The sequence below is a fragment of the Pelobates fuscus genome, chromosome 8, assembly GCF_036172605.1.
Source record: "Pelobates fuscus isolate aPelFus1 chromosome 8, aPelFus1.pri, whole genome shotgun sequence".
NCBI classification, from domain to species: Eukaryota; Metazoa; Chordata; class Amphibia; order Anura; family Pelobatidae; genus Pelobates; species Pelobates fuscus.
Window position 1 is genome coordinate 167316674 of NC_086324.1, and position 278957 is coordinate 167595630.

The 278957-nt window shown below is 40.9% G+C and overlaps 13 protein-coding genes across 18 annotated transcripts; 2 read left to right on the plus strand and 11 right to left on the minus strand.

Annotated features, from left to right (window-relative positions):
- Positions 1–10971: 10971 nt before the first annotated feature.
- On the minus strand, positions 10972–18508 carry LOC134571987 (nmrA-like family domain-containing protein 1). The gene is made up of 5 exons (XM_063430729.1): positions 18382–18508; positions 13554–13792; positions 12294–12540; positions 11636–11826; positions 10972–11396 (listed from the first exon to the last, which is right to left on the minus strand). The coding sequence occupies exons 1-5, from the start codon at positions 18413–18415 to the stop codon at positions 11217–11219; spliced, it is 891 nt and encodes a 296-aa protein (XP_063286799.1). The 5' UTR covers positions 18416–18508; the 3' UTR covers positions 10972–11216.
- On the plus strand, positions 16960–193761 carry LOC134571986 (cyclin-dependent kinase-like 4). 3 transcript variants are annotated; one of them, XM_063430728.1, is made up of 10 exons: positions 16960–17187; positions 185120–185389; positions 187799–187920; positions 189608–189680; positions 189946–190036; positions 190284–190484; positions 192256–192344; positions 192724–192780; positions 192959–193084; positions 193238–193761. In XM_063430728.1, exons 2-10 carry the CDS (start codon positions 185222–185224, stop codon positions 193337–193339), a joined length of 1029 nt encoding a protein of 342 aa, XP_063286798.1. In that variant the 5' UTR covers positions 16960–17187; positions 185120–185221; the 3' UTR covers positions 193340–193761. The 3 variants fall into 3 exon arrangements, with proteins under 3 accessions (XP_063286798.1, XP_063286795.1, XP_063286797.1); XM_063430725.1 differs by lacking the exon at positions 16960–17187 and adding an exon at positions 167179–167423; XM_063430727.1 differs by lacking the exon at positions 16960–17187 and adding an exon at positions 167179–167316.
- On the minus strand, positions 21987–27481 carry LOC134570986 (nmrA-like family domain-containing protein 1). The gene is made up of 5 exons (XM_063429017.1): positions 27381–27481; positions 23911–24146; positions 23235–23481; positions 22658–22848; positions 21987–22317 (listed from the first exon to the last, which is right to left on the minus strand). The coding sequence occupies exons 1-5, from the start codon at positions 27412–27414 to the stop codon at positions 22138–22140; spliced, it is 888 nt and encodes a 295-aa protein (XP_063285087.1). The 5' UTR covers positions 27415–27481; the 3' UTR covers positions 21987–22137.
- Positions 35661–42152, minus strand: LOC134570988 (nmrA-like family domain-containing protein 1). The gene is made up of 5 exons (XM_063429018.1): positions 42068–42152; positions 39699–39937; positions 38164–38413; positions 37235–37425; positions 35661–35867 (listed from the first exon to the last, which is right to left on the minus strand). Exons 1-5 carry the CDS (start codon positions 42099–42101, stop codon positions 35688–35690), a joined length of 894 nt encoding a protein of 297 aa, XP_063285088.1. The 5' UTR covers positions 42102–42152; the 3' UTR covers positions 35661–35687.
- On the minus strand, positions 50569–54675 carry LOC134570989 (nmrA-like family domain-containing protein 1). Its single transcript, XM_063429019.1, has 5 exons — positions 54575–54675; positions 52494–52729; positions 51818–52064; positions 51241–51431; positions 50569–50900 (listed from the first exon to the last, which is right to left on the minus strand). The coding sequence occupies exons 1-5, from the start codon at positions 54606–54608 to the stop codon at positions 50721–50723; spliced, it is 888 nt and encodes a 295-aa protein (XP_063285089.1). The 5' UTR covers positions 54609–54675; the 3' UTR covers positions 50569–50720.
- Positions 62854–69374, minus strand: LOC134570990 (nmrA-like family domain-containing protein 1). The gene is made up of 5 exons (XM_063429020.1): positions 69248–69374; positions 66892–67130; positions 65357–65606; positions 64428–64618; positions 62854–63060 (listed from the first exon to the last, which is right to left on the minus strand). The coding sequence occupies exons 1-5, from the start codon at positions 69279–69281 to the stop codon at positions 62881–62883; spliced, it is 894 nt and encodes a 297-aa protein (XP_063285090.1). The 5' UTR covers positions 69282–69374; the 3' UTR covers positions 62854–62880.
- LOC134570991 (nmrA-like family domain-containing protein 1) lies at positions 77934–83299 on the minus strand. The gene is made up of 5 exons (XM_063429022.1): positions 83199–83299; positions 79729–79964; positions 79053–79299; positions 78476–78666; positions 77934–78135 (listed from the first exon to the last, which is right to left on the minus strand). Exons 1-5 carry the CDS (start codon positions 83230–83232, stop codon positions 77956–77958), a joined length of 888 nt encoding a protein of 295 aa, XP_063285092.1. The 5' UTR covers positions 83233–83299; the 3' UTR covers positions 77934–77955.
- On the minus strand, positions 91479–102159 carry LOC134570992 (nmrA-like family domain-containing protein 1). The gene is made up of 5 exons (XM_063429023.1): positions 102036–102159; positions 97069–97307; positions 93996–94245; positions 93063–93253; positions 91479–91685 (listed from the first exon to the last, which is right to left on the minus strand). Exons 1-5 carry the CDS (start codon positions 102067–102069, stop codon positions 91506–91508), a joined length of 894 nt encoding a protein of 297 aa, XP_063285093.1. The 5' UTR covers positions 102070–102159; the 3' UTR covers positions 91479–91505.
- On the minus strand, positions 116192–120716 carry LOC134570993 (nmrA-like family domain-containing protein 1). The gene is made up of 5 exons (XM_063429024.1): positions 120617–120716; positions 118144–118379; positions 117470–117716; positions 116893–117083; positions 116192–116552 (listed from the first exon to the last, which is right to left on the minus strand). Exons 1-5 carry the CDS (start codon positions 120648–120650, stop codon positions 116373–116375), a joined length of 888 nt encoding a protein of 295 aa, XP_063285094.1. The 5' UTR covers positions 120651–120716; the 3' UTR covers positions 116192–116372.
- Positions 121756–137030, minus strand: LOC134570994 (nmrA-like family domain-containing protein 1). The gene is made up of 6 exons (XM_063429025.1): positions 136925–137030; positions 128281–128367; positions 125962–126200; positions 124418–124667; positions 123491–123681; positions 121756–122128 (listed from the first exon to the last, which is right to left on the minus strand). The coding sequence occupies exons 2-6, from the start codon at positions 128312–128314 to the stop codon at positions 121949–121951; spliced, it is 894 nt and encodes a 297-aa protein (XP_063285095.1). The 5' UTR covers positions 128315–128367; positions 136925–137030; the 3' UTR covers positions 121756–121948.
- Positions 146319–159280, plus strand: HMOX2 (heme oxygenase 2). Of its 4 annotated transcripts, none has more exons than XM_063430723.1 (6): positions 146319–146413; positions 153078–153193; positions 153985–154102; positions 155756–156247; positions 157114–157234; positions 159045–159280. In XM_063430723.1, exons 2-6 carry the CDS (start codon positions 153096–153098, stop codon positions 159167–159169), a joined length of 954 nt encoding a protein of 317 aa, XP_063286793.1. In that variant the 5' UTR covers positions 146319–146413; positions 153078–153095; the 3' UTR covers positions 159170–159280. The 4 variants fall into 4 exon arrangements, with proteins under 4 accessions (XP_063286793.1, XP_063286791.1, XP_063286792.1 ...); XM_063430721.1 differs by lacking the exon at positions 146319–146413 and adding an exon at positions 152629–152735; XM_063430722.1 differs by lacking the exon at positions 146319–146413 and adding an exon at positions 152629–152735 and having other exon boundaries at positions 159048–159280.
- A 4780-nt stretch (positions 193762–198541) lies between the features above and the next one.
- On the minus strand, positions 198542–204594 carry TUFM (Tu translation elongation factor, mitochondrial). Its single transcript, XM_063429026.1, has 11 exons — positions 204533–204594; positions 202708–202745; positions 201915–202074; positions 201479–201645; positions 201199–201303; positions 200759–200923; positions 200520–200652; positions 199681–199785; positions 199404–199555; positions 199018–199137; positions 198542–198887 (listed from the first exon to the last, which is right to left on the minus strand). The coding sequence occupies exons 1-11, from the start codon at positions 204570–204572 to the stop codon at positions 198714–198716; spliced, it is 1359 nt and encodes a 452-aa protein (XP_063285096.1). The 5' UTR covers positions 204573–204594; the 3' UTR covers positions 198542–198713.
- Positions 204595–217577: 12983 nt separating this feature from the next.
- ATXN2L (ataxin 2 like) lies at positions 217578–237594 on the minus strand. The gene is made up of 23 exons (XM_063430730.1): positions 236973–237594; positions 232514–232547; positions 231305–231361; positions 230561–230632; positions 229863–230013; positions 229304–229428; positions 229103–229194; positions 228589–228789; positions 227164–227339; positions 226734–226835; positions 226396–226575; positions 223039–223131; positions 222081–222145; positions 221596–221846; positions 221424–221493; positions 221044–221184; positions 220894–220957; positions 220541–220719; positions 220264–220390; positions 220045–220157; positions 219176–219385; positions 218786–218987; positions 217578–218205 (listed from the first exon to the last, which is right to left on the minus strand). The coding sequence occupies exons 1-23, from the start codon at positions 237104–237106 to the stop codon at positions 218156–218158; spliced, it is 2889 nt and encodes a 962-aa protein (XP_063286800.1). The 5' UTR covers positions 237107–237594; the 3' UTR covers positions 217578–218155.
- Positions 237595–278957: the final 41363 nt, after the last annotated feature.

The window sequence follows — 278957 nt, forward strand, 5'->3', positions numbered from 1 at the left end:
TAGATACATCTCACTAGTGTCACTTTAAGAATTCAAGAAGGATGTTCTTTGGCAGAGTGCCTCTATCTCAGAGCCAGGGAACGCTAGTTACATAATCACATTTAAAAAAAAAAAAAAAATCTATATTTTTCTCAATTCACTGACACGAGGAAACACATGGTCGTACAATCATCGGCATTGGTGATAAACAATAGTGTGTAGTCCGACACTTGAACAAAACACACCTTAAAGAGACAGTCAGAGAACTGAGGGTTTTTTTATGTTTTAAAAAAGATTGAGTCAATATCATTAAGGACAAAATTACTTAAGACAGCGAATTGTCATGGAGCTCGGGGATTCTGCGTCCAGGGAGCCCTAAGAGGACGGGTGAGAAAATATAGGCCAACCCCCGGAGCGAATAGGGAGGGGGCAGCATGACTGCTGCCCTGAGGGGTTGGCATAGCAACCAAAAGGATACAGTTGGTTTTACAGTTGAAAGCATGGAATTCTGGGAAAAATTACCAGACTACTGGTGAACAATGCTGAGGGAGCCTGGCGGTGTCTTTCCTCTGGTAGTCTCTGTAAAAATGACTTTATTAAATTGAGTTTCACTCCCTGAGGAAACCTGGCAGTGCTGTTTCTCCAAAAAAAAAAAAAAGAAAAAAAAAAAAGACAAAAATTACTTTTACCTTCTAGGCGGAGTACAGGATGGCCCACACCCCAGCTGGGTCTAGAGAGGCCCTGCTTACCCTATTGCAGGCCTTCCAGAGGACCCATTGGGCTGAATCCTTCAACTCGCTGCTCCACAGTGCCCAGGGCGAGCAGGCTGCTTAGGAGGGGCCGGTGAAGGAAGTGCAGACTAGGAGTGGACATCGGGCCCACCGTTCCAGACTGCATTCCAGACTGTCCCCTAGTCCAGTGCGGAGGTCCAGGGTCGGAGTACCACAAAAGAGTCCGGGGCCGAGTAAGGCTGGCTCCAGGCGTCAGGATGCGGACGGGTGCATCCTGTAAGTGGGTTCATCTCATACGAGGTGTGTGTGTGTGTGTGTGTGTGTGTACACAGACACAGCCTGTGAACTGTGGATGATGACCAAATAATGCCATTGAGAAATCTTAGAAAAGCGATGGTCCAGTGGTTTAGAAATGTCTCCAGAACCCTGAAATGGTATTATTTTCCCTGAGTGCACACTTTACTATTCTGTCTTTTATATTATGTTTGGTTTTGTTTTTTCTCTTTTTCACAGCGTAGTGTGAGATTAATGGGAGTTACAGTCCTTGGTGGCAGCTATTTAAGCTGTTACCATTAATTAAGCTTTGGAGGGCACAGACTGAGATATCCTTACCAATTCAGCCTGATATTCAGACCCGATATCATGCAATGTGTGTATCATGCTCTGTGTGAGCTAAAGATTTCATGTTTGCATCATCAGTATCCGATAACTCTCTTATATCGCTATGGAAATACGGAGGTAAAAATGTGGACATCATAGTGGAACCCTAAGGATGTCTGTGGTATGCACAATCTAACCACTAGATGGCAGCAATGTTCTTAGGTAGACTTACGGTATTTGGCTAGTTATTTGTGCTAACGGCTCATGTGACATGCTCACTGGATCAGGCCCAGCAGAGTAGTATATGTTAAGCGACCCAACGCTGAATGGTCACTTGGTGCGTGTGCATAATTGACCTGGGGAAGAGATGGTAGCATGATGCACTATGGGAAGGAGGCAGAGTTACGCTCTGGATAATGTTCTGCTGGGAAACCTACATGATATTAGGCAGGTGGTTTTAAAGTTGTGGCTGATCAGTGTATAATGAGCCGTGCAAAAAATAAATACCTTATACATTTTTTTTTCTATTTAAATTATCTATATTTCTACGTTTTGCCATTTTCCAAAACTTGCACAAGAAATAGTCTCTACAAAGTATTATATATCATGCGATAAAAACTAATGGAAAGGTGTAATTAGAAACAAAAAAATTATTAAATGGGCTGCAACATATAACTACAAGTGACCTAAATAGAGTGTAAGCTCAAAATCTGAACAAGTATATGTGCGCTCCTAAAAAGTAAAATAAAAAATAAACATAACACTTATAATACAAACGTATATTTAATAAGTAAAAAAGACCTTTATAATCAAGACATCTAAAAAACATATGCAATTATGACGAACTGGATCTGTTGCTAAAAGGTAAATAACCAATCAAAGTGGATACACAAATCCTGATAAAATGAAATAAAAAACCAGGATAAACACCTAACAGATACTCTGTCAAAAAATAAATAAAACAAAGTATCTGGAGGTGTGACCAATGCTAACAAATTAATAAACAGGACATAGGTATCACACAAATATAAAAATAGTAGTACCTTGCCTCGGTGGGGGCCCCCACCGAGGTATAGATGGGAAGGAATAACAGTGGCCACTAATTATAAAATAATCGCTGGAACGACCGTTGCACCGCGGTCGGGATCTTCAAAAAAGACCGCGGTGTAGATGGAAAGCACTCCTCCAATGGGGCCAAGATATATTCTCTCTCACGCTGGGTATGTTGTGCTGCACTGCGGTCGGTATCTTCAAAAAAGACCGCAGTGTAAAGCAAATCAACTCCCGAGGAAACCGGCACACAGCTATAACTTCCCACAGCAACAGAGCAGAACGTCCCGAAATCAGCTGCAACTCATCGACGCGTTTCGTCCCTCCCACGGGACTTTTTCAAGACAAGGGAGTTGCCGAAGATCAGAGTTTAAATAGCCATAGCATAGCTCAGTAAAACTGGGCAGGAGGTAAGTTCTGGACTGGATCCACAATCAGCTTTGATAGTTAGCAATAGAGATAAGTACTAATAGGGCACTTATCATATATCACAATCCTATGTATATAGGAACTATTGCTATACAAATAAGTGTTACACAAAAGAACAAATGAACAAAAATGAAAATAAACATATATATATAAAAATATATATGTAAACAACAAATACAAATTGATAAATAAATAAATAGGTAATAATATTGACAAATACATTAAAGTTAAGCCACCTAAAAAATTTAATTATTAATCTTTACAATGAAAAGGGGGGGGGGGGGGAAACAAATTATATATCAAATAAAAAGTTAAACACACGACTAGACAGACTGACAAACGGACGGTAGTTTGTCCAGAAGGACCCAAAAACGGATCTCAAAAAATATATAAGCATAGAGGTGCATAAAAATGTGTATGCTGTCACATGGTCCGCACTAGATAACCAAGATAAGTGCATGTACACAAATACAAACGTGTATACTAGTTAGACCCACAATACAATCTCGAATATGAATGCCATATTCACAATGATAAAGATTGTGTTGCTACATAAAATAGACCAATATACAGGGCTTAGAACAAATCCAACTCCTCATTTAGGCCATTGGGTTTCATTGTATTTAGCTTAAAAATCCACATAGATTCAGACTTGATTAATTCCCTTTTCCTTAGTGCTCCATCCTGATAGGGGGGGATATGTGTCAGACCCAATAGCTTAATGCCCGATGGATTTTTCTCATGGTACATAGCAAAATGTCGGGCTACTGAGGACTTGGTATTGTTGCGAATTATAGCTGTCCTATGTTCGCGGAACCTGCATTTCAGGGGCCTGGTGGTTTGGCCCACATACTGCCGATTACACGGGCAAATCAAAAGGTAAACTACAAATGGAGTGTTACAGGTAATTGCAGATTGCACAAACAATACCTCTGAGCTGTTATAGGGGCTACAGCTAGAAACAAGATGACAAATAAAGCCACAGGTAAGGCACTTAGTACGACCACAGCGCTTATTGATAGGGCGCTCTTTTGTGGCTCTCTCTTTCTGTTCATTAGGGTGTCGTAATTTAGAAGGTGCTAAAATATTCTTTAGACTGGGAGCCTTCCTAAATGTGACCCTAGGGGTTTCTGAAATGCAAAAGGAAAGCCAGGGGTCTTTGGTCAAAATGGGCCAATATTTATGGAAAATCCCCATAATGCCATCAAAGGCCACATTAAATGCGGTTGAAAAAATGGGTATTGTGCCTCTACCCACCTCTCTTGTGCTGATATTATACATTGCTTTTCTCATCTTAGGGACACAGGTATTATCCAATAGGTCTAAAATCTTGTAGTGCTCAACCGTATTAGAATCGTATTCAGAACACACTAACAAGGAGGGACTTGCCAGACTCGAGGGGTCCATGAGGTGATTGTCAGATGGAACATTAACATTGAAATAGAAATTATGCCCCTTCAAATACGCCAGTAGTCACTTATTTGGCGGATAGGATTTATCGATGAAATGTTGGCATAACACAAGGGACTCCTTCTCATAATCAGACAAGAACGAACAATTTCGTCTAATCCTAGTAAATTGTCCTAAAGGAATGTTTTGTATCCATGTAGGGTGATGGCCACTTCTCGCATGTAAATAGCCATTCACATCAACACTCTTTTGGAATGTCTTAGTGACGATTCTTCCTTTTCTCCCAGTCAACGTGAGGTCTAGGAAGTTAATCGAAGACCTGTGTTTCTCATAAGTGAAGGAAAGGCCCCACTGGTTATCATTAATATAGGTCATGAAGTTCTCTACTTCATTCCAACCACCTCTCCAAATAATAATAATGTCATCAATAAATCTCCGGTAGAGGGCGAGTCGCTCCATCCAATAGGGGTTAGAAAAAATCATACTGTGTTCCCAGTGACCCATAAATAAATTAGCATAGGATGGAGCAAAACTCGCCCCCATCGCGGTTCCCCTTGTCTGCACAAAAAACTTTCCGTTAAACTCAAAATAGTTGTGTTTCAACATAAATTCCGTAAATTTGATAATAAACTCTGACTGCTTGAGTGGAAGAAGGGGATCTGATTGTAAAAAAAGAGAGATGGCTTTGAGGCCTAAAGTGTGGTCGATGTTGGAGTAAAGGGCTGCCACATCGATTGTTAACCAACAATAATGATCTGACCACTCTATCTCCTTACTAATAGACAACAAGTGTCCCGTATCCTTTAAATAAGAGGGCAAGTGTGGGACATATCTCTGTAGGTGAAAGTCAACCCACTTAGAAATAGGTGAGATCAGTGAGTTTAAACCCGATATGATCGGGCGGCCGGGTGGATTGGTGAGAGATTTGTGCATTTTTGGAAGGTAGTAAAAAATGGGAATCTCTCCCTGCGTTGTAAGAAAAAAACTTCTCTCTTTTTTATCAATAGCCCCAGTCAAAAAGGCCAGTTCTATAAGGTCTCTCAGTTCGGCCCTAAAGCGTGAGGTAGGATCATCCCTTAGGACCTCGTAGTAATCACCATTATCCAATATCCGCTCAGCTTCTTTAAGGTAATCAACTCTGTCCAACAGGACAATCCCCCCTCCCTTATCAGCTCCTTTGATAATAAGGTTACAATTTGCTTTCAGGCTGGTAATGGCCGCTAATTCTGATTTCTCCAAATTGTTACAAACCCGGTCTCTTTTCCCCTTTAAAGTGTCGCAGAGAGCTCTCAAATCCTTCAGGACTAATTCGTAGAACATTTGAATGTACGGGCCTTTATCAACCTGGGGATAAAACATGGAGGGAGGTTTCAATCCAGATGGGATATTGGCCTCTATTATATTCAATGTATCCCCAATTTGTTGTGAGTGATTATCTTGTTCGTCCAATAGGAAAATTAAATTGTGAAAAATTATTTTGTCCTGTGGGGTATTGAAGATCTTGGGGCACTCTTCAGGACCCTTAGAGTCCCTAATATTGAATGATCTAGAAACCGTCAGTTTCTTAACAAAGTAATTCAGATCTTTAAACAGATCAATAATGTTCGGTAATCTATCCGGGGCAAACTTAAGGCCTTTACTCAGAAGAGAGATCTCCCCCATATTTAAAGTGTAATTGGACAAGTTAAACAAGCCTTTCATCAAAGACATCTTATTTTGGCTGGACTGTTGTCCACTTCCCCTCGTTCCTCTATGGGTACCCCCCTCCTCTTTTTGTTGTTCATTTTTTGGAAGAGGGGAAAAGTTCTCTCTTCTCTTATTTGGGAGGGGTCTGTCTCTAAAAAATCTTCAATAGGACTGAGGCTATTATGCTTACTAGGGGCAAAGTGTTTAGGTTTGGCACCTAGATCCCAAAGCATACCAGCCCCCCTCCCCTTATTCAATTCCTTCTCTCTCGTGGCATACTGTGATTTGTTCCCCAATGGGATATGATTGGAATTAAACAATTCACCTTTGCCACGTGAAGGTACATGCGGGGGGTAGTTAAATCTTCTTTGACCAGATGGGACCCTATATGGAGTAGAGGGGGTCAGATTTCCCTTTCGGGGCAATTTGACTGTATCTGCATAGGATCTGAATTTGTGTCCCTGGGAACCTTCGGTAGACAATTGGGACCGTTGCAAATTAGCATGTTTTGGGTGGGGTTCATAGGGACCTTTCTTATGTGAAGTAGATCTAAAATTGTGTTTCCTTTGCCAACTCCTAACTTGTTGGTGCTGATAATCAAGTTTATCCCTATGAAATTTCTTGCTCTTATGTGTTATGAGATCTTTTTCAAAACTAATCAGTTTTAAGTTGGTATCTTCATCCAACTTAGCGATAACAGTAGATTGGTGCTGTGTGGAGCTGATCCTTTCCTGGAGGTCCTTAATTTTCTTTTCAGTAGCTAAGAGTCTCGACTCTCTATATCTGATGAGAATATCAATCAGTACAAAAGAGCAAGTATCAAGGGCAACTAACCATTCCTGTTCTAAAGAACTGTATATTGGTCTATTTTATGTAGCAACACAATCTTTATCATTGTGAATATGGCATTCATATTCGAGATTGTATTGTGGGTCTAACTAGTATACACGTTTGTATTTGTGTACATGCACTTATCTTGGTTATCTAGTGCGGACCATGTGACAGCATACACATTTTTATGCACCTCTATGCTTATATATTTTTTGAGATCCGTTTTTGGGTCCTTCTGGACAAACTACCGTCCGTTTGTCAGTCTGTCTAGTCGTGTGTTTAACTTTTTATTTGATATATAATTTGTTTCCCCCCCCCCCCCCTTTTCATTGTAAAGATTAATAATTAAATTTTTTAGGTGGCTTAACTTTAATGTATTTGTCAATATTATTACCTATTTATTTATTTATCAATTTGTATTTGTTGTTTACATATATATTTTTATATATATATGTTTATTTTCATTTTTGTTCATTTGTTCTTTTGTGTAACACTTATTTGTATAGCAATAGTTCCTATATACATAGGATTGTGATATATGATAAGTGCCCTATTAGTACTTATCTCTATTGCTAACTATCAAAGCTGATTGTGGATCCAGTCCAGAACTTACCTCCTGCCCAGTTTTACTGAGCTATGCTATGGCTATTTAAACTCTGATCTTCGGCAACTCCCTTGTCTTGAAAAAGTCCCGTGGGAGGGACGAAACGCGTCGATGAGTTGCAGCTGATTTCGGGACGTTCTGCTCTGTTGCTGTGGGAAGTTATAGCTGTGTGCCGGTTTCCTCGGGAGTTGATTTGCTTTACACTGCGGTCTTTTTTGAAGATACCGACCGCAGTGCAGCACAACATACCCAGCGTGAGAGAGAATATATCTTGGCCCCATTGGAGGAGTGCTTTCCATCTACACCGCGGTCTTTTTTGAAGATCCCGACCGCGGTGCAACGGTCGTTCCAGCGATTATTTTATAATTAGTGGCCACTGTTATTCCTTCCCATCTATACCTCGGTGGGGGCCCCCACCGAGGCAAGGTACTACTATTTTTATATTTGTGTGATACCTATGTCCTGTTTATTAATTTGTTAGCATTGGTCACACCTCCAGATACTTTGTTTTATTTATTTTTTGACAGAGTATCTGTTAGGTGTTTATCCTGGTTTTTTATTTCATTTTATCAGGATTTGTGTATCCACTTTGATTGGTTATTTACCTTTTAGCAACAGATCCAGTTCGTCATAATTGCATATGTTTTTTAGATGTCTTGATTATAAAGGTCTTTTTTACTTATTAAATATACGTTTGTATTATAAGTGTTATGTTTATTTTTTATTTTACTTTTTAGGAGCGCACATATACTTATTATATATCATGATCATATTGTAATTTCAGTGAAATCCCAATGCAATATATAAGCAGTTCCTATAGTCCGATTTATAGATTTATTATAAAGTAGTTTATTCACTGAAGTGTTAATTTGCTTGGAATTCAAAATTAATTTCAAGTTTTAGGTCAAACTAGCTGAACGTAAAACATGACAGACGTATAGAAATTTTATAGTTGGCCTTTTTTGGCTAAAATGTGAAATGAATCTTGAATTCCTGATAATTCGCACTTTAAATAAAAACTGTTACGTGTTATCCCTCTAACGGGTGGGTTTCAATAGCTTATCATGCAAAAAAACTAAGGAAATCACAATACAATTCTTTGTAAATTCTGAGACGGTACCTAGCAAGGAAGTAGTCTTACTGCCTGTCATCTGAACAAGCAGGGGTCAAGTCCTGGGGAATAAAGTGTGGGAACTCTCCCAAGATTCCCTCTCCCCCCCCCCCCCCCCCAAAAAAAATAATAAAATACACTCGTGTATTCGTGTATATACACACACGCGTGCACACACAGAGACACACATATACATATACGCCTGCACACACACACTCAGACATACGCACATACACATACATTCACAGAGACACACACATACATTCATTCACAGACACATACACTCAGACACATACTCTCACACACACACTCACAGAACACATACATACACTCAGACACACACACTTACAGACACACACATACTCAGACACATACAGACACATGCACATACACTCACAGACACTCACACTCAGACACACACACATATTCACAGACACACACACATTCACATTCACAGACACACACACACACATTCACAGACACACACACACACATTCACAGACATGTTCACAGACACACACACATTCACAGACACACACTTACATTCAGTCACAGACACACACTTACATTCAGTCACAGACACACACTTACATTCAGTCACAGACACACACTTACATTCAGTCACAGACACACATACATTCAGACACACACACACACATTCACAGTCACACACACACACATACATTCGAAGACACACAGATACTCAGACACTCACACACACACACAGAAATAGTTTTTTTAACTAAAAGAATGTCCACCCAGCCTCCCTACCTGGAGAGCTGGCATGGACGTGTTCCTGGGGTCCAGTGGTGCGGGCGGCTCTCTCTCTGTCACACGCGGCGAGGGAGCTGTGTCCTCTCTGCTCCCTCACACCGCGCAGGCTGTCTGCTGATGCTGGGAGCCGGAATATGACGTCATATTCCGGCTCCCAGCATCAGCAAACAGCGCGCGGCGAGAGGGAGCAGAGAGGACACAGCTCCCTCGCCGCGTGTGACAGAGAGAGAGCCGCCCGCCAGGTGGGGGGGGTCCAGCAGGTGGCCATTAGGCTCCCTCTTGGGCCCCCCCATGACAGGGGGAACACGGGGGTATTTGGGAGCGGCATGAGTCCTGGAGCAACAGCGGGAACGGCGTTCCTGCTCAAAAGAAAGTGCAGGAACGCCGTTCCCACGCGTTCCTGCAGGACTCGAGCCCTGTGAACAAGTATTGAGTAATATTGATTAATAGCCGGACACGATTGTCAGAGCAGTCTGTTTATTACAAAACCATACAAAAGACAAGTGAATTTTTCGATCCGTTTCTTAAAAATATAAAAAAGCCATTTGTTCACGCAGAAAACTATTTTGATATCTATTAACCGATTACTGTAACAGGAAATGCCAAATCAGCCTTATCCACATGAAAGATTATTCCAAAAAACAGTATTTATAAGTTCAATAAAAGAATAACGCTAAAACGTATTTGTATTCTGGTACCGAGGGCACGTTTCCTGGCAGCCCTGTCCTCCTTGTTGGAGGGGGGGCCATGTCAAAGAGAACAAACTGAGGGGAGGACTTGGCTAGCACGGAGGAGGGAGCTGTAGCGCCATTGGTCCTCTGTAGCCTGGCTTGCTGTATGTGCTGAGAACAGACGTCCAATATGCACAGAATTGACATTAGCCAGCCCACAACGCTTGTTCCTGGCCTGCTAAAGCACCCCAGTGATGCTACCTGAGGTGGAGTTACACCTTCGGCAGCAAAGGAGTGTACCTCAGTCACTATGAAATGCTGTACACAAAGCCTCCAAGCACCATAACCACTTTGAATCACTGAAATGGTCATTGTGCTTGGAGTAACTCTTTAATTATTCAAGAATTTGGTTACCTAAGCCATGTGTTAAAGTAATTAATCTATTTGGAATATTTTTACTACAGTTCTCCTCCTCCATCTTACTCTGGAGTTAACACAATGTATTAAAGTTATACTATTGTGTCTATTTAAGCTGAACTGTATAAAGTCAAGTCGCAAGGCTTTATAATTGCCGGGAGTCTGAATTACAATCTATGTGTTCAAACTGACGCCGTTATTAAAATGGCCCCGTCATCAGATATTGTATGTATGTTTCTACAAAAAAAATATATATAATCAACAGAACATACAGGCCGTCATTATTCTTTCTAGCACTTCTTTTTCTTATGAACGCATTGAATTTTCCTTAACTTGCAGTGACTATGCAGTGTCTTGTGTCGGTTCAACCAAGTGATTAATCTACTCTGAAAGTCAGCGAAATACAAGATTCTGCTTAGGAGATGTCTGATTCTGATTGGTTGCTGACCTCACTCACTCGCTGGAGCCTTATTTTTCCCTATTAGTTACTGTCACTGAGAAATTGAGAAACATGATGTGATTCGAAGATGGTCACCTACATATTGAAACACTGAAAGATCTTGAAGGGTTAATGAAGAGGTAGACCTGATATAGCTTGTTTAGATGAAGATATTCATTTGTTGAGATAATTGTTTTAAAATCATTTATAGGAATTAAAATGACTGTAATGACTGTCACTTTAAACACCTCCTTCAAGGTTTTAACATAACTGTTACCCATTAGTTTGTAGTCCACAATGGTCAGGGCAGAACAGGGTTAATTCTAAGTCCAAGTTCTTTATTTTTGATAATTCACACAAATCTACTACTAGTTTAGGTGGCAATCTCCCCATAATCGTTCCTTGGTAAATAGAAAAGCTGTCTCTACCAAAGGACGTCCTAAGAGCTTGTTTGTAAAATACTTTGACCGGTTTCGAGCGTTGGTTACAAATCTTTGTACGCCTCTTTCTTCTCTTCAAACCATTGCTTGAATGTCTTGGTTTGGGGGTTGAGTTTGTGTGTGAGCTTCTCATCCCGATCAGGCTTCAACAGGTAAAATCGGAACATGTTTGCCATCTCTCCCGCTCCTGGGAATCCCAATTTCTCATACTGATCAGGAGAAATCTGTAGGTGAGACAAACCGAGGTCTGGGTCAAGATGATCTCCACTACTTGCAGATAGCTGGGATGGTAAAGGCTACTTAATAGAAACTGCATTAAACATTACATAAACAAACAAAAAAAACATTTGTTATTAGAACCTTTGAATATCAGGAGGCAGGTACCTTCACTGTGTGGGGTTATTACATCTTATGATTATATTAACCGGTATCTGGATAGCATTCAGGAACTCAAATTGCTCACCTTAGCGTCTTTAATGGTCTTGCCTGTGACCTTGGACATGATGGCAGCATACTGCTCCACGGTTAGCTTCTCCGCACTAAGTCCGATATCCTTTCCGATGTATTCTGATGGGCACTTCAGGATGCTGACCACAACAGGACCCAGATCAGCCACAGATATGCCATCCATTGGGACATCACACATTGGGATGTCTGGAATTGTGCACATTATTAATCATTTAGAAGACACCACTAATAACCAGCCACTGAACCCTTCTTACTCAACATCATTTATAAACATATTTGTCTGACTCCTAGCTACCAACGTATTTAACAGTTTAAAAGAAGAATACTTGCAAGAATTACATTGACAGAGAACATATGGATGACACCAGTATACACTGTGCTAAAACCTCCCTCCTCTTCCCCTCCCTCCCCCCAATCAGGTGAATCCCAATATCGGTTACAACATAATGAGTACACTCTGTAATTACCCCTACTTCATGATGCATTTTATTGAAAAGCTGCTTAGTATGCCACCTTTGATTTCTCAGATATTACATATACTTTGTTTGTCCTTCGTAAATGTCATTAACACCACTGAATTATGCACAGCTACCCCGTAATTGAGCATTTTAATCCGTTTGTGGAAAATAGATTGGTTGGAATGATTGACTTACTCAGCTCATAGGTCTTCCCATCTGCTGATTTTATGGGTTTGGATGTCAGGAAGTTCTCATAGTAAAATGCAAGTCTAACACTGGTCATCGGGACTCCAATGGCCCTGAAGTATTCCTCTATCTCTCCTTTGCCATCAAAATGCAAGACTTCCAGCTTGTCTCCTGTCAATTTCTTCACATTTTCCAAGCCACTATAGACCACGTGTTTGAGGTCCAGTTTTTTGGACAAATCCGCGATCAATTTGCCCTACAAAGATAAGACCTCTTTAAGAAGAAAAACAATGTTTCTGACTCCATCAAACTCTATTCTCAGTCACTAAGTACTGATAGTTTATTTGACCTTACAGACCTATTAGGGAACAGGGTTACATCAGTAGCTCATTTAATCTTATTTGCATATATATCCATGTACAGATGACTTTAAATTCTAACTGTTTCCAGATTTAGAATTTTTTAATAAATTCTTAATTTTTATAATAATTTTAGTGGTTTTACATATAATTTAAAAAGCCAGAGAGGTACACTTTTAGGACCGACAGTGAGACATTTAACAACAATATACACCAAAAGTGAAGATTAAATTCTTAATTCAAGAGCGCAAATTTCACATTTTGATAAAAGTGACAAAAAACATATAGGATAGCCACTTCTAGAAATTAGCATTACTACTTATTATTGTCATTTGCATAGCACCGACAACATATTCAACAATGCCTTACTATTATAGAAAGTATTTAGAGGTGAAGAAGTCCCTGTTCCAAATGAGCTTACAATCTATGAGGATTTGACGTAGGCAGATATCAGCAGGCAAGGGGGGCCACTGGCATGCAGGAGTTATGGACTGCAGCCTTACACCTTCTTCTACAGATTAAACCAGGCAGTGGACATGATGTGTGCAAGTCTTTGCTAGTATGACTTTCTTTTTACATGACCAGCTGGCCTGGAATCTCATTGTCCTCCAGACCTAGACTGGTTCACTCTGATATATTTCAGCTTTCATTGGCAGCAATAGAGTCATGGGCAACAGAGTCTGCAGTTGTTAGTAATGCACAGATCTCTGAGAATGTTCCATCATGGTGATAATGATGGAGGTTGCAGAGATATCTGTCAAATCCAAATAGTGCATGCGCTGCACGAGAAGGTAAACTAAACATTTCTTTCTTATCGCCCCCAAGGCCTAGAGTTGCCAGCCCTCTCCTGGCAGATATATATTATTCGGAATCTTGCCCAGGGACACTTACTGGTGGAGATAAGTCTTACCTGTGCAATCTCCTTTTCTTTGCTGAAATGCTCCCAGAAATTGGTGACAATAAAAGCTCCGTAGGCTTTGCTGAGAGCAGCCTCTAAACTCTTTTTGTCATCCATATCTGCAGCCACCACCTCTGCCCCGGCCTCTTTCAACTTCAGGGCTGCCGGCTTACTGGTGTCCCGGGTCACAGCTCTGACAATGAAGGTACCATCCTTCAAGAGAGCTTTCGCTACCGAGCCGCCTTGGGCACCTGTGAGAAAAAGTTTATTCGGAGGGTGTGAGATCAAGGAAGAGTAAGAAAATCAGAGAAATCCAATCAAGGAGATGGGGTAGCCTCACTGATGTAAAAACATACTGAACTGCTTGCTGTAACCTAAATAACATTGATGGCTATGCAATACCATGTACTCTCAGAATATAAAAAGAGTATATTTGGGCTTGGCCCAGTCTGCTCTGATTGGTCGCACCACGTTCTAGTAATAAAAATGAATCCTATAATCTGTAGGAAAGTTCTTGAGAGGGAGTGACCATAAACCTGTTTTACTCAAAGAATTGTGTTTACTCTGGGAGCTGAATACTACAGAACAAAACCCTACGCTTAAAGGACCTTGGATCAGAGCCATCTTGAATGTGTAGGACACCCACATGATACCCTACAACAGTATTTATCTTATATAATGATGTTTATCAGACTGGACAGGAGGGGGAGCTGTTTCAGGTGTACATAGTTACAGATTGAAGAACAGCTTGTTCATCATACTGCATTCATCTAAGAATAACTGACTCAATGAGTCTAAATGACAGTTTGATTTACTATTTGTAATCTATGTTTCTTTTTGCTGCCAGCAAAGCTTAATGCCCCCACAATCTCCCCCCCCCCCAAAAAAAAATATAGACGCATCAAATTGTTCTCAAAGCCACTTAAAACATAGTGTACAAATGACACTTGTAGTCCAAAGCTACACTAATACTACACATAAGAGTTGTGTCTCTAACAGAACTCACAATGTAAAGTTTCAGATAAGGTTAGAACAGATCTACCTGAACCATGGCTAGCTGTGTGGGTCCGAGTACTCTACAAGCTATTGTTTACCCACAGGCTGCAGGGCATTCAGTCAGTGCCAAGTCACAACATGCAGTACATGCACTCAGGCTCACATGTTCTCTTTGGCAGCTACTGTGTGTAAAGCCACAATCCGTGTGCGTGAGAAACGTCACAATCAGTGTGTGTGAAACTTCACAATCAGTGTGTTTGAGAAATGTCCCAATCAGTGTGTGCGCACGCAATGTCACAATCTATGTGCAACTTCACAATCAGTGTGCGCAATGTCACAATTCATGTGTAACTGCACAATCAGTGTGTGCGCGCACTCTCACAATCCATGTGTAACTTCACAATCAGTGTGTGTAATGTCACTATCAGTGTGTGTGTGTGTGTGTGTGTGTGTGAAACTTTACGATCAGTGTGTACATATTTACAAGAATTGTGTATAACTACACAATTATCATGTGTACATTTACAATTAACATGTATAACTTCACAATATGTGTTTGGTTAACTTCACATTCAGTGTGTGACATCACAATCAGCGTATGTAACTTTGCAAGCAATATAAACTACACAATGTAAAGTGTGTGTAAGTTTGTGATCAGTGTGTGTACATTCAGAATTATTTACTAAAGTGAGTATTGTCAGGAATGTGGAGTGATTTTCAAATTTAAGATCACAATTATTTAAAGGGTTACTGCAAGCACCATCAACACTTAAGTGATTTAACATCTGGAGCCTTTGTGTGTATTGTTTTGTGTAGCGTTGTTTTGTGTAGTGTTTTGCTTCCAGTGCAACTAGTCTGGGTCACAATTTGCATTGATTTTCAGGCAAGTCTCCCTTTAGTAAATACGTCTGCAGGTGTGTATAATTATACAATTAATGTGTGCAACTTCACAACCAAAGTATGTATAACGTATTATTCAATGTGTGTAACTGTGTAGATTTAAAATGTCTTTACAATTACACAATCAGTGTGTGTACATTTGCATTCAGTTTGTATGGCTACACAATCAGTGTGCGTGTAACTTATCAATCAATATGTGGCTACACATTGTGTGTGTGTCTTTACTGTATCTATGTGTGTGTGTGTGTCTGCACCGTATCTGTGTGTATGCGTCTGCACCGTATCTGTGTGTGTGGCTGCACCGTATCTGTGTATGTGGCTGCACCGTATCTGTATGTGTGTGTGGGGGGGCTCGGCCACGCTACAATAGAGGTAGGGGAGGGGGGAGGAAGAAAATTAAGGAGGGAGGGGGAGAAAAAAGAGAGTGACAAGGGAGGGAGGGAGAGAAAAAAGAGAGTGACGAGGGAGGGAGGGGGAGAAAAACGAGTGACAAGGGAGGGAGGGAGAGAGGGGGAGAAAGAGAGTGACAAGGGAGGGAGGGGGAGAAAGAGAGTGACAAGGGAGGGAGGGAGAGGGAGAAAGAGAGTGACAAGGGAGGGAGGGAGGGGGAGAAAGAGAGTGACAAGGGAGGGAGGGGGAGAAAGAGAGTGGGGAGGGAGGGAGAGGGAGAGAGAGTGGGGAGGGAGAGGGAGAAAGAGTGACAAGGGAGGGAGGAGAGAAAGAGAGTGACAAGGGAGGGAGGGGGAGAAAGAGAGTGACAAGGGAGGGAGGGGGAGAAAGAGAGTGACAAGGGGGGGCAGAGGGGGAGAAAGAGAGTGACAATGGAGGGAAGGAGGGGGAGAAAGAAAGTGACAAGGGAGGGAGGGAGGGGGAGAAAGAAAGTGACAAGGGAGGGAGGGGGAGAAAGAGTGACAAGGGAGGGAGGGGGAGAAAGAGTGACAAGGGAGGGAGGGGGAGAAAGAGTGACAAGGGAGGGAGGGGGAGAAAGAGTGACAAGGGAGGGAGGGGGAGAAAGAGTGACAAGGGAGGGAGGGGGAGAAAGAGTGACAAGGGAGGGAGGGAGGGGGAGAAAGAGTGACAAGGGAGGGAGGGAGGGGGAGAAAGAGTGACAAGGGAGGGAGGGAGGGAGGGGGAGAAAGAGAGTGACAAGGGAGGGAGGGGGAGAAAGAGAGTGACAAGGGAGGGAGGGAGATTGACATCCATCACACACACACACACAATCACACAATCATGCAACCCTTACACACACAGAAACACACAATGCATTCCTTACACACACTCAACGCACCCCGTACACACACACACACACACACAATCACACAATCATGCAACCCTTACACACACAGAAACACACAGTGCATTCCTTGCACACACTCAATGCACCCCGTACACACACTCAATGCACCCCTTACAGACGCACACACCGCATCCCGTACATACACAGAAACACACCTTGCAGCCCTTACACATACAAACACAGATTCACACAATGCATTCCTTTCACACATATCAGGACATCCCCTACACACTCCACCCCCTGTGAACAAACTCATTGGTGGAACATGAAGGTGGACCCTGGGACCCAGACCTTGAGCTGTGTAAAGGGCCCCCAAAAAATGGAGCTGCTTCCCGTTCTCCCAGAACATTGATTTTTGTGACCACAGTTACAAACAGCCTCCAGAGATCCTGTTCTACACCAGACCAGTGGAGCCAGACTGCAGCTAGAGCCCATCATCATCCTCATCTGGTTGTAAGTAGGCAATCTAGGATATTATTCGTGGCACTAATCTCTAATTTACCTCACATTAAAGAAACACTATAGTCCCCAGAAGCACTGCAGCTTAATGTAGTGGTTCTGGTGTCTATAGCCTGTCCCTGCAGGCCTTTTAATGTAAACACCGCGGCACTCCAGCACTGGCGTTAGTTAACATGGCAGAAAAATAATTGGAAAGGGTTAGGGGGGCTACTAATAAGAATAGGGGAGAGGGGTAGGTAGAAAAATAATTGGAAGGGTTTAGGGGGGCTACTAATATGGATGGGAGGAGGGGGGAGGTAGAAAAATTATTGGAGGGGTTAGGGGGTACTAATATGAATGGAAGGGGTAGGGTGGGTTCTAATATGCATGGAAGGGGTTAGGGGGTACTAATATGCATGGAAGGGGTAGGGGGTTAATATGCGTGGAAGGGGTAGGTGGGGTTCTTTTGTGCATGGAAGGGGTATGGGTGGTTCTAATATTCATGGGAGGGGTAGGGGTGGTTCTAATCAGGAGGATCCCGGCGCTGAATCCGGGTAAGTAAAACCCCTTCCCTGTAGTGACCCTTTAATGTTATTATTTAATCATTTATATAGCGACTGCAAATTCCGTAGCGCTGTACAATGGGATAAACAACTCCTAGTTTACGGAATAAGAATATACCCGGCGAGTAAAAATGCTATCCCCCCCAGATTTTTTTGGGTTCCTACGCCCATGGCTGCACCGTATCTGTGTGTGTGTGTTTGTGTGTGTGTGGCTGCACCGTATCTGTGTGTGTCTGTGGCTGCACCATAGCTGTGTGTGTGTGTGGCTGCACCATATCTGTGTGTGTGTGTGTCTGGACCGTATCTGTGTATGTGTGTGTGTATGCAGCTGCACAGTTTGTCTGTGTCCTAACATGACCTGCTTGTCCCTGAAGCTCAAACATTGTTTGTTTGTAGAAAGATTCACGTGTTTTGTGAAAACTCATCCCATCTCTGGCCAAAACCCCCATCACAAACCGTCCTCTGACAATGGGCGTATTCTTCTTAATATAATGCACAGCTAGCTGGCAGGCAATACTACTTGCTGGCAAAGCTTCAAGAGAGTTGCAGCCCTGCAGCAGCTGGGGGTAGTTAGTGTTATAAACCATTCCCCACCTCTCCATTCTATCCCCACATTTCTATAAGTCGCTCTGTGCATCCTTCTTACCTGTGGCTCCAAACACAGTGATGATCTTCTTCATGTTAATGCTAGGTGCAGTGAGAGTGTCTTGGAATTTCGGGCTCGGTCGATGTGTAGGAATGAGGCTCACGGTGCAGACTGACTGGTTTTATAAGACTGCTTAGTGCTCCCTCCGCCCCGCACCCTGTAAGGTCTACATCCCTCTGACTCAGCAAAGCAAATTATATTCATTATGAAAGGGCTGGGTGTCAGCTCTGCTAAAATAAACACCGTTGAATGCACTCTTTGCATTTGCAATAAAAACTGAGATAGAAAAAATATATGTAAAGAACATTAAACTATCTATATGAAGCCTAAAGTAGTGGCCGCTCCCTAAGCGTCCGACGTGCAGGAAGGACCAGTGTGACATTCACAGGGTCCCATCTGTTAGCCTTTGCAGTAGCCACTTGTGGACCATTTATTTGTAAAGTATCCTGTGGGAGGCCAAGGGTCTCCAGAAGAGCAGCCATTCTATGCATATTATGGATGGGGTAGGATGAATCATCATTTAGAACTATGAGGGTGCGCGATAAGTGCCATCTGTAGCAGATATTGTTATTCCGAAGGAGTGTGGTGAAAGATTTCCAGGATCTCCTCCATAGAAGAGTGCCCAAATAGAGGTCGGCATAAAAGTTAAGCGCCATATTTTCAAAAGTATATGGAGAAGTCCCCCTAAGAGCTGCCAGCACCGCAGCTTCGCCACTGCTACGCTGAAAATGCACCACCAGATCTCTAGGTACCGTGTCCGGAGCCCACCTAGGCTCAGGGGTCCAGAGCCCACAAAGCCGGTAAGTCTGTGCTTTCTCTGCTCAAAGATAGATCCTCTGAGGAGTCGGAGCATTCATCTAGCTCCACGGCCATTTTTGGCTCTAACTCGCAATACGCCTCTCTGAGAAGATCATCGATATGCATCCCCGGTCTGGGTTTGTCTGGCTTTTGCTTTTTAGATTTGTTGCCCATGTCAGCCTGGACTGTGTCAGAACACAAATATGGGCTTTAATAGTGTTTCATAATTACTTAAAACAGCAAATTGTCATGGAGCTCTGAGATACCACGTGTGGCCTAAACTCCATAGGCGAAGCGTCTAACATCTTACAGCGGCTGGATGCCCTATTCGAAGCCTTCTGGGAAAAGCTGAGAGCCAGGATTTCGCAGCCAGTTCCTGAGATTAAACCGCATTCACACCGGTTGTGACGCACACAACACCGACCACGCCACTTGAGGTGACAGAGGCCCCTTCGGAACAACTCACAAAAAGTTAAGGGCAGATTAGTATCGGCACTGCATACTCTTCCAGCACGCAAGGGGAGACAGAGGAGATAAGCTAGCTGGAGCAGGCAGCACCTACTCATAGGGGAACCACAACTGATGCCCCCCACGCGAGACCTACATGAGGCAACCATGGCTGGAATAGCCTCATCCCCATCACAGGAATAGGCTGACCGTAAGACTTGAACTCATGCTGCTCGTGCACACACAGCCTATAGATACCCTGTACAGATCACTTAATGTTAAGTTGCTCTGTGTCTTATCCCATCTTGCCCAGAAGATAGCTGTCCTAATGCTACACTTAATGGATAGTCCCTTCATTTTCTTGGAGCTGCCTTGGGTGGTACACCATAGTCATGTGTTTTGTCACATAGATCCAGCATACTTATCCCATCACTGTTTATCCATACATATTAAACCTGACTACTTTATTGTTGCCTATTCATGCAGGTTTAGCCTGTTTACCATACACACAAAAAAACTTTGTTGTTACTCTAGTATGCCATGACAATGATTGTTTCTCTTGTGCTTGCTACTGCTGTTGTGACGCTGCAAGATTTATGTTATCTGTATTCTTGTGCACATCAAAAATAAAGAATTATAAAAAAGAAATAGTGTGACCATGAGAATTTTACCTTTGTCATGTTTGCTACACTATGGGTTTGTTTTTTTTTGTTTGTTTTTTAAATTATGCTGTGTCATACCTTTTTTATTATGCTGTGTCATACATGACAAAGGTTGTTCTCATACCTGTATTTCTGGCTCAGGTAAATAGAATGGATACCCCCGCCTCTTTTCCCCTCCCCAGTTTAATTTAGTTTTTTATTTTATTTTGGTTTTACTAATTACCAATATACTTTGTTCATTTAACATAATTTCATGTTGATGAAAGATTTAAAAAGACACAAACCAACTATTTATAGTACATTATGAGGTTCACAACAATTTTCACACAATTTTTTTATATTACCGTTTTGCCGTGATATGTACCTTATGTCTTGATCATAATCCTGCTGAAAATGTGTTATTTTTGTGTACTGTGATTTATTTTTGTGAATATCAACATATATTGTGTTGTTTGTTAATTTAATATATTCTATTTACTTAAAAAATCTTTTTCAATAAAAATATTTGAAATGAACTATTAACCGGATGTGGCAATAGAGTCAGTGTGAGTGCATATTTGTGTGCATATGTGTGTGTCTCCAGTCAGTGTGTGTGTCTGCTTTCTGTGTGGGTGTGCAGTCCGTGGGTGTGCAGTCAGTAGGTGTGCAGTCAGTGGGTATGTAGTCAGTAGGTGTGCAGTCAGTGGGTGTGCAGTCAGTGGGTGTGTAGTCAGTGGGTGTGCAGTCAGTGGGTGTGTAGTCAGTGGGTGTGCAGTCAGTGGTTGTGTAGTCAGTGGGTGTGCAGTCAGTGGGTGTGTAGTCAGTGGGTGTGCAGTCAGTAGGTGTGCAGTCCGTGGGTGTGCAGTCAGTAGGTGTGCAGTCAGTAGGTGTGCAGTCAGTGGGTGTGTAGTCAGTGGGTGTGTAGTCAGTGGGTGTGTAGTCAGTGGGTGTGCAGTCAGTGGGTGTGTAGTCAGTGGGTGTGCAGTCAGTGGGTGTGTAGTCAGTGGGTTTGCAGTCAGTGGGTGTGTAGTCAGTGGGTGTGCAGTCAGTAGGTGTGCAGTCCGTGGGTGTGCAGTCAGTAGGTGTGCAGTCAGTAGGTGTGCAGTCAGTGGGTGTGCAGTCAGTGGGTGTGTAGTCAGTGGGTGTGCAGTCAGTGGGTGTGTAGTCAGTGGGTGTGTAGTCAGTGGGTGTGCAGTCAGTGGGTGTGCAGTCAGTAGGTGTGCAGTCAGTGGGTGTGTAGTCAGTAGGTGTGCAGTCAGTGGGTGTGCAGTCAGTGGGTGTGCAGGCAGTGGGTGTGCAGTCAGTGGGTGTGTAGTCAGTGGGTGTGTAGTCAGTGGGTGTTCTCACATAACCCGCCTCTATGAGGACCTTTTCATAAAGAGGAAAGTGATTTTGTTTTTGAAAAGCTTCATAACCTGGCTGAGTGTGTTGGTCAAAATCCAAATATCTTGTAATACAATAGACCAGCCAAACGTGAACCTTTGTTGTGTGATCACTCACAAGTTCTCTGTGGATGGCATCTAACACTTTATCTTTACATTTAATTCTTTTTTTTTCTTTTTCAATCCAAAAATCTACATATTCTTCCTTCAAATATTTACATGTACAGTGTTTCCTTTACAAGCATTGTGTTTTACAAAGTATCTAACAAATGCTCAGCCCACAATGATGACAGACTTATCTCTTTATTACAGAACTTTTCATAAGACAAGTGTGGCTTATTCAAATACATTTTAAGGCCCAAATATCCGAAACAGGATATAGAGGTGAGTTTGAGATTTTTTTTTTCTATTCAGAGAGATTTCCAGTAATGTAAAAATAGTAGATGATTAAGTAATTAAAAGAAAAACAACAATAACAACAACATTCTTTACAAATCCTCATAAGCTGCTTTGTTTTCTCCCAACCATTGCTGGAATGTCTTAACTCTAGGGTTCAGTTCATGTGTGATCGACACATCCCGTTCGGGCTTCATTATATAAAACCGGAACATGTTGGCCATCTGTTTAGCTGCTGTGATGTCTAACTTCTCATACTCATCAGGAGAAAGCTGTAGGAGATGCAAGCAATATTTTTACCTGAATATTCCCTGATACCTGTTAAAACTTTAATAAGTAGCTTTATCATAGTAAGAACCTTAACCTGTGCCAAAAATTGGAATAACGGCTATTGTGCTGTAAGTGATTACTACCCACAGGAGCCGGTCTACTGTTAGAGCGTTGTTGGAACTGTTACAGAATTGGTAATTGACTTCTGTCTCATGCATGAGCTGAAAGGAACATTTGGTCGTATGACAAAAATTTGGAATAGGTATACAATGATAAATTGTACTTTTCACAATAACAGCTTTGAGTCCTTTGTATTCTAGTTTTCAATATATTAGTGCTCACCTTAGCATCTTTAATGGTCTTGCCCGTCACCTTGGACATTATGGCTGCATACTGCTCCACCATTAGCTTCTCCGCACTGAGCCCGATGTCTTTCCCAATATACTTTGATGGGCACTTCAGGATGCTGACCACCACTTGACCAAGATCTGCGACAGACATCCCATCCAGTGGAACACCACACATTGGGAGGCCTGTAAGCATATACTTGGTGAATCGCATCTTTAGATGAAAATACAAACTTATCTCGGTCTTTATGCAATATTCTTGAAGTAGCCCTGGCCTTAGAAAAATTATTTGCAATATCACAGAGCTTGATAGAGCTTGATAAAAGCTATGTTGGTCATTTTTACATTTCTTCAGTAGTTTATTTGCTTTTGATAAAAGTTGATCTAACCTAGAGTAACTAAGGATATTGACATCCTGCATTATCAGCAATGAGTAGAAACCTAGAATTGACTGTGCCGTGTATCTATGTGATAAAATGCTTAACTGCAGAAATCTCAGGTTCGTATTGGCTGCTGGGATCACATGTCCCAATCGGTTTAAAAATTGTGATGCAGTTCAAGAGATATCTTACACAGATGATAGGTCAACCCATCCATCGACTTTTTGGGCTTGGATGTCAGAAGGTTCTCGTAGTAATAGGGAAGTCTAACACTGGTCATTGGGACTTCAATGGCTCTGAAGTATTCCTCCGTCTCCCCTTTGCTGTCAAAATGGAGAACTTCCAGCTTTCCACCCGTCAGTTTCTTCACATTCTCTAACCCACTGAAGACAACATGTTTAAGGCCCAGATGTTTTGACAAATCTGCAATCATTTTGCCCTAAAAAATAAAATGAGAATTATTTTTACAATTTCTCTGTTGATTGAGGTCAGTTCTCAATGTAACAACTGCAGCGAAAATTCCAGGCCCACCATAACCTAAACAAGGAAATTCTCATTCAAAACCTATTTGGACGATACTTTTTATAATTAGGACTGAAGTGGCTGTAGGTTCTATGTCGTTGTTGAAAACAAGAGAAATATAAATGCATCCTTGCGGGTAAATTACTTTGATAATTCTTATTAAAGATTTAAGATAAGTGTATATGCTGAGCTAAAATTATAATACAAAAACATTGAATGAAGAATGAGACTTTTTTTGTGTGTAGTGTATAATGGTGGGTGTTGGCGGGATTGGGTATGTTTATTGAGTAAACACATCAAATGAATACTTTATAATTGTACTAAAATAATATTGTCAAGTCTTTACCTGTTTGAACTCCTTATCCTTCTTGGAATTATCCCAAACCGTGACTACGAAAGCTCCATAAGCTCCACTAAGGGCAGCCTCCAGACTCTCTTTATTGTCCATATCAGCAGACACCACCTCTGCCCCGGCCTGTCTTAGCTTTACGGCTGCCGGCTTACTGGTGTCCCGGGTCACAGCTCTGACATTGAAGGTACCATCCTCCAAGAGAGCTTTCACTACCGAACCCCCTTGGGCACCTTAAAAAAAAAAAAAAAGTACAAATGTGAGAGTTTGAGATGAAGGACGATTTACAACCCTAGCAACAAAAATTTGAAGAAATCAACAAACAAATCTGTTTATTTACTAATCTGTGGTAAGCAATTACTTAACAATTGTACCATTTAAAAGAAAAAAAATGTATTGCTCCCCCTGTTATTGGAAGCAGGCCAAGCCTATTTTTTTATTCGTATGTGATAATGATAATAAGGGTATATATAGAGAAGAGGCTGTTAGCTATGCACTATTGTTTTACAGATAGGTTAGCATGACCTGACTCCATTAAGTGTGGAATCCGTAGACGATATCTGAATTTGTTTAATTATACATTTTTCTTCTTTTATGGTTTTTGTTTAATGGTAAAATATAGAAAAATATAGAAAGTATTTTCACAAGATTTTGCATATTGTAATCTCATTATTTTATTACCAGCTTTAAAAATAAAGAATTAGAAGAAGAAGAAAAAAAAAAAACAATTGCACCATACATCTTTTCAGCTGACAATTTTACTTGAATAATCTTAATACACTCGTGTCTCCTTCTTCCCTATGTAGTAGAAAAATTGGCAAATAATAGAGCATCGTTATTACAATAACTATATATAAAGTACGAACATGTTCTGTGGCGCTGTACAATGAGCCAACCCTGAGCCTTATATCTTATAGTATTTAGAAAATTGGGCGGACTAGAGGGGCCGAATGGTTCTTATCTGCCGTCACATTCTATGTTTTTATCCCTTTATTGGGGCTTCATCAGAGTTGCAACATTTCAACACTCCACATATCTTCTTCAAGACGCAAGTTCTGTATTTGCATGTTTTGGATTGTTTATGATTATGTTTATTTCCCAGTTAAAGCAGAATAGATATACTTGTTTTGTCTGAAAATGTTTTTTTTAATGTATCCTTACTACATGGACACCTGCTACTATCCATTGCTGCAGAGACTGGAGAAAACCCAAGTAACGATGGTCCATGGGTTAGGCTTGTATAAGTGTGCTAATGACATTTAATACAGCTATATTGATATGATAGGGCAAATGCCATTAAGGCTCCCAGCCAAGAGTTCAAAAATCGGCATTTACTAAGAAGACATGTTGAAAACGGAGATACGAAGAGAAGGGCATGCAAGGGTCATCTAGAAGATGATTGAATAGGGTGCACATATTGGATGCCAAAAACAAATCTAGATATCCTATCGGCACTGTATAACGTGCTCCAACAAGAGGAGACAGAGACCACACTACAATTCCAAGAGGCGTGGCATAAAGAATTGGGATACACCCTACCGAAACCTACCTGGGAAAGGGCATTCATTATCCACAAGGGTAATACAAGGTGCACCGCACATCTAGAGATGGTTAGAAAACTTCAGTACAGGTGGTATATGGTACCCGAAAGGCTATCAATGATATACCCAAACACACCAAACGTCTGCTGGAGGTGCGGGGCACAGGGAGGTACAATGACACATATATGGTGGTCTTGCTCCAGGTTGAAACCATTTTGGGGAGTGGTAGGAGGCATGGCGGAACAATTGCTAGGCAGGAGGTGGCCGCTAATTTTTGAACAATGTGTGCTATTTATGCTATCAGGGACCTTAGACAAGGTGGAGGGTAAATTAATCTTTCAACTGCTGATAGCAGCGGTGACGCTTATTGCCAGGGCATGGAAGTCCGCAGCGACACCATCGAGAGAGGCCCTCATTACTCAAACTACAATTAATTGGGAATATGAATTAATGGCTGCTAAATATTTGGCACTACAAAGGCACACCGAAATAGCGGGAGAGAGGTGGAAGGAATATAAGAAACTGGATACCAAAGATCGCAATCTGTCAACCCCACAGGCAACCTAGACAAGCAAAAAATAGGGATCATATAGGGATATAGCCGAAACAGGTATGGGGGAATGGCAGGTACTGAACCCAGCTACACTATTAGCACCCAGCCACAGGCCAGGACAGACAGGCAAGAGAAACCCAGGCGAAACCGAGAACTAGAAGGGGGGAGGACGTCAGGGGACAGGTTCCCAGAGTTAAAGCGGACACAAAGCATAGCTGAGATTGCCAAGCTGAGGATGAAAACTTGTATTACTATGTGTAAATTCCTTATGATGTAACAAATGTTCCTGAACAAATAATTTTCTTTCTGTACCCTGGCGAGCAGGCACCGCAAACTAAATATGACAAACAAGAAAATAAAAATACATGTCAATTTGAAAAAAAAAAAAAAAAATCTAGATAAAAATGTAGATATAGCACAGTTTGCTGGATTAGGTGTGCCAGTAAAAGTAAACCAACCTGGGTGGGGCAAGAAGAAAAGAAAGTTCAATATCTTCATTGCCAAAAACGTACTCAGGTAAAGCAGCTTTGCAAAGGAGAAACCTTAAAGTTATAGCACATCTCAGCAAAAAGCAAATCCCGATAAAACAAAGATGGGATAATAATACGAACAAAACAAAAGATAATCTAATGAAGGTTCTGCAGAGTTAGGGAGTTTTTAGAAAGCGGACAGAAAAAGGAATTTCTTGTAAATTTATATCGTTTTGGTGAAACATGAAATTAGTTTTGGTGATGTCATTTATATTCTAAATAATCTAACAAAGCGTTCACTCAGGTGTGTTAGAGTTACTCCACGCATAGCGACCACTAAAGCCGGCTGTGGTGGTTATGGTGTCAGGGGTACTGTGGCTCAATTTCTGGGTAATGGTGCAGGCCGTTTTGCAACAGTTTTCCCTTTTACCTGGGTCTTTGCAGTGCCACTGGTCTCCTCTGCTACTGAGGGATTGACAGTCTTCTGCTGCCGTGTGCCACCGGCCATTCATCGGCCAAGAGCAGCAGACGATTGCTACTAGTAAAACCTCAACTGTGTGATAAATACACCCACCCCAGTCAAACCGTGGAGAACTTTGTCACTTCGATTGCTCTTAGTCAATGAAGGAGATTCTGTGTATCAGAATATGCACAGAACGGACATTCGCCAACTCTAGTTGCAGGACGGGGCGGCTAATTACACCCCAATGATGCTGCACCTCCAGCAGTAATTGGGTTAAACTACGTGTAGCATTTCACTATGAAACATGGCACACAGGCACCATAACCACTTCAAATCACTGAAATCAGATTTCAGGGCTTGGAGTGAGCCTTTAACTCCAGTCCCCAGCATTCACTCAGTTGTGTTAAATCTGCCCCCACCTCTCCTGGAATACCACTTACCTGTGGCTCCAAACACCGTGATGATCTTCTTCATAACGACGGATGCAGGGAGAGTGGCTGTCAGTAAAGAGTTAGGCAGATGTAATCTGAATAAAACGTACGGCAGGGATTATACGGTTTTATCAAACTGAACAAGGCATCACTCCTCCTTCTCGTGTGGGAGCCAACACTCTGACTCAGCACAAAAAACCCACAAAGGAAACAAGGGTTTGTCAAAAACTGGAGAAATGTATCAACCAACTGTGGTATAATCTGACTGATTTGTTCTATAGTTATTTATAATACAACCAGTTCCCTCAATAGGAAGGTCGTTAGGGGGCTCCTTGAGTGGGAGGTGTTAGTTTATGGGTACATGTTAAGTGGAAGGTGATAACTGGGGGCACACGTTAAGAATAAAGTGATAAATATAGGTACATGTTGATAGATTAGGTAAAAACCAGTAATAAGTAACTTTAATACCAACAACAGCCTTTCGCACTGAGCAAGTCTCATTCAATTTATTGAGAGCATTGGGAGATCCACTCACACATGCAACACTATAACAACTACACGCACATGACTCCGACTGTGCGTAAGCTAGAGTCAGTCTAGATTCTGAACAGCGAAGCATAGCCAGGTCCATACACAGGGAATCTTTAATTTAAAAAGGGAGTCATTATAAGCAAAATAAAAATGCTTTGCAGAAACTATTTCTACACTGCACCTTGATGGCTGAACTCCTTATCCTAAGTCTATTCTGTGCCAACTGACTCCAACTCAACCTTCAGTGTGCAAACCCCAGTAATCTGACACTGAACACACCAACTAGACAACCTATTACAACCAACTAGTCTATCAAATTTAAACCAAAATAGTTTGTGAAGGCAGGTTGGGTGTGGTTAATGTCACTTTTTTTTTTATATAAACGGCTTGCCTCCAAGTTGTGATCTTATAGCCAGGACTCAATTTCCACTTGCCCACTAGCCATTAGAGTCACAAATTCAACCCTGGCAAGAAGTTCAACTCTTGCTTGTGTGTCATGGACACTCAGACTTAAGTGGTGAGTAACATTTAGGCCAGTCTAATACCTTGAAAGTCACCTATAGCGTCTGTCAACCTTTTTAGCACTAGGCTGAATTTTCTTTGACATTTATGTTATAAATCAACTGGCATACCGACCTAGTATAGTTCAGGCACAGCCATGGCACATTATGCAAATGATTAGAACCAGTTGTTCATTTGTTTTCTTTCCTGCATGCACTGTGCTTCTGTGTCCATTCAAAGGCTACAGATTGCACCCCAATGAAAGCCAGTTAACTTCCAAGTGTAATCAATTTACTACAAAGTAGGTGACCAATGCATTTCACAAACTTATGATGGGCTTATTCAATGCATAATGCATGTTTTTAAATTAATTTACAGTATAAACTATAGCATTATCATATTTCTTTGATCCAGTCCACAGGCATTTTGAAGTTGACATTTCTTTGGGGTATGGAGAGAACTAGATACAATGGTACAAAAAACTAAAATATATCACATGTATACATGTTCATTCATTATTTTCTTGATCTTTTTTTTAATATTTATTTTATTTGTAGATTTTTGTTTTCCTTTGTACATATGTCCATTATTCAATAATTATACAAATTTCAATATTGCAGCATTAAAATACATTCTTTTAAGTATCCATAACATTGAGTGTATTTCACAATCCAAAAACAGAGAAGAGAGAAAAAAAAAAAAAGGAGGAACATATCGGGTTACAGTTATAGGGATCAATACATAGTCAGTTCTCAATTTAACAATTCTCCATTATATAGAACATATATTTCTCGAATTTAAAGATATTTGTAGATTTACATCTTATATTAAACCTTTATCTATTTTGCATTTGATCCCTTCCCTATTTGCCATAATAGTCATCTATAATTTATATAAATTCCAAAAAAAACAAACACAAAAAAAAACAAAAACAACAAAACATGTATGAGACTCGGCGTGGGCTGGGTCTTAATCCAATATTACGTTATTATATAGGAAATCTGGAAGTCCAGGGTTGCCACAGCTCTCTCGAAGCTCTAGTAGAAGATTCCATCTTATGTTGGAACCTTATTTGGTCCATTATTTCTTGCCAAGATGGTGGGTTAGTTGATTTCCATGCTCTAGCGATATTAATTTTTATTGCGAAAAATATATGTGTCATAATATATTTTTGTTGTTTATCAAATGATTTGTAATCCATGTTGAACAAAAACATTTCGGGACTGATTACAACAACTTCCTTAAAAATACTTTTCATTAAACCTAACATTTGGGTCTTGATATTATTCAGCCCCGTACAAGCCCACCATATATGGAGCATGGTACCCTCTTCTCTTCCACATCTCCAACATTCTTTTGAGTATATTGGGGATATTTTATGAAGTCTAACCGGGACCATATACCACCTATAGATGATCTTTAAATGTGTTTCGAACAAAGATATATTTTGTATACTTTGTTTTACTAACATTGTGGCATTTATCCAATCTATCAATGGGAGGGACTTTCCCATGTCCCTCTCCCATTTACCGAATGGAGGCACATCAATAACATTGTCTAGTGTATCAAACAATTTATTAAATCTAGAGATTCCCCCCTTTTTTTGACTACAAGTAATATAAGGTTCAAGATAGTGATCTTTAATCAATATTTTAGTTAGAAGAAAATTCTTAATCCTCAAATATTGAAATATTTCCCTAGGTAAGAGTTTATATTTAGATTGTAGTTGTGTAAATGTCGCTAATTTAGATCCCTCATATAAATTTCCTATTCTTTTTATTCCATGGTGTGACCAGGTTTTAATATTCATATCTGACATAGCATAGTGAAGAATTTCTATGGGTGTATTAGATAATAATTTTCCTTTAAGGTTCAGCTTAATATTCAGATATTTTGCAAAGTCCACCATATCTCTTATAATTTTATTAGAAAATTGCTCCGTTTTCAAAACCCCCAGATTCAAAAGTCCTAGCCACCCTAAAATATATAACTTTTGTCCTGGTCCTAGTTCCTGTTTGATTTTAATCCAGGATTTAGATATGTTTTGATCCAAATTTAACCATGTCATAAACTGAGAGGCCCTATTTGCTTCATACATCTTGGTCACATCAGGAAAGGCTATACCCACTTTCCGGTAGCTTCTACATAGGATCTCCGCCGCTATTCTAGGTGGTTTATCCCGCCATATATAACTAGAGAACAGACTTTGAAAACGCTTTAAAATACCCCGTTCAATACTGTAGGGAATCATCCTAAGGAAATATAGGAGTTTTGGCATCAGGTACGATTTAGTAATATTAACTCTTCCTATCCAAGATGGTTCTAATCTCCTCAATTTATGTATCTGAGATTGTAGATCTTTATACAAATTGTCAAAATTTATCAAAATTGTCTTTGTGGTATCAAATGTTATCTTTATACCTAAATAATCAATTTTATCTTTTATACATTTTATATGGAAATGGGAGGACAAGACTTCCAACTGTGTCTTGGACAATAAAAATGGAGGAATTTGAGATTTATTAATGTTAACCTTGTAGTTAGAAAATTTACTGTATATAGAAATATCTTCTAATAACGGTGGAATTGATGATAGGGGGTCAGCAAGAGTAAGTAGAACATCATCAGTGAACAAAGATATCTTTATACAATCCTCTTGAAAATCTATTCCCTTTATCTTTTCGTTCTGTCTTATCATCGTAGCCAGCGGTTCAATTGTAAGAATATAAAGGAGTGGAGCTAGCAGACAACCCTGCCTAGTCCCATTCCCAATATCGAAGGGGTCAGAATCAAAATATGGGCTGCTAATTCTTGCCGACGAGTTTTTATATAAAGATAGAGTTTTATTTCTAAATGATCCTTCCAATCCGAAATGGCCCATGACAGAGTCCAGGAATCTCCAATTGACTCTGTCAAAGGCCTTCTCAGCGTCTAGGGCAATAATAACAGATTCCCTGTGTTGTCCGCTCACTCTATTTATTACATTAAAAATCCTCCTTGTATTATCTGAGGTACTTCTTCCTTCCACAAATCCTGATTGGTCCCAGTTAATCAAATCTCCCAATACTTCTTTTAAACGGTTAGCCAAGATTGCCGAAAATATTTTAATATAAATATTTATTAGTGATATTGGTCTATAGTTAGCAATTATTGTGTTATCTTTATCTGGCTTAGGAATCGGAATAATTGTTGCTAACATCATCTCTTTTAGAAATGGAACATCACTAGATATTAACGAATACATCTCCAAGAGAATTGGAGTAATTATTTTCATGTATGTTTTATAAAAGATAGCAGAGAATCCATCCGGACCTGGTGCCTTATTTGATTTTAATTTCTCTATCGCTTCTTCAATTTCCAATTCTCTAAAAGGGGCATTTATATATTCTAGTTTCTCTTGGCTTAGCCTAGGAAGTCTAAGATTCTTAAGAAATTTGTCAATTTCATCATTACTAGCCTTAACCTCTTCTAAGTTATATAACGAACTATAAAATTCGGCAAAAGCCTCTGCTATATCTTTAGGTAAATTTACAGCCTTTCCTCCCTTTGTCGTCAGTTTTTTTATAGATTTATCTTTAAGTTGATTCTTAATTTTATTAGAGAGATCCCTATTGATTTTATTATTATTATGGTACCATCTTTGTCTAAGGAAGGATAGATTTTTACTGATCTCCTCGTATATTTTTTCCTTAATATTTGACTTTATATTATTAATTTCCTCTATTATTTCCCTAGATATTGATATTTTATTTAACCTTTCCATTTTCGCTAGTTTAATTCTCAGGACTTGTAGTGACTCACCTTTCTTCCGTTTATATTCGGAACCAAACTTTATTAATAGTCCTCTTATGAAACTTTTCAGGGTACACCATACAATTGGTGTTGCAACTTCTCCGTTGTAATTAATTTTTAAAAAATTCTCTATTTCTATTTCTATTTGGTCCCTGATGTAATCAAGTTTTAAAAGGCTTTCATTAAACCTCCATTTAGTCCTTGGGGTATTACCTTCTTTTGTCCTTATTCTCAAGAAAACTGGAGCATGATCCGAAATTTCTATAGAACCAATTGTAGATTTTATGATGTTATTTAAAAGACCTTCTTTCACAAAGAACATATCTATACGAGAATAAGTTTGGTGTACATGTGAAAAGAATGTATAATCTCTTCCCTGGGGATTCATAGTTCGCCAGCAATCAAATAAGGAATTTTTAGCTAAAAAGTCAGATAAACCAAATGTTCCTACATGACAAAGGTTACCATTCTCGTAGTATTTATAACTTCTATCCTTAGCCAGATCAAAGACGCTATTGAAATCTCCTCCTATTATCATACTGCCACAAGCGATTTCGTCTACAATATCCATAATTTGGTCTAACAAATCTGAAGGGTTATAGTTCGGAGCATATATATTTACAAAAGTATATGTGAGGCCATTAATTTGTATAATTAAAACCTGGTATCTACCATTTTTATCAGTTATTGAATGAATGGTTTCAAGACTAAATCGATTTGAAATAATAATAGCCGTTCCCCTTTTTTTCTTCTTACCTTCTAAATTCGATGCGTAAACTGTTGGAAATTTTTTATATTTCCATAATCTATCAGGAGGTTCAATCCAGTGAGTCTCCTGAATAAAAGCTACGTCAATTGAATTTTCAATTAGAAATTTATATATTGCTCCCCTTTTTTGAGGTGAGTTCATGCCCTGGACATTCCAAGTAATAATTTTAAGTGACATCTCTATTCCAGAAATCCCTATCCCAACCCAGACCGAGTCTCACACAATTAAACACGAAAACAAAAAAGGAGAAAAAAAAAGAAATAAAAATAATAGCCAAAAATACAAAGAAGTAAAAAGTAAAATTTAAAATGAATTGAATTGTGAACAGAAATACGTTGAGGGGAGTAAACCCCCCCTTTTAATAATCCAAGAGAAGATCATTCCCATATCACCCTTGGACTAGCCTGCCCTGTTATGCAGGAAAATAAGGTTCCAATGGGGAGCGAGAGGGACGTCCTAGTAAATATAAGTTTTAATCCTTAGTCAGCAATTACTCACTTCCAGAACTACTATAGCGATGTCCATTAACATCCATTATATATAGAGATAGATGATAAGGGTATTTTATCCCTATGATTCTTTGTATATATATGTCTATATAAGCTGTACATATTCAAAATAATGTTGTTAATTCAAGTTATTCAACTTATATTCATCGTTAGATTTCCCAAATTATAGGATGTAGACAAGTATACATGTAGATGTGGGTATAGATATATAATTCTATTATTTATAATAGATAATCTGTACCCTATAGGGTATTAACCAGTCAAGATAAAGTACAATTATATATTTACAGATGGAGAGGAAAAAAAAAACAAAAACAAAAAAACATTCATTTACAGCACATTATTATGTCAATATAATCATTAAATAGGTTGTTCCGACTCCTATTCCAATATTACACCAGGGCACAGATGGGAGAGAGGAAGATATATACATATATAAACAAATACATTTTACCTTACTTCCTAGATTTATAGTTAGTTATAAGTGAATTGTTCCATTTTTGATATCTTCCTTCCTATTGATATCACTGAGTTAATTGAGACAATTTTACACCTTATACATTTATATGTTAACAAATTTTAATATATCAGCCTAATATTTGCAAAAAATATAATTTGTGAATAGAAAAAAAACATTGTTTACCCCTCTCCTATTATTATCAGTGGAATAATTTAGAACGATTTGTTCCTTGTATATTTATGTGTTACTACTTGTTAATATGCCGGCCTAATATTTATAAAACAAAATTATTATTAACCTCCATCTCGTGATACAGATAAATTAAATAAACTATTTCAACCATTATGACTCCTTATAATTGCTGTGTTATAGAGTGTTGATATAACAGTGTTTACATAGGCTTATTACCATGTGTTTAATATAGAATGTGATTATCTATTAAATATTACTCCCTTTTAATATAAATGTATCCCTTCCCCATCTTTTCTCTCTCTCCCTACAAAAAAAAGGTATTTCTTTTTCTTTTCCCCTCTTTCCTCCTCTCTCTCTCTCTCCCCTCCCCCTCTCTTCTAATATTTTTGATCTATGTCAGCTTCCATGTTGAAATGAACTGTTGTGCATCTTCTATATTTTTTAGAAAAAATTGTTGATCTTGATAGTAGACTTGGAGAGCCGTTGGAAAATTCCATTTGTACTTAATTCCATGAGATCTTAAAGTGGCAGTCTGAGTAGCAAATTTTTGTCTTGTTTGACGAGTCGTCATAGATAAATCCGAAAATAATTTTATATCTTTAAAATCAGGATCGTCCAATCCTTTATTTTGCATAGCTTGCATGATCCGGTTCTTCACCTGGTTATTGGAAAAACATACTATTATATCTCTGGGCACATTGGATATCAAATGCTTTGGTTTAGTTAATCTATGAAATCTCTCAAATGGTAGATCTCCTAGAGGACTTTCAGGAGTAAGTCTTTGAAAGAGTGTTTTTAGATATTGGTCCAATTGGTCAAATTTGATGTTTTCAGGAATCCCTCTCACTTTGATATTATTCCTCCGTGAGCGATCCTCTAAGTCACCTATTTTTGTTTCTAAGGTTTGTATTTTCCCCTCCAGGTAATTACATTTCTTCATCAGTTCCTCGTTATTAATTTGTATTTCCTTAAGACTATCGGCTTGTGCTTGCAGATTAATAGATAGATTTAAGATTTCCTCTTTTAATATTTTGGAGTTATCTTCTGCATCCTGTTTCAATTTGACATATAGATTCTCCAGGGCATCATTCAATATTTGCAGTGTTACCTCCTGAGAGGGTATCTGGGTTTGTTCTTGACCTAGAGCAGTAGATTCTCTTCGTTCTCCGTGGGATAGTCTACTCGTAGTGCTCCTTTCTTGAGGTTTAGGTGAATACAAATTATTAATACCCTTTGTCTTGTCCGCAGCTGTATTGCTATTTTTCTCCTTTTCTTTTTCTTTTTTAGAAGGCATTGTCTTTTATATCGATCTACTTCTATATCTATTTGTTAGATGTATTTTCTTGATCTTACACTTATTTTATCCATTTTTGTGCAGGAGACAAGCATAGCCGATTCCAGATTTGCAAAGTAATAAACAACTCACAGAAGCTAGAGAATATATTAGATTTATTACAAAATAAAGAATTTGTGTCTGTGTTTGAAGTGTTCGACACAGTAAACCGTCTTTGACTAGTTAAGACTAGTTAGAAATGTGGCTTGGAGTAAACAGCAGTCATTGGTTACAAGTCTTTGAATGCAGCCTTGTTCTCCTCTGCCCATTGCTGAAACCTTTTGGCTTTAGGGTTCAGTTTCAATGTGAGAGACACGTCACGGTCGGGTATCATCTGGTTAAAACGGAACATGTTTGCCAACTCAGCTGCTCCAGGGAATCCCATCTTTTCATATGCATCAGGAGAAACCTGTAGGAGAGACATGCAAGGTATGAATTAAGATCTTCCCAGCTACAGCTTTACTCTCTAATTGAAATGAATGTCTAGTTAAAGAAACACTATAGCGTCAGGAACACAAACATGTATCCTTAACCCTATAGTTTTTTTTTTGGTTTTTTTTTTTAATTCTTTATTTTTACATGACAGGAACAGTGGCATAATGTGAACATTTCGGCTTTTGCAGAAGCCCATATACATAATTTTATTAATAACATTCTAAAAATGAGGCTTTGTGTATTCGGTTGAATTCTCTGCGGCCAGAGTTCACCTTACGTCAGGATTTTTATATATTATATTATATTATATTATAGAGTCACATTTCCTACATCCTCTATTGTATGTGCCGCTTTTGCGCATTTTCGCACCGCAAATGTGTTTTCGCGCCCTCGGGTGCAAATCTGTCGGGTTGTTGTGTCCCCCGCCCGTCTACTCTCGCTGTTTTCTTGCTCCAACTGTACCCCACTGCACTCCCCGGGCCTGCCTAAATCTGATGTATGTGTTGCGTGCGTATCGGCACTCTATCCTACACGTGCCCTATGTAAAAGGTTCCAGTAAGTGTAGAAGAAGATAGACAATTAGAGAGAGAAGAATCCTTGGGCGGTCTAGGGCTCGAGCGCAGGAGGCAGAGGTGCAGCAGGGGAGGGGGGAGAGAGCGAACCCTATAGTTTTAAAGACACAATCTATGCATAATGCACAGTTTGCAAGAGCACCAGTTCATGATAGTCCCATTAGTCGAGAGCGAGATTTCCCCTTAATGCATACGGCATGCGCAAGCCCCATACACAGCAAAATTATACCTGGAACAAAGTGCTCCAGCTGCCTGATGGACACTCCTAGTGGGTCGTCTTTTTTCTACAAGCTGCAGCAGTTAGCCAGTCTCAAAAAGGAGAGTGGCCTGAGGATACTTTAAGCATGCATTTTCCAATAATGTGAAGTAGTTATGGTACTAACATTAGATGTATTTTTTTCTACTTCCATCTTTTCTTCTGCCCCAAAAAAGGCTATATAAAAACCCATAGAGTCAAACAGTGGGGGCTGGGGGAATACTGTCCTACAGTTAATTTTATTTTAATAGCCCCCTCCCCCTCCCACACTCATGAGGTACAAGTGTTGTCATGGGGGTTGCAATATGTCCCCCCCCCAATAAATTGTATGAGGTGTCCCACCATGGGGGACCTGTGTCAGGTGCCCATTTACTGGATTAGCAATTAGGTCACAATAGCTGCCAAGTAGCTAGTCTTTAGGACAGCAAGCAGCTGCTGACTGTTCGCTATTTAGTAGACATGTACCTACTCAAAGCATGGCAGGTAGTGGCAGGAGGGAGGAATTTTACTCACTTTGGCATCTTTGATGGTCTTGCCTGTGGCCTTGGACAATATGGCTGCATACTGCTCCACTGTTAGCTTGTCTGTGCTCAGCCCAATGTCCTTCCCTGCATATTCTGATGGAGACTTCAGGATACTGGCCACCACGTGGCCAAGATCTGCTACAGACATTCCATCAAATAGGACATCACCCATCGGGATACCTGCAATTATTAATGAAGTGAAGAATCAGAAGTCTGAAAATGTGAGTGCAATGGTTTGTATTGACACATTTCTGTGCTGAGTCGGGGAGGCCTGTGTTTTGACAGCAGAAAAAAAGGGAGCCACTGGCTTTTTTTGTTTTTAATTAAGGCTCGAATACTAAAACATGAAAATATATAGCAAAGAGTATGCTATACAATAAAAATAAAAAATAAAAAAAATATTACCAGCCCTTAGAATGTATAAAAATAAAGAATACAGTATAGCAAACAATTTAAAAAAATAAATAACAATTAGATGACAAGGGCAGGACAAAGTTAAAGATTACAGAATAAAGAAGGTCTGGGATTCAGATGCCGAGTCAAAACCAGACTACACACAAAATCTAGAATGCATTCTTGGGTAACAAACCAGGATAGGGCAAAAAGGAGGAGTTGTTGTGTAACTTTGTTACCCCAGAACCTTCACAGTTGGGCTGCATCACTTACGATGCCAAACTTTATGCAATGAGTCTTTCTGGATAGACCCACGTTGCATACATCCTGGAAGAATATCAAATTCAGATCAGTTCAAGATTAATCATATAGTCGGCTGTTGAAACCATGTCCAACTCTTTTCTCAGTCAAAAATCCCCATTACTCATTCCAAATTTACTCTTGATAGAAAACACCCTAAACTTTGGTGCAGACCTTAGGTAAAGTATTTAACGGAAATTAAGAAGATGGTTACAGCAGACGTACTTAGAGTGTAGGTCTTCCCATCATCTGATTTCTTGGGCCTGAAGAAGGTTAGTAGGTTCTCATAATAGCTGGGAAGCCTGACGCTGGTCATTGGGACTCCAATAGATCGGAAGTACACCTCCACTTCTCCCTTTCCATCAAAGTGAAGGACCTCCAGCTTCCCACCAGTTTGCTTCTTGACATCTTCCAAACCACTGAAAACGACATGCTTTAATCCCAGGCTTTTTGAAATATCTGCAATCAGTTTTCCCTAAAAGACAAAAACATACATCAAAATATAATAAAATCAGCAGAAAAAGAGGTACAAAGGAACTCCGCAAATTAAAGGGACCCAGTATATGTTGCTAATGGCTAGAGGCCACCACCTACCTTCTATAACAGAGTATGAAATAAAATATATAACAAGGGACAACATGTTTCCCCCAATTTATGGAATTTTAGTTCCACACAAACAAGGTGATGTTTTAACTTCCAAGGAGCCTTTATCAAAAAATTTATAGGAACCGACATAAGTCAAGGAAAAATCTGTAGTAGCTTTTCGGTTTATATTACTGCAATGAGGCTGCAGCCATGTTTAGTCCTCTTTGATGCAAAGCATGTTTAACTGCTAAGAACATGTACCATTTCAGGATCTGAAACCAAAGGTAACAGAACATGCGCATAGCATTAGGATTTGTGAATGTGTCCTAGTTATTGGTTAACTGCAAGGTTTTTCGGCACATATGCTGTGATTCCAACTAAAGGGGACTTTGAAAAAAAGTGAGACCGAAAAATTCACTGAGTCATTAGATTATAAATATTAAACTTGGGAAATATCCTTTCAAATTGGATGATTTTATCTATATTCCTTTAAAATTGGTGTTAGTAATGTTATCATGTGAGCTCGAAGAAAAATCGGTAAAATCCCCAAAAAATAAAATTAAAAAAAGACAAATGCAATGTAATAAATGTATACGGGTTTAGTACAGTAGCTTTCAGCCTTCGTACCAACCCTGAAAACTGTAGGACAATTTTATTCTTAGATCTCTGCCTTTAATCTCTAGATGTTACTCAGCCAACTATTGCTACATCACTGAGTATCCACAGTAATTAAATCATATGATCATATCGCCCTCAAGTGGATATGAAGCGAGACATTCTGCTTTATTTAATTTATTTTTTAATAAAACACAAAATCGGTGAAAAGATATGTTAGGTTTGCACTTAACTACATTTTCATTTACATAAATGGTTATCAGCAGGAAGTGGAAATCACCCATGTTCTGGGATAATCCGATCCATGGACCCACTTCCAGCCACACCACTGAAAATTTGTCAATTGAAAAGTTGGGAGAGATGAAATTGTAACCTTGTTTTACCAAATGGTTTCTCAGGAATAAGGGCTCAGTTTATGGATATCTATAAATTGGGACAAAAACTGAACGTGACCTCCTGAGTTTCTAATTGTGGTGTCTACACAGTGCTTACCTCCCGAGAGCCCTCTATTTGTGTGTTACAATTAAATCATGGAGAGAAGGTCCAGAGACCAGTCTTACCTGTGCAATCTCTTTGTCTTTACTGAAATGCTCCCAGAAGTTGGTGACTACGAAAGCTCCATAGGCCCCGGAAAGAGCAGCTTCTAAACTCTTTTTGTCATCTAGATCAGCAGCCACCACCTCTGCTCCGGCCTCTTTCAGCTTCAACGCTGCCGGCTTACTGGGGTCTCGGGTCACAGCTCGGACAACGAAGGTACCATCCTCCAAGAGAGCTTTTGCTACTGAACCTCCTTGAGCACCTGTGAGAAAGAGTGTGAGTTACCGAGATGGATCTGTTAAATAGCACCAGCAGTGAATTCCAATGAATTCCACTTGTATCAAGACATTTGGTCTTGATACAAGTACAACAAAGCAACTTAACCAAGGGAAATTGTTGCCCAAGAAAATGCCAAGAAAGAATACTAAAATAAGAAAATATAAGGGAAGGATAGGAATATGAAAATAAGTTTAGAAGAGTTGGGAAAGAGAAAAGAGTTGGGAAGTAAGTGTACAGTTATTACACACAAGTGCAAACACATAAAAAAAAACAAAGAAAATACTATATAAAAAAAACAAAAAACAGCCAACACAACCATTGAGGATATCTTGATCTAGCTAAATGGATGCAGAGGAACTTGCAAACTAGAATCAATCATCTGCCTCGCCCAGACTCTGGGCCACTTTGTGAGCAGAATATATTATGGAACAAGGTCCTGCTGACAGAGGGATTCAGAAACACAGTGTGCGCTAGGAAACAGGAGGCCTTCAACAAGAGGTTTAATGGGGCTTCCATCAGAGTATACATGGAGTGCTCCTGCAATATACAGGGGACCGTTCTCAGGTGTTGTAAGGGGGTTCTGACTCTGAGCATCAGTAGCAAAATAGGGGGTGGTCTTCGCTGCTACATTCAGGCTAGGTGGGCTGTTCAGAAGAAATAGATAGCCACCGCCTGAAGTTTCCATCAGCAGAGGTTGTAAATAGGGTAATGGAAACGTCTATCTGCACTGGGTTTAACTTACTAACACGTTGTGAGTTGGAAGCTGTACAAGCTACACAAAAATAAAGTACACCTGGCAAGCTAGCTGAAGCTATAAAGTTTGGAGTTTTGCTGGCAGTGATCTGCAGATCAGTAAATAAAGGTTTTAAAAAATGTTTTAATGGATTTATATAATAGGTCAAACATTTATTTCTTTATCAGCATCTAACTGGCACCAACATAAACTCCAGCAATTTACAATTATAGAAAGGGGAAGGAAACCCGGTTTAACCCCTTAAGGACACATGACATGTGTGACATGTCATGGTTCCCTTTTATGCCAGAAGTTTGGTCCTTAAGGGGTTAAACAAGCTTACAATCAGAGTATTTGAGGTAGGTAGATCTAGGTTTACCTTTAGGTGTTGCCCAAGGACACTTACTGGTGATATGGTCTAACGGGGATTCATAGCTGGGTCTCTGGTTAGAGCAATGGTAACATCACTACCTTAGAACTGACGGTATGCAGGCAGCTACCCATACACGCAAAGTATGCATCTTACATTGCTATACACACCATTAGTAATTAATATCGTACCTGTCCAATGGTAAATTGTAATAGAATACACCTCATATGCATGCAGCAACACACACGCCAAGCAGTCTCACATTGCTATACACATCATTAGTAACCAACACCTTTACTGTCAGTAATTTACAACAGAGCAGGATATTTGCACACATGAAAAGAGTTTGTAGAGAGCGACAGATCCCATCTAGGGAATGTAGATGGGAACATAAAAAGCATAATTAAAGTGTATAGGAGAAAGAAAAAGAAAAAGAATAAAGTTTAGTTAAAGAGAGAAGGTCTGAAGGTAAGGTACTTTGTGGTTCCAAGCAATATTAAGTATAGTAAGGGGTGAGTTGCATATAAAAAGGAGGGGTACGTTGAGATGGGAAATTGAGAAAGGAGAAGAAGAGAGAAAGAGAGAAGAGTCGAGGTCGGGAAGAACTGAAAAATATTATGGGTATTTCTTGATCAACTTTTTAAAAGTGGAGCAGTTACCGTGGAAACCAAATGAATGTTCCTAGTGAATGTGCCAGTATTAGAACTTTGCCCAGAATGGCTCGTTATAAGGAAGCAATAAGCCATGCTGATAATTCCAGGAGACGTTTATTGCACAGATTAAAAAAGTAACCAAGGCGGACTGGTTGCAGTATAAGGGGATAGGAGTTTTTAAAACAGGCAGCAACGCTGCCTGAGCGAGTATGAGACAGTATTTATTTTAACCAGTTACTAGTCCCAGTGTAAAGAATATTCAGAGTTAAAAGATAAAACTAAAAATTTTAAAACAAATTGACAAATGATCCCCTCCTTGGGATTATATCTGTTAGTAATTCCCTCCAAACAACTTACCTGTGGCTCCAAACACAGCGATGATCTTTGTCATGATGATACAGGATAGTGAAGCTTGCAGGGATAGGATGAGTCGAGGATTACGCTCTAGGAATGAAGCACAAGGAAGGGATTAGCTATCTTTATACAGTATACAGGCTCCCTCCTCCTCCTGTCTGGGCACTATCAGAGTGACTCAGCAAAGTCAACACAATAAACGCCTGAGGGAACAAAAAACAGAAACAAAATACACAGAGATGCAACCAATGTCCTATGTTATCTAACCCTACACTAACCTGCTGCCAACTAGCCAACCTCATACATTCACTAACCCTACACTGACCTGCTGCCAACTAGCCAACCTCATACATTCACTAACCCTACACTGACCTGCTGCCAACTAGCCAACCTCATACATTCACCAACCCTACACCAACCTGCCACCGTATAACCAACCTCACACATTCACTAACCCTACAACCAACAGTCTCATACATTCACTAACCCTACACCGACCTGCCACCATATAACCAACATTCTCATACATTCATTAACTCTACACTGCCCTGCTGCCGTATAACCAACCTCATACATTTACTAAACCTACACTGACCTGCTGCCATACAACCAAACTCATACATTCTCTAACCCTACACTGACCTGCCACCATATAACCAACGTTCTCATACATTCACTAACCCTACACCGCATGCCACCATATAACCATTAGTCCTGCAGTCATGCATTCATTCAGTTCAGCCATACATCTACTACTGCTGCTCCAAACTGCAGCCATGCACCCAGTGATGCTGTGCAGTCAGACCTATGCAAAACCTACACCAAATTGCAGTCATGCATCCACTAGCCCTTTGTTAACCTACGCATCCTCTAGTCCTGTGCAGCCATTAAACTTATACCAACTGGTAGCTGTGGATCCAATGATCGGCACATCCTGTGACCCAGTGTCCCTTTAACGACAACTCTGTACTCTTCCTTTAAGCCAATGCTCTATCCAAGATGAAGAATTTCCATCTAGACCAATTTCTTCTAGTTTGAACACTAACTTATTGTGTGGAACCTGAAGCCGTGCACCCACTGATCCCAAGCCAACATCTACGTGCATCTCATAACGGCATTGCATTCAGTCACTATACATCCAATCAGACTGTCAGCTGATATAATCAGACTAAAGACATTCAGTGCTTCACTGCGGCTACCAGCATGACAATGCACTTAGTGTCCACTCAAACAATTAGGGTTTTGTGTAAAAAAAAATTATTATAAATAAATGTATCCATCTCAAAATAAAGGTTTGTTTTTGATCCAATCAAACCCACAACTCAGAATAGACTAGTGTGCCATAGGTGGTTCTTTATGAAGAGTAGAAATCACCATGGCAACCAATCTATTGCCGCTGCAGATTGCTCCACAAAGTGGAGGAAGTCAGGTGCAGAGTGAGACTTTCTCCAACAGCGTTCAGCAGTTCTTGAACATTTTTTCAGATATCGGGTCAGCTTGGTGTGCCAGGGTTGTAATTGGGAGCGCTTGCTGCGTTTAAATGTAGGAGGTGCCATGAGGTCTAGTTGAGAGGAGAGAGTGGAGGTGTAAAGTGAGGTTGCAGAGTTAGGGCAAGTGAGATTTGAGATGGGTAAAAGGAGAGTTTGGAGTTTGGTGGAGAAATGCTGGAGATCAAGGCTGTGGAGGTTTCTGCGAGATTGGAGAGTTGAGGGTGTTGTAATTTAGGTATTGTCAGGGTACCTGAAGTCTCTACCTCTGGGAGAGGTAGAGACTTAGACGTCTATCCATCCGGACGGTCTGTTTCCCCTGTTCCTCGCGGTCCACCCGGTCACATAAACGCCGGCCGCGAGGGAGTCACTTCCTTTTGTAGCATGACGTCCGGAAGTCGACGTCATGACGCCAACCCGGAACGACCTGTCACTCAATTGTTTGGAGACTAATCAGGACTCGTCGGAGGCGTGTCTACCCTTCTGAGCCAGGGTATTTAACAGTGCTTCTCTCATTTGCTCATTGCCCTGTCGTGGTTCTAGCCTGCCTAGTCACACAGTGCTCTGGTATTTTCAGTTATCCCTTTGGTTCCGACCCGGCTTGTTTGACTTACTCTGTTTACCTCTGTTATCCTTGACCCGGCTTGTTCCTCGCTTACCTGTCCTCTCGTTCCCTCGACCTCGGCTTGTCTCTGACCATTCTCTATATTCTCCATACGTTAGTCCGGCCATTCTAAGGTCCGGTATACGTATCCTGTACCTGTTTGTACTCTGCGTGTTGGATCCCTGTCCCGATCCTGACATTACGACAGGGCCAATGGATCCTGCAAGTACAAACAGTCAGCTTGGCCCCTCTGATCCTAGGTTCGAAGCCATGGAACACAGAATGGATCAAATGGCCCTAGCGCTACAGGCGTTATTATCTCGTGCCAATAATCCACCAGAGGAGACACGTACTACTTCTATCTCCCCTGTAAGTTCTGGCCTAGAGGTAGCCACTGTAGGTGCCTCCTCCCGCATTACCCCACCAGTACGTTATGGTGGTTCACCTGAGAAGTGTCGTGGTTTTTTAAACCAGATTAGTATCCACTTTGAATTGCAACCTCGTTCCTATCCTACAGATAGGGCAAAGGTTGGATTTATTATCACCTTATTCATTGAGAAAGCTCTGAGATGGGCCAACCCACTATGGGAGAACGATAACCCGTTAGTATATAATTATAATGCCTTTGTAGCTGCCTTTAGAAGAACTTTTGACCCCCCTGGTAGAAAGGTCAATGCAGCCAGATTACTGTTGCGCCTGAGACAGGAGAACCGAACACTTGTGGATTATGCACTAGAGTTCAGGTCTCTGGCGTCAGAAGTTAAGTGGAATGAGCAGGCTTATATAGATGTATTTTTGAACGGGCTATCAGACGTAATCCTTGATGAGGTTGCTACTAGAGAACTCCCTGAAAATTTGGAGGATTTAATTTCGTTCATTTTTCGTATTGATGAGCGTTTAAGAGAGAGACAAAACACTCGAGAGAGGAACCTTAGACCTTCCTTTAAATTAGCTCCCGCATTTCAAAGTCCTGATTCCACTACCTCACTGTTTCCTGAACCTATGCAGATAGGCAATACTCGCCTCTCAGAAGAAGAGAGACAGTACAGGAGAAGAGAGGGATTATGCATGTATTGTGGAGTCAGAGGTCACTTACGCCTGAATTGTCCTAATCGCTCGGGAAACGCTCGCACCTAAGTTTCTCTAGAGGACAGGCCTTGGGTGTTTCTATTTTGTCCTCTACTCATAATTATAAAGATCACAGGCTTCTGCTACCAGTTTCTTTAACTTGGGAGAAGGGAGTACTAAAGACTATGGCTTTGATAGATTCCGGAGCTGCTGAGAATTTTATCGACCAAGCCTTTGCTACTAAACACACTATCCCATCCCAGTTAAGGGATACACCCTTGGCCGTTGAGGCCATAGATGGTAGACCTTTACTTGAGCCTGTTATCTTCCGTGAGACCATACCCGTTAACTTAACTGTTGGTATCTTACACGAGGAAAAGTTATCACTTATGCTCATTTCGTCCCCTTCTGTCCCCATAGTCCTGGGGTACCCTTGGTTAAAAGGACATAACCCTATTATCGATTGGGAGTTAGGGGAGATACTCTCATGGGGTCAGGGCTGCCAGGAGAGGTGTTTACGCAGGGTTTCTCCATTGGCTGTAATAAACACACCAGGTACTTCCACTCAGTCTACAGAGAGACAGATACCGTCTCTCTACCAGGACTTAAAAGCAGTATTCGACAAGAAGAATGCTGATACCTTACTTCCACACAGGTCATTTGATTGTAAAATTAAGCTTCTACCTGGTACTATGCCTCCGAGGGGCAATGTATATCCTCTATCCACTCAAGAGAACTCAGTTCTAGAGGAATATATTCGTGAGAATCTAGAAAAAGGATTCATTAGGAGATCCTCTTCTCCCGCCGGGGCTGGTTTTTTTTTCGTTAAAAAGAAGGATGGTACTCTGAGACCTTGTATTGATTACCGAGGTTTGAATAAGATAACCATCAGAAATGCCTATCCGATTCCTTTGATTACCGAGCTGTTTGATCGTTTAAAGGGCTCTAAAATTTTCACCAAGTTAGATCTCAGAGGGGCGTATAACTTGGTGAGAATCCAGCATGGACACGAGTGGATGACAGCGTTCAATACCCGTTATGGTCACTATGAATACACGGTTATGCCATTTGGTCTTTGTAATGCTCCGGCAGTATTTCAGGATTTGATTAATGAAGTTCTTAGGGAGTTTCAACATGATTGTGTTATTGTATACCTGGATGACATACTTATACACTCTAGGGAGATTGAGACCCACCACAGACAAGTCAGAAAGGTATTGCACAAACTTCTGCAACATGGCTTATACTGTAAATTGGAGAAATGCAGTTTTGACCAGTCTCAGATAGACTTTCTTGGTTACGTGATTTCTGGGGAAGGCTTTAAGATGGATCCTGACAAACTCCAATCTATTTTAGATTGGCCATTGCCTAAGGGACTCAAGGCGATTCAGAGGTTTATTGGTTTCTCTAATTATTATAGGCGCTTTATTAAGGGATACTCTTCTATTATTGCGCCTATTACCAATATGACCAAACAAGGGGCTGATACTAAGACCTGGTCTACTGAGGCCCTTGTTGCTTTCAAGACTCTCAAGGAACTTTTTGCTTCTGCCCCAATTTTAGTCCATCCTGATACGACTCTGCCGTTCCTACTCGAGGTCGATGCCTCTGAGACGGGAGTAGGTGCTGTTCTGTCACAAAGGTTAGGGGTGGACAAACCGTTACACCCTTGTGGTTTTTTCTCTAAGAAACTATCTGGCCCTGAAAGCAGATATGACATCGGTGACAGGGAACTGTTAGCGGTCATTATGGCTCTAAAGGAGTGGAGACATTTATTAGAAGGGACCTTACATCCTGTTACGATTCTAACGGACCACAAGAACTTGTCCTATATTGGGGAGGCTAAGCGCCTATCCGCCAGGCAAGCTCGTTGGTCCTTATTCCTGACTCACTTCAATTATGTGCTTACTTATAGACCTGGTTCTAAGAACTCTAAAGCCGATGCTTTATCTCGCCAATATGAACCGTCCACTATAGCTGAGCCAGTTCTTTCCTCGATAGTTCCTAAATGTAATATCATCGCTAACACGAATCTCAGGATTCATTCTCCGTTGCTTGCTGAGATCATGAAGTTACAACATCTAGCTCCTAAACAGACTCCTGGGGATAGACACTTCGTTCCTCCTGCTCTCCAACTGGAAGTGTTACGGTGTTTCCACAACAGCAAGGTAGCTGGGCATCCTGGCATTCGCAAGACGTATGCTTTAATCTCCAAAGATTTCTGGTGGCCTGCTTTACGTAAGGATGTTAAGGATTTCATCGGTACGTGTGAGGTCTGTACTAAGACCAAGCAACCTCATACGCTCCCATGTGGATTTCTGCATCCCTTAGAGGTTCCAGAGAAGCCATGGTCCTGTTTAGCTATGGACTTCATTGTCGATTTACCTATCTCTAAAAAACAGACTGTTATCCTCACCGTGGTTGACAGATTCACCAAGATGGCTCACTTCGTTCCTCTGCCGAAACTCCCGTCTTCCCCCGAATTGGCAGAGATATTCGCAAGGGAGATTTTTCGTTTACATGGGATACCCTCCCAAATTGTGTCTGACAGAGGTTCCCAATTTGTTTCCCGTTTTTGGAGGTCCTTCTGCTCTCAACTGGGTATCAAATTGAATTTCTCTTCTGCCTATCATCCTCAGTCTAACGGAGCTGCTGAACGCACCAACCAAAAGATTGAACAATATTTACGTTGTTTTGTTTCTGAACACCAGGACGATTGGGTTGGTTTGATTCCTTGGGCGGAGTTTGCACACAACAATCTCGTTTGTGATTCTACTCATTCAAGCCCCTTCTTCATGAATTATGGCTTTCATCCATCTATTCTTCCCTCGGCTTCTCCTTCCCAAGGGTTACCGTCGGTTGATGTTCATGTTGCCAATTTGAGGAAGTTGTGGGATCAGACTCGACAAATTCTTCTGCACAATTCTATGCTGGTTAAGAAACACGCTGATAAACGTAGAAGGGCGGCTCCGGTGTTTGTTCCAGGTGATAGAGTATGGTTGAGTACAAGAAACATTCGTTTAAAAGTGCCTTCCATGAAGTTCGCTCCTCGTTATATTGGACCTTACAGGGTGCTGACTCGAATTAACCCAGTTGCGTATCGTCTAGCTCTTCCATCTGCCTTACGCATCCCTAATTCATTTCATGTTTCATTGCTGAAACCACTAGTCTGTAACAGATTTTCCTCCACGGTCTCCTCCCCTCGCCCTGTTCAGGTGGAGGGTCAGGAGGAGTATGAGGTTAACGCTATCATCGATTCTCGAATCTCCCGGGGGAGAGTACAATATCTGGTCGATTGGAAGGGATATGGTCCTGAGGAGAGGAGTTGGGTGCCTCAAGAGGATGTTCATGCTCCTCGTCTCCGCAGGGCGTTTCACTTCCGCTTCCCATCTCGTCCCGGTTCATTCCGCCCGGTGGGCGTATCTGAGAGGGGGGGTACTGTCAGGGTACCTGAAGTCTCTACCTCTGGGAGAGGTAGAGACTTAGACGTCTATCCATCCGGACGGTCTGTTTCCCCTGTTCCTCGCGGTCCACCCGGTCACATAAACGCCGGCCGCGAGGGAGTCACTTCCTTTTGTAGCATGACGTCCGGAAGTCGACGTCATGACGCCGAACCCGGAACGACCTGTCACTCAATTGTTTGGAGACTAATCAGGACTCGTCGGAGGCGTGTCTACCCTTCTGAGCCAGGGTATTTAACAGTGCTTCTCTCATTTGCTCATTGCCCTGTCGTGGTTCTAGCCTGCCTAGTCACACAGTGCTCTGGTATTTTCAGTTATCCCTTTGGTTTCGACCCGGCTTGTTTGACTTACTCTGTTTACCTCTGTTATCCTTGACCCGGCTTGTTCCTCGCTTACCTGTCCTCTCGTTCCCTCGACCTCGGCTTGTCTCTGACCATTCTCTATATTCTCCGTACGTTAGTCCGGCCATTCTAAGGTCCGGTATACGTATCCTGTACCTGTTTGTACTCTGCGTGTTGGATCCCTGTCCCGATCCTGACAGGTATGTGGTATGCCAATGTCAAACATCGGCAGATGGTGGTCAGATAGAGGAAATTGAGCATGAGCATTGGAGAGATTAGAGGTAGTACATTGGTGAAGATGAGGTCAAGAGGTTTTCCTGCTGTATGAGTTGCTGAGGTAGACCACTCTGTGAGGCTGAAGGAGGAGGTTACAGAGAGCAGACGGGAGGCATCAGGGCAGTTGAGGTTGTTGATTGGGATGTTAGAGTCCCCAAGTATGAGGGAAGGAGTGCTAGAGGAGAGAAAGTGGGGTAGTCAGGGAGAAAAGTGTTCAATGAATAGCCTCAGATGACTAAGGAGGGGGAATAGATGATGACAATAGGGAAATAGGAATTCCTTATCACAGGCATTTCATATAACTTTTTTTAAAGCGGCAAGGAATTAATGTATCATGTATATAGCTAAATCATAAGGCCTCCAGTACCTTAAAGATGACTGAAAAAAACAAAACAAAACAAAAAAAAACACAATAAAACTCAGAAACTCTTAAACTCTTCCAATATTTCCAGAAGCAGTTCTTTGTGGAGTGCAGGTGTCCCCCATTGCAATCTCTTGGAGGTAAATCTATTATTTGAAATATACAATATTGCTGGCTTCCTATCCCAGCGGCCACATCGAGCATGTTAAAGCTTAGACATGCGAACGTAACACGTCTCGAGATGAAAATATAATTTTGCCTCTTTATAAATCGCTGGTAAGACCACACCTTGAATATGCTGTGCAATTTTGGGCACCTGTTCTAAAGAAAGATATCATGGCACTAGAAAAAGTGCAGAGACTAGCTGCAAAATTGATAAAAGGAATGGAGCATTTTAGTTATGAAGAAAGGTTAAAAATTTAAATCTCTTCAGTTTGGAAAAACTGTGTGGGTGTGCAGTCCGTGGGTGTGCAGTCAGTGGGTGTGCAGGCAGTGGGTGTGCAGTCAGTGGGTGTGTAGTCAGTGGGTGTTCTCACATAACCCACCTCTATGAGGACCTTTTCATAAAGAGGAAAGTGATTTTGTTTTTGAAAAGCTTCATAACCTGGCTGAGTGTGTTGGTCAAAATCCAAATATCTTGTAATACAATAGACCAGCCAAACGTGAACTTTTGTTGTGTGATCACTCACAAGTTCTCTGTGGATGGCATCTAACACTTTATCTTTACATTTAATTCTTTTTTTTCTTTTCCAATCCAAAAATCTACATATTCTTCCTTCAAATATTTACATGTACAGTGTTTTCTTTACAAGCATTGTGTTTTACAAAGTATCTAACAAATGCTCAGCCCACAATGATGACAGACTTATCTCTTTATTACAGAACTTTTCATAAGACAAGTGTGGCTTATTCAAATACATTTTAAGGCCCAAATATCCGAAACAGGATATAGAGGTGAGTTTGAGATTTTTTTTTTCTATTCAGGGAGATTTCCAGTAATGTAAAAATAGTAGATGATTAAGTAATTAAAAGAAAAACAACAACAACAACAACATTCTTTACAAGTCCTCATAAGCTGCTTTGTTTTCTCCCAACCATTGCTGGAATGTCTTAACTCTAGGGTTCAGTTCATGTGTGATCGACACATCCCGTTCGGGCTTCATTATATAAAACCGGAACATGTTGGCCATCTGTTTAGCTGCTGTGATGTCTAACTTCTCATACTCATCAGGAGAAAGCTGTAGGAGATGCAAGCAATATTTTTACCTGAATATTCCCTGATACCTGTTAAAACTTTAATAAGTAGCTTTATCATAGTAAGAACCTTAACCTGTGCCAAAAATTGGAATAACGGCTATTGTGCTGTAAGTGATTACTATCCACAGGAGCCGGTCTACTGTTAGAGCGTTGGTGGAACTGTTACAGAATTGGTAATTGACTTCTGTCTCATGCATGAGCTGAAAGGAACATTTGGTCGTATGACAAAAATTTGGAATAGGTATACAATGATAAATTGTACTTTTCACAATAACAGCTTTGAGTCCTTTGTATTCTAGTTTTCAATATATTAGTGCTCACCTTAGCATCTTTAATGGTCTTGCCCGTCACCTTGGACATTATGGCTGCATACTGCTCCACCATTAGCTTCTCCGCACTGAGCCCGATGTCTTTCCCAATATACTTTGATGGGCACTTCAGGATGCTGACCACCACTTGACCAAGATCTGCGACAGACATCCCATCCAGTGGAACACCACACATTGGGAGGCCTGTAAGCATATACTTGGTGAATCGCATCTTTAGATGAAAATACAAACTTATCTCGGTCTTTATGCAATATTCTTGAAGTAGCCCTGGCCTTAGAAAAATTATTTGCAATATCACAGAGCTTGATAGAGCTTGATAAAAGCTATGTTGGTCATTTTTACATTTCTTCAGTAGTTTATTTGCTTTTGATAAAAGTTGATCTAACCTAGAGTAACTAAGGATATTGACATCCTGCATTATCAGCAATGAGTAGAAACCTAGAATTGACTGTGCCGTGTATCTATGTGATAAAATGCTTAACTGCAGAAATCTCAGGTTCGTATTGGCTGCTGGGATCACATGTCCCAATCGGTTTAAAAATTGTGATGCAGTTCAAGAGATATCTTACACAGATGATAGGTCAACCCATCCATCGACTTTTTGGGCTTGGATGTCAGAAGGTTCTCGTAGTAATAGGGAAGTCTAACACTGGTCATTGGGACTTCAATGGCTCTGAAGTATTCCTCCGTCTCCCCTTTGCTGTCAAAATGGAGAACTTCCAGCTTTCCACCCGTCAGTTTCTTCACATTCTCTAACCCACTGAAGACAACATGTTTAAGGCCCAGATGTTTTGACAAATCTGCAATCATTTTGCCCTAAAAAATAAAATGAGAATTATTTTTACAATTTCTCTGTTGATTGAGGTCAGTTCTCAATGTAACAACTGCAGCGAAAATTCCAGGCCCACCATAACCTAAACAAGGAAATTCTCATTCAAAACCTATTTGGACGATACTTTTTATAATTAGGACTGAAGTGGCTGTAGGTTCTATGTCGTTGTTGAAAACAAGAGAAATATAAATGCATCCTTGCGGGTAAATTACTTTGATAATTCTTATTAAAGATTTAAGATAAGTGTATATGCTGAGCTAAAATTATAATACAAAAACATTGAATGAAGAATGAGACTTTTTTTGTGTGTAGTGTATAATGGTGGGTGTTGGCGGGATTGGGTATGTTTATTGAGTAAACACATCAAATGAATACTTTATAATTGTACTAAAATAATATTGTCAAGTCTTTACCTGTTTGAACTCCTTATCCTTCTTGGAATTATCCCAAACCGTGACTACGAAAGCTCCATAAGCTCCACTAAGGGCAGCCTCCAGACTCTCTTTATTGTCCATATCAGCAGACACCACCTCTGCCCCGGCCTGTCTTAGCTTTACGGCTGCCGGCTTACTGGTGTCCCGGGTCACAGCTCTGACATTGAAGGTACCATCCTCCAAGAGAGCTTTCACTACCGAACCCCCTTGGGCACCTTAAAAAAAAAAAAAAAGTACAAATGTGAGAGTTTGAGATGAAGGACGATTTACAACCCTAGCAACAAAAATTTGAAGAAATCAACAAACAAATGTGTTTATGAACTAATCTGTGGAAAGCAATTTTGGGGAGTGGTAGGAGGCATGGCGGAACAATTGCTAGGCAGGAGGTGGCCGCTAATTTTTGAACAATGTGTGCTATTTATGCTATCAGGGACCTTAGACAAGGTGGAGGGTAAATTAATCTTTCAACTGCTGATAGCAGCGGTGACGCTTATTGCCAGGGCATGGAAGTCCGCAGCGACACCATCGAGAGAGGCCCTCATTACTCAAACTACAATTAATTGGGAATATGAATTAATGGCTGCTAAATATTTGGCACTACAAAGGCACACCGAAATAGCGGGAGAGAGGTGGAAGGAATATAAGAAACTGGATACCAAAGATCGCAATCTGTCAACCCCACAGGCAACCTAGACAAGCAAAAAATAGGGATCATATAGGGATATAGCCGAAACAGGTATGGGGGAATGGCAGGTACTGAACCCAGCTACACTATTAGCACCCAGCCACAGGCCAGGACAGACAGGCAAGAGAAACCCAGGCGAAACCGAGAACTAGAAGGGGGGAGGACGTCAGGGGACAGGTTCCCAGAGTTAAAGCGGACACAAAGCATAGCTGAGATTGCCAAGCTGAGGATGAAAACTTGTATTACTATGTGTAAATTCCTTATGATGTAACAAATGTTCCTGAACAAATAATTTTCTTTCTGTACCCTGGCGAGCAGGCACCGCAAACTAAATATGACAAACAAGAAAATAAAAATACATGTCAATTTGAAAAAAAAAAAAAAAAATCTAGATAAAAATGTAGATATAGCACAGTTTGCTGGATTAGGTGTGCCAGTAAAAGTAAACCAACCTGGGTGGGGCAAGAAGAAAAGAAAGTTCAATATCTTCATTGCCAAAAACGTACTCAGGTAAAGCAGCTTTGCAAAGGAGAAACCTTAAAGTTATAGCACATCTCAGCAAAAAGCAAATCCCGATAAAACAAAGATGGGATAAAAATACGAACAAAACAAAAGATAATCTAATGAAGGTTCTGCAGAGTTAGGGACTTCATGAGTTTTTAGAAAGCGGACAGAAAAAGGAATTTCTTGTAAATTTATATCGTTTTGGTGAAACATGAAATTAGTTTTGGTGATGTCATTTATATTCTAAATAATCTAACAAAGCGTTCACTCAGGTGTGTTAGAGTTACTCCACGCATAGCGACCACTAAAGCCGGCTGTGGTGGTTATGGTGTCAGGGGTACTGTGGCTCAATTTCTGGGTAATGGTGCAGGCCGTTTTGCAACAGTTTTCCCTTTTACCTGGGTCTTTGCAGTGCCACTGGTCTCCTCTGCTACTGAGGGATTGACAGTCTTCTGCTGCCGTGTGCCACCGGCCATTCATCGGCCAAGAGCAGCAGACGATTGCTACTAGTAAAACCTCAACTGTGTGATAAATACACCCACCCCAGTCAAACCGTGGAGAACTTTGTCACTTCGATTGCTCTTAGTCAATGAAGGAGATTCTGTGTATCAGAATATGCACAGAACGGACATTCGCCAACTCTAGTTGCAGGACGGGGCGGCTAATTACACCCCAATGATGCTGCACCTCCAGCAGTAATTGGGTTAAACTACGTGTAGCATTTCACTATGAAACATGGCACACAGGCACCATAACCACTTCAAATCACTGAAATCAGATTTCAGGGCTTGGAGTGAGCCTTTAACTCCAGTCCCCAGCATTCACTCAGTTGTGTTAAATCTGCCCCCACCTCTCCTGGAATACCACTTACCTGTGGCTCCAAACACCGTGATGATCTTCTTCATAACGACGGATGCAGGGAGAGTGGCTGTCAGTAAAGAGTTAGGCAGATGTAATCTGAATAAAACGTACGGCAGGGATTATACGGTTTTATCAAACTGAACAAGGCATCACTCCTCCTTCTCGTGTGGGAGCCAACACTCTGACTCAGCACAAAAAACCCACAAAGGAAACAAGGGTTTGTCAAAAACTGGAGAAATGTATCAACCAACTGTGGTATAATCTGACTGATTTGTTCTATAGTTATTTATAATACAACCAGTTCCCTCAATAGGAAGGTCGTTAGGGGGCTCCTTGAGTGGGAGGTGTTAGTTTATGGGTACATGTTAAGTGGAAGGTGATAACTGGGGGCACACGTTAAGAATAAAGTGATAAATATAGGTACATGTTGATAGATTAGGTAAAAACCAGTAATAAGTAACTTTAATGCCAACAACAGCCTTTCGCACTGAGCAAGTCTCATTCAATTTATTGAGAGCATTGGGAGATCCACTCACACATGCAACACTATAACAACTACACGCACATGACTCCGACTGTGCGTAAGCTAGAGTCAGTCTAGATTCTGAACAGCGAAGCATAGCCAGGTCCATACACAGGGAATCTTTAATTTAAAAAGGGAGTCATTATAAGCAAAATAAAAATGCTTTGCAGAAACTATTTCTACACTGCACCTTGATGGCTGAACTCCTTATCCTAAGTCTATTCTGTGCCAACTGACTCCAACTCAACCTTCAGTGTGCAAACCCCAGTAATCTGACACTGAACACACCAACTAGACAACCTATTACAACCAACTAGTCTATCAAATTTAAACCAAAATAGTTTGTGAAGGCAGGTTGGGTGTGGTTAATGTCACTTTTTTTTTTATATAAACGGCTTGCCTCCAAGTTGTGATCTTATAGCCAGGACTCAATTTCCACTTGCCCACTAGCCATTAGAGTCACAAATTCAACCCTGGCAAGAAGTTCAACTCTTGCTTGTGTGTCATGGACACTCAGACTTAAGTGGTGAGTAACATTTAGGCCAGTCTAATACCTTGAAAGTCACCTATAGCGTCTGTCAACCTTTTTAGCACTAGGCTGAATTTTCTTTGACATTTATGTTATAAATCAACTGGCATACCGACCTAGTATAGTTCAGGCACAGCCATGGCACATTATGCAAATGATTAGAACCAGTTGTTCATTTGTTTTCTTTCCTGCATGCACTGTGCTTCTGTGTCCATTCAAAGGCTACAGATTGCACCCCAATGAAAGCCAGTTAACTTCCAAGTGTAATCAATTTACTACAAAGTAGGTGACCAATGCATTTCACAAACTTATGATGGGCTTATTCAATGCATAATGCATGTTTTTAAATTAATTTACAGTATAAACTATAGCATTATCATATTTCTTTGATCCAGTCCACAGGCATTTTGAAGTTGACATTTCTTTGGGGTATGGAGAGAACTAGATACAATGGTACAAAAAACTAAAATATATCACATGTATACATGTTCATTCATTATTTTCTTGATCTTTTTTTTAATATTTATTTTATTTGTAGATTTTTGTTTTCCTTTGTACATATGTCCATTATTCAATAATTATACAAATTTCAATATTGCAGCATTAAAATACATTCTTTTAAGTATCCATAACATTGAGTGTATTTCACAATCCAAAAACAGAGAAGAGAGAAAAAAAAAAAAAGGAGGAACATATCGGGTTACAGTTATAGGGATCAATACATAGTCAGTTCTCAATTTAACAATTCTCCATTATATAGAACATATATTTCTCGAATTTAAAGATATTTGTAGATTTACATCTTATATTAAACCTTTATCTATTTTGCATTTGATCCCTTCCCTATTTGCCATAATAGTCATCTATAATTTATATAAATTCCAAAAAAAACAAACACAAAAAAAAACAAAAACAACAAAACATGTATGAGACTCGGCGTGGGCTGGGTCTTAATCCAATATTACGTTATTATATAGGAAATCTGGAAGTCCAGGGTTGCCACAGCTCTCTCGAAGCTCTAGTAGAAGATTCCATCTTATGTTGGAACCTTATTTGGTCCATTATTTCTTGCCAAGATGGTGGGTTAGTTGATTTCCATGCTCTAGCGATATTAATTTTTATTGCGAAAAATATATGTGTCATAATATATTTTTGTTGTTTATCAAATGATTTGTAATCCATGTTGAACAAAAACATTTCGGGACTGATTACAACAACTTCCTTAAAAATACTTTTCATTAAACCTAACATTTGGGTCTTGATATTATTCAGCCCCGTACAAGCCCACCATATATGGAGCATGGTACCCTCTTCTCTTCCACATCTCCAACATTCTTTTGAGTATATTGGGGATATTTTATGAAGTCTAACCGGGACCATATACCACCTATAGATGATCTTTAAATGTGTTTCGAACAAAGATATATTTTGTATACTTTGTTTTACTAACATTGTGGCATTTATCCAATCTATCAATGGGAGGGACTTTCCCATGTCCCTCTCCCATTTACCGAATGGAGGCACATCAATAACATTGTCTAGTGTATCAAACAATTTATTAAATCTAGAGATTCCCCCCTTTTTTTGACTACAAGTAATATAAGGTTCAAGATAGTGATCTTTAATCAATATTTTAGTTAGAAGAAAATTCTTAATCCTCAAATATTGAAATATTTCCCTAGGTAAGAGTTTATATTTAGATTGTAGTTGTGTAAATGTCGCTAATTTAGATCCCTCATATAAATTTCCTATTCTTTTTATTCCATGGTGTGACCAGGTTTTAATATTCATATCTGACATAGCATAGTGAAGAATTTCTATGGGTGTATTAGATAATAATTTTCCTTTAAGGTTCAGCTTAATATTCAGATATTTTGCAAAGTCCACCATATCTCTTATAATTTTATTAGAAAATTGCTCCGTTTTCAAAACCCCCAGATTCAAAAGTCCTAGCCACCCTAAAATATATAACTTTTGTCCTGGTCCTAGTTCCTGTTTGATTTTAATCCAGGATTTAGATATGTTTTGATCCAAATTTAACCATGTCATAAACTGAGAGGCCCTATTTGCTTCATACATCTTGGTCACATCAGGAAAGGCTATACCCACTTTCCGGTAGCTTCTACATAGGATCTCCGCCGCTATTCTAGGTGGTTTATCCCGCCATATATAACTAGAGAACAGACTTTGAAAACGCTTTAAAATACCCCGTTCAATACTGTAGGGAATCATCCTAAGGAAATATAGGAGTTTTGGCATCAGGTACGATTTAGTAATATTAACTCTTCCTATCCAAGATGGTTCTAATCTCCTCAATTTATGTATCTGAGATTGTAGATCTTTATACAAATTGTCAAAATTTATCAAAATTGTCTTTGTGGTATCAAATGTTATCTTTATACCTAAATAATCAATTTTATCTTTTATACATTTTATATGGAAATGGGAGGACAAGACTTCCAACTGTGTCTTGGACAATAAAAATGGAGGAATTTGAGATTTATTAATGTTAACCTTGTAGTTAGAAAATTTACTGTATATAGAAATATCTTCTAATAACGGTGGAATTGATGATAGGGGGTCAGCAAGAGTAAGTAGAACATCATCAGTGAACAAAGATATCTTTATACAATCCTCTTGAAAATCTATTCCCTTTATCTTTTCGTTCTGTCTTATCATCGTAGCCAGCGGTTCAATTGTAAGAATATAAAGGAGTGGAGCTAGCAGACAACCCTGCCTAGTCCCATTCCCAATATCGAAGGGGTCAGAATCAAAATATGGGCTGCTAATTCTTGCCGACGAGTTTTTATATAAAGATAGAGTTTTATTTCTAAATGATCCTTCCAATCCGAAATGGCCCATGACAGAGTCCAGGAATCTCCAATTGACTCTGTCAAAGGCCTTCTCAGCGTCTAGGGCAATAATAACAGATTCCCTGTGTTGTCCGCTCACTCTATTTATTACATTAAAAATCCTCCTTGTATTATCTGAGGTACTTCTTCCTTCCACAAATCCTGATTGGTCCCAGTTAATCAAATCTCCCAATACTTCTTTTAAACGGTTAGCCAAGATTGCCGAAAATATTTTAATATAAATATTTATTAGTGATATTGGTCTATAGTTAGCAATTATTGTGTTATCTTTATCTGGCTTAGGAATCGGAATAATTGTTGCTAACATCATCTCTTTTGGAAATGGAACATCACTAGATATTAACGAATACATCTCCAAGAGAATTGGAGTAATTATTTTCATGTATGTTTTATAAAAGATAGCAGAGAATCCATCCGGACCTGGTGCCTTATTTGATTTTAATTTCTCTATCGCTTCTTCAATTTCCAATTCTCTAAAAGGGGCATTTATATATTCTAGTTTCTCTTGGCTTAGCCTAGGAAGTCTAAGATTCTTAAGAAATTTGTCAATTTCATCATTACTAGCCTTAACCTCTTCTGAGTTATATAACGAACTATAAAATTCGGCAAAAGCCTCTGCTATATCTTTAGGTAAATTTACAGCCTTTCCTCCCTTTGTTGTCAGTTTTTTTTATAGATTTATCTTTATGTTGATTCTTAATTTTATTAGAGAGATCCCTATTGATTTTATTATTATTATGGTACCATCTTTGTCTAAGGAAGGATAGATTTTTACTGATCTCCTCGTATATTTTTTCCTTAATATTTAACTTTATATTATTAATTTCCTCTATTATTTCCCTAGATATTGATATTTTATTTAACCTTTCCATTTTCGCTAGTTTAATTCTCAGGACTTGTAGTGACTCACCTTTCTTCCGTTTATATTCGGAACCAAACTTTATTAATAGTCCTCTTATGAAACTTTTCAGGGTACACCATACAATTGGTGTTGCAACTTCTCCGTTGTAATTAATTTTTTAAAAATTCTCTATTTCTATTTCTATTTGGTCCTTGATGTAATCAAGTTTTAAAAGGCTTTCATTAAACCTCCATTTAGTCCTTGGGGTATTACCTTCTTTTGTCCTTATTCTCAAGAAAACTGGAGCATGATCCGAAATTTCTATAGAACCAATTGTAGATTTTATGATGTTATTTAAAAGACCTTCTTTCACAAAGAACATATCTATACGAGAATAAGTTTGGTGTACATGTGAAAAGAATGTATAATCTCTTCCCTGGGGATTCATAGTTCGCCAGCAATCAAATAAGGAATTTTTAGCTAAAAAGTCAGATAAACCAAATGTTCCTACATGACAAAGGTTACCATTCTCGTAGTATTTATAACTTCTATCCTTAGCCAGATCAAAGACGCTATTGAAATCTCCTCCTATTATCATACTGCCACAAGCGATTTCGTCTACAATATCCATAATTTGGTCTAACAAATCTGAAGGGTTATAGTTCGGAGCATATATATTTACAAAAGTATATGTGAGGCCATTAATTTGTATAATTAAAACCTGGTATCTACCATTTTTATCAGTTATTGAATGAATGGTTTCAAGACTAAATCGATTTGAAATAATAATAGCCGTTCCCCTATTTTTCTTCTTACCTTCTAAATTCGATGCGTAAACTGTTGGAAATTTTTTATATTTCCATAATCTATCAGGAGGTTCAATCCAGTGAGTCTCCTGAATAAAAGCTACGTCAATTGAATTTTCAATTAGAAATTTATATATTGCTCCCCTTTTTTGAGGTGAGTTCATGCCCTGGACATTCCAAGTAATAATTTTAAGTGACATCTCTATTCCAGAAATCCCTATCCCAACCCAGACCGAGTCTCACACAATTAAACACGAAAACAAAAAAGGAGAAAAAAAAAGAAAGAAAAATAATAGCCAAAAATACAAAGAAGTAAAAAGTAAAATTTAAAATGAATTGAATTGTGAACAGAAATACGTTGAGGGGAGTAAACCCCCCCCTTTTAATAATCCAAGAGAAGATCATTCCCATATCACCTTTGGACTAGCCTGCCCTGTTATGCAGGAAAATAAGGTTCCAATGGGGAGCGAGAGGGACGTCCTAGTAAATATAAGTTTTAATCCTTAGTCAGCAATTACTCACTTCCAGAACTACTATAGCGATGTCCATTAACATCCATTATATATAGAGATAGATGATAAGGGTATTTTATCCCTATGATTCTTTGTATATATATGTCTATATAAGCTGTACATATTCAAAATAATGTTGTTAATTCAAGTTATTCAACTTATATTCATCGTTAGATTTCCCAAATTATAGGATGTAGACAAGTATACATGTAGATGTGGGTATAGATATATAATTCTATTATTTATAATAGATAATCTGTACCCTATAGGGTATTAACCAGTCAAGATAAAGTACAATTATATATTTACAGATGGAGAGGGAAAAAAAAACAAAAAAAAAAAAACATTCATTTTCAGCACATTATTATGTCAATATAATCATTAAATAGGTTGTTCTGACTCCTATTCCAATATTACACCAGGGCACAGATGGGAGAGAGGAAGATATATACATATATAAACAAATACATTTTACCTTACTTCTTAGATTTATAGTTAGTGATAAGTTAATTGTTCCATTTTTGATATCTTCCTTCCTATTGATATCCCTGAGTTAATTGAGACAATTTTACACCTTATACATTTATATGTTAACAAATTTTAATATATCAGCCTAATATTTGCAAAAAATATAATTTGTGAATAGAAAAAAACATTGTTTACCCCTCTCCTATTATTATCAGTGGAATAATTTAGAACGATTTGTTCCTTGTATATTTATGTGTTACTACTTGTTAATATGCCGGCCTAATATTTATAAAACAAAATTATTATTAACCTCCATCTCGTGATACTGATAAATTAAATAAACTATTTCAACCATGATGACTCCTTATAATTACAGTGTGATAGAGTGTTGATATAACAGTGTTTACATAGGCTTATTACCATGTGTTTAATATAGAATGTGATTATCTATTAAATATTACTCCCTTTTAATATAAATGTATCCCTTCCCCATCTTTTCTCTCTCTCCCTACAAAAAAAAGGTATTTCTTTTTCTTTTCCCCTCTTTCCTCCTCTCTCTCTCTCCCCTCCCCCTCTCTTCTAATATTATTGATCTATGTCAGCTTCCATGTTGAAATTAACTGTTGTGCATCTTCTATATTTTTTAGAAAAAATTGTTGATCTTGATAGTAGACTTGGAGAGCCGTTGGAAAATTCCATTTGTACTTAATTCCATGAGATCTTAAAGTGGCAGTCTGAGTAGCAAATTTTTGTCTTGTTTGACGAGTCGTCATAGATAAATCCGAAAATAATTTTATATCTTTAAAATCAGGATCGTCCAATCCTTTATTTTGCATAGCTTGCATGATCCGGTTCTTCACCTGGTTATTGGAAAAACATACTATTATATCTCTGGGCACATTGGATGTCAAATGCTTTGGTTTAGTTAATCTATGAAATCTCTCAAATGGTAGATCTCCTAGAGGACTTTCAGGAGTAAGTCTTTGAAAGAGTGTTTTTAGATATTGGTCCAATTGGTCAAATTTGATGTTTTCAGGAATCCCTCTCACTTTGATATTATTCCTCCGTGAGCGATCCTCTAAGTCACCTATTTTTGTTTCTAAGGTTTGTATTTTCCCCTCCAGGTAATTACATTTCTTCATCAGTTCCTCGTTATTAATTTGTATTTCCTTAAGACTATCTGCTTGTGCTTGCAGATTAATAGATAGATTTAAGATTTCCTCTTTTAATATTTTGGAGTTATCTTCTGCATCCTGTTTCAATTTGACATATAGATTCTCCAGGGCATCATTCAATATTTGCAGTGTTACCTCCTGAGAGGGTATCTGGGTTTGTTCTTGACCTAGAGCAGTAGATTCTCTTCGTTCTCCGTGGGATAGTCTACTCGTAGTGCTCCTTTCTTGAGGTTTAGGTGAATACAAATTATTAATACCCTTTGTCTTGTCCGCAGCTGTATTGCTATTTTTCTCCTTTTCTTTTTCTTTTTTAGAAGGCATTGTCTTTTATATCGATCTACTTCTATATCTATTTGTTAGATGTATTTTCTTGATCTTACACTTATTTTATCCATTTTTGTGCAGGAGACAAGCATAGCCGATTCCAGATTTGCAAAGTAATAAACAACTCACAGAAGCTAGAGAATATATTAGATTTATTACAAAATAAAGAATTTGTGTCTGTGTTTGAAGTGTTCGACACAGTAAACCGTCTTTGACTAGTTAAGACTAGTTAGAAATGTGGCTTGGAGTAAACAGCAGTCATTGGTTACAAGTCTTTGAATGCAGCCTTGTTCTCCTCTGCCCATTGCTGAAACCTTTTGGCTTTAGGGTTCAGTTTCAATGTGAGAGACACGTCACGGTCGGGTATCATCTGGTTAAAACGGAACATGTTTGCCAACTCAGCTGCTCCAGGGAATCCCATCTTTTCATATGCATCAGGAGAAACCTGTAGGAGAGACATGCAAGGTATGAATTAAGATCTTCCCAGCTACAGCTTTACTCTCTAATTGAAATGAATGTCTAGTTAAAGAAACACTATAGCGTCAGGAACACAAACATGTATCCTTAACCCTATAGTTTTTTTTTTGGTTTTTTTTTTTAATTCTTTATTTTTACATGACAGGAACAGTGGCATAATGTGAACATTTCGGCTTTTGCAGAAGCCCATATACATAATTTTATTAATAACATTCTAAAAATGAGGCTTTGTGTATTCGGTTGAATTCTCTGCGGCCAGAGTTCACCTTACGTCAGGATTTTTATATATTATATTATATTATATTATAGAGTCACATTTCCTACATCCTCTATTGTATGTGCCGCTTTTGCGCATTTTCGCACCGCAAATGTGTTTTCGCGCCCTCGGGTGCAAATCTGTCGGGTTGTTGTGTCCCCCGCCCGTCTACTCTCGCTGTTTTCTTGCTCCAACTGTACCCCACTGCACTCCCCGGGCCTGCCTAAATCTGATGTATGTGTTGCGTGCGTATCGGCACTCTATCCTACACGTGCCCTATGTAAAAGGTTCCAGTAAGTGTAGAAGAAGATAGACAATTAGAGAGAGAAGAATCCTTGGGCGGTCTAGGGCTCGAGCGCAGGAGGCAGAGGTGCAGCAGGGGAGGGGGGAGAGAGCGAACCCTATAGTTTTAAAGACACAATCTATGCATAATGCACAGTTTGCAAGAGCACCAGTTCATGATAGTCCCATTAGTCGAGAGCGAGATTTCCCCTTAATGCATACGGCATGCGCAAGCCCCATACACAGCAAAATTATACCTGGAACAAAGTGCTCCAGCTGCCTGATGGACACTCCTAGTGGGTCGTCTTTTTTCTACAAGCTGCAGCAGTTAGCCAGTCTCAAAAAGGAGAGTGGCCTGAGGATACTTTAAGCATGCATTTTCCAATAATGTGAAGTAGTTATGGTACTAACATTAGATGTATTTTTTTCTACTTCCATCTTTTCTTCTGCCCCAAAAAAGGCTATATAAAAACCCATAGAGTCAAACAGTGGGGGCTGGGGGAATACTGTCCTACAGTTAATTTTATTTTAATAGCCCCCTCCCCCTCCCACACTCATGAGGTACAAGTGTTGTCATGGGGGTTGCAATATGTCCCCCCCCCAATAAATTGTATGAGGTGTCCCACCATGGGGGACCTGTGTCAGGTGCCCATTTACTGGATTAGCAATTAGGTCACAATAGCTGCCAAGTAGCTAGTCTTTAGGACAGCAAGCAGCTGCTGACTGTTCGCTATTTAGTAGACATGTACCTACTCAAAGCATGGCAGGTAGTGGCAGGAGGGAGGAATTTTACTCACTTTGGCATCTTTGATGGTCTTGCCTGTGGCCTTGGACAATATGGCTGCATACTGCTCCACTGTTAGCTTGTCTGTGCTCAGCCCAATGTCCTTCCCTGCATATTCTGATGGAGACTTCAGGATACTGGCCACCACGTGGCCAAGATCTGCTACAGACATTCCATCAAATAGGACATCACCCATCGGGATACCTGCAATTATTAATGAAGTGAAGAATCAGAAGTCTGAAAATGTGAGTGCAATGGTTTGTATTGACACATTTCTGTGCTGAGTCGGGGAGGCCTGTGTTTTGACAGCAGAAAAAAAGGGAGCCACTGGCTTTTTTTGTTTTTAATTAAGGCTCGAATACTAAAACATGAAAATATATAGCAAAGAGTATGCTATACAATAAAAATAAAAAATAAAAAAAATATTACCAGCCCTTAGAATGTATAAAAATAAAGAATACAGTATAGCAAACAATTTAAAAAAATAAATAACAATTAGATGACAAGGGCAGGACAAAGTTAAAGATTACAGAATAAAGAAGGTCTGGGATTCAGATGCCGAGTCAAAACCAGACTACACACAAAATCTAGAATGCATTCTTGGGTAACAAACCAGGATAGGGCAAAAAGGAGGAGTTGTTGTGTAACTTTGTTACCCCAGAACCTTCACAGTTGGGCTGCATCACTTACGATGCCAAACTTTATGCAATGAGTCTTTCTGGATAGACCCACGTTGCATACATCCTGGAAGAATATCAAATTCAGATCAGTTCAAGATTAATCATATAGTCGGCTGTTGAAACCATGTCCAACTCTTTTCTCAGTCAAAAATCCCCATTACTCATTCCAAATTTACTCTTGATAGAAAACACCCTAAACTTTGGTGCAGACCTTAGGTAAAGTATTTAACGGAAATTAAGAAGATGGTTACAGCAGACGTACTTAGAGTGTAGGTCTTCCCATCATCTGATTTCTTGGGCCTGAAGAAGGTTAGTAGGTTCTCATAATAGCTGGGAAGCCTGACGCTGGTCATTGGGACTCCAATAGATCGGAAGTACACCTCCACTTCTCCCTTTCCATCAAAGTGAAGGACCTCCAGCTTCCCACCAGTTTGCTTCTTGACATCTTCCAAACCACTGAAAACGACATGCTTTAATCCCAGGCTTTTTGAAATATCTGCAATCAGTTTTCCCTAAAAGACAAAAACATACATCAAAATATAATAAAATCAGCAGAAAAAGAGGTACAAAGGAACTCCGCAAATTAAAGGGACCCAGTATATGTTGCTAATGGCTAGAGGCCACCACCTACCTTCTATAACAGAGTATGAAATAAAATATATAACAAGGGACAACATGTTTCCCCCAATTTATGGAATTTTAGTTCCACACAAACAAGGTGATGTTTTAACTTCCAAGGAGCCTTTATCAAAAAATTTATAGGAACCGACATAAGTCAAGGAAAAATCTGTAGTAGCTTTTCGGTTTATATTACTGCAATGAGGCTGCAGCCATGTTTAGTCCTCTTTGATGCAAAGCATGTTTAACTGCTAAGAACATGTACCATTTCAGGATCTGAAACCAAAGGTAACAGAACATGCGCATAGCATTAGGATTTGTGAATGTGTCCTAGTTATTGGTTAACTGCAAGGTTTTTCGGCACATATGCTGTGATTCCAACTAAAGGGGACTTTGAAAAAAAGTGAGACCGAAAAATTCACTGAGTCATTAGATTATAAATATTAAACTTGGGAAATATCCTTTCAAATTGGATGATTTTATCTATATTCCTTTAAAATTGGTGTTAGTAATGTTATCATGTGAGCTCGAAGAAAAATCGGTAAAATCCCCAAAAAATAAAATTAAAAAAAGACAAATGCAATGTAATAAATGTATACGGGTTTAGTACAGTAGCTTTCAGCCTTCGTACCAACCCTGAAAACTGTAGGACAATTTTATTCTTAGATCTCTGCCTTTAATCTCTAGATGTTACTCAGCCAACTATTGCTACATCACTGAGTATCCACAGTAATTAAATCATATGATCATATCGCCCTCAAGTGGATATGAAGCGAGACATTCTGCTTTATTTAATTTATTTTTTAATAAAACACAAAATCGGTGAAAAGATATGTTAGGTTTGCACTTAACTACATTTTCATTTACATAAATGGTTATCAGCAGGAAGTGGAAATCACCCATGTTCTGGGATAATCCGATCCATGGACCCACTTCCAGCCACACCACTGAAAATTTGTCAATTGAAAAGTTGGGAGAGATGAAATTGTAACCTTGTTTTACCAAATGGTTTCTCAGGAATAAGGGCTCAGTTTATGGATATCTATAAATTGGGACAAAAACTGAACGTGACCTCCTGAGTTTCTAATTGTGGTGTCTACACAGTGCTTACCTCCCGAGAGCCCTCTATTTGTGTGTTACAATTAAATCATGGAGAGAAGGTCCAGAGACCAGTCTTACCTGTGCAATCTCTTTGTCTTTACTGAAATGCTCCCAGAAGTTGGTGACTACGAAAGCTCCATAGGCCCCGGAAAGAGCAGCTTCTAAACTCTTTTTGTCATCTAGATCAGCAGCCACCACCTCTGCTCCGGCCTCTTTCAGCTTCAACGCTGCCGGCTTACTGGGGTCTCGGGTCACAGCTCGGACAACGAAGGTACCATCCTCCAAGAGAGCTTTTGCTACTGAACCTCCTTGAGCACCTGTGAGAAAGAGTGTGAGTTACCGAGATGGATCTGTTAAATAGCACCAGCAGTGAATTCCAATGAATTCCACTTGTATCAAGACATGTGGTCTTGATACAAGTACAACAAAGCAACTTAACCAAGGGAAATTGTTGCCCAAGAAAATGCCAAGAAAGAATACTAAAATAAGAAAATATAAGGGAAGGATAGGAATATGAAAATAAGTTTAGAAGAGTTGGGAAAGAGAAAAGAGTTGGGAAGTAAGTGTACAGTTATTACACACAAGTGCAAACACATAAAAAAAAACAAAGAAAATACTATATAAAAAAAACAAAAAACAGCCAACACAACCATTGAGGATATCTTGATCTAGCTAAATGGATGCAGAGGAACTTGCAAACTAGAATCAATCATCTGCCTCGCCCAGACTCTGGGCCACTTTGTGAGCAGAATATATTATGGAACAAGGTCCTGCTGACAGAGGGATTCAGAAACACAGTGTGCGCTAGGAAACAGGAGGCCTTCAACAAGAGGTTTAATGGGGCTTCCATCAGAGTATACATGGAGTGCTCCTGCAATATACAGGGGACCGTTCTCAGGTGTTGTAAGGGGGTTCTGACTCTGAGCATCAGTAGCAAAATAGGGGGTGGTCTTCGCTGCTACATTCAGGCTAGGTGGGCTGTTCAGAAGAAATAGATAGCCACCGCCTGAAGTTTCCATCAGCAGAGGTCGTAAATAGGGTAATGGAAACGTCTATCTGCACTGGGTTTAACTTACTGACACGTTGTGAGTTGGCAGCTGTACAAGCTACACAAAAATAAAGTACACTTGGCAAGCTAGCTGAAGCTATAAAGTTTGGAGCTTTGCTGGCAGTGATCTGCAGATCAGTAAATAAAGGTTTTAATGGATTTATATAATAGGTCAAACATTTATTTCTTTATCAGCATCTAACTGACACCAACATAAACTCCAGCAATTTACAATTATAGAAAGGGGAAGGAAACCCGGTTTAACCCCTTAAGGACACATGACATGTGTGACATGTCATGATTCCCTTTTATGCCAGAAGTTTGGTCCTTAAGGGGTTAAACAAGCTTACAATCAGAGTACGGTATTTGAGGTAGGTAGATCTAGGTTTACCTTTAGGTGTTGCCCAAGGACACTTACTGGTGATATGGTCTAACGGGGACTCATAGCTGGGTCTCTGGTTAGAGCAATGGTAACATCACTACCTTAGAACTGACGGTATGCATGCAGCTACCCATACACGCAAAGTATGCATCTTACATTGCTATACACACCATTAGTAATTAATATCGTACCTGTCCAATGGTAAATTGTAATAGAATACACCTCATATGCATGCAGCAACACACGCGCCAAGCAGTCTCACATTGCTATACACATCATTAGTAACCAACACCTTTACTGTCAGTAATTTACAACAGAGCAGGATATTTGCACACATGAAAAGAGTTTGTAGAGAGCGACAGATCCCATCTAGGGAATGTAGATGGGAACATAAAAAGCATAATTAAAGTGTATAGGAGAAAGAAAAAGAATAAAGTTTAGTTAAAGAGAGAAGGTCTGAAGGTAAGGCACTTTGTGGTTCCAAGCAATATTAAGTATAGTAAGGGGTGAGTTGCATATAAAAAGGAGGGGTACGTTGAGATGGGAAATTGAGAAAGGAGAAGAAGAGAGAAAGAGAGAAGAGTCGAGGTCGGGAAGAACTGAAAAATATTATGGGTATTTCTTGATCAACTTTTTAAAAGTGGAGCAGTTACCGTGGAAACCAAATGAATGTTCCTAGTGAATGTGCCAGTATTAGAACTTTGCCCAGAATGGCTCGTTATAAGGAAGCAATAAGCCATGCTGATAATTCCAGGAGACGTTTATTGCACAGATTAAAAAAGTAACCAAGGCGGACTGGTTGCAGTATAAGGGGATAAGAGTTTTTAAAACAGGCAGCAACGCTGCCTGAGCGAGTATGAGACAGTATTTATTTTAACCAGTTACTAGTCCCAGTGTAAAGAATATTCAGAGTTAAAAGATAAAACTAAAAATTTTAAAACAAATTGACAAATGATCCCCTCCTTGGGATTATATCTGTTAGTAATTCCCTCCAAACAACTTACCTGTGGCTCCAAACACAGCGATGATCTTTGTCATGATGATACAGGATAGTGAAGCTTGCAGGGATAGGATGAGTCGAGGATTACGCTCTAGGAATGAAGCACAAGGAAGGGATTAGCTAGCTTTATACAGTATACAGGCTCCCTCCTCCTCCTGTCTGGGCACTATCAGAGTGACTCAGCAAAGTCAACACAATAAACGCCTGAGGGAACAAAAAACAGAAACAAAATACACAGAGATGCAACCAATGTCCTATGTTATCTAACCCTACACTAACCTGCTGCCAACTAGCCAACCTCATACATTCACTAACCCTACACTGACCTGCTGCCAACTAGCCAACCTCATACATTCACCAACCCTACACCAACCTGCCGCCGTATAACCAACCTCACACATTCACTAACCCTACAACCAACAGTCTCATACATTCACTAACCCTACACCGACCTGCCACCAAATAACCAACATTCTCATACATTCATTAACTCTACACTGCCCTGCTGCCGTATAACCAACCTCATACATTTACTAAACCTACACTGACCTGCTGCCATACAACCAAACTCATACATTCTCTAACCCTACACTGACCTGTCACCATATAACCAACTTTCTCATACATTCACTAACCCTACACCGCATGCCACCATATAACCATTAGTCCTGCAGTCATGCATTCATTCAGTTCAGCCATACATCTACTACTGCTGCTCCAAACTGCAGCCATGCACCCAGTGATGCTGTGCAGTCAGACCTATGCAAAACCTACACCAAATTGCAGTCATGCATCCACTAGCCCTTTGTTAACCTACGCATCCTCTAGTCCTGTGCAGCCATTAAACTTATACCAACTGGTAGCTGTGGATCCAATGATCGGCACATCCTGTGACCCAGTGTCCCTTTAACGACAACTCTGTACTCTTCCTTTAAGCCAATGCTCTATCCAAGATGAAGAATTTTCATCTAGACCAGTTTCTTCTAGTTTGAACACTAACCGATTGTGTGGAACCTGAAGCCGTGCACCCACTGATCCCAAGCCAACATCTACGTGCATCTCATAACGGCATTGCATTCAGTCACTATACATCCAATCAGACTGTCAGCTGATATAATCAGACTAAAGACATTCAGTGCTTCACTGCGGCTACCAGCATGACAATGCACTTTGTGTCCACTCAAACAATTAGGGTTTTGTGTAAAAAAAAAATATTATAAATAAATGTATCCATCTCAAAATAAAGGTTTGTTTTTGATCCAATCAAACCCACAAATCAGAATAGACTAGTGTGCCATAGGTGGTTCTTTATGAAGAGTAGAAATCACCATGGCAACCAATCTATTGCCGCTGCAGATTGCTCCACAAAGTGGAGGAAGTCAGGTGCAGAGTGAGACTTTCTCCAACAGCGTTCAGCAGTTCTTGAACATTTTTTCAGATATCGGGTCAGCTTGGTGTGCCAGGGTTGTAGTTGAGAGCGCTTGCTGCGTTTAAATGTAGGAGGTGCCATGAGGTCTAGTTGAGAGGAGAGAGCGGAGTTGTAAAGTGAGGTTGCAGAGTTAGGGCAAGTGAGATTTGAGATGGGTAAAAGGAGAGTTTGGAGTTTGGTGGAGAAATGCTGGAGATCAAGGCTGTGGAGGTTTCTGCGAGATTGGAGAGTTGAGGGTGTTGTAATTTAGGTATTGTCAGGGTACCTGAAGTCTCTACCTCTGGGAGAGGTAGAGACTTAGACGTCTATCCATCCGGACGGTCTGTTTCCCCTGTTCATCGCGGTCCACCCGGTCACATAAACGCCGGCCGCGAGGGAGTCACTTCCTTTTGTAGCATGACGTCCGGAAGTCGACGTCATGACGCCAACCCGGAACGACCTGTCACTCAATTGTTTGGAGACTAATCAGGACTCGTCGGAGGCGTGTCTACCCTTCTGAGCCAGGGTATTTAACAGTGCTTCTCTCATTTGCTCATTGCCCTGTCGTGGTTCTAGCCTGCCTAGTCACACAGTGCTCTGGTATTTTCAGTTATCCCTTTGGTTCCGACCCGGCTTGTTTGACTTACTCTGTTTACCTCTGTTATCCTTGACCCGGCTTGTTCCTCGCTTACCTGTCCTCTCGTTCCCTCGACCTCGGCTTGTCTCTGACCATTCTCTATATTCTCCGTACGTTAGTCCGGCCATTCTAAGGTCCGGTATACATATCCTGTACCTGTTTGTACTCTGCGTATTGGATCCCTGTCCCGATCCTGACATTACGACAGGGCCAATGGATCCTGCAAGTGCAAACAGTCAGCTTGGCCCCTCTGATCCTAGGTTCGAAGCCATGGAACACAGAATGGATCAAATGGCCCTAGCGCTACAGGCGTTATTATCTCGTGCCAATAATCCACCAGAGGAGACACGTACTACTTCTATCTCCCCTGTAAGTTCTGGCCTAGAGGTAGCCACTGTAGGTGCCTCCTCCCGCATTACCCCACCAGTACGTTATGGTGGTTCACCTGAGAAGTGTCGTGGTTTTTTAAACCAGATTAGTATCCACTTTGAATTGCAACCTCGTTCCTATCCTACAGATAGGGCAAAGGTTGGATTTATTATCACCTTACTCATTGAGAAAGCTCTGAGATGGGCCAACCCACTATGGGAGAACGATAACCCGTTAGTATATAATTATAATGCCTTTGTAGCTGCCTTTAGAAGAACTTTTGACCCCCCTGGTAGAAAGGTCAATGCAGCCAGATTACTGTTGCGCCTGAGACAGGAGAACCGAACACTTGTGGATTATGCACTAGAGTTCAGGTCTCTGGCGTCAGAAGTTAAGTGGAATGAGCAGGCTTATATAGATGTATTTTTGAACGGGCTATCAGACGTAATCCTTGATGAGGTTGCTACTAGAGAACTCCCTGAAAATTTGGAGGATTTAATTTCGTTCATTTTTCGTATTGATGAGCGTTTAAGAGAGAGACAAAACACTCGAGAGAGGAACCTTAGACCTTCCTTTAAATTAGCTCCCGCATTTCAAAGTCCTGATTCCACTACCTCACTGTTTCCTGAACCTATGCAGATAGGCAATACTCGCCTCTCAGAAGAAGAGAGACAGTACAGGAGAAGAGAGGGATTATGCATGTATTGTGGAGTCAGAGGTCACTTACGCCTGAATTGTCCTAATCGCTCGGGAAACGCTCGCACCTAAGTTTCTCTAGAGGACAGGCCTTGGGTGTTTCTATTTTGTCCTCTACTCATAATTATAAAGATCACAGGCTTCTGCTACCAGTTTCTTTAACTTGGGAGAAGGGAGTACTAAAGACTATGGCTTTGATAGATTCCGGAGCTGCTGAGAATTTTATCGACCAAGCCTTTGCTACTAAACACACTATCCCATCCCAGTTAAGGGATACACCCTTGGCCGTTGAGGCCATAGATGGTAGACCTTTACTTGAGCCTGTTATCTTCCGTGAGACCATACCCGTTAACTTAACTGTTGGTATCTTACACGAGGAAAAGTTATCACTTATGCTCATTTCGTCCCCTTCTGTCCCCATAGTCCTGGGGTACCCTTGGTTAAAAGGACATAACCCTATTATCGATTGGGAGTTAGGGGAGATACTCTCATGGGGTCAGGGCTGCCAGGAGAGGTGTTTACGCAGGGTTTCTCCATTGGCTGTAATAAATACACCAGGTACTTCCACTCAGTCTACAGAGAGACAGATACCGTCTCTCTACCAGGACTTAAAAGCAGTATTCGACAAGAAGAATGCTGATACCTTACCTCCACACAGGTCATTTGATTGTAAAATTAAGCTTCTACCTGGTACTATGCCTCCGAGGGGCAATGTATATCCTCTATCCACTCAAGAGAACTCAGTTCTAGAGGAATATATTCGTGAGAATCTAGAAAAAGGATTCATTAGGAGATCCTCTTCTCCCGCCGGGGCTGGTTTTTTTTTCGTTAAAAAGAAGGATGGTACTCTGAGACCTTGTATTGATTACCGAGGTTTGAATAAGATAACCATCAGAAATGCCTATCCGATTCCTTTGATTACCGAGCTGTTTGATCGTTTAAAGGGCTCTAAAATTTTCACCAAGTTAGATCTCAGAGGGGCGTATAACTTGGTGAGAATCCAGCATGGACACGAGTGGATGACAGCGTTCAATACCCGTTATGGTCACTATGAATACACGGTTATGCCATTTGGTCTTTGTAATGCTCCGGCAGTATTTCAGGATTTGATTAATGAAGTTCTTACGGAGTTTCAACATGATTGTGTTATTGTATACCTGGATGACATACTTATACACTCTAGGGAGATTGAGACCCACCACAGACAAGTCAGAAAGGTATTGCACAAACTTCTGCAACATGGCTTATACTGTAAATTGGAGAAATGCAGTTTTGACCAGTCTCAGATAGACTTTCTTGGTTACGTGATTTCTGGGGAAGGCTTTAAGATGGATCCTGACAAACTCCAATCTATTTTAGATTGGCCATTGCCTAAGGGACTCAAGGCGATTCAGAGGTTTATTGGTTTCTCTAATTATTATAGGCGCTTTATTAAGGGATACTCTTCTATTATTGCGCCTATTACCAATATGACCAAACAAGGGGCTGATACTAAGACCTGGTCTACTGAGGCCCTTGTTGCTTTCAAGACTCTCAAGGAACTTTTTGCTTCTGCCCCAATTTTAGTCCATCCTGATACGACTCTGCCGTTCCTACTCGAGGTCGATGCCTCTGAGACGGGAGTAGGTGCTGTTCTGTCACAAAGGTTAGGGGTGGACAAACCGTTACACCCTTGTGGTTTTTTCTCTAAGAAACTATCTGGCCCTGAAAGCAGATATGACATCGGTGACAGGGAACTGTTAGCGGTCATTATGGCTCTAAAGGAGTGGAGACATTTATTAGAAGGGACCTTACATCCTGTTACGATTCTAACGGACCACAAGAACTTGTCCTATATTGGGGAGGCTAAGCGCCTATCCGCCAGGCAAGCTCGTTGGTCCTTATTCCTGACTCACTTCAATTATGTGCTTACTTATAGACCTGGTTCTAAGAACTCTAAAGCCGATGCTTTATCTCGCCAATATGAACCGTCCACTATAGCTGAGCCAGTTCTTTCCTCGATAGTTCCTAAATGTAATATCATCTCTAACACGAATCTCAGGATTCATTCTCCGTTGCTTGCTGAGATCATGAAGTTACAACATCTAGCTCCTAAACAGACTCCTGGGGATAGACACTTCGTTCCTCCTGCTCTCCAACTGGAAGTGTTACGGTGTTTCCACAACAGCAAGGTAGCTGGGCATCCTGGCATTCACAAGACGTATGCTTTAATCTCCAAAGATTTCTGGTGGCCTGCTTTACGTAAGGATGTTAAGGATTTCATCGGTACGTGTGAGGTCTGTACTAAGACCAAGCAACCTCATACGCTCCCATGTGGATTTCTGCATCCCTTAGAGGTTCCAGAGAAGCCATGGTCCTGTTTAGCTATGGACTTCATTGTCGATTTACCTATCTCTAAAAAACAGACTGTTATCCTCAACGTGGTTGACAGATTCACCAAGATGGCTCACTTCGTTCCTCTGCCGAAACTCCCGTCTTCCCCCGAATTGGCAGAGATATTCGCAAGGGAGATTTTTCGTTTACATGGGATACCCTCCCAAATTGTGTCTGACAGAGGTTCCCAATTTGTTTCCCGTTTTTGGAGGTCCTTCTGCTCTCAACTGGGTATCAAATTGAATTTCTCTTCTGCCTATCATCCTCAGTCTAACGGAGCTGCTGAACGCACCAACCAAAAGATTGAACAATATTTACGTTGTTTTGTTTCTGAACACCAGGACGATTGGGTTGGTTTGATTCCTTGGGCGGAGTTTGCACACAACAATCTCGTTTGTGATTCTACTCATTCAAGCCCCTTCTTCATGAATTATGGCTTTCATCCATCTATTCTTCCCTCGGCTTCTCCTTCCCAAGGGTTACCGTCGGTTGATGTTCATGTTGCCAATTTGAGGAAGTTGTGGGATCAGACTCGACAAGTTCTTCTGCACAATTCTATGCTGGTTAAGAAACACGCTGATAAACGTAGAAGGGCGGCTCCGGTGTTTGTTCCAGGTTATAGAGTATGGTTGAGTACAAGAAACATTCGTTTAAAAGTGCCTTCCATGAAGTTCGCTCCTCGTTATATTGGACCTTACAGGGTGCTGACTCGAATTAACCCAGTTGCGTATCGTCTAGCTCTTCCATCTGCCTTACGCATCCCTAATTCATTTCATGTTTCATTGCTGAAACCACTAGTCTGTAACAGATTTTCCTCCACGGTCTCCTCCCCTCGCCCTGTTCAGGTGGAGGGTCAGGAGGAGTATGAGGTTAACGCTATCATCGATTCTCGAATCTCCCGGGGGAAAGTACAATATCTGGTCGATTGGAAGGGATATGGTCCTGAGGAAAGGAGTTGGGTGCCTCAAGAGGATGTTCATGCTCCTCGTCTCCGCAGGGCGTTTCACTTCCGCTTCCCATCTCGTCCCGGTTCATTCCGCCCGGTGGGCGTATCTGAGAGGGGGGGTACTGTCAGGGTACCTGAAGTCTCTACCTCTGGGAGAGGTAGAGACTTAGACGTCTATCCATCCGGATGGTCTGTTTCCCCTGTTCCTCGCGGTCCACCCGGTCACATAAACGCCGGCCGCGAGGGAGTCACTTCCTTTTGTAGCATGATGTCCGGAAGTCGACGTCATGATGCCAACCCGGAACGACCTGTCACTCAATTGTTTGGAGACTAATCAGGACTCGTCGGAGGCGTGTCTACCCTTCTGAGCCAGGGTATTTAACAGTGCTTCTCTCATTTGCTCATTGCCCTGTCGTGGTTCTAGCCTGCCTAGTCACACAGTGCTCTGGTATTTTCAGTTATCCCTTTGGTTCCGACCCGGCTTGTTTGACTTACTCTGTTTACCTCTGTTATCCTTGACCCGGCTTGTTCCTCACTTACCTGTCCTCTCGTTCCCTCGACCTCGGCTTGTCTCTGACCATTCTCTATATTCTCCGTACGTTAGTCCGGCCATTCTAAGGTCCGGTATACGTATCCTGTACCTGTTTGTACTCTGCGTGTTGGATCCCTGTCCCGATCCTGACAGGTATGTGGTATGCCAATGTCAAACATCGGCAGATGGTGGTCAGATAGAGGAAATTGAGCATGAGCATTGGAGAGATTAGAGGTAGTACATTGGTGAAGATGAGGTCAAGAGGTTTTCCTGCTGTATGAGTTGCTGAGGTAGACCACTCTGTGAGGCTGAAGGAGGAGGTTACAGAGAGCAGACGGGAGGCATCAGGGCAGTTGAGGTTGTTGATTGGGATGTTAGAGTCCCCAAGTATGAGGGAAGGAGTGCTAGAGGAGAGAAAGTGGGGTAGTCAGGGAGAAAAGTGTTCAATGAATAGCCTCAGATGACTGAGGAGGGGGAATAGATGATGACAATAGGGAAATAGGAATTCCTTATCACAGGCATTTCATATAACTTTTTTTAAAGCGGCAAGGAATTAATGTATCATGTATATAGCTAAATCATAAGGCCTCCAGTACCTTAAAGATGACTGAAAAAAACAAAAACAAAAAAAAAACCACAATAAAACTCAGAAACTCTTAAACTCTTCCAATATTTCCAGAAGCAGTTCTTTGTGGAGTGCAGGTGTCCCCCATTCCAATCTCTTGGAGGTAAATCTATTATTTTAAATATACAATATTGCTGGCTTCCTATGCCAGCGGCCACATCGAGCATGTTAAAGCTTAGACATGCGAACGTAACACGTCTCGAGATGAAAATATAATTTTGCCTCTTTATAAATCGCTGGTAAGACCACACCTTGAATATGCTGTGCAATTTTGGGCACCTGTTCTAAAGAAGGATAATATGGCACTAGAAAAAGTGCTGAGACGAGCTACAAAATTGATAAAAGGAATGGAGCATTTTCTTTATGAAGAAAGGTTAAAAATGTTAATCTCTTCAGTTTGGAAAAACTGTGTGGGTGTGCAGTCAGTGGGTGTGCAGGCAGTGGGTGTGCAGTCAGTGGGTGTGTAGTCAGTGGGTGTGCAGTCAGTGGGTGTGCAGTCAGTAGGTGTGCAGTCAGTAGGTGTGCAGTCAGTGGGTGTGCAGTCAGTGGGTGTGCAGTCAGTGGGTGTGCAGTCAGTGGGTGTGTAGTCAGTGGGTGTCACATAACCTGCCTCTATGAGGACCTTTTCATAAAGAGGAAAGTGATTTTGTTTTTGAAAAGCTTCATAACCTGGCTGAGTGTGTTGGTCAAAATCCAAATATCTTGTAATACAATAGACCAGCCAAACGTGAACTTTTGTTGTGTGATCACTCACGAGTTCTCTGTGGATGGCATCTAACACTTTATCTTTACATTTAATTCTTTTTTTTCTTTTCCAATCCAAAAATCTACATATTCTTCCTTCAAATATTTACATGTACAGTGTTTTCTTTACAAGCATTGTGTTTTACAAAGTATCTAACAAATGCTCAGCCCACAATGATGACAGACTTATCTCTTTATTACAGAACTTTTCATAAGACAAGTGCGGCTTATTCAAATACATTTTAAGGCCCAAATATCCGAAACAGGATATAGAGGTGAGTTTGAGATTTTTTTTTTCTATTCAGGGAGATTTCCAGTAATGTAAAAATAGTAGATGATTAAGTAATTAAAAGAAAAACAACAACAACAACAACAACATTCTTTACAAGTCCTCATAAGCTGCTTTGTTTTCTCCCAACCATTGCTGGAATGTCTTAACTCTAGGGTTCAGTTCATGTGTGATCGACACATCCCGTTCGGGCTTCATTATATAAAACCGGAACATGTTGGCCATCTGTTTAGCTGCTGTGATGTCTAACTTCTCATACTCATCAGGAGAAAGCTGTAGGAGATGCAAGCAATATTTTTACCTGAATATTCCCTGATACCTGTTAAAACTTTAATAAGTAGCTTTATCATAGTAAGAACCTTAATCTGTGCCAAAAATTGGAATAACGGCTATTGTGCTGTAAGTGATTACTACCCACAGGAGCCGGTCTACTGTTAGAGCGTTGTTGGAACTGTTACAGAATTGGTAATTGACTTCTGTCTCATGCATGAGCTGAAAGGAACATTTGGTCGTATGACAAAAATTTGGAATAGGTATACAATGATAAATTGTACTTTTCACAATAACAGCTTTGAGTCCTTTGTATTCTAGTTTTCAATATATTAGTGCTCACCTTAGCATCTTTAATGGTCTTGCCCGTCACCTTGGACATTATGGCTGCATACTGCTCCACCATTAGCTTCTCCGCACTGAGCCCGATGTCTTTCCCAATATACTTTGATGGGCACTTCAGGATGCTGACCACCACTTGACCAAGATCTGCGACAGACATCCCATCCAGTGGAACACCACACATTGGGAGGCCTGTAAGCATATACTTGGTGAATCGCATCTTTAGATGAAAATACAAACTTATCTCGGTCTTTATGCAATATTCTTGAAGTAGCCCTGGCCTTAGAAAAATTATTTGCAATATCACAGAGCTTGATAGAGCTTGATAAAAGCTATGTTGGTCATTTTTACATTTCTTCAGTAGTTTATTTGCTTTTGATAAAAGTTGATCTAACCTAGAGTAACTAAGGATATTGACATCCTGCATTATCAGCAATGAGTAGAAACCTAGAATTGACTGTGCCGTGTATCTATGTGATAAAATGCTTAACTGCAGAAATCTCAGGTTCGTATTGGCTGCTGGGATCACATGTCCCAATCGGTTTAAAAATTGTGATGCAGTTCAAGAGATATCTTACACAGATGATAGGTCAACCCATCCATCGACTTTTTGGGCTTGGATGTCAGAAGGTTCTCGTAGTAATAGGGAAGTCTAACACTGGTCATTGGGACTTCAATGGCTCTGAAGTATTCCTCCGTCTCCCCTTTGCTGTCAAAATGGAGAACTTCCAGCTTTCCACCCGTCAGTTTCTTCACATTCTCTAACCCACTGAAGACAACATGTTTAAGGCCCAGATGTTTTGACAAATCTGCAATCATTTTGCCCTAAAAAATAAAATGAGAATTATTTTTACAATTTCTCTGTTGATTGAGGTCAGTTCTCAATGTAACAACTGCAGCGAAAATTCCAGGCCCACCATAACCTAAACAAGGAAATTCTCATTCAAAACCTATTTGGACGATACTTTTTATAATTAGGACTGAAGTGGCTGTAGGTTCTATGTCGTTGTTGAAAACAAGAGAAATATAAATGCATCCTTGCGGGTAAATTACTTTGATAATTCTTATTAAAGATTTAAGATAAGTGTATATGCTGAGCTAAAATTATAATACAAAAACATTGAATGAAGAATGAGACTTTTTTTGTGTGTAGTGTATAATGGTGGGTGTTGGCGGGATTGGGTATGTTTATTGAGTAAACACATCAAATGAATACTTTATAATTGTACTAAAATAATATTGTCAAGTCTTTACCTGTTTGAACTCCTTATCCTTCTTGGAATTATCCCAAACCGTGACTACGAAAGCTCCATAAGCTCCACTAAGGGCAGCCTCCAGACTCTCTTTATTGTCCATATCAGCAGACACCACCTCTGCCCCGGCCTGTCTTAGCTTTACGGCTGCCGGCTTACTGGTGTCCCGGGTCACAGCTCTGACATTGAAGGTACCATCCTCCAAGAGAGCTTTCACTACCGAACCCCCTTGGGCACCTTAAAAAAAAAAAAAAAGTACAAATGTGAGAGTTTGAGATGAAGGACGATTTACAACCCTAGCAACAAAAATTTGAAGAAATCAACAAACAAATCTGTTTATTTACTAATCTGTGGTAAGCAATTACTTAACAATTGTACCATTTAAAAGAAAAAAAATGTATTGCTCCCCCTGTTATTGGAAGCAGGCCAAGCCTATTTTTTTATTCGTATGTGATAATGATAATAAGGGTATATATAGAGAAGAGGCTGTTAGCTATGCACTATTGTTTTACAGATAGGTTAGCATGACCTGACTCCATTAAGTGTGGAATCCGTAGACGATATCTGAATTTGTTTAATTATACATTTTTCTTCTTTTATGGTTTTTGTTTAATGGTAAAATATAGAAAAATATAGAAAGTATTTTCACAAGATTTTGCATATTGTAATCTCATTATTTTATTACCAGCTTTAAAAATAAAGAATTAGAAGAAGAAGAAAAAAAAAAAACAATTGCACCATACATCTTTTCAGCTGACAATTTTACTTGAATAATCTTAATACACTCGTGTCTCCTTCTTCCCTATGTAGTAGAAAAATTGGCAAATAATAGAGCATCGTTATTACAATAACTATATATAAAGTACGAATATGTTCTGTGGCGCTGTACAATGAGCCAACCCTGAGCCTTATATCTTATAGTATTTAGAAAATTGGGCGGACTAGAGGGGCCGAATGGTTCTTATCTGCCGTCACATTCTATGTTTTTATCCCTTTATTGGGGCTTCATCAGAGTTGCAACATTTCAACACTCCACATATCTTCTTCAAGACGCAAGTTCTGTATTTGCATGTTTTGGATTGTTTATGATTATGTTTATTTCCCAGTTAAAGCAGAATAGATATACTTGTTTTGTCTGAAAATGTTTTTTTTAATGTATCCTTACTACATGGACACCTGCTACTATCCATTGCTGCAGAGACTGGAGAAAACCCAAGTAACGATGGTCCATGGGTTAGGCTTGTATAAGTGTGCTAATGACATTTAATACAGCTATATTGATATGATAGGGCAAATGCCATTAAGGCTCCCAGCCAAGAGTTCAAAAATCGGCATTTACTAAGAAGACATGTTGAAAACGGAGATACGAAGAGAAGGGCATGCAAGGGTCATCTAGAAGATGATTGAATAGGGTGCACATATTGGATGCCAAAAACAAATCTAGATATCCTATCGGCACTGTATAACGTGCTCCAACAAGAGGAGACAGAGACCACACTACAATTCCAAGAGGCGTGGCATAAAGAATTGGGATACACCCTACCGAAACCTACCTGGGAAAGGGCATTCATTATCCACAAGGGTAATACAAGGTGCACCGCACATCTAGAGATGGTTAGAAAACTTCAGTACAGGTGGTATATGGTACCCGAAAGGCTATCAATGATATACCCAAACACACCAAACGTCTGCTGGAGGTGCGGGGCACAGGGAGGTACAATGACACATATATGGTGGTCTTGCTCCAGGTTGAAACCATTTTGGGGAGTGGTAGGAGGCATGGCGGAACAATTGCTAGGCAGGAGGTGGCCGCTAATTTTTGAACAATGTGTGCTATTTATGCTATCAGGGACCTTAGACAAGGTGGAGGGTAAATTAATCTTTCAACTGCTGATAGCAGCGGTGACGCTTATTGCCAGGGCATGGAAGTCCGCAGCGACACCATCGAGAGAGGCCCTCATTACTCAAACTACAATTAATTGGGAATATGAATTAATGGCTGCTAAATATTTGGCACTACAAAGGCACACCGAAATAGCGGGAGAGAGGTGGAAGGAATATAAGAAACTGGATACCAAAGATCGCAATCTGTCAACCCCACAGGCAACCTAGACAAGCAAAAAATAGGGATCATATAGGGATATAGCCGAAACAGGTATGGGGGAATGGCAGGTACTGAACCCAGCTACACTATTAGCACCCAGCCACAGGCCAGGACAGACAGGCAAGAGAAACCCAGGCGAAACCGAGAACTAGAAGGGGGGAGGACGTCAGGGGACAGGTTCCCAGAGTTAAAGCGGACACAAAGCATAGCTGAGATTGCCAAGCTGAGGATGAAAACTTGTATTACTATGTGTAAATTCCTTATGATGTAACAAATGTTCCTGAACAAATAATTTTCTTTCTGTACCCTGGCGAGCAGGCACCGCAAACTAAATATGACAAACAAGAAAATAAAAATACATGTCAATTTGAAAAAAAAAATAAAAAATCTAGATAAAAATGTAGATATAGCACAGTTTGCTGGATTAGGTGTGCCAGTAAAAGTAAACCAACCTGGGTGGGGCAAGAAGAAAAGAAAGTTCAATATCTTCATTGCCAAAAACGTACTCAGGTAAAGCAGCTTTGCAAAGGAGAAACCTTAAAGTTATAGCACATCTCAGCAAAAAGCAAATCCCGATAAAACAAAGATGGGATAATAATACGAACAAAACAAAAGATAATCTAATGAAGGTTCTGCAGAGTTAGGGAGTTTTTAGAAAGCGGACAGAAAAAGGAATTTCTTGTAAATTTATATCGTTTTGGTGAAACATGAAATTAGTTTTGGTGATGTCATTTATATTCTAAATAATCTAACAAAGCGTTCACTCAGGTGTGTTAGAGTTACTCCACGCATAGCGACCACTAAAGCCGGCTGTGGTGGTTATGGTGTCAGGGGTACTGTGGCTCAATTTCTGGGTAATGGTGCAGGCCGTTTTGCAACAGTTTTCCCTTTTACCTGGGTCTTTGCAGTGCCACTGGTCTCCTCTGCTACTGAGGGATTGACAGTCTTCTGCTGCCGTGTGCCACCGGCCATTCATCGGCCAAGAGCAGCAGACGATTGCTACTAGTAAAACCTCAACTGTGTGATAAATACACCCACCCCAGTCAAACCGTGGAGAACTTTGTCACTTCGATTGCTCTTAGTCAATGAAGGAGATTCTGTGTATCAGAATATGCACAGAACGGACATTCGCCAACTCTAGTTGCAGGACGGGGCGGCTAATTACACCCCAATGATGCTGCACCTCCAGCAGTAATTGGGTTAAACTACGTGTAGCATTTCACTATGAAACATGGCACACAGGCACCATAACCACTTCAAATCACTGAAATCAGATTTCAGGGCTTGGAGTGAGCCTTTAACTCCAGTCCCCAGCATTCACTCAGTTGTGTTAAATCTGCCCCCACCTCTCCTGGAATACCACTTACCTGTGGCTCCAAACACCGTGATGATCTTCTTCATAACGACGGATGCAGGGAGAGTGGCTGTCAGTAAAGAGTTAGGCAGATGTAATCTGAATAAAACGTACGGCAGGGATTATACGGTTTTATCAAACTGAACAAGGCATCACTCCTCCTTCTCGTGTGGGAGCCAACACTCTGACTCAGCACAAAAAACCCACAAAGGAAACAAGGGTTTGTCAAAAACTGGAGAAATGTATCAACCAACTGTGGTATAATCTGACTGATTTGTTCTATAGTTATTTATAATACAACCAGTTCCCTCAATAGGAAGGTCGTTAGGGGGCTCCTTGAGTGGGAGGTGTTAGTTTATGGGTACATGTTAAGTGGAAGGTGATAACTGGGGGCACACGTTAAGAATAAAGTGATAAATATAGGTACATGTTGATAGATTAGGTAAAAACCAGTAATAAGTAACTTTAATGCCAACAACAGCCTTTCGCACTGAGCAAGTCTCATTCAATTTATTGAGAGCATTGGGAGATCCACTCACACATGCAACACTATAACAACTACACGCACATGACTCCGACTGTGCGTAAGCTAGAGTCAGTCTAGATTCTGAACAGCGAAGCATAGCCAGGTCCATACACAGGGAATCTTTAATTTAAAAAGGGAGTCATTATAAGCAAAATAAAAATGCTTTGCAGAAACTATTTCTACACTGCACCTTGATGGCTGAACTCCTTATCCTAAGTCTATTCTGTGCCAACTGACTCCAACTCAACCTTCAGTGTGCAAACCCCAGTAATCTGACACTGAACACACCAACTAGACAACCTATTACAACCAACTAGTCTATCAAATTTAAACCAAAATAGTTTGTGAAGGCAGGTTGGGTGTGGTTAATGTCACTTTTTTTTTTATATAAACGGCTTGCCTCCAAGTTGTGATCTTATAGCCAGGACTCAATTTCCACTTGCCCACTAGCCATTAGAGTCACAAATTCAACCCTGGCAAGAAGTTCAACTCTTGCTTGTGTGTCATGGACACTCAGACTTAAGTGGTGAGTAACATTTAGGCCAGTCTAATACCTTGAAAGTCACCTATAGCGTCTGTCAACCTTTTTAGCACTAGGCTGAATTTTCTTTGACATTTATGTTATAAATCAACTGGCATACCGACCTAGTATAGTTCAGGCACAGCCATGGCACATTATGCAAATGATTAGAACCAGTTGTTCATTTGTTTTCTTTCCTGCATGCACTGTGCTTCTGTGTCCATTCAAAGGCTACAGATTGCACCCCAATGAAAGCCAGTTAACTTCCAAGTGTAATCAATTTACTACAAAGTAGGTGACCAATGCATTTCACAAACTTATGATGGGCTTATTCAATGCATAATGCATGTTTTTAAATTAATTTACAGTATAAACTATAGCATTATCATATTTCTTTGATCCAGTCCACAGGCATTTTGAAGTTGACATTTCTTTGGGGTATGGAGAGAACTAGATACAATGGTACAAAAAACTAAAATATATCACATGTATACATGTTCATTCATTATTTTCTTGATCTTTTTTTTAATATTTATTTTATTTGTAGATTTTTGTTTTCCTTTGTACATATGTCCATTATTCAATAATTATACAAATTTCAATATTGCAGCATTAAAATACATTCTTTTAAGTATCCATAACATTGAGTGTATTTCACAATCCAAAAACAGAGAAGAGAGAAAAAAAAAAAAAGGAGGAACATATCGGGTTACAGTTATAGGGATCAATACATAGTCAGTTCTCAATTTAACAATTCTCCATTATATAGAACATATATTTCTCGAATTTAAAGATATTTGTAGATTTACATCTTATATTAAACCTTTATCTATTTTGCATTTGATCCCTTCCCTATTTGCCATAATAGTCATCTATAATTTATATAAATTCCAAAAAAAACAAACACAAAAAAAAACAAAAACAACAAAACATGTATGAGACTCGGCGTGGGCTGGGTCTTAATCCAATATTACGTTATTATATAGGAAATCTGGAAGTCCAGGGTTGCCACAGCTCTCTCGAAGCTCTAGTAGAAGATTCCATCTTATGTTGGAACCTTATTTGGTCCATTATTTCTTGCCAAGATGGTGGGTTAGTTGATTTCCATGCTCTAGCGATATTAATTTTTATTGCGAAAAATATATGTGTCATAATATATTTTTGTTGTTTATCAAATGATTTGTAATCCATGTTGAACAAAAACATTTCGGGACTGATTACAACAACTTCCTTAAAAATACTTTTCATTAAACCTAACATTTGGGTCTTGATATTATTCAGCCCCGTACAAGCCCACCATATATGGAGCATGGTACCCTCTTCTCTTCCACATCTCCAACATTCTTTTGAGTATATTGGGGATATTTTATGAAGTCTAACCGGGACCATATACCACCTATAGATGATCTTTAAATGTGTTTCGAACAAAGATATATTTTGTATACTTTGTTTTACTAACATTGTGGCATTTATCCAATCTATCAATGGGAGGGACTTTCCCATGTCCCTCTCCCATTTACCGAATGGAGGCACATCAATAACATTGTCTAGTGTATCAAACAATTTATTAAATCTAGAGATTCCCCCCTTTTTTTGACTACAAGTAATATAAGGTTCAAGATAGTGATCTTTAATCAATATTTTAGTTAGAAGAAAATTCTTAATCCTCAAATATTGAAATATTTCCCTAGGTAAGAGTTTATATTTAGATTGTAGTTGTGTAAATGTCGCTAATTTAGATCCCTCATATAAATTTCCTATTCTTTTTATTCCATGGTGTGACCAGGTTTTAATATTCATATCTGACATAGCATAGTGAAGAATTTCTATGGGTGTATTAGATAATAATTTTCCTTTAAGGTTCAGCTTAATATTCAGATATTTTGCAAAGTCCACCATATCTCTTATAATTTTATTAGAAAATTGCTCCGTTTTCAAAACCCCCAGATTCAAAAGTCCTAGCCACCCTAAAATATATAACTTTTGTCCTGGTCCTAGTTCCTGTTTGATTTTAATCCAGGATTTAGATATGTTTTGATCCAAATTTAACCATGTCATAAACTGAGAGGCCCTATTTGCTTCATACATCTTGGTCACATCAGGAAAGGCTATACCCACTTTCCGGTAGCTTCTACATAGGATCTCCGCCGCTATTCTAGGTGGTTTATCCCGCCATATATAACTAGAGAACAGACTTTGAAAACGCTTTAAAATACCCCGTTCAATACTGTAGGGAATCATCCTAAGGAAATATAGGAGTTTTGGCATCAGGTACGATTTAGTAATATTAACTCTTCCTATCCAAGATGGTTCTAATCTCCTCAATTTATGTATCTGAGATTGTAGATCTTTATACAAATTGTCAAAATTTATCAAAATTGTCTTTGTGGTATCAAATGTTATCTTTATACCTAAATAATCAATTTTATCTTTTATACATTTTATATGGAAATGGGAGGACAAGACTTCCAACTGTGTCTTGGACAATAAAAATGGAGGAATTTGAGATTTATTAATGTTAACCTTGTAGTTAGAAAATTTACTGTATATAGAAATATCTTCTAATAACGGTGGAATTGATGATAGGGGGTCAGCAAGAGTAAGTAGAACATCATCAGTGAACAAAGATATCTTTATACAATCCTCTTGAAAATCTATTCCCTTTATCTTTTCGTTCTGTCTTATCATCGTAGCCAGCGGTTCAATTGTAAGAATATAAAGGAGTGGAGCTAGCAGACAACCCTGCCTAGTCCCATTCCCAATATCGAAGGGGTCAGAATCAAAATATGGGCTGCTAATTCTTGCCGACGAGTTTTTATATAAAGATAGAGTTTTATTTCTAAATGATCCTTCCAATCCGAAATGGCCCATGACAGAGTCCAGGAATCTCCAATTGACTCTGTCAAAGGCCTTCTCAGCGTCTAGGGCAATAATAACAGATTCCCTGTGTTGTCCGCTCACTCTATTTATTACATTAAAAATCCTCCTTGTATTATCTGAGGTACTTCTTCCTTCCACAAATCCTGATTGGTCCCAGTTAATCAAATCTCCCAATACTTCTTTTAAACGGTTAGCCAAGATTGCCGAAAATATTTTAATATAAATATTTATTAGTGATATTGGTCTATAGTTAGCAATTATTGTGTTATCTTTATCTGGCTTAGGAATCGGAATAATTGTTGCTAACATCATCTCTTTTAGAAATGGAACATCACTAGATATTAACGAATACATCTCCAAGAGAATTGGAGTAATTATTTTCATGTATGTTTTATAAAAGATAGCAGAGAATCCATCCGGACCTGGTGCCTTATTTGATTTTAATTTCTCTATCGCTTCTTCAATTTCCAATTCTCTAAAAGGTGCATTTATATATTCTAGTTTCTCTTGGCTTAGCCTAGGAAGTCTAAGATTCTTAAGAAATTTGTCAATTTCATCATTACTAGCCTTAACCTCTTCTAAGTTATATAACGAACTATAAAATTCGGCAAAAGCCTCTGCTATATCTTTAGGTAAATTTACAGCCTTTCCTCCCTTTGTCGTCAGTTTTTTTATAGATTTATCTTTAAGTTGATTCTTAATTTTATTAGAGAGATCCCTATTGATTTTATTATTATTATGGTACCATCTTTGTCTAAGGAAGGATAGATTTTTACTGATCTCCTCGTATATTTTTTCCTTAATATTTGACTTTATATTATTAATTTCCTCTATTATTTCCCTAGATATTGATATTTTATTTAACCTTTCCATTTTCGCTAGTTTAATTCTCAGGACTTGTAGTGACTCACCTTTCTTCCGTTTATATTCGGAACCAAACTTTATTAATAGTCCTCTTATGAAACTTTTCAGGGTACACCATACAATTGGTGTTGCAACTTCTCCGTTGTAATTAATTTTTAAAAAATTCTCTATTTCTATTTCTATTTGGTCCCTGATGTAATCAAGTTTTAAAAGGCTTTCATTAAACCTCCATTTAGTCCTTGGGGTATTACCTTCTTTTGTCCTTATTCTCAAGAAAACTGGAGCATGATCCGAAATTTCTATAGAACCAATTGTAGATTTTATGATGTTATTTAAAAGACCTTCTTTCACAAAGAACATATCTATACGAGAATAAGTTTGGTGTACATGTGAAAAGAATGTATAATCTCTTCCCTGGGGATTCATAGTTCGCCAGCAATCAAATAAGGAATTTTTAGCTAAAAAGTCAGATAAACCAAATGTTCCTACATGACAAAGGTTACCATTCTCGTAGTATTTATAACTTCTATCCTTAGCCAGATCAAAGACGCTATTGAAATCTCCTCCTATTATCATACTGCCACAAGCGATTTCGTCTACAATATCCATAATTTGGTCTAACAAATCTGAAGGGTTATAGTTCGGAGCATATATATTTACAAAAGTATATGTGAGGCCATTAATTTGTATAATTAAAACCTGGTATCTACCATTTTTATCAGTTATTGAATGAATGGTTTCAAGACTAAATCGATTTGAAATAATAATAGCCGTTCCCCTTTTTTTCTTCTTACCTTCTAAATTCGATGCGTAAACTGTTGGAAATTTTTTATATTTCCATAATCTATCAGGAGGTTCAATCCAGTGAGTCTCCTGAATAAAAGCTACGTCAATTGAATTTTCAATTAGAAATTTATATATTGCTCCCCTTTTTTGAGGTGAGTTCATGCCCTGGACATTCCAAGTAATAATTTTAAGTGACATCTCTATTCCAGAAATCCCTATCCCAACCCAGACCGAGTCTCACACAATTAAACACGAAAACAAAAAAGGAGAAAAAAAAAGAAAGAAAAATAATAGCCAAAAATACAAAGAAGTAAAAAGTAAAATTTAAAATGAATTGAATTGTGAACAGAAATACGTTGAGGGGAGTAAACCCCCCCTTTTAATAATCCAAGAGAAGATCATTCCCATATCACCCTTGGACTAGCCTGCCCTGTTATGCAGGAAAATAAGGTTCCAATGGGGAGCGAGAGGGACGTCCTAGTAAATATAAGTTTTAATCCTTAGTCAGCAATTACTCACTTCCAGAACTACTATAGCGATGTCCATTAACATCCATTATATATAGAGATAGATGATAAGGGTATTTTATCCCTATGATTCTTTGTATATATATGTCTATATAAGCTGTACATATTCAAAATAATGTTGTTAATTCAAGTTATTCAACTTATATTCATCGTTAGATTTCCCAAATTATAGGATGTAGACAAGTATACATGTAGATGTGGGTATAGATATATAATTCTATTATTTATAATAGATAATCTGTACCCTATAGGGTATTAACCAGTCAAGATAAAGTACAATTATATATTTACAGATGGAGAGGAAAAAAAAAACAAAAACAAAAAAACATTCATTTACAGCACATTATTATGTCAATATAATCATTAAATAGGTTGTTCCGACTCCTATTCCAATATTACACCAGGGCACAGATGGGAGAGAGGAAGATATATACATATATAAACAAATACATTTTACCTTACTTCCTAGATTTATAGTTAGTTATAAGTGAATTGTTCCATTTTTGATATCTTCCTTCCTATTGATATCACTGAGTTAATTGAGACAATTTTACACCTTATACATTTATATGTTAACAAATTTTAATATATCAGCCTAATATTTGCAAAAAATATAATTTGTGAATAGAAAAAAAACATTGTTTACCCCTCTCCTATTATTATCAGTGGAATAATTTAGAACGATTTGTTCCTTGTATATTTATGTGTTACTACTTGTTAATATGCCGGCCTAATATTTATAAAACAAAATTATTATTAACCTCCATCTCGTGATACAGATAAATTAAATAAACTATTTCAACCATTATGACTCCTTATAATTGCTGTGTTATAGAGTGTTGATATAACAGTGTTTACATAGGCTTATTACCATGTGTTTAATATAGAATGTGATTATCTATTAAATATTACTCCCTTTTAATATAAATGTATCCCTTCCCCATCTTTTCTCTCTCTCCCTACAAAAAAAAGGTATTTCTTTTTCTTTTCCCCTCTTTCCTCCTCTCTCTCTCTCTCCCCTCCCCCTCTCTTCTAATATTTTTGATCTATGTCAGCTTCCATGTTGAAATGAACTGTTGTGCATCTTCTATATTTTTTAGAAAAAATTGTTGATCTTGATAGTAGACTTGGAGAGCCGTTGGAAAATTCCATTTGTACTTAATTCCATGAGATCTTAAAGTGGCAGTCTGAGTAGCAAATTTTTGTCTTGTTTGACGAGTCGTCATAGATAAATCCGAAAATAATTTTATATCTTTAAAATCAGGATCGTCCAATCCTTTATTTTGCATAGCTTGCATGATCCGGTTCTTCACCTGGTTATTGGAAAAACATACTATTATATCTCTGGGCACATTGGATATCAAATGCTTTGGTTTAGTTAATCTATGAAATCTCTCAAATGGTAGATCTCCTAGAGGACTTTCAGGAGTAAGTCTTTGAAAGAGTGTTTTTAGATATTGGTCCAATTGGTCAAATTTGATGTTTTCAGGAATCCCTCTCACTTTGATATTATTCCTCCGTGAGCGATCCTCTAAGTCACCTATTTTTGTTTCTAAGGTTTGTATTTTCCCCTCCAGGTAATTACATTTCTTCATCAGTTCCTCGTTATTAATTTGTATTTCCTTAAGACTATCGGCTTGTGCTTGCAGATTAATAGATAGATTTAAGATTTCCTCTTTTAATATTTTGGAGTTATCTTCTGCATCCTGTTTCAATTTGACATATAGATTCTCCAGGGCATCATTCAATATTTGCAGTGTTACCTCCTGAGAGGGTATCTGGGTTTGTTCTTGACCTAGAGCAGTAGATTCTCTTCGTTCTCCGTGGGATAGTCTACTCGTAGTGCTCCTTTCTTGAGGTTTAGGTGAATACAAATTATTAATACCCTTTGTCTTGTCCGCAGCTGTATTGCTATTTTTCTCCTTTTCTTTTTCTTTTTTAGAAGGCATTGTCTTTTATATCGATCTACTTCTATATCTATTTGTTAGATGTATTTTCTTGATCTTACACTTATTTTATCCATTTTTGTGCAGGAGACAAGCATAGCCGATTCCAGATTTGCAAAGTAATAAACAACTCACAGAAGCTAGAGAATATATTAGATTTATTACAAAATAAAGAATTTGTGTCTGTGTTTGAAGTGTTCGACACAGTAAACCGTCTTTGACTAGTTAAGACTAGTTAGAAATGTGGCTTGGAGTAAACAGCAGTCATTGGTTACAAGTCTTTGAATGCAGCCTTGTTCTCCTCTGCCCATTGCTGAAACCTTTTGGCTTTAGGGTTCAGTTTCAATGTGAGAGACACGTCACGGTCGGGTATCATCTGGTTAAAACGGAACATGTTTGCCAACTCAGCTGCTCCAGGGAATCCCATCTTTTCATATGCATCAGGAGAAACCTGTAGGAGAGACATGCAAGGTATGAATTAAGATCTTCCCAGCTACACCTTTACTCTCTAATTGAAATGAATGTCTAGTTAAAGAAACACTATAGCGTCAGGAACACAAACATGTATCCTTAACCCTATAGTTTTTTTTTTGGTTATTTTTTTTAATTCTTTATTTTTACATGACAGGAACAGTGGCATAATGTGAACATTTCGGCTTTTGCAGAAGCCCATATACATAATTTTATTAATAACATTCTAAAAATGAGGCTTTGTGTATTCGGTTGAATTCTCTGCGGCCAGAGTTCACCTTACGTCAGGATTTTTATATATTATATTATATTATATTATATTATAGAGTCACATTTCCTACATCCTCTATTGTATGTGCCGCTTTTGCGCATTTTCGCACCGCAAATGTGTTTTCGCGCCCTCGGGTGCAAATCTGTCGGGTTGTTGTGTCCCCCGCCCGTCTACTCTCGCTGTTTTCTTGCTCCAACTGTACCCCACTGCACTCCCCTGGCCTGCCTAAATCTGATGTATGTGTTGCGTGCGTATCGGCACTCTATCCTACACGTGCCCTATGTAAAAGGTTCCAGTAAGTGTAGAAGAAGATAGACAATTAGAGAGAGAAGAATCCTTGGGCAGTCTAGGGCTCGAGCGCAGGAGGCAGAGGTGCAGCAGGGGAGGGGGGAGAGAGCGAACCCTATAGTTTTAAAGACACAATCTATGCATAATGCACAGTTTGCAAGAGCACCAGTTCATGATAGTCCCATTAGTCGAGAGCGAGATTTCCCCTTAATGCATACGGCATGCGCAAGCCCCATACACAGCAAAATTATACCTGGAACGAAGTGCTCCAGCTGCCTGATGGACACTCCTAGTGGTTCGTATTTTTTCTACAAGCTGCAGCAGTTAGCCAGTCTCAAAAAGGAGAGTCGGCTGAGGATACTTTAAGCATGCATTTTCCAATAATGTGAAGTAGTTATGGTACTAACATTAGATGTATTTTTTTCTACTTCCATCTTTTCTTCTGCCCCAAAAAAGGCTATATAAAAACCCATCAAGTCAAACAGTGGGGGCTGGGGGAATACTGTCCCACAGTCAATTTTATTTTAATAGCCCCCCCCCCCCACACACTCATGAGGTACAAGTGTTGTCATGGGGGTTGCAATATGTCCCCCCTAATAAATTGTATGAGGTGTCCCACCATGGGGTCATGGGGGACCTGTGTCAGGTCCTCATTTACTGGATTAGCAATTAGGTCACAATAGCTGCCAAGTAGCTAGTCTTTAGGACAGCAAGCAGCTGCTGACTGTTTGCTATTTAGTAGACATGTACCTACTCAAAGCATGGCAGGTAGTGGCAGGAGGGAGGAATTTTACTCACTTTGGCATCTTTGATGGTCTTGCCTGTGGCCTTGGACAATATGGCTGCATACTGCTCCACCGTTAGCTTGTCTGTGCTCAGCCCAATGTCCTTCCCTGCATATTCTGATGGAGACTTCAGGATACTGACCACCACGTGGCCAAGATCTGCTACAGACATTCCATCAAATAGGACATCACCCATCGGGATACCTGCAATTATTAATGTAGTGAAGAATCAGAAGTCTGAAAATGTGAGTGCAATGGTTTGTATTGACACATTTCTGTGCTGAGTCGGGGAGGCCTGTGTTTTGACAGCAGAAAAAAAAAATGGAGCCACTGCCTTTTTTTGTTTTTAATTAAGGCTCGAATACTAAAACATGAAAATATATAGCAAAGAGTATGCTATACAATAAAAAAAAATTAAAAAAAATATTACCAGCCCTTAGAATAATGTATAAAAATAAAGAATACAGTATAGCAAACAATTAAAAAAAAAAAATAACAATTAGATGACAAGGGCAGGACAAAGTTAAAGATTACAGAATAAAGAAGGTCTGGGATTCAGATGCCGAGTCAAAACCAGACTACACACAAAATCTAGAATGCATTCTTGGGTAACAAACCAGGATAGGGCAAAAAGGAGGAGTTGTTGTGTAACTTTGTTACCCCAGAACCTTCACAGTTGGGCTGCATCACTTACGATGCCAAACTTTATGCAATGAGTCTTTCTGGATAGACCCACGTTGCATACATCCTGGAAGAATATCAAATTCAGATCAGTTCAAGATTAATCATATAGTCGGCTGTTGAAACCATGTCCAACTCTTTTCTCAGTCAAAAATCCCCATTACTCATTCCAAATTTACTCTTGATAGAAAACACCCTAAACTTTGGTGCAGACCTTAGGTAAAGTATTTAACAGAAATTAAGAAGATGGTTACAGCAGACGTACTTAGAGTGTAGGTCTTCCCATCATCTGATTTCTTGGGCCTGAAGAAGGTTAGTAGGTTCTCATAATAGCTGGGAAGCCTGACGCTGGTCATTGGGACTCCAATAGATCTGAAGTACACCTCCACTTCTCCCTTTCCATCAAAGTGAAGGACCTCCAGCTTCCCACCAGTTTGCTTCTTGACATCTTCCAAACCACTGAAAACGACATGCTTTAATCCCAGGCTTTTTGAAATATCTGCAATCAGTTTTCCCTAAAAGACAAAAACATACATCAAAATATAATGAAATCAGCAGAAAAAGAGGTACAAAGGAACTCCGCAAATTAAAGGGACCCAGTATATGTTGCTAATGGCTAGAGGCCACCACCTACCTTCTATAACAGAGTACGAAATAAAATATATAACAAGGGACAACATGTTTCCAAGTTATGGAATTTTAGTTCCACACAAACAAGGTGATGTTTTAACTTCCAAGGAGCCTTTATCAAAAAATGTATAGCGAGATTAATCAGGAACCGCCATGAGTCAAGGACAAATCTGTAGTAGCTTTTCGGTTTATATTACTGCAATGAGGCTGCAGCCATGTTTAGTCCTCTTTGATCCAAAGCATGTTTAACTGCTAAGAACATGTACCATTTCAGGATCTGAAACCAAAGGTAACAGAACATGCGCATGGCATTAGGATTTGTGAATGTGTCCTAGTTATTGGTTAACTGCAAGGTTTTTTGTCACATATGCTGTGATTCCAACTAAAAGGGACTTTGAAAAAAAGAGAGACCGAAAAATACACTGAGTGATTCGATTATAAATATTAAACTTGGGAAATATCCTTTCAAATTGGATGATTTTATCTATATTCCTTTTAAATTGGTGTTAGAAATGTTATCATGGGGGGGCGGGGCCGGGCCGCCGAGCAGAGCGGTCGCAGGGACCATCAGCTCCTGCAATTGAAGACCCTTTAAGCCCGGAAAAAAGATTCTGTCCACTCATACCTGCGACCATCGACAAGTAAGGGCTACCCGGAACGGGGAGAGGCTTGCTCCCAGAGTTTTAGTCCCCCGGAGGGGAGATCTCAGCAACACCATGCGGGACCTTCCCTGGCGGTGAGTGGAGTGGACGGCCGCCGCTCCACTATCCCGCCCAAAGGAGCCCGAAAACCACCTCTGGGCGGACCCGGTCCCCCCCCCCCCCTGGGCTGGGGGGGTGATCCCGGTCCTTACGCCGCAGCCAAAGCTGGAACCTGCCAGACCGCTGAGAAGGCCTGAGGCCAAGATGGCGGCGGCCACGAGTAAAAGCACCAACTCACAGAGCCAGAAGCAGGCCACCGCACCCCGCCGGCTAGACAAACGAGGAAACCAAAGGCGAGCACACATCCTAATAAACGGGTACTAACGGAGGCAGAGGGATGAAGAGGAGGGGAGATGCACAGCACAAAGCAGCACCCCAAGCACCGTTACCGGCGCCATACACCGAGCTACCCCCCCTCTGTAAGCAGGAGAGCCAGAGCCCAAGGTACAGCCACGTGTCCCCCTCCTACCCAGCAGATACTCAGCAGCGGCACCCCAAGCAGACACACAGCATGACAGTGGGGCCCTCATGGACGGAACAGAACGAGAGGCACGAGATTCACCTGGCGTGTCGCTGACTCTTACCAACGGAGCTGCGATTACTACAATCACTCAGAACTCTGACCCTACTCATAAGTATCAAGCGTGATTGACTAATTGCACACCTACCAGCTTAACCATAAAGCACTCGGACTGCTGGAGATGGGACTTGCTGTCCAATCTAATGTGCATCGAGCAGGATACCCTCTCCCAGTTGTCTGGGTGCATTCAATATCTACTCCATGCACAGCTCCCACAACGAGAATGGAATGAATGCTACCGTCCTGATGTTCCATAACCTCATGTTGCCTGAATTCATATGGTTAATAGTATAATTTAATCTGCTCCTACCATGCTATCCGGTTAGAGGCTGCTGAGATAATGTTGTAGACTTACTATTACTGTTTATATATGTTACCTCATAGATATAATAACCAGCAATGTGCTAGTGCTAATGTTTCTGCAGCAACCTATTACAGCTAAGCTGGAACCAGTTAATCTGCCCCTGCCGGGTTACCCTGTAGGAGGCTGCTGTGATAATTATTGTTATTCTGATTGTTAATCCATGCTACCTTATAGACAATCTAACCAGCGGTGCGCTAGTGCAGATATTTTTGCAGCGATCCTTAAAACTAAGCGAGAAATTACTCACCAACTCAGTCTATATTTAGCAGGGTAACTTTACAAAGTCATCTCATCCACCATAAAAATGTGCCTGTCTAGCGAATGTCACAACCTATGTTATGTACTGTACGTATTCATACCTTGATACCGCTGTTGTGGCGAGCCAAGGCTGTTTGTTAAACTTGTGCACGACAAAAATAAAGAATTTAAAAAAAAAAAAAAAAAAAAAAGAAATGTTATCATGTGAGCTTGAAGTAAATCGGTAACATCCCAAAAAAATAAAATTCAAAAAAGACAAATGCAATGTAATTTTAGACAATTTTATTCTTAGATCTCTGTCTTTAATCTCTAGATGTTACTCGGCCAACTATTTCTACATCACTGAGTATCCACAGTAATTAAATCATATGATCATATCGCCCTCAAGTGGATATGAAGTGAGGCATTCTGCTTTATTTAATTTATTTTTTAATAAAACACAAAATCAGTGAAAAGATATGTTAGGTTTGCACTTAACTACATTTTCATTTACATAAATGGTTATCAGCAGGAAGTGGAAATCACCCATGTTCTGGGATAATCCGATCCATGGACCCACTTCCAGCCACACCACTGAAAATTTGTCAATTGAAAAGTTGGGAGAGATGAAATTGTAACCTTGTTTTACCAAATGGTTTCTCATGAATAAGGGCTCAGTTTATGGATATCTATAAATTGGGACAAAAACTGAACGTGACCTCCTGAGTTTCTAATTGTGGTGTCTACACAGTGCTTACCTCACGAGATCCCTCTATTTGTGTGTTCCAATTAAATCATGGAGAGAAGGTCCAGAGACCAGTCTTACCTGTGCAATCTCTTTGTCTTTACTGAAATGCTCCCAGAAGTTGGTGACTATGAAAGCTCCATAGGCCCCGGAAAGAGCAGCTTCTAAACTCTTTTTGTCATCTAGATCAGCAGCCACCACCTCTGCTCCGGCCTCTTTCAGCTTCAACGCTGCCGGCTTACTGGGGTCCCGGGTCACAGCTCGGACAACGAAGGTACCATCCTCCAAGAGAGCTTTTGCTACTGAACCTCCTTGAGCACCTGTGAGAAAGAGTGTGAGTTACCGAGATGGATCTGTTAAATAGCACCAGCAGTGAATTCCACTGTCACAGACACACACACAAGACAGGAAATGTGGTCTTGATACAAGTATAACAAAGCAACTTAACCAAGGGAAATTGTTGCCCAAGAAAATGCCAAGAAAGAATACTAAAATAAGAAAATATAAGGGAAGGATAGGGATATGAAAATAAGTTTAGAAGAGTTGGGAAAGAGAAAAGAGTTGGGAAGTAAGGGTACAGTTATTACACACAAGTGCAGACACATAAAAAAACAAAGAAATACTATAAAAAAAAAAAAACAGCCAACACAACCATTGAGGATATCTTGATCTAGCTAAATGGATGCAGAGGAACTTGCAAACTAGAATCAATCATCTGCCTCGCCCAGACTCTGGGCCACTTTGTGAGCAGAATATATTATGGAACAAGGTCCTGCAGACAGAGGGATTCAGAAACACAGTGTGTGCTAGGAAACAGGAGGCCTTCAACAAGAGGTTTAATGGGGCTTCCATCAGAGTATACATGGAGTCCTCCTGCAATATACAGGGGACCGTTCTCAGGTGTTGTAAGGGGGTTCTGACTCTGAGCATCAGTAGCAAAATAGGGGGTGGTCTTCGCGGCTACATTCAGGCTAGGTGGGCTGTTCAGAAGAAATAGATAGCCACTGCCTGAAGTTTCCATCAGCAGAGGTTGTAAATAGGGTACTGGAAACGTCTATCTGCACTGGGTTTAACTTACTGACACGTTGTGAGTTGGCAGCTGTACAAGCTACACAAAAATAAAGTACACTTGGCAAGCTAGCTGAAGCTATAAAGTTTGGAGCTTTGCTGGCAATGATCTGCAGATCAGTAAATAAAGGTTTTAAAAAATGTTTTAATGGATTTATATAATAGGTTAAACATTTATTTCTTTATCAGCATCTAACTGGCACCAACATAAACTCCAGCAATTTACAATTATAGAAAGGGGAAGGAAACCCGGTTTAAACAAGCTTACAATCAGAGTATTTGAGGTAGGTAGATATAGGTTTACCTTTAGGTGTTGCCCAAGGACACTTACTGGTGATATGGTCTAACGGGGACTCATAGCTGGGTCTCTGGTTAGAGCAATGGTAACATCACTACCTTAGAACTGACGGTATGCAGGCAGCTACCCATACACGCAAAGTATGCATCTTACATTGCTATACACACCATTAGTAATTAATATTGTACCTGTCCAATGGTAAATTGTAATAGAATACACCTCATATGCATGCAGCAACACACATGCCAAGCAGTCTCACATTGCTATACACATCATTAGTAACCAACACCTTTACGGTCAGTAATTTACAACAGAGCAGGATATTTGCACACATGAAAAGAGTTTGTAGAGAGCGACAGATCCCATTTAGGGAATGTAGATATGTAGAATGTAGAACATAAAAAGCATAATTAAAGTGTATAGGAGAAAGAAAAAGAAAAAGAATAACATTTAGTTAAAGGGACACTATAGTCACCTGAACAACTTTAGCTTAATGAAGCAGTTTTGGTGTATAGAACATGCCCCTGCAGCCTCACTGCTCAATCCTCTGCCATTTAGGAGTTAAATCCCTTTGTTTATGAACCCTAGTCACACCTCCCTGCATGTGACTTGCACAGCCTTCCATAAACACTTCCTGTAAAGAGAGCCCTATTTAGGCTTTCTTTATTGCAAGTTCTGTTTAATTAAGATTTTCTTATCCCCTGCTATGTTAATAGCTTGCTAGACCCTGCAAGAGCCTCCTGTATGTGATTAAAGTTCAATTTAGAGATTGAGATACAATTATTTAAGGTAAATTACATCTGTTTGAAAGTGAAACCAGGTTTTTTTTTCATGCAGGCTCTGTCAATCATAGCCAGGGGAGGTGTGGCTAGGGCTGCATAAACAGAAACAAAGTGATTTAACCCCTTAACACCGCAGCCAAATGTACAAGTTGTGAACGAAACAAAACGTAAACAAAACCTGGCATTTGCGCTATATGTCTGTCCAACCGTAATTCACCTCTTTCATATTAAATGCACCCCCCCTTATTATATATCATTTTATTCAGGGGAAACAGGGCTTTCATTTAATATCAAATATTTAGCTATGAAACATAATTTAATATGAAAAAAATGGGACAAAATAAGATTTTTTTTTTATTTTTTTCGTTCTACATGACATTTTAACTGTCAATGTCATAATACTGTTTGCTTTTACTGCAATAAAATACACATATTTGTATTCAGCAAAGTCTCACGTGTAAAACAGTACCCCCTATGTACAGGTTTTATGGTGTTTTGGGAAGTTACAGGGTCAAATATAGCGTGTTACATTTGAAATTGAAATTCGCCAGATTGGTTACGTTGCCTTTGAGACTGTATAGTAGCCCAGGAAATAAATTTACACCCATAATGGCATACCATTTGCAATAGTAGACGACCCAAGGTATTGCAAATAAGCGATGTCCAGTCTTTTTTAGTAGCCATTTGGTCACAAACACTGGCCAAAGTTAGCGTTCGTATTTGTTTGTGTGTGAAAAATGCAAAAAACGCCAATTTTGGCCAGTGTTTGTGACTAAGTGGCTACTAAAAAAGACTGGACATACCCCATTTGCAATACCTTTGGTTGTCTACTATTGCAAATGGTATGCCATCATAGGGGTAATTTTCATTCTTGGGCTACCATAGGGTTATAAAGGCAACGTAAGCAATCTGGCGAATTTTAATGTGAAAAAAATTAAACACAAGCCTTATATTTGACGCTGTAATTTTTGAAAACACCATAAAACCTGTACATGAGGGGTACTGTTGTACTCAGGAGACTTCGCTGAACACAAATATTTGTGTTTCAAAACAGTAAAAAGTATTGCAGCAATAATATCGTCCCTGTAAGTGCTGTTTGTGCGTGAAAAATGCAAAAAAAGTAACTTTTTCTGGCGATATCATGGTTGTAATACATTTTACTGTTTTGAAACACTAATATTTGTGTTCAGCGAAGTCTCCCGAGTAAAACAGTACCCCCCATGTACAGGTTTTATGGTGTCTTGGAAAGTTATAGGGTTAAATATAGTGCTAGCAAATTAAATTCCCTATACTTTCGGCATGGGTGGTCAGGCAGGTCCTGCTAATTGTAATTAATTAGGATACCCAATTATGTAAAATTATTACATAAATATATGTGTAGAATTAATATATGTATATATATACATATGTGTATATATACGTATATATATATATATTTTTTTTTTAATATTTTTATTTATATATAGGTATATATATAGTGATATATACGTATATATTTATGTATATAGATATATATATTATTTCGTTCTACGTGTATTTTGATATAAATATATATATATTAATATCACAATACAGTTAGAACGAAATAAAACACATCTATATATTTTTTAATATTTTATTTTTAATTATTTATTTTATTTTATTTTTTTACGTATTTACATATTTATTTTTTTTATATTATTTATAAATATATATATAACAATAATTATATATATATTTAATCAATATCAGTCTACGTGTAATTTGATATTAATATATATATATAATTATATATATATTAATATTAAAATACACCTAGACGGTGTATGTGTGTGTATGTATATGTGTATATATATACTTAGATCATATATATATAATATATATATATATATGATCTAAGTATAAATTTTTTTTTTTACACTTTTAACATAATTTTTATTTTATTTTCAGCCAGCAGGGGGACCAACTGTCATTACAGTTAGTCCCCCTGCTGGCATTGCTGGAGCCAGCTATACCGGCCATGTGATTGTGAGGTCCTCGCAAGGACCTCACTCTCACATGACCGGGAGGCACCGGAGGAGGAAGATGTGCCGCGGGGGGGCTCCCTGGGAGTCCCCCCAACCGCGATCGCCGGCGTGGGACCGCCGGCGACCGGGTAAGTTACTAAAAACCGGAGGGCGTACTATTACGTCCGGCGGCGTTTAGAGCCGCTTTTAAAAGGACGTAATAGTACGCCCTCCGGACTTAAGGGGTTAACTCCTAAATGACAGTGAATTGAGCAGTGAAATTGCAGGGGAATGATATATACACTAAAACTGCTTTATATAGCTAAAGTATGTTAGGTGACTATAGTGTTCCTTTAAAGAGAGAAGGTCTGAAGGTAAGGACTTTGTGGTTCCAAGCAATATTAAGTATAGTAAGGGGTGAGTTGCATATATAAAGGAGGGGTACGTTGAGATGGGAAATTGAGAAAGGAGAAGAAGAGCGAAAGAGAGAAGAGTCGAGGTCGGGAAGAACTGAAAAATATTATGGGTATTTCTTGATCAACTTTTTAACAGTGGAGCAGTTACCGTGGAAACCAAATGAATGTTCCTAGTGAATGTGCCAGTATTAGAACTTTGCCCAGAATGGCTCGTTATAAGGAAGCAATAAGCCATGCTGATAATTCCAGGAGACGTTTATTGCACAGATTAAAAAAGTAACCAAGGCGGACTGGTTGCAGTATAAGGGGATAGGAGTTTTTAAAACAGGCAGCAACGCTGCCTGAGCGAGTATGAGACAGTATTTATTTTAACCAGTTACTAGTCCCAGTGTAAAGAATATTCAGAGTTAAAAGATAAAACTAAAAATGTAAAAACAAATTGACAAATGATCCCCTCCTTGGGATTATATCTGTTAGTAATTCCCTCCAAACAACTTACCTGTGGCTCCAAACACAGCGATGATCTTGGTCATGATGATACAGGATAGTGAAGCTTGCAGGGATAGGATGAGTCGAGGATTACGCTCTAGGAATGAAGCACAAGGAAGGGATTAGCTAGCTTTATACAGTATACAGGCTCCCTCCTCCTCCTGTCTGGGCACTATCAGAGTGACTCAGCAAAGTCAACACAATGAACGCCTGAGGGAACAAAAAACAGAAACAAAATACAGAGATGCAACCAATGTCCTATGTTATCTAACCCTACACTGACCTGCTGCCAACTAGCCAACCTCATACATTCACTAACCCTACACTGACCTGCTGCCATATAACCAACCTCATACATTCACTAACCCTACACTGACCTGCTGCCAACTAGCCAACCTCATATATTCACTAACCCTACACCGACCTGCCGCCGTATAACCAACCTCACACATTCACTAACCCTACACTGACCTGCTGCCATATAACCAACCTCACACATTCACTAACCCTACACTGACCTGCTGCCAACTAGCCAACGTTTTCATATATTCACCAACCCTACACCGACCTGCCGCCGTATAACCAACCTCATACATTCACTAACCCTAAACCGACCTGCCGCCGTATAACCAACCTCACACATTCACTAACCCTACACTGACCTGCTGCCATATAACCAACCTCACACATTCACTAACCCTACACTGACCTGCCGCCATATAACCAACCTCATACATTCACTAACCCTACACTGACCTGCCACCATATAACCAACGTTCTCATACATTCATTAACTCTAAACTGACCTGCTGCCGTATAACCAACCTCATACATTTACTAAACCTACACTGACCTGCTGCCATACAACCAAACTCATACATTCTCTAACCCTACACTGACCTGCCACCATATAACCAACGTTCTCATACATTCACTAACCTTACACCGCATGCCACCATATAACCATTAGTCCTGCAGTCATGCATTAATTCAGTTCAGCCATACATCTACTACTTCTGCTCCAAACTGCAGCCATGCACCCAGTGATGCTGTGCAGTCAGACCTATGCAAAACCTACACCAAATTGCAGCATGCATCCACTAGCCCTATGTTAACCTACGCATTCTCTAGTCCTGTGCAGACATTAAACTTATACCAACTGGTAGCTGTGGATCCAATGATCGGCACATCCTGTGACCCAGTGTCCCTTTAGCGACAACTCTGTACTCTTCCTTTAAGCCAATGCTCTACCCAAGATGAAGAATTTTCAACTAGACCAGTTTCTTCTAGTTTGAACACTAACCAATTGTGTGGAACCTGAAGCCGTGCACCCACTGATCCCAAGCCAACATCAACGTGCATCTCATAACGGCATTGCATTCAGTCACTATACATCCAATCAGACTGTCAGCTGATATAATCAGACTAAAGACATTCAGTGCTTCACTGCCGCTACCAACATGACAATGCACTTTGTGTCCACTCAAACAATTAGGGTTTTGTGTAAAAAAAAAAAAAAATTATAAATAAATGTATCCATCTCAAAATAAAGGTTTGTTTTTGATCCAATCAAACCCACAACTCAGAATAGACTAGTGTGCCATAGGTGGTTCTTTATGAAGAGTAGCAATCACCATGGCAACCAATGTATTGCCGCTGCAGATTGCTCCACAAAGTGGAGGAAGTCCGTTGCAGAGTGAGACTTTCTCCAACAGCGTTCAGCAGTTCTTTGTATGTATACGATTTTATTATTTGTACTGTTTGGGCGCGGTTTACCACTATTTTTCTTGTTTGTTTCACTATTCTGAGTAGGCATTGGGAATTCCTGCTCGGTTCACTGCTGCCCCCTAAAAGTTTATTTAGTGAGCGCCTATTTCTCTTGTTTTTTACTGTTTACTTCAACTTTTCCCATATAGGCAGCCCTAATATAACTATGACACTATTCGAATACAGAGAACAATACACTATTGACATTAATGATGTATTTAAAGATATAGATCTGAATATTGATATAAATTGTGATGAACCCCTAGTTATTTTCGATAACCCACGTGAGCTTTTGAAAGAACTTGAAATCACATTAATTAAAGAAATGAAATTACGATGGGAAATAGCAACATTAAAAAAGTATATCGAAGACAAAATAACACCTAGGGGACTAAGACTTTTTAAGATGCCAACTTCTGATACCGACAATAGACCCTTTATGGAAGAGTGGTATGGCCATCTAGAATTCTGTACGTTTGGCCTTATGAAGTCTCTCATAAAGGTAAAAAATGAAAAACTGCAGAATCTAGATAAAAAGATCAATGATTTAAAAGAACAACTAATTCCCTTTGGAGACACAGAGGAATATTATGATTCCACACTTAAAATAAAAAGAAATATTGAAAAAACAGAAATAGAAACTAAAAAAATAAAAATCAGTAAATTTAGTAGAGACAAATATGACTACGCCCACGATCAGGTGCGCAGTTACAACAAAAAGAAGCGAAATTCACAAACGGGATGGAACTATGATGGCCATAGAACCCCCAATAAATTTAATCAAAATAGATATGGGACTCAAAAAAGAAATTTTTACCCCAAGCCTAAACGTTTATATAGCCACGATTTCACTCATAGAGCTAATTTCCAACAGAAAAGGTATAGAATGCACACACCAGAAAGGAATTTTCCACCATACAAATCCTCACCCTATAGAAATCACTCACCAAAAGTAACGAGAAGACATTACTCACCAAAAAGAGCACACATCTCACCAAACAAACAAAAATTAGAGATGAATAAAAATCCACACACCAATAGACAAAGGCAACCTGCCAATCACGATTTCAGAAAAATAGATACACACAATTCTCACAAAGAAATACAACTAAGAGATCACTCAAATGCACTAATACGTAAAACAAATATGGATACTATTCACCATAAAGAAAATCTTGATAGAAGAGAAAGGATCCACACACAGATTGAAACCACAGAATCCCCTATAGTTGTAAGACCAAAGACATACAGATTAACCCAGGACCACAGGTCCCCTAAAGAAATTCGAAACAAAGATAGTAAACTCACGTGGAGAAGAGAGGAAAGGAAGACCCATAAAAGATATGAAGACACCAGAAACAGTCCCCCTGATGATGCACTCCAACATAACAGATACCATGCCCTCTCTTTCTCTGAACAATTCGATGAAACATCTTTTTTAGAGATTCCATCAAACCGAGAGAGACAGTCCGACCATATCAGCCCAATCAGAGGCCGCAAAAGAAGTTTAGAGGAAGAAGATCAGGTAGACGAAAACAAAAAAGGAAGAACAGAGAGATTCTAAAAGTAGCGATTAAAAAAGAATTAAAGGAAAATCTAAATGAGGATGACAATAAAGGGATTTTTAATCTATCAGGCAAACCTCTAACGAATATACAGCTAAAAGTTTTAAATAAAGGTCTTAAATATGCCCCTACAAAAACTTTTAATCCTTTTTTAGCATATATCGATATAAATAAGTTTGTAAGAAATGCCACAATAAAAAGGTTTTATATAAGCAAAAATAATGCGACTAATAATCAAGCTACAGATACGACTAACACGAGAGAAGATAAATATGTCAAAAGCTCCCTGAAAAATAAAAGTAAATTTTACCCGTCATATTTTAAGTCAAGTGCAATAGATATATTTGAAAAAAAGGTGTCTAAAGGTATAAGGAATCTAAGCGATAAACACACAGGAGACAAAAATAACTTATCAAAGAAGGAAAGAGAAAGCCTTAGAGATCTACAAAATGACGATGCTATTGTCATAAAACCAGCGGATAAGGGGGGGGGACTTGTAATTTTATCGACAGAAATGTATGAAGAGGAGGCTTTTAGACAATTAAACGATACAAAAACATATGCTAAACTCACAAGAGACCCTACCTCAGATATTAAAAATATGTTAGAAACGTTTTTAAATAAAGGTAAGGAGGAAGACATACTAAGCATTGATGAATATAACTACCTAAATAAAAAATTTCCAAAAATACCGGTCATATATTTTTTACCGAAGATTCACAAAGACCTAAATAAACCCCCAGGGAGACCCATTGTCTCCGGTATAGACTCTATTCTATCAAATATGTCGGAGTATATAGACATTATGTTACAGCCCTATGTTAAACTGTCCCGATTCTATCTCAAAGATACTATGGATTTACTTAATAAATTAGAGACGATAAAGTGGGAAGATGACTATACACTTATAACCTGTGATGTGCAGTCTCTATATACTATTATCGAACATGAAAGAGGCTGTAGAGCTGTAAAAACCATTTTAGAAAGACACAATAAGATGAAAGAGGAACAGATAAATTTTATAATTGAAGGTATCTTTTTAATTTTAAATAACAATTATTTTTGGTTTAAAGACTCGTTTTATTTACAAAAGAATGGCACAGCAATGGGGACCAGGTTCGCGCCCAGCTATGCCAATCTCTTCATGACGGAGTGGGAAGAGAGAATGGTATGGAGCGGGCATGGCTGGGTGGAGAACCTGGTCGCCTATTTTCGCTACATTGATGATCTCCTTTTTATTTGGAAGGGCCCTATTCCCACGGCCAAACTATTTTTAGACTTTTTAAACATAAATGATGATGGTATAGTTTTAAAAGCGGATTTTAGTAAGACTAATGTAACTTTTCTAGATTTGGACATTTTTATCCATGATACTAAAATTAATACTAAAACTCATTTTAAACCGGTTCATGTTAATAATTTTATTGGAAGGGACAGTTGCCATTATAGGAGTTGGCTTGATAGTATTCCCAAGAGCCAATTCCTTAGATTAAAAAGAAATTGTTCAGATGCTGAAACTTATAAAACACAGGCGAATATGATGAGTAAGAAATTTATTGAAAAAGGCTATAATGAAGAACAAATTGAGAAGACACTGAAAAATATTACGAGTTTAGATAGAAAAGATCTCCTAACCCAAAACAATGGTCTAAAAAATATTAAAAATAATGGGACGGATTTTATATTACCCATTGTTCTTGACTATAACAATAAGAATAAACAAATAAAAAAAATAATTCAGAATAATTGGCACATCTTGAAGGAAGACCCTATATTAGGAAAGATTATCCCAGACCGTCCAAGAATTATATTTAGAGGAGCCCCAAACCTGAGGATGCACCTCACACAGAATTACACAAAACAAAAAAAGTCTGAAGCAATAAATAATTTTATGAAACACAAAAATGGATTTTTTAGATGTAACTGTTGTGTAGCATGCAGAAAGACCAGTAAAACTAACCGATGTATTTATAATTTTAAATCACATAACACAAATAAAAGTTATAACATCAAGGACACAATTACATGCATGAGTAAAAACGTCATATACCTGCTAGAGTGCCCTTGCGGACTACAATATGTAGGTAGAACCATAAGACCATTAAAAATCAGAATTGGTGAGCATTGCCGCAATATAGAAAAAGGACTAAAAACTCACCTGGTATCCTCACACTTTGAGCTACACGGCAATGATCCACGTCACCTAAAATTTATGGGTATCTCAAAATTGTCTAAAGACTGGAGAGGTGGTGATATAATCAATAAGTTAGGAAAGAAAGAAATGGAGTGGGTCTATTTTTTAGACACACTCCACCCAAAAGGTTTAAATGCAGAGTTTGACCTTTTTAACTTTTTATAGTACATATCTTGGAGTATTATTTTTATTCTCTCTGCATTTCAATTTTTATTCAATTTTTATTCTATTTTTTATATTTTATTTTTTATTATATATATATATATATATATATTTTTTTTTTACACCACCTCTCAAGTACCACTTTAAGATTTTTATGCATGGTTCACTTTATGCATGTTCATTTTTTATATTTTTACATGTATATGTGTTTTATATATACCTACACTTTTTAATCATATTTCTACTTTATGTAAAACACTATTGCCCCCTATGTAGGAATATGCCCTTGCTGTCTCCTTTACTAGAATTACCTTTTTCTGTTTATGCATATTTTCCTATGTTTTATATTTATTATTATGTTTGTTTATCTCTCTAATACCAACCTAAGTGTTTTTTGAGACATTATTTGGCTTTTTATTTACTTATTATTCTTTCCCCTTTTGTGTATCCCATATTTAATATCGGCATTTTGCCGAACTACATATCCCATGATACTGTGCATTGCGATACGTCACTTCCGGGTGACGAAACTACACTTTTATGAAAGAGGACACTATGAACTACATGCCCCATAAGGCACCAGGAGCCACACTAACATCACTTCCTGTGTTACATATAACACAAACGGTGGGAGACTACATGTCCCAGCATGCCACGGAACGATATGATGACGTCACTTCCGGGCGACGTGCGCGACCCGGAAGTAGGAAGCCAAATCACATCAGGACTTAATTTTATCAATCAGGAACCCCTATATAAGCGGATTTTATCCAAACTTGGATTTTATACTTCTGAAGAAGCCCTAGACCGGGCGAAACGCGTTAAGTTATTGATTTTATATATATTTGTTATATTTTATACTTTAAATAAAGCTATAGTTTTTACTATTTTATCTGCTGTTCCTGATTTTCCTGCATCCTGATTTATATCCGTTGGTGGGGATTATACCACCGTATGCTGTACATACCAGAGCAAGATATTTGCTCCAAAATTTGTAAGTAGGATATTTTTCCTTTTTTATCAACACTGTTTGCAATACATGCTATACTATTGGATCCTATCTCTATATTTTTTTCCATATACTACTGTGGAGGATTGGACCGCGCACTGCACCATCACTTGACATCCCGAGACGGGGATTGTACCGTCTAGGCGCTATACGGCAGAGCTCTGAGTAGCTCTGCAAAGTGTGAGTTAGTCTTTTATAAAGTTTTAACCATTTTTACTTGCCTGATATACTGCACCATTACTATTTTGTATTTTTATTTGAAGGTTCCATACATTCCTTATTATAGGACTATTTGTATGTATACGATTTTATTATTTGTACTGTTTGGGCGCGGTTTACCACTATTTTTCTTGTTTGTTCAGCAGTTCTTGAACATTTTTCAGATATTGGGTCAGCTTGGTGTGCAAGGGTTGTAATTGGGTGCGCTTGCTGCGTTTAAATGTAGGAGGTGCCATGAGGTCTAGTTGAGAGGAGAGAGTGGAGTTGTAAAGTGAGGTTGCAGAGTTAGGGCAAGTGAGATTTGAGATGGGTAAAAGGAGAGTTTGGAGTTTGGTGGAGAAATGCTGGAGATCAAGGCTGTGGAGGTTTCTGCGAGATTGGAGAGTTGAGGGTGTTGAAATCTAGGTATGTGGTATGCCAATGTCAAACATCAGCAGATGGTGGTCAGATAGAGGAAATTGAGCATGAGCATTGGAGAGATTAGAGGTAGTACATTGGTGAAGATGAGGTCAAGAGGTTTTCCTGCTGTATGAGTTGCTGAGGTAGACCACTGTGTGAGGCTGAAGGAGGAGGTTACAGAGAGCAGACGGGAGGCATCAGGGCAGTTGAGGTTGTTGATTGGGATGTTAAAGTCCCCAAGTATGAGGCAAGGAGTGCTAGAGGAGAGAAAGTGGGGTAGTCAGGGAGAAAAGTGTTCAATGAATAGCCTTGGATGACTGAGGAGGGGGAATAGATGATGGCAATAGGGAAATAGGAATTCCTTATCACAGGCATTTCATATAACTTTTTTTAAAGCGGCAAGGAATTAATGTATCATGTATATAGCTAAATCATAAGGCCTCCAGTACCTTAAAGATGACTGAAAAAACCAAAAACAAAAAAACACACACAATAAAACCCAGAAACTCTTCCAATATTTCCAGGAGCAGTTCTTTGTGGAGTGCAGGTGTCCCCCATTGCAATCTCTTGGAGGTAAATCTATTATTTTAAATATACAATATTGCTGGCTTCCTATCTGTCAGGATCGGGACAGGGATCCAACACGCAAAGTACAAACAGGTACAGGGTACGTATACCGGTCCTTAGAATGGCCGGGCTAACGTACAGAGAGTATAGAGAATGGTCAGAGACAAGCCGAGGTCGAGGGAACGAGAAGACAGGTAAGCGAGGAACAAGCCGGGTCAAGGACAACGGAGGTAAACAGAGTAAGGAAACAAGCCGGGTCGAAACCAAAAGGATAACTTGAGAAACACCAGAGCACTGTGTGACTAGACAGGCTAGAACCACGACAGGGCAATGAGCAACAGGGCGAAGTATGTTTAAATACCCTGGCTAGAGAGGATAGACACGCCTCCGACGAAACCTGATTAGTCTGTCTCGGACTGAGTGACAGGTCGTTCCGGATTGGCGTGATGACGTCGGCCTCCGGGCACCATGCTACAAAAGGAAGAGACTCCCTCGCGGCCGGCGTTTGTGTGACCGGGTCGACCGCGAGGAACAGAGGAAACATGGCGTCCGGACGGATGAACGTCTAAGTCTCTACCTCTCTCGGAGGTAGAGACTTCAGGTACCCTGACAGTACCCCCCCCCTCAGATACGCCCACCGGGCGGAAAGAACCGGGACGAGATGGAAAGCGAGAGTGATACGCCCTGCGGAGACGAGGAGCATGAACATCCTCCTGAGGTACCCAACTCCTCTCCTCAGGACCGTATCCCTTCCAATCGACCAGATACTGTACTTTCCCCCGGGAGATACGAGAATCAATAATAGAGTTAACCTCATACTCCTCCTGACCCTCCACTTGAACAGGACAAGGAGGGGCTATTGTGGAGGAGAACCTGTTACAAATAAGAGGTTTCAGCAACGACACATGAAACGAGTTAGGGATGCGTAAGGTATCAGGAAGAGCCAGACGATACGCAACTGGATTGATACGAGACAACACCCTGTAAGGTCCAATATAACGGGGAGCGAACTTCATGGAGGGCACCTTTAAACGGATGTTCCTCGTGCTCAACCATACCCTATCACCCGGAACAAAGAGCGGAGCCGCCCTTCTACGTTTATCAGCATGTTTCTTAACCAGCATAGAATTGTGCGTAAGGATTTGCCGAGTTTGATCCCACAACTTCCTCAAATTAGCAACATGAACATCAACCGACGGCACCCCCTGGGAAGGAGAAGCCGAAGGAAGAATAGACGGGTGAAAGCCATAATTCATGAAGAAGGGGCTTGAATGAGTAGAATCGCAAACGAGATTGTTGTGCGCAAACTCTGCCCAAGGAATCAAACCGACCCAATCATCCTGGTGTTCAGAAACAAAACATCGCAAATATTGTTCAATTTTCTGGTTGGTACGTTCAGCAGCTCCATTAGACTGAGGGTGATAGGCAGAAGAAAAGTTCAATTTGATACCAAGTTGCGAACAGAAGGACCTCCAAAAACGGGAAACAAATTGGGAACCTCTGTCAGACACAATTTGAGAGGGTATCCCATGTAGGCGAAAAATCTCCCTAGCGAATATCTCGGCCAATTCGGGAGAAGATGGAAGTTTAGGCAGGGGAATGAAGTGTGCCATCTTAGTGAATCTGTCAACCACGGTGAGGATAACAGTCTGTTTTTTAGAGATAGGTAGATCGACAATAAAGTCCATGGCCAAGCAGGACCACGGCTTCTCTGGAACTTCTAAGGGGTGCAGGAATCCACAAGGAAGCGTATGAGGTTGTTTGGTCTTAGTACAAACCTCACATGCAGCGATGAAATCTTTAGTATCCCTACGTAAAGCAGGCCACCAGAAATCCTTAGAGATCAACGCAAAAGTCTTGCGAATACCAGGATGTCCCGCCATCTTGCTGTTATGGAAACACTGCAACAGTTCCAGTTGAAGAGCAGGAGGAACGAAATGTCGACCCACAGGAGTCTGTCTAGGTGCTAAATGTTGTAGCTTAACGATCTCGGCCAGTAACGGAGAATGAATCCTGAGATTCGTATTAGCAACAATATTGCATTTCGGAACTATAGAGGAAAGAACCGGCTCAGGTACAGTAGAAGGTTCATACTGGCGAGATAAGGCATCGGCTTTAGAATTTTTTGAACCAGGTCTATAAGTCAGCACATAGTTGAAGTGAGTCAGGAATAAGGACCAACGAGCCTGCCTAGAGGACAGGCGCTTAGCCTCCCCAATGTAGGACAAGTTCTTGTGGTCCGTCAGGATAGTAATAGGGTGTAAGGTTCCCTCTAATAAATGTCTCCATTCCTTTAAGGCTTTAATGACTGCTAAGAGTTCTCTGTCGCCGATGTCATATCTGCTCTCAGGACCCGAAAGTTTCCTAGAAAAAAAACCACATGGGTGCAATGGTTTATCTACCCCCAATCTTTGTGACAGAACCGCCCCAACTCCTGTCTCAGAGGCATCGACCTCGAGCAGGAACGGTAAGGTCGTATCCGGATGGACTAGTATTGGAGCAGAAGCAAAAAGTTCTTTGAGACTCTTGAAAGCAGCTAGAGCATCAGTAGACCATGTCTTAGTATCCGCCCCTTGTTTGGTCATATTGGTGATGGGCGCAATAATAGACGAGTAGCCCTTAATGAAGCGTCTATAATAATTAGAGAAGCCAATAAATCTCTGAATAGCTTTGAGTCCCTGAGGCAATGGCCAATCTAAAATAGACTGGAGTTTGTCAGGATCCATCTTAAAGCCCTCCCCAGAAATCACGTATCCAAGAAAGTCTATCTGGGTCTGGTCAAAACTGCATTTCTCAAGTTTACAGTACAAACCATGTTGTAAAAGTTTGTGTAATACCTGTCTGACTTGTCGATGGTGGGTCTCAATCTCTTTAGAGTGTATGAGTATGTCATCCAGGTAGACAATAACACAATCATGTTGAAATTCCCTAAGAACTTCGTTAATCAAATCTTGGAAAACTGCAGGTGCGTTACAGAGACCAAAAGGCATGACCGTATACTCATAATGACCATAGCGGGTATTAAACGCTGTCTTCCACTCATGGCCTTGCTGAATTCTCACCAAGTTGTACGCCCCTCTGAGGTCCAACTTGGTGAAAATCTTAGAGCCCTTTAACCGATCAAAGAGTTCTGTAATCAAGGGGATAGGATAGGCATTCCTGATGGTTATTTTATTCAACCCTCGATAATCGATACAAGGTCTGAGTGACCCATCCTTCTTCTTAACAAAAAAGAACCCAGCCCCGGCAGGAGATGAGGATCTCCTGATAAATCCCTTGTCTAAATTCTCCTGAATATACTCCTCTAAAACAGCATTCTCTTTAGTGGATAGAGGGTATACATTGCCCCTAGGAGGCATGGTACCAGGTAATAGGTTAATTTTACAATCAAAGGACCTGTGTGGAGGTAGAGTATCAGCGTTCTTTTTATCGAATACTGCCTTTAAGTCCCTGTACAAAGGAGGTATCTGTCTCTCTTTAGGCTGGGTAGTAGTGTCAGGTGTGTAAATTACAGCCAAAGGGGATACCTTCTGTAAACACCTCTCCTGACAACCCTGACCCCACGAGAGTATCTCCCCTAACTCCCAATCGATAGTAGGGTTATGTCTCTTTAACCATGGATACCCCAGGACTATGGGAACGGAAGGGGACGAAATAAGCATAAGAGATATACTCTCCTCGTGTAAGATACCAACAGACAGGCTCATGGATATAGTCTCACGAGTAATAACAGGCTCGAGTAGTGGTCTACCATCAATGGCCTCAACGGCCAAGGGGATCTCTCTTAACTGGGAAGGAATAGTGTGCTTAGTGGCAAAGGCTTGATCGATAAAATTCTCAGCAGCGCCGGAATCTATCAATGCCACGGTCTTAAGTACTTCCTTCTTCCATGTTAAAGAAACTGGTAGTAAAAGCCTGTGATTTTTGTAATTATGCGTAGAGGACAAAATAGAAACACCCAAGGCCTGTCCTCTAGAGAAACTTAGGTGCGGGCGTTTCCCGAGCGAGCAGGACAATTCAGGCGTAAATGACCTCTGACTCCACAATACATACACAATCCCTCCCTTCTCCTGTACAGTCTCTCCTCTTCTGAGAGATGAGTATTGCCTATCTGCATAGGTTCAGGAATCAGTGAGGTATTGGACTCAGGACTTAGAAATGCGGGTGCTAATTTAAAGGCAGGTCTTAGGTTCCTCTCTCGAGTGTTCTGTCTTTCTCTTATACGTTCATCAATACGAGAAATGAACGAAATTAAGTCCTCTAAATTCTCTGGTAGCTCCCTAGTAGCAATTTCGTCAAGGATAACATCTGATAACCCGTTCAAGAATACATCCATATAAGCCTGTTCATTCCACTTAACTTCTGACGCCAGAGACCTGAACTCTAGTGCATAATCCACTAATGTTCGGTTCTCCTGTCTCAGGCGCAACAGTAATCTGGCTGCATTGACCTTTCTACCAGGGGGGTCAAAAGTTCTTCTAAAAGCAGCTACAAAGGCAGTATAATTGTATACCAACGGGTTATCGTTCTCCCATAATGGGTTAGCCCATCTCAGAGCTTTCTCAATGAGTAAGGTGATAATAAACCCAACCTTTGCCCTATCGGTAGGATAGGAGCGAGGTTGCAATTCAAAGTGAATGCTGATCTGGTTTAAAAAACCACGACACTTCTCAGGTGACCCACCATAACGTACAGGTGGAGTAACACGGGAAGAGGCACCTACAGTAGCTACCTCTAGGCCTGAACCTACAGAGGAAATAGGAGTAGGACGCGTCTCCTCTGGAGGATTATTAGCACGAGACAACAATGCCTGTAGTGCTAAGGCCATTTGGTCCATTCTGTGTTCCATGGCGTCAAACCTGGAATCAGAGGAACCAACCTGACTGTTTGTACCTGCAGGATCCATTGGCCCTGTCGTAATGTCAGGATCGGGACAGGGATCCAACACGCAAAGTACAAACAGGTACAGGGTACGTATACCGGTCCTTAGAATGGCCGGGCTAACGTACAGAGAGTATAGAGAATGGTCAGAGACAAGCCGAGGTCGAGGGAACGAGAAGACAGGTAAGCGAGGAACAAGCCGGGTCAAGGACAACGGAGGTAAACAGAGTAAGGAAACAAGCCGGGTCGAAACCAAAAGGATAACTTGAGAAACACCAGAGCACTGTGTGACTAGACAGGCTAGAACCACGACAGGGCAATGAGCAACAGGGCGAAGTATGTTTAAATACCCTGGCTAGAGAGGATAGACACGCCTCCGACGAAACCTGATTAGTCTGTCTCGGACTGAGTGACAGGTCGTTCCGGATTGGCGTGATGACGTCGGCCTCCGGGCACCATGCTACAAAAGGAAGAGACTCCCTCGCGGCCGGCGTTTGTGTGACCGGGTCGACCGCGAGGAACAGAGGAAACATGGCGTCCGGACGGATGAACGTCTAAGTCTCTACCTCTCTCGGAGGTAGAGACTTCAGGTACCCTGACACTATCCCAGCGGCCACATCGAGCATGTTAAAGCTTAGACATGCGAACGTAACACGTCTCGAGATGAAAATATAATTTGCCTCTTTATAAATCGCTGGTAAGACCACACCTTGAATATGCTGTGCAATTTTGGGCACCTGTTCTAAAGAAAGATATCATGGCACTAGAAAAAGTGCTGAGACGAGCTACAAAATTGATAAAAGGAATGGAGCATTTTAGTTATGAAGAAAGGTTAAAAAATTTAAATCTCTTCAGTTTGGAAAAACCGTGTGGGTGTGCAGTCCGTGGGTGTGCAGTCAGTAGGTGTGCAGTCAGTAGGTGTGCAGTCAGTGGGTGTGCAGTCAGTAGGTGTGCAGTCAGTGGGTGTGCAGTCAGTGGGTGTGCAGTCAGTAGGTGTGCAGTCAGTGTGTGTGTAGTCAGTAGGTGTGCAGTCAGTGGGTGTGTAGTCAGTGGGTGTTCTCACATAACCCGCCTCTATGAGGACCTTTTCATAAAGAGGAAAGTGATTTTGTTTTTGAAAAGCTTCATAACCTGGCTGAGTGTGTTGGTCAAAATCCAAATATCCTGTAATACAATAGACCAGCCAAACGTGAACCTTTGTTGTGTGATCACTCACGAGTTCTCTGTGGATGGCATCTAACACTTTATCTTTACATTTAATTCTTTTTTTTCTTTTCCAATCCAAAAATCTACATATTCTTCCTTCAAATATTTACATGTACAGTGTTTTCTTTACAAGCATTGTGTTTTACAAAGTATCTAACAAATGCTCAGCCCACAATGATGACAGACTTATCTCTTTATTACAGAACTTTTCATAAGACAAGTGCGGCTTATTCAAATACATTTTAAGGCCCAAATATCCGAAACAGGATATAGAGGTGTTTGAGATTTTTTTTCTATTCAGAGAGATTTCCAGTAATTTAAAAATAGTAGATGATTAAGTAATTAAAAGAAAAACAACAACAACAACAACAACATTCTTTACAAGTCCTCATAAGCTGCTTTGTTTTCTCCCAACCATTGCTGGAATGTCTTGACTCTAGGGTTCAGTTCATGTGTGATCGACACATCCCGTTCGGGCTTCATTATATAAAACCGGAACATGTTGGCCATCTGTTTAGCTCTTGGGATGTCCAACTTCTCATACTCATCAGGAGAAAGCTGTAGGAGATACAAGCAATATTTTTACCTGAATATTCCCTGATACCTGTTAAAACTTTAATAAGTAGCTCTATCATAGTAAGAACCTTAATCTGTGCCAAAAAATGGAATAACGGCTATTGTGCTGTAAGTGATTACTATCCACAGGAGCCGGTCTACTGTTAGAGCGTTGGTGGAACTGTTACAGAATTGGTAATTGACTTCTGTCTCATGCATGAGCTGAAAGGAACATTTGGTCGTATGACAAAAATTTGGAATAGGTATACAATGATAAATTGTACTTTTCACATTAACAGCTTTGAGTCCTTTGTATTCTAGTTTTCAATATATTAGTGCTCACCTTAGCATCTTTAATGGTCTTGCCCGTGACCTTGGACATTATGGCTGCATACTGCTCCACCATTAGCTTCTCCGCACTGAGCCCGATGTCTTTCCCAATATACTTTGATGGGCACTTCAGGATGCTGACCACCACTTGACCAAGATCTGCGACAGACATCCCATCCAGTGGAACATCACACATTGGGAGGCCTGTAAGCATATACTTGGTGAATCGCATCTTTAGATGAAAATACAAACTTATCTCGGTCTTTATGCAATTTTCTTGAAGTAGCCCTGGCCTTAGAAAAATTATTTGCAATATCACAGAGCTTGATAGAGCTTGATAAAAGCTATGTTGGTCATTTTTAAATTTCTTTAGTAGTTTATTTGCTTTTGATAAAAGTTGAACTAACCTAGAGTAACTAAGGATATTGACATCCTGCATTATCAGCAATGAGTAGAAACCTAGAATTGACTGTGCCGTGTAACTATGTGATAAAATGCTTAACTGCAGAAATCCCAGGTTCGTATTGGCTGCTGGGATCACATGTCCCAATGGGTTTAAAAATTGTGATGCAGTTCAAGAGATATCTTACACAGATGATAGGTCAACCCATCCATCGACTTTTTGGGCTTGGATGTCAGAAGGTTCTCGTAGTAATAGGGAAGTCTAACACTGGTCATTGGGACTTCAATGGCTCTGAAGTATTCCTCCGTCTCCCCTTTGCTGTCAAAATGGAGAACTTCCAGCTTTCCACCCGTCAGTTTCTTCACGTTCTCTAACCCACTGAAGACAACATGTTTAAGGCCCAGATGTTTTGACAAATCTGCAATCATTTTGCCCTAAAAAATAAAATGAGAATTATTTTTACAATTTCTCTGTTGATTGAGGTCAGTTCTCAATGTAACAACTGTAGCAAAAAATCCAGATCCACCATAACCTAAACAAGGAAATTCTCACTCAAAACCTATTTGGACGATACTTTTTATAATTAGGACTGAAGTGGCTGTAGGTTCTATGTCGTTGTTGAAAACTAGAGAAATATAAATGCATCCTTGTGGGTAAATTACTTTGATAATTCTTATTAAAGATCTAAGATAAGTGTATATGCTGAGCTAAAATTATAATACAAAAACATTGAATGAAGAATGAGACTTTTTTTGTGTAGTGTATAATAGTGGGTGTCGGCGGGACTGGGTATGTTTATTGAGTAAACATATCAAATTAATACTTTATAATTGTACTAAAATAATATTGTCAAGTCTTTACCTGTTTGAACTCCTTATCCTTCTTGGAATTATCCCAAACCGTGACTACGAAAGCTCCATAAGCTCCACTAAGGGCAGCCTCCAGACTCTCTTTATTGTCCATATCAGCAGACACCACCTCTGCCCCGGCCTGTCTTAGCTTTACGGCTGCCGGCTTACTGGTGTCCCGGGTCACAGCTCTGACATTGAAGGTACCATCCTCCAAGAGAGCTTTCACTACCGAACCCCCTTGGGCACCTTAAAAAAAAAAAAAAGTACAAATGTGAGAGTTTGAGATGAAGGACGATTTACAACCCTAGCAACAAAAATTTTAAGAAATCAACAAACAAATGTGTTTATTAACTAATCTGTGGTAAGCAATTACTTAACAATTGTACCATTTAAAAGAAAAAAATGTATTGCTCCCCCTGTTATTGGAAGCAGGCCAAGCCTATTTTTTTTATTCGTATTTGATAATGATAATAAGGGTATATATAGAGAAGAGGCTGTTAGCTATGCACTATTGTTTTACAGATAGGTTAGCATGACCTGACTCCATTAAGTCTGGAATCCGTAGACGATATCTGAATTTGTTTAATTATACATTTTTCTTCTTTTATGGTTTTTGTTTTATTTTATTTGTTAATGGTAAAATATAGAAAAATATAGAACGTATTTTCACAAGATTTTGCATATTGTAATCTCATTTTTTTTTATTACCAGCTTTAAAAATAAAGAATTAGAAGAAGAAAAAAAAAAAACAATTGCACCATACATCTTTTCAGCTGACAATTTTACTTGGGAGATTTTTTACGTAGTAGGATTTAATAGAGAACGATAAAAAAATTCCCAATGAATAATCTTAATACACTCAAGTGTCTCCTTCTTCCCTATGTAGTAGAAAAATTGGCAAATAATAGAGCATCGTTATTACAATAACTAAATATAAAGTACGAACATGTTCTGTGGCGCTGTACAATGAGCCAACCCTGAGCCTTATATCTCATAGTATTTAGATAATTGGGCGGACTAGAGGGGCCGAATGGTTTTTATCTGCCGTCACATTCTATGTTTCTATCCCTTTATTGGGGCTTCATCAGAGTTGCAACATTTCAACACTCCACACATCTTCTTCAAGACGCAAATTCTGTATTTGCATGTTTTGGATTGTTTATGATTACGTTTATTTCCCAGTTAAAGCAGAATAGATATACTTGCTTTGTCTGAAAATGTTGTTGTTTTTTTTATGTATCCTTACTACATGGACACCTGCTACTATCCATTGCTGGAGAGACCGGAGAAGACCCAAGTAACGATGGTCCATGGGTTAGGCTTGTATAAGTGTGCTAATGACATTTAATACAGCTATATTGATATGATAGGGCAAATGCCATCAAGGCTCCCAGCCAAGAGTTCAAAAATCGACATTTACTAAGAAGACATGTTGAAAATGGAGATACGAAGAGAAGGGCATGCAAGGGTCATCTAGAAGATGATTGAATAGGGCGCATATATTGGATGCCAAAAACAAATCTATATAAAAATGTAGATATAGCAGTTTGCTGGATTAGGTGTGCCAGTAAAAGTAAACCAACCTGGGTGGGGCAAGAAGAAAAGAAATATCTTCATTGCCAAAAACGTGCTCAGGTAAAGCAGCTTTGCAAAGGAGAAACCTTAAAGTTATAGCACATCTCAGCAAAAAGCAAATCTGGGCAAAAAATAAATAAAGCAAAAGACAATCTAATGAAGGTTCTGCAGAGTTAGGGACTTCATGAGTTTTTAGAAAGCAGACAGAAAAAGGAATTTCTTGTAAATTTATATCGTTTTGGTGAAACATGAAATTAGTTCTGGTGATGTCATTTATATTCTAAATAATCTTACAAAGCATTCACTCAGGTGTGTTAGAGTTACTCCAAGCCGGCTGTAGTGGTTATGGTGTCAAGGGTACTGTGGCTCAATTTCTGGGTAATGGTGCAGGCCGTTTTGCAACAGTTTTCCCTTTTACCTGGGTCTTTGCCGTGCCACTGGTCTCCTCTGCTACTGAGGAATTGACAGTCTTCTGCTGCCGTGTTGAAGCCAGATGCCGTATGCCACCGGCCATTCATCGGCCAAGAGCAGCAGCCGATTGCTACTAGTAAAACCTCAACTGTGTGATAAATACACCCACCCCAGTCAAACCGTGGAGAACTTTGTCACTTCGATTGCGCTTAGTCAATGAAGGAGATTCTGTGTATCAGAATATGCACAGAACGGACATTTGCCAACTCTAATTGCGGGACGGGGCGGCTAATTACACCCCAATGATGCTGCACCTCCAGCAGTAATTGGTTAAACTACGTGTAGCATTTCACTATGAAACATGGCACACAGGCACCATAACCACTTCAAATCACTGAAATCAGATTTCAGGGATTGGAGTGAGCCTTTAACTCCGGTCCCCAGCATTCACTCAGTTGTGTTAAATCTGCCCCCACCACTCCTGGAATACCACTTACCTGTGGCTCCAAACACCGTGATGATCTTCTTCATAACGACGGATGCAGGGAGAGTGGCTGTCAGTAAAGAGTTAGGCAGATGTAATCTGAATAAAACGTACGGCAGGGATTATACGGTTTTATCAAACTGAACAAGGCATCACTCCTCCTTCTCGTGTGGGAGCCAACACTCTGACTCAGCACAAAAAAAACCACAAAGGAAACAAGGGTTTGTCAAAAACTGGAGAAATGTATCAACCAACTGTGGTATAATCTGACTGATTTGGTTCTATAGTTATTTATAATACAACCAGTTCCCTCAATAAGAAGGTCGTTAGGGGGCTCCTTGAGTGGGAGATGTTAGTTTATGGGTACATGTTAAGTGGAAGGTGATAACTGGGGGCACACGTTAAGAATAAAGTGATAAATATAGGTACATGTTGATAGATCTTATAGCCAGGACTCAATTTCCACTTGCCCACTAGCCATTAGAGTCACAAATTCAACCCTGGCAAGAAGTTTACCTCTTGCTTGTGTATCATGGACACTCAGACTTAAGTGGTGAGTAACATTTAGGCCAGTCTAATACCTTGAAAGTCACCTATAGCGTCTGTCAACCTTTTTAGCACTAGGCTGAATTTTCTTTGACATTTATGTTATAAATCAACTGGCATACCGACCTTGTATAGTTCAGGCACAGCCATGGCACATTATGCAAATGATTAGAACCAGTTGTTCATTTGTTTTCTTTCCTGCATGCACTGTGCTTCTGTGTCCATTCAAAGGCTACAAATTGCACCCCAATTAAAGCCAGTTAACTTCCAAGTGTAATCAATTTACTACAAAGTAGGTGACCACTGCATTTCACAAACTTGTGATGGGATTTTCAATGCATAATGCATGTTTTTAAATTAATTTACAGTATAAACTATAGCATTATCATATTTCTTTGATCCAGTCCACAGGCATTTTGAAGTTGACATTTCTTTGGGGTATGGAGAGAACTAGATACAATGGTACAAAAAACTAAAATATATCACATGTATACATGTTCATTCATTCATTATTTTCTTGATCTTACACTTATTTTATCCATTTTTGTGCAGGAGACAAGCATAGCCGATTCCAGATTTGCAAAGTAATAAACAACTCACAGAAGCTAGAGAATATATTAGATTTATTACAAAATAAAGAATTTGTGTCTGTGTTTGAAGTGTTCGACACAGTAAACCGTCTTTGACTAGTTAAGCTTTTAATTCAGTCCATTTATAGAAGATTACAATTGATGGTCCATGGACGGATCATGGGTGTAGGGTTTATGAAATGTGGCTTGGAGTAAACAGCAGGCATTGGTTACAAGTCTTTGAATGCAGCCTTGTTCTCCTCTGCCCATTGCTGAAACCTTTTGGCTTTAGGGTTCAGTTTCAATGTGAGAGACACGTCACGGTCGGGTATCATCTGGTAAAAACGGAACATGTTTGCCAACTCAGCTGCTCCAGGGAATCCCAACTTTTCATATGCATCAGGAGAAACCTGTAGGAGAGACATGCAAGGTATGTATTAAGATCTTCCCAGCTACACCTTTACTCTCTAATTGAAATGAATGTCTAGTTAAAGGAACAAACATGTATCCTTAACCCTATAGTTTTTTTTTGTTTTGTTTTTAATTCTTTACTTTTACATGACAGGAACAGTGGCATAATGTGAACATTTCGGCTTTTGCAGAAGCCCATATACATCATTTTATTAATAACATTCTAACAATGAGGCTTTGTGTATTCGGTTGAATTCTCTGCGGCCAGAGGTCACCTTCCTTCAGGATTTTTATATATTATATTATATTTTATTATATTATATTATAGAGTCACATTTCCTACATCCTCTATTGTATGTGCCGCTTTTGCGCATTTTCGCACCGCAAATGTGTTTTCGCGCCCTCGGGTGCAAATCTGTCGGGTTGTTGTGTCCCCCGCCCGTCTACTCTCGCTGTTTTCTTGCTCCAACTGTACCCCACTGCACTCCCCGGGCCTGCCTAAATCTGATGTATGTGTTGCGTGCGTATCGGCACTATCCTACACGTGCCCTATGTAAAAGGTTCAAGTAAGTGTAGAAGAAGATAGACAAATAGAGAGAGAAGAATCCTTGGGCGGTCTAGGGCTCGAGCGCAGGAGGCTGAGGTGCAGCAGGGGAGGGGGGAGAGAGCGAACCCTATAGTTTTAAAGACACAATCTATGCATAATGCACAGTTTGCAAGAGCACCAGTTCATGATAGTCCCATTAGTCAAGAGCGAGATTTCCCCTTAATGCATACGGCATGCGCAAGCCCCATACACAGCAAAATTAAAAAGTTATACCTGGAACGAAGTGCTCCAGCTGCCTGATGGACACTCCTAGTGGGTCGTCTTTTTTCTACAAGCTGCAGCAGTTAGCCAGTCTCAAAAAGGAGAGTGGGCTGAGGATACTTTAAGCATGCATTTTCCAATAATGTGAAGTAGTTATGGTACCAACATTAGATGTATTTTTTTTCTACTTCCATCTTTTCTTCTGCCCCAAAAAAGGCTATATAAAAACCCATAAAGTCAAACAGTGGGGGCTGGGGGAATACTGTCCTACAGTCAATTTTATTTTAATAGCCCCCTCCCCCACACACACTCATGAGGTACAAGTGTTGTCATGGGGGTTGCAATATGTCCCCCCCCCAATAAATTGTATGAGGTGTCCCACCATGGGGGACCTGTGTCAGGTGCCCATTTACTGGATTAGCAATTAGGTCACAATAGCTGCCAAGTAGCTAGTCTTTAGGACAGCAAGCAGCTGCTGACTGTTTGCTATTTAGTAGACATGTACCTACTCAAAGCATGGCAGGTAGTGGCAGGAGGGAGGAATTTTACTCACTTTGGCATCTTTGATGGTCTTGCCTGTGGCCTTGGACAATATGGCTGCATACTGCTCCACCGTTAGCTTGTCTGTGCTCAGCCCAATGTCCTTCCCTGCATATTCTGATGGAGACTTCAGGATACTGACCACCACGTGGCCAAGATCTGCTACAGACATTCCATCAAATAGGACATCACCCATCGGGATACCTGCAATTATTAATGTAGTGAAGAATCAGAAGTCTGAAAATGTGAGTGCAATGGTTTGTATTGACACATTTCTGTGCTGAGTCGGGGAGGCCTGTGTTTTGACAGCAGAAAAAAAGGCAGCCACTGGCTTTTTTTGTTTTTAATTAAGGCTCGAATACTAAAACATGAAAATATATAGCAAAGAGTATGCTATACAATAAAAATAAAAAATAAAAATATTACCAGCCCTTAGAATGTATAAAAATAAAGAATACAGTATAGCAAACAATTTAAAAAAAATAAATAACGATTAGATGACAAGGGCAGGACAAAGTTAAAGATTACAGAATAAAGAAGGTCTGGGATTCAGATGCCGAGTCAAAACCAGACTACACACAAAATCTAGAATGCATTCTTGGGTAACAAACCAGGATAGGGCAAAAAGGAGGAGTTGTTGTGTAACTTTGTTACCCCAGAACCTTCACAGTTGGGCTGCATCACTTACGATGCCAAACTGTATGCACTGAGTCTTTTTGGATAGACCCACGTTGCATACATCCTGGAAGAATATCAAATTCAGATCAGTTCAAGATTAATCATATAGTCGGCTGTTGAAACCATGTCCAACTCTTTCCTCAGTCAAAAATCCCCATTACTCATTCCAAATTTACTCTTGATAGAAAACACCCTAAACTTTGGTGCAGACATTGGGTAAAGTATTTAACAGAAATTAAGAAGATGGTTACAGCAGACGTACTTAGAGTGTAGGTCTTCCCATCATCTGATTTCTTGGGCCTGAAGAAGGTTAGTATGTTCTCATAATAGCTGGGAAGCCTGATGCTGGTCATTGGGACTCCAATAGATCTGAAGTACACCTCCACTTCTCCCTTTCCATCAAAGTGAAGGACCTCCAGCTTCCCACCAGTTTGCTTCTTGACATCTTCCAAACCACTGAAAACGACATGCTTTAATCCCAGGCTTTTTGAAATATCTGCAATCAGTTTTCCCTAAAATACAAAAACATACATCAAAATATAATAAAATCAGCAGAAAAAGAGGTACAAAGGAACTCCGCAAATTAAAGGGAAACAGTATATGTTGCTAATGGCTAGAGGCCACCACCTACCTTCTATAACAGAGTACGAAATAAAATATATAACAAGGAACATGTTTCCCCCAATTTATGGAATTTTAGTTCCACACAAACAAGGTGATGTTTAACTTCCAAGGAGCCTTTATCAAAAAATTTATAGTGAGATTAATGAGGAACCGACATAAGTCAAGGAAAAATCTGTAGTAGCTTTTCGGTTTATATTACTGCAATGAGGCTGCAGCCATGTTTAGTCCTCTTTGATCCAAAGCATGTTTAACTGCCAAGAACATGTACCATTTCAGGATCTGAAACCAAAGGTAACAGAACATGCGCATAGCATTAGGATTTGTGAATGTGTCCTAGTTATTGGTTAACTGCAAGGTTTTTCGGCACATATGCTGTGATTCCAACTAAAAGGGACTTTGAAAAAAAGTGAGACCGAAAAATTCACTGAGTCATTAGATTATAAATATTAAACTGGGGAAATATCCTTTCAAATTGGATGATTTTATCTATATTCCTTTAAAATTGGTGTTAGTAATGTTATCATGTGAGCTCGAAGAAAAATCGGTAAAATCCCCAAAAAATTAAATTAAAAAAAGACAAATGCAATGTAATAAATGTATACGGGTTTAGTACAGTAGCTTTCAGCCTTCGTACCAACCCTGAAAACTGTAGGACAATTTTATTCTTAGATCTCTGCCTTTAATCTCTAGATGTTACTCAGCCAACTATTGCTACATCACTGAGTATCCACAGTAATTAAATCATATGATCATATCGCCCTCAAGTGGATATGAAGCGAGACATTCTGCTTTATTTAATTTATTTTTTAATAAAACACAAAATCGGTGAAAAGATATGTTAGGTTTGCACTTAACTACATTTTCATTTACATAAATGGTTATCAGCAGGAAGTGGAAATCACCCATGTTCTGGGATAATCTGATCCATGGACCCACTTCCAGCCACACCACTGAAAATTTGTCAATTGAAAAGTTGGGAGAGATGAAATTGTAACCTTGTTTTACCAAATGGTTTCTCAGGAATAAGGGCTCAGTTTATGGATATCTATAAATTGGGACAAAAACTGAACGTGACCTCCTGAGTTTCTAATTGTGGTGTCTACACAGTGCTTACCTCCCGAGAGCCCTCTATTTGTGTGTTACAATTAAATCATGGAGAGAAGGTCCAGAGACCAGTCTTACCTGTGCAATCTCTTTGTCTTTACTGAAATGCTCCCAGAAGTTGGTGACTACGAAAGCTCCATAGGCCCCGGAAAGAGCAGCTTCTAAACTCTTTTTGTCATCTAGATCAGCAGCCACCACCTCTGCTCCGGCCTCTTTCAGCTTCAACGCTGCCGGCTTACTGGGGTCCCGGGTCACAGCTCGGACAACGAAGGTACCATCCTCCAAGAGAGCTTTTGCTACTGAACCTCCTTGAGCACCTGTGAGAAAGAGTGTGAGTTACCGAGATGGATCTGTTAAATAGCACCAGCAGTGAATTCCACTGTCACAGACACACACACAAGACAGGAAATGTGGTCTTGATACAAGTATAACAAAGCAACTTAACCAAGGGAAATTGTTGCCCAAGAAAATGCCAAGAAAGAATACTAAAATAAGAAAATATAAGGGAAGGATAGGGATATGAAGATAAGTTTAGAAGAGTTGGGAAAGAGAAAAGAGTTGGGAAGTAAGGGTACAGTTATTACACACAAGTGCAGACACTAAAAAAAACTAACATACATAAGAAAATACTATTAAAAAAAAACAAAAAAAAAACAGCCAACACAACCATTGAGGATATCTTGATCTAGCTAAATGGATGCAGAGGAACTTACAAACTAGAATCAATCATCTGCCTCGCCCAGACTCTGGGCCACTTTGTGAGCAGAATATATTACGGAACAAGGTCCTGCAGACAGAGGGATTCAGAAACACAGTGTGTGCTAGGAAACAGGAGGCCTTCAACAAGAGGTTTAATGGGGCTTCCATCAGAGTATACATGGAGTCCTCCTGCAATATACAGGGGACCGTTCTCAGGTGTTGTAAGGGGGTTCTGACTCTGAGCATCAGTAGCAAAATAGGGGGTGGTCTTCGCTGCTACATTCAGGCTAGGTGGGCTGTTCAGAAGAAATAGATAGCCACTGCCTGAAGTTTCCATCAGCAGAGGTCGTAAATAGGGTAATGGAAACGTCTATCTGCTCTGGGTTTAACTTACTGACACGTTGTGAGTTGGCAGCTGTACAAGCTACACAAAAATAAAGTACACCTGGCAAGCTAGCTGAAGCTATAAAGTTTGGAGCTTTGCTGGTTTTAAAAAATGTTTTAATGGATTTATATAATAGGTTAAACATTTATTTCTTTATCAGCATCTAACTAGCACCAACATAAACTCCAGCAATTTACAATTATAGAAAGGGGAAGGAAACCCGGTTTAAACAAGCTTACAATCAGAGTATTTGAGGTAGGTAGATATAGGTTTACCTTTAGGTGTTGCCCAAGGACACTTACTGGTGATATGGTCTAACGGGGACTCATAGCTGGGTCTCTGGTTAGAGCAATGGTAACATCAGTACCTTAGAACTGACGGTATACATGCAGCTACCCATACACGCAAAGTATGCATCTTACATTGCTATACACACCATTAGTAATTAATATCGTACCTGTCCAATGGTAAATTGTAATAGAATACACCTCATATGCATGCAGCAACACACACGCCAAGCAGTCTCACATTGCTATACACATCATTAGTAACCAACACCTTTACGGTCAGTAATTTACAACAGAGCAGGATATTTGCACACATGAAAAGAGTTTGTAGAGAGCGACAGATCGTTAAAAGTAGTACGATAATAAAAGTGCAAGAATAGTGTAGGGAATGTAGATGGGAACATAAAAAGCATAATTAAAGTGTATAGGAGAAAGAAAAAGAAAAAGAATAACGTTTAGTTAAAGAGAGAAGGTCTGAAGGTAAGGTAATTTGTAGTTCCAAGCAATATTAAGTATAGTAAGGGGTGAGTTGCATATAAAAAGGAGGGGTACGTTGAGATGGGAAATTGAGAAAGGAGAAGAAGAGCGAAAGAGAGAAGAGTCGAGGTCGGGAAGAATTGAAAAATATTATGGGTATTTCTTGATCAACTTTTTAAAAGTGGAGCAGTTACCGTGGAAACCAAATGAATGTTCCTAGTGAATGTGCCAGTATTAGAACTTTGCCCAGAATGGCTCGTTATAAGGAAGCAATAAGCCATGCTGATAATTCCAGGAGACGATTATTGCACAGATTAAAAAAGTAACCAAGGCGGACTGGTTGCAGTATAAGGGGATAGGAGTTTTTAAAACAAGCAGCAACGCTGCCTGAGCGAGTATGAGACAGTATTCATTTTAATCAGTTACTAGTCCCAGTGTAAAGAATATTCAGAGTTAAAAGATAAAACTAAAAATGTAAAAACAAATTGACAAATGATCCCCTCCTTGGGATTATATCTGTTAGTAATTCCCTCCAAACAATTTGCCTACCTGTGGCTCCAAACACAGCGATGATCTTGGTCATGATGATACAGGATAGTGAAGCTTGCAGGGATAGGATGAGTCGAGGATTACGCTCTAGGAATGAAGCACAAGGAAGGGATTAGCTAGCTTTATACAGTATACAGGCTCCCTCCTCCTCCTGTCTGGGCACTATCAGAGTGACTCAGCAAAGTCAACACAATGAACGCCTGAGGGAACAAAAAACAGAAACAAAATACACAGAGATGCAACCAATGTCCTATGTTATCTAACCCTACACTGACCTGCTGCCAACTAGCCAACCTCATACATTCACTAACCCTACACTGACCTGCTGCCAACTAGCCAACCTCATCCATTCACTAACCCTACACCGACCTGCCGCCCAATTACCAACCTCACACATTCACTAACCCTACACCGACCTGCCGCCATATAACCAACCTCATACATTCACTAACCCTACACTGACCTGCTGCCATATAACCAACCTCATACATTCACTAACCCTACACTGACCTGCTGCAAACTAGCCAACCTCATATTCACCAACCATACACCGACCTGCCGCCCAATTACCAATGTTTTCATATATTCACCAACCCTACACCGACCTGCCGCCGTATAACCAACCTCACACATTCACTAACCCTACACTGACCTGCTGCCATATAACCAACCTCACACATTCACTAACCCTACACCGACCTTTATTTTAATGAAAGTATTTAGAAAATTGGGCAGACTAGATGGGCCAAATGGTTCTTATCTGCCGTCACATTCTATGTTTCTATGACCTGCTGCCGTATAACCAACCTCATACATTCACTAACCCTACACTGACCTGCTGCCATATAACCAACCTCACACATTCACTAACCCTACACTGACCTGCCGCCATATAACCAACCTCATACATTCTCTAACCCTACACCGCATGCCACCATATAACCATTAGTCCTGCAGTCATGCATTCATTCAGTGTAGCCATACATCTACTACTTCTGCTCCAAACTGCAGCCATGCACCCAGTGATGCTGTGCAGTCAGACCTATGCAAAACCTACACCAAATTGCAGTCATGCATCCACTAGCCCTTTGTTAACCTACGCATCCTCTAGTCCTGTGCAGCCATTAAACTTATACCAACTGGTAGCTGTGGATCCAATGATCGGCACATCCTGTGACCCAGTGTCCCTTTAACGACAACTCTGTACTCTTCCTTTAAACCAATGCTCTACCCAAGATGAAGAATTTTCATCTAGACCAGTTTCTTCTAGTTTGAACACTAACCAATTGTGTGGAACCTGAAGCCGTGCACCCACTGATCCTAAGCCAACATCAACTTGCATCTCATAACGGCATTGCATTCAGTCACTATACATCCAATCAGACTGTCAGCTGATATAATCAGACTAAAGACATTCAGTGCTTCACTGCGGCTACCAGCATGAGAATGCACTTTGTGTCCACTCAAACAATTAGGGTTCTGTGTAAAAAAAAAAGAAAAAAAAAGATATAAATAAATGTATCTCAAAATAAAGGTTTGTTTTTGATCCAATCAAACCCACAACTCAGAATAGACTAGTGTGCAATAGGTGGTGCTTTATGAAGAGTAGCAATCACCATGGCAACCAATGTATTGCCGCTGCAGATTGCTCCACAAAGTGAAGGAAGTCAGGTGCAGAGTGAGACTTTCTCCAACAGCGTTCAGCAGTTCTTGAAAATTTTTTAGATATCGGGTCAGCTTGGTGTGCCAGGGTTGTAGTTGAGAGCGCTTGCTGCGTTTAAATGTAGGAGGTGCCATGAGGTCTAGTTGAGATGAGAGAGTGGAGTTGTAAAGTGAGGTTGCAGAGTTAGGGCAAGTGAGATTTGAGATGGGTAAAAGGAGAGTTTGGAGTTTGGTGGAGAAATGCTGGAGATCAAGGCTGTGGAGGTTTCTGCGAGATTGGAGAGTTGAGGGTGTTGAAATTTAGGTATGGGGTATGCCAATGTCAAACATCAGCAGATGGTGGTCAGATAGAGGAAATTGAGCATGAGCATTGGAGAGATTAGAGGTAGTACATTGGTGAAGATGAGGTCAAGAGGTTTTCCTGCTGTATGAGTTGCTGAGGTAGACCACTGTGTGAGGCTGAAGGAGGAGGTTACAGAGAGCAGACGGGAGGCATCAGGGCAGTTGAGGTTGTTGATTGGGATGTTAAAGTCCCCAAGTATGAGGGAAGGAGTGCTAGAGGAAAGAAAGTGGGGTAGTCAGGGAGAAAAGTGTTCAATGAATAGCCTCGGATGACTGAGGAGGGGGAATAGATGATGGCAATAGGAAAATAGGAATTCCTTATCACAGGCATTTCATATAACTTTTTTTTAAAGCGGCAAGGAATTAATGTATCATTTATATAGCTAAATCATAAGGCCTCCAGTACCTTAAAGATGACTGAAAAAAAAAAAAACAAAAAAAAAAAAACACACAATAAAACCCAGAAACTCTTCCTATATTTCCAGAAGCAGTTATTTGTGGAGTGCAGGTGTCCCCCATTGCAATCTTTTGGAGGTAAATCTATTATTTTAAATATACAATATTGCTGGCTTCCTATCCCAGCGGCCACATCGAGCATGTTAAAGCTTAGACATGCGAACATAACACGTCTCGAGATGAAAATATAATTTTGCCTCTTTATAAATCGCTGGTAAGACCACACCTTGAATATGCTGTGCAATTTTGGGCACCTGTTCTAAAGAAGGATAATATGGCACTAGAAAAAGTGCTGAGACGAGCTACAAAATTGATAAAAGGAATGGAGCATTTTCTTTATGAAGAAAGGTTAAAAAATGGAAATCTCTTCAGTTTATATTCACATTATACAAATATATTCGGGGCCAGTACAAACCTTTATCTGGAAATCTATTCATAAATAGGGCTATACATAGGACATAAGGTCACACATTTAGGCTTGAAGAAAGGAGATTTCATCTAAGGCAAAGAAAAGGTTTTTTTTTTACAGTAAGCGCAATAAGGATATGGAATTCATTGCCAGAAGAGGTGGTTTTATCAGAGTCTATACAGATGTTTAAACTGCAATTGGATAAATACTTGCAAAAACATAACATACAGGGATATAATTTCTAATTAGTGGGGTAATAGCTGCTTGATCCAAGAAGACATCTGACTGCTATTTTGGGGTCAAGAAGGAATTTTTTCCTAGTTTGTTGCAAAATTGGAAGCGCTTCAGACTGGGTTTTTTGCCTTCTTTTGGATCAACAGCAAAAACATGTGAGGAAGGCCGAACTTGATGGACGCACGTCTCTTTTCAGCCTATGTAACACAAACGTCCTGATATTTTTATGCTGCATCATTACAACTAAACAGAAAAAGAGACTAAAACTGTAAAACAAACAAGCTCTTATCGGCAAAACAAGATTTTCCCCTTTCCCTAGCAACAAATTCAGCTCTCTGGAGTCTAAAGAGGTGCAGCAAATACCTCCAGCACAAGCCACAGAGCAGGAACAAAACAACGTTTTCACAAAACTTAGCAGGTCAGACGGCATTTCTATAGCATTCTGCCATAAAAAAAGGTTTTATTTTTTTTATTAAACAAAAAGGTTCTCCTGTACAATCTTGGCCCACAGTCCTAGATGTAATTGCTATAGAAACCAATGGAATGTTCCTGTGGATGACTATTAGCAATACAGACCACGTGTGTTCTCTATACAGAAGCCATAAGAAATCTTGACTGCTGACCCATAAATCGTATTACCACCGTTGCCCCCACATAATATACCAGACGCCTTCTATAGTGGATATTAGGCTTTCTTTATTGCAAGTTCTGTTTAATTAAGATTTTCTTATCCCCCTGCTATGTTAATAGCTTGCTAGACCCTGCAAGAGCCTCCTGTATGTGATTACAGTTCAATTTAGAGATTGAGATACAATTATTTAAGGTGAATTACATCGGTTTGAAAGTGAAATCAGTTTTTTTCATGCAGGCTCTGTCAATTCTAGCCAGGGGAGGTGTGGCTAGGGCTGCATAAACAGAAACAAAGTGATTTAACTCCTACATGACAGTGAATTGAGCAGTGAAATTGCAGGGGAATGATCTATACACTAAAACTGCTTTATATAGCTAAAGTAATTTAGGTGACTATAGTGTTCCTTTAATTAAACAGAACTTGCAATAAAGAAAGCCTAAATAGGGCTCTCTTTACAGGAAGTGTTTATGGCTGTGTAAGTCACATGCAGGGAGGTGTGACTAGGGTTCATAAACAAAGGGATTTAACTCCTAAATGGCAGAGGATTGAGCAGTGAGGCTGCAGGGGCATGTTCTATACACCAAAACTGCTTCATTAAGCTAAAGTTGTTCAGGCGACTATAGTGTCCCTTTAAAGTAATATTCAGCAGTGAAATGTTAGCTAACCCCTGTAATATGCATGCTGACTGAGCTTGGTAGCCGACTATGCTGCACATTGTTTTTGCTGCCTCTTTTTAAAATAATGTAAACAAGCGAGATAAACATGTCTAGGTAGAAGAATACACAGAATTGCTGAGCACTTAGCTTAATCTGGATATGTGGGTGTATGGTAGAGCAAGAGAAAGCTTCTCTAAACATGCGTTTTTAAACGCGTTATAGAATCGCTGTGATGCTATGGTGCATTATCCACAAACAGAGATAAGGAGAGGAGAAAACATGCATCCCTGCATCATTAGTCAGATTACATCTGTAGTAAGGCAAGGTAACATAACCAATTTTTAACATCATCCATAACAGTCGGCTGTAGCCCCAAAAAGTTCTCCACCCTTTCCCACTCTCCCCTCCAAGAGCCTTAACAGTCGGCACTTATCAGCTCCCGTGCAGGCTGTCATCTCCCCAAAGCAACTCTTAGTCTTGTCCTTTCCCTTTTTTTTATTTTGCAATTTGGTTTTCAACTCACTACGGTTCACAAGTTAATCACATGGAAACCAATCTCCATATAAACAAGAGGAAGCAATTTACTGGCAGCATTAACAATTGACATGTTTCCCTAACAGCACAATGTGTGCTTTTACTAAATCCCATATTCATTCAGGAAAAACCAGAACGAAAGAACCGGTTCTTTATACAGCAACTTAAGAGTAAGTACGGAAACTTTTCAGTTTCCTACAACACTCTTGAAATCTGCATATTTATAAAATAATCCAGAGGGGGCATAAGTGCTTTAGGGGTTACCTGTATGCCCCCTCTGGATTATTTTATAAATATGCAGATTTCAAGAGTAACATCTGGTCTCTCACTTTGTACTGACGTCTTGAAAAGATGCACTAGTCCGGATTGCTACAAAAAAAACTCCCGATTGGACACAAATCATGAAAAATAACGACTTCACAAATGGAGAATCGGAGAACAAGTGAGGAGTCTCTCCTGGTACTGGAAGAAAATGGAGTTTAACCCCTTAAGGACCAAACTTCTGGAATAAAAGGGAATCATGACATGTCACACATGTCATGTGTCCTTAAGGGGTTAAAGGAATCCCCCCAAAAACCTAAAGCACTTTATTTTTTAAAAACGTGTCCTCATTTTACAAAAAAGTATAGATTTTAATGGAAATTGGCAAATTTTTAAATGTATTTTTAATTTGAAAGTTTCAGTAATCATAAAATTACTAAAATGTAAACACTAACATTAGACAAATAAAGAGACGATACATTTAATAAGAGACCTCCATATTTTAACCTCTCACAAAGCAATACAGGGTGTGCCAAGACTAAAGGAAGAGAGAATGGAGAAAAAATAAAAAATAAATACATTTAAAAAAAAAAAAAAAAAATGATTTTGGGGCATAAGATCCAGGCCCTAATTTAAGGGAGATTCCCTTCTCCCTTCCCAAGTGGTTAATTTGCAGGATGACTGTTGGTACACCGTAACTCACCGTATAGTAAAAAAATTACAAATATTTTAAAAAAATCTCTAGTCACCCCGTGTGCAAGATTGTCACACCCAAAAGACGCAGGGCAGACAAACCACATTCTGTGTTTTATTAAACAGTGATAACGTTCAGGGATTGTAGTAGATATAGAGCTAGGTCTTATGCTTCAATAACAAAAAAAACAATGTAAATATAAAATCAGATTAGCCTTTCCTTCTACAGTAAGAATATACCAATTTTTGCCTGACCCACCATGATTTTGTAGTGACACGTCCCATCATTATGCCAAAGGGCAGCACGTGAAAAATACGGTTTAACAGAATGTGGCACCCATATGCTACAAGAGGGATTCGTCAAGGACTAATGCCAAAGAGGCTGCCATTAACAGATTCGCAACATAGAAATACTAAATGCTACAGGACAGCAATTTTAGGAAAATACGGTGGGTCGGATATTAAACATCTCACAGCACTGATCAAGGATTAGAAGAGAAATGGTGTGGGGCGGGGCCTGACCGCTGAGCAGACTGGTCGCACTAAACCGGAGCTCCGTGAGAAAAACCTGCAAACAAGCGACTATTAATCAATAACTCACACTGAACTTCCTAATCTGGCACAGCAGAGCAGCGCTGGCACCCGGGGACTTATCTGGCCGAACCACCGGACTCTGAGAGGCACTCTGAAGCAGACGCTGATTAGCGGCCTAGCAGTGCGTGCTGGTGTGGGAGAGGCGGCCGACCTCCCCGCCGACAGACCAGCGGGAAAATATTGCAACGCTCACGATCCCGATCACCCCCCCCCCCTCGCCGGTGAGGGATATCCCGGCACAAGCAATCAATCGACAAACAAACTAGCAGACCCCGCATGGGGATGAATAAGCTTTCAACCAAACAAGACCTACTGGGCCCAGCCAAGATGGCGGCATGGACGCAGCCCAGGACCAAGCACACACTAATTAAACTGCCCAAGCACGCACTGGAGTACATAAACCGACTAAGTACCTACTTGTGGGCAAGACTCAAGACCCAGAGACAGCTATACAGGATAGCTATGAGAGAGGTGACGGCATGGATCCGCCCGGCCACTCGGCGCAGCCTGCAGGGGAACCCACACCGCGACTCCAGAGCGGCCCTCAGATTGCAACGGAGCCGAAACTCAAAAGGGCGGGCACAAGCACCGGGTCCCCCACACAAAGCAACAAACGATCTCATGCCACTAAACAGGACCCAACCTGCCCATCACTCAGCGGCCCCAGCAACAAACGACCAGCACCTAGCGGCGGAACAGCCATACACTCCCGCAGAAAGCAGATAGCAGCAAGAACTCACTGGAGGAAGACGAGTCCGTGCTTACAAGCCACCCTATCGAACGGTACACTCCTGGTGGCAATGATCACGAGCACTAGGAATACCCAGAGGCCCGGGGCCGGTTAAGGGACTCTGCTGCTTGTAATTGTTGTAATACGTTTCTGTTTTGAAAGACTAATATTTGTGTTCGGCAAAGTCTCCTGAGTCTTACAGTACCCCCAATATACAGGTTTTATTGTGTTTTTGAAAGTAACAGGGTCAAATATTTTTACATTTAAAATTGGCAGGTTGGTTATGTTGCCTTTAAGAGCGTATGGTAGCCCAGGAATGAGAATTACCCCCATGATGGCATACCATTTGCAAAAGAAGACAACCTATGGTATTGCAAATGGGGTATGTTCAGTCTTTTTTAGTAGCCACTTAGTCACAAACACTGGTCAAAATTAGTGTTCATTTTCATTTTTGCAATTTTCACACAAACAAATATAAATGCTAACTTTGGCCAGTGTTTGTGACTACGTGGCTACTAATAAAGGTACATATGAGGTGTGATTCAGAGATTTATGACAGATAACTGTTACAATGTCACCATTGATACATTTTAAAATATATATATTTTGAAACAGCAATTTCCTACTGCAAAAAAGCCCGTAAACACCGTTTTTAAACTCAGGACAAAATTTTGAAGCTATTTAGCAGTTTTTTTCATTAGCTTTCGTAGGTAAGTAAAAGATTTTTCAAGTAAAAGTAAAAAAACATTTTTCTTAAATTTTTCACCAAATCTTTTCTTTTTTAAAGTAAATTATATGACAGCCAGGATACAAATAATGGTATGTAAAGAAAGCCCCTTTTATCCTGAAAAAAAAAAAAAAGGAAAATTACAGCCAAACAAACACCACAAACGTGTTAAAATAGCCCCGGTCCTTAACATACAACACGGCCAAAACAATCTGGTCCTGAAGGGGTTAGACAGCGGAATATGACCAGGAGTTTATTTTTGAGATGCCCAACATTGCATGGGACAAGTTTGATGCACACACTAGCTCTCAATTACCTGCATGGTTTTTGGTTGGCTAAGCCAAGCCGGTGAACAGATGGCTGCCCCTATAAAGTCATCCACTGAAAATGTAAACACACCCCAAAAGGGAAACAGCTTGGCTGGAGTTAGTATTCTAGGAAAATTTATAGAGATTTGAGACTGTTAAAAGGAAAACCGCTTTCATTTATTTTTATTTCAATTTTTAAAAAATTTTAAATAAAAAAAAAGTTACACATATTACATCTTGTACACCTCTGCATATATTAGTAGTTAATACTCCCAAATACGCCTTTTTCCCCCTAAATCTATTTATTTTTTTTTTATCTCTAAATTGTGCGATCAACTTTCACGAATTTGTATTGGATACATCCTGCTCTTACTGGACGGTTGTTGAATTATTAACCATTTCATTACCTTGGTTTTCTCTGGCTCGTTACACGTATGACGGCAGTTTAGTCCGTTAGTTTATATCCAGTCTGTGAGTCGAGTGCAGTGTCACAAAATATTATGGGATGGTGACAGAGCATCAGAGACAACGGTGTAGGTCACAGCTCCCTCTTTTGTGTCAAATAGGAACTGCAGCAACAATTTATACCAAGCACTTCAAGAAAGTATTTTAAAGGGATATTGTACCATTACAGCTATAGCACAATTAACCCCTTAAAGACCAAACTTCTGGAATAAAAGGGAATCATGACATGTCACATGTTCTTAAGGGGTTAAAGAGAAAGCAAACTGACCAACAATTAAAGATGTGTATTGATAGATTTAGAACAAATAAACATCCCATAATGTACATCTATTTCACGATGCAACTCGTAAAAAACGCTTCATCTTTCTGAAGGACGCAGGGAGCACGTTAATGCAAAGCATTAAGGGAGGAATTTGCATTTGGTCCTGTTTTTGCAGGAGTTCACATCGTCAGCCATAGCAAAAAAACATTTTTTCAATTAATAGCACTGGACACTAATGCAGAATTGCCAATATTAAAAATAAATGAATAATCCAGGGACCACACACAGAAATAAACAAACACATGCAGGGGTATATTACTAGAGTGAGGATTCAAAGTGAATTTCAAAATAGGTGCAATGGAAAAATAGTCCAAGTCATGTTTGCTTTCATTCCAGTTACTTTTACTTCGAATTCTCACTGTAGTTCCACCCCTGTAAGGTGGGACGGGTCACAGGCATCTCCTGGCTGTTTGGAACTATTGAGGTTTAGTTATCCACAGGGTAGGGATAAAAATAATTTAAATGTGAGTGCCTTTCTGTACATTATGGTAATTACAAACCCTGCAACACCAAAATTCACCATGACCTTACCATTACAGGTTTATTTACACCCATCTTACCCAGTCACAGTGTCAGCAGGTGGACCCATACCCCAGGCCCAACAGGAGGCTTTATACACACAGTGTGATCCGCCCTACAGGAAGAGGGAAACTGGGTTTCCTCATAATGCTGATTATTGGGGTTTATTCTCTAAACACTGCATTGCTGACAAAATTAAACTAAATTGCAAAATGTAGGGTAAAATTCACAGAGCTGGAATAATTCTTGAGCACATCTGTAGTCACAGCTCATTTATAGTCACAATGTGTCTATAGTTACAGCTCATCTGTAGTCACAGCTCATTTATAGTCACAATGTGTCTATAGTCACAGCTCATTTATAGTCACAATGTGTCTATAGTTACAGCTCATCTATAGTCACAGCTCGTCTATAGTCACAGCTCATCTATAGTCACAGTGGTTCTAAAGTCACAGCTCATCTATAGTCACAGCTCATCTATAGTCACAGTGGTTCTATAGTCACAGCTCATCTATAGTCACAGCTCGTCTTTAGTCACAGCTCGTCTATAGTCACAGCTCGTCTATAGTCACAGCTCATCTATAGTCACAGTGGTTCTATAGTCACAGCTCATCTGTAGTCAGAGAGGGTCTATAGTCACAGCTCGTCTATAGTCACAGACTGTCTGTAGTCACAGAAGGTCTATAGTCACAGCTCGTCTGTAGTCACAGCTCATCTGTAGTCACAGCCCGTCTTTAGTCACAGCTCGTCTGTAGTAACAGAGGGTCTATAGCTAGTCACATCGGGTCTACAGTCACAGCAGGTCTACAGTCACAGCTTATCTATAGTGACAGCCCGTCTATAGTCACAAAGGGTTTATAGTCACAGCCCGACTTTAGTCACAGCGGGTCTATAGTCACAGCTCATCTTTAATCACAGCGGGTCTATAGTCACAGCGGGTCTATAGTCACAGCTCGTCTTTAGTCACAGCTCGTCTGAAGTCACAGCGGGTCTATAGTCACAGCTCGTCTATAGTCACAGCGGGTCTATAGTCACAGCTCGTCTTTAGTCAAAGAGGGTCTTGTCAGGATCGGGACAGGGATCCAACACGCAGAGTACAAACAGTAGCCAGATACGTATACCGGACCTTAGAATGGCCGGACTAACGTAAGTAGTACAGTATAGAATGGTCAAAGACAAGCCGAGGTCGAGGGTAACAGAAGACAGGTAAGCGAGAGACAAGCCGAATCAAGGGTAACAGAGATAAGCAGAGTAAGGTAAACAAGCCGGGTCAAAACCAAAAGGGATAATAGAATACACAAGCACTGAGTGACTAGAACAAGCTAGAACCACGACAGGGCAATGAGCTAATGAAAGAAGCTCTGTTAAATACCCTGTTCAGAGCAGTAACCACGCCTCCGAGGCGTCCTGATTGGTCCTGCAGCAATTGACTGACAGGTCGTTCCGGGGGAGTGTCCTGATGACTACTTCCTGCCTAGATGCTGTAAAAGGCAGTCACTCCCTCGCGGCCGGCCTAGCATGACCGGATAGACCGCGGGGAAGGGAGCCATCAGACCGTCTGGATGGAGGAACAGCTAAGTCTCTACCTCTTTCGGAGGTAGAGACCACAGGTACCCTGACAGTACCCCCCTTCTCAGATACGCCCACCGGGCGGAATGAACCGGGACGAGATGGGAAGCGAGAGTGATACGCCCTGCGGAGACGGGGAGCATGAACATCCTCCTGAGGTACCCAACTCCTTTCCTCAGGACCATATCCCTTCCAATCAACCAGATATTGTACTCTCCCCCGGGAGATTCGAGAATCAATAATAGAGTTAACCTCATACTCCTCCTGACCCTCCACCTGAACGGAGCGAGGAGGGGCTATTGTGGAGGAAAATCTGTTACATATGAGTGGTTTCAGCAATGAAACGTGAAACGAGTTCGGAATGCGTAAGGTATTAGGAAGAGCTAAACGATACGCAACTGGATTGATACGGGTCAGCACCCTGTAGGGTCCAATATAACGAGGAGCGAACTTCATGGAGGGCACTTTTAAACGGATGTTCCTCGTGCTCAGCCATACCCTATCACCTGGAACAAAGACCGGAGCCGCCCTTCTACGTTTATCAGCGTGTTTCTTGACCAACATAGAGTTGTGCACAAGGATTTGTCGAGTTTGATCCCACAGCTTCCTCAAATTGGCAACATGAACATCAACCGACGGCACCCCCTGGGAAGGAGAATCCGAAGGAAGAATAGACGGATGAAAACCATAATTCATGAAGAAGGGGCTTGAATGAGTAGAATCGCAAACGAGATTGTTGTGTGCAAACTCCGCCCAAGGAATCAAACCGACCCAATCATCCTGGTGTTCAGAAACAAAGCATCGTAAATATTGTTCAATTTTCTGGTTGGTACGTTCAGCAGCTCCGTTAGACTGAGGATGATAGGCAGAAGGAAAGTTTAATTTAATACCAAGTTGAGAGCAGAAGGACCTCCAAAAGCGGGAAACAAATTGGGAGCCTCTGTCCGATACAATTTGAGAGGGTATCCCATGTAGGCGAAAAATCTCCTTAGCGAATATCTCTGCCAATTCGGGAGAAGACGGGAGTTTAGGCAGGGGACTGAAGTGTGCCATCTTAGTAAACCTGTCAACCACGGTGAGGATAACAGTCTGTCTTTTAGAGATAGGTAGATCGACAATAAAGTCCATGGCCAAACAGGACCATGGTTTCTCTGGAACCTCCAAGGGGTGCAGGAATCCACATGGAAGCGCATGGGGTTGTTTGGTTTTAGTACAAACTTCACATGCAGCGATGAACTCCTCAATATCCCTCCGTAAAGCAGGCCACCAGAAGTCCTTAGAGATCAACGCGTAAGTTTTGCGAATACCAGGATGTCCCGCCATCTTGCTATTATGTAAACACTGTAAAAGTTCCAGTTGAAGAGCAGGAGGAACGAAATGACGGCCCGCAGGAGTCTGTTTAGGTGCTAGATGTTGCAACTTAATGATCTCGGCCAGTAATGGAGAATGAATCCTGAGATTCGTATTAGCAATGATATTGCATTTCGGAACTATAGAAGAAAGAACTGGTTCAGGTACAATAGAAGGTTCATATTGGCGAGATAATGCATCGGCTTTAGAGTTTTTAGAACCAGGTCTGTAAGTCAGTACATAATTGAAGTGAGTCAGGAATAAGGACCAACGAGCTTGTCTAGAGGATAAGCGCTTAACCTCCCCAATATAGGACAAGTTTTTGTGGTCCGTCAAAATCGTAATAGGGTGTAGGGTCCCCTCCAACAAATGTCTCCACTCCTTTAAGGCTTTAATGACTGCTAACAGTTCCCTCTCCCCGATGTCATATCTGCTCTCAGGCCCAGAAAATTTCTTAGAGAAGAAACCACAAGGGTGTAACGGTTTATCCACCCCTAACCTTTGAGACAGAACAGCCCCAACTGCTGTCTCAGAGGCATCGACCTCGAGCAAGAAAGGCAGAGTCGTATCAGGATGGACTAGAATGGGAGCAGAGGCAAAAAGTTCCTTGAGAGTCTTGAAAGCACCAAGAGCTTCCTTAGACCAGAACTTAGTATCAGCCCCTTGTTTGGTCATATTGGTAATAGGCGCAATGATAGAGGAGTATCCTTTAATGAAGCGCCTATAGTAGTTGGAAAAACCAATAAACCTTTGGATAGCCTTGAGTCCTTTGGGCAAGGGCCAGTCTAAAATAGATTGGAGTTTTACAGGATCCATTTTAAAACCTTCCCCAGAAATCACGTATCCAAGAAAGTCTACCTGAGACTGATCAAAACTGCACTTCTCCAATTTGCAATATAGACCATGTTGCAGCAGCTTGTGTAATACCTTTCTGACCTGTCTATGGTGAGTCTCAATCTCCTTAGAGTGTATTAGTATGTCGTCCAGGTAAACAATAACACAATCGTGCTGAAACTCCCTAAGTACCTCATTAATCAAATCTTGAAATACTGCAGGAGCATTGCATAGTCCAAATGGCATAACAGTGTATTCGTAATGGCCATACCGGGTATTGAATGCCGTCATCCATTCGTGACCTTGCTGGATTCTCACCAAATTGTAAGCCCCTCTGAGATCTAACTTGGTGAAGATTTTGGAGCCCTTAAGACGATCAAATAACTCGGTAATCAGTGGGATAGGATAGGCATTTCTGACAGTTATTTTATTCAAGCCTCGGTAATCGATACAAGGTCTCAGCGTGCCATCCTTCTTCTTAATGAAAAAGAACCCAGCCCCGGCCGGAGAAGAAGACCTCCTGATGAATCCCTTTTCTAAATTCTCCCGAATATACTCCTCCTAAACTGAGTTTTCCTGAACAGACAAAGGATATACATGGCCCCTCGGAGGCATAGTGCCGGGTAGAAGCTTAATCTTACAGTCAAATGACCTGTGTGGAGGCAAAGAATCGGCATTCTTCTTGTCAAACACTGCCCTTAAGTCTAGGTAAAGGTCTGGTATTTGTCTTTCTGTGGACTGAGTAGGATTCTCCGGTATGTTAATATTAGCTAATGGAGAAACCTTGCACAAACACCGATCCTGGCAGCCCTGGCCCCACGAGAGTATCTCTCCTAACTCCCAATCGATAATAGGGTTATGTTTTTTCAACCATGGGTACCCCAGAACTATGGGAACGGAAGGAGACGAAATGAGCATAAGAGATAAATTCTCCACGTGTAGGATACCAACATTTAACTCAATGGGTATGGTCTCACGAAAGATAACAGGGTCTAGTAGTGGTCTACCATCTATGGCCTCAACGGCCAAAGGTGTCTCCGTTAGCTGGGATGGGAAATTGTTCTTACTAGCAAAGGCTTGGTCGATAAAATTCTCAGCAGCACCGGAATCTATCAATGCCATAGCCCTTACTACTTCCTTCCCCCAAGTTAAGGAAACTGGTAGCAGAAGCCTGTGATCTTTATAATTAGGAGTAGAGGACAAAATAGAAACACCCAAGGCCTGTCCTCTAGAGAGACTTAGGTGCGAGCGTTTCCCGGGCGGTTAGAACAGTTCGAGAGTAAATGACCCTTGGCTCCACAATACATACACAAACCCTCTCTTCTCCTGTGCTGTCTTTCCTCCTCAGAGAGGCGGGTATACCCTATGTGCATAGGTTCAGTAAGCAAAGATATCGTGGGGTCAGGACTTGGAAAAGCGGGAGCTAACCTAAAAGAAGGTCTCTGGTTCCTCTCTCGAGTGTTCTGTCTCTCTCTTAGACGTTCATCTATACGAGAGATGAACGAAATTAAATCCTCTAAATTCTCAGGGAGTTCTCTGGTAGCAACCTCATCAAGGATTACATCAGATAGGCCATTCAAAAATACATCCATATACGCCTGCTCATTCCACTTGATTTCTGCCGCCAGAGACCTGAACTCTAGTGCATAATCCACCAGTGTTCGGTTCTCCTGTCTCAGGCGCAACAGTAATCTGGCTGCATTAACCTTTCTACCTGGAGGGTAAAATGTTCTTCTAAAAGCAGCTACAAATGCGTTATAGTTATAAACTAATGGGTTATCGTTCTCCCATAGTGGGTTGGCCCATCTCAGAGCTTTCTCTATGAGTAGGGTGATAATAAATCCTACTTTTGCCCTATCTGTAGGATAAGAGCGAGGTTGCAATTGAAAGTGGATACTAATTTGGTTTAAAAAACCACGACACTTCTCAGGAGCCCCACCATAGCGTACTGGGGGGGTAATGCGAGAAGAAGCACCCACTGTGGCTACCTCTAGACCTGAACCGACAGGAGAAACAGGGGTATTACGTATCTCCTCTGGTGGGTTATTGGCACAAGCTATTAGAGCCTGTAGCGCAAGCGCCATCTGATCCATTCTGTGATCCATGGCTTCAAACCTAGGATCAGGAGCAGCCAGCTGACTGTTTGTACTTGCAGGATCCATTGGCCCTGTCGTAATGTCAGGATCGGGACAGGGATCCAACACGCAGAGTACAAACAGTAGCCAGATACGTATACCGGACCTTAGAATGGCCGGACTAACGTAAGTAGTACAGTATAGAATGGTCAAAGACAAGCCGAGGTCGAGGGTAACAGAAGACAGGTAAGCGAGAGACAAGCCGAATCAAGGGTAACAGAGATAAGCAGAGTAAGGTAAACAAGCCGGGTCAAAACCAAAAGGGATAATAGAATACACAAGCACTGAGTGACTAGAACAAGCTAGAACCACGACAGGGCAATGAGCTAATGAAAGAAGCTCTGTTAAATACCCTGTTCAGAGCAGTAACCACGCCTCCGAGGCGTCCTGATTGGTCCTGCAGCAATTGACTGACAGGTCGTTCCGGGGGAGTGTCCTGATGACTACTTCCTGCCTAGATGCTGTAAAAGGCAGTCACTCCCTCGCGGCCGGCCTAGCATGACCGGATAGACCGCGGGGAAGGGAGCCATCAGACCGTCTGGATGGAGGAACAGCTAAGTCTCTACCTCTTTCGGAGGTAGAGACCACAGGTACCCTGACAGGTCTATACTATAGTCACGGCATCTTTAATCACAGCGGGTCTATAGTCACAGCTCATCTATAGTCACAGCTTGTCTTTAGTCACAGCTCGTCTATAGTCACAGCTCGTCTATAGTCACAGCTCGTCTTTAGTCACAGCGGGTCTATAGTCACAGCTCGTCTTTAGTCACAGCTCGTCTGAAGTCACAGCGGGTCTATAGTCACAGCTCGTCTATAGTCACAGCGGGTCTATAGTCACAGCTCGTCTATAGTCACAGCGGGTCTATAGTCACAGCTCGTCTTTAGTCACAGAGGGTCTATACTATAGTCACAGCTCGTCTTTAGTCACAGCTCGTCTGTAGTCACAGCTCGTCTTTAGTCACAGAGGGTCTATAGTCACAGCTCGTCTGTAGTCACAGCGGGTCTATAGTCACAGCTCGTCTTTAGTCACAGAGGGTCTATACTATAGTCACAGCTCGTCTTTAGTCACAGCTCGTCTGTAGTCACAGCTCGTCTTTAGTCACAGCTCGTCTGTAGTCACAGAGGGTCTATAGTCACAGCTTGTCTGTAGTCACAGCGGGTCTATAGTCACAGCTCGTCTATAGTCACAGCTCGTCTTTAGTCACAGAGGGTCTATACTATAGTCACAGCTCGTCTTTAGTCACAGCTCGTCTGTAGTCACAGCTCGTCTTTAGTCACAGCTCGTCTTTAGTCACAGCTCGTCTGTAGTCACAGCTCGTCTTTAGTCACAGGTCATCTTTAATCACAGCGGGTCTATAGTCACAGCTCATCTATAGTCACAGCTTGTCTTTAGTCACAGCTCGTCTATAGTCACAGCTCGTCTATAGTCACAGCTCGTCTTTAGTCACAGCGGGTCTATAGTCACAGCTCGTCTTTAGTCACAGCTCGTCTGAAGTCACAGCGGGTCTATAGTCACAGCTCGTCTATAGTCACAGCGGGTCTATAGTCACAGCTCGTCTATAGTCACAGCGGGTCTATAGTCACAGCTCATCTTTAGTCACAGAGGGTCTATACTATAGTCACAGCTCGTCTTTAGTCACAGCTCGTCTGTAGTCACAGCTCGTCTTTAGTCACAGCTCGTCTGTAGTCACAGAGGGTCTATAGTCACAGCTTGTCTGTAGTCACAGCGGGTCTATAGTCACAGCTCGTCTTTAGTCACAGAGGGTCTATACTATAGTCACAGCTCGTCTTTAGTCACAGCTCGTCTGTAGTCACAGCTCGTCTTTAGTCACAGCTCGTCTGTAGTCACAGAGGGTCTATAGTCACAGCTCGTCTGTAGTCACAGCGGGTCTATAGTCACAGCGGGTCTATAGTCACAGCTCGTCTATAGTCACAGCTCGTCTTTAGTCACAGAGGGTCTATACTATAGTCACAGCTCGTCTTTAGTCACAGCTCGTCTGTAGTCACAGCTCGTCTTTAGTCACAGCTCGTCTTTAGTCACAGCTCGTCTGTAGTCACAGAGGGTCTATAGTCACAGCTCGTCTGTAGTCACAGAGGGTCTATAGTCACAGCTCGTCTATAGTCACAGCTCGTCTTTAGTCACAGAGGGTCTATAGTCACAGCTCGTCTATAGTCACAGCCCGTCTTTAGTCACAGCTTGTTTTGGGAAGGGTCCTCTTCACCTACTGTTCCCGTGTGTCATACATGTATTGTTTGTCTGGTTTCCTATTGTACAGCACTGCGGAATATGTTGGTGCTATATAAGTAAGTGTAATTGTATTGGCTGGCTGGGCAGCTCAGTGGGATGGGGCAATGCTATCCACTATTGTAAAGTGTAAAGAATCCTTTCTGTGATAACACCAGGCCACTCACATCTCAACTGAAACAAGCTTTATTACAGTGTTTTCATCACAACTTGTAAATAAAGATTTTCAATAAAAAAAAAATTAAAAAAAAAGCCCACAGACACAACCTCACATCCTCCTCGCGGGCAGCATGCTTTTGTTTCCAGGTTCCAGAGCAGATGGTTCACCGTTGCCATGACACCGGGCACTTCCTGTTGATGGCTAAGCGAGGATTGATCATAGGATTGCTGCGTCACTTCCGGCTTCTCAGCTAAAGCTGCAGATTAAGAAGTAGAGGGAGGCAGCTGGTACTACCAGGTCTCTATATAGATTATTATTATTATTATTACTGGGTCTGTATATAGATATATAATATAACTGGGTCTGTATATAGATCTATAATATAACTGGGTCTGTATATAGATCTATAATATAACTGGGTCTGTATATAGATCTATAATATAACTGGGTCTGTATATAGATCTATAATATAACTGGGTCTGTATATAGATATATAATATAACTGGGTCTGTATATAGATATATAATATAACTGGGTCTGTATATAGAGATATGCTATAACTGGGTCTGTATATAGATATATAATATAACTGGGTCTGTATATAGAGATATACTATAACTGGGTCTGTATATAGATATATAATATAACTGGGTCTGTATATAGATATATAATATAACTGGGTCTGTATATAGAATATAACTGGGTCTGTATATAGATATATAATATAACTGGGTCTGTATATAGATATATAATATAACTGGGTCTGTATATAGATATATAATATAACTGGGTCTGTATATAGATATATAATATAACTGGGTCTGTATATAGATATATAATATAACTGGGTCTGTATATAGATATATAATATAACTGGGTCTGTATATAGATATATAATATAACTGGGTCTGTATATAGATCTATAATATAACTGGGTCTGTATATAGATATATAATATAACTGGGTCTGTATATAGATATATAATATAACTGGGTCTGTATATAGATATATAATATAACTGGGTCTGTATATAGATATATAATATAACTGGGTCTCTATATAGATATAAAATATAACTGGGTCTCTATATAGATATATAATATAACTGGGTCTCTATATAGATATAAAATATAACTGGGTCTGTATATATATTATTATTACCAGGTCTGTATATAGATATATAATATAACTGGGTCTGTATATAGATATATAATATAACTGGGTCTGTATATAGAGATATGCTATAACTGGGTCTGTATATAGATATATAATATAACTGGGTCTGTATATAGAGATATACTATAACTGGGTCTGTATATAGATATATAATATAACTGGGTCTGTATATAGATATATAATATAACTGGGTCTGTATATAGAATATAACTGGGTCTGTATATAGATATATAATATAACTGGGTCTGTATATATATTATTATTACCAGGTCTGTATATAGAGATATAATATAACTGGGTCTGTATATATATTATTATTACCAGGTCTGTATATAGATATATAATATAACTGGGTCTGTATATAGATATATAATATAACTGGGTCTGTATATAGATATATAATATAACTGGGTCTGTATATAGATATATAATATAACTGGGTCTGTATATAGAGATATAATATAACTGGGTCTGTATATAGAATATAACTGGGTCTGTATATAGATATATAATATAACTGGGTCTGTATATAGCTATATAATATAACTGGGTCTGTATATAGATATAATATAACTGGCTCTCTATATAGATTATTATTATTACTGGGTCTGTATATATATTATTATTACCAGGTCTCTATATAGATATATAACTGGGTCTGTATATAGATATATAATATAACTGGGTCTGTATATAGATATATAATATAACTGGGTCTGTATATAGATATATAATATAACTGGGTCTGTATATAGATATATAATATAACTGGGTCTGTATATAGATATATAATATAACTGGGTCTGTATATAGATATATAATATAACTGGGTCTGTATATAGATATATAATATAACTGGGTCTGTATATAGATATATAATATAACTGGGTCTGTATATAGCTATATAATATAACTGGGTCTGTATATAGCTATATAATATAACTGGCTCTCTATATAGATTATTATTATTACTGGGTCTGTATATATATTATTATTACCAGGTCTCTATATAGATATATAACTGGGTCTGTATATAGATATATAATATAACTGGGTCTGTATATAGATATATAATATAACTGGGTCTGTATATAGATATATAATATAACTGGGTCTGTATATAGCTACCGTATATAATATAACTGGGTCTGTATATATATATATATATATAATATAACTGGCTCTCTATATAGATTATTATTACCAGGTCTGTATATAGATATATAATATAACTGGGTCTGTATATATATTATTATTACCAGGTCTCTATATAGATATATAATATAACTGGGTCTGTATATAGATATATAATATAACTGGGTCTGTATATAGATATATAATATAACTGGGTCTGGATATAGATATATAATATAACTGGGTCTGGATATAGATATATAATATAACTGGGTCTGGATATAGATATATAATATAACTGGGTCTGGATATAGATATATAATATAACTGGGTCTGGATATAGATATATAATATAACTGGTCTGTATATAGATATATAATATAACTGGGTCTGTATATAGATATATAATATAACTGGGTCTGTATATATATTATTATTACCAGGTCTGTATATAGATATATAATATAACTGGGTCTGTATATAGATATATAATATAACTGGGTCTGTATATAGATATATAATATAACTGGGTCTGTATATATATTATTATTACCAGGTCTGTATATAGATATATAATATAACTGGGTCTGTATATAGATATATAATATAACTGGGTCTGTATATAGATATATAATATAACTGGGTCTGTATATATATTATTATTACCGGGTCTGTATATAGATATATAATATAACTGGGTCTGTATATATATTATTATTACCAGGTCTGTATATAGATATATAATATAACTGGGTCTGTATATATATTATTATTACCAGGTCTGTATATAGATATATAATATAACTGGGTTTGTATATAGATATATAATATAAATAAGAAAAAACATCGACCTAAGAGCCTTGAGTAAAACCCATAGGTCAGTGTTAGAAAAAAGCCCCAGTAACTCTTCCTAACGGGGAATAACCCACAAGTAAAGTAATAGAAAAGTATGGAACCATAGGTCCCTAGTGGAAGAGTCAGTCAGAAATCCCTAACTTTAATAATCCTAATGGTATAGGCGATAAAATAGACAGGAACAAGGAGACCAGGGTAGAAAGGGTGAGTGTGACTGGATACACACAGACCCTGATGATTCCTTAACAGAGAGATATGTTGAAGCCTAAAAATTAAATAAACTTAAATTAGGTAACATACAAAGGCTGTGAGGAAGTTTAAACTAGGTGGAGAGACCAGTAGGTAAATAGGGGAGAAGTGGGAAGAAGCCCTCTAAGCCAGAGGTGTAAAGTCTCCCTCCAATACCGTCCTATCGAGTGGGAGGATTATTAAGATTGACGGTATCGTCACTCGGTGACGCGCTCATACTGCCCCCATTCCACCTGACTGATTCCCCACGTGGGCCCCACTCCACCTATTGGTACGCCCCCTAGTCACATGGTCCGGACTGGACCAATCAGTAGGCGGGTAGAGTGACGGGGTGTATACACGCGAACCACACACCTGACAACCATGACTGTTACAACGTATATAAAAAGGAACAAAGTTATACTGCAGTGCATTACTCCTGACGACGGCGTGTTAGCACGCCGAAACGCGCGTCGAGTTTTATTTTATTTATTTTCTTTTTCAATTGCACATTTAGGTAGCACGATATGGATTGGATTTAATTTCATTTAATTGTTTTCTTTGCTACTTAGACAGGAAGGGAGCAGGGTAACAGGTAGGCACTCGTGATAGTCACAGTGCCGAGGTACTCAGTTACAGGATCCTCTCTTAGTGAGTGGACACCCCCCAGGGGATTAGGTATTGGAGGGAGACTTTACACCTCTGGCTTAGAGGGCTTCTTCCCACTTCTCCCCTATTTACCTACTGGTCTCTCCACCTAGTTTAAACTTCCTCACAGCCTTTGTATGTTACCTAATTTAAGTTTATTTAATTTTTAGGCTTCAACATATCTCTCTGTTAAGGAATCATCAGGGTCTGTGTGTATCCAGTCACACTCACCCTTTCTACTCTGGTCTCCTTGTTCCTGTCGATTTTATCGCCTATACCATTAGGATTATTAAAGTTAGGGATTTCTGACTGACTCTTCCACTAGGGACCTATGGTTCCATACTTTTCTAGATATATAATATATATTATTATTACCAGGTCTGTATATAGATATATAATATAACTGGGTCTGTATATAGATTATTATAGATTATTATTATTATTATAATTATTATTGCCACCAGGTTATATATATATATATATATATATATATATATATATATATATATATATATATATATATATATATATATATATTATTACTGTGTATATATATATATTATTACTGGGTCTGTATGGCTGGGAAACTATAATTATATATTAATATAAATATATAGATATAAAATATAACTGCATTATTACTGGGTCTGTATATAGATTATTATTATTACTGTATATATTATTACTGGGTCTGTATATAGATATATAATATAACTGGGTCTGTATATAGATTATTATTATTATTAACCTGTATATATTATTACTGGGTCTGTATGGCTGGGAAACTATAATTATATTATTATTATTATTATAAATATATAGATGTATAATATAACTGCATTATTACTGGGTCTGTATATATATTATTATTATTAATCTGTATATATTATTACTGGGTCTGTATGGCTGGGAAATTATATACTGTGTATATATATTATTATTACTGTGTGGATATATATATATTATTACTAGGTATGTATGGCTGGGAAATGATATATATATTATTATTACTGTGTATATATATATATATATATATAGAACGCCAAATGATAGCTGCTCACCGGTCTTGTTTAAAATTCAAAAGGTTACAGATTTTTAATATGATTAAATAAAACTTTTGAATTTTAAACAAGACCGGTGAGCAGCTATCATTTGGCGTTCTATGTATCTTTGGAGTCCAGGCTTTGGCACCCGGCATATCAGGAACATTAAAGCGTGAGTGCATGGGATTTTTTTCTATTTTTTATATATATATATATATATATAATTGCAATATTACTAGGTCTGTATATCTGGGAAATATATATATATATATATATATATATATATATATATATATATATATTATTACTGGGTCTCTATATCTGACAATATATATATATATATATATATATATAATATATATATATATATATATATATATATATTATAACTGATTTATCACTGGATATGTATGTCTGTGGAAACTGTAACCATAACCACTGTATAATTAGTGTAACTGGTGCTGTATAATAACTAATATAATTGGAGCTGTGTTTATTTAGAGCTGTGTGTGTATATATAATTACATTATTACTGGAGCTAAGTATACAGAATAACTAATATAACTGGAACTCTCTGTATACACATATACACATATAAAATTGCCTTGTTACTGGAGTATATATTTAATTAGTGTAACGGGTGCTTTGTGTGTATAATAACTCTAATATAAATAGAGCTGTGTGTGTGTGTGTGTGTGTGTGTGTATATATATATATATATAATATATATATATGTATATGTGTGTGTATGTAATTGCATTATTACTGGAGCTCTGTGTGTATAATAACTATAACATGTGTATGTGTATATATATATATATATATATAATGCCAATAAAATGACTTATAGAACGAAGTATAATAACTATCGATATAAACCCTGTGCTTTGTGACCTGTCCTGATAATATAAAGTTAGCTATAAACCCAGCACTGTCTGAGCCAGTCCTTATAATCTGCTGTCAAATCCCCTATATTCAATATAAACCCAGCATTGCCAGAGCCTGTCCTGATAATCTGATGTAAAATCCCCTAATAAAATGATGTATAAACCTGGCACTTTCTGAGCTTGTTTTGGTAACGTACAATAAGACACCCCTCCATTACATCCAAACCTAGCATTGTCTTCGGATGTTCTGGCAATGTGCACCATCCATTGTGAGTCTATTATTGCTTATTCTTATGGTTTCTTTCTGTATAATATTCAGAAATCTTTATTTATGGGCTCCTTTTCCCTGGGCAAAACATTCATTCAGTGGGAACCACTGATGCAGCCTGAACAAAGAGACAAAAGTGGTTAGTGTGTTGCAATAATGTGACTCCTGTACTTTCTATTCTGTTTGCGTGCAGGTGACTTATTACTGGCTTGCATCAGCTGCACACCACCTGGCCTCGGGGTGGAGCTGACTGTGCAATCTCTGACACAGACATCGATTGCTGTGTGTGATAGTGCAGGGCTGTAGGATACCTGGCCTGGAAGTGCTGTATGCAGTGATTGGGGAGAACAAAGTGTCCTGCAGTGATACAGCACTTTATGGTATATGTGCCAGGAATAGCCTGCTGTCTGTCTGTGATTAACCTTTAGCGAGTCAGACAGTGTGTTCAATAAGGGGAGATAGAATTTCCTTTCTAGAAAAAAGCGATCAAGGTTTTGTTATCTCTTGGGTGAAGAATGTAAATAAAGGTATGGTTTTATGTGTCGGGTTAGCCTACTCCCTCTTAGTTTCAAGGGTTTTTCTTTAGCTCTGCATGATCGCTTTAGTCAACTGTCACGATATTAGGTCAATCCTTGTGATGAATGAGTTAAAATGAACCCCTTCATTAGATCTCAATATTAAGGTAATCTGCTCTTTTCTTATTTCATTTTCTTTGTTTGCAGGACCTTGCACAATTAGCCATGTCCACATACGATGCCCTGAGTGGTGGTGAGCTGACCGAAAACGGCCCTTATAGTGCTGCTGTGAGGGGAACGGAAGAGAAGGACAGTGTCATTAGGTGAGTGTCCAGGTTATCTAGATAATGAATACAGACTGCACACAGCATCAAGGTCATTGAGAATATACAAACAAACTTGTATAGTGTCCTATTTCGAATTCTGTGCCATTTATTCCCTAAATTTAAGTTCAAATAGCAATGTTGCAATTTAAATTCCTTCTACACTGTTGTCTGTTTAGAAGTTTGTAAATAACCGTAACCCCTCACCCATTTCATATTTGCTCTAATATAGAGTACATTGTTGAAATTTTACAAGTGAAACATTTCTAGACCTTATTAACACTGCTAGGGGATGAGCTGTACTCTTGGGATTATGTAACAGCTTTTTGGATAACATTCTGGGCTTTTTTTTATTAGTTTTTTTATTACCAGTGCAATTAAAGGGGGTCTGTCTTATGAATCTGTACCTTTCACTTTCCCAGCTACCAGCACCTTTGTTTATCTTGCAATCCATGCAGAACAACTTTACTTATTTCTTCTTGTGCCAGCCCCTAAGGTGTTAATGCAATGGCACCCAATAAGTAAACTGAAATTTGGCATAGTAGAATCCTGTGAATCTTACAAAAATACGTAGACCATTACAATAAGCTTTAGTAGTTATGGTGCTTGGTGTCCCTTTAATTAAGGGAAGAGTTTGCGCATTCTTTTGTATTTAGTCAATAATGTACTGCTGTCTGCTCTGGCTACGTTTATTTTGGTACCTGCGGTTTATTTAGAGGTAAGTGCTAATATTCTGTGTCCCCCGAATCATTGTAGTTTTGTTTTTTTAAATGATCTGTGTACTCTTGCAGGCCCACAGACCTCTCGGAACTCCTAAAAGAAGGAACAAAGGAATCTCACCAGAAGGCAGAGAACACTACATTTGTGAAAGATTTTCTGAAGGGTCGGATTAAGAAGGAATTATTTAAGGTGGGTGTGCTCGGAGTGTCTCCATTGTTAAAGATGTGTCTGCCGACATTCATGTAAACTGACAGGCTGTTAGATGTATGGCAATTACTGAGTATGCAACTAGAAAATTGCTCGGCTCCAGAATGTCCCGAATTATACCCCTGACATCTGTTAGGAGATTTATTTTATTGTATAATAAATTGGCAGTGTTGAGGGGGAATATAATTGAATTAAAATATATGCATTATTTTTCACTTGTGATTATATTTTTGTAATATATCAATAACATGTTCTAAAATACAATAAGCCAAGGTTCAGATCGGGATGTGATTGCTACTGCTACCTATGTGTAAATTCGCTTTGTTCGTATTCATGATTCTGCTGTTAAACTTGCTGTTCTGAGTGGGGCTAATTTATTATTATTATTTTTTTTTAATTTGATTCCACACTGATTAGTCATATGATGGGGAGATATTTGAGATGTAAGTTAGGTACTTGGGGAATGTGTTGGTATAATGGCCGGATAATATATGTGTGACGTTTCCAGGCCCTCTCTACGGCAGATTGGCAAACTGAATTCATATAAACCAATGGCTATTTCCATTTAGAAAAAGCCTACTGTTTATAATATAAGTCATTGTTATGTAATACACTGCAAAGTATTATTGGTATTTTCTGTTTTCATGGATGAATACCCCTCCCTTTTTCGAAGTCTCCCCTCCCCCTCTCATAATATTTAAAAAAAATAAAAAAAATTTTTTTTGTGAAATATTTAAAATCTTTAAAGGAACACTATAGTCACCTAAATTACTTTAGCTAAATAAAGCAGTTTTAGTGTATAGATCATTCCCCTGCAATTTCACTGCTCAATGAACTGTCATTTAGGAGTTAAATCACTTTGTTTCTGTTTATGCAGCCCTAGCCACACCTCCCCTGGCTATGATTGACAGAGCCTGCATGAAATAAAAAACTGGTTTCACTTTCAAACAGATGTAATTTACCTTAAATAATTGTATCTCAATCTCTAAATTGAACTTTAATCACATACAGGAGACTCTTGCAGGGTCTAGCAAGCTATTAACATAGCAGGGGATAAGAAAATCTTAATTAAACAGAACTTGCAATAAAGAAAGCCTAAATAGGGCTCTCTTTACAGGAAGTGTTTATGGCAGGCTGTGCAAGTCACATGCAGGGAGGTGTGACTAGGGTTCATAAACAAAGGGCATCTAAATGGCAGAGGATTGAGCAGTGAGGCTGCAGGGGCATGTTCTATACACCAAAACTGCTTCATTAAGCTAAAGTTGTTCAGGTGACTATAGTGTCCCTTTAATAAAAAATGTATTTGAAAAGAAAATGCTGCCATACAAATTAGTGACTCAGGGCAGTACTGTAATTGCATTAAATAATGACCTACTAGTACACCTTGTTTCCATTCCTCTCTAGATGATTCACCCTCTCTGTGATTTACCTGTATTGAAATTGACAGCTGTTATTTCCATCAGAGAGTGGTGTTAATCCTCAGAAAGATGGCTAATCATCCACTGATATGTTTTTAGGGATGGAATTGTGAAAAATGGTCAGAATACGGTTTACACACAATAAAATGTGCCACTGCCATGATGCTTTGTCAGCCTTAAGGTTTACTTTGTTTACTGTTGTGTCTCTTGTTTGTAGTTGGCTACAGCTGCCTTATATTTCACGTATTCTGCGCTGGAAGAGGAACTAGACCGTAATAAAGAGGATCCAGCCATTGAACCTCTGTACTTCCCGCTAGAACTGCACAGGAAGGAAGGACTGAATAAGGACCTCTGCTACTTCTACGGTGATGACTGGGAGAACTCTGTCCGACCTTCTGAAGCCACTATGGCTTACGTTAAGCGGATCCATCACCTCGGTCAGCACAGTCCAGCGCTGCTGGTGTCACATGCCTATACACGGTACATGGGAGACTTATCTGGTGGACAGATCTTAAAAAAGGTGGCCCAAAGAGCTCTTCACCTGCCCAGCACCGGGGAGGGGATCCAGTTCTACGAGTTTGAGAACGTCACTAATGCCCAGCAATTCAAACAGCTGTATAGAGCCCGTCTCAATGCTCTGGAGCTGGATGCAGAGACCAAGGAGAAAATTGTGGAGGAAGCAAACAGAGCTTTTGAGTTCAATATGAAGGTAACGTGCTCAGGAAGTCTCTCACTCAGTACACTGTATTAACTGCCATACATGGAAGTGTCCAGGCCTGGTCTGATCAGGATTATGTAGCTTGATGTCTCCTTATAATCTGTTCTGTACTTGACGTATTGTGTGCATTCATCATACTGACCATTTCTTTCAACAGCAGACATGACCGCTTCTCTGGCTGCCCCACTATACAGATTGTCTGGTCTGGTTGTGGTCACTGGAACAGCATTCGTAACTACACAGCATCAATCTACACATCCTTTTCTAGATGAGGCTTTTAAAGAAATCTTTTGGCGACTACACATTTTTATCGTTTCCTCTCATTCACCAACAATCCTTTGTTTTGTACTTCTCTCTTTATTTCCTGATTCACGTGGACAGATACGTTTTAAAGACTGATAACCAACTTGCTACATGAGTCTCCTATATTTGAATGGCATCCCAATCATTTTTCATTTCTTAAAGTAGCAGTTTGAAACAATATTTCCAGAAGCATTCCAGAAGGGACAGTCTAGTTATAGAGCTTGGAGTCCCCTTAGCATCATCCCTCCTCCCATTGTTAAGCCATGTCAGATATTTTAATACTAAATGTGGGTCCCTGGCGGCCCACAGCCCGGCCCCCCACTGGAGACATGCTTTAGGCAGTGCTTTTACTCTTCCTTTGCAATTCTAATCCATAACCGCAATGGGCAGCTGATGTCCACATCCAGTCATTGCTGCCCATTGATGCTCAGGCTACTGATAATGCTCCATCAATAACTTAAGCAGCACAGAGCTGTATTACACAGTGTTTGTCACAATGGACTATGTGAATGTGGCCTATTACTGCAAGTAACCCACCTTTTCCCCCATGACAGGTATTTGAAGAGTTGGAGAAAGTTGGTGCCACACTTCCTGATGAGGTGCCAGATGGGGCCCTCCCTGTGCATGATGGGAAGGGAGATATCCGCAAGTGCCCTTATTACGCAACTATGCAAAGTGAGTCGGCATGCATTCGTTGACCATATAAGATATTTGTAAAATTTCTGAGATTTATACAAATCTGTATGAAATTATGCTTTTAGTTTGATAGAAAGTAGACACATTATACTGTCCCAAGTGATTTATTTCTTCTTTAGCAGAGTTTGTGACAGGATGTGGTTTGTGACAGTCTCTGTCAGTGACAGGATGTGGTTTGTCACAGTCTCTGTCAGTGACAGAATGTGGTTTGTCAGACTCTGTCAGTGAAGGGGTGTGGTTTGTCACAGTCTCTGTCAGTGAAGGGGTGTGGTTTGTCACAGTCTCTGTCAGTGAAGGGGTGTGGTTTGTCACGGTCGCTGTCAGTGACAGGATGTGGTTTGTCACAGTCTCTGTCAGTGAAGGGGTGTAGTTTGTCAGTCTCTGTCAGTGAAGGGGTGTGGTTTGTCACGGTCTCTGTCAGTGACAGGATGTGGTTTGTCACAGTCTCTGTCAGTGAAGGGGTGTGGTTTGTCACAGTCTCTGTCAGTGACAGGATGTGGTTTGTCACAGTCTCTGTCAGTGAAGGGGTGTGGTTTGTCACAGTCTCTGTCAGTGACAGGATGTGGTTTGTGACAGTCTCTGTCAGTGACAGGATGTGGTTTGTCACAGTCTCTGTCAGTGACAGGATGTGGTTTGTCAGACTCTGTCAGTGAAGGGGTGTGGTTTGTCACAGTCTCTGTCAGTGACAGGGTGTGGTTTGTCACAGTCTCTGTCAGTGACAGGATGTGGTTTGTCACAGTCTCTGTCAGTGACAGGATGTGGTTTGTCACAGTCTCTGTCAGTGACAGGATGTGGTTTGTCACAGTCTCTGTCAGTGACAGGATGTGGTTTGTCACGGTCTCTGTCAGTGACAGGATGTGGTTTGTCACAGTCTCTGTCAGTGACAGGATGTGGTTTGTCACAGTCTCTGTCAGTGACAGGATGTGGTTTGTCACAGTCTCTGTCAGTGACAGGATGTGGTTTGTCACAGTCTCTGTCAGTGACAGGATGTGGTTTGTCACAGTCTCTGTCAGTGACAGGATGTGGTTTGTCACGGTCTCTGTCAGTGACAGGATGTGGTTTGTCACAGTCTCTGTCAGTGACAGGGTGTGGTTTGTCACAGTCTCTGTCAGTGACAGGATGTGGTTTGTCACAGTCTCTGTCAGTGAAGGGGTGTGGTTTGTCACAGTCTCTGTCAGTGACAGGGTGTGGTTTGTCACAGTCTCTGTCAGTGACAGGATGTGGTTTGTCACAGTCTCTGTCAGTGACAGGATGTGGTTTGTCACAGTCTCTGTCAGTGACAGGATGTGGTTTGTCACGGTCTCTGTCAGTGACAGGATGTGGTTTGTCACAGTCTCTGTCAGTGACAGGATGTGGTTTGTCACAGTCTCTGTCAGTGACAGGATGTGGTTTGTCACGGTCTCTGTCAGTGACAGGATGTGGTTTGTCACAGTCTCTGTCAGTGACAGGATGTGGTTTGTCACAGTCTCTGTCAGTGACAGGATGTGGTTTGTCACGGTCTCTGTCAGTGACAGGATGTGGTTTGTCACAGTCTCTGTCAGTGACAGGATGTGGTTTGTCACAGTCTCTGTCAGTGACAGGATGTGGTTTGTCACAGTCTCTGTCAGTGACAGGATGTGGTTTGTCACAGTCTCTGTCAGTGACAGGATGTGGTTTGTCACAGTCTCTGTCAGTGACAGGATGTGGTTTGTCACAGTCTCTGTCGGTGAACGGGTGGGATTTTATGCTCGCACACTGTCCATGAAGGATAAATTCTTGCTTTTAAGACCCTTTTTATGTTTCTTTCCAGCAGGTTCAGAAAGCCCTTCGGGATGCCCATTCAATGCTGCAATGGCTCTAGCAAGACAGCCTCAAGTAATACTAGCTGCTTGTGCTGCAGTCCTGGCTGCAGTCATGGCTTGGTACTTCATCTAACAATTCACTCTTCATCAAAACGGAATATAAGGGGAGCAGATATCCACATTCTCAGGGGAGCAGTAAAAAGGACGCCTACTCCCTGAATGATAGACAAGATATCTCACCGGGGGGGGGGGGGGGGGGGAGGGGCAGTTTCAGAAATGTTGTGATTTTTTTTATAGGTACACAATGAGTTGCCCTTTCCTATTATTTACATTCTGAGACTCCATTGATTGCATTGGGATGCCACATTATGTACGTTCTGATCTGGACTTTAAAAAAAAAAAAATCTAAACGTCCTCCTGTCCGTTTACTGCAAGTGCTGCTTTTTGCTGAAGGTAGCCCTCCTGTCTATATAGTGCACCCTGCACGTACCATGCACTATACACATCCTGCTCTGCTGCAGCCAGTAAGCTCCTAGCATGAAATGATTTTACTTGGCTTACAGCTAAGCCTATGACTAGAAGAATACACTTTCTTAAAGTATTGAGGAACTAGAGACCACGGTGACTAATTCCCACCATAAAGCTAGTTCTTTGTATGTATGTAGAGTCAGAGAGCACAAATGGTTATGTCTTTGAACTTGGATATTACCGGTTGCTTGAGTTCATTTTGCTCTCTCTCTGCACAGACTTGTGGATACGGGTTTTATTCTTTTTCATAACTTGTTGTCACTAGAGCTCTGTGCAGTTCTAGTTTTAAGGGGCGACGAGGACACAAAGGTAACAAACTCAAGGAGACCACGAGTCCCAATCTGGCTAAGGCAGTCTTGTTTTTTTAAAAACTGCTCCACACCTAACACAAGCAAAATTCATTAATTTTTTTTTAAAAAAATGTTGCCACCTAGGTGGTAATTGGGGTCATTTGAACTGCAAAAGGAGTGTAGATCCCTTATGTCTGTTTCCTGGGGTTGTAGACTGGACTATATTTTTCCATTTTAATTCCCCAACATAGACTTGTGTGTGTATATATAAAATATATATGCAACTGGTGTATTTTGAGCATTTGCTTGAATGATTAAAGCCAAATAGCCAAGCAATGTCCTCGTGATTCTGCCACTACAAAGCCTAAGCGTGCTTTAACTGGCCTAAAATAAGTGCCCTGTAAAATAATAGCAGATGGAAAATTGGATCCTTCCAACAGTCAGAGAGGTATATTTTTTTGTTTTATTTAAAGGCACTGGCACTTCAGAGTCTTGCATGGGATCTTCCCACCCCTGCATGGATAGTTTAATCCTTACTATTACCTCTGCTATCAGAGATAAACATGTATTAAAGGGATGTAGCCATATGAAAACCAAATATGCAATTTGTCATAAGAAATCTATGCTGCCCGATAGTATTCTAACTCATAAACTGCCTTTAGGTTTGCCAGCACTTTGCTCATTTGTAGTTTTGTTTATGGCCTATGGTTTTTAAGGAAAATCCATACTAATGCCCTATCGTTCTACAAATCGACTTTACTTTTTCTGTAATACTGACATTTTGAAATGGAATATTCAACAACAACATAAACCTTTTTATGTACAAAGTGCAATTCTGGAGCAAGCTGGTAGAATGTATCTGCTGCTGGCTCTACGTTGGACACTTTGACCCAGAATTGTCCTTACTACAGAAATGACCAACTTGCCGTACGGGCAATATATTTGAAATTGTATGGGGGAGCTATTCTTTCTTTGACCTTGGTGTAAGAGTTGACAGTGTCTCCGTGCTCCTGCAGTGAATGACACTGGATTTTACGCATTATGAGTATGGGATCTCATGATTTATAATGATGACTCCCATCGTTGCTGGAGAGCAGTATGCATATTTCTGGATGTCATGATGATGAGGTTAACGAAAACCTCTAGTTAAGTAACCGTGAGTGGGGGAGAGCGCACACCATGTAGCGGTTTCCTCAGAATTCCTAGGATTTTAAATTAACACCTTAAGTTGTTTTAAAAGTTAAAAAGTTAAGGCATAAAATTAATGATTAAAAAAATGCTGTGAAAACGTATTTTATTTTTCGTTTCTAGGTCACCAAAACAAACCTTTAAGCTAGTACCCAATACATAGAATTACTAATTTGTATGTATTATCTATTGAACCTTAAGTTATGTAATTAAATGCATTTACAGCAATACATACACCAACATGTTACGCTGTCTAGAACAGTGATGGCGACCTTGTCTTCACAGTTTTACGGATATTATTTCCCATGCCAGTGGGTGATCTACACAAATAACTTATACCAAGTCATTGGTAAAGGTTGCATACCTCTGCTTTCTACTAAACCAGCCATTCCTGCAGGTTAACGGTTCATACATCCTTTATTTTATTTTTTTAACATTGCTGTCAAACATCATACTGTGTATTTATGTTTTTCTGGTTATTGATGGTCGAATCTCAAGCTTCTGTTCATAAAGTTTCGATTTTTTTTTTCCTGTAAGCTTGAGTTTACTCCATAAGCCAGATCAGCAGTAAGATGATATGGTTTTGAGTTGTGTAATTGAATAAATGAAGATTTTAAAGGACTAACCAGTGTTTTCTGTTTGATTGTGGTGAAATTATTGATAGACACCAATACAGAAAAAAATTGTTCATGTGTATGTTTAGAAGAAATTACTTATAATCACAACCAAACACGATGGTGGACACATAGGGACAGCATTATCTGCCGTTTTCAAAAATACATTAATACATTACTATTCGGAACAAATTCTTAACACGCAGAATATGTTTTGGTATAGACATCTCTCGATAAAAAGCATTTAAGCATCTATTGACATTATGTTCACGTCTACCCTAAGGGTCTGTTATTATATTATAAGATCTACAGCTGATCCCATAACGAGTTATACAGACAACCCCTAATCTCAGTACATGTGATTCACTTGCAGCCTATCACCAGCTGAAAATCAGTGAAGGCTGGTCTGGAAGGGGCAGGTAGGGAGGATCCATTACTGGGAGTATTATTGCTGTGGAGCTCTGTTATACACTCAGACACATTACTGGGAGTATTATTACTGTGGAGCTCGGTTATACACTCAGACACATTACTGGGAGTATTACTGTGGGGCTCGGTTATACACTCAGACACATTACTGGGAGTATTATTGCTGTGGAGCTCTGTTATACACTCAGACACATTACTGGGAGTATTATTGCTGTGGAGCTCTGCTATACACTCAGACACATTACTGGGAGTATTATTGCTGTGGAGCTCTGTTATACACTCACACACATTACTGGGAGTATTATTACTGTGGAGCTATGCTATACACTCAGACACATTACTGGGAGTATTATTGCTGTGGAGCTCTGTTATACACTCAGGCACATTACTGGGAGTATTATTGCTGTGGAGCTCTGGTATACACTCAGACACATTACTGGGAGTATTATTGCTGTGGAGCTCTGTTATATACTCAGACACATTACTGGGAGTATTATTGCTGTGGAGCTCTGTTATACACTCAGACACATTACTGGGAGTATTATTACTGTGGAGCTCTGTTATACACTCAGACACATTACTGGGAGTATTACTGTGGGGCTCGGTTATACACTCAGACACATTACTGGGAGTATTATTGCTGTGGAACTCCGTTATACACTCTGACACATTACTGGGAGTATTATTGCTGTGGAGCTCTGTTATACACTCAGACACATTACTGGGAGTATTATTTCTGTGGAGCTCTGCTATACACTCAGACACATTACTGGGAGTATTATTGCTGTGGAGCTCTGTTATACACTCACACACATTACTGGGAGTATTATTACTGTGGAGCTATGCTATACACTCACATTACTAGGAGTATTATTCCTGTGGGGCTCTGTTATACACTCAGACACATTACTGGGAGTATTATTACTGTGGAGCTATGCTATACACTCAGACACATTACTGGGAGTATTATTGCTGTGGAGCTCTGTTATACACTCAGGCACATTACTGGGAGTATTATTGCTGTGGAGCTCTGGTATACACTCAGACACATTACTGGGAGGAGTATTGCTGTGGGGCTCTGTTATACACTCAGACACATTACTGGGAGTATTATTGCTGTGGGGCTCTGTTATACACTCAGACACATAACTGGGAGTATTACTGTGGGGCTCGGTTATACACTCAGACACATTACTGGGAGTATCATTGCTGTGGAGCTCTGTTATACACTCAGGCACATTACTGGGAGTATTATTGCTGTGGAGCTCTGTTATACACTCAGACACATTACTGGGAGTATTATTGCTGTGGAGCTCTGTTATACACTCTGACACATTACTGGGAGTATTATTGCTGTGGAGCTCTGTTATACACTCAGACACATTACTGGGAGTATTATTGCTGTGGAGCTCTGCTATACACTCACACATTACTGGGAGTATTATTACTGTGGAGCTATGCTATACACTCACATTACTAGGAGTATTATTCCTGTGGGGCTCTGTTATACACTCAGACACATTACTGGGAGTATTATTACTGTGGAGCTATGCTATACACTCAGACACATTACTGGGAGTATTATTGCTGTGGAGCTCTGTTATACACTCAGGCACATTACTGGGAGTATTATTGCTGTGGAGCTCTGGTATACACTCAGACACATTACTGGGAGGAGTATTGCTGTGGGGCTCTGTTATACACTCAGACACATTACTGGGAGTATTATTGCTGTGGGGCTCTGTTATACACTCAGACACATAACTGGGAGTATTACTGTGGGGCTCGGTTATACACTCAGACACATTACTGGGAGTATCATTGCTGTGGAGCTCTGTTATACACTCAGGCACATTACTGGGAGTATTATTGCTGTGGAGCTCTGTTATACACTCAGACACATTACTGGGAGTATTATTGCTGTGGAGCTCTGTTATACACTCTGACACATTACTGGGAGTATTATTGCTGTGGAGCTCTGTTATACACTCAGACACATTACTGGGAGTATTATTGCTGTGGAGCTCTGCTATACACTCAGACACATTACTGGGAGTATTATTGCTGTGGAGCTCTGTTATACACTCAGACACATTACTGGGAGTATTATTACTGTGGAGCTATGCTATACACTCACATTACTAGGAGTATTATTCCTGTGGGGCTCTGTTATACACTCAGACACATTACTGGGAGTATTATTACTGTGGAGCTATGCTATACACTCAGACACATTACTGGGAGTATTATTGCTGATGAGCTCTGTTATACACTCAGGCACATTACTGGGAGTATTATTGCTGTGGAGCTCTGGTATACACTCAGACACATTACTGGGAGGAGTATTGCTGTGGGGCTCTGTTATACACTCAGACACATTACTGGGAGTATTATTGCTGTGGGGCTCTGTTATACACTCAGACACATAACTGGGAGTATTACTGTGGGGCTCGGTTATACACTCAGACACATTACTGGGAGTATCATTGCTGTGGAGCTCTGTTATACACTCAGGCACATTACTGGGAGTATTATTGCTGTGGAGCTCTGTTATACACTCAGACACATTACTGGGAGTATTATTGCTGTGGAGCTCTGCTATACACTCAGACACATTACTGGGAGTATTATTGCTGTGGAGCTCTGCTATACACTCAGACACATTACTGGGAGTATTATTGCTGTGGAGCTCTGTTATACACTCACACACATTACTGTGAGTATTATTACTGTGGAGCTATGCTATACACTCAGACACATTACTAGGAGTATTATTGCTGTGGGGCTCTGTTATACACTCAGGCACATTACTGGGAGTATTATTGCTGTGGAGCTCTGGTATACACTCAGACACATTACTGGGAGTATTATTGCTGTGGAGCTCTGTTAAACACACAGACACATTACTGGGAGTATTATTACTGTGGAGCTCTGTTATACACTCAGACACATTACTGGGAGTATTATTACTGTGGAGCTCTGTTATACACTCAGACACATTACTGGGAGTATTATTGCTGTGGAGCTCTGTTATACACTCAGACACATTACTGGGAGTATTATTGCTGTGGAGCTCTGTTATACACTCAGACACATTACTGGGAGTATTATTGCTGTGGAGCTCTGTTAAACACACAGACACATTACTGGGAGTATTATTACTGTGGAGCTCTGTTATACACTCAGACGCATTACTGGGAGTATTATTGCTGTGGAGCTCTGTTATACACTCAGACACATTACTGGGAGTATTATTGCTGTGGAGCTCTGTTATACACTCAGACACATTACTGGGAGTATTATTGCTGTGGAGCTCTGTTAAACACACAGAGACATTACTGGGAGTATTATTGCTGTGGAGCTCTGTCATACATTACTGGGAGTATTATTACTGTGGAGCTCTGTTATACACTCAGACACATTACTGGGAGTATTATTACTGTGGAGCTCTGTTATACACTCAGACACATTACTGGGAGTATTATTGCTGTGGAGCTCTGTTATACACTCAGACTCATTACTGGGAGTATTATTACTGTGGAGCTCTGTTATACACTCAGACACATTACTGGGAGTATTATTGCTGTGGGGCTCTGTTATACATTACTGGGAGTATTATTACTGTGGAGCTCTGTTATACACTCAGACACATTACTGGGAGTATTATTACTGTGGAGCTCTGTTATACACTCAGACACATTACTGGGAGTATTATTGCTGTGGAGCTCTGTTATACACTCAGACACATTACTGGGAGTATTATTGCTGTGGAGCTCTGTTATACACTCAGACACATTACTGAGAGTATTATTGCTGTGGAGCTCTGCTATACACTCAGACACATTACTGGGAGTATTATTGCTGTGGAGCTCTGTTATACACTCACACACATTACTGTGAGTATTATTACTGTGGAGCTATGCTATACACTCAGACACATTACTAGGAGTATTATTGCTGTGGGGCTCTGTTATACACTCAGACACATTACTGGGAGTATTATTGCTGTGGAGCTCTGTTATACACTCAGACACATTACTGGGAGTATTATTACTGTGGAGCTCTGTTATACACTCAGGCACATTACTGGGAGTATTATTGCTGTGGAGCTCTGTTATACACTCAGACACATTACTAGGAGTATTATTGCTGTGGGGCTCTGTTATACACTCAGACACATTACTGGGAGTATTATTACTGTGGAGCTCTGTTATACACTCAGACACATTACTGGGAGTATTATTGCTGTGGAGCTCTGTTATACACTCAGACACATTACTGGGAGTATTATTGCTGTGGAGATCTGTTATACACTCAGACACATTACTGGGAGTATTATTACTGTGGAGCTCTGTTATACACTCAGACACATTACTGGGAGTATTATTGCTGTGGAGCTCTGTTATACACTCAGTCACATTACTGGGAGTATTATTTCTGTGGGGCTCTGTTATACACTCAGACACATTACTGGCAGTATTATTGCTGTGGAGCTCTGTTATACACTCAGACACACCAACAATATGGAGCGCCTAGAAAGGAGGGACATTAGGCTGGAAAACAGGGACAGTGGGATTTGGGCTCAAAATAGGGACTGTTCTCCTAAATAGGGACACTTGGGATGTGTGTATATACCTTTCTGCACTCCAGTAGTACTGTTGACAGAGCAGCATATTCACCATTTACTGATGTTATCTTTGTGTTATTAAATGCTTGCTTACAAGCTGATAACATTGTTCTTGTGAAACGTGTGACAATCTAAATAAGTTTCACAGACTTTCCTTCGCCTTTGTACACCGATGTATTAAACGTTTCATGGGTCAGCCAGGAGTGTCAGAAATACTGCTATAAGGTCATTTTTACACAAAGTAGTCTGCACAGGGAAAGAAAACCAGTTTTACTTCCCATTTCTCTGTATGAGAGATTCTTGTGGGTTTTTTTAGCTCGCAAAATAGTGAAGTATTGCTGTTTGTTTTAATACCCTTTTTTTATTGGACTAACAGAGATTTTAGTTTGGACATTCCTGGCCAGTCAAAGAGTTAAATAGGCCTGAAATGTGATCATGGGCCTGGCCTTGCCATGGTAACTCCTTGCCTGACATTGTAAACAGAAATCTGCAGGGAATGAGGAAGGGCTCTGGGGCCTTGTTAGCCCCAAGGCAGCCTGAGCGGTGTTACCCCTGGCAACCCATAGGTTCCCATTACTAGCCGGACCGCTGGTGAGTGAACTGGGTGAGTATAGCTCCAGGTCTATGGGGCCACAGCAGGTGTCGCTGGGAATCCATTACTCTTTGTAAGGCGACCGATTCGGGGTGATTTATATGCCATTTCCACGGCAGGTATCTAAAGATCTGACATACACTTTCTCCGGTACAGTGATATTCTGTTTGATTTCTTAAAAGCGTTAAAGAGATTTATAAACAAAGAGCCGGATTGTGGGGCAAACTTCTAAACACCAAAAAACACAGTTGCATCTACTTCTTGATAAAGAGACACTTTTATCTGTGACTATTTGCACTGTTGGAACAAGATTCTCAGTACTATCTGTCTAATTTCATGTGGCGCAGCCCTTCTCTGTCTCTATCCTTTTCCCAAAGTTCTAAACACGTAGCAATCCGCAAGGATGTATCAGATTTGTTTACTGTGTGAGGCTCTACTACTTGTGCTGGAAGGCTGTTCTGGGTATCTACTACTATTGCTTTATTGCTGATAGACATTACTGGGTCCACTGACAGGCAAACCCATGGATTTATTTATTTTTTCTATATCACATAATTTCAACATTTAAAGGGAATTATAAATTTAAAGCCAACGTAGCCTGTCTCTAAATCTAGGCTCCCAGTGTGGCTACCTGGACCTTAAATGTGAAATTAATTTTGAATTCACCATAAATTCTCACTTCACCGAATAACCGTTTTACTGAAGACTATTCCAGGTATCTACTACCCTTTCTATATTACTGTTACTGCTTCCACTGGAAGGTTATTCCAGGTATCTACTACCCTTTCTATATTACTGTTACTGCTTCCACTGGAAGGTTATTCCATGTATCTACTACCCTTTCTATATTACTGTTAGCCTTTACTGCTCCCACTGGAAGGCTATTCCAGGTATCTACTACCCTTTCCATATTAGTGTTACTGCTCCCACTGGAAGGCTATTCCAGGTATGTACTACCCATTCTATATCACTGATACTGCTTCCACTGGAAGGCTATTCCAGGTGTCTACTACCCTTTCTATATCACTGTTACTGCTTCCACTGGAAGGTTATTCCAGGTATCTACTACCCTTTTTATATCACTGTTAGTCTTTACTGCTTCCACTAGAAGGCTATTCTTGGTATCTACTACCCTTTCTATAGCACTGTTACTGCTCCCACTGGAAGGCTATTGCAGGTATCTACTAACCTTTATATATCACTGCTATCCTTTACTGCTTCCACTGGAAGGCTATTCTTGGTATCTACTACCCTTTCTATATCACTGTTACTGCTTCCACTGGAAGGCTATTCCAGGTGTCGACTACACATTCTGTATCATTATTAGCCTTTACTGCCCACACTGGAAGGCAGTTCCATGTATCTACTACCCTTTTCATATTAGTGTTACTGCTCCCACTGGAAGGCTATTCCAGGTATCTACTACCCGTTCTATATCACTGTTACTGCTTCCACTGGAAGGCTATTCTTGGTATCTACTACCCTTTCTATAGCACTGTTACTGCTCCCACTGGAAGGCTATTTGAGGTATCTACTACCCTTTACTTATCACTGTTAGCCTTTACTGCTTCCACTGGAAGGCTATTCCAGGTATCTACTACCCGTTCTATATCACTGTTAGCCTTTACTGCTTCCACTGGAAAGCTATTCTTGTTATCTACTACCGTTTCTATATCACTGTTACTGCTCCCACTGGAAGGCTATTCCAGGTATCTACTAACCTTTCTATATCACTGTTATCATTTACTGCTTCCCTAGACGCCCAACTTCCACTTGTAACGTGTTAATGTATTTTTCTGAAAATGTTTGCATGCTGTCATGGCAGTCAGTCCTGCAGTGCTTTGGTACAGGTGAATTATCCCAGCTCACAGAAAAGGTTTAAGTGTATACAGACTCTGTTTACATCATACATTTGTGGTTGTGAAATGATAAATCATTGTATCCCGGGCGTTCCCAGTCATGGCGCACTGCGTGAGGTCTGCTGAGCTGCTGTAAATATTGACTTTTGTATCTGCCGCCATGCAACTAAATGGTATGTTGGCTGAGGACTGTCTGATATATTACAGAATGCAGTGATGGTGTTCCAGTGTAATTATAGCGCTGGTCATAGTGGCGGGTATAACTATAGCGCAAGGCCCACATGTCGTTAAAGTCCCTTCACTTAGTGTAGACACTGCATATTCTGTGGAGGGTAACTCCCATTACTCTGAGCCAGCTGAAGTGGAAGCCCAAAAGTTCAAAAATAAAAAGTTTCAGCGCTTAGGCAATCATCCCCTTCTAAAATATATTGGGGGGGGGGAGTATTACCAATAAAATGACTGAAGTGAGAGTCCCAAAATAGGACATAGTTTTAAAAGGATACATTCCAAGATTGCTGGGGGCATAGTATAGATCAGGGGTAGGCAACCTACGGCACTAGTGCCATGCACGGCACTCAAGGTGTCTTTGCACGGCACTCAAGGCTGCTAGAGCCAAACAGATACCAAACTTCAGATATCTCCTAATACGAAAAGGTGGTGCAGGACAATCCTCAATTTAAGCATGCAGCACGTACAGGAAGTGATCTCAGATCACTTCCTCCCAGCACTTGTGAATGGAAATCCACACTGTAGTAGAGCAGCCCGCAGCTGCTGTTGCAGCTCCTGTCCTTGACTTGTACCTGGCCAGCCTGGTCCCCACTGGAAGCCAGGAAAGCCACCCTCACTGCTAGATATACACAGAAATGCAGAATAACCCTCCCCTCATACAAATAATACAAACAGCCCACACACAAACATACACACAATCCGCACAAACGTAACCCGCTAATAATCCACATACATGCACACAACACCACATGCCGCCTCTCACATACAATACCCCAAACAGCCCCCACACACTACCAAACACACAATGTGACATATCCATCCACACACAATTCCATACACAGCCCACATTCATATATATCATACACGATACCATAAACTAATGAACATATACAATATAATAGCTCATATCCGCACAAATACAACGATACAAAGCAACTGCAGTAAAAATAACACAAGCAGAATACGGCAGCATACACACCTCAATTTTAAAAAAATAGGACTGGCATGCTACAGGACATCACAATCCTACATCGGCACAGTTCTGCTAAAAGGTTGCCTACCCCTGGTATAGATGGCACAGAGTTCCTTAGTGTTATTATTTGGTTCCAATCTCCAGTTCAGGGGAAACTATGTAGCCACCTTTTAGACAGGAAAGAAACAGATATAGTGTAACACTGTTTATTTAAAAAAAACCTATGGAATCCCTTTGTAGAACTCTTACACGAAATAGTGCTGGTACTTATCGCTAAGGACCAAAAAGAGGCATACGTGCAGTACAGAATGGAGGTGATGGCAGAGTTACCCCTCCGTTGGTGTGATGTTACGAGTTGTTTCCTTGCACTGGAGCCGACCCGGACCTCGTACACCTCGGGAGTCTCGTTGTACTGGCTTCCTAGCCTTCAGAGTTTGAAAATGCCGCCAAAGCAGCGATCCACGCGTTTCACCCGTTATACCGGGCTTTCTCAAGATAGGATGCCGAGGCAGAAATCTCGCAAATATATACCCTTTTCGTATAACTGAAATTATTGGTGCTCTTAAAGGCACCTCACATGTGAAAGTCCAGACAAATAAAAGTTCATAAAATCAACGTTTGCAGTGTCATCCTTACACAGAAAAAATATTAAAATCACATATGTTCATATAGAAAGCTTCCTAACGGTACATACAAGTTTAAATCACATATAGTGTCATAATTAATTGGAAAAAAAATAGGACATGATTTGTTCTTATGATAATCATGACAAATAGAGGTGAATTCATAATGCTATTTATATGTATTAAGGCCTTTTGGCCTGTAATTGTGGGAGGGGCGTATGACACACCTCTTCCCTACTTAAGGGACACCCCTTACCTGGCTCCATATCGTTCGAGGTCAGCGCTGCATCACCCTCCCACCCACTCCTCATTATTAACTCCTTTTCTCTTTACATTTCTTCTTGGTGGGCCCTCTTTATTTACAGGCCTACCTCATCGTCGGTTCCGGCACACCACAACCGACTTGCTCTTTTAATACCATCCTACACTTATCAGTGTTTGTATCTTCTGTACTATCATGAGCCCTTAACACAAATATATTTAATGTAATATGATGCTTCTATTTATCTCTAATGTCTATGATAACTCAAATAGTTAGAAAAGTTACTTATAATGTCAATTCATGAGATCAGGGCAATACAGAATATGAAGATAAAAAAAGTTACATTAGGAAAAAATCTTAAAACAGACCTATCTATAAAATAAAAAGTATGTTAATGATAAATGAAAGGTACTAGGTGAAAAACCATTAACTTAAGAATTATTCACATTACCGATAAAATTCGTAAAAAACAATAACCATAGAAAAACACAGGAACAAAAACTATCATAATAAAACGGAAGTACTAATTCATACTTTATATAGCATACTACGGTAAGATAATATTCGTAGTGGTTATAGTATAGCTCTGCATTAAAGGGACACTACAGTCACCTGAACAACTTTAGCTTAATGAAGCAGTTTTGGTGTATAGAACATGCCCCATGCAGCCTCACTGCTCAATCCTCTGCCATTTAGGAGTTAAATCCCTTTGTTTATGAACCCTAGTCACACCTCCCTGCATGTGACTTGCACAGCCTTCCATAAACACTTCCTGTAAAGAGAGCCCTATTTAGGCTTTCTTTATTGCAAGTTCTGTTTAATTAAGATTTTCTTATCCCCTGCTATGTTAATAGCTTGTTAGACCCTGCAAGAGTCTCCTGTATGTGATTAAAGTTCAATTTAGAGGTTGAGATACAATTATTTAAGGTAAATTACATCTGTTTGAAAGTGAAACCAGTTTTTTTTCATGCAGGCTCTGTCAATCATAGCCAGGGGAGGTGTGGCTAGGGCTGCATAAACAGAAACAAAGTGATTTAACTCCTAAATGACAGTGAATTGAGCAGTGAGATTGCAGGGGAATGATCTATACACTAAAACTGCTTTATATAGCTAAAGTAATTTAGGTGACTATAGTGTTACTTTAAGTGCAACGGGTGCCAAAGTTTTAAGATTATAGATCCATAAGGAATTGTCTTTTTATATTATAGACATGTTCACCTAATCTTGTTTTCAACATTCGTTTCGTTTGTCCCACATATTGTAAACCAAATAGAGCAGCCTAATAAGTAGATGATCTGTTTGGAATTACAAGTCATACATTCCTTTATTTCGAACCTCTTTTTGGTAACTGGATTGAAAATCTGTGGTTTTACCAAAAGGTGGACCTCCTACTTTGCATATGCTGCAAGTACCACATTTATAAAAACCTTTATGGGAATTTCAAAAGTGTTTTTCAGGGGGTCAGTCTAATGTCACTGTGCAACGATTTATCCTTTAATGTAGGTGCTCCCCTAAAGATAATTCTGGGTTTCAAAGGTAGTACCGAAGATAAAACCTGACCTCGTTTTCATAGATCCCAGGGCTTAAAAATGCTTTAAAAAAAAAAAAAAAAAACTAAAGATTGGATTGAGCACTAAAATTAAATACAATAGGGCATGAAAAATCAGAGGAGATATTAATATTATTTTTATTCCTAATAGTAGGGACAAGGAGATTGTTTCTGTCCACAGCATTAGCCTTTTCTATAGATGTAGATAGAAGTTGTGGATCATAAAGTGTTGATTTACTTTTTCTATTTGTTCTTTACATACATCCTGGTCAGGGCAGTTCTTAATTCTGAGGAACTGTCCATATGGAACACTTGATAAGCCCGAGGGATAGTGACAACTTGTAGTCCAAATAAATAAAACTGATGACAGCAACAGTTTTTAAAAAAGTTTGGGATTTTAAACGTCCTTCACCTACATATAAAACGAAGTCTAAAAATTCAATGTTGCTGGCACTGTATTTGTAGGTAAAATCTAGATTAAAATGTTGTCATTAATATATGATAAAAAATGTCATAAGATCCGTCTCATATCCTTCCTATATAAAAAAAAAAACAGTCATCTATGTAACGTTTATATAGGGCTAGGTTTGCAGACCAGCTATGTCCTTTCTAAATGTGGAGACTTTCCCAGTAGGATGTTAAAATTAGGGATCGACCAATATTGATTTATTAGAGCCGATTCCGATAATCTGTGAACTTTCAGGCCGATAGCCGATAACTTATTCTGTACTTTTACAAATTTGAAAAAATAAACCATTTCTACACAAATCTACTGTTAAGTGAACATGTTTATTATTTATTGATTTTTTTGCAAATCTTTTTTATATTAAGGTAAATGCACAAAATATACATGCCAGTCAGAAGTTTTTATGTTTTCAAGAATATATGTGTGTGTGTAGTGGATGCAGTGAGAGTATTTGATTAGTGAATGCAGTGTGTGTGTGTGTGTGTGTGTGTAGTGAATGCAGTGTGTGTTTGTGTTGTGTGTGTATATAATGAATGCAGTGTGTGTGTGTGTGTGTAATGTGTGTATGGTGAATGCAGTGTGTGTGTGTTTGTGTAGTGGATGCAGAGTGTGTGTTTGTGTAGTGTGTGTATAGTGAATGCAGTGTGTGTTTGTGTAGAGTGTATATAATGAATGCAGATTGTGTGTTTGTGTAGTGTGTTTGTGTGTAGTGGATGCAGTGTGTGTGTGTTTGTGCAGTGTGTGTATAATGAATGCAGTGTGTGTGTTTGTGTAATGTGTATATAGTGAATGCAGTGTGTGTGTGTTTGTGTAGTGTGTGTATAGTGAATGCAGAGTGTGTGTTTGTGTAGTGTGTGTATAGTGAATGCAGTGTGTTTGTGTAGTGTGTGTATATAATGAATGTAGTGTGTCTTTGTGTAGGTATGTAATGTGTGTAGAATGGGGGTGGAATTAAAAAAATGTATATTACATTTATCAACAGATCTATATAGATGCATATACTATTTTTTTTTATCCTTAAAATAAATTTTAATTTCACCACCACCAGAGAGAAGGTGGAAAGTGGATGTCTCTACTGACAGTTTCAGGAGAGTTACATGATTTCTGGGGTGAGATGAAGGATTTAAAGAGCATTTTCAAGGGTCGAGCATAAAAAATAAAACTAAAATAAAAAAGCAGCAAAAGTAACCACTACACAACTAAAGTAGTGAAGAGGTTGTACAAAAAGTGACATACAAAATAATTAAAATTGGCAGGAACATTGCAGAGTTAGTTTAGCAATTTCAGTGCCAAGCACTTTTAACTGAAATGTTTAATGGAGAATCTCTCCCCTCCCCAAACCCTTCCTTATATGAGTTAAGTGTGGTGCCAATATAATTGGCATGGCACAGGGATAAGGGACTGGAGATAACTAAACATGTTTGTAATGAATGGACTATTTTCCATGATCTCGTGGGGCACGAGATAACAGTTGAGATGGGGTATACACACACACAAAAAAAGCAAACATTTAGTTTTAGTCCCCCCTCCCTGCTTCTTACCTGGCCTGGGAGGAGGATATGACATTCCCTGGGGGGCCCAGCACACTCTTACTTACCTTCCCAGCAGCTCCCTTCAGCTAGCCTGTCTAACTCTTGCGGCCTGTGTGCAGCGCGGAGCATTGCCATGGTAACCTGTGGCAATGCTGTGACGCCTGCGGGACTCGTGGCCCTGGTCTGCATTATTGGCAATATCGGTATCTTTAGTGGCCGATACCGATATTGCTGAAAATACAGAATATCGGCCGATTATATCGTCCAGACCGATAATCGGTCGATCCCTAATAAAAATATTCGTGTAGCTAGGTGCAAACCTAGTTCCCATAGCTGTACCAGTAGTCTGTACATAAATATTCTCCTTGTGCCAAAAAAAGTTGTTTGTTAAAATAAAATCAATACATTCAATTATAAATTCAATTTGCTCCAAATGCATTTCTTGATGGGCATATAACGTTTGTCTTACAGCTTTAATCCCTAAATTGTGCTGGATGATACTATATAGCGATGTCACATCGCAGGTTACCAGCAATAAATGTATCTTCCATTTTATTCCCTGACTGGATCTTAGCAGGTCACTGCTGTCTTTTAGATATGACCTTGAAAGTTTTACAAACGGAGTAATGCATCAATGTACTGGGAGAGGTTAGATGTAAGAGACCCTATCCCAGAAATAATTGGTCTCCACTGGGGGTTGTGGAAGACTTTTGTGTATCTTAGGGAAATAATAAAATACAGATTTCTTAGGATATAAAATCGTTACATAATCAAATTCTTTTTTTGTTAAAGTTCCCATATATCTCCCTTTTTCTGAAAGAGTAAAAAATAGTTGTTTTAATATCTAAAGTGGGATCTTTATTTAGGTGTTTATAAGTATTATCACCACTAAGGATTCTGTTACATTCTGTATCGTAATCGGTGGTTTTGATTGATACTATACCCCCGCCTTTATCTGCAGGTTTGATTGTTATCATTTTATTATCACTTGGGTCCTGTAATGCCTTTTTTTCTTGTATCTAAGATTATACTTACTTCCCGGGATTTTATCAGGAATTTTTTCCAGATTAGCCATAACTGCTAAATTGAATGCGTTAATAGATTGGGGGTTACTGGGGCAAAACGTAGATTTATTATTTAGGGTAGTGTGTTTATACATACTTGTACTAGACTCAATGTTAGACGGGATTCGATTGTTCATAAAAAAAAAAAAAAAAACGTTTTAATGTTAGTGTTCTCATGAATTTCTGTAAATTTAGAAAATTAAAAAACGGGTCTAATTTAATCTTCGGGGCATATTTGAGACATTTATTTAGGACTTTAATTTGGTCTTTGTTCAATACCACATCAGTCAAATTAAAAATGCCCTCTGTTTCTACCACTTGGTTCTCTTTCCGGGTTCTCTTCCCTCCTCTACATCCCCTAAAAAATAAGTTTTTCTCTGTCCAGGTTTTTTTATATGGGAAGGATCTGAGACGGATCTTCTGAATTTTTTTATCATATATTAATGACAATAGTTTTTTGTTTTGTTTTTTAATTCTTTATTTATTTGTGCTTGGTATAACATGTCAACAGAAACATTTGGAGACAGTGTTGCAGTTTGGTTTCAAGCAGATCAATGCATTGGCGTTAACATACACGTTTTCAGATTTTTTTTTTTTTTTTTTTTTTTTTTTTTTTTTAAAATTCTTTATTTTATTTGTGCAAGGGTTCAACAAGACGTGCTTATCATGCCACAACAGCAAGGAAAACATGTAATTAGACATCATGTTACAATAGTCAGGCATTAGAGGGTTCTGCACATTTTATATATAATTGTCGCTTATCAAGTAGTTTGTCAGTTCATCTTATCTGGGAAGGTGTGATACAGGGTTAGGTCAAACATTACAACTTGAAACAATAACAGGTTAATGTCATAGATTAAGTTAAGTTAATACGAAAACGTCGCCATTTTAACTAGAGTGAACAATCAGTCCAGCTAGTAGTTTCAGTCGCTTTGTCTGAGCTGCTTCAGCCTATTCCTACAGTATGCTAAGTCTAACATATACTTAGGTGTAAGGGTCACAGGTACGGGTTTAATTAACGCACGACTTTATGTTACGTCTAAAGTGGCCCCGGTGAGAGTTAAGTTATAAGCGTAACATTGCTAGTGCCTATAGCTGGGTGTGTAGGGTGGGTGTTCCCCATGTAAAGGAGAGTCTTATACTTTACTGTCGGCTGCTATGAGTGTCCGTCTCTGCCTTACAGGCAGGGTTGCGGCTGTAGGCCGTGGAGTGCATAAGTCCTGGTTGCTTCACCCAACTCCCGTTCTGGCTGGTGTGGTCCTTCCTGGGTTCCGTGTATAGGTTTCCCAACAGCTTTGTTTCTCTGGAATCTGCTTTGCTGCAGCTGGTTCTGCTTCGCATTGGGCTTTGTTGTCGTCCGTGTGGGGTGTTGTGCTGTGCTGGTTGCCTTCCGTTCCGACCACCAGGCCTGTGTGCTTCATGTGCTTTGCTGCCCGTTTGCTGAGATGTGGATAGATCTTCTTTTTCCCCGGTATATTTGCAGGCGTGGTGTGGACCCCTCTCGGGTGTGAGTGCAGGCTCTTCCCAGCTCTCATGGTTAGCAGCTCTGTTTTCATCTGCTTGGGTGCGGCTTGCTGTACTTTGTGCCGTGCTGTCGGGCGCCGCCTCGTGTGTGTCCCTGCCTGCAGGAGAGAGCGTCTTCTTCTCCGCCATACTTTTTTGGCGCGCTTGGCTTGACTACGTGTGCGCTTTGGACGAGAGCGATATGGCGGTGCCTTAGGTGGGTCTGAAGCTTTAGCCTTACTTGTGCTCAGCCGGTCTGCTAGTTTGTCCCAAAACGCTGTAAACGTGGCGTCCAGCCGGGCTAGGATGTCGGTCTCCTTTGTTGGGCCTGTTGGCTCGAGTGTAGTCTCCGCCATTTTGCTTACAGGTCGATCCCGTTGGGGTTGCTGCCACAGCTTCTGGGGTGGTCCTCCTGGGACCGGGATGACCCCCACCGGTCCATAGGGGGGGGGGTTAGGGCCCGTAATCATGTTTATCTCTGTTGGAGGCATCAGGGAAGCGGCCGTCTCCCCTGTGCCGGCTATGCAGGCAGGCCTTGAGGGGTACTTCGAGGGTTTCTGCTTGGTATGCCACATATTTGGTATCGGTAGGTAGCCCCCGGTCTCGCCTTTCTGCTGGATACTCGTTTGAGGAATTTACGGTAAGTTTTAGGCGTTGAACCCGAGGTTTCTGTCCCGAGGTGCAGGAGCAGCTCTTTTCTGCGACCTCTCGGCTCTGCGGTTAGGCCCCGCCCCCTCCGTTTTCAGATTTTAAGCACATTTTAATTTAATTTAGCATATAGGTTTGGTGACATACCCGGGATTGAGAATGTTGTAGCAGGTCTGAGTGTGTTATATTCCCTTGGGATACTCCAAGTGTGAGGGTGGTAAATATTTGTAGCAGGTTAGTACAGGCGTGTGGTTCTGGATGCCTATGTGTACTCGCCAGTGGAGCTGCTGTAGTTTCCAATAAGGTTAGGGTGGCAAGTATGAGGGGTGCTTCGACTTGTGGCATCTCCTTTGTCCCCTTTAACCCTGGGGATGAGGGGGGGTTGGCGGAGTGGCGTTAAACTATGGTAAGCGCCCATTATCTATCAATCGTGTGTGGCTAACTAGCCCTCTCTTGGGTATGTGGGCCCCAACATTGCATATGCATAATAAGGAAACAGATTCAACCAAAATACTTATCAATGAAAAATTGTCATATACAAATTACCATAGAGAAAGTAAGCGTGGGGATGCAGAGGCTCCCATACAGTTCAACATGAAACCGGGGGGTTGCAGTGGTACCATTCAATAGAAAAGAAAAAAAAAGAAGAAAAAAGGGAAAATCACAGTGTGTGGTCAGGGGGTCACTCCTCCTCCACTAAGGTCTGGGTCCTCATTGTGGTAGACACCGCTTTGCCCTGGGTGTTGCCCCTGGTTTCAGTTTTCACGTGGGGTCAGGTGGGTAGTGCCGGCGGTTCATCCGTTGACTGTCTGTGGGTAGGGCTGTCCTCCGGTTCCCAGCTCTCGGTTGGCTTGCGGTCACATGGGCGTTTTGTGGGGGTTGTAGTCCCAGTGCCCTCATGAAGGTGGGTGCTCCGGTTGGGGATGTGAGATGGTGTGCAGTCCCGTTGTGATGGACGAGTAGTGCGCCTGTGTTCCCCCACCTGTAATTTATGCCAGCTTTGTGCAGTGCCGTTGTCACAGGTTCAAATGCCTTTCGCCTCAGCAATGTGGCTCTGGTAACATCCTGGAAAAAGGAGAGCTGTGCGCCCTCAAAGGCCAGTGGTGTTTTGCCTTTTATGGCAGTCATTATGTGGATCTTGTCTGATATTGTCACTAAGCGCAGGATAACATCCCTGGTCCCTGGAAGTGCTGGGCGGTATGCGTGTGGAGCTTGTCACTCTGTAGATCCCGTCCAGAGCTATTTGTTTGGCGACTGCCTGTGGCAACAACGTTGTGAGTAGCCGCCTTATGAAGTGCGGCAGCTCCTCAGTCGAGACTGTGGATGGGATGCCCCGGATTTTAATATGCGTCCGGCGTTGTCTATCCTCCATCGACATAATATGACCAGCTAGCACATGGTGCTCTGCCTGGAGACGTTGGATCGAATCTTTGAGGGTGGACACCGTATCTTGTACGTTGGTGATGTCTGCCTCTACCGTTCCCACCCTTTCTGTGACTTTTTGTATATCAGATTTGACCATAGCGACATCGGCCGCCAGTAGTGTTTGTATGTTAATGCAGAGTGCTTTTAAATCCCCTTTAGTCGTGGGGGCTGAGTCATCTTGGGTTTCGGGCAGCTGTGGGTGTTCCGCCGGGGGAGTAGTTGTCATGGTTGGCATATCCCGGTCTGGCTCGGGTGTGTGGCCAGTAGGGGGTCGATGCGCGGTGCATGCCATTTCAGCTTGTACAGGCCGATGCCACATCTCCCCTATGTCTCTGTCTTGTATGCCAGCCATGGGTTTGTGTGAGCGGCGGCCCATGGTAGTGGTGCCGGAGTCCGGGTTAGATGGGTAGTGCTCGAGAAGGCTTCCGCCGAGGTAGGCCTCCAGGCCGTGAATTGGCGTTGCACGGTAGGCCGCGGATTTGCGCCTTTGCCTGAGCTGCTTGGGTGCCTGGAAAAGAGGCATCAATCGATGCAGTATGTGTCCCTGATCAACACTGGGTGCTTGTCGAGGCTCGATGGGGCTTGGTTTGGGCGATATTCAATGGATTATTCCTGGGTTCGAGAGAGCAATTTTAGATGGCGTCTATACAGGATGGCTACCAGGCTCCGCCCCCCAATGACAACAGTTTTAATCTATATTTTACCTACAAATACAGTGCCAGCAACATTGACTTTTAAGACTTAGTTTTATATGTAGATGAAGGAAGTTTAAAATCCCCAACTTTTTTTAAAACTGTTGATGCCAACAGTTTTATTTATTTGGACTTCAAGTTGTCACTATCCCTCGGGCTTATCAAGTGTTCCATATGGACAGTTCCTCAGAATTAAGAAGAACTGCCCTGACCAGGATGTATGTAAAGAACAAATAGAAAAAGTAAATCAACACTTTATGATCCACAACTTCTATCTACATCTATAGAAAAGGCTAATGCTGTGGACAGAAACAATCTCCTTGTCCCTACTATTAGGAATAAAAATAATATTAATATCTCCTCTGATTTTTCATTTTTAGGCACCGGGATCTATGAAAACGAGGTCAGGTTTTATCTTCGGTACTACCTTTGAAACCCAGAATTATCTTTAGGGGAGCACCTACATTAAAGGATAAATCGTTGCACAGTGACATTAGACTGACCCCCTGAAAAACACTTTTTAAATTCCCATAAAGGTTTTTATAAATGTGGTACTTGCAGCATATGCAAAGTAGTAGGCCCACCTTTTGGTAAAACCACAGATTTTCAATCCAGTTACCAAAAAGAGGTTCGAAATAAAGGAATGTATGACTTGTAATTCCAAACAGATCATCTACTTATTAGGCTGCTCTTGTGGTTTACAATATGTGGGACAAACGAAACGAATGTTGAAAACAAGATTAGGTGAATATGTCTATAATATAAAAAGACAATTCCTTATGGATCTATAATCTTAAAACTTTATTAGCAAATTAGCAAATATACTATAACCACTACGAATATTATCTTGCCGTAGTATGCTATATAAAGTATAAATTAGTACTTCCGTTTTATTATGATAGTTTTTGTTCCTGTGTTTTTCTATGGTTTTTGTTTTTTACGAATTTTATCGGTAATGTGAATAATTCTTAAGTTAATGTTTTTTCATCTAGTACCTTTCATTTATCATTAACATACTTTTTATTTTACAGATAGGTCTGTTTTAAGATTTTTTCCTAATGTAACTTTTTTTATCTTCATATTCTGTATTGCACTGATCTCATGAATTGACATTATAAGTAACTTTTCTAACTATTTGAGTTATCATAGACATTAGAGATAAATAGAAGCATCATATTACATTAAAAATATATATAAATAGCATTATGAATTCACCTCTATTTGTCATGATTATCATAAGAACAAATCATGTCCTTTTTTTTTCCAATTAATTATGACACTATATATGATTTAAACTTGTATGTCCTGTTAGGAAGCTTTCTATATGAACATATGTGATTTTAATATTTTTTCTGTGTAAGGATGACACTGCAAACATTGATTTTATGAACTTTTATTTGTCTGGACTTTCACATGTGAGGTGCCTTTAAGACACATGACACGTGTGACATGTCATGATTCCCTTTTATTCCAGAAGTTTGGTCCTTAAGGGGTTAAGAGCACTGATAAGTTCAGTTATACGAAAAGGGTATATATTTGCGAGATTTCTGCCTTGGCATCCTATCTTGAGAAAGCCCGGTATCACGGGCGAAACGCGTGGATCGCTGATTTGGCGGCATTTTCAAACTCTGAAGGCTAGGAAGCCAGTACAACGAGACTCCCGAGGTGTACGAGGTCCGGGTCGGCTCCAGTGCAAGGAAACAACTCGCAACATCACACCAACGGAGGGGTAACTCTGCCATCACCTCCATTCTGTACTGCACGTATGCCTCTTTGTGGTCCTTAGCGATAAGTACCAGCACTACTTTGTGTAAGAGTTCTACAAAGGGATTCCATAGTTGTTTTTTTTTAAATAAACAGTGTTACACTATATCTGTTTATTTCCTGTCTAAAAGGTGGCTACATAGTTTCCCCTGGACTGGAGATTGGAACCAAATAGTAACACTAAGGAACTCTGTGCCATCTATACTATGCCCCCAGCAATTTTGGCATGTATCCTTTTAAAACTATTTCCTATTTTGGGACTCTCACTATTCAGTCATTTTATTGGTTATACCCCCCCCCCGATATAATTTAGAAGGGGAAGATTGCCTAAGCGCTGATACTTTTTATTTTTGTACTTGTTTGTAGGAGCTTGGGAAGGGTCTATATAGTATCTAGCTGCTTTTATTCATTGTATCGTATATGTTATATTACGTGTGCGCTCTGTTATAGTGTATGCTTGAAGTTAAAGCCAATTGAAATAATATGAACACTGGGTTTAGTGGATCTGTAACCTTAAGTGCATTATACAAAATTTAAGGCCAGAGTAGCTAAGCTGGAAGGATCGCTAACTAGAGAATATTTCCAGATCGGCTATGTTGACCTTAAATATGAAATTCCCCCTGAATTCTTACTTTAGTTAAGAACCCGGTGAACAGGGAGGCCGGGCCGCCGGGCCGACTGGGCCGACTGGAAGCCATGAGCTCGGGCTCCAGGTTTGAGCCCAGGGAAATTACATGAAAAGCCGGTACCAACCGCTCCAAAGCTGGATCCTCCAACACCATTCAACAGAGAACAACCCCAGCTTTAATCAGATACCTGAAAGAGGCATAATGCACTCCAACTGCACCGAAACGGACACCCGCGGCCTAATAGCTGCCATAAGCCTAAACACATGCGGCTGCTGAGTGTAACCTGACGACCAGGAGACACATCCTCACGGATCGCACCAAGAGGCACACATGCCGGAGAGTCACACTACCATGGAGGGCAACACCGGTCCGGGGCACGGTCCTGTTTCCCCCCCCCCCGGCCGGCGGGGGTAATCCCGGCCACATGGGGACCGCACACGCCGAGGCAGGAGCTTCCAGCCGGAATCTGTGCCGCTCTCCTACACTGGCAGAGGCTGTCACGAAGGGACCCGCCAGCAGTGTGAAGCGGGAGACGGCGGACCCGTGCATGTGGGGAGACCCCACGCCCGCCGCTTGACCCGTGGGGGTTGGGGTCGCGGGTGGACCACCCGGGCGGCCCGGGAGCTGCTGCCATGACCGCTCCACCTCCGGATGAGGTGGGCAACCGGAGGAACTTGTCCCCACCGCTGTGAGCCCGGCGGAGCTGGCGGTGCACGCCTCCGGCGGACTGGTGGCTGAGAGGCTGTGCAGCCCCTGCTCAGCAGTAGTGGCCGGAGATGGGAGAGACATATGGAGTGGGCTGTGGACCCACCGGGGCACTGGAGGTACGGGGGAGGTGCAGGGGACACTGGGGGTGCGGACTCTTTGGGTGGGGGGACCGCAACAGCCCATGTTGCCCCCGAGTGCCCACCGGGCTGCAGTGCTACTGGGGGGCGGCCTGGGCCGGGCTGGGGTCCGGCCGGGACCTGACAACCAGGGGGGCGGGGGAGCGCTGGGGGATCCCTGACCTGCATGGGCGACCCGACCATTTTGCACGCTACAAGGGCCACGCACGACACTACTCCCACACAGTCAGCCAGACAAAGTAATCTTCGGATGAGATATATAGGCCTCAGACACTATACCTGGAACTTATACAATGAGCAATACCTACGGGGCGCTCCCTGGACGCCAACCACAAGGCGACACCGAGAAACCATAATGGGAGACACGGATAACTATCTACAATGGTCCACGACGAGTGTCAATTTCAGTGGATCTGACATGCAGCACTACCGCGTACAAGGAATAAACGTCCATCCCAGGGCTACAGTCAAGGCCTCCAGACTGGGCATCGGCTAGGCACAGGTGGACTGGCATGCTAAGCTCCTTACATTCTTTACCCACGTATAGGCCATGAGAACTATACATTTGTTCACCTGTAGGTTTGCTTAGTAGCTAACGTCTCATCTCATCTATGTTTAACTCCTGAATCTACCTAATCTAAGTGCACTAGGCAGATGTACTCTTGAATATTATACCATCATGTGGAAACCTGTTAGTCTTTTTAATACAGTTACGCATATTTGTTTTACCCTCCTCCACACACAGAGGCATCACACCTTATATCAGAGTTCACACTTTAGGCAAATCCCACGGAAGCATTATGTTTATTACAGCACTGTTATACAATTGCCCATCAAGTGAAGTCTATACTATAGTAGTAGTATCAAGCTTGCTTATATTGCCACTCACATGTCCCCGCTATGCGCATGAGGCAAACATATCACATTAAATGTAAGACACGTATTTATAACCATAAGCGCAACTAATGTACTTATAAGCGAATCTGCCCTAACTGGTTATACTATATAAGCGACCTGTTTAATATCACGCAGATACATATGTATATGCTAAATGTTATCACTAGCGTTTCACTACACTACCTGTACTATCTATGTTGCCACTAACCTAATTCAAGCATGAACCAATCCTGTTTACATAATATACTTACATTTCAACCGATGTTTTAACGTTACATTAATAAGCCTGATAAAATATAAAATTGTGCCAGTTAATCGTATACATCGCATGTTAAGCGTGGGAATCTCCTGAGGATTGCTTTTGGGGCACCTCAAGCTTGCCTGTTTCCTTTACGTGCACTACAAAAATAATGAATTTAAAAAAAAAAAAAAAATAACCCGGTTTTCTATTCATTACAATTCTGTGTTTGTTAATAAACTCCCTGACAGAAACACGGATGTTTCATTGCTAAAGACTAACCTGTCCATTGTAGTGTATTGAATAACTGAGTTACAAAAATTAGGTTAGAATACTTGAAAATATCTCTAACTCTCAATTTCAGATATATTTCCAAACCAGCAATTTAAGCGTTTGTTAATCCACCATTTCTATAAAACGAACTGTTAGCCTAATGTTCATTCGTTGATGTCAGAATTGTAACAATTGAATATAACATTTAGGCTGCATTTTACTACAATTAGGACTTAAATGAATAAGCCGCTAAATGTTCATGTGTATCAATTCTAAATTCATGATATGCAAATGCCAGTACTTTGTGTCCTGAAACCGTGTAAAGTTTCCCTCATTTCGTTACAGGTCTCACATTCACCCCTCGGATAGTGTTTTTCCGTTACTGACAGCATTTGGTTTGGCTGATATCGATTAAAAATATTATTTGTGCCTTTTCCTAGTCCAGAAATGGAGAAATACGAGAAGCTGGCAAAAATTGGCGAAGGGTCGTACGGGGTGGTGTTTAAATGTCGCAATAAAGAGAGCGGACAAGTGGTTGCCATCAAGAAATTTGTTGAGTCTGAAGATGATCCGGTTATTAAAAAGATAGCTCTGCGTGAGATTCGCATGCTGAAGGTACCATCTCTGAATCTTGCATGTATTGGGTCATATTTACTTTCTAACAGTAATGGATACTATCATTTTTTGCAATAGCAGAGAAAAGGCAAGTTTTAAGTGGTGGTGGTGTCACAGTAATTTTGAGCATATATTACCCTTCCAGCCCCATGTGCGCATGCGAAAAATTATCTTTTGTTGTAATGATATCATACTATTTTGAAATTCCCAATATATATAATGTTAGTGCTGCTATAATGGTACATTAAATTTTTATCATTTGAATACGGTACTTTTTATATGGCTTCCATAGCAGGTTACAATTGCACTTTGCAATTCTTTGCATAGAAACAAATATCTCTATTCAGCTCAGGCACTGCAAATTCCACATCTCCCTCATACTGTAGAGATGCCTTTGTAGGTCAAACTGTGTGGATGATTCTAGCAGCCTGAGAGGGAAAGGGACAGCCCATAGCATGCTACAGAGCTTCTTTGCAGTATGTAATAGCGGCCTGCAGTGTCGTATATAAAATAGATGCTTTGTATGATCAAAGCAACAGACTCTCCTACCCGTGGGTATTACACCTATGTACAAACATTGTAGTTAGTAGTTTATTCTAAGATTGGTATTTCTGTATGTTTCAGAAGGTTTTGTTTGTTATTTTTGAAAAAACAAATTTAGCAAGTTCTGCCAAAACTCAGGATGTTCATTTCATAAAAAGCTGTCTGAACTATTTCCAAAACAAATGCATGCAAATGTTTTACATTTAGTCAAAATTGTTGTAATAATAACCAGTTTTATATTAGCCTAATGTTATGTAGAACAAAATGATTGAAGGTCACCCGATGACTCCATGCGATATGATAATTTTCTATCCAGTTAGTCTCCATTGGAATTGGGAGAAATGTGACGAATATCACTTTGCCCTGGGGTTTGGGAAGGAATTTTCCTGGAGAACCTGAAGCTCCTCGAGGACCTCATTCCAGACTCATTCTCATCCAGGACAGGACCATCCAACTGGGCCATAGCTTCCTGCATTTGCTACTGAAACTCTGAGGTCTGCTACCTGGGTTTCTCTACTCTGTTACCTGCTTTTGCTCGTGCATGGCTGGCCAGGCAGATCTGCCTCTGTAGATCCATCTCTGTGTGCACATCCTCCAATATCTGTTGCACCACTTTTGCAGATGGATTGGCTCCGAAGAATGCCAATCTCTCCAACACTCTCCTCTGGAACTCCTCATCGCATGAGAAAACAGCATGGGTGCTAGCTCTATCCACCTCCATGAGTTCTGGAAGATGTGCAGGGGTCCCGCTGGTGGTTTGAATGTTTCCCCAATAGCTAGGAAGCCATCCCACTTCTGCCACGAAATGTGACCAAGCTCCTGTACTCCGGCGAAATACTTCTGCTAGGTCAGCTTCCTCGCTGCTACCAGGGACTCTGGAGCACTTCAGAATCAGTCGCAAAAGCTGGGATCTCTGAGTACCTCTTCTACCGGACCAGACTGCAGTGTTAATAGTACAGGAGACCTTCAGAGATTTCCACACAATAAGACTTCTTCCTGCACTAAGATCTCCAGCTGATAGTCATCTCCTGCTCTGTGTCTCTAAGTCTGACGGTTGGAGCATTTTGGCTACACCTAGTTCCAATGGTTGACTTAGTCCCTGAGGTTTGCCTGGACAACCAAACTGGTATTCTTGGCCACCCTTTCCCTCAAATAGGCATAGGGTGACTTAGAAATCGGAGGAAGCAAATAAACCCAAAACTCCATCTTCCTCACACAACTCCCATGGCCCACACTAACTCCCAAACCAAAGAGATTCTGTTTCCGGGGAGCCAAAATGTAGCAGATCCATATGATGGTGTGTGACCTAAGGGTTCCCCTTGACCCAGGCTTTCCAAAGGTGATTCGGGTTTCCCAAAACCCCAGCGCAACGTGGTATCCATCACAATTAATCTTGTTTCAGTAGAAGTGCTCTGTAGTTAGCCCTGTATTTGGGGCAATCTTCAGATTTTTCTCTTAGCTTAAGCCAGGTTTCTTAACTAAGATTATCTATGCATATGTAAATTGATACACACGAAGTAACACAGCTCCCTCACTCCCATCAGGTAAGGAAGATAATTAATTAGGTAGGATCAAGCATGGGATTGAAGGATAAAATCTAACCTATATATACTAGTAACAATACAATTTCCTGAGATACAATTATTTGGATGGTTCTGTGTATTAGATAGTGTGCGGACAGGCAAAAGATTAACTTCAGATTCTTGGAAGTATATTCCCTAAATGGTGGCTTTAATAGAGAATTCAAACTGGAGCTAAGCCCAGCATTGCTGCTTTGACATGAGCTTGCAAATTCATTTTTCAAATTGACCACAATTTACTGTTTAGCGAATAATCCCCCTTAATCTAAAACTTCTTTCTATCTAGCAACTAAAACACAACAACCTGGTGAATTTGCTGGAGGTGTTCAGGAGGAAACGAAAGCTTCATCTCGTCTTTGAATATTGTGATCACACTGTTCTTAATGAGCTTGAAAAACACCCCAACGGGTGAGTGCTTAGTGATAAAGAGCGTTACCATTGAGGTTTGGAGATCCCAGGTATGTGGATGCTGCGAGTGAGCTGCAGGTCAATAAGTCATTTTTTTTTCACGGACAGTTCTGGACCTCAGCGCTCCAGCAGAACATGGGTTATTTTCTAAACAAAGCATTGTCAGCAACCGGATGGGAATTTCAAATTATAGGACAAAATTGCCAAATCTTAAAAATTTTCGTATTCCTAAAATTTTCAATTTGTATTCCCCTGGTGAATTCCTGTTTTAGTGCAGAAAAAAAAACTAAACTAAAAAAGCTAAAGTAAGCTTTTATGTAAACCCATTTACAGGACGGGGAGGTTGTGCTAAATCACCAGCATCTGACACGTATGAGAATCTAATGAATGACGGGAGGATTTGTGAGGTTTTGCCCTCCTAGTCAGCGAAATGCCCCATTGTTCTTACTGCTATGGCAGAAGATATTTATGAAGCTGAAGTCAAAATGTATTTAATTTTAGTCACAGAAAGTAGGAAACATTAATTTTTACAGTGAATTATGGTGAGTTTATAAACTAAAATAGAACATTTGAAATAAAAATTAAAAAAAAATCAAATATTTTAGGTTGCTGCTTAATCACTTTCTTCCCCTAATATTTAAAGGTACACTATAGACACCAGAACTCCTAGAGCTAAATGTATATAGCATGTCCGTGCAGACTGAGCAGTGTAAACTCTACATTTTCAGAAAAAAGCCTAATACCCCCTCTAGTGGCTGTCACTCTCTCACTGTGACAATCACTAGACGGACGTCCTGGATGAGGTCTCCTGCACTCTTTGCAAGTCCCACATTCAGCCCCACAATGTGGGAAAGCATTGAATTCGCTAAGACTATCAGTATCGAGACTGGCAGGCAGGCAGGTAAGTAACACTTTTTAAAATTAATTCCTCACGCTAGAGTGTTCTTTTAATTGGAGCTGTCACATGTGAGTTTGTACACTACTCGATAACTAAGTAAAAGTTAGCTATGGGTTGTGCCCAGTTTTCCTGGCACTATAGGGTCTCTAGGTCCACCCCCACCCTTAGGGTCCCCCTCCCGCCTGGCTCTAGGGTGAGGAAGGGGTTAATCCCTTACCTTTTCTCCACCGCCGGGCTCCCTCGGCGGTGGGGACTCTCCGCCTCCTTTCCCCGTCATCGGCTGAATGCGCATGCGCGGCATGAGCCGCGTGCGAATTCAGCCAGTCCACAGGAAAGCATTCTCAATGCTTTCCTATGGACGCTGGCGTCTTCTCACTGTGAAAATCACAGTGAGAAGCGCGGAAGTGCCTCTAGCGGCTGTCAATGAGACAGCCACTAGAGGCTGGATTAACCCATAAGTAAACATAGCAGTTTCTCTGAAACTGCTATGTTTACAGCAGAAAGGGTTAATCCTAGATGGACCTGGCACCCAGACCACTTCATTAAGCTGAAGTGGTCTGGGTGCCTATAGTGGTCCTTTAAATGGCTTAACTCAGCATATGTCCGAGCACGCTTTTAGCCCCTGGAACATCGTAAGGGAATGATGCTGTTCTGGACATAGAAATGCTGAGGAGATTAACAGATTTTTACTATCTCTGATGCAATACACAGCCTAGTTAGAGCTTCGTTAGAGAGATGTTTATGTTTTAAACTCTCCCAAGTAATAACTTTTCTCATTTCCATTTGCAGAGTTCCTGACTCTTTGACAAAGAACATTATGTGGCAGATACTTCAAGCAGTAAACTTTTGCCATAAGAATAATGTGAGTATTGGGTGTTAGCTATTACTTTAGCCATATTTAGATGGTTTACAATATTGTAGTGAAGGTAGATATCAGGTGAAGATACTGTAGCAATGTGAAGATGTCTTTGTCCTCTAGTAAGAGAGCTAATAACAGCACAGGACAGTGAGGCAGTGATCGCGGGTTCGTTCCTCGTTCCTTGCAGAGGTGGCCCACTCACTGCTTGGCTGTTCCAACATGGCGCACTCTGATGTAGACATCATTCTGATCTTTTTTCTCCTTCCAGTGTATCCACAGAGATGTCAAACCTGAGAATATTCTTTTCACCAAGCAAGGCGTGATAAAACTCTGTGATTTTGGATTTGCACGGATTTTAAGTGAGTATTTCACCACCTGATAGCAGAATGACCCTCACCAGTAAGAACATTATTCTATCTTATAATGGTATTGTCCGTGATTATATTTAAATACATTATTAATGTTAATGTGGCATTGAATGTCATATCTCAGTGAATGCTGCCTTTGAACTTTGAGGTGGTTATAGTGCAAAGACAGCAGAAGAAAGATCAGTCATCACTAGCGTAGCTTATAATTAAAGGTGCCATTTGCTGTGTTTCTCTCCAGCGCGGCCCGGTGATGATTACACTGATTACGTGGCTACCCGTTGGTACCGGTCCCCAGAGCTCCTGGTGGGAGACACACAGTACGGAGCGGCAGTTGATGTATGGGCTATGGGCTGTGTCTTTGCTGAGCTCCTCTCCGGGCAGCCTCTGTGGCCAGGAAAATCTGACGTGGACCAGCTTTACCTCATTATCCGAACCCTTGGTAAGAACTAAAGAGGGGAAAAAACGTGACGATAATTAGCAGCTGAGCATTTTCCACTGGTGATAATTAGAGCTCTGCACTGATGGTTTCCTTAGAGGCTTGTTTGAAAAACCCTCAGTATACCATACAGTAATAATAGTATCATATACAGAGTATCCCAGGATTAAAGGTATTAGGAGATAATAAGCACTAGAGTTATTAGATACAGGATATTTCAGTACTAGAGGTGTTCGATACGGGATATTTCAGTACTAGAGGTGTTAGATCCGGGATATTTCAGTACTAGAGGTGTTAGATCCGGGATATTTCAGTACTAGAGGTGTTAGATCCGGGATATTTCAGTACTAGAGGTATAAGATCCGGGATATTTCAGTACTAGAGGTATTAGATACGGGATATTTCAGTACTAGAGGTGTTAGATACGGGATATTTCAGTACTAGAGGTGTTAGATACGGGATATTTCAGTACTAGAGGTGTTAGATACTAGATTTTTCAGTACTAGAGGTGTTAGATACGGGATATTTCAGTACTAGAGGTGTTCGATACGGGATATTTCAGTACTAGAGGTGTTAGATACGGGATATTTCAGTACTAGAGGTGTTAGATACGGGATATTTCAGTACTAGAGGTGTTAGATACGGGATATTTCAGTACTAGAGGTGTTCGATACGGGATATTTCAGTACTAGAGGTGTTAGATCCGGGATATTTCAGTACTAGAGGTGTTAGATCCGGGATATTTCAGTACTAGAGGTGTTTGATCCGGGATATTTCAGTACTAGAGGTATAAGATCCGGGATATTTCAGTACTAGAGGTATTAGATACGGGATATTTCAGTACTAGAGGTGTTAGATACGGGATATTTCAGTACTAGAGGTATAAGATCCGGGATATTTCAGTACTAGAGGTGTTAAATACGGGATATTTCAGTACTAGAGGTATTAGATACAGGATATTTCAGTACTAGAGGTGTTGGATACGGGCTATTTCAGTACTAGAGGGCTTAGATATGGATATTTCAGTACTAGAGGTGTTAGATACGGGATATTTCAGTACTAGAGGTGTTCAATACGGGATTTTTCAGCACTAGGGGTGTTAGATATGGGATATTTCAGTACTAGAGGGCTTAGATATGGATATTTCAGTACTAGAGGTGTTAGATACGAGATTTATCAGCACTAGGGGTGTTAGATACGGGATATTTCAGTACTAGAGGGCTTAGATATGGATATTTCAGTACTAGAGGTGTTAGATACGAGATTTATCAGCACTAGGGGTGTTAGATACGGGATATTTCAGTACTAGAGGTGTTAGATACAAGGTTTTTCAGTACTAGAGGAGTTAGATACGGATATTTCAGTACTAGAGGTGTTCGATACGGGATATTTTAGTACTAGAGGTGTTCGATACAGGATATTTTTGAACTAGAGGTGTTCGATACGGGATATTTCAGTACTAGAGGTGTTCGATACGGGATATTTTAGTACTAGAGGTGTTCGATATGGATATTTCAGTACTAGAGGTGTTCGATATGGATATTTCAGTACTAGAGGTGTTAGATACGATTTTTCAGTACTAGAGGAGTTAGATACGGATATTTCAGTACTAGAGGTATTAGATCCGGGATATTTCAGTACTAGAGGTATTAGATCCGGGATATTTCAGTACTAGAGGTGTTCGATACGGGATATTTTAATACTAGAGGTGTTCGATACGGGATATTTCAGTACTAGAGGAATGAGTTACTTTACCATCTTCTCTGTTTTGCAGGAAAGCTGATCCCAAGGCACCAGTATATCTTCCACAGCAACCAGTTCTTTCATGGAGCCAGCATCCCTGAACCTGACCCTGGGGACGTGGTATGACCCTCCTTCTTAACACCCCCAGGAATGCATAATAAACAAATCAATGGTCCACAACCCACTCATCTTGAATGACTACTTGTCCGTTATAATTACTTTACACTACTTTAATGGAACCAGAATGTGCAGAATTCTATGAATCTTTATTGTCCAAACTGGTTGGAAATCCTCTAATTCTGGGTTTTATTGATTTATTTATTTTTTTCTGCTACAAATGAAGAACATTTTAGAAATTTCCAGCTATCTTAAGTTTAATATAGATTTCAGAAAATCCAGTTTTTAAAATTTTTCTTTTAAATTATGTTTTTTGTATTTACCCAAAGACAGTTCACTGAGAGCAATTTGACATTATTCTTTTTTTTTTTTTTTCCTGTAGGAAACGTTGGAGGAGAAATTCACAAACATCCAGCCTGTGGTTATGAGCTTCATGAAGGTAAAAATAAATAAGGAAATCAATGTTATATCTAATTACAAAACCTGGTGTTCTTCTTGAATTAGACATTTTAAAAAGTTTACTATGAATTAGTGAACTTTCTGAAGTGCTATGAAACCAGCTCTAGTTACCTACTGTGCGGCATTGTAAAGGTAATGACTAGAGCCTGTGTTCCCAGAGCTGTCTGCGTATGAATCCAGATGATCGGCACACCTGTGAGCAGCTGATAGAGAGTGCTTATTTTAATTCCACCCGCGAGGAAACAGAGAAGAGGAGAGGCAAAGGCAGGAGAAGAATACAACAGGTAAGACCTAAGTACCACATTTGCAAAAAATGTGAGACATAAATAATTGGTTAATTCCTCAATGTGCTACATGGGACAAGCTTAGGAGGTCCCATATCTTAACATTTTCTATAATCACTTAACCACTGTTCATATATTTGTTTTCTCCTCCAGAGTCAACTCTTGCCATATATCCCTGGCAATGGGGCTTCGCCTGCTCCAGACGCTAAAAACAAACCAAGGTTTCAAAAATTTGATCATTTTCCTAACATTTAACTTCGAGAGCTGGGGCATAGAACCTTAAACTCGGAAAAGACATATCTAGAACTAACCTTCACGGGTAACAGTACCTAGTCTTCTGGAAATACATGTCCTGTTACTCCAAGAACTGTGAACTGGAATCCATTTAAAGGAAGCAAAATTTCTCGACCATGGCCTACACCGTACATATTAGCTTTAGTTAATAATAGCCCAATTCCAGATTGATGTCATGTACCTCTATTCTGAAGCTGCTTCATTTAACAATACAACCAGAGGAATTACTGATTGTTTAGTTGGTGACCAGAGTGAAAACAAATCATCAGTACTGGAAACTCAAGTACGCACAATGGGGGACCTATAATAATGTAGCAACAAGATATAGGATCAGAACTGTAGCTTAATCTACTCTGCTGCTTAAAATAAACAATATAAATGTTGTCTTTGTATTCTTTTTGGCATAATGATGTATTTTGGTGTTCTATAATGAAAACATTAATTTTCCCAATTAAAACCACCAATCCTTCAAGTTGAGCAATGCCAATTGTGATTACGATAAACCAGGGAGTGAAGCCCATGATGTAAAATAACCCCCTATAGTTACATACAGTATCTCACAAAAGTGAGTACACACCTCACGTTTGTAAATATTTTATTATAACTTTTCATGTGCCAACACTGAAGAAATGACACCCTGCTACAATGCAAAGTAGTAAGTGTACAGCCTGTATAACAGTGTAAATTCGCTGTCCCTTCAAAATAACTCAACACACAGCCATTATGTCCTACACCATTGGTAACAAAAGTGAGTACACCCCTAAATGGAAATGTCCGAATTGGGCCCAATTATCCATTTTCCCTCCCCGGTGTCATGTGACTCGTTAATGTTACAAGGTCTCAGGTGGGGAGCAGGTGTGTTAAATTTGGTGTTATCACTCTCACACGCTCTTATACTGGTCACTGGAAGTTCAACATGGCACCTCATGACAAAAAACTCTGAGAATCTGAAAAAAAAAAAGAATTGTTGCTCTACATAAAGATGACCTAGGCAATAAGATTGCCAAAACCCTGAAACTGAGGTGCAACACGGTGGGCAAGACAGGACAGGTTCCACTCCGAACAGGCCTTGTAGTGGTCGACCAAAGAAGTTGAGTGCATGTGCTCAGCGTCATATCCAGAGGTTGTCTTTGGGAAATAGACCTATGAGTGCTGCCAGCATTGCTGCAGAGGTTGAAGGGGTGGAGGATCAGCCTGTCAGTGCTCAGACCATACACCACACACTGCATCAAATTGGTCTGCAGGGATGTCGTCCCAGAAGGAAGCCTCTTCTAAAAGGTGATGCACAAGAAAGCCCGCAAACAGTTTTCTGAAGACAAGTAGACTATTGACATGGATTACTGGAACCATGTCCTGTGGTCCCATGAGACCAAGATAAACTTATTTGGTTCAGATGATGTCATGCATGTGTGGCGGCAACCAGGTGAGGAGTACAAAGACAAGTGTGTCTTGTCTACAGTCAAGCATGGTGGTGGGAGTGTCATGGTTTGGGCTTGCATGAGTGCTGCCGGCACTAGGGGGGGAAGGGGGAGGCTACAATTCATTGTGGGAACCATGAATTCCAACATGTACTGTGACATACTGAAGCAGAGCATGATACCCCTCCCTTTGGAGACTGGGCTGCAGGGCAGTATTCCAACATGATAACGATTCCCAAACACATCGCCAAGACCACCACTGCCTTGCTAAAGAAGCCAAAGATGATTGACTGGCCAAGCATGTCTCCAGACCTAAACCATATTGGGCATCTGTGGGGCATCCTCAAACGGAAGGTGGGGGAGCGCAAGGTCTCTAACATCCACCAGCTCCGTGATGTCGCCACAGAGGAGTGGACTTCAGTAGCAACCTGTGAAGCTCTGGTGAACTTCATGCCCATGAGGGTTAAGGGAGTGCTGAAAAACAATGATGGCCACACAAAATATTGATACTTTGGGCCCAATTTGGACATACCTTTACTACATTACATTGTAGCAGAGTGTCATTTCTTCAGTGTTGTCACATGGAAAGATAAAATATTTACAAAAATGTGAGGGGTGTACTTACTTTTGTGAGATACTGTAACTGATCACATCAAAGAAAGTGAAAAAAAGGAAATTTGCTAATGAATACATAGCTGGATAAATCAATGTGTTAGCTTATCACAGCAGGTATGACAAGAAACAGAACTCTGAAAATACTATAAATAGAAAGGTCTCCGCCTCATGAGGCAGTCTTTTGCCCGTCCTTCAGAGCAGTTAGGAAGGAGCCTGTTTAGCAGCCAATCCTCATTTGCTGGTAAAACACAGAACTGTAGCAGTCTGTCTAGAAAAAATATATAATGGTGAGAGCACTCTAAAACATGCAGTTAGACTTTTTTACCAGTACTGTCTTGGGTATATATCTAAAAACAACAAGACATAAAAAGAAACATGGGGTAATATTGTTTAAAATACAAATATTGACCATAAAATACTGGTTAAACTCACATATTTCTGAGTCACTTATACAAGCTGACTCAGACTATGAACTGGTAATGGAGATGAAGATCTTTTAAGCTGGACGTCTTTAAGATGAGTTTCCTCTGGATGTAAGCTTTACAATCATTCCAGGATGCAGGATCAAAATAAAACTTGATTATTTGATATAAAAACAAAGATTAGTAAAACTCAAATATAAATAAAAAAGATTGTCCATACAGTACGGACAATCTTTTCTATTTATATTTGAGTTTTAATATTTTTATTTGTTTTAATAATCTTTGTTTTTATATCAAATAAACACGTTTTATTTTGATCCTGCATCCTGGAATGATTGTAAAGCTTACATCCAGAGGAAACTCATCTTAAAGACGTCCAGCTTAAAAGATCTTCATCTCCATTAGCAGTTCATAGTCTGAGTCAGCTTGTATAAGTGACTCAGAAATATGTGAGTTTAACCGGTATTTTATGGTCAATATTTGTATTTTAAACAATATTACCCTATGTTTCTTTTTAGATATATACCCAAGACAGTACTGGTAAAAAATTTATCTGCATGTTTTAGAGTGCTCGTCTCACCATTATATATTTTCTGTGCACTTTAAATTTTGTGTGGTTGAGTGATTCACACTAAGTGATAGTAGCACCAAGCTGTACTTTTTTCCCCTATATTTCTATTTTGTATTGTGGCAGTCTGTCTGCCTATGTGGCCATTTATTTTAGTGGATTTTTTTTTTCTCCCATCTCGGGTAAAGGCATTAGTAGGTTAGATTGCAGACTAGTACAAGTATACTAGTTTGTGTTTTTTCACCCCGTAGGAAGCAATGAGCAATGCTTTCCTATGGGGTTGTAATATTGCGAGCATGGCACTCGCCGCGAATGCCCATCAGGTCCCCTCCGCCAGCGGCATTGAAAGTCACTATAGTGCTAGAAAACCAACTTTGCTTTCATAGCATATAGATTCCCTTTAAGTGATTCAGAGACCTAGTCACAAAGCTATCTGGGTGACCATTCCCATATCCAGCCTCTTATTCTATACAATTTAGCCCGCTGTAATGGCTATGATGCGGGATGTGATAGCCCCTTTACCCGGGTCACTGCTGGTCTTCCTTGTGGTTCGGTGACATGCTCCAGTCTTCAGCAGAATCTGGGGACATCGACATTCAATGCTTTGGCTAAAAACGTCAGCTAACTGCTCTCGGCCAATGACATTCTGTACAATGAAATTTGCACAGAAGTGACATTATCCAGCCTAGACCTCGAGTTCTCGGCTAGCTGATGACACCCTAATGATGCTGCCGGAGGTAGAGTATCCAGCAGCAGAGGAGATTGAACTCTGTATGTTCAGAATTTCATAGTGAAACTGAATATACAGATTCCAGGCACCATGACCACTTTAAATTATTGACGTGGCCATTGTGCTTGGAGTGACCCTTTAAAGCTATGTCTAAAAACTATGTCTGCAGACTACATGTATTAGATGCTACTGTAAGCCCTCACCAGTAAATTACATTGAATAGAGGGCAACTTAGCAAGTTCATAGGAGAACCAATGACTATATGAAGATAGACCTGCTTTGCAGATTTATAAAAGATAGAAGCATTCCCGTGATTAGGAGAATTGGTCAAATAATTTAGATAAAGAGGAAAAGTGTGATACACTGTCTTTATTCATTGATGAAGGCTTACAGTAGAGCCTAGTACATGTAGCCTGAAGACAGTTACTTTAATATAGGGGCTATTCAACCCTGGATAAATGTTCCCCTCCAACAGATGGTATTATACCCTGGAGAGTTTGTTTTCTCTGGTCATATCTAGCATCCTCTAGTGGTAAAACTTAAATGGACACTAGTCACCAGAACAACTACAGCTTATTGAATTTGTTCTGGTGAGTAGAATCATTACCTTCAGGCTTTTTGCTGTAAACACTGTCTTTTCAGAGAAAATGCAGTGTTTACATTACAGCCTGGTGATAACTTCACTGGCCACTCCTCAGATGGCTGTTAGAGGTGCTTCCTGGGGCAGTGCTGCACAGTTTGACTGACATTCAGTGTCTCCTTCCTCTGCATGCAGACACTGAACTTTCCTCATAGAGATTCATTGAATCCAAATTCTGATGTTCGTTATTTAACCCCTTAAGGACACATGACATGTGTGACATGTCATGACTCCCTTTTATTCCAGAAGTTTGGTCCTGCATGTTTTTAACACTGTAGGATCAGGAATACACATTTGTATCCTGACCATATAGTGTTCTTTTAATTACACAAAGTTTTCACTGTAGTTTTACTATTTTTGTCGCTATTAAATACTAATAAAGTTTTGGAATTTTACAATTTTGAGGCTTTTGGTAGGCGAGTGTCTTTTTAGGAACACTACTTTATTTTCTCTTGTATATTTGTAATTATTTGTTGGTGAGGTTCTATTTCCTGTTGGTACTAATCTTTTCACATCAGGACCCCTGTTGAAATTATTTTCATGCTACATCTAGCTGTAAAAGATCTTGAATCAATGTGTATTCGGAGCCTTTGAAAACAGTATGTTGTATCGAAAGTACAAACAATGAAATATCGCTCACATTCCAGGAAGAACGTATTGCTGGACATTTTCTTTTAGGCATCAGAATTCCTAGGAAGGCCTAAATCTTGAAGATAAAACTCAATGGAGTCCAGAGAGCATCCATACCGTATTCAGAGACTAAGCACAGATTACAACCAAGTGCCAAAGCTCATTTATTGAGGAAAGGGTTATTTTACAGAGGAAAAGAGCTTGAGGTGCTGGAGGGGAGTCGTGTACGCACTTATCACTGCAGCTATGGTTTACGCTTCCCATGCAGTAAACACACACCTCCTTCTTTACTATAAGTTCAGTTTGTTGGGTTCAGCCCCCCCAATTTATATCATCTTCTGGTGTCATCTCCAAGGTGTCGGTCACAATCCCGGTGCCGATTGTCTTGTTTCCGTCTCTCAGGGTGAAACGTTGACCGGTTTCTAAGACCATGGGTTGACGAAGAGTTAATGTCAGAGTTGAATCCTCTCCAGGCATCACCATTTCCTACAAAAGCAAGGGAATGAGTTAATCAGGGATGTTGATACAAAATAGAAGGGGCAGAGCAATGTGAAATAGAGTGCCTTTAGGTTTGGGCTTAATGTAAATACGGAGACAATTAAAGAATACTACAAACCTTCCCAGGTGGAAGTGTAACACGACAGGACATATCCCAAGTCAAAGAGAACATCACAGGCAAGAAATTACTGACAAAAGGCTTGTGGCGCCCTCCTTCTTCCTTACTAAGGATATACACCTGGGGGAAAAATAAAATCACTTAAAGACAGGCTAAAAACTCAGGTAAGTGTGTAAGTGCTAACTAGAAAATAAACACACAAAGACAACAGAAACAACACAATAGTCCAGTTTGTGAATGGAACTGTACAAATATAAAAAATGCTTTTATTGCCAGCAGATAGGGTTATGAAAGGTTGAAGTTGATGATTGGTTTTTTTTGCATACCGTGTTATGCCATTATTTGAAATGTGTTTGTATGGTGTACATAAGGCCAACTAAACATACCTGAGCCTGGATCTTCTGGTGGGGTCTGATGGAGCCTGGTTTGCACATAACCATCCCTCGCCGTACATCCTCTCTCTTTAACCCTCTAACAAGAGCTCCCAAGTTATCTCCAGCCTCCGCACGTTCCAAGTTTTGGTGGAACATCTCGATGCCTGGAAGAAAATTGCAAAAGTCCTAAGGAGGATAAAGAGTCTGTAAACAGTGGAAGGCATAGGAACACAGGGAGGACATGAAAGAGAATAGATGGTTCCACAGCTGAAGGGAAGTAAGGTTTTACCTGTAACCACAGACTTGATATATTTGTTACGACCAACAAATTCACAGTCATCTGCTTTTTTGATTGTTCCCCTTTCCAAAGTTCCTGTCACCACTGTCCCCCGGCCTGGAAAACAAGAAGAAAAAAAAAGAAGCAATTAATGACAAACAATAAAAAAATATTAAAAATAAAAAGTGGCACTATATGTTAAAGGGGCACTTCAGGCACCATAACCACTTCCTGTTTTCACTAGAAACGCAAGTTTGAAATGATGCTCAGAGATGTTTTATTGGTAACTCCACCTCCGGCAGTGCCATTTGCCATCCCAAAATGAGAGTTCCGAGCTGGCTAATGTCAACTCAGCTGATGCTCTCAGCCAGTGAATGACTGGCAGGATCAGCTCTGCAGCAGCCAGATGTGCGTCACCTACCATTAAAGGAAGCTCGGCGCCCGGTGGGACCCAGGTAAAAGGATAAGCTGATGGTAAACTGTTTGCCCCATTATCGGGGAACAAAACCAGGTACTCCTAGTATCAAAACCTCGACAGTGGCTGGAGTGGTTATGATGAGGCTTTCAGTAAACCATTAATTCTATTTTCAAAAGTATCAAAAAAATATTGCAGGATTATTTTAGTTCCAACTCCAGCCTTTAATCTTCAGTGAGGGACTGTGTCCTCCTCTAAGTGGGGCATGTCAGGATACGGCTACTGATCCAAACACACAGACCGACTAATGTGGGATACTACTCAGGGAACAGCAGCTCACACAGGGCTATACAAATTACAACAAACTTTCTGCATGAACTACAGGGATATCAATAGTCAATTTCTAATGAATGTAACTATAATAAGTCGTCCATACCTGGAATAGAATGGACGGCTTCCACTGGAAGGAGGAAGGGTTTGTCTAGGTCTCGAGGGGGAACTGGAATGTAAGTATCCACAGCATCGAGCAGTTTCATGATGGAATTCAAGCCAATATCAGGATTTTTATTCTGCAAAGTGTTATAATAACAAAACTATTAGATTTTGTTCAACCAGAGAAGAGTCTACCATTTTCACTACGAAAGCTGATTCACACAACGCCATTTACAGACATACCTCTAGTGCACAGAGAGCAGATCCTGTAATCACTGGTGTGTTCTCGCCATCGTATCCAAATTCGGTCAGCAGTTCTCGCACCTCCAGCTCCACAAGATCCAACATTTCCTTGTCATCTACTGCGTCAGCCTTGTTAATAAACACAACAATGTGCTTCACGCCAATCTGGGTAGGGGGCAAGGAGAGGAGTTACAAAGTATGCAGCACGTTTCACCTAATATATAGCTCATGAACATCACTTGAACATTGTGACTGTCATTATTCAAAACATGAAACTTCAAAGTAATTGCTTAACAGATAAAAGGGTAATATTTCATTTTTAAATGGTCTGTGAGAAGAGGCAGGAACTCCTGGCACCATAACCACTGCAGCACACTGGGTACAGTGCTTGGGAGTGTTCCTTTAAATGTAACCCAAGATAAGACAATGACATTACTAACCTGTTTAGCTAGCAGTAAGTGCTCACGGGTCTGTGGCATCTGTCCGTCTGTTGCAGCAACCACCAGGATACAGCCATCCATTTGAGATGTGCCAGTGATCATATTCTGCACAGAACCCACAAGAGAATTGTAATTATGTAGATGGTAATGTCTAGTCACCGCTTAAAATGCATGCTTTGCAGGAAATGTGTTTAAACCAACATGCAAGTTCACCTTAGCCCCCCTATTGTCACAGATCTAACAGGGAGACAATTTAACCATCCCCAGATGCTATATTCACCTTTACATAGTCCGCATGCCCCGGGCAATCAGTGTGCGCATAATGCCGATTGGCCGTGGTGTATTCCACGTGTGATGCATTAATGGTGATGCCACGAGCCTTCTCTTCAGGGGCATTATCAATCTCTTCATATTTCTTAAACTGGGCTCCACCAGCCTCTGCCAGGACTGTGAGGAAAAAATACTAACATTAGTCACAAATTTACATATTTTATAATCTGCAAAAGTATATACAGAGTATATACAAACAATTAAGCTGTGTAAAGGACACAGGCCATCCATAGAAAGGTGTGCTCACATATTCAGTAATTTACAATCTGTCTACGCTGGTAATCATAACTGTAAATGCAATAACTTTACATGGAAACAAATTTATCTCAAGTGGATTTCCTGCACAGAGCACAGACCAAAGTGGCCTTTTGCATCAGGATACCTACTCTTAGTAATTGCAGCCGTAAGTGTGGTCTTCCCATGATCCACATGTCCAATCGTGCCGATATTCACATGAGGCTTGTCTCTTTGGTAAGTCTTTTTAGCCTCCGCAGCATAGTTTCTGCACAGTAAGGGGCAGAATCGAGTTGTGTGGCTGGGCCAAGTCTGATTTAATAATAAAAAAGGTATTAGCCAGTTTCAAGATATGCAGTGTTCATGCTTTTAAAGGAGTCTTCAAACATGACAAATGTGTTTATCAAAAATATTTATGCACCATACAACACCACCATTATATTATATTATATACAAACAAGAAATTGAAATGTTATTTGGTGGGTACCATTTCATACACTGAACAGTTTTACATTTGCAGAGTAAAATATTGCAAAATGCATACAGTATGCTTGCTTTATGTAAATCAGATTTTTAGTTGACACAGGAAGGAGTTTAAGCATGTGTGGGATAGGCATAAGGCTATCCTAACTATAAGATAAGGCCAGGGACTAATGAAAGCGTTTAGAAAATTAGGCAGACTAGATGGGCAGAATGGTTCTTATCTGCCGTCACATTCTATGTTTTGGCACTGTAGAAACCAATAGAAACATGGGTCTAAATATCACAAACAAGGACCAATCAGCTATCACAGAGTCCTGTAAAAGTTCTACCATCAGGTAGCCAACCAAGAGAAAAAGACAATACATGTTCATCTACAATGGGGGAAACGGGAATCCGCATCAACACATAAAGGCAAATACAAAATGTAAAATAAGTTCTCCAACATAGGAAAGCTTTACTTACAGTGATGCGCAAGCTGTGAGCTGGAATTCCACTGAAAACTGAAACAAAAACAAACCCCCATTAGGTTGCTGTACTTAATTGCCTCAAATGGGTTAAACATAACTATTTGAAGAACTCATCCCCCATGATGCCACAGACCTAAGCAGCAACCAGGAAGCATTTAAACTAATCAGTGATTTCACACATCTTTGAAATGGACAAGCTATAAGAAAGCAGGTGATGCCATGTAATCAATGTTGCCTAGGTGTGTAGGATAGTAAAATTAAGAGAACCCCTCATTGAAACAATGCAGCAGTACGAAACATGGATTGACATTGATATTACGGCATTTCGGCAACGTTTCTATGGGTAAAATAATAAAACCATGTTGAACAAAGTGACCATTTTAAAAAAAATGTTTTGTAAGTCAGTGAGGGTTAGCCCCCTAGTTGGGGGTCAGGGCAGGTTACTGGGGGGGCAGCCTGTGAGGGGTTATCCCCCTAGTTGGGGGTCAGGGCAGGTTACTGGGGGGCAGTCAGTGAGGGGTTATCCCCCTTGTTGGGGGTCAGGGCAGGTTACTGGGGGAGGGGGGGGGGAGCCAGTGAGGGGTTATCCCCCTAGTTGGGGGTCAGGGCAGGTTACTGGGGGGGGCAGCCTGTGAGGGGTTATCCCCCTAGTTGGGGGTCAGGGCAGGTTACTGGGGGGCAGTCAGTGAGGGGTTAACCCCCTAGTTGGGGGTCAGGGCAGGTTACTGGGGATGGGAGCCAGTGAGGGGTTAGCCCCCTAGTTGGGGGTCAGGGCAGGTTACTGGGGGGGCAGTCAGTGAGGGTTAGCCCCCTAGTTGAGGGTCAGGACAGGTTACGGGGGGGGGCAGTCAGTGAGGGGTTAGCCCCCTAGTTGGGGGTCAGGGCAGGTTAGGGGGGGGGGAGGGGGCGGCAGTCAGTGAGGGGTTAGCCCAGGTTACTGGGGGCAGTCAGTGAGGGGTTAGCCCCCTAGTTGGGGGTCAGAGCAGGTTACTGGGGGGCAGTCAGTGAGGGGTTAGCCCCCTAGTTGGGGGTCAGGGCAGGTTACTGGGGGGGGGGCAGCCTGTGAGGGGTTATCCCCCTAGTTGGGGGTCAGGGCAGGTTACTGGGGGGCAGTCAGTGAGGGGTTAACCCCCTAGTTGGGGGTCAGGGCAGGTTACTGGGGGGCAGTCAGTGAGGGGTTAGCCCCCTAGTTGGGGGTCAGGGCAGGTTACTGGGGGGGGGGGGAGGGGCAGCCTGTGAGGGGTTATCCCCCTAGTTGGGGGTCAGGGCAGGTTACTGGGGGGGGGGGGCAGTCAGTGAGGGGTTAGCCCCCTAGTTGGGGGTCAGGGCAGGTTAGGGGGGGCAGTCAGTGAGGGGTTAGCCCCCTAGTTGGGGGTCAGGGCAGGTTACGGGGGGGGGGGAGGGGCAGCCTGTGAGGGGTTATCCCCCTAGTTGGGGGTCAGGGCAGGTTACTGGGGGGGGGCAGTCAGTGAGGGGTTATCCCCCTAGTTGGGGGTCAGGGCAGGTTACTGGGGGGGGGGGCAGTCAGTGAGGGGTTAGCCCCCTAGTTGGGGGTCAGGGCAGGTTCCTGGAGGGGGAGCCAATGAGGGGTTAACCCCCTAGTTGGGTGTCAGGGCAGGTTACGGGGGGGGGGGGGAGTCAGTGGGGGTGTGGAGAGCACATGGGGTCCCTGGGGTGACCTTTAGCATCCTATGACCTTCATCCTGTGAGTGTTGGCCCCCGGGCCTTTCCCTGGCTGCCCGGCTGTCCTGTGATAGCCAGCACCCGGTACCGGCCCTGGGATACCGATTCCTGGGGGATATACAGGTAAAAGAGCTCACCGGCCCGGCGACATGCTGACAGCACCACGCGTACCGCCATCTTGCTGGCACGAGGAAGCGACCTCCAGCCACCGGAAGGAGTTTGACACTTGACGGAGCGGTGAGGCCGCCATCTTGGTTGTGGCAACGAATTGTAGCATTTCCTTAGACACAGGGTCACCATAACCACTACAGGGCGCTGAGTGTTCTTTCCATCATTTGTTGTTTCTTTATTCCTGATCAATAAGGGGAGGGTGGAGATTGACTGGGTGGGCTTATAACTAAACATCAAAATGTACAGTAATGAGTAGAGATCAAACTGCTAAACCAAGGCCAAGCCAGCCAAGCAGTGACTGTAGCAATGGGAGAATATTTACAGATCTGAGTGAATCTTCCCTGATTGATTATTTCCATGTCCATGTCCCCCTGCTTGCTCTGGTGGCCAGAGATCCGATGCCATTCTCTTGTTATTTTACGCTATCTCCACTATCAGAACCGGAGATCTGGAGAGAGCGCTGCCTTGCATACATTTTCTCATTCAGCTATTTTGTCAATAAAAGGTTTAGTCAACATTTAAAGTGGTGATGGTGCCTGGAGTCTGTATGTTCAGTGTTTTCCTATGAAATGCTGCCCATACCGGTTAATCCCGACTGCTGTAACTCCACCTCCATCATTGGGGTGTCATTAAAGCGATCATGAACAAGAGTCCTGGGCTGGCTCATGTCAATTCTGTGCGTGTTTGATGTGACAGTGAACCAATGGTGGCTCCCTCCTCCATGCCATCCATGTGCTGCCCTCAGTCTTCATAGCTTTCCCAGGACTCTAAATGGAATGTTGGTGCACATGGGCCGCATTCATACTTCACTGAGAGAAAATATGGCCATTTTGCTGTGTAGTGCATATTGATACTGGGTTAATACTGGTGTGCTTCTGTCTTCCCTTGCGCATGACTTCACACAAAGGGTAGAGGAGGGAATATGTGCACTGGCCAAGCAACGGACTGCGGTAGATGACCTTCTGATTCCTTCTGACAGGAAGCTGTGTGGTACTCTCAGTGAGCACTTCCTGTCAGACCATAAAGAGAGGGCAACAAAAGCTCCTCTACTTAGTCCATGGCTCGGCCACACTGCAATGAGTGACAAGCCAGCCTCCTGCTGGTCAAACGGACCTTGGAGATGCGGATACCACTGCAGATCTCACGCGGGCCGCATGTTGGATGCCCCAGAACTCTGTTCACTGCATAGGCTATGGTGCGAAGAGGGTCCTTATTCAGTTCCTTATTAATGCTGCTTTTGGAAGAACAGCAGGAATTTAAAACCTGCATCTATAAGAACTCCCTGCCCATGCATTGCACAATCACTGCTGGAGCTCACAGATGCCCAACCCAGTACTGAAGGCCAGGATAGAATACTGGACTCCAAACATACATAATTAAAAAAAAAGTCCAGACCAGATTCCTTTAGGATGAGTGCCCTATCCAGCAGCTTAAGATGTGACCACAGGAAAGTATAAATTTGAGGAGGTTTTGATAGTAATGTCACTTTAATAATTATATTTCCTGGCTAATCCATGTCAACATCACCTGTGAGTTAGCTCATCTTTCGCATCTGATAGAACAGTTATCTAAATTTCAAGTGATGGTATATAAGGAATCCACCTCCCCAGAATAAGCCGTCTTTTTTCCTGTCTTCCAGCTGTTAGGCAGCACAACAGTTTTATAGTAAAGTTCACCTGCCATTAGTTTTTCATTATGGCACCCTTGGGAAGTTCAGCCTCTCTCCCCAAGTAAGAACCCAGATACAGCCCAATCAGTTTGGGACTCCCTGGGTTAAGATTACTATGATAGTTCATAGTAATTGAAGATTGGACTTTGCTGGACCTAAATTCTACAACTTTTAAATCGAATATTGAGGTGGTAAGGGAGCCTGGTTACATTAAGTGCATGTTGGGTGTACCAAGATGACCGCTGCAGGCTATGTAAGTAATTATTTTCAAATTTATTGACTTCAGTGTCCTCTGGCAGACCTATTCTATGACGTTTCCATTTTTTTTTTAAATTGTGTTTTGGTGCCGTTTTTTAGTGCAATTTGCTAACATCCAGACTTGGTGATTCTATCTAAAGAATCCAAAATTGAGCATGTGCAAACTGCCTTAAAAGGCCAGACTGACATTTAAGGAAGTTTTTCCTTCTGGGTGGTTGGCTTTGTGAATTTGCTGCTGCTAATGTTGGTTTTAAAGGACCACTCTAGGCACCCAGACCACTTCAGCTTAATGAAGTGGTCTAGGTGCCAGGTCCAGCTAGGGTTAACCCATTTTTTTTAATAAACATAGCAGTTTCAGAGAAACTGCTATGTTTATTAATGGGTTAAGCCTTCCCCCAAATCCTCTAGTGGCTGTCTCATTGACAGCCGATAGAGGCGCTTGCGTGATTCTCACTGTGAAAATCACAGTGAGAGCATGCAAGCGTCCATAGGAAAGCATTGTAAATGCTTTCCTATGCGACCGGCTGAATGCGCGCGCAGCGCTTGCCGCGCGTGCGCATTCAGCCGACGGGGCGGAACGGAGGAGGATCGGAGGCAGAGATCTCCCCACCCAGCGCTGGAAAAAGGTAACTTTTACCCCTTTTCAGAGCCGGGCGGGAGGGGGACCCTGAGGGTTTTCCTGGCACTAGAGTGGTCCTTTAACCCTGATCTTTATCAATGGTGTCCTCAAATGCCACTGATGGTTTTAACCACCTCAAATATTATTGATCTCCTTAAAATGGGTTGTGCCCACATGGGTTCAAAGGAGGGGAGGGGGTACATGTTCTGGTACATGTTCCAATGGACAAATGTCCATGTGGGTTCAGACCCCACTCCTGGTACATGTTCCAATGGACAAATGTCCACGTGGGTTCAGACCTCACTCCTGGTACAAAATGCCACTGATGGTTTTAACCATCTCAAATATTATTAATAAAGACGAGGAAGAGGAAAATCGTTTGATCAGCAGCAGTGGCATACATACCGGGGTTGCCCACCCTGCGACCCTGTGCTCCGGTATCTTCCGGCTCCGGTATCAGTATGCGGCGCGCGAGGGAGCTGAAGAGGAAGCACTCAGCCAGGGAGAGTGCTCCCTCGCGCGCCCACAGGACTAGCCAGCCGGGTGACACCACTGGACCCCAGGGAATCCCCTCAGCTCTCCCACAGGTAAGGAGGCTGGGAGGATTAAGTAAAAAACAAAAAAAAACGTGTGTGTGTGTGAGTGTATGTTAGTGAGTTTGAGTGTTTGTTAGTGTGTGTGTGTGTGTGTGTGTATGTTAGTGAGTGTGTGTGTGTATGTTAGTGAGTGTGTGTATGTGTTAGTGTGTGTGTGTTAGAGTGTGTGTGTGTGTGTATCAGTGAGTGTGTTACTGTGTGTGTATGTTACTGAGTGTGTCTGTCTGTCAGTGAGTGTGTATGTATGTCTGTCACTGAGTGTGTGTCTGTCAGTAAATGTGTGCGTCTGTTCATGAGAGTGTGTGTGTCTTAAGCACTTACCTTTCTCCAGCGCCGGACTCCCTTGGCGCTGGGGATCTCTCTGCCCTGATCCGCCTCTCAACTCCGAATGCGCATGCATGGCAAGAGCCACACGCGCATTCAAACCGCCCATAGGAAAGAATTACTCAATGCTTTCCTATGGACGTTCAGCGTCTTCTCACTGTGATTTTCACAGTGAGAATCGCAGAAGCTCCTCTAGCGGCTGCAGGGCCGGCGTTACCATTAAGGTGACTAAGGCATTCGCCTGGGGCGCCGGCCTCTGGGGGGCGCCCACCGGGAGGTTTCCTGATGGGCTGCCCTGCTGCTGCCTGGGGCTGATGTGCTGGGCGAGCGGCTTCTTAGCCACCCCCCAGCGCAGCCATTCAGCTGCTTGCCTGCTCAGGAGAGGGGTATGCTGTAACCCCATCACCTGAGCAGAGCTCTGTGCTTCCTGCAGGCAGGGGAAGCGGGACATGACTTAATATCCCAGCTGCTCCCTGCCTGTGAACACTGGAAGCACTCTGAGGGGAACAGGAAGTAGCCTGTGCTCACAGTGCACGGCTCTCCTGCTCCCCCCAACAGGAAGAGCACCTGCTACCTGCAGGCTAGACCCCTCTGCTCCATTGACAGCACTTATAACCGATATTCAAGGTAGGAACCCGCCTTGCAAAATTTAATCGAATCTGGTCCTTGAACATCACAGATCTTTTAGTTCTGTCAGTTATAGAGAAAAGGAAAAACCTATGCAAGGATACCTAGAAATTCTCCTTCAACAAGAAGTGATTTGTTATATTCCTTCCAAAGAAAGATTTCAAGGAATTTACTCTTCTGTTTTTCTTGCCCCAGAGCCATCAGAGAAATGGAAAATGAATTTGGATTTGAAAAAGGTGAACTCGCTATTAAAGAAAAAACTTTCAAGATGGAGAGTCTTCAGACTATAATTCCTCAAATATATATCCTACAGAATGGCTAACCTCCATAAATCTTCAAAATGCATACTATCACATCCCTGTAGCAAGATTTTCCACAGTAATTTCCAATTCCTAGGTATGCCGTCTGGTCTAAGCTTCGCACCCAGTTCATTCACAAAGATCCTGATCCAGCCTAAATGCTCTCCTATGGGAATAAGGAATCAGAATATGGCATTAACTGGAAAATATACTGATCGTGAACAAATCAAAAGGAACTTACAAGATTTCGGCTGTATTATAAACTTCAACAAATATCAACCTCAACTTTTGTGAGGTGGGCACACTGGAACCTGAGAATAACACAGTTATTATCTTAGAGCAGTTCAATCAAGAGTGGAAACAAAAGATCTGGATCACAGAAGAAGTAAGAATGTCTCTTCAGTAGTAGATGAACGTAGAAAATATCAGGAGAGGCTTCCCGCTAGGGGACCCAGAGTCGGAATTAGTGACGACAGATGACATTGGATACGTTTGGGGAGCTCAATACATCTTCCAGGACAACTGAACAATGTCGCCGACACTATGTACATCCAGGAGAATGGAAGCGAGTTCGGATACGTTCAAGCAGAGATGAGATCTTTGGGGAACACCAGATATAGATCTGATGGTGAACTACAGAAACAAACAAGTTCCCCCTTTTCTCTATTCCATAAGATTTGAACCAAGCGCAAAGGTCAAGATGCCCTAACACAGAGATGTTTTTTTTTTTTTGCTGGGATATGTATTTTCTCTCCTTCCATTAATCCAGATAACTTTCAAAAAGACCCGGTAAGAAAATGTAGAGGTGATAGCAATTATTCTTCACTGGCCAAGGAGGGCTTGGTTTCCACTGCTGTTAAGTCTGTCACCAGGGCCGGACTGGGGATACAAAGTAGCCCTGGAAAAAAAATCCATACCAGCCCCATAAGTCATTGTGCCATATCTTGTTGCATGTAATATGTAAGGCTATGTCTTGCCACCCCAGATGATTGAGTAATATATATATATTGTGATAAAGTGAAGGCAGAGAGGCCATTTAACCCCAGGGGGAGTATGTGTAGTTTGTGTTGTGAGCAACACAAAGCTATGTTTAGTTATGGGCCCCTGGGGTGGAGCATTTGGAGAGAAGGGTGGGCCATTGCTCCACTCCACAGTTTAGTGGTTTTCTTGGGAGACATAGATCCAGGCCAGGTTTTTTTTGGACTGTCTCCTCCCAGGAAGCAGGTAGGAGAGAGGCTGTTCTCTCCAGTAAAGCATTGATATGGTATAATTGTTTTTGGTTTTTATCACCCACCCATTACTTTTGCTTGTAAAGTCCCACAGGTGATGCGGTCATGGATTGGCCAGGAAAACAGAAAATTGTTACAATACTTACCGTAATTTTCTTTTCCTGGCCAATATCCATGTCAGCATCAAAAAACCCTCCCTTTTTTCTGACTGACTTGGTTACAAGACTTCTAATTCTTTGGAGGTGGATTCCTTATGTACCAGCATTTGAAATTTAGATTCCTGTCCTATCAGCTGAGAAGGAGGAGCTAACCCACAGGTGATGCCGACAAGGATATTGGCCAGGAAAAGAAAATTACGGTAAGTATTGTAACAATTTCCTGTTTCATTTGATATAGCAGATATATGCATTGTGAGTATATATCACCTTTGTTTAGTTCTATTTTTTTGTGTGTTTATTAGTTTTGCATTATATTCACAATGCTCTTACAATAGATTAAAATATACTAATTTATTTAGCACTATTTAATTTGTCTCTCACGTTGGCATTAATGAAAGATCCACCAATATTGGGGTACTTTGAAGTAGTAATGGGCTTAACTTAATATGGCCATTCCCCATATTTGTTTGCGGAGATAGGTGATTTTTAAGTAGCCTTATAACACGTAAAACCATTTTTGCGTGCTCTGTTCCCCAATCTCTATTTTGTATAAATTTTGGTCTCAAAGGCAGGACCACTGCGTAGAAATGCATGTTTTGGTAATTCCCAATTCTCTTATTGCAATTGTGAGCATCAGTACCAATGGAGAGACACTTCTTGGTTTGATAAGCGCTAAAAGTCATAGTACCAAGCAGTGAGCATTTCCAGCAAAAACAAGGACATCAAAGAGAAATATTTTCTTTTTTGCCTTATTTTCTTATTTAAAAATCTCAAACCAGGCTCTTATCCCATTAACCCCTTAAGGACAGCGGGCATGCTATGGACCCGGCTCTAAACACTGACAGGCAGCATAGCACGTCCACGCCGTCCTTCCCACTTACCTGCTCAGTGGCGATGCAGAGAGCCCCAGATGCAGATCATTGAATGATCATATAATGTAAATAAACCCCCATTATTTTGGACTAGCTTAGGTATTTAACAAAAAACCTAATAAAATCTGTCAACATTGAAGATGCTGTTTAGTGGATAGGTGAGTACGCTGGATCTTGTGTATGGTATAAATTAGCGCACAGCAGCACCCCATTTATGCATGTTCAGATGAGTGCAGCCCCGTGGTTTGATATATATTTTAATTCTACATATATTTATGTAATATTTTTACATAATTGTCATTTTATTAAACGCCTCCAGGGTATTACAAGCAGCATAAGGTGGGTATTTACCAGAAAATGGCTAGGTTCCTCAGGAGCCCTAGTGACTTGCAGCCTGCTGACATGGGCGCCCGGCCCGGCCCGGCCCTGCCCCTCTGTTTTTTGCACTTACACTAATATAGTTGTTGTAATACTTTCTCCGGTTTTGAAACACTAATATTTGTGTTCAGCAAATTCTTCTGAGCCTTTGAGACCGTATGGTAGCCTAGGAATGAGAATTACCCCCATGATGTCATACAATTTGCAAAAATAGACCACCCAAGGTATTGTAGATGGGGAAATAAGAGGATGAATATGTTGTCACTTTGAGACATTAACTATATTTGACACTTGGAAGAGTGTTCACTGCGTAAAGATGGGGAAAGTGTGTAAATTAGTAGTAATTATCGAAAGGTTAAAGGTTTTTTTTGTTGTTGCAGATTTGATGAATATGGAATGTAATAGTTAAATAAGGGACCATAAGGGTAATGCAACACAAATACATGTACAGAATTAATAAGACACGGGAGGATATATAAATAATTTGCTAGTTGAGATAGTCGGCACAATCCGAATGATTATAATTATCACAAAAGTATGAGTTATGAATGGGATATAGAATATGAAGACATGAATAGAATGCATTATATATAAGTAGTATGTTTGATAGACAAAGGATAAGAAAAGAAAAGATAATTGATTTCATAAAGTTAAAAGCATGAACGAATAAATAAGAACATATTAGGGTAATTGAGTATGAACATCTTTCCATATTTTGAGAGATCAATAATTATACTTGAAACCTGGAAGGGCATTCAATATGTAAATGTGAAAGCCTAGATTAGCATTAATTATAGAAAGTAAAGGGAAAAAAAAAAGTTTGTTTTTTCCTCTTACTCTTTTGTATGGGGTTTGGCTACCTTCCTGCTCCCTCCCCTACTGCCCCTATTTATTATAATCAAGGAAAATGGTTGAAGGGAGAGTGAGGATACAGGTGGTCAAAAAGATGTCACCACCACCTTTACCTTCCAAATATTTTACCAACTGTTTAAAGAGTGTTATAGAGAAAGTTTAAATGGGAACTCTAATTATGGGTGGAGATTTCAATTGTGTCCCAGACGTGATAATGGATTTTAAAAAAAAAATAAAAAAATGATAATGGCAAAGTTAATAAACAAATTACTAAACAGTCCAATGTTTTGACAAATGACAAAATAATTTTATAGATATATGGCAAGTAAATTATACATCTGAAAGAAATTATACACATTTCTCTAGGGTTCATCAATCCTCTTCGAGAATCGACCTAATCTTGGGGGGAAATAATTTGGTGGAGATCATAAAAATTATGATTAGGGATAACCCGTGGGCAGACCACAGCTATATCATTTTTGTTTTGAAAGATTCTAATTTACATAAACCATTTGGTACATCGCATTTGGATGACAATATATTATCTAAAAGTGAGAATTCTAAAAATCTCACAGAAGCTAAAGGGAGATTTAACCCTTTGAGGACCAGTGATCTCCCAGACACATTGCAAAGCCTTCATAAGAGGCCATTTGATTAAACTCAAAAATAGAAAGAGGAAAAAAAAAAAAAAAAAAGAGGGGGGGCGCACAACAGGAGAAGTTATATATTGATTATAAATAAAAAGAAGAGTTATCTAACCAAAGATACGACAAGTCCGCTTCTAGAAATTAAAAAAAACAAAACGTACAGGTAATAGAAAACAGTGCATTGAAATAGATCAAAAGATATATAGGACTCCAGAGAATGTAGCTAAAGCATTTCAAAATTACTACAAGTTGTATAACATACCAAATCAATCAGGGGTAAAACAGATTACAAACTATATAAAAGACATGAAAATACCCAAGATAACTCATTAACAAAATAAAATTCTTAACTCCCCATTTACACAAAAAAAAAAAAAAAAAAAAAAAAAAAGAGAAATGGTCAAAGCTATAGATTGTCTCGCAAACTTTAAAACGCCTGGTCCACATGGTTTGACCAACAGGTTTTATAAAGTCTTTGGGGAAATTATAAGTGAACACCTAGCTAATTTGTTTAATTAAGTGGTCACTAGAGGCACAGTACCAAAATAACTATCCCAGGCAAATAACATTCCGCTGTTAACCCCTTAAGGACACATGATGAAAATATTCCGTCATGATTCCCTTTTATTCCAGAAGTTGTGTCCTTAAGGGGTTAAAGAAAGAAAGATCCACAGATTAAAAACTATCTTCCAATATCTTTAATTAATGTAGACTCAAAACTGTGCTCTGCAATTCTAGCAGAGAGGATAAATACTTATTTCTAACTTGGTTCACAGGCACCAAAAAAAGACAATCCTGTTGTAATACTAGACATATGATTTATGTAATGGATTGGGGTGCTCGTAATGAGATTCCCCTTCTGATACTGGATGCAGAAAAGGCCTTTGACAGGATGGGGATACATGTTTGAGGCATTTTGCTTTTGCAGATGGTTGTTAAACCCAATAATAATAAAAAAAAATATATATCCTACTGCTAGATTAGTAGGGGTGGATTTAGGTTCCGAATGGTTGATCTAAATAATGGCACTTGTCAAGGGTGTCCTCTGTCACCAATTTTATACATATCTATAGAACCTCTTGCTATAAAAAAAAATTAATTAAAATCTAGTTCTCGGATTAAGGGTGTGCCAACAGACTTAAATGTTTATATGCTGATGACACCGTGGTCAAATATTTGATGAAGGAAATAGACAAATTTAGACAGATCTCAAATTATAAAATAAATATTGGAAAAACAGCTTTATGAATATGGATCTAAACCTGAAACAAAATATTTTTAAATAAATGTATCCTTCATTTCAGTGAAGTTACACGTAACTACTTGGGGTTATGTTCCCTAAAAGAAAAAAATATGTCGGATCATAGAAACTAATGTATTGAGTATTATGAAAGTCACTGTCACCATGAAAGAATGGGGCAGTGTTATAGTAAATTGGATAGGTAGAATTAACATTGTAAATGCATATATTCTCCCTATATGGACTTCTTTAAAATGGTTCCCTAATACCAAAGTGCTGGTTAGATCTCATTCAAATAAGTCTTAGAAATTATATATGGAAGGGGAAAAAAAACCCTGGATAGGACCCAGGTAATAGGGTGTATCAAGGAGGAGTAAATGTTCCTGTTATAAGAAAACAGCCAGTAGGATATACCATGTGAATTCAAAATAAATAAATAAAAAAAAACATCGAGCAAAGAAGGGTGGGTACAGTTTGGAAGTGGATACATTAATTCAGAGTTGTACAAACTCATAGCAAAATATAAGTTAAGGTTGAAACCGATAAAATAAAATATAAGATATTGGTACACACTCTTACAATATAGTATAAAATTAGAAAAAAAAATGCAATGTACAGATAAAATATTTGGTTTTATGGGATTAGAGACATTGGAATTTCTTATCCAAGACTTATCTTTGGCAAGGTGGAAGGGTGTAAAGATTAATACTTTGGACAAGATCAAGAATGGGAAAAATATTAAACCATTTCCTCTTTAGTTTCTGACTACAATATCCCAAATGCCAAAATATTTACGGATCAAATCATATATTAAAATATATCTTCCAAGGATCAGATAAAGAATACAATCTTATAAAACAAGTGTTTGATCCAAGGGATGAAGTAAAGTGACTGGCTAGATGTTATGATCTAGTAATAATGAATACGGGAGGAAACGTCTAAGGTGATCTTAAAATGGGAAAAGAAACTTCATGTTAGAATTTATGCCAATGAATGGGGTAAAGCCTTAGTGGGCGTTAAACACATTCATAATCACCAAGAGAAACATTCTTTAAATGAACACTATAGTCACCTAAATTACTTTAGCTAAATAAAAGCAGTTTTAGTGTATAGATCATTCCCCTGCAATTTCACTGCTCAATTCTATGCCATTTAGGAGTTAAATCACTTTGTTTCTGTTTATGCAGCCCTAGCCACACCTCCCCTGGCTATGATTGACACAGCCTGCATGAAAAAAAACTGGTTTCACTTTCAAACAGATGTAATTTACCTTAAATAATTGTATCTCAATGTCTAAATTGAACTTTAATCACATACAGGAGGCTCTTGCAGGGTCTAGCAACCTATTAACATAGCAGGGGATAAGAAAATCTTAATTAAACAGAACTTGCAATAAAGAAAGCCTAAATAGGGCTCTCTTTACAGGAAGTGTTTATGGAAGGCTGTGCAAGTCGCATGCAGGGAGGTGTGACTAGGGTTCATAAACAAAGGGATTTAACTCCTAAATGGCAGAGGATTGAGCAGTGAGGCTGCAGGGGCATGTTCTATACACCAAAACTGCTTCATTAAGCTAAAGTTCTTCAGGTGACTATAGTGTCCCTTTAAAGTAATAAATGGTATTTGGTGCCTACGAGATTAGCTAAAATTGACCCAAATACTTCAAGATTCTGTTGGAGATGTTGTGTCGCGATAGGTAGCGGTCTTTTAGGTATGAACCAGATTAAAATAAAAAATAAACCGCAAATGGCCATTTTGCATATGTTCTGGCCCATCCCATATTAAACAATACTATCTTGCAGTTCATGGCTTTACGGCAGTCAAAATTCTAATAGCGAGAGATTGGAAACACAAAATACAATATTACCAGTGGAAATATCAAATTATTTACTAATTAAAGATGGAAAAAGGGTATGGGTTGGATAAACAACAACTTCCCCAAAAACACGGTAAGATAAAAAGGTCTCCAGAAAGCATTAGCACTTTAATAATATATTCATAACATGCCTATATTAAATTTAGATCCAAATTAGAAAGGGATAATCCTCTCAGACTTCTACGTAATTGTTAAGCATGTGTTTTGTCTAATTATGTATGATGGAGTATATACTTTTATACTATAAAAATAAAATGCAACTCCATTGGAATGCATGAAGTCAATGGAGTCGTTTACAGTTTTAAAGCAAAAACATTTGGCGTGCTGTGATTACAACTTTTATAGTAGTCAAAAAATCCAAACTGGCTCCACCAACCCCCCGCCCCACATTCTTGGAAAGTAGATCCCACGGTCCTGTAACCAAGAGCATTTTGACACTTCCATTTTATCACAAGCCTCCCCAATACATTTTACTGTGAGAAAATACCCCACTACTGCAGACAATCCATATTTGGGAATTCTTCTACTTCAATTACGACACATCTACCCTTTTCTCCTTAATCGTGCCCCCAATTCCAGCTCAGAGGGATTCCCTCGGTTGACTGTAGCTAAGCATGTATGCTCACTCAAAAGTATTTAAAGGGCTATGTGAAGCTCACTTTGAGCACTGCAGCCAACATGTCAGTCTGGTGCCACGAACCGTGGTCTCTGCTGACAGAGGAGAACTCTTGTTATTGAAAGATAGCCGCTATTCCTTTGGACATTTACTGCACAACTATATATGCCATCAAATGTCATTGAATCACTGCACAATGGCATAGGCCGTCATGCCATAAATGTTTAAATAACGGGTCACTTGATAGATTTCCTTTAATCCCAACAGTTAGTTTGTTAAACTAGGGAATATGGAAAATTTGCAAAAACAAACCCAGTGAATACGTAGCTATCTTGAGAAAAGCGAAGATATGCATGGAATGCCTTGTTTGTGCCTTATAAGAATTCCGTTGTGACAGAGTAGCTTTGAACAGGCACAATAAGGTACAAACTCAGGTCATTTAAATCTAAGATTACCATTGTCTTGCATGCAGAGTTGTATTGATACTGTGCAAAAAACATAAAATACGAGAATACAGGATCACAAGTGTGTGTGTGTCCCCCTTCCCCAGGGGGACATATGTCTAAGAACCAAACTGATGCAAAAGCAAAAATATTACAGATTATAAAGAGCTGTCAGTCTCCAAAAAGCATCACTTACTAGGATGCCAGTATTGTTAAAACAAGGGAAACGCTTTCACATAACATCTAGAAAATACAACTGGAACTTATAGTTTAAAACTTTATTTTTTTTTTGTATTTTTTTGTATTTTTTATAAACTTTTTGTAGTTTTTTTTCTTTTTTAAATATTTTATTTAATAAAAAGTAGTCCATCACTCAGTTCAAGTTAATGAGTAAAGGTGATGGAGAGAAAGGAGGGAAAAGATCAGGAGAAAAGGGGGGAAAATAAAATTAAAATAAAATACAAAAACAATAAACACTAAAGATCTGCCTTGGAATTGCCCAATTTTCTTCATAAGTTAAAAATAAAAATTGTTTTATTCCAGTCTCTGTAAAATGATGAGAGTTGAGAACTCCCACCCCACAGACCAAACCAAAAAACAAATTCCCCCCCCCATTGGGGCCAGTGGAAGGATAGGAACTGCCTCACACTGAAGAATCCACACATCGTAACTCTTTCGGACAGTTTACTCTCCATTGCCTTGGATATCCCTTGCAGGGCTTTGGAGGCAGGTCCTACACACTTGCCTCTGGAAGCCCTCAGATCCATCACCTCAGGAAGTCTCTATGCAGGCTGGGGGCCACATATTCTGCCTCATGCAGTTTCCAGGACCACAGGGGCTGGAGGCAGGATTGCTTCGGGGGTTATGACTGGAGGGCTAGTTTAAGAGCTCAGTTACCGGGTGGGTGGAATGGAAGTTGTTGGGACGGATGTGATTGAACTGCAATAATAACCAGAAAGCAATGATTTATCATAAAAGTAATTTACAGGCTATATTAAAAAAAACAAAAAAAAAAAAAAAAAAAAAAACAGTGTTTATGATCAGCATTTGTTCAAACGATATGAGATCATTACATTGACTGCTTTTACAGATGCATGCATATACAAAAAAAACACAAAAAAAAAACTCTACAAGTCTTTCCCTTTGTGAGTTTAGCCAATGCAACACTACCTCTTATAATCTAGTTTGTGTACAACATTTTGTGTAAAAGAAATAATACACAAGCAAAGGATTCTTTAACCCCTTAAGGACCAAACTTCTGGAATAATGACATGTCACACATGTCACGTGTCCTTAAGGGGTTAATGTACCTGAACAAAAGGCTCTGACAGTCCCTAATATTGACAGAAGCTCATCTTTTATTCAAACACAAACTTGAACCATGAAAATAAGCTTCTTTCAAGACACACGGGTAACAAAATCTAAAAGAGAAATACAAACTTTTTTCTAACATTTTCTAACACCCCCCCCCCCCCCCCCCAAATAAAAAGAAAAAATAAATACCTTTAAACAAACCCACCTGGATGATGCTGTATATAGGTGTACGCTGAAGGGTTTGATACGGTTGTCTGCTGAACACCGCCCTGTGGAAGACCTCCATGGGTCTGGGAATGATGTAAAAGCATAACCTGGGGAGGATGAGGGCCACCAGGGTGTGGGGGGTGAGGGCCACCAGGATGGGGAGGGGGAGGTGCTCCTGTCATTCCAGACTGCACATGAGCCTTAAAAAGTGAATCGAGGAGAGAGCATTAAAAATAAAATTAGATATAGATATAGCCACACAGTCTGGGAAAGAAGAGGGAGCGTGGAAGTGAATCTATATTTTATATATCAGGTGGGGTGCAATGGTGGAGGAAAGTAATGTTCTCTATCCCAAGAAAGCCCCAAGGAGACGGATAGGTTTAAGTACCTGAGCCACGTGAGACATATTTGTGTACCCGTGCTGAAGCTGCTGATGTGCATGGATGGCATATACAGCTTGCTGGGGGTAGCTGTTCTGTGGGGACTGTGCAGTTGGCCCAGGAGTCATGGAGGGGGGAGTTGCTGTTAAGGCAGTTGCATGGTACAAATTCTGCTGAGGTTGACCACTACCCATATGCGGAGGCTGGCCACCTTGATGCTAGAGAGATGAAATACAATGAATTAGTCAATATAAATATACACATATCATGCACATATTACATGCCTGTAATAATACACATGAACAATTTACTAGCTGAAAACAAATATCTGGAGAATGCAACAAGAAAAACCTAGTCTAGTATAAGTTAAATCAGACTCATCATTTAAGAGCCATTAAAGAGTTGCAATGCAAAAATGAATATGAATTTGTCAACCTCCCTCTTAATACAGGATGGGATCAGGTCCAGACTATAGCAATATTTGGGGTGGACACATCCAAAGCAATGTTAATGGTGTTCTAAATGTAATCAATGAAAGACAAACGTGATCCCTATTAATAGCAATTTCTCAAACTGGTTTCGCCAAGATTGCAAACATCAGGACGCCTTGCAAGTTTTCAAAATGAAGGATAGTGTGAGTTTTAGCTTCCACTAAAGGTAAAACATAGCATGGTGTACGGTTAACAAATTAGTTTCTTCCTCATTCTGACTGCTCTACAATACATTATTAAATCCGTTATGATCAATTCATTTTCAAGCATAGATCAGAAACACATTAAAAAACAGACACCAGTTAGGCTTCTGAAGGCTCAAGCTGGTATCTTGTAGACCACAAAAACAGTGGGCAGCTCAAGGCATAGGCAGGAAGTAGACTCACCTGCACAGGACTGGGATTGGCATGCTGGGATTGTTGCTGGCTTTGGGTAGGGGTGCTAGCTGGCTGTGGGTGAAGCTGCGCTGCATGGTGAGAGTACGACTGATGCACAGTGGCTGCAAGCAAAAATCACATTAGTGTCATGTTTGATGCTAGGTACATGCACGAAAGACCCAAAATATTTCATATGTTGCCTACATTAGTGGTCAGTGTGAGACTCACCATAGAGAGTTTGTGGATTGGGCTGATCGTTGGGAGGGTACTGAGGATTAGATGAAGAAACCAAAGCTTGATGGTTGCCAGATGCAATCAAACGTGTGTTACCTTGAATCATCTGAGCAAAAACAGGCTGAAATAAAAAATAAAAAAGTCAGACATCTATTTAAAGGGGTCTCAAGTAAATACCCAAAGAGTAAACTAATTCCATGTACAGTCGTTAATGCATTTTGATAAGTAAACATGGGATTTGGCCTGTTTAGTTCATATCCATATTTTATACCTGAGAAGAATAATGGGCCACGGGCTGCATCATTGTTGGCTGTCCAGGGAACTGCTGAGGGCTGTAGATGTAAGGTGAATATGGTGTGGCTGCTACTAGAGGAGGCCCAGCAGCAGCTGCTGCTTGCATGAGAGGGGGAGCGGAGTTTGGCTGGTCAGAGCGCTGAGGAGGAAGGGATCCTGCAAATAGGAATGAAAAGGCTGTGAGAACCTCAAACCTAAGGCTGCAAAAACCAGTGGCAGCAGTGAAAGCATTGAACCCATAAACAATACAGTAACACTTGACAAAAACACAGGTTATCCGATTTTTTTTAAAAGCTGCTGTGTAGGGGAATAAAAACAAACACCCCTTACCTTTTGGTCTGTATTTCCCCTGCTGCCCTGGCACAGAGCCTGGATACTGGTACATCTGAGGAGCCTGGGAAAGAAAAGGGGCATGTAAGACTCATTTGATGGGATGGTTGGACAAACAAAAACCTGGAAGACCGTTTAACATGCACTCACTTGCACAGTTTGGCTCATGTGAAGCTGGGGAATGTAGGATATGTATGGACTGTACACCCCACTCTGCCCAGCAGTCAGCATTGGAATGGTGGTGGAGTGGTTCCTTGGTCCAGGGGAGGTGGGCGTACTGGTCGCTTTGTTCTGGGGGTAAGGGAACAAAGCAGCATTAAATGAAATCTCATGACATGCACAGAGCAACTCCAAGCATCCTGTATGGATTGCCTCAGATAGAAGCAGATGCCAAGTAAACAAAAGCAAAGAAGACCTAGCAAGTTTATTACATTCTCTGCCAATGAGACAGAAGCCTCAGTATTATACAAACACACAATAAAATTATAGCTAGAGAGAAACCTCAAGGAGAATTAGCAGCAATAACATACCACGGCTAGAAGGGTTTTGGAAGGGTTAAATTCTTTAGCATTCGGATTCAGGGTGGATTTCTTCACTTGACTAAAAAGGTAAAGAGACGAGATTTTTTTTTTATAGGAAACATGCAGTTTTCAGTGCTTGACAATCAGCTAGACATTTTATATATGGCAATAGCCAACTTACTCGCACACTGCTGGCTCCTCCTTTCCTTCGGTTTCAGTCTTGCTTGGAGGACTAACTACCTCATCTTGCGGCTCCGAATTGTCACAAACTCTGTCCTCTTTGTCTTCTGCTGGCTCAAGGATTTTCTGCACGGTGCTGGGAGGCTCTGCTCCTTCACATGGGGTGGAGTCTGGCTGAGGAACTTTTGTCTCTAATGCATCTCTTGGCCTTGATGAGAAGGCTTCAGACTCTGGGCCAGTGCTTGGCTGTAGCTAAACAGAGACCATGAAGTATTAAATAGGATAAAACATATTTCATACAAGAGTGAATAATTTATACTCAGCATAATTATTTTTTTTCTTCAACACACAATCAAGAAAAAAAATGAGCCTTAAAAAAAAAAAAATAAAATAAAAAAAAAAATAGGGTACAAGCCACTGATCTCTCATACACAAATTATATCTATATCTATCTCAAGACATTTAATTTTGATTCATATCACTTACTCTGAACTCTGCCCCAAATTTGCGAAGTTCATCCAGTTGATTTCGCTTTTGATCAATCTGCAGCACTGAAAGTTAAAAACAAAATTAGAGTGGTGTGGGAGAGGGGAGATCACTAATAATGAAGATAAATAAAAGAAAAATAGAGTGATCTACAGGAATAAAAGGGAATCATGATGGAATATTACCGTCATGCGTCCATAAGGAGTTAAGAGAGGAGCAAAAATAAATGAATCCCAGTTACCACGGGCTCTTTAACGTGCAGACATTGCATAGTGCTACGGAAGCACCAGTTTAAAAGAGCTTGGGCACCGTTTAGTAAATGCACTCAATTCACACTAGCCTCCTTACTCTGGCAGTTTTAAGGGCAAAGCTGGGCATTTTGATAAACTACTAAGCACTACTGAATATTAAAGCTTTACGGCTGGATGAACGAGCCGAATATGCATTAGAATGCATTCAGAGAGCGGGTAGCTTTATTACATTTGAGATGGCTTAAGTTATAAAATAAAAAAAATTAAAATAAAAAAAAAAGGGCAAAGGATGGAAATGCCAATATCCAGAAACTGAAAAAAAAAAACTTCCCAGTATGGAAAAATATAATAAACCAATTATTTCAATTACGAATGGAGCTGGCAATTAATGAACATTCAAATATTAATTAACAAGACAATGCAGAGATGAAACATCTGATTAAGAAATATGACTGGAAGCACCTGTACAAGAAATTGATATCCGTTAGATAAAGTAAAGGATAATCGTCATTAGAACCCACACAATGCGATATAGGTTTGTACTTGTATGTCTAATATATGTTTAACTTACAGACAATCTAACTCAAATGAATTGAATTGTATTGTATGTTATTTGTACAGGTCATAAAGAAAACAATTTAATAAAAATAATTTAAAAAATAATAATAAAATGCAATCAGAGATTGGACACAAGGGAAACTACAAACCTTTACAAGGCTGCTTGATAACATCAGGCTGAGCGTTCTGTTCTGGTGTACGACCTGGCTCTCTCACTGCAGGTGGAGTAGGAATCTCTTTACCTGAATAATGTAAACAAATTAGTTTTCAGAATCCTGCTGGACCCAATCATTAAGAGACTAACTAATGGCATAAATGGCCACAATACTTTCCGACACGAGTTGACAGACTTTTGCAAGATTTCAGCAATTATTAAAACGGTTTTAAGAACTTATAATTTAAAAATAAATAAAAGCTTTATACATAGGTTGAAGTTTACAAAGACACTTTTTGCATTACACGTTCTTACCAGGGGTTGTTAAGGGTACTTCACTGAACATCTTAAGCACTAAAAGCATGTTTGGATGAGTTTTGTTAATTTTCGGTTTTTATTTTTATATTATCCTACATAGGCAGTTTTCTTTAACCCCTTAAGGACCAAACCTCTGGAATAAAAGGGAATCATGACATGTCACATGTCATGTGTCCTTAAGGGGTTAAAGGCACCTCACATGTGAAAGTCCAGACAAATAAAAGTTCATAAAATCAACGTTTGCGGTGTCATCCTTACACAGAAAAAATAATAAAATCACATATGTTCATATAGAAAGCTTCCTAACGGTACATACAAGTTTAAATCACATATAGTTTCGTAGAAGAGCACTACACCTGACTCTCTTAACCCCTTAAGGACACATGACATGTCTGACACGTCATGATTCCATTTTATTCCAGAAGTTTGGTCCTTAGGGGGTTAAAGCAGCACTGTCCCCAAAATACTCATTATGACTGTGCTGCAATATCAGTGAAGTTCCAACAGTCAAGAGGTATAGAGAGACCAAGTTCTACCTTGTCTCTGTATTTCTCCTCTGCCCAACAGAGCTCACCTGGCGACGTCCCAGTTGGACAACTTTACAATTTCAGCAAAGACACCAAACAGTGACAGTGCCACTTTAAAATGTGCCAAGCACATTGCTTTCATGAAAAATAATGAAGACCAGGAATTGCTGAGATACCTTAGCCAGTTCCTGGTCTCTGCAGAAGCTGCTATACAGAAGTTATTCTAGAATTTTAGATATTTCCCACTTTTTCCCCCACTCTTGAATACATAAACTCTAAAGCATTAGATGGAAAGCACCAGCATAAAATTACATTTGTTGCGGTTTCTTAACCTTTATTCCAACGTATAAAGATATATACCACACTCAACCCCCCCTACCCCACACTTCAGCGTTCTGGAGCCACCACCCATGTTTTGTACATGTGCATGCTCTATTGCAGTATCATGCATACAGCAATATGCCTAGCAAGACATGTAAATGATGAATTTCAATCTAAAAATGTAAGCATATCCAAAATAACTGGTTTGGTTGTACTATTTTAGAAGTGATTTTCCTTTCCTATAAAAAAGAGATTCACAAGTAGTGTGGAGAAAGTAACTTTGATTTACACAGTGTATAAAGTAGCAGAGACCGCTCTGCTGCTTAAAAAGCCTGAATGTGATGCACTCGCGCGAGCCAATAAAGCCTACCGAGATGTTCTTGCACACGCGCGGTAGCTTCATTTGACAACCGTGAGCTGCCAGCAAGTCTTGACACATACCTCAATGTGGTACTTATTACCGCTACAAGACTAAGACTAAGACTAAGACTAAGACTAAGACTAAGACTAAGACTAAGACTAAGACTAAGACTAAGACTAAGACTAAGACTAAGACTAAGACTAAGACTAAGACTAAGACTAAGACTAAGACTAAGACTAAGACTAAGACTAAGACTAAGACTAAGACTAAGACTAAGACTAAGACTAAGACTAAGACTGACACACACACACTAACACACACGAAATCAAAGCTTGTTTCTGAAGTTGGAGTGTACCTTTAATGCACATGGAGAGAAAACGAACTTTGTTCTTGCTGGTCAGCATCAATATTTCTGCGCACGGTTTAATCAGTCCAATGCTTCTCATAAAAAGGCACTGTATGTGCAACAACCCAGTAAGTCTAGCCATAAAGCTAATCACAGGCTAGAGGCTTAAACGCATGCCTAACAGGTGGTCTGAGCCTAGCACATTGATAACACAGCATGGCATTCCACTCACAGGCCAGTTTTCACCTGCCCCGAAAATGCCTCCCAGTAGGAGAAAAAAAAAAAAAAAAAAAAAAGTATAATCCAACTGAGAAAAACCACACAAACAAACCCAAATTCTGAAGTGGCAGCATTTCCATGTGAAATACTGCACAGATATGATCCTTGCACTATAACAAGCCGACATTTTTATTGTGTCTACAGTAACTCTTTAAAGGCTGACAAAGCATTAACTACCGGTCTACTAAGTAATCTTGGAATGCCAGGTTCAAATAAACAGAACCGCTCCCAACATTACAAATATAGAATCATAAAAGACAAGTTATATATTTGATTTAGCAGGTGTTACATTTCCTTAGCTGCTGTTTATCTTTTTAAATGCTGGCCTTCTAGGAGGTCAGTGGGTGTCACGTTATTAAAAGTCACAATCCATTCCCAACCTTCTAATGCAATTGACTCTGCTCAAGGATACTTCCTTATGCAGGGCAATTCTCCCAAATGACAAGCAGGCTTCTGTGCCCCTATAGTCTCCCAGTAAGTGAATGAAAATGCTTTCTAGGAGTAGCTCTGACAAACAAAAAAGGTCCTGAACATGGGTTTTCCTGTGCTCATGTCAGTCTGTGCTTGGCACAGAGGTTTGTCCTGTGAATTGGACGGGCTGGTAAGAAGACATTTAAAAATGTATAGATAAAAATTTCTGCTCTTTAAAGCCAAAATGTGTGCACCATGAAAGGTATACCTGAAACTCTAAATGGCCTCATTTTGCTGTTTAAGTAGCTCCTAAACCCAAATTCTACCTATACTGGTATTCTCTATCAAGCAGAGCCTGCAGTGGAGCACTTGACAGGATAAAGGAAAACAAGAACTTTATTTTTTTTAATACAACAGCTAGTCAAAATACAAGACGCCTGCCCAGCAAACGGCAGGAACCAATTCATAAATAGGTGCACAAAATTGCAACTTGTAAGAAACAGTGCCACAAATGTTACTTAGTATCAAACGTTAAGGAAACATTCAAGTAAAAGGTGCAGAATAAATTGTAAAGTGCAAGGTCATTCAGATCAGGTACAGGATCTCCAACAGCTGAAAATCGACTGCTTTGAGGGAAAACAAAATACTAGTGCTTCTACAGAGAGAAGCCAGCATCAGCTTACAATACTTCAGTCTATATAATCAATTACAATACATTATAGGAGATATTTTGGCAGAGACTTTGTTACAGACGACGAGTCTCTGGCTTTAAAGAAGACTTCTTCTCACCTTCCCCAAGTAAAATGGGAGTCACGCTCTTCGGAGATGATGGCTTAGCAGCCATGATGGGCTCTGCTGCAGGCCGCAAGTCAGGGGTTGACGTAGTAGAAGGCGCTCCCAAAGAAGAATCAACGGAACTTACAGAAGAACTGGATTTAGGAGACAGTGGGGAGTACACACGAGAGGAAGCTGCAGCCAAAAATAAAAAAATACAAATACAAATTTAAGGACTTTCTTTTAACATGTTCGATAACTACAGATGACTAATATATGAATGCAACACGTGCCATGATATACAGAAATGCCAAACCAATTCTCAATCCATTGAACTAGCAAATTAAACTGACCTGATGGCGAGGTGGACACTTCAACTGGTCTAGTGGATGGAGAAGACATGGGCTTGGAGCATCTGATTGGTCGTTGAGCTTTGGGCGACATCCTTGAGGGTCCTGAGAAGAGAAGAGAATAACAAAAAAAAAAAAAAAAAAGTTATAATCTTTATTTCAAAGGTATCCAACCTATATAAGTCTACACCTCAAGGTTCTAAAATTAAAATGTTTGCTATATTTACAAAGTGTACCCTACACACTATACTAATTAGGGAATGTGAAAATACAAACCCAAATGCGCAGTTTCGATCATATAAAAAGTAAAATTGCTTTAAAGATCATTGGTCAAAAGACAAAGTATTCACAGAATTAGGATTTCAGCATATTCCACTTATAGCTACTACACTGTGCTCTAAATACACAATCTAATAAGGTTTGTTGACTTTACCTCCATTGATGCCTCTCTGTTCTGGGGCAGGGCTGGAATTTGTTTCTGGATAATGTTGAGAGGATCCCCGGGAGGGTATGGAGCCTAATCCGGGTCTTCCTCTAGGCGTGCCACTTCTTAGTCCCCCACGAGGACCATCACGAACCCGCTGAGGAAGTGGAACATACTTCCCATCTCTGTAAAGAAAACAGAAAATGAATGGAGGATTCCATTCCGGGTCTAACAGAACATAAATAATAAAAAAAAAAAAAAAAAAAAAAAATATATAATAGATAATATATATAATAGATAATATATATAATAGATAATATATATAATAGATAATATATATAATAGATAATATATATAATAGATAATATATATAATAGATAATATATATAATAGATAATATATATAATAGATAATATATATAATAGATAATATATATAATAGATAATATATATAATAGATAATATATATAATAGATAATATATATAATAGATAATATATATAATAGATAATATATATAATAGATAATATATATAATAGATAATATATATAATAGATAATATATATAATAGATAATATATATAATAGATAATATATATAATATATATAATAGATAATATATATAATAGATAATATATATAAATATATATATATATATATATATATATGAATGAATAATATAATAAAATGGGTGCACAATGTGGGGGTGATTAGGGACTGATGCTCAAACACCTAAAAAGTGGTATCCCCTACACCACTTAAAAATACATAGCATACATACATAAAAAGGTGGAGCTCAATGCAGCAAATATTCTGAAAAACAAGATAATGCAGCAAAATAGTGTAACACAGTATATGTAAAATTTGGTTTAAAAATATGTAATGGTGTCACTCACAAGCCTGGAGTCATACCGTCATATGACTCCGGTGGTATATGCCTCTGGACCATTCAAGGTTGTCCAAACCCCTTCTGTGTGAGGTGTTTTCCTTTAAAGTGCTGTAGTTCTTCTTTCCAGTGCTTTGGAATAATAGATACACTAGGTCCAGGATAGTGAATATAAATAGTGAATAATAAAGCACTTTATTGGATTCACTATCCTGGACCTAGTGTATCTATTATTCCAAAGCACTGGAAAGAAGAACTACAGCACTTTAAAGGAAAACACCTCACACAGAAGGGGTTTGGACAACCTTGAATGGTCCAGAGGCATATACCACCGGAGTCATATGACGGTATGACTCCAGGCTTGTGAGTGACACCATTACATATTTTTAAACCAAATTTTACATATACTGTGTTACACTATTTTGCTGCATTATCTTGTTTTTCAGAATATTTGCTGCATTGAGCTCCACCTTTTTATGTATGTATGATATATGAATGAATGAAAGCTTTTAGACCAACATATTACAAAGAATTGCTAAATAATTACTAACCTTGACCCCAGGCTGGGGCTGTCCCGGTCAGAGCTGGGCCGGAGGACAGCACTGTGTTTCTCCTCCTCAGTCCTGCAGTCATCATTTTCGATGGCAATCCGTGCACGATACTGGGGACTGGATTCTATCTCTCGAGCCAGTTGTGCTGCCCGTGCTTCTCGCTGCCTAAACTCTTCACTATTATCCTTTTCTAAAGGAACCCTAATAACAGACAATGTAAGATCATCTAATTATTTGTCAGGAAGTGATAAATAAAACACGGTACAGATTCTTGGGGTAAGTGGGTGTGTGATTTCCCAAGAAGCATAGCAAAACATAGGAACTAAAACCAATATGGTAGATATGGATCATATAAAACCATGTGTGCCATGCAACACATGCATAGGGGAGAGGGAGGAACCCCCCTCCACCACATTTAATTAGTGAGCTCAACATATGCAATTTTGTGTTCTGCATTCGCAATGAAGAGACTATGAGAGCAAGGTTTCATTATGCAAACTATCTAATCACTCACGTGTAAGAAGACAGGCTGCTATCATATGTGGTCTTCACACCATAGTTATCTTCATTAAACTTGAACATATCGTTTGGATCCCAGCCATTTGACTGTCAAAGAAGATATTTAGAATTGAGCAACAATTAGAAGTTTAAAAAAAAAAAAGGCAAAAATAAAAGCCAAACAATCCACTAATGTAACACCCAAGACTGAACTCACCATATCAGAGTCAAGATCGTATTCGTCGGTATTTGTCTCTCCTCCATCCCACCGCATTAGTACCTTTTCCTTGTGCTCACCATTTACTTTAGAGCTTGTGGCAATAGCAGAGTCTGTGAATTTATCTGAAGATTAAAAGCAAACAAATTATAAATAAAAATACAGATAGATATAGCAAATAAAAAGATAAAGACACGCTTTGTCACACTGGGCAAGTGTAGAATAATCTGCAAACCAAAAGTAATCAAAAGCAATATTAGAGGTTTATGGAGTAAGCCAACAAAACTAAATTGAAGAAACAAAGTTTTTACATGTGGGATCAGCCAAAACCACAATAGGGGAGACATGGTATAACAGATTAATCATGGGGCGAGAGAGCTATACAAACAACAACTGGGGAAGAGTTCCTCAATGGATCTATGCTATATGTCCACAAACAAGGAATTGGAGCTGGACATCTATATTTATTGGGAAGATCCACCCAATGGCATGTTTGAGAAGGATCATTCTGTGCCAGGAGTGGAAGAAAAAAGGCATTGTACTGAAAACACCAGCCTACCCTTTGTAGCATAATTGAAGTCTACGTTGCGGAAATGAACCACTGCAACATCTGAATGCTTGAAAATCATGGTGTCCACAATATCCTCACGCTTTGGCCCCACAGGCTGGTCATTTGTCTTTTTGTGCACGGCATCAACAGCCAGCTCAAACTGCAAGAAAGAACACTATTAGTAAAACATAGGCAAACCATAAATTTCCACCATAAAGGACCACTATAGACATCAAGGCCACTTCAGCTTAATGAAGTGGTCTGGATGCCAGGTTCATCTAGGGTTAACCCTGCCTGCTGTAAACATAGCAGTTTCCGAGAAACTGCTATGTTTACATTAGGGTTAATCTAGCCTCTAGTGGCTGTCTCATTGACAGCCACTAGAGGCGCTTCCATAGGAAAACATTGAGAATGCTTTCCTATGGACTGGCTGAATGCGCGCGCGGCTCTTGCCATGCATGCGGTCAAAAAGGGAGGAGAGTCCCCAGCGCTGGAGAAAGGCAAGTGTTTAACCCCTTCCTCCCCCTAGAGCCCGGGTGAGGGGGACCTAAAGACCATAAAGTGCCAGGAAAACAAGTTTTATTTCCTAGCACTATAGTGGTCCTTTAACAATTAGCACTATATGTTGGACATTCCTTGAGATCGTAATGGATTACCAGCAAGCTAATGTATCATATCTATGGCAATAAGGAAATTTATATACATACCTTAGAGCTTAAGGTCTTGAAGATCCCTTGGTATACAGTACCATTTTTCACCTTCACGTCACACGTTGAACCCTAAAAAAAAAATTAAAATTAAAATAAGGACCTTGAAGCCCTACCAGTCACTGACCGAGTTGCCGTACATGGTTACACTCTTGCCACCCATTAACATTCTATTACACCTAAAGATAATTTACATTCATTACAACAAGAAGCAGTTAACATCATGAACTGAGGAATTAGATTGCGTGTACTTTCCGCAGAAAGCTGACAAAATGTATTACCTGCAAAAAGGAAGCAAATTTCACAAACATAAAAAGGCAAGTCTTGTCACATAACATCTTCCAAACACATTCTCCTACCCCAAATGTGAACTTAAGATGGTCAGCATAATGTTAATGCTTTTATTCGGTTAAAGACAGATTTGTGTAGAAATTATGTTGCTTTTTAGTGAAAACGTTAAACATACATAATATCGGCACTGGTTATTGTCCCAAAAGGTGCCAATCTGTATCGGCTCTGGAAAACTCATATTGGTCGATCCCTACTCTATACTAAAATGTTCAAGTTTAGTGAATGGCCACTCAGAGTACAGTCATCATAAAAACAAGAACAGCGCCATCCTAATACAAAAATCACTTTTAAACTATTATCGATAAGCAAGAAGCGCAGCATCAAATGCAAAACTTTACAAGTAGCAGGGCACTCATTTGGTAATACATAGAAGCTCCAAATTCTGATACTTACCACAACAGCAGTTAAAAAATGCAGCATGCGAGAATTATTATAAACCCCTTCAAAAACCTGGAAAACAAAAAGCAAACAGCATGTATTATACCCACAGAAAGATTGTGTGTGGTAAAGCACAGACCTATCCACTGCATTCAAGAGGATTTATGCAAATTGCCCCAGTGACATGGCCATTTTGAAGTACATAACTGAGCAGACTGAATGCTAATTAAACACAAATAATTAAACGCAAGTAACTGCCATGAAAACAGCAGACTTGTACCACCTTCAAAAAATGAATGTCTACAGCCAGTGAGATTGTTTAGGGTGCAACTAATATGAATGCTTACTGTTTGAATAACCCTTTTAAACCAAGCACCCCCCCCCACCACCAATTCAGATCATTTAATGGTGCACTCATTAAATTCAGTCATATCCTTCTCAATGATGTTGCAGTGAGAGGACCAAAGGGAAAAATACAGCGTTTATCATATAGCCCAAGTGCTCATTAAAATACACTTTCCTTAAGTTTTCAAATCAGAGCATGATAGATACAAACACCTTTCCCACTAATTCTCACCTAAAAACAGAAAACAAAAATCACAGCTTCCATTCCATAGCGCATGCACTATGCAACACATTCAGAAAGGAAATGAGAGCACTTGAAATATTTTAAAAATAGAAATCCAGTGCACTCACTTATCTACTAAACAGCTAATATGACTAGTTTTATTAAAAACACCTAATCGAGGCAAAAAATAATGGGGGTTTAGTTACATTATATGATCACACACTGCATAAGCCTGCCACAAACATAAATGCACCCCATCTTTGGCAGGTCCTACTCTTACTGCCAACTATCTACTAAATGAACTACTCACTTGGGGAAATGCTTCCATCTCGAGTTCTCTGCAGTACAAGGGTTAAATAGGGTCCTGAGATGAGACACCTGTGACGGGGGCGGCGCAAAACCAAGGAGCGGGCTAGACTCCTAAATATATATGGGAAAACAAGGGGCTGGCTGCACTCACCTAAACATGCTTAAATGGGGTGCTGCTTTTAACATATTTCCAAATTTCAAGCATGTATTAAAAATAAAAATGAGATTATACACGCATGTATGATCAGACTTTTGTATCTTGCAATCTTTATAATTTGTGTTCCCAACAATGATGAACCTCATGTACTAAAAATAAACCAGATACACTGCATTTCAGAATAACTCACCGGAGGCTGCAGGCCTTTTACTATACTTCTGCCCCTGCAGGAAAAAACAAACACAAAGGCAGTTCAGTTAATACTCCGTTAACAAAATTTAAAAAAATATATATAATAGAAGACCACTAAATTACTGCTCTGATAAGGACATCTACAGCACCCAATGTATGAGACAACTACTGGATAGCTTCTTATGTACAATTTGAATCCAAGCATAAAGACAAGCAAACAGATGCAGGACAGAGCTTTATACCCTACATCAGAAATGGCCAAAAAACATAGCACTACTTGCCAATATGGTTTTGGCTGGGAAGGGAAACAAAACACGTGCAACCCATTGTTTTTGGTAATGCGTAGAAAGACCGCGTACAAGAGAATTAGAATTGAAGAGGGAAATGTTCCCTCTTTGCAACCAGAAACATAACTTTTGGCATACTCAAAAAAATAAATGAGAATTTTAAAAGAAATAAAAGTACAATCCATAGCAGACTCCTCTACATATTGGGCTGTGCTAAAAGATCAGTAGCCACAGCTCCTGTTTAGTGGCTACAGTCCTTAACCCCTTAAGGACCAAACTTCTGGAATAAAAGGGAATCTTGACATGTCACACATGTCCTTAAGGGGTTAAACTGCTCCTTTATAGTGCACTGTGGCTGTCATGGAGTCCCTGGGCACTGTCAAATGAAAATCTGTTAAACCATTTAGAAACTCTTTCACACTTCCCTTGCGGTGTTGGATAAACGTAGGTGTTACAATCCAAGTTGCTATGATACAGTGGAAGTTTATATGGCTACAATATCATACCAGGTTTAGTCAATATTCATTGGATGAGAGCGGTTAGCTGACACTTATTTAATGAATACAATACAAACCTGATGTGAACCATGAATTTAATGGAACACTATGGGCATCAGATCAGCTTAATGAAGCAACTTAAGTGTATAGGTCAAGGGTAAGCAACCACTTCGTATCACTTCAGCTGCAATTTGTAAATTGAGGATTGTCCCTCACCACCTGCAATCACCACTAAGATTGCACTAGCAGATATCCGAAGTTCCACTGGGACTCCTGTTAGGCCAGAGCCTGTTTGGTTGCTATAGGTCATGCCCAGTCTCACTGTCCAATTCTCTGCCATTTAGGAACTAAATTGCCTGTTTCGGTTTACGTGGCCCTAGCCACAATTTCCCTGGATGTTACTTAGTCAGCATGATTTTTTTTTTTTTCGTTTCAGGTGTTAACTTGCTTTAGAAGTTTCTAATCTTCTGCTTTGTAAATTGAACTTTAAATCACAAACAGGAGGCTTCTGCAGTGTCTAGGATGCAATTCACAGAGCAGGAGATACATCATAAATTAAAAAGAATGTGCAATAAAGCAAGTTTGAATATTAGACCTCTATTTACAGGAAGTGTTTAGGAAGCCTGTGCAAGTCACAAGCAGGGAGATGCGACTAGGACTGCATAAGCAAGGTGATTTAACTGCCAATTGGCAGAGAACAGAGTAGTGAGACTGCAGGGGCATGATCTGTACACCAAATCTGCTTCACTGACAAAGTTGTTTTGGTGCCTATAATGTCCCTTTAAGTTATAAAATAATTTGAATAGATCTACTTTTTTTTTTTTTTTTTAAATAAGGGTCAGTACAGGATGTGCTTTTCAAAATAGAAAAATACAATAATCACACATCTACCCTCTGAATGCAGAACATCCCCAAATTAAAGTGACACTCCAGGCACCCAGACCACTTGTGCCCATTGGAGTGGTCTGGGTGCCAACTCCCACTACTCTTAACCCTGCAACTGTAATTATTGTATTTTTTATTATTATAAACTGCAATAATTACATCGCATGGTTAACTCCACTGTCTAGTAAACGGCCACTAGAGGGCACTTCCGTGTGAGGACCTCCAGCGTCGCTCATTTCCCCATAGGAAAGCATTGAAAAGCCGATGCAATCACTGGGAGGAGCGGCGGCGGAAAAAGTAGCGACGTAGGACATGTCGCTGCCTCTGGTAAGTTACTGAAGGGGTTTTGGGGGGTGGGAGGGAGAGGGAAACTGCAGTGCCAGGAACACGGATTGTTTTCCTGGCACTGGAGTTTCCCTTTAAGAGTTATTTGCCCCTCACTTTATCTCATGAATAGAAGAGCACATATGCAAGGGGCACTCCAAGGTGGACAGAACTTTCTGATGGGGAGGGCAACACAACAAGAACCACCCACAAACAATCCTAAAGAATCTTTTCAGCAACTAAACTCTGAACGCGTGATCCTCAGTATTAGCATATCATTTGCAAAGAGTCTTGATATTGCTTTTAGAGTTAAAAAAATATGTATGCATGTGCATAAGTAGGACTACGCATATGGACGTGCAAAGAGAAGAGTGCTTATATACACAAAAATAACCATAAGCAGAATCCCATTTTATATTGAGCCTCTCATTTGTGGCTTCAATTGCCTTTATTTTTTAACAATCAAACAGTCTAATCCCTTTGCCGTGTACAAATGATACATTACTTACCTCATTTCCATGGCTGAGACTCCTCCATTGCAGCCTCCAGTGATGTCAGCAATATGCTGACATCACCAGCAGTCTTGTCCAATGGAATGCTTCTCAGAGAAGCACTGGACGAAAGTGCATGCAGCAAACCCTGTGCTCCTCCAATCAACTACTACTATCAGCAACATGGGGTTAAATAATAAAGTTTTACTCAGTTGTGGAGGAATTTGTGCCTCTAGTGGCAGCCATGAAGACAGCCAGGAGTTGTGTTAAACCACGTAATGTTAACATTTATTTTCCCCCCCAAAAAGGCAATGTTTAACATAAGTTTAACCCCTTAAGGACACATGACATGTGTGACATGTCATGATTCCCTTTTATTCCAGAAGTTTGGTCCTTAAGGGGTTAAAGTACAGGACATCGAGATGAAGTACTCTGGGTGACTTTAGTGGTCCATCAACCACTGCAGTGTGATGTAGTGGTTAGAATGTATATTTGCATTTACTAGCAATTGACAGATACAGATCATTTTCAGTATGAATGGGATATAGATAAATAATGAAACAAACAGTATTAAGTGTGCCAGATCATGATTTGCAGCACAACCAAATCAATGCTACATACCACCCCCCCCCACAGTGTGAATGCTACATCTCCCCCCCCCACAGTGTGAATGCTACATATCCCCCCCCCACAGTGTGAATGCTACATATCCCCCCCCACAGTGTGAATGCTACATATCCCCCCCCACAGTGTGAATGCTACATATCCCCCCCCACAGTGTGAATGCTACATATCCCCCCCCACAGTGTGAATGCTACATATCCCCCCCCCCACAGTGTGAATGCTACATATCCCCCCCCACAGTGTGAATGCTACATATCCCCCCCCCACAGTGTGAATGCTACATATCCCCCCCCCACAGTGTGAATGCTACATATCCCCCCCCCACAGTGTGAATGCTACATATCCCCCCCCCACAGTGTGAATGCTACATATCCCCCCCCACAGTGTGAATGCTACATATCCCCCCCCACAGTGTGAATGCTACATATCCCCCCCCAGTGTGAATGCTACATATCCCCCCCCACAGTGTGAATGCTACATATCCCCCCCCACAGTGTGAATGCTACATATCCCCCCCCCAGTGTGAATGCTACATATCCCCCCCCAGTGTGAATGCTACATATCCCCCCCCCAGTGTGAATGCTACATATCCCCCCCCCAGTGTGAATGCTACATATCCCCCCCCCAGTGTGAATGCTACATATCCCCCCCCAGTGTGAATGCTACATATCCCCCCCCAGTGTGAATGCTACATATCCCCCCCCAGTGTGAATGCTACATATCCCCCCCCAGTGTGAATGCTACATATCCCCCCCCAGTGTGAATGCTACATATCCCCCCCCAGTGTGAATGCTACATATCCCCCCCCAGCTTGAATGCTACATATCCCCCCCCAGCTTGAATGCTACATATCCCCCCCCCCAGCTTGAATGCTACATATCCCCCCCCCAGCTTGAATGCTACATATCCCCCCCCCAGCTTGAATGCTACATATCCCCCCCCCAGCTTGAATGCTACATATCCCCCCCCCAGCTTGAATGCTACATATCCCCCCCCCCCCAGCTTGAATGCTACATATCCCCCCCACCCCAGCTTGAATGCTACATATCCCCCCCCAGTGTGAATGCTACATATCCCCCCCCAGTGTGAATGCTACATATCCCCCCCCAGTGTGAATGCTACATACCCCTCTCCTCTAAAACATGAATTATACAGTTGCCCCGCCCCCCCCGGTAATCCCACACAGCGCATGCGCGGCCCGGTAACGGTAACCCAGGGAGGGTAAGCGGACAGACCATGTGACTGAGCCCGGTAACCCCGCCCCCCGCGGTGTGATTGGACAGACCGCCCGTCAATCAGTAGCTGTTCTCCCCGCTGCCGGTATCCCTCTCCCGGGGGTTAGTACATACCTTCCCGCTGCGCCCCGCTCCGCGCTCCTGCTGCCGGCGGAGGGGAGGTTCCCGTTGGGGCTCCCGGGGGAGCCGTTTCCAGGCACTGCCATTGCGGCGGGTTTGCGGCTTGGCAATGCCGGCTGCTTGAGCATGTTCCGAGGGGAGCTGGAGGGGAACCGGAGGGCAGCGCCGAGCTCGGTCCGGGGGGAGGATACGGTGAGGAAGATGAAGCCGGGGCCCAGGAGGTTATAATGGAGGAAAGCGGCGCGCGCCTCGATCCGTTCCAACCGCCGCCGCGAGACACTGCGCGTGGCCAGGCGCACTCACTGACTGGGGAACAGCCAGCCAATAGGAGAAGCCGATAGAGAGCAGGCAGGTCCAGCACCAGCCAATGGGGAGAGCCGAAGCTGCCGCAGACCAATCAAGTGATGCGCCGAGCGAGGGAATCGTCCAATCAGCAGCCAAGAGAGAGAGGCTCGTGCGCTCTTGCTCGCTTGACCCTTCGTCTCGCCGAGTGTTACCTTGGGCGCGCGGGATCTAGAATGGGGGAAGGGGAGGACCGCGTCAGCGAAACGCAGGCCAATCAGACGCCGCGCTGGGGGTGGGGTCACCCGGAGAGTCCACCAATCAGCGAACGGCTCGCTATCAGGGGAAGAGGCGGAGTCACAAGGCGCCTACCTGGCCTGAGTGGGGCGGGGGCGCGCACCGTGCCCGCGCAGTGCCTTGTGTCATGTTGGACTGATACCGCCCGCAGCCACAACGCGCACTGCCGGGCGGCTGTCCGTCAACCGTGAGGCGTGACCGCGGTAGGGAGGGGCAGGCCCCTCCCACCGCCCGATTAATAAACCGTGTGCGGCTCTCCCCAATACTTTACTGGGCTCCCAGTCACCCCCACCGCTGCGTGACGTCACGGGCACCGTGCGCGGTACCTGCTTCGGACACGCCCCTTACCGATCCCTCCGCGCGCCACACAGGCCTGCATGGCGCGGTGCAGCGGTCGGGTGATTCAACCTTTTATGCTAGCGTATTCCTCCGCGAGTAGGTTAAAGAGTTCCTGAGAATAAATTCTCTTATTTATTATTAAACCATCTCCTTATTACATTCAGTACACACCAGGCAGGGTTGGCTTGCTGCTTTTTAAAACATTTCTGCCCATAGTCTATGAATTAAATTTTGTTTATTGATATAAAGTGTAAATGGGAACAAATGCAACACTTGTAAAAAGGCAGGGTTTTAACCCATAAAATTCTCCATTTAATCACTATAATGCTTTATTCTGTAAACTGGAGGATTTGGAGAACAAACAAGATAATTTGCAAATTTCATGTCAAAATGGCTGTAACGTAAGTCATTCTCCGACCCAGCCCTTCTTTCTGCGTTCGGCTACAATGGCGTAATGTTTCCCGATCCACTTTTATTAATTTAAAATAACAAACTAGTTGTCGATTGGAAGCCAAATTGGAAAATATAGTCAAAATATACGGATTGTCTCTGTGCGGCGGGGTCGACCACTATTCGGGGTGCTGCTGATCCGTCCTGATTGTAGGGTGCTGTCCTGTTTGTTCCCCAGCTCTACACTTTTTGGGAACCCAGGGAACGGTCTATGAGAAACCGAGCATGAGCGCATTAACGCCAGGCTGACATGGCAATTCTTTGGGTGGAACCACCCTTATAGACATTACCAGTGACGTAATTTGCGTCACTTGCCTGCCCATTTTACTGCGCCCTCCTATTTATGCTGTACTGGGTTTGCTCTCTGGCGACCTGCATCTGGAAACATTAACAGCAACGTCCCCTTTAAGGCACAGTATGGCAGCGTCATTATACTCGCTCACACCGCGTTGAGGACAGTCAGTGGGCATAGCATTTTAACACTGCTCTATGCATGTACTGCCCTCACTGGCATACGGCTAGTGACACTGGCAGGCTTACATGCCCCCTTTTCAGACTGGCCCATCCTTTTGGGTGGACTCCCCTTTGGGTAAAACCAGTAAGTTAACCGTGACACTGGTGTGCTCCTCTGAGGCTCTCCTCCATCATGGATCCATACATTTCAGTGTTGGAATTCCACTGCAGAGACGTGCTATAGGAAGACAGGCTGCCCGCATACTGACTGCTGCTTTAGTGCTTGCATATGGGTGCAAGTGCCCTAAATTTTATCAAAAGTGCAGCATGAGTACATATGTTTGTCTACCAGGTGATCAGGAGGACTGTGTGCAAAGCGCTTGTCACACGAGGACATTGTGTGACATGACAAGCCTGTGCTAGACGTGTGCACAAATATGTTTCAACTGGTTTGAACAAATTAAATTACTTTTAATCTACGCCTGAACGCATGGATCTATCCACGGTTTTTCATTGAATAAGACTCCACAGGTGAATCCCAGTTGGATCGATTAATTTGGGCGTAGATTAAATGTATGAGGCCAAGTCATTATCAGGAATCAAGCAGCATATAAATTGTACATACTGCAGACACCCCTTTATATGTGCTCCCCATCTCTATGTATATGTGGTGTGTCCTTAGACAACAGGACAAACCTTAGTTTAATCCCTTAAGGACACATAACATGGGCTTCAGGGATAAACTTACGTAAACACTCTTGCTTTTAAAGGGACATTCTGGGCACCATAACAGAGAATTTATATTGCACAGGTTACAGAACAAGGAGGTCGTCTTTCACTACTAAGACTGCACCTTAATCTTTGGATAACAATTATGGAGTTTTTTGGGGGTTGTTTCTTTTCTTTTTTTACATATTGATTTATTTATTTTTAACATGTTAAATAGACATTAAGCAAGAAATAAGTACATGTAGTGTGTGTTGCAAAGTTACGCAGCTTATGCACATGGCTAAACATACCTAAGGGTTACTCTGTAAACTTCTGAGTCTTACCGATCATCTCTCCCCTAATGCCCAACACGTAACACAGTAAAACATGTTTGGTGGAAGAACTGGAACTGACTGACCTTTCACCTCATCAGTGCTGTATATTCTGACCTGTGAACTTTACACGTGAAACTAGCTGGCTAACTGAGGCACAGAATGTTCTTTCAACTATACCGACCATGGGTACCAGGGTTAGTAAAAATGATATCAGTGATTCGCTGCTCAGATTTCCCCACTTTAGTGCCTTTTGGTAATGATCTTGGATAAAAATGATCACTTTTAAAATATCGTTTTGTGAGTTCAAGTGGGTAAAAGAAAACATCATACATACGATTACTGTGTCATTTGAAAATTAGTGATATGAGTGAATTGTCCACACATTGTAAAGCGCTGCGGAATTTGACGGCGCTATATAAATATCATAATAATAATAATAATAATTGGTCAAAGATCTGGATACAATATATCAGTAATGACCCATATCATTAAATATGGCAGCAAGACGTCTCAATTGCCTGGTTATATAGCTTAAATGTAGAAAACAACAAATTGCTGCAAATGTCAAAAGTGGTGATTAAATATTAGATCTCTGTATACTCACATCCTGTACAAAATGTTTGAAGCTGTGCCAATATTCTGATTTGCCCTACTTTCTCACCTGTTTACCTTTGTGCAAATGCAAAGGAAACAATGGGAATTTTTGGAATTGTCCCGGTAGTCAATTAAAGGAACACTCACTTTTAAAATAAATCTATTATTTTTAAAATCAGATGGTAGGTAGGTAGAGAGTATCAGCTCTGTAGCCAGATCCACCTGCTTTGCGTAATAATTCCAAAGGGCAAGACCTATGAAATTTCAAAGAATCTAAGCGGCTTTAGCTCCTGTCTGCTTGACGGAGACTAAATGCATGTTTTTGGCAAAATGTAAACATTAAGGTGTAGTGGTTTTGGTCCTCGGAGTGTTCATTTAGCCATCAAGGGCTTGGGTGTTCCCAGACTTGTGATCTTTTAATATCCAATGAACTGCATCCATTACCTCCTACTATCAGACACTGTGCTATGTCTGTTTTTATAGCCCACACTAGTGTAGCAATGTGGAATTTGGACATATGTCTTTACAGAAGAATCTGCTAAGGACCCCTGCTTTCCCCCATAGAGCAGGGATGGCCAATATGTCGATCCTCAGTTGCAGTACACATCCTGTAATTATTTAACAGCTGTGGATCTGCTATTTACCTATTCTTGCAGGTTTCTATTTTTTTGCAGTATCTGTGAATGAAGGTGTGTTTTAGTATTGAGCGTACTTGTGTGAATATTTGTGAATAATGCAGATGTTTGAACGCAGGGGGTCTGTTTGTGTGTTGTATTGACATTTAAATGCATGGGTGTGTGTAGTGTTGATGTGTGAATGCAAGATTTTTTTTATGTAGTGTTAGTGTTTGAATGCAGAGTGTATGCATTGTTGGCATGTAAATGTAGGGGTGTGTTTGTGTGTAGTGTTGGCATTTGAATGCAGAGCAGCGTTTGTGTGTTTTATTGGTTATTTCATGCAAGTGTATATTCACAAATACATATGTACTGCCACACACACATACAGGGTCATATTTCCATAATCAGAAAAATGCATACATTGCCACACAAAGATGTCCACAGACATATATACGCATAGATTCAGTCTGAAAGATACACACACATATTAACACACACATACACAGTTACATTACAAAGTTACATAGTTACATAGACTGAAAAGAGACGTGTCCATCAAGTTCAGTCTTCTTCACATTTGATTTTTTCTTTTGATCCAAAAGAAGGCAAAAAACCCAGTTGAATCACTTCCAATTTTGCAACTAGGAAAAAAATTCCCTCTTGACACAAGAATGGCAGTCAGATTTACCTTGGATCAATAAGCTATTACCCTACAGTTGACACATTATATTGAATATTATGTTTTTGCAAGTATGCATCTAGTTGCTGTTTTAACATCTGTACAGATTCTGATAAAATTACTTCTTCAGGCATAGAATTCCACATCCTTATTGTTCTTACAGTAAAAAAAAAAACGTTTCCTTTGCCTTAGACTAAATCTTCTTTCTTCCACTTTAAACGCATGACCTTGTGTCCTTTGTATAGTCCTCTTTGTTAATAGATTTTCACACAGTGGTTTGTATTGATTAAACAACAAAAGAAGGAAGGTATCTAGAATAGGATAAAGGTCTAGCTGACTGCCTCAATGAATATTTTTGTTCGGTATTTACAGATGAAAATGAAGGAAAAAGGACAAATTAGTCATTTGTTACAAGTGAGTTTACAGAAGAAGAGGTTCTATTTCAACCATCAAAAGTAAAGACAAATAAGTCAATGGGACCTGATGGAATACACCCAAAGTTATTAAAAGAGCTTAGTGGTGTACTAGCAAAACCATTAACAGATTTATTTAACCAATCATTGTTAACAGGAGTAGTCCCAGAAGATTGGAAGTTAGTGAATGTTGTGCCCATTCACAACAAAGGCAGTAGGGAGGTGTCGGGCAACTATAGGCCAGTAAGCCTTACTTCAGTAGTGGGGAAAGTGATGGAAAACATGTTAAAGGATAGGATTGTTGAACATCTAAAATCACATGGATTTCAAGATCAGAGACAACATGGGATTACTTCAGGGAAGACTATATTTAAAAGAAGAAAAACTACCACAACAAGAGGACATAGTCTTAAATTAGAGGGGCAAAGGTTTAAAAATAATATCAGGAAGTATTACTTTAGAGGGTAGTGGATGCATGGAATAGCCTTCCAGCCGAAGTGGTAGAGGTTAACACTGTAAATGAGTTTAAGCATGCATGGGTAGGCATAAGGCTATCCTAACTAGAACATAAGGCCAGGGACTAATGAAAGTATTTAGAAAATAGGGCAGACTAGATGGGCCGAATGGTTCTTATCTGCCGGCACATTCTATGTTTCTATTGGCCACGGAAATATTTGTATAATTTTTTTCATGTCCCCTCTGAGGCAACATTTTTCTAAACTAAAGAGGTTTAGATTTGTTAACCTTTCTTCATAACTAAAATGTTACATTCCTTTATTTATTTTGTAGCTCACCTCTGCAATTTGTCTAGTTCCATAATATTATGCTTCAGAACAGGTGCCCAAAATTGCACAGCATATTCAAGATGTGGTCTTACCAATGATTTATAAAGAGGCAAAATGATATTCTCATCCAGATAATTAATGCTCTTTTTCATGCATGACAATACTTTACTGGCCTTAGCCACTGCTGATTGACATTGCACATTGTTGCATAGTTCAACTAACATACATTCATAGATTCACACAACCAGATCCACAAACACTGTCACACATGTACAGATACATACACTGGCACATACAAACACTGACACACATGCACATATACATACACTGACACACAAACACTGACACACATGCACAGTTACATACACCGATACACACAAACACTGATACACAGACACACATAGACACTAAGACGCATTAACAGGTGCATACGCTAACACATACAAACAGTGACACACAAGTACAAATGAATACATTCAAGGCTGCCATCAGGGGGTGACAACCATGACGGTTGTCACAGGCCCAGTGGTCCTGGGGGGCCCTGGCACCCGGGCCACAAATTCACCTATTAATTCGGGCTATCAGAGGATTTGGAGCAGCGAGGGAGCATCGATCCTTCGCTGTGCCATATCTGCCAATAGCCGAATTAAAAGGCGATGCGACCTGTGCCGAAACTTGGGTGGAGAGGAGGTCCACCGGAGCCGGATGCAATAGTCTCTGGCTATGGTCGGTCACCCTTCCTCGAACCAGCAGGGAGATCAAAAGATCTCCCTGCCAGCTCTTACAAATCAACTCCTTGGTGGTCCAGTTGCTACTGGTTCACTCCCTTGCAGGCAAGGGGGCAATAATTAATTTCATGGTGGTCCAGTGGGTCCCTGGTTGTCCAGTGTGCTGCTGGTTCACTCCCTGATGGTCTAGTTGCTGCTGGTTCACTCCCTGGTGGTCCAGTGTGATGCTGGAGCAGGCGCACTCCTACGCGGTTCCGGCACACTGTGAGTGTCAGAGCACAGGCGTCGGGTTCCCAGCCATTACAGAGCGCCAGAAATGTGAGGGAGTGCAGCTGCCCCAGCAGCACATTGGACCACCAGGTAGTCCATTAGAAGCACACTGGACCACAAGGGAGTGAACCAGCAGCAACTGGACCACCAGGTAGTGAACCAGCAGCACACTGGCCAACCAGGGACCCACTGGACCACCATGCAATTAATTATTGCCCCCTGCCTGCACAGAAGGTAAGCAAAATATATTAAATGTATTTTAAGTCTGCCACACACCCTATCACATTACCCTCACTCCACTCTATTACACTAACCACATAACCCTGTCCCACTAACCCCCCTAACCTTGTTACACTAGCCCCCCTAACCTTGTCACACTAACCCCCCTGTCACACTAACCCTGCCACACTAACTCCCTAACCCTGTCACACTAACCCACCTAGCCCTGTCACACTAACACTGTCACACTAACTCCCCTAACCCTGTCACACTAACCCCCTAATCTTGTCACACTAACCCTTCCAGGTCAACCCCCATAACCCTGTTGCACTTATCACCTTTCCATAATAACTTACAAACCCTCACCCACCCTCAACACTCACATTCAAACGCCCAAAACCCTTTTACGCTCACTCCCTAACTGTGGCATGCTCACCCACCCTCACACCTACTCCCCAAACCATATCACACTTGCCCAATGGATGTCTGTGTATGTATCTGTGTGCCAATGTGTGTAACTACCAGTGTGTGTATTTCTGTTTATGTGTCAGTGTGTGTAGCTTTGTGTCTGTGTATTGCATGTATGTTGCTCTGTGTATCTGTATGTGTGTCAGTGTATGTGTATCAGTGTGTATCTGTGTGTGGCAATGTATGAACTATACACAAATGCATGCCTGCACACACCACACAAAAACAGAAGATCATGTTGGCTGGGCCCCTTTTCACTACACAGCACCTGTCAGCCTGTACTATGCCAACGGACCACCAGGGAGTGTAATGTTCCCCCTCCCTGGCCACATATAAGAGGTATGGAGGGGGGAATACAATAAATGTTAAAAAAATAAAATAAAATGACATAGTATGCAGCCCCTATCATACCTACATATATACTTACACACTTTTCATCCACTACACACACTACACACACACCACATCCACTCTACACTGCACCCTCTACACCGAAAAGGTAGCTCTACAGATGTTTATGAAACTACAGCTTCGATGATGCTTTGCCATTCTAAAGGCATTCCAAAGGCATGCAAAGCATCATGGGATTTGTACTTCTACAACATCTGGGGATCTATCTTTTGGTCATCACTGCACACACTACACAAACACACTACATTCCCTACACACTCTCTGCATCCACTCTACACACACACTGCATCTTTGTGAGCAGACTCGAGGACAGGCCCTGTAGGCGGGCTGGGTGATGGGCCCTGCATACATTGACACAGATGCATCTCTGACACACATACACAGATCCACAGATACACACACAAACACTGACACACATACACAGATGCGTACAATGACCCACACAAACACTGACACACATAGACACTAACCTAAGAGTCTTAGTCCAACTCTCTCTCCTTGTCAAGAACTTACTCTGCACCAGGCGCCCGGGCTGCTCCTCTCGTCGGGCTGCACAAGCCAAGCGCTTTGTGGAGCCGCAATGCTCCCCTCCTCAGATTGTGCAGCCTGAGCAGAGAAAATAATGTATTTACCATTCAGCCCTGTGAACACGCTTACTGTTTTTTCCTTCTATATGTATAGATGCTGCCCATCATTTTTGCGCCTTTTATACATTTAAATTGCGTGATGTCATGCCCGCCCTTAAAGTCACCACATCATCTAGGCAACCCAGTGGCGTACTAACCGGGGGTGAAGGGCAGTTCCACCCCAGGTGCCACTTGCTAGGGGTGTGCCATCCAGCCGTGGCTGAGCCGCACTACTTACTCACGTGGAGGAGGAGGAGCACAGCCGATGTATTCCATCTGGTTTGAGCCTCAGACAGTAAGTGCAGGTGGTGCCGCGGCGTCAGTACAATTAGCAGCAGGCAGGCAATCATGCCTGTCAAGAACTGTCAGTCTGCTTGATAAAATTGTTTTGTTTTTTGGGGGATATAACTGTAAGGGATTAGACAGGGGGGATTGTGGGTGGAGCAGGGGTTTGTAGAGAGGGGAGCAGGGGTTTGAAGGGGGAGAGCAGGGGTTTGTAGAGAGGGGGCAGGTACTTGTGGGGGGAGCAGGGGTTTGTAGAGAGGGGGCAGGTACTTGTGGGGGGAGCAGGGGTTTGTAGAGATGGCGTTCGTCTATATGGAATGGCGGCCACCAAGGGGGAAGCACGTGCCAATTGCTTCCCTGGCAATTTTGGCACCAGGTCAAGGTGAGAACGTTCTAATTAACGTTCTTACTAGGGTTCTAAATAGGGTATGGGGGGTGGTCCCTTTTCGGGAGACGGATGAGTTCCTTTCACATGAATGCTCCCGAGCAGGGCACAGTAGGCGAAATACAGGGAGGATATACATATTACAAGCAGGGAATACACGAACAGTCGTGGGTCTGCCACACCCTTTATTTGCTACTAGGATGCAAAGGACACTTGGAGTGTTAGGAATACAGCGTTGGACTAATACTATAGTCCATAGAGGCCCTCTACTGCCTGCACCAAACCAGCTCAGGGGGCTTGGCCCGGCGCTGGATTCCAGGTAAGTTTAATCTTTATTTCTAGGTTTATAAAGGGGAGGCCTAGTGAATAATGCCCAGTAAGGCATTGTAAACTTAATAAAACAATTTTATACAAACGGTTAGAGTAACCCCTTAAGTAAGCAAATATGATAATTCAGTTGTAACTTTTTTATTGAACGGGACTCAATGTATCAACTGCCAACATTGTTTCCAACCCACTCAAAGTTATATGTGGAGTTTCACAAAGTTCCATTCTTGGGATCATGATATTCTTCCTATTTATAAATGACCATCCCACAGCTTGCATGACCTAAATCTGAACATGTGTGCCGATGACACCATAATCTACCCTATGAAACCAAACTTATCACAACTTGATGCTTCCTTTAAAATGGACCTCCAAAAATAGAAGAACACAGGCTTGCGGGCATCAGTTCAATCATGGGATGGTGTCTTAATATAAAGTGGTGTTTATTATTATTTTTTTTTAATCATTCTTTTTTTTTGTGTAACAGAAAATACACAAGGCCAATGGAGGACAAAAACATTTAAACACATATATATTATGACATGACCATCTCTTGCTTGACAGAATTCAAGGAACTTGTGTTTTCTCGGTCCGTGAGATCAATGCTGCTCCCTCAGGGCATGATTTTTGAAATCTGAAAACAGCAGCCTTTTTTTATACTATATATTTTATACTATAAGTTTTATACTATAAGTTTTATACTATAAGTTTTCATATGCAATGAATTGTCTGATCTTCTCAGTAATGCAACAATTTAGGTTTTATTACATTCTACAGGGATTTATTTGCACATGTCAATATCCACATAAAATACACATACACTGTATAACTACTGCACCACTTTTTGCTGTGATTTAACATGTAAAGTGCTAAATGAACCTGTTATAGCTCTATATATATATATATTAGACTTGGGCACCGAGAAAATGTCAGTTGGTTCATTTGTTTTCGGCTGAAATTCGCCCATTATTTTTCTTTTGGAATTTCATTCATATGAATGAAATTCCGATCCGTGTAGCAAGGACCAGCTGCATCTTGCATCCGTTTAGTAGATAATAGGGATCGACCTAACATCGGTCTGGCCGATATAATCGGCCGATATTTGGTATTATCCGCAATATCGGTATCGGAGAATAAACATACCGATATTGCGAATAATGCCGCCATCAGGGTCCTGGGGAGCCCAGCACACTCTTAATTACCTTCCCAAGCAGCACCCTTCAGCTCCCCTGTCTAACTCTTGCGAGTCCCGCGCCCGTCAGAGTGTTGCCACGGGTTACCATGGCAACGCTCAGCGCGACACACGCAGGCCGGGAGAGTTAGACAGGGGAGCTGCTGGGAAGGGAAGTAAGCGTGTTGATGGGCCCACCAGGACCGCCATATCCCCCCTCCCTGGCCAGGTACGAAGCAGGGAGGGGTGACTAAAACAAAATGTAAAAAAATAAAAAATAAAAAAATAAAGTAAAAAAATTAAAAATGCCGCGCCCCCCCATTTTACACACATTACATACCTACCACTCACTGCACAAACACACAATACATTTATTATATATACACACTACACAAACACACTGCATTTACTATACACACACTACACAAACACACACTCTGCATTTACTATACACACACTACACAAATACTCTGCATTCACTATACACACACTGCATTCACTATACACACACTACACAAACACACACTCTGCATTCATTATATACACACTACACAAACACACACTGCATTCACTATATACACACTACAAAAACACACACACTGCATCCACTATACACAAACACACTGCATTCACTATACACACACACACATTACAAAAACACACACCCTGCATTCATTATATACACACTACACAAACACACACACTGCATCCACTACACAAATACACACTGCATTCACTATACACACACACACACACACACACACACACTCTGCATTCATTATATACACACTACACACACACTGCATCCACTACACAAATACAAACTGCATCCACTATACACACACACAACACAAACACACACACTGCATCCACTATACACACACAACACAAACACACACACTGCATCCACTACTCAAACACACACACACACACACACACAGAATTCACTGATCAAATACTCTCACTGCATCCACTACACACACACATATATTCTTGAAAACATAAAAAATTCTGACTGGCATGTGTATTTAGTGCATTTACCTTAATATAAAAAAAGATTTGCAAATAAATAAATAAATAATAAACATGTTCAGCTAACAGTAGATTTGTGGAGAATTAGTTTATTTTTTCAAAATGGTAAATGTACAGGATATCGGTATCGGTAAGCTATCCCCTATCTGCCTGAAAGTTCACAGATTATCGGTATCGTCTCTAAAAAAATCAACATCGGTTGATCCCTAGTAGATAACCCCCTAAAGTGATACCTTGTGGGGCTGCCATGTTTAAGGGTACCAAATTAGGAACCTGCTTAGTAGTGATGTCCCGAACGGTTCACTGGCGAATAGTTCCCGGCGAACATAGCGTGTTCGCTCCGCCCCCTTTTTTTTTTTGTGGTCTTTCAGCCAAATTTACTAATACGAAGTAAAAATTACTTAGTATTAGTAAATTGTGCCCCTACCCGCAATACCACGAGTAGGGGCATGTCTATTAAACAGTGAGCAGCCTGTGGTCCTGAACGGGTGGGGGCCCTAAAGTAAAAAAAAGGGGGGAGGACCTATTGTCCTCCCCCCTGGCCCCCACCCCTGAGCGGTGGGTGGGGGCCCTAAATACCAATAGGGGGGAGCTATTGTCCTCTAAAATTAGGGGGGCCCTAAAAATTACAATAAGGGGGACCTACTGTCCCCCCCGGCCCCCACCCCTGAGCGGTGGCCCTAAATATGACAATAAGGGGGGACCTACTGTCCCCCCCCACCTCCCACCCCTGAGCGGTGGGTGGGGGCCCTAAAAATAACAATAAGGGGGGACATACTGCCCCCCCTGGCCCCCACCCCTGAGCGGTGGGTGGGGGCCCTAAAAATAAAAATAAGGGGGGGACCTATTGTCCCCCAAGGGGGGGACCTATTGTCCCCCCCCCGGCCCCCACCCCTGAGCGGTGGGTGGGGGCCCTAAATACAAAGGTAGGGGGGACCCTAGTCACCCCCTCCCCCCCAAAAAAAATATATCCCCCTACCTACCCCCCTCACCCTAAAAATAATGAGGGGGGGACCTTTAACTAAAAACCTGTAAAAAAAATTAGATAAAAACAACTTACCATTCGATGTTTTCTTTCTTCTAAAATCTTCTTTTTTCAGCCCCAAAAAAGGGCAAATAAAAAACCATAATAACCGACGCAATAAAAAAAAAAAAAAAAAAACTTGCACAAAAAAAAATAATCCATCTTCACCCATGGAGGGCTCCGCGCAGACTGAGCTCTGCAGGGCGGGGTAAGGCTTATAAAGCCTTGCCACGCCCTGCAATTAGGCTAAGAACACTCTGATTGGCTGGTTTAAGCCAATCAGAGTGCTCTTTGTCATTTTACACAGCGTGGGAAAATTCCAAAGAACTTTCCCACACTGTGTAAAATGACACAGAGCACTGTGATTGGATGGCTTGAAATCCATCCAATCACAGTGCTCTGTGTCATTTTACACAACGTGGGAAAGTTCTTGTAGTTCTGTGTAAAATGACACAGAGCCCTGTGATTGGATGGATTTGAAGCCCACCAATCAGAGTGCTCTTTGTCATTTTACACAGCGTGGGAAAATTCCAAAGAACTTTACCACGCTGTGTAAAATGACACAGAGCACTCTGATTGGCTTAAACCAGCCAATCAGAGTGTTCTTAGCCTAATTGCAGGGCGTGGCAAGGCTTTATAAGCCTTCCCCTGCCCTGCAGAGCTCAGTCTGCGCGGAGCCCTCCATGGGTGAAGATGGATTCTTTTTTTTTTAGCTCGTTTTTTTTTTTTTTTATTGCGTTTTTTATTTGGCCTTTTTTGGGGCTGAAAAAATAAGATTTTAGAAGAAAGAAAACATCGAATGGTAAGTTGTTTTTATCTAATTTTTTTTACAGGTTTTTAGTTAAAGGTCCCCCCTAATTATTTTTAGGGTGAGGGGGGTAGGTAGGGGGATAATTTTTTTTTGGCGGGGGAGGGGTAACTAGGGTTCCCCCCCTTTGTATTTAGGGCCCCCACCCACCGCTCAGGGGTGGGGGCCGGGGTGGGACAGTAGGTCCCCCCTTATTGTTATTTTTAGGGCCCCCACTCACCGCTCAGGGGTGGAGGACAGTAGGTCCCCACCCTCATTACCATTATGGCCCCCACCCGCCGCCCAGGGGTGGGGGCCGGAGAGGGGGAGGACAGTAGGTCCCCCCCTCATTATCTTTATGGCCCCCACCCGCCACCCAGGGGTGGGGGGTGGGGGGGGAAAGGAGAGTAGGTCTCCTCCCCCCCCCCCGCCTTCAATCACTATTGTGGCCAGAAAGAGTCCCTGTGGGTTTTAAAATTCGCCTGCCTATTGAAGTCTATGGCGGTTCGCCCGGTTCGCCCAGTTCGCAAAGATTTGCGGAAGTTCGCGTTCACGGTCCGTGAACCAAAAATGTTATGTTCGCGACATCACTACTGCTTAGTAGATAGCTCCTTGTTGCTATCCTTATGGCAATCCCACTAGCGTAAAGGGAGCTATATACTAAAAAGCTGAAAAACTACATTATGAAAAGTCCTTGCCTTTCTTAATTTTTTCTTTCAGACAACATTACTAATGCACGCCCTAGTGAGTGGTTGAGGGCCCTAAATAATAATGGTGGAGTAAACCTATTGTTCCCCCCCAGCCGCGAACCATTTTATGGCGGATAACAATAACAAAATATGGGGTGAACCTGTTGTTCACTTCCACCCCCCACCCAATGGCGTTGGGTTGGGGCCCTAAATGATAAAATGGGGGGTGGACCTACTGTTCCCCCCACTCCCACCCATTGGTGGCCGGTGGGGGCTAATAAATCAATAATTAATTTTATTTTTTTTCATTCCTCTGAATTTCTATTCATTCAGTGGTATTTTGGACGAATGGATGAATAGCCGAAATTTGGAGGAAAACGTGTTTGTCTAAAAAAGGAATGCCCAAGTCTAATATATATATTACGTTGTTAGAGTAGGACCTGCCAAAAATGGGGTACATTGACATTATTGCAGGCTAATGCAATATATGATCATACTGAAATTAATCCATATTATTTTTGCCTAAATTAGGTGTTTTTTAAAAAAAAAGTAATACAATCTGTAGGCTTTGAAGTTCTGATGAGTGGATTTAGTTGGACATTGTGTATTGTGTATATATATATATACACAATATAAATAAAATATACTTACACTCTATAACTACTGCACTTACTGTACCTCCCTTTACTGTAAAGATAAATAACACAGACACTAATACGATCTAGTACCAGGAGCAATTGTTTAAGCTGAGAAAAAAGGGGGAAAACAGGAGGGGTAAATTTTAAATATCACAATGTATTGGACAGTAGAAGGATAAACAACATTTTATTGATAATAAGAAATAAATAAAAAGATCTGCACACTAACACACATATATATATTATAAATGCAATATAATAAACACAATCTAATTGTTATGAATCCTGATCTAGTACGGTGTATAAGTATCAAAGACACTGGACACACTAATAACTAAATACCAGTCCACAAATTAACAATGTACCCAAATTCCCACTCAGTGTGCGACAGTGATGGTTCCTTCCCCGATGGGAAGCAGATCCTAATGTGGGCAAGGTGAAATTTCTCAGTCTTCAATTTGTACAAAGTGTGAATCAATGTAGGCAATACTCCTTGCACAGTGCAAAGTTGCTCGGTGTCAATAGATCAAAAAACAAAATTGATCCAATACCGTAAGTTTGCAGCTCCCGATGCTGGCGGTCGGGCTTAAGGGACTTATAAGTGGAACGGTCCTGGCATAGGGTCCGTGACAGCCTACCTCCCAGACGTAGGGCTGCTGCATAAGGAAATCCTCGCCGCTGCCGATTACAGAGTTCCATCTGGTCTGCTGCGACTTGTTGATCTCATGTGTCTGTTTAGGCGCTCTCCTCGCTGATTTGAATGCTACAGTGTAGTCCCGCCTTACGTGGTTCGTAGCACTAAGGCCTTCTTACTCAGAGGCCCTCTACTGTAAGGTAACCAGTGTAGTGCTAAGTACATCAGTTAGCACTACATAAATAAAATATACATACAATGTAGGACACTCTAAACATCATAACCACTACAGCATATCAAAGAGTATTGCAAGGAGATTCCTCAATTTTTTGTTAACTCATTTAGGAGCAGCCTGACAACATTATCTCTGTTGCCGGATCCCTAATGTCAATTCTGTGCACTAATCACGTCTGTTGTCAGTATGCAGTGCACTGCGCACTGGTGGCAGACCTTCTAAGCTTCTCCTGTTGCAGGCAGTGCAGAGGTCATCCCTGCAAGGGGATGCTTGATCTCCCTTCCCTCTGTGTGCTCCTTCCATGCTCTGAGTTGGTAAATGGTCCAATCAGATACTTCTCTATGAAGCATTTGATTGGACCATGCGAGGGAGGCGTTAACGTCAGACAGGGCATGGAAACGGGCAGCTTTAATAACGATGATTGACAGGGAGCCAAGATAATGGAGCACATTTCCAGAATAAAGGTAAATACCGGTGTAGATTTCTCCATTGAAATTGTATTTTTCAGACCTGACAAATGCATATTTATTAAAGATAACAGGATACCAAAAAACGAGCAAAAAAAAGACCGCGTATACAACATACATATATAACAAATCCAGATATGTGTTTATAAATGATATAATATTGCAGTTGGACGTACAGCAGTGTCTTGTCAGGCATTAAAGAGTGGACATGATGTCACACAATGGCATCTGACCCAACACAAACAGGGCAAGATGTTTAAGTTGTTCATCCACTAAAAATAGACGTAAACATGCCCGTCCCTCCCTCTGCCTGTAGTTCTCCACAGTCAGATCACTAGCAGTAACTGGGGGGTGTTAAAGGCTCAGCTCACTTCATGTGAATGTGGATCATGCACTTACTAGGTGACCTATGACCTCTATGTAACCTACAGGGACACATTTTAGCCAGGGACATATGTTTTAACTCGACAGCTTCCAGGCCAGTGAAACTTCAGAGCAGAATGTCAGTTGTGTAGCTCTGCTGGATACATTGTGTTTTATAAAAAAGATGATCGTCAGAAATTCCCACAAAGATTGAATACAGTATTGCGTGTTATTTCAGAAGTGTTGTGGAATAAAAGTTAGTTTGCAATTTTCGCAGTTTAACTATTTTGGTCAAAAAATTTTAAACTCATCAGCCAGTTAGCCATTTCGTAAATAATGAGAAGCCACTGACTAGAGAATCTCCCAGCAGTCTGTGCCGGGGAAAAAAGGGGTGGCTTACAAAGGCTGCAGAAATCAGATCTGCAGCTTTAGCGAGCTGTTTTTAAATATACCCCAATGGGAAAAAAAAATGCAGAAAGTAACAATAACAACAACAAAAAAAAACTCCCATTGGAGTGTTCCTTTAATATTTTTTAAAAGCAGAATGGTCACATAAAGCAGAAATCTCCTATTCCCTCAAAATACTAGTAATCGGCATTAAAGCGTTTATTGGGATGCACAGTGCAGTGAAGTCGGAAAAAAGAAATCAACAACAATCACTACATACTGTACCTTCTTGTCTAAGATGATGTCATTGTCCAGTGATGTCATGGGCACGTTCATATGTGCTTGCCACTGAGAATTTCCATCTAAGCACATGTGCAATTGGTATTTCTTCTGAAGTGCAGTAAAGGCACATATTTTTCACCTACATGGTATGTTCTGGCTGTGCCAAGACATCCATGCCTACAATGCAATTTACAACATAAAAACAATTCCCCCCCCCCCTTTTAATAATAGCACAACCCATAGTTAACTCTTAGCTAGTTACTCTTGGGGTTGAGGAAAAGGATGTGTTAATTCCACGTGATCAATGCACCCGAGGAGGGGTCGTCTCCAGATACTAATAGGAGTCCAAGTTAATATCAAACATCCCCAAACAGTTTAAATTAACAGGGTTGTTCACTAAAGTTGGAATTGTCAGGAATTCAAACGTATATCTCACATTCAAAATAATCGAAATGAAATAATTCTCCAAATTATGCTTTTAGTTTGAGTTCTTTATCCTAAATTTTAAGATTCAATTTGAAATTCAAACAATTCCCACTTTAGTTAATAACCCTGTGAATACGGCACCAGGATGCCCTAAATGAAAGAATTCTTCTTAGCGTATCATTTTATTTTGAATAGGATACAACGTATTTTTAAGGCAATATAAGTGATTAAAGAAGCAGTTGGGGGCACCATAACAACTTGATGAAAATCCCTGGCTTACCTTTAGGGTTATTCTGTGCTTCACGGACATTCTGCTTGGCCCCTCCTTTCGCTTTCTGAAATTCTTCATAGGCTCGGGCAGCATTAGGCAGGGGCACCGCCGATACAGTCAGCTGATGCTTTTCAGACAATCAGTAGCGCCCCATTTTTTATGACTGAGAAGCTACCTATTTCTAGCCGTTTTTAAGAAAAGGGAGCTACTGATTGGTTTAGAGTCTCCGTGGTGATCTTGCCCTAGACTTCCGTTATGAATAATTTCAGAACGTGGAAGGACAGAGGGGCAGAGCGTAATGAGGATGGAGCACAGAATTTGGGGTTAAACTGTTTGTGATTTTTGATGAAGTTGTTTTGGTGCCAGGGGTGTTCCTTTAACAAATGTAAGCATTTGCTTCACAGTAAATACATATAAGAACAAGCTCACGTATGCACTAAATGACAATTTCAAGTCTCACAGAATGTAATAGTTTTATTTAAAATCACCTCATCTATGCAAACAATAATGGGGGTTTAGTTACAGTATATGATCATACATTGCATAAGCCTGCCACAAACGTCAATGCACCCCATCTTTGGAGAACCTATTCTAACAACTTAATGCCTGCTCTCATGAGATTAATCCACTTACTTGGGAAATGCTTCCTCCTGGGGCTCTCTGCGCGTCATGGTTAAATAAGACCCTTGAATGAGGCACCTGTGACAGGGAGGGATGTATGTATATATATATGTATGTATGGGTACCTGAGAATGAGGTGGTATTTTGTATATTCCTCATTCTCAGGTACTGTACCAGATTCCCGGGAGTCTGACTGTTCTGCGCAGTATCTTAGCTGTTCTTAGAACTGCAATCTTCTGGACAGTGATCTCAGATGTCCCACCTGAAATCTGCTGGAACCACTCTTGGTTCCAACTTGGGAGTCACAGCCCCAAGTGCTCCTATCACAGCCGGAACTCCTACTGCCTTCACTTTCCACATCCTCATTAGCTCCTCTTTCAGTCCTTGGTGTTTGTCCATCTTCTTATGTTCCTGCTTGATGTTATCTTCACTGGGTACTGCCACATCCTGAGAATAGTCAACTTGAAAATTCTCTTGAACAACCAACATAGAGATATGGAGAGTCTCGTTCCTCAAGTTGTTAACATCACCTAAAAAAGAAAATAGATTTCGCTTTTTAAGAGAAAAGCACTCATTTTGATAGCAAGTCAGCGGTATAGTTTTCCCATGAGGTAGTCAAGTCAACATTTGCTTATGCTTTAAAAAATTGCCAAATAACTCCTGCCCTATCTCCTTGATATTAATGAGCAGTGTTCCATTTTTGGAAGTTGAGGAGGAAGAGATATTTTGTTGGGTCGACAGCCGCAGTGCTCCATTGCCAGTCCACCTTCTATCAGTAATAATGCTACGAACGACTTCTTAATAAGCAGACCAGACTGTGTAGGGCGATAATTTAGGGTCACCGTCACGTGTACAGTGCTGCAGCTATTCATGTTGAACCTGTCGACAGAATTGTTCATCAGACAGGATGGATTTATTCAATCCTAATAATTTCAAAGAAGGTAAAAGCATCACTTATTGTTAGTATCACTGAATTGTGGTTGTACAAAAAAAAAATAAAGAGTTCTATTCCCGCTAATCTGGGAGTAGAATGTAAACGCTTTATCAGCTAAATTGCAGTTTCTATGCATCATACAGATTGTACACATCCAGTAGTAAGAATTCTTCATTTTGCCTGCGTGATTTTTATACTGACTTGCTGCATGTTGAACTTAGAACTATGTGGGTAAACATGGAAATTTTTTAAATTGAGGTGTGTCACATCTTATGTACAAACTCCCCTCCTCCCCCCAAAAAGATGATACAATCTTAGAATTGTAGCAAATTGAAATCCAAATGACAACATTTAGGCAAACACGCTAATCTAGAAACATTCTCCAACTCAGCTGTTACAGCTTGATTATATTTGCTTTAATGATGCAATTCAGATTTCAGTTCTTGACAATCTGAATTTAGTGAATAAAGCGCTGCGGATTTAGTTGGCGCTATCTAAATACCAATAATAATAATAGTAATCATGAAACAGATCACGGTGAAAGCATTGCATTTAACCCTTTTATGTCTGAGAAAGACTCTGTGGCTGGAATAGTCTCTGACATGCTGCTCCTCTGACAGCAGTTAGGTATTGACCAACACCAAGGGGCTAAGTTACTAAACAAGAATAGTGTTTTGTTTTGTTTGTTTTAATTGAAAATTAAATTCCTAAACAAACAGATCATTCGGGGGGAGGGAGAGGAGGAATTCCTAGTGATACCGGAGAAACTGACGGAAGCCAAGCACAGAGAGATGGACACAGGTTTCTTCAGGAAGGAAGAGATTCTTTATTCGGTTCACCGATCGGGACTCAGAGGGACTAATGTCACCAAAATACAACAGGTTCTGAGCCCCGGACAATAGTGCAGGCTCCTTTTATAGGCATATGACTCCTCCCATATTAAGCTCCACCCGCACATTCTCTTAACCAATCAAAACAAATAAGAATTAACTTCCTGCTTGACCGCATGGCTTGTCCAGCACAATGGAGGAGGGGAATACTACATCCTGTATTCTCGCACATGCTCCGTACACTACTGATCGTATCTTGCCACGTGCAACCAACCGACCGATACGTCAGCATATGCACGTACACATGCCACGTGGTAATCCCGGCCTACTAAATTTATTTTTACCGAGATTCCACCACATTCCCCCCTTTGATGCCTCTTGATATTTCACAATTACTTGAGGCATCACTTAACCTTGGTTTGCATACACCTCAGGTTACCAGGAACCAGACCAGACTTTTCCTATGATGTGAATCCCTCAACACTCCTCTTCCTGCATTGGTTCTCCCTGATCTAGAACCTTATATTTATATATAGCCATTATCTGTGCTGCAGCCTTCCTTTCTGCTATATTTTCTATCAGGCTTTGCACAGACCTAACTACTAAGGGAATAAGACATGGCAGGAGTAGACACAACATTAAAATCAGTATGACTCCGCCTACCAATGCCTTAAGCCCTCCAAACTGCTCATACCAGTTACCAAACCAACTACTTGGATTGTACCCTTTCCATACCTGAGTAGGCACATGCGCTAGTTTAACCATATGGCTAGTAAGCTCAGCTATTGCTTGCCCTTCGTCATCTATTTGAAGACAGCAATTGCTCAGGTTAAACTTCCCACATACACCTCCCTCTACTGCCAATAGGTAATCCAAGGCTAATCTATTTTGGTACACTGCTGTCCTCATCCTGGTATTATGCTTCGCTAGAAGATTGAGCGCTTGTGAGGTCTCATTAGTAATTATCTCAACCACCGCCTGTAACCTTATAATGCGGTTGAGCATATAAATTGGGGTCCTATACCCGAAAGTACCATCCTCTGCCCACGTGGCTGGCCCATAATAATCTATAATACGCTGGGGAGGCCATTCATCATCTTCCCAGGCACCTATCTCTATGGGTCCTCTTTTCTTTCTATGATTCACATCATACACTTTAACACCCAAAGTCTCACCTGTTTCAATAGGTAACAAGAAGAAGGATGGTTTGAGCATACCTAACACACATGCCCCTTCCCAGTCCTGTGGCAACTCCGAATAGGCCTTCTTACCACAGATCCAGTACAAATTTGCTGGGGCTTTCCAAATAGATGTGATAGATAAATCAAACCATACGTCCTTTAAATTGGCATATCTTGCAAACGGGTTAGATGGTTCTGAGACATTTGAAGCCGACCACCAAGTTGTATTCTTTGTATCATCATCATAAGCTTTTTGCCCTAGACAAGTTACTCTCCTACAGAAGTATTAAACATCATTCCTTTCCTTGCTATGCAAACATAACCTATGATGGAGGTCTTTAATCTCCACTCAGATGTACCTCTAACACTCATCTGATAATCGGCTTGTGAAGATATTAATTGTTCAACTGCCTCAGAACCGGACATTACCTCCTTTGCTTCCCAAGGCCATTGGTCTCCCATGTTAGTACCTCCACACACATAGCAGTTGGTTACATTAAGACTACCGGCAATACTCTCAGCTAAATCTATGAACAGGTTTTTAGCGTTATGGGGGATCTTATTATCTATACTCATCTCTTCATAAAACGAATGGAATACCTGATGAGTTTGGGAGGTTACCGTATCGGTCTCTATCCCTATAAACAATACTGTCCCAGGGTCTAGACCCGTCCCATATATTTGAAACCCAAATAAATTACCATATCTATCTAAGAATTGGTCAGGATTGTTTATAAGAATATGGACTGGATTACATTCCATAGACTTACAGTATGGATTGGTAGGCAACTTAGTCACAATCATGTCCTTGTCTGCTGTCTGTCCCCAAGTTGCCCACCCCACACAAGACCAATATGGGCAAAAATTATAATCCCTATTTGGGCATCTAGGACTCACATACTTATTTTTACTACTGGGACATATATATTTATCATTAGACCCATACGTTCTTTCCCATCTAAGATCCCCACATACATTCCACGGCTTTCTACCACTTGATATTGCTTTACATGCATCAAATAGTAGAACACCAGAAGAATGTACGGATTCTAACACCGTTTTATTTATTAGGGTCCCCTGAGGATCTCCATTCCTGAGAGTCAACCAAATTGTACGAGGTTGATACTCCGGATTGAAGCACTTAGGTTCTCCTATCCCTAAATAGCATACACTATACTCTACATTTAAGTATCTACACCTGGACACATCACCTTTACATTCATATTGCGAATGCCAAATTAGGGTCTGGGAAATATGGTTACCTGTTCTTGTAGTCTTAATGCATACCTCACAGCTAGGAGTGTCGGTACCTCTACCTTCCTGAATATAAAAATACATATAAATAAACATTATCACAAATACATCTTTCGTCGGCTGCATCCTCAGTCTTCGTCCGTGCGATGGCACCTCAGCTTCCAGGATGTAAGGGCTGCAGGGAATGGAGTTCTGCTCGTCTTCACAGGGGTCCCTTCGAGACTTTCCTGGCTTTTAAACTACACGTCGGTGAGCGGACAGGCTTTATTATGGCCGTCTCAACACTCACTTATCAATCTCTGAAACAATAAAATTTGTAATCCACAAGTTTCCTCGTCACTCCGACTGAGTCGTGCGCTTTAACCGGATCTTGCAGGGATTCTCTGGATCTGATATAGCTTGCCAAGAATCCACCGCTGCTGGTTTAACCCTGGAGTGATGAATCCACGGAGTCACTTCAGCCACTTTTATCGCTGTAGGGGTAGACAAAAGAACAACATAAGGACCTCTCCACTTGGGCCCTAACGGTACATTATTCCACTCTTTAATCCACACTTGGTCTCCTGGGTGGTAACTATGAACTGGGGGATAAATATTCACAGGTAATCTATCTTGTACCCATTTCTGTACCTCCTCCATAGTCTTACCCAACTCTACAACCTGCTGCCGGGTAATTCCCTCTCCCAACTGACTCAAATCCCCCCTTAAGTTACCAAGTACGGGAGGTGGACGCCCATACATGATTTCAAAAGGAGAGAGACCCATCCTTCTGGTAGGTGTACTGCGAATTCGCAACAGAGCTATAGGCAAAAGGACGTTCCACTTAAGTTGGGTTTCCTGACTGTCAGGGTACCTGAGGTCTCTACCTCTAAGGGAGGTAGAGACTTGATGGTTTATCCGTCCAGGCGAGCTGTTTCCTCCGTTCCTCGCGGTTCATCCAGCCACTTAAACACCGGCCGCGAGGAATCCACGTCCTTTTCTAGCAGGACGCTCAATACGTGACGTCATGACGCTATCACGAGCGACCTGTCACTCAAGTGTCCGATATCCAATCGGCACTTGTCAGAGGCGTGCTTACCATCCGGAGCCAGGGTATTTAAGCTTACTTCTCTCTTCAGCTCATTGCCCTGTCGTGGTTCTAGCTTGTCTAGTCACTCAGTGCTCTGGTATTCTAGTTTGCTCTATTTGGTTTTGACTCGGCTTGTTGTACTTCCCTGCTTCTCTGTTCTCCCTTGACCCGGCTTGTCTCTCGCTTATCTGTCTTCCCGTTCCCTCGACCTCGGCTTGTCTCTGACTATTCTCTATTACTCTCGGTACGTTAGTCCGGCCATTCTAAGGCCCGGTATACGTACCTTTCCACTCTTTGTACTCTGCGTGTTGGATCCCTGTCCCGATCCTGACATTACGACAGGGCCAATGGATCCTGCAGGTACAAACAGTCAGCTTGGTTCTTCTGATCCCAGGTTTGACGCCATGGAGCATAGGATGGATCAGATGGCTCTAGCACTACAGGCACTTTTGTCTCGTGCTAGTAACCCACCTGAGGAGACACGTACTCCTTCTATTTCTCCTGCAGTCTCAGGTCTAGAGGTAGCCACTGTAGGTGCTTCTTCCCGTATTACCCCACCAGTACGTTATGGCGGGTCACCGGAGAAGTGCCGTGGTTTTCTGAACCAGATTAGCATCCATTTCGAATTACAACCCCGATCTTATCCTACAGATAGAGCGAAGGTTGGATTTGTTATTACTTTACTCATTGAGAAAGCTCTGAGATGGGCCAATCCTTTATGGGAGAATGATAATCCACTAGTCTATAATTATAATGCCTTTGTAGCTGCGTTTAGAAGAACTTTTGACCCTCCTGGTAGAAAGGTCAATGCAGCTAGATTACTGTTGCGCCTTAGACAGGACAATCGAACACTTGTGGACTATGCACTAGAGTTCAGGTCCTTGGCGGCAGAAGTTAAGTGGAACGAACAGGCTTATATAGATGTGTTTCTGAATGGGTTATCAGATGTAATTCTTGACGAGGTCGCTACTAGAGAACTCCCTGAGAATTTGGAGGATTTAATTTCTTTTATATCTCGTATTGATGAACGCATAAGAGAGAGGCAGAACACTCGAGATAGGACCCGCAGACCCTCCTTTAAACTAGCACCTACCTTTCAAAATTCTGAGTTCGAGGACTTACGTATTTCTGAACCTATGCAGATAGGCAGTACTCATCTCACAGAGAGAGAGAGACAGTACAGAAGAAGGGAGGGTTTATGTATGTATTGTGGAGTCAGAGGACATTTACGCCTAAATTGTCCTAATCGTTCGGGAAACGCTCGCACCTAAGTTTCTCTAGAGGACAGGCCTTGGGTGTTTCTACTTTGTCCTCTATTCACAACTACAAAGAGTTCAGGCTTCTGTTACCCGTTTCTTTGAGGTGGGAGAAGGGAGTAGTAAAGACTATGGCACTAATCGATTCTGGAGCTGCTGAGAGCTTTATAGATCAGGGTTTTGTTGCCAAGCATGCTATCCCATCCCAGTTAAAAGAGACACCACTGGCTGTTGAGGCCATCGATGGTAGACCGTTACTTGAGCCTGTTATTTTCCATGAGACCATACCGATTAACTTAACTGTTGGCATCCTACATAAAGAGGATATATCCTTAATGCTCATTTCTTCTCCGTCTATTCCCATAGTCCTGGGGTACTCCTGGTTGAGGAGACACAACCCTATTATTAATTGGGAGTCAGGGGAGATAGTTTCGTGGGGAAAGAATTGTCAAGAAAAATGCTTGCGGAAGGTCTTACCTCTCGGATTAACTAACACATCGACTACCTCTGACAATCCTACAGAGACACAAATTCCGCCTCAGTATCTAGATTTAAAGGCAGTATTTGACAAAAAGAAAGCCGATACCTTACCTCCTCACAGGTCCTTTGATTGCAAAATTAACCTACTCCCTGGTACCATGCCTCCCAGAGGTCATGTATACCCATTATCTACAAAAGAGAACTCAGTTCTAGAGGAGTATATTCACGAGAATTTAGACAAGGGATTCATCAGGAGGTCCTCCTCCCCTGCCGGGGCTGGATTTTTTTTTGTTAAAAAGAAAGATGGTTCTTTGAGACCTTGTATTGATTATCGAGGCTTGAATAAGATAACCATTAAAAATGCCTACCCGATTCCCTTGATCACCGAACTCTTCGATCGTTTGAAGGGCTCTACAATTTTCACCAAGTTAGACCTCAGAGGGGCATATAACTTGGTGAGAATCCAGCAGGGACATGAGTGGATGACGGCATTCAATACTCGATATGGTCACTATGAATATACTGTTATGCCTTTTGGGTTATGCAATGCGCCAGCTGTATTCCAGGATCTGATAAATGAGGTTCTTAGGGAATTTCAGCAAGAGTGCGTCATTGTATACCTAGATGATATACTCATTCATTCTAGTGAGATTGAGACTCATCACAAGCAAGTCAGGAGGGTTTTGCACAAGCTTCTCCAGCATGGCTTGTACTGCAAGTTGGAGAAATGTAGCTTTGATCAAACCCAGGTAACCTTTCTCGGCTATGTGATCTCTGGGGAGGGATTTAAGATGGATCCGGATAAGCTCCACTCCATTCTAGAGTGGCCTTTACCCAAAGGTCTTAAAGCCGTACAGAGATTTATTGGTTTTTCTAATTATTATAGGCGCTTTATTAAGGGCTATTCTTCCATTATCGCACCTATCACTAATATGACCAAACAGGGGGCTGATACTAAGAATTGGACTACTGAAGCTCTCCTTGCGTTCAAAACTCTCAAGGAGCTTTTCGCTTCCGCTCCAATTTTAGTTCACCCCGACACTTCTCTGCCTTTTCTACTTGAGGTAGACGCATCAGAGACTGGTTTAGGTGCTGTCCTATCTCAAAGGTTGGGGGTTGATAAACCATTACATCCATGTGGATTTTTCTCTAAAAAATTGACCGGTACTGAAAGCAGATATGACATTGGTGACAGAGAATTACTAGCGGTTATCAAGGCTTTGAAAGAGTGGAGACATTTATTGGAAGGTACATTACATCCTGTTACCATTCTAACTGACCACAAAAATTTGTCTTATATCGGAGAGGCTAAGCGGTTGTCCTCCAGGCAGGCTCGTTGGTCGTTGTTTCTTACCCATTTCAATTACGTTCTGACTTACAGACCTGGGTCAAAGAATTCTAAAGCCGATGCGCTATCTCGCCAATATGAGCCCTCTGCTTCAGTTGAACCACTTATGTCCTCCATTGTACCCAAATGCAATATTATTGCTAATACCAGTCTCAAAATTCATTCTCCGCTACTTGACCAGATCTTGAAGTCACAACATCTAGCTCCCGAAAACACTCCTGAGGGAAGAAACTTTGTTCCTCCTGAACTTCAACTGGAGCTCTTACAATGTTTTCACGAAAGTAAAATAGCTGGTCATCCTGGTATTCGCAAGACATACTCTTTGATATCCAAGGATTTCTGGTGGTCTTCACTTCGAAAAGATATTGAGGAGTTCGTCGCAGCTTGTGAAACTTGTGCCAAGACTAAACTACCTCATGCATCTCCATGTGGCCTCTTACACCCCTTGGACATTCCTGAGAAACCTTGGTCCTGTTTGTCCATAGACTTTATCGTTGATTTGCCTGCTTCCAAGAGACAGACTGTCATTCTCACGGTGGTGGATAGATTTACTAAGATGGCCCATTTCGTGCCATTACCTAAACTTCCGACTTCTCCTGAATTGGCGGAGATTTTTGCAAGAGAGGTTTTTCGCCTACATGGGATTCCTTCGGAGATTGTTTCTGATAGAGGCTCTCAATTTGTCTCACGTTTCTGGAGATCCTTTTGTTCTCAAATGGGCATCAAATTGAACTTCTCCTCGGCCTATCACCCTCAGTCTAACGGAGCTGCTGAACGTACCAATCAAAAGATCGAACAGTATCTGCGTTGCTTTGTTTCCGAACACCAGGACGATTGGGTCGGTCTGATTCCTTGGGCGGAGTTCGCACACAATAACCTTGTTTGCGATTCAACTCGCTCTAGCCCTTTCTTCATGAACTATGGCTTTCATCCTTCGATTTTTCCTTCGGTTTCCTCTTCTCAGGGGATACCGTCGGTTGATGATCATGTCGCCAACCTGAAGAAATTATGGGATCAGACTCGGCAAATTCTGTTACATAGTTCCTCGTTGTTCAAGAAACACGCTGACAAGCATAGAAGAGCAGCTCCTGTTTTTGTTCCTGGGGATAGGGTATGGTTAAGTACTAAGAATATTCGACTAAAAGTTCCATCTATGAAATTTGCTCCTCGCTACATAGGCCCTTACAGGGTTCTCACTCGTATCAATCCGGTTGCGTATCGCCTTGCTCTGCCACCTGCCTTACGCATTCCTAACTCTTTTCATGTCTCCTTGTTGAAACCTCTTATTTGCAACAAATTCTCCTCTAAGGTCTCCTCGCCTCGTCCTGTTCAGGTGGAGGGTCGGGAGGAGTACGAGGTCAGCTCCATCGTTGATTCCAGAATTTCAAGGGGAAAATTGCAATATCTGGTCAACTGGAGGGGATATGGTCCTGAGGAGAGGAGTTGGGTACCTCAGGAGGACGTTCATGCTTCTCGCCTTCGCAGAGCATTTCACCTTCGCTTCCCATCTCGCCCCGGTTCCTTCCGCCCGGTGGGCGTATCTGAGAGGGGGGGTACTGTCAGGGTACCTGAGGTCTCTACCTCTAAGGGAGGTAGAGACTTGATGGTTTATCCGTCCAGGCGAGCTGTTTCCTCCGTTCCTCGCGGTTCATCCAGCCACTTAAACACCGGCCGCGAGGAATCCACGTCCTTTTCTAGCAGGACGCTCAATACGTGACGTCATGACGCTATCACGAGCGACCTGTCACTCAAGTGTCCGATATCCAATCGGCACTTGTCAGAGGCGTGCTTACCATCCGGAGCCAGGGTATTTAAGCTTACTTCTCTCTTCAGCTCATTGCCCTGTCGTGGTTCTAGCTTGTCTAGTCACTCAGTGCTCTGGTATTCTAGTTTGCTCTATTTGGTTTTGACTCGGCTTGTTGTACTTCCCTGCTTCTCTGTTCTCCCTTGACCCGGCTTGTCTCTCGCTTATCTGTCTTCCCGTTCCCTCGACCTCGGCTTGTCTCTGACTATTCTCTATTACTCTCGGTACGTTAGTCCGGCCATTCTAAGGCCCGGTATACGTACCTTTCCACTCTTTGTACTCTGCGTGTTGGATCCCTGTCCCGATCCTGACACTGACACATTTTTGCCAACTGGTTCTTAATAGTTCTATTCATTCTCTCTACTTTACCAGAACTCTGAGGTCTATATGCCGTATGAAGTCTCCACTTTATACCAAGCATATGAGTCAGTTGTTGTAGACACTGATGAACAAAAGCTGGACCATTGTCCGATCCTATAGAGCAGGGTAGTCCATATCGGGGTATTATTTCTCGTAGCAGGAATCTCACAACTTCTCCTGCTTTCTCTGTACGAGTAGGACATGCTTCTACCCAGCCTGAATAGGTGCACACAACTACTAGTAGGTAGCGATGTCCACCAGATTTAGGCATTACTGTATAGTCAATTTGTAGATCGGACATAGGGAGTCCCCCCATATACTGAACTCCTGTTGGCTTTACTGGTCCTTGCCTTGCATTATTTTTAGCACACGTTACACATCTTCGTACAATGGCTTGAGTTAAGTTGGACAATCTTGGTATGTAGAATTTTTTTTCTGAGAGATTCTTCTGTACTATCTCTTCCAGAATGCGTCCCGTTATGATAGTTTTGGACGATTTTTACCGCTAGTGATGCTGGAATAACTATTCTCCCATCTTCTAACTGATACCATTTGTTCTCCAAATACTTTCCAGGTTCAGTCTTTAACCACTCCTCTTCTTGAGCTGTATAAACCGGAGTCCATTGAGACAGTGGAGTTGGAATAAGAGCAGCTATATGTTCCACATATTCCTGTCTTCCTGATTCAGCGGCACGCTTAGCTGCACTATCTGCCATCCGATTTCCTTTGGTTACATCACCATCTCCTCTCAGATGCGCTCGACAATGTATAATACCGACTTCTTTCGGTTCCCATACTGCTTCCAATAGTTGTAGTATTTCAGCTGCGTACTTGATTTCTTTGCCCTCTGAATTCAATAGTCCTCTTTCTTTATACAAAGCTCCGTGGGCATGAGTGGTTAAAAACGCATGCTTGGAGTCCGTGTAGATGTTCACTCTTAAACCTTCAGCCAATTGTAACGCTCGTGTCAGTGCTATCAATTCTGCCTTTTGTGCTGATGTTCCTTTTGACAGTGGCCGAGCTTCTATCACCTTATCTATCGTTGTTACTGCGTATCCTGCATAGCGAATCCCTTCTTTCACATAACTACTGCCGTCTGTATAATATTGGACATCGGGGTTCTGGATGGGAAAATCACGAAGATCTGGTCTACTTGAAAATACTTCATCCATTACTTCCAAACAATCATGTTGACTTTCAGTAGGTTGCGGCAGAAGGGTAGCTGGATTTAAGGTATTTACAGTCTCTAAATGCACTCTTGGGTTTTCACACAACATTGCTTGATACTTGGTCATACGGCTGTTACTAAACCAATGATTTCCTTTGTAATCCAACAACGTCTGTACTGCATGTGGAACTCGTACATAAAGTTCTTGACCAAGAGTGAGTTTATCGGCTTCAGCTACCAGCAGGGCGGCTGCAGCTACGGCTCTTAGACAAGGTGGAAGTCCGCTGGCCACTGCGTCCAGTTGCTTAGACATGTAGGCAACAGGTCTTTGCCATGATCCCAAGTACTGTGTCAATACTCCCACAGCCATTCTTCTCTGCTCGTGTACATACAAGTAGAATGGTCGTGTGTGATCAGGTAGACCTAATGCTGGGGCACTCATCAAAGCCCTCTTCACATCTTCAAATGCCGTTTGCTGTTCTTGAGTCCATAGGAAGGGGTCGTGTTCTGTACCCTTGATAGCTGTATACAGAGGTTTTGCCAATATCGCATAACTGGGAATCCATATCCTACAGAAGCCTGCTGCCCCCAAGAACTCTCGCACTTGTCTTCTATTCTTGGGTGTTGGCATTTGGCACACAGCTTCTTTTCTCTCTGGCCCCATTATTCTTTGACCTTCAGAGATATGGAATCCCAGATATTTGACAGTTGGCAGACACAACTTGGCCTTCTTCCTAGACACCTTGTATCCTGCCTTCCAGAGAATGTGTAGTAGATCGTGTGTGGCTTGCTGGCATATTTCTCTTGTGACTGCTGCTATCAACAAGTCGTCTACATACTGTAATAGTACACACTCTCCTGGGATGGACTTGAAATCCAGTAGATCTTGACTTAGAGCTGAACCAAATAGGGTCGGTGAGTTTTTAAACCCTTGGGGCAGTCTTCTCCAAGTCATCTGGCGTTTCGAGCCAGTTACAGCATTTTCCCATTGGAAAGCGAAGATACATTGGCTTTCTGCGGCAATTCGAAGGCAAAAGAAGGCATCCTTAAGGTCTAGGACTGTAAAATAAGTAGCCCCGCCCGGAATTAAAGCAAGCAGGTTATACGGATTGGGCACAACTGGGTGTATACTAACAACCGCATCATTGACTGCTCTCAAGTCCTGCACAGGACGATACTCATCTGTACCGGGCTTTTGAACAGGCAGCAATGGGGTGTTCCAGGGGGAAGTACAGAATTTTAGGATACCATACCGTATGAACTTATCCAGATAAGATTGAATATTTTTCTTAGCCTTCTGCAGGATGTGATATTGCCGTAGGCTCACTGGATAAACCCCAAGCTTTAGTTCGATTTGAATGGGTGGAATATTGCGGGCCAGTCCTGGTGGGTTGTTCTCTGCCCAAACTCCGGGTATGTTGAATAAGGATTCATCACTCTTAGGGTTTTGGCTAGTCAACGCTGTATAAAGTCGCCACTCTTCTTCCTTTGGTACGGATAATGTCATAATACCTGAAGGTCCATTAAACTTTAAGGATGTTGTTCCGTTTGGTAGGAACGTAATCTGCGCTTGTAATTTGGATAGCATATCACGTCCCAGCAATTGGACTGGACATTCAGGCATGTAAAGGAATTGATGTTTTACTACGTGGCCTCCCAATGTACAGAGTCGACTTTTAAGAACCGGTTTTGCAGCACTCCTTCCAGTTGCTCCTATTACGGTAATAGTTCTTCCAGATGGAGGAGCAACCAGATCAGTCACCACCGAATGTTCAGCACCAGTATCGATCATGAATACACTCCTTTTTCCCCCTATTGATACATCGACCATAGGCTCCGCTCGACCAAGGGGGATGGAGCCCGGTCGGTATCAATAGTTCTCCATGACCGTGTCAGCCAATCCTACAAAGTCCCTATCTTCTCTATCGCGGGACCTTTGCGCTGCGGGATAGTATCTATCTTCTCTTACACTTCCTCTGTTACCACTTTTACTCCCTCTGGGACCTCCTCTACCTCTCGCTCTGCCTCTAAAGTTTCCATAACCTGCCCTGGGTGGGTCTCTCTCGTATTGCTCTCTTTTTGGACACTCGCTTCTCCAATGACCTTCTTCTCTACAATACGCGCACTGATTCCTACTCAGGGGTTCCCTATTCCACCTACTATCGCCTCTATCTGGGCCCCGTCTATCTACGCCTGCGATCACTACCGCTAGCATATCCGCCTTTTTACGCATCTTGCGCTCTTCCTCTTTCTTACTTTCTGATTCCCTATTCATGTACACCTTATTTGCTACCTCCATTAGTTGGGTGATGGACATTCCTGCAAACCCTTCTAACTTCTGTAGCTTGCGCTTAATATCTCCATAAGCTTGGCTGACAAAGGCAGAGTTTACCATTCGGGAATTATCAGTGTCTTCCGGATTAAAGGGGGTATACAAGCGGTATGCCTCCAATAATCGGTCATAAAAGACACTAGGCGCTTCATCACTTTTCTGAATCACCTCAACCGTCTTCGACATATTTATGGCTTTCTTCCCTCCTGCTTTCATGCCAGCAATTATAGCGTCTCTATAGGCTTTTAGTCGAACCATATCTGCGCCATTAACATTCCAGTCAGGATCGGTATTAGGATAATGAGTTGCGGCCCATGCTGCTGGATTTGCTTGGTTTAAAGTACGGGCTTCTTCCTCCAGCGTTTTAATAGCCGCTTGGTTTATCCTAGTCCTCTCCTCGTTATTAAACAATGTCATTAATAATTGCTGGCAATAAGCCCAAGTTGGATTATGTGTCTGGACTATCGAGGTGAACAGGTCGGTCATGGCTTGTGGCTTTTCAGTATACGAGGAATTGTGGGTCTTCCAATTCAAGAGATCGGTAGTCGTGAACGGGACATATACGAAGACTGGGTCAGCATACACCATTTGACCTAAAGCATTAAGATAGGCTGACCCAGGATTCAAACGAAGAGGCATCTGGTAATGTTTGGGTTTTTGGGTACCGGTCAGTTGTCGGGTTAGTATAGGGCTTCGTGGAGGGGCGTCGGTTAGAGGTTCCGGTCGGGGGGTAATAAGACGTGGGAATAGAGAAGCTTCATCATGGGGAAGGCCGGTGAATAAAATATTCCGGGCCGGGCTAGAGGAAGCCTGACCGGAAGCTTGAAATGGCGCCAAATCGGAATAGATGGACTTAACGGGGGCTGGTGTCGGAAGGGGAGGTTTATTACGGCGTGGGGTGGATTCTGAGCTAGAGGAGGAAGTAGATGGGTGAGGGGGTGTGGAACTTCCTGTACTTGTATCACCTTCCTCTATAGGGAAATAAGGGGGCGGCATAGGGATCTCGGACTCAGGGGGCGTGTCCAAAATGGGCTTAACCGTAGTCCTAGTGGACAAACAAGTCCTGGCCACCATGAGGCGACATTGCTCCTCGTGGCATATTCGGCCCCATCTTGGCAAGTCGTTTACGGCCTGCCTCCAACAATCAATGTATGGAAACTGTCCGTAAAGTTCAGGCCTACCTGATACAGCCACGTGTACACGCTGTACCAGATTTGGATCCAAACTGCCACGTGGCGGCCATGCCGCAACCAAAGTAGGCCATTCCCTAGTGCACAAAGTGATCAAACGGGCAGGAGACATTTTAACCCCAAAATCACATACTGTGAATCCCTTTTTAAAATTCTTTACCATACATCCTAAGGGATACAAAATCGTCGACTCCGACGCGCCCATACTTATCAATGGAGCGTCGTTGACAACGAATACTATACACACGCTCTATTCAACAGTCACACCCGTTTCCTCCGGCAACAGCACCACGTGGTACAGTTACCAAGTGAAACGTATACAGTAACACAATAAAAACACTCAGGGAATTCCCGTACACACACAGCTGTTACACCAGTCAGTAAGTAATCGAAATTATGCCCTTTGGCGAAACTATACCGTCACCCACGCTATAATTCTCTATATATGAATTACCCGTCTATAACACACCCCAGTAACATCGTCTTTTACAAATAGCAGTTACAGTACGGTTAGCATAGGTCAAAGTACAATTTAAGGTCACAATACAATTATTAGTGGTTATGGTGTTAGACATGCAATAGACGACAATTATTATTACTTATATACAGTATCCGTAAATATACAGGGTTATGGTACCGTGCACTATAATACAGCAACACACTATTAACACTCTCGCTAGACGGCAGAGCTCACGCTATCTAACGAGATATACACGTTACTAAACAATCTTTATCACATATACAATCCCAACTAATCTATTGGCCAGTACCTTGATGGACTACCTAAAACTATCTACATCCGTTTTGGTTAGCCACACTGCCCAAGCACCACATATAGCGAACTAGAGGGCGGAATTTACAACAGAACCCTTTTAGTCTTTCTACTCTATCAATAGTCTAGTGGGTTCCAAATTTACACGCCTTCCCACTTAGCCAAGATAGGTTGAGAGCTAGCGGACCGAATTTACACAGACGCCGCTTAGTCTCCCGGTCCCTCCGACCTAGCGAACAAATTGTACACCCTAAAACGCTAGTCTAGACAAGACACCGGTGTCCGGCTAGGGCTATTTACACAGAACCCCGCCTGACTCCAAACCAAATCAAACGGTCTTACTAAAGAGCGTTCGATTGAGCGGTGCGCCTTCGCTCCTTCCCTCCGACAGAGGGGGCAGATTCCATACACAGATTAACCCCTTATGGGCCTACCGCACAATCGGTATACCCCTAGTGGGTCCGCCGTCTAAAACAGCGGTCGTCTTACCTCCTCGTTCCTGAACCTGAGTTCACACTCATCGACGGGGACACCCCAGCACTTACTACGTAGAGGCCAATGATCTCCTGGACAACAGACCAGTGGCGCCGAGACGAAGGGAGGTCCACGCAGAAGTTCAGGGGTGCAGCCGTAGAGAACGTGGGCAAAGATAGACCGTCTCACGCTTCTGCTTCTCAGCTACCGTTGAACGATGAGCTTCCCGGCCAATGCACCAAATGATACCGGAGAAACTGACGGAAGCCAAGCACAGAGAGATGGACACAGGTTTCTTCAGGAAGGAAGAGATTCTTTATTCGGTTCACCGATCGGGACTCAGAGGGACTAATGTCACCAAAATACAACAGGTTCTGAGCCCCGGACAATAGTGCAGGCTCCTTTTATAGGCATATGACTCCTCCCATATTAAGCTCCACCCGCATATTCTCTTAACCAATCAAAACAAATAAGAATTAACTTCCTGCTTGACCGCATGGCTTGTCCAGCACAATGGAGGAGGGGAATACTACATCCTGTATTCTCGCACATGCTCCGTACACTACTGATCGTATCTTGCCACGTGCAACCAACCGACCGATACACCAGCATATGCACGTACACATGCCACGTGGTAATCTCGGCCTACTAAATTTATTTTTACCGAGATTCCACCACACTAGTCAGCTATAGTCATAGTTTGACTTTATAATTTTCATTTTCAATCTGCTCCAATTTAGCATTTAGGGAATTATCCCCACAGTGGCACAGCATGACATTATCCTCTATTGTAAAATTGGACAGAACTGTAGAGCTTTAGACTGTAAGCTCACGGGCTATCTATCAAAGTACTCTGTATGAAATATCTTCAGTGCCTAGAACTCGGCTCACGGGCCCTGTTTACCTTTTGTATTGGTCTGTTTATAATGTACAATCTTTTTCTCAATTTGTACATCGATGTGGAATATACTGGTGCTTCCTAAATAACATTAATTAATAAATAAATAAACTAGGCTGTAAGCTCATGGGGTCCTCGTCAACCTATTGTTCCTGTAGCATTTTGTAGTTGTCTAATTTATTGTTAAATCTCCCCCTTTTCTAATAATGTAAAGCACTGAGGCATAAGTTGGGGCAATGCAATTACCAATAATATTAATAATAATAATAATAATAATAATAATGCTAGTGTAAATAATAATAATATTTTATTACACCCCATTACCATAATATAATAATATATAAAGTGACCACATACAGTAATAGTGTTAGTGTCAGTTATAGTGTTAGTGTCAGTAATAGTGTCAGTGATAGTGTTAGTGTCAGTGATAGTGTTAGTGTCAGTAATAGTGTTAGTGTCAGTGATAGTGTTAGTGTCAGTAATAGTGTCAGTGTTAGTGTCAGTGATAGTGTCAGTGTTAGTGTCAGTAATAGTGTTAGTGTCAGTGATAGTGTTAGTGTCAGTAATAGTGATAGTGTCAGTAATAGTGATAGTGTCAGTAATAGTGTTAGTGTCAGTGATAGTGTTAGTGTCAGTAATAGTGTTAGTGTCAGTGATAGTGTTAGTGTCAGTGATAGTGTCAGTCAGGCCCGGACTGGCCATCGGGCAAACCGGGCAAAAAAAACTCAATATTGGCATTTACCTGCCTCCCCCCAATACACAATCCTTGCAAACACACACATCACCCTCACCCAGCACCCTAACACTCAACGAGTACCCTAACATCCTCACACAGCACCCTAACACTCACCCAACACCCTAACATACTCACACAGCACCCTAACACTTACCCAGCACCCTAACAAACTCACCCAGCACCCTAACATACTCACACAGCACCCTAACACTCACCCAGCACCTTAACATACTCACACAGCACCCTAACATACTCACACAGCACTCTAACACTCACCCAGCACCCTAACACACTCACCCAGAACCGTAACACTCACACAGCACCCTAACACTCACACAGCACCCTAACATACTCACCCAGCACCCTAATGCTCACCCAGCACCCTAACACTCACACCTACCCTAGCTCACGCAGCACCCTAGCTCAAACAGCACCCTAACACTCACACAGCACCCTAACACACACAGAACCCTAACACACACACATCACCTTCGCACAGCACCCCAACACATAGCACCCACACACAGCGCCCCCACACACACATACTGCACCCTCACACACACATACTGCACCCTCCCACACACACAGCACCTTCCCACACACACTATACTCCTCACAAATGCACACTACACCCCTCACACACACAGCAGCCCCCAAACACGCTGCACCACTCACACACACTCACTAGATCTCCTATATGCACTCCTTCACACACACACTAGATCCCCTACACAAAGACGCTGCACCACATACACACACACACTACATTTCTGACATACACACTCTGGATACCCTATGCACACACTAGATTCCATTTAAGCAAACACATAGTGTCTCCATAAATGGGATACCGCGAGTATCCCAATTATGGAAATCCCTGAGACAAGTTTCAAGCAAACACAACGCAAGCATGTTATTAAATTTGCTTGCGCTGTGCAGAACAAATACAGGGCCCTTTTCTCATGCCCTGGAAGAGCATTGAACCATGCTCACTTTGAGATGGGGCGTGCTTGTCATTGGGGGTGACAAAACACACCCTATCTGGCCCCGCCCCCTTTTCAGTGGGCCGCTATGAATAAAAAATGCCCGGGCCGAATTTTTTCCCCAGTCCGGCCCTGGTGTCAGTGATAGTGTTAGTGTCAGTGATAGTGTCAGTAATAGTGTTAGTGTCAGTGATAGTGATAGTGTCAGTGATAGTATCAGTGATAGTGTTAGTGTCAGTGATAGTGTTAGTGTCAGTGTTAGTATCAGTGATAGTGTTAGTGATAGTGTGTCAGTGATAGTGTCAGTGATAGTGTTAGTGTTAGTGTCAGTGATAGTGTTAGTATCAGTGATAGTGTTAGTGATAGTGTTAGTGTCAGTAATAGTGTTAGTAATAGTGTTAGTGTCAGTGATAGTGTTAGTAATAGTGTCAGTGTTAGTGTCAGTAATAGTGTTAGTGTCAGTGATAGTGTTAGTTATAGTGTTAGTGTCAGTGATAGTATTAGTGTTAGTGTCAGTAATAGTGTTAGTGTCAGTGTTAGTGATAGTGTCAGTAATAGTGTTAGTGTCAGTAATAGTGTCAGTGTTAGTGTCAGTGATAGTGTTAGTGTCAGTGATAGTGTTAGTGATAGTGTTAGTGTTAGTGATAGTGTTAGTGTCAGTAATAGTGTTAGTGTCAGTGATAGTGTCAGTGTTAGTGTCAGTAATAGTGTTAGTGTTAGTGATAGTGTCAGTGATAGTGGTAGTGTCAGTAATAGTGTTAGTGTCAGTAATAGTGTTAGTGTCAGTGATAGTGTTAGTGTCAGTAATAGTGTTAGTGTCAGTGGTAGTGTCAGTAATAGTGTTAGTGTCAGTGATAGTGTCAGAGATAGTGTTAGTGTCAGTAATAGTGTTAGTGTCAGTGATAGTGTTAGTGTCAGTAATAGTGTTAGTGTCAGTGGTAGTGTCAGTAATAGTGTTAGTGTCAGTGATAGTGTCAGTGATAGTGTTAGTGTCAGTAATAGTGTTAGTGTCAGTGTTAGTGTCAGTGATATTGTCAGTATTAGTGATAGTGTCAGTGATAGTGTTAGTGTCAGTGATAGTGTTAGTGTCAGTAATAGTGTTAGTGTCAGTATTAGTGATAGTGTCGGTGATAGTGATAGTGTCAGTGATAGTGTTAGTGTCAGTAATAGTGATAGTGTCAGTGATAGTGTTAGTCATAGTGTTAGTGTCAGTGATAGTGTTAGTGTCAGTGATAGTGTTAGTGTCAGTGATAGTGTCAGTGATAGTGTCAGTAATAGTGTCAGTGATAGTGTTAGTAATAGTGTTAGTAATAGTGTTAGTAATAGTGTTAGTGTCAGTAGTAGTGTTAGTGTCAGTGATAGTGTTAGTCATAGTGTTAGTGTCAGTGATAGTGTTAGTGTCAGTGATAGTGTCAGTGATAGTGTCAGTGATAGTGTCAGTAATAGTGTCAGTGATAGTGTCAGTGTTAGTGATAGTGTTAGTCATAGTGTTAGTGTCAGTAATAGTGTTAGTGTCAGTGATAGTGTTAGTGTCAGTAATAGTGTTAGTTTCAGTGATAGTGTTAGTATCAGTGATAGTGTTATTGATAGTGTCAGTGTTAGTGTCAGTAATAGTGTTAGTGTCAGTGATAGTGTTAGTGATAGTGTCAGTGATAGTGTCAGTAATAGTGTTAGTGATAGTGTCAGTGTTAGTGTCAGTGTTAGTGTCAGTAATAGTGTTAGTGTCAGTGATAGTGTTAGTGATGGTGTTAGTGTCAGTGATAGTGTTAGTGTCAGTAATAGTGTTAGTGTCAGTGATAGTGTCAGTGTTAGTGTCAGTGATAGTGTCAGTAATAGTGTTAGTGATATTGTTAGTGTCAGTGATAGTGTTACTGAGTGTTAGTGTCAGTGATAGTGTCAGTAATAATGTTAGTGTCAGTGATAGTGTTAGTGATGGTGTTAGTGTCAGTGATAGTGTTAGTGTCAGTAATAGTGTTAGTGTCAGTGACAGTGTTAGTGTCAGTGATAGTGTCAGTAATAGTGTTAGTGTCAGTGATAGTGTTAGTGTCAGTGATAGTGTTACTGAGTGTTAGTGTCAGTGATAGTGTCAGTAATAATGTTAGTGTCAGTGATAGTGTTAGTGTCAGTGATAGTGTCAGTAATAGTGTTAGTGTCAGTGATAGTGTTAGTGTCAGTGATAGTGTCAGTAATAGCATTAGTGTCAGTGATGGTGTTAGTGTCAGTGATAGTGTTAGTGATAGTGTCAGTAATAGTGTTAGTGTCAGTGATAGTGTTAGTGCCAGTGATAGTGTTAGTGATAATGTTAGTGATAGTGTCAGTGATAGTGTTAGTGATCGTGTTAGTGATAGTGTTAGTGTCAGTGATAGTGTCAGTAATAGTGTTAGTTTCAGTGATAGGGTCAGTGATAGTGTTACTGTCAGTGATAGTGTCAGTGATAGTGTTAGTGATAGTGTTAGTGTCAGTGATAGTGTTAGTGTCAGTGATAGTGTCAGTAATAGTGTTAGTTTCAGTGATAGTGTTAGTGTCAGTGATAGTGACAGTGATAGTGTTAGTGTCAGTGATAGTGTCAGTAATAGTGTTAGTGTCAGTGATAGTGATAATGTTAGTGATAGTGTCAGTGATAGTGTTAGTGTCAGTGATCGTGTTAGTGTCAGTGATAGTGTCAGTGATAGTCAGTGATAGTGTTACTGTCAGTGATAGTGTCAGTGATAGTGTCAGTGATAGTGTTAGTGATAGTGTTAGTGTCAGTGATAGTGTCAGTAATAGTGTTAGTTTCAGTGATAGTGTTAGTGTCAGTGATAGTGTTAGTGTCAGTGATAGTGTCAGTAATAGTGTTAGTGTCAGTGATAGTGTTAGTGTCAGTGATAGTGTCAGTGATAGTGTTAGTGTCAGTGATAGTGTTAGTGATAGTGTCAGTGATAGTGTTAGTGTCAGTGATAGTGTCAGTGTTAGTGATAGTGTTAGTGTCAGTGATAGTGTTAGTATCAGTGATAGTGTTAGTGTCAGTGATATTGTCAGTGTTAGTGATAGTGTCAGTGTTAGTGTCAGTGATAGTGTTAGTGTCAGTGATAGTGTTAGTGTCAGTGATAGTGTTAGTATCAGTGATAGTGTCAGTGATATTGTCAGTGTTAGTGATAGTGTTAGTGTCAGTGATAGTGTCAGTGTTAGTGTCAGTGATAGTGTTAGTGTCAGTGTTAGTGTCAGTGTTAGTGTCAGTGATAGTGTTAGTGTCAGTGATAGTGTTAGTATCAGTGATAGTGTCAGTGATAGTGTTAGTGATAGTGTCAGTGTTAGTGATAGTGTCAGTGTTAGTGATAGTGTCAGTGTAAGTGTCAGTGATAGTGTTAGTAATAGTGTCAGTGTTAGTGTCAGTAATAGTGTTAGTGTCAGTGATAGTGTTAGTGTCAGTGATAGTGTTAGTGTCAGTGATAGTGTTAGTGTCAGTGATAGTGTTAGTGTCAGTGATATTGTCAGTGTTAGTGATAGTGTTAGTGTCAGTGATAGTGTCAGTGTTAGTGTCAGTGTTAGTGATAGTGTCAGTGTTAGTGTCAGTGATAGTGTTAGTGTCAGTGTTAGTGTCAGTGATAGTGTCAGTGTTAGTGTCAGTGTAAGTGTCAGTGATAGTGTTAGTAATAGTGTCAGTGTTAGTGTCAGTAATAGTGTTAGTGTCAGTGATAGTGTTAGTGTCAGTGATAGTGTTAGTATCAGTGATAGTGTTAGTGTCAGTGATAGTGTTAGTATCAGTGATAGTGTTAGTGTCAGTGATAGTGTCGGTGTTAGTGTCAGTGATAGTGTTAGTGATAGTGTTAGTATCAGTGATAGTGTTAGTGATAGTGTCGGTGTTAGTGTCAGTGATAGTGTTAGTGTCAGTGTTAGTGTCGGTGTTAGTGAAGGTAATGCTGGCTATAGCCTTCATTGCCCAAAGACAAACATAGTAAAGTGAAGTCCGCCAGGAGGTCGCTCTATCTGCCTGCTTCGCTCTCTATGGTGTGTGAGCCTCTCTGGTGTTGTTTACATGAAGCCTCTATGGTACTCGTGGTGACGTCACGCAGACTGCGCATGCGCCGCAGAGTCGAGGCCGCAGCCCAGAAACGCGACTGAACCCGATTCAGTCAACAAGAGGGACCGGGGAGCAGCCGTGGGAGGGGCCCCTGAGAGCCACGGCCAGGGACCAGCTCATCACACGAGGGCCACAGCACCATAACAACAACA

What these genes read in the sequence shown, in the direction of transcription:
- LOC134571987 (XM_063430729.1), bottom strand. Translation starts at nt 18,415, where the DNA reads ATGAAGAAGATCATCACTGTGTTTGGAGCCACAG. An exon ending in CACTGTGTTTGGAGCCACAG is followed by an intron (nt 13,793 to 18,381) that starts GTAAGAAGGATG and finishes TTTTTCTCACAG; the next exon opens with GTGCCCAAGGCGGCTCGGTA. An exon ending in AGACCATTAAAGACGCTAAG is followed by an intron (nt 11,397 to 11,635) that starts GTGAGCAATTTG and finishes TCTCACCTACAG; the next exon opens with ATTTCTCCTGATCAGTATGA.
- LOC134570986 (XM_063429017.1), bottom strand. Translation starts at nt 27,414, where the DNA reads ATGAAGAAGATCATCACGGTGTTTGGAGCCACAG. An exon ending in CACGGTGTTTGGAGCCACAG is followed by an intron (nt 24,147 to 27,380) that starts GTAAGTGGTATT and finishes TTTTTTTTTAAG; the next exon opens with GTGCCCAAGGGGGTTCGGTA. An exon ending in AGGATAAGGAGTTCAAACAG is followed by an intron (nt 23,482 to 23,910) that starts GTAAAGACTTGA and finishes TTTATTTTTTAG; the next exon opens with GGCAAAATGATTGCAGATTT.
- LOC134570988 (XM_063429018.1), bottom strand. Translation starts at nt 42,101, where the DNA reads ATGACAAAGATCATCGCTGTGTTTGGAGCCACAG. An exon ending in TGGGAAGACCTACACTCTAA is followed by an intron (nt 37,426 to 38,163) that starts GTACGTCTGCTG and finishes TAATAATTGCAG; the next exon opens with GTATCCCGATGGGTGATGTC. An exon ending in AGACCATCAAAGATGCCAAA is followed by an intron (nt 35,868 to 37,234) that starts GTGAGTAAAATT and finishes TCTCTCCTACAG; the next exon opens with GTTTCTCCTGATGCATATGA.
- LOC134570989 (XM_063429019.1), bottom strand. Translation starts at nt 54,608, where the DNA reads ATGAAGAAGATCATCACGGTGTTTGGAGCCACAG. An exon ending in CACGGTGTTTGGAGCCACAG is followed by an intron (nt 52,730 to 54,574) that starts GTAAGTGGTATT and finishes TTTTTTTTTAAG; the next exon opens with GTGCCCAAGGGGGTTCGGTA. An exon ending in TGGGTTGACCTATCATCTGT is followed by an intron (nt 51,432 to 51,817) that starts GTAAGATATCTC and finishes ATATGCTTACAG; the next exon opens with GCCTCCCAATGTGTGGTGTT.
- LOC134570990 (XM_063429020.1), bottom strand. Translation starts at nt 69,281, where the DNA reads ATGACAAAGATCATCGCTGTGTTTGGAGCCACAG. An exon ending in TGGGAAGACCTACACTCTAA is followed by an intron (nt 64,619 to 65,356) that starts GTACGTCTGCTG and finishes TAATAATTGCAG; the next exon opens with GTATCCCGATGGGTGATGTC. An exon ending in AGACCATCAAAGATGCCAAA is followed by an intron (nt 63,061 to 64,427) that starts GTGAGTAAAATT and finishes TCTCTCCTACAG; the next exon opens with GTTTCTCCTGATGCATATGA.
- LOC134570991 (XM_063429022.1), bottom strand. Translation starts at nt 83,232, where the DNA reads ATGAAGAAGATCATCACGGTGTTTGGAGCCACAG. An exon ending in TGGGTTGACCTATCATCTGT is followed by an intron (nt 78,667 to 79,052) that starts GTAAGATATCTC and finishes ATATGCTTACAG; the next exon opens with GCCTCCCAATGTGTGGTGTT. An exon ending in AGACCATTAAAGATGCTAAG is followed by an intron (nt 78,136 to 78,475) that starts GTGAGCACTAAT and finishes CATCTCCTACAG; the next exon opens with CTTTCTCCTGATGAGTATGA.
- LOC134570992 (XM_063429023.1), bottom strand. Translation starts at nt 102,069, where the DNA reads ATGACCAAGATCATCGCTGTGTTTGGAGCCACAG. An exon ending in CGCTGTGTTTGGAGCCACAG is followed by an intron (nt 97,308 to 102,035) that starts GTAAGTTGTTTG and finishes TCTTTCTCACAG; the next exon opens with GTGCTCAAGGAGGTTCAGTA. An exon ending in AGACCATCAAAGATGCCAAA is followed by an intron (nt 91,686 to 93,062) that starts GTGAGTAAAATT and finishes TCTCTCCTACAG; the next exon opens with GTTTCTCCTGATGCATATGA.
- LOC134570993 (XM_063429024.1), bottom strand. Translation starts at nt 120,650, where the DNA reads ATGAAGAAGATCATCACGGTGTTTGGAGCCACAG. An exon ending in CACGGTGTTTGGAGCCACAG is followed by an intron (nt 118,380 to 120,616) that starts GTAAGTGGTATT and finishes TTTTTTTTTAAG; the next exon opens with GTGCCCAAGGGGGTTCGGTA. An exon ending in AGACCATTAAAGATGCTAAG is followed by an intron (nt 116,553 to 116,892) that starts GTGAGCACTAAT and finishes TATCTCCTACAG; the next exon opens with CTTTCTCCTGATGAGTATGA.
- LOC134570994 (XM_063429025.1), bottom strand. Translation starts at nt 128,314, where the DNA reads ATGACCAAGATCATCGCTGTGTTTGGAGCCACAG. An exon ending in AAGACAAAGAGATTGCACAG is followed by an intron (nt 124,668 to 125,961) that starts GTAAGACTGGTC and finishes TTTGTATTTTAG; the next exon opens with GGAAAACTGATTGCAGATAT. An exon ending in TGGGAAGACCTACACTCTAA is followed by an intron (nt 123,682 to 124,417) that starts GTACGTCTGCTG and finishes TAATAATTGCAG; the next exon opens with GTATCCCGATGGGTGATGTC.
- HMOX2 (XM_063430721.1), top strand. An exon ending in GAGAAGGACAGTGTCATTAG is followed by an intron (nt 153,194 to 153,984) that starts GTGAGTGTCCAG and finishes GTACTCTTGCAG; the next exon opens with GCCCACAGACCTCTCGGAAC. An exon ending in TTATTACGCAACTATGCAAA is followed by an intron (nt 157,235 to 159,044) that starts GTGAGTCGGCAT and finishes GTTTCTTTCCAG; the next exon opens with CAGGTTCAGAAAGCCCTTCG.
- LOC134571986 (XM_063430728.1), top strand. Translation starts at nt 185,222, where the DNA reads ATGGAGAAATACGAGAAGCTGGCAAAAATTGGCGAAGGGTCGTACGGG. An exon ending in GTGAGATTCGCATGCTGAAG is followed by an intron (nt 185,390 to 187,798) that starts GTACCATCTCTG and finishes CTTTCTATCTAG; the next exon opens with CAACTAAAACACAACAACCT. An exon ending in GCAGGAGAAGAATACAACAG is followed by an intron (nt 193,085 to 193,237) that starts GTAAGACCTAAG and finishes TTTCTCCTCCAG; the next exon opens with AGTCAACTCTTGCCATATAT.
- TUFM (XM_063429026.1), bottom strand. Translation starts at nt 204,572, where the DNA reads ATGGCGGTACGCGTGGTGCTGTCAGCATGTCGCCGGGCCG. An exon ending in GTCAGCATGTCGCCGGGCCG is followed by an intron (nt 202,746 to 204,532) that starts GTGAGCTCTTTT and finishes TTTTTGTTTCAG; the next exon opens with TTTTCAGTGGAATTCCAGCT. An exon ending in ACCAGAAGATCCAGGCTCAG is followed by an intron (nt 199,138 to 199,403) that starts GTATGTTTAGTT and finishes TTTTTCCCCCAG; the next exon opens with GTGTATATCCTTAGTAAGGA.
- ATXN2L (XM_063430730.1), bottom strand. Translation starts at nt 237,106, where the DNA reads ATGCTCAAGCAGCCGGCATTGCCAAGCCGCAAACCCGCCGCAATGGCA. An exon ending in CTTCAATTATGCTACAAAGG is followed by an intron (nt 229,429 to 229,862) that starts GTAGGCTGGTGT and finishes TTTAATCTTCAG; the next exon opens with ATAAATTCACAGACTCTGCT. An exon ending in CAATCCACAAACTCTCTATG is followed by an intron (nt 220,158 to 220,263) that starts GTGAGTCTCACA and finishes TTTTGCTTGCAG; the next exon opens with CCACTGTGCATCAGTCGTAC.